The following is a 264,964-nucleotide window of genomic DNA, read 5'->3' as shown; positions in this document are numbered from 1 at the left end:
GCTGATATTTGAAATACTGGTGGCATAGCTTTCAGCATCATAGAAACTCACAAGCCACCACAGTATGACAAAGTGGCAGATGGGTGGTAGATAAGCCCTCCCTAGGAGCTGCTCTTTCATCACAGTCACCACAGGCTGAAAGTTTTGGCCACATGCCACAGGTCACCTTGTACGAAGAATGACTGGTGGCCCTGGAGAAGGAATTCCCTCAGGCCTGCGTTACAGGTTGAACAAGGCCGGACTTCTCCAAGACATGACCATGCACCCTGCAAACCTGAAGGAGAAGACTCCCTGCCCCTTCACCCAAAGGTCTCGCCTGTGGGTGTTTAGTTAGGTCATGTCTGCAAAGCCCTGAGTGTCACCAAGGAAAAAACATTTCTTCCCTTCAGAGACAGGGCTTTCTCTTATTAAGAGCCTGAAATGAATTTCAGAGCAGTCTTGCATCCCGCCCACAGAGAAACCAAACTTCAAAGAATAGAGCTCTGTTGATGAAGTAAGAGGTGAGCAAACATAGCTTCAGGCCCCTAAGGTGGCCTGAGGCACTGGTCAATGTCCCGGTTAGATGGAATCTCCAAGACACACAAAATGAGCTTTGACAGAAGCCTGGTCGTAGGTGGAACATCCAAGTCAAGGAGGCAGCCTCCCTCCCCAGGACCGTCCCCAGGTGCCTTAGGAAGATGTGGAAAAGGGGGACAAAAATCACACTATCAACACTTCACACTGGATGTGCCAGCTATTCTTTGATTGCCCCTGACCCAGGTACATTTTCTGAACTGCTTTGTGTCCAGAGCTGTCTCTGTGGACTGCATCACCTGAACTCCTGGGCCTCTGGCTTCCACGCATGTTCAGTGAGAGGCAGGCATTAGCAGGAGGTTGGAAGGGCCACCATCCCGGGCAGTGATGGATTACCCAATAAGCAAGGTACTCGTGGGCTTATTTATGCTTACTTGATAATCTGTAGTGCACAATTTCACCTGTTTTTCACCCATGTGAAATTGTGCAGTACAGATTATTAGTAAATAAATATAATTAAGTCCCTGCGTACCTTGTTTACTATTTAACCCACCCCTGCTCCCAGAAGTGGAGCCCTGCTGGCAAAGTGGTTAAGAGCTCAGCTGTTAACCAAAAGGTTGGCAGTTCAAATCCACCAGCCACTCCTTGGAAACCCTATAGGACAGTTCTACTCTGTCCTATAAGGTCACTCTGAGTCGGAATTGATGGGTTTGGTTTTGGGTTTTGGCTCCCAGAAGTGGCCACTCACTGTAGTGTCCTCTACAGTCAGGACTCCTGGTGGATTGATTTGTTTGTTTGTTTGTTTATGCCACTGCTCCAGCTTTCACTGAACTTGGGTGATCAGTTTCTTCTGTGCCCCTTCAGACCCTGATTATCAGGGGCACTGTGGTGTACCTCCCAAATTCCCTCTTCAGGACAGGAGGATGTATTCCTCCAACTGCTGGGAAGGTTGTTTTCCCCCCACACTCACGTGTTAGCCCTTTCTGGGAGTCACCTCCACCCCAAGAGGGGCACCTCACGCATGGCCACGTCCCCTATAGGGGACAGCTTACATCCAGTGACCGGTCAGCACAGTGTGTAAAGGCCGGAACCCAAACTCAAAATGCCTCCACAGTACCTTCTCAGCTACTGAGTGCCCTGTGGGGTCTGTTGAGGCTGTTGTGACTGCAGCTCAGCTTCTTCCTCTGTTCTCTGCCACTCTCGTTGCATGAACCCCTCCACATGAAGGGCCTTCATGTTGTCCCTGCAGTCCCGAGGTCACATTGCTATCACCTCTATCTTTAAAATAAACAAATGGAGGCTCAGGGAGGCAAGATGGAGTCATGCCATCGGTGACTGATGGAGCCAGGTTTGGATTCCCATCTGCTGATCCCAAAAGTCATGTTGCCATGGGGTTTATTTGATTGAAAGGAAAATGTGCTCCTATTAACCTGTCAACTGGGAACAGAGTGGTAAATATTTGAGGTAAAGTTCGTTTCTAAAAGTACAGTTATAGAAAAATAGCTTTCCAATCTTCCTTTCAATGTATTAGAAATACACATCTTCTCTCCCCCGAGTGAAGGAAACAGAAGGAAATAAAAAGTGAACAGAGGTCTACACGGATGCTGGGGAGACTGAGTTAAGGGGAAGTGCAGGAAAGGGGAACTAAAAACCCCTGGGGAAATTCTCCATTGTCCAGCTCACCATTTATGCCTCCCAGGTAGGGATTTCCCCCAATATCAAAGCCCCAGCCTCTGCCCTTGGAAATGTAAGCTTGAGCCTTGCTTTCAAATTAAATTAGCCCTCCAGGAAATAGGGCAGTTTACAAAGCCTTCTTCTCCCAAACCTACCACACAAACTTCCACAAAAAAGCAACAGCAGAAAAGTAAAAGACCAACCAGACTCAAGCTAAGAACAGGGATCAACCTCACACTGTAAGTTTAGAGACAGCTGTCCAGAAGATTCCAGGGGTCAGCACACAGAAACTCCACCCACTGCACACACCCTCACTCCGACTCCTTTCAGAGCTCTGCAGTGAGGAGAATGGAGGTGGACATTTCTGACTTCCAGGAACAGGAAGACTGCCTTAGGGAAGAGACTGAGACCACAGTTAGGGGAGCAGCCCTCTCTCACAAGGGCAGACGGGCCTGCAGGATGCACCATTTGATTTTCATTGGTGGGGAAGATGGCTGGAAGATGACCACCAGAGTTCATTATGTCCAGCTATAGCAGGGATGGAAACCCTGGTGGCGTAGTGGTTAAGTGCTACAGCTGCTAACCAGAGAGTCGGCAGTTTGAATCCATCAGGCGCTCCTTGGAAACTCTATGGGGCAGTTCTACTCTGTCCTATAGGGTCCCTATGAGTTGGAATCGACTCGACGGCACTGGGTTTGGTTTTTTTTTTTTTTGGTTTATAGCAGGGATTTGCCAGAGGAAAAGAAAACACCAGCATCCCTGGATGGCCCAGGAGTAATGATGAACTAAACATTATGTTTTAAAGGATGCTGCTATCACAGATGGTAGATGATTGATAGATAGATGATAGATAGGTAGGTAGGTAGGTAGGCAGGCAGGCAGGTAGATAAGTAGATAGATAGCTGCCACTGAGTCGACTCCACCTCAAGGTGGCCTTACATACAAAACGAAACGTTGCCCAATCTAGCGTCATATTCATGATTGCCAGAATGTTTGAGTCTACCGTGGCAGCTATTGTGCCAACCCATCTCACCAAGGGTCTCCCTCACCCTTGCTGGCCCTCTATTTCACCAAACATGATGTCTTCCTTTAGTGATTGATCCTTTCTGATGATGTGTACAAAGCAAGCAAGTGGGACAATATTCTGTTGTAATCCATAAGGTTTTCACTGGCTGATTTTCAGAAGTAAATCACCACGTCTTTCTTCCTAGTCTTTTGAAATGTAAACATTGCCCATTCGGCCCTGAGAAGGAGTGAGTTAGGGCCCGGGAATTCACTGGGTGAATTCCCTGGAGGCAATAAAGATAGCAAGTTTATTTACATAAGTTAAAACTCCGAATCTCTGCACACTTTGTGTTGTAGATCGTCAAGATGTTTACAGTTGTGATCTGCTTCATCATTTCAACAAACATAGTCTCTACCTGATTACTAATTTACAAAGAACTAGCAGAAATACAGTGGAAAAATCCCAATGCGTAAAAATTAATTTGGGAGTCAGGATGTGGAACTAAGGCTTTACATATACCTACCTTGGTAATGAAGTTACTTGTAGGTTCTAGCTTCATTTAACATTGGCAGCCCTATTCTTCAACCTCCTGTTGATCAAGGCATCTTAGCTGGGCCCAGCTGAATAATCATTCTTAGCAGACACCGGGCAAATCTTCTTCTAGGTTAGAAGTTCTGGCTCCTGCCTTCTCAGTTTTTCAAGCAGTAAAACTTTGACAAAAGGCTGAACGGTTTCTGTAAAAGAGTAGAAATGAAAATCTTAGTGTAATTCAGAACACGGTTTTTAATTTAAGTCTGAAGTCACCTAATTCAGGTATTCCAGCACATCGGATTCTACAAGTCACTTACACAGAAGAAACACAGCCAGAATGCTCCTGAGAAGCAAGTATGGTGAGACTAACTCACCTACTTTAGACATGTCATCAGGTAATACCAATCTCCAGAAAAGGGCATCATGTTTGGTAAAATGGAGGGTCAGCAAAAACATTGGAAATCCTCAATGAGATGGATTAACACAGTAGCCACAACAATGAACTCATATACACCCAGGACCATGAAGATGGAGCAGGACCAGGCAACGTTTTGTTCTGTTATGCCGACTCCAATGGCAACTAACAACAACAGCAATGTCCTTTTTGTTCCTCTTGTAAATTTCATTTCCTTTAAGGACTTGTCTATAGCATCCTTTTAAATCATTCTGAAACATTTTTAAAACCTTTGGTTCTTTGATGTGCGTTTGGCCTGAAGAAAGGGCTGTAAGAATTACCAGGCTGGGTGATAAATACACCCTGAAGCTCATGGCTGTCTTCCATAGTGCCATCCACTAAAAGCTGGGAGTGTAGAGAGCACACCTTAGTTTCCCTGGGATCCTGGAGCCTCTTTGTTGGAACTATCTAGTGATACCCACCTTCCAAAAAGACTGTGTGAGCATAGGTATGGAGTTGAGGGACAGGCATGCAGGTTTCAATGCCAGCTCATCTCTTGGGAAAAGTCCTTCTAGTGGTGAACACGTGCTTCCCAATGGCAACTTTTACAAACAGGCTAAATTTACTTCATCTGCTAACATGGGACTTTCATGAGATGGCTAGGCAGTTCTCCATGTGATTGAGAATATCAGGAGTCTCCAACACTTTCCATCTGGGCTGACAGTCACCTGGGTAGACTCTGCTGTGGGGTTCATGTGCGTTCACCTCTGCCTTGAGCCCTCTTTGATGGCTTGCAAGAGGGTAGGGGCAGTCCTCCTGATGATGACAGGTTCAGGCTCAGGCTGGCTCTCCTGAGGTCCTCCCAGCCCCTCAGCTTTTCTACTGTCTTCCTTTCTGTCCTCAGATATGTCACGACCTCAAACCGGGAGAAATCACGCTTCTCCTCTGTACATTGTGTGTGTGTGTGTGCACATGTGTGTGTATGTACGTGGGTCTTGGTGGAGGAGGAGGGAGCTGGTAGCTGCTTTCCATTATTCTGAGAAAACATGGGAGGGTTAAAATACAGTGAAAGCTGATGAAGAAAGTTTCTAAGCAGCAGAATCCCAAATCCTATTGATAAGGGACTATATGAATTTCCTAGGGCTGCCATCACAAAGTGAGTGGCTTAAAAGGACAGAAATTTTTTATTTCACAATCCTGGAAGGTAGAAGTTATAATTCAGGAATCAGCAGATCCATGCTGTCTCCAAAGTCTCTAGGGAAAGATCCTTTCTTGTCTCCTTCAGCTTTTGGTAGCCCGAGGTGTTTCTTGGCTTGCATCTGATACAATCTCTGTCTCCTCAGTCACATCGTCACCTTTCCCCGGTGTGTATCTGGCTCTGTGTCTCTTCTCCTCTTTTTTAAGGACACCAGTCATATAGGATTAGGACCCACCCTCCTTCTGTAGGACTTCCTGCTAACTGATAACATCTTCAAAGTTCACATTCACAGGAACTAAGGGTTAGGACTTCAATATCTCCATCTGGAAGACACTATTCAATTCATAACAGGGACCTCCTTTTTGTGGTAAATATGTCTTAAATATGTTTTTAAGACATATTTACTCCCCAAAAAGGAGGTCCCTGTTAGGGACTGAAACCTAAAGGCCGAAGACCAGACGAGTTGTGGAATGACATCAAGAACATCATACTGAAGAAAGCAATGGGACATTAAAAAGACAGGAAAGAAAGAAAAGACCAAAATGGATGTCAGAAGAGACTCTGAAACTTGTTCTTAAATGTCGAGTAGCTAAAGCAAAAGGAATAAATGATGAAATAAAATAGCTGAGCAGAAGACTTCAAAGGGTGGCTCAAGAAAACAAGTATTGTAATAAAATGTGCAAAGACCTGGAGTTAGAAAATCAAAAGGCAAGAACATGCTCAGCATTTCTCAAGCTAAAAGAACTGAAGAAAAGAATTCAAGCCTCAAGTTGCAATATTGAAGAATTCTATGGGCGAAATATTAAATGATGCAGGAAACATCAAAAGAAGATGGAAGGAAAACACAGAGTCACTGTACCAAAAAGAATTGATCAATGTTCAGCCATTTCAGGAGGTAGCATATGATCAAGAACTGATGGTATTGAAGGAAGAAATCCAAGCTGCAAGAGGTCAAAAAAACAAGGTTCCAGGAATTGATGGAATACAAATTGAGATGTCTCAACAAACTGATGCAGCACTGCAGGTGCTCACTCACCTATGCCAAGAAATTTGGAAGACAGCCACCTGGCCAACATACTGGAAGAGATCCATTTTCGTGCAATTTCAAAAAAAGATACAATAAAAAAAAAAAAAAGTTTTTTTTTTTTTATAGCATGCCAAAATTATTGAACAATATCATTATATCACACACAAGTAAAATTTTGCTGAAGATCATTCAAAAACAGTTGCAGGAGTACATCGACAGGGAACTGCCAGAAATTCCAGCTACATTCAAAAAAGGACGTGGAATGAGGGATATTAAGCTGATGTCAGATGGATCTTGGCTGAAAGCAAAGAACACCAGGAAGATGTTTATCTGTGTTCTATTGACTATCCAAAGGCATTCAACTGTGTGGGTCAGAACAAATTATGGATAACATTGTGAAGAATGGGAATTTCAGAACATTGAATTGTGCTCATGCAGAATCTGTACATAGAGCAAGAGGCAGTCCTTTTAAGGTGTGTGTCAGGATTGTATCCTTCTGTTACCGGAGAATGACCTCGGTTCTTGTCTTTGGTGTAAGAAAGAATTCAAACACTAAGACAAATAATGCCAAGCTAGCAGGGGTTTATTAGTAAGCAGAGGGTTAGTAGTAAAAGTACACTTGACTAGGAAGCGTCAAGAGGGCTACTCAGGTAAAAAAGAGAATCTGAGGACCCCATAGTCATTTTCTTAGGGTTTTGTCTCTTTATCTGTCTTTATTGACATTTAAAAGCTGGGAGAAGACCCCCCTATGAAGACTATTTCCTTGTCTTAAGGTTTAATTACCAAGTTAGAGATCTTATCAAGTTAGGGACTTTATCAGGTTAAGGACTTTATCGAATCAAAGACCCCTGTAAAGATCATTTCCTTGGCTTAAAGTTTAACTATGTAGGGACCATCTTACTGAGGAACGTCACCACCCCCAGTCTCTTCCCTTGTGGGGATTGTTTTATTGAGGAATGTCACCACCCCCTGCCTCTTCCTCTTCCTGGGTGCAAGCTCTCCCCCTCCCCCTTACACTTTCACCATACTTATTCAATCTGTTTGCTGAGCAAATAATCTGAGAAACCAGACTATATGAAGAAGAACGAGGCATCAGGATTGGAGAAAGACTCATTAACAACCTGCATTATGCAGATGACACCGCCTTGCTTGCTGAAAGTGAAAAGGACTTGAAGCACTTACTGATGAAGATCAAAGACCACAGCCTTCAGTATGGATTACACCTCAACATAAAGAAGACAAAAATCCTCACAACTGGACCAGTAAGCAACATCATGATAAATGGAGAAAATATTGAAGTTGTCAAGGATTCATTTTACTTGGAACCGCAATCAATACCCATGGAAGCAGCAGCCAAGAAATCAAAAGATGCATTGCATTGGGCAAATCTGCTGCAAAAGACTTCTTTAAAGTGTTAAAATGCAAAGATGTCACTTTGAGGACTAAGGTGTGTCTATCACAAGCCATTATTATTTTCAATTGCCTCATATGCATGCAAAAGCTGGACAGTGAATAAGGAAGACTGAAGAAGAATTGATGCCTTTGAATCATGGTGCTGGTGAAGAATATTGAGTATACCATGGACTGCCAGAAGAATAAACAAATCTGTCTTGGAAGACGTATAGCCAGAATGCTCCTTAGAAGTGAGAATTGCAAGACTTCGTCTCACATACTTCAGACACGTTATCAGGAGGGACCAGTCTGTGGAGGAGGACATCATGCTTGGTAGAGTAGAGGGTCAATGAAAAAGAGGAAGACACTCAATGAGATTGATTGACACAGTGGCTGCAACAGTGGGCTCAAACATAGCAACTATTGTGAGGATGGTGCTGGACTGGGCAGTGTTTTGTTCTGTTCTACATAGGGTCGCTGTGAGTCGGAGCCAACTCAGGTGGCACCTAACAACAACAACAGCATGTTTTAAAAAGCTCTCTGGATTTGGGGAGGGCATGCTTAAGTAAACCTAGGCAGTCAACTAAATTGCTTTGTAAGGAGGGTAGCTCTGCTGGACTTGGGTTTGCTGACTTTAGTGCCAATCAGTTCACTTTCTGCTCAGATTGGCCAGAGCCAGTTTGTCTTGCTTGAATGCAAAGAACCTTGAGGTGAACCAAGTAGAGCTCTTTGGATCAATGCAGCAGCCCCAGGCTGAGATTGGGCCAGAACCTTCTACTGGTTCCATGAGACCAAGTCTGGAACTACTGAGGACACAGGTCTCCATCCTGAGAGGCGCCATGTCCATCTTTATTCAGTTTCCCATAGTCAAATGAGTGCCTATTTGCCGTGAAACGATGACTGAATTCCCTTTCTGTTTTCTCTCTAGGTTTCATACCGCCCTGCTAGCATGTGGGTGTTTAGAAGGGCTCTTCTCTGTCATTCCTGTCAAATGTTGTTTCCTGCCATAAGGACTGCATCACACACCTTGTCACGTAGTAAAGGCAGGGCCAGCACTTCATGGGATTCCTCAAAACCCAGCACTCTTATCTATTCCTCCCAAAATCAACAGCTAGTGTTGGGGTTCATCTAAGGCTGCTTCTAGCCTGGTTGAGGTTTCCTAACAGAACCTCAAGGCCACACCTATCTCCAAGCCCAGTCTCCACAACAGGGAACAACTGCTTAGACATATCTCTCAATCCCTCCCTGCAAAAGGCCCCACCAGGGACCAGACCGACGAAGGCTGGCAGAGCCTGGTGTGCCTGATCCTACTGCCAGGTTGAACCCAGGGATACCAGTTCCCTCTCCATGCTCCAGGTCAAGTCTTCAAACCTGATTGCCAAGAGGGTAACCATTGCTCCTGGGCCTGAAGCAGTGAGTGGGCAGGTCTCAGCAATTTTAGAGTCTCTGGGACAACCGATGGTAATTGGTTGACACTTAAGCTTCGAGGGGACTCAATTACAGCCCTACTGAAAAAGCCTTCCCTAAAATAAGAAAGCTTACAGATTCCTCAACTCGCAGAAATTGCTGACAGCTTTGTTTTCAACCCAGCAGGAGTAAAAAGAAGTTGACAACTTATTTTTGCAGGTTATGTTCATCCAAGTCTATTTTTAGATTTTTTTTTTCTTAAATAAGTACACGAGAATAGCATTTTGTTTGAAAATAACCATCTGTTCTAGCAATGGACTCAGTCTCGTGGGGTTTGGGGTGGCTATACCAAGAGGATCATAAGGCAACATTCCCCACGAACAAGAACAAAAGGCATTTTTGTGTCTCCGTAAGCGGTGTTTATGAAATGCACTAAAACAATCCCAGGCCGCCGGCATTTCAAGGCCCATTAAACTACTATAAATATATTCTATTTATGTATGAAGAATCCCCGAAAATAATGTCCTTGGCAGTTGAAAAAGAAGTTTAAATAATCCCTTGTTTTTAAACAGGTTTCTTATTAAAAGGCAGCCCAACCTTATCTCGGTTCTTAAGGTAAAAATTAACCCGTGGAAAAAAAGAAAGCCAACTCAGAATGCTATAAAAAGGCCCCTTCTCCCACCTCTTTTTTCCGGTTTATGACAGACTCTCCCTCTATAGCAGTGTTCTTTCTCAAAGGCCCTAGAGGCCCCACGATGAGTGACTCATGCTTTTCTATGGAAATGCAGTTGGTACATGAAATACAACATGAAAATGGGAATGTGACATATGAGTAATCTCACTGACAAGCACATCTTAGAAATGGTATTCTCATATTGGTGAGAAACACAAACCATGCACTGTACCCTCTAGGTTTGCAGGGTGTTGGGGGGATGGGGAGGGGAGGGAAGGGGGAGGGGAGAGGAGGGAAGGGAGGTAGAAGAGAAGGCGGAAGGCAAGGAAAGGAGTAGGAGAGGAAAGAGGGAGGGGAGAGGGGAGGGAGGGGAGGGGAATGGGAGGGGAAAGGAAAGGGGGGGAAGGGGACAGCAGGGGAAGGGGAAGGGGAGGAGGGGGAGGGAGGGAGAGAGAGAGGGTGAGAGGGAGACGGAGAGGGAGGGAGACAGATGGAGAGGGAGAGGAAGAGAGAGGGAGGGAGGGAGACGGAGAGGGAAGGAGAGGGAGTAGGAGACAAGTAGGGAGGGAGGGAGGGAAAGAGAGAGGGAGGGAGAGAGAAGGAGCAAAAAGGAGAAAGGGAGTGAGAGACAGAGGGAGAGAGAGAGGGAGGGAGAGAGGGAGAGAGGGATGGAGAGGGAGGGAGTGAGAGGGAGAAAGGGAGGCAGAGGGAGAGAGGGAGAAGGAGGGAGGGAGAGAGAGAGGGAGGCAGAGAGGAAGGAAGAGTGGGAGGGAGAGGGAGAGAGAAGGAGGGAGATGGAGAGAGAGAGAGGGAGAGAGGGAGGGAGAGAAAGAGGGAGATGGAGGGTGAGAGGGAGAGAAGGAGAGACAGGGAGGGAGAGAAGGAGAGAGAGGGAGAGAAGGAGAGAGGGAGAGAAGTAGAGAGAGGGAGAGAGAGAGGGACAGGGAAGGGGAAAGGGGGGGAGGGAAGGAAAAGGGGAGGGTAGGGGAGTGGAAGGGGAGAGGTGAGGAGGAGGAGGGAAGGGGAGAGGGGAAGGAAGGGGGAAAGGAGAGGGGAAGGAAGGGGGAAAGGAGAGGGCAAGGAAGGGGAAAGGAGAGGGGAAGGAAGGGGGGTGGAGGGAAGGTGGTGAGAGGAGGAAGAGGCTGTCCACAGCACCCGCTGTGCTGATCCAGCCTGTCAGACAGCTCTGGCTATTTTTAGCCTCCACTAAACTTAGCTCACTCCACTGTCTTGAAAAACCTGGATTTAAATGCCATTTCTCTCCTACAAGTTAAAGATTTTTTGCAAGGATTGCTGTAGATGAAGTTGCTCCCTGACAGGCATTTAAAGTTTTACAACCAAGATAATAATTTTGGCGAGGGAAGAACCTGAGCCCCACTGGGTCTTTCACTGACCCTTCGGAAAATGTCCTAGCCATTGCCCTTTCTCAGCCCTGTGAGGCCCTGGGGGTGGTGCCAGCGTGGAGCCCTAGAGCCATCACTGCATCCCTTAGCAAAGGGGACATGCTGCACAGCGCCCCCGGAATTTCCAAAATAATTACCCAAAGGAAATCTCTCTCTCGCTCCCTCCCTCCCCTTCTCTCTCCCTCTGTCTCCCCCTCCCTCTCTCCCTCCCTCTCCCCCCTCACCCTCCCTCCCTTTCTCCCTCCCTCCCTCTTTCTCCCTCCCTCTCCCTTTCTCTCTCTCACACAAACACACACATAGACATACACAGGAGTCCCTCTTGGGGGAACTAGTACAAACAAAAAAAAAGAAAGAAAGGCAGGAAGTAACCCTAAGTGAAATTATGACTGGGTTCTGCAACCCGCAGTGGAGTTCTTCTGAAATTTGAGCACAACAAGCGGCTTCTTATCTGAGTCCTATTCCAGGAAGCACCTTCTGGCGTTTTGTCAGAGCCCTTTCAGAAAGAGTTGCCTGCCCTGCACGTAGGCTTTGCCTTTGCTGCTGCTGGATGGGTGGAGCTGGACTGTGGGACAAAGCATAGACGACTGTGGCCTGGCTCCACGATAAATGTTTTACTGCTCTGTTGGCTTGTAGGTTAGCCAGAATGTGAAAACGGAATAGGACAGGAGATCCCTTCTGACCCCATTCCCAAAAGACACTTACCCTTAACAACTAAGCTAAGACTAGAACAACTTAACAGCTCTCTGGATGAACCAAAAAGAAATTCCCAGCAGGATTAGGGCTGTGTCCTGAATTTCACACCACACCGAGACCAGTTCTCCATCCACAACTCCCCCTTGCAACTGCTGTCAACATGAAGCAATCAGAAATATCTAGAAAAGGATTTAAGGTGGATTCTTACAGCAAAAGAATTTGAATCAAGGGTTTTGGTAGAAAGTACATAGTAAAGAGGCATTGGGGTAAATGCTCGTTCCTCCCTTCCTCTTTTCCTTTATCATTTTTCTCACAGGAACATGCAGCAGCATTGCAGATTAACCACCCTTACCTAACGGCAAAATGTGTCATGGAACATATCAGCACAGTGTCGTGTAAATTGTCCAGAAGAAAGGAAAACAAGTGTTCTGTTCTTTAGACGTTTTATTTAGGAAAAAGTTTGCTTTATTTAGGAAAATTTCACTCATGTTGCCTGGCCATCTTGCAGCAGAAAATTGGGCAACTGTACTACTGCTACACATATAATATGAAAACAAAGTTTCCTGTCTTTCTGAGTGTGAAGAACCCTCTTAAACATCAAAATATTTTGAGGAGAATGGAGCCTGGTGGTGGCATAGTAGTTAAGAGCTGGCTGCCAACCTAAAGGTTGTTAGTTCAAATCCACCAGCCGCTCCTTAGAAACTCTGTGGGGCAGCTCTAGTCTGTCCTACGGGGTCACTATGAGTTGGAATCGACGGCAATGTTTTTTTTTTTCAATGTGAGAATAAGTGGACATTGGCCACCCTCTGAGAAACAAATGAATTCAGTTGTGATTTGAAGTGAAGCAGCACTAAGACTCTTAAAACATTTGGAGAATATTGGTATCTCTGTGCGAGGTAGATGGGAACATGGATTCGAAGAACTGAGTGGCTTCCTGGGTGTCTATGAGCCACATGTTGGGTGTCCTAATCATGCTGCAATTACGAAGATGAACAAAGAAATACATTAATAAGCTAGAAACATAGAAACATGGATGTGCCCAATAATTTCCATGTGGCCATCTATTGGAATTTAAAAAACCAAGTATAGCGATGTCTCTTGCTTTGTGTTTCTAAGCATGAAGTCTTGGTGAGGGCTGCTGATTACAGTGCCCCATTCTGGCCACAGGGACCACGGCCTTCTCCAAAACAGTTCCAGGCAGTAAAGAGGCAAGAACATCCCCTCCTCTCTTGTGGGGAGGCCAGGAAGAGGCAAGTCTGGGAGCCATCAAAGGGTATGTCAGGAGGCATGAGAGGGAGAGAGGGGAGAAGAAAGAGTCCTGGAAGCATCAGGACCACAGGTGACTCCCTTTTTGTCCAGTTTAGTTCAAGTTGGGTTTTTGTCACTTACCACCAAAAGAGCTCCGATATAGGTATTGGTGCCTCCCCAGTGCCCTTGTCCTGACCCCACCCCATCCCTTTGTTGGTCCACTTCCCTGACAGTGAACTGAGCTCCTTACCCAATCTGGCTAAATTACGTCCTTGTTGGTGGAGGCTACATTCTGGAGCAGGTTGGTAGCCCCTTCACTCTCTCCCAGAGTCCCCGGGTAAAGAGACTCAGTCTACTGTTAAGGAAGTGGGCTGGCAAATGAATGTCTGAGGGCTACTGGCCCTGTCACCTCCCTCCCTGTTTCATAGAATAGTAAACTGGAGACTTCAGGGTGCTTCTTCCCTATTGTCAACCGGAGCTTCTGAAGTGGTCATCCTGCCTTCCTCCCTGGCTGGATACCGACTGCACAGGTGGCTGAACAGCATTTAGGCCCCAACCCAACCAAACCAAACCCACAGCTGTTGAGTTGATTCTGACTCATAGTGACCCTACAGGACAGAGTAGAACTGCCCCATAGGGTTTCCAAGGCTGTAAGTCTTTACAGAAACAGGCTGCTGCATCTTTCTTCCCTGAAACAACTGGTGGGTTCGAACTGCTGACCTTTCAGTTAGCAGCCAAGCACTTAACCACTGCACTACCAAACAACAACAACAACAAAAAAAACCCAAACCCATTACCTTCGAGTCGATTCCGACTCTTAGCGACCCTATAGGATAGAGTAGAGCTGCCCCTTAGGATTTCCAAGGAGCAATTGCACCACCAGGGCTCCTTATTTAGACCCCAAGCCACATCTTTCTGAGGAGCCACACCTAACCTGGAGAGGAGTGTACACCACCTAGAGGTCTGGACTTGAAGCCAGGGACATTTGCTGGGTACATCTCTGGGCTGCCTCTTACTGAGGGGGCAAAGGGGCTGTCTGTGTTTGTGGATGTATGCAGAGGAAATGTTTTAAGCCCAATGGGGGATACCTTACCTTGGGGATCAAGGTTAGTCCTCAGTGGGCTGCTGTGATTTTGTCAGCCATAAACTGCAGCCCCTTCTCTTGGAGAGGTCCCCCTGTCCAACCATAGCATCTCAGCTCCCTGGCCAGAGGGAGGTCATGTGATTTCATTGTTGTTTTTAGGTGCTGTCGAGTCATTTCTGACTTGTAGAGACCCTATGGACAACAGAACAAAACACTGCCCGGTCCTGAGCCATCCTTACAATCGTTGTTATGCCTGAGATCATTGTTGCAGCCACTGTGTCAATCCACCTCGTTGAGGGTCTTCCTCTTTTCCGCTGACCCTGTACTCTGCCATGTATGATGTCCTTCTCCAGGGACTGATCCCTCCTGACAACATGTCCAAAGTATGTAAGACGCAGTCTCGCCATCCTTGCTTCTAAGGAGCATTCTGGTTGTACTTCCTCCAAGACAGATTTGTTTGTTCTTTTGGCAGTCCGTGGTATATTCAATACTCTTTGCTAACACCACAATTCAAAGGCATCAATTCTTCTTCGGTCTAAGCTAGACCAATCAGAGATCTCCCCTGAGACTTTTTGAATTGGAATTAAGCGAAGGGAGCTCCCCTTCCTTTCTGGTGGCAAGGCATGAGTCTGGGGGTTGCCACTGGGTGAAGCCAGTCCACAGACCCAGGACCAGAGGATGGATGAAGCTGTGCATGGAGAATATGTGACAAGAAATGGAGAGTGGCCCTGAGCACTGAGACTCCAGCTCCACTTGGTGCTGGGAGTCAGTGAAGTTTCCTTGGCTAATTTTTTTCAGTTTCTGCCACTCACAACCAAGAATCTTTACGTACCAAGCATCGAAGGTATAAAACACTTCAGGCTGCACTCAACTGACAATATTATAAAATCTTAAACATAATGCAGAGTTTTAGTTTACCTTTTAGTTATATGCAATCCATAAGAACCTCACTGTAACTTTTCCATCATATGTGGGAGTGTGAGTCCCTGGGTGGTGCATTAAGAGCTCAGCTGCTAACCAGAAAGTTGGCAGATCGAGTCCATTCAGAGGTGCTTTGGAACAAATGACCTGGCAATTTGCTTCCAAAACATCAGCCATTGAAAACCATATTACGGAGCACAGTTCTACTCTGACACACACGGGTTTGCTATGAGTTGGAATCAATCTCGTGGCAGCTGGTTTTTCTTTTTGGTGGGGGCGTTTGAGAACGTCCTATTTTTGTGGCCCAAAAATGGTAATTCAATATTTAGTTCACAAGATGGAGCATTATAAAATAGACCTGATGTATTTCACAGCAAATTGAAATATACAGGTGTGAAGGTAAAACTAAAATACAGGAGAAGAGAGTGTTAACACACAAACCAAACCAAACTCATGTGAAAATCCCACTTCTAAAGAAAAAGAAAAATTCCAAATGGGTTTCCCTGTCTCACTCAGTGGCTTTAAAACCGTTGTTAATCAGCAACACATCAAGAAGCCAGAACACACTTCGCTGTTTCTGAAGCGTATGATTTTGAACCTCTGTTTGAGTCTTCCGCATTTGTAAGATGAGAGTTATGTCACAAAGTTAATCATTCCCAGGATGCTTGCTTTCAGGGTAATGAGAAACTTCTTACGCCAGTGGCCATTAATCAGCCCGCGAGGCATTGCATAACGTGTCCTAAGCTTGTGCTGTGGGCTCAGGGCACAAGGCTGCAGCTGGAAGCCAGCGTATCTGCTGCATGCTGACCTTCCCGAAGCAGAACTGGAACCGTGTGATGCGGGCTGCTTGCCAGCACTCACTTATTGCCAATAATTAAGTTGGATGATATGGGGAAATAGAAATTTCACTTCCCTTGGAGTTCGAAAAAGAAGACACTTTGAAGCCCCTGGCCCCTGGCACAACGTTGTGGCTGGCTTGGATCTATTGCTCTTGACCATTGTACAAACTGTCCATTAAAACTGAAATCAAATTTTTTGCTCAAGTGGTTCCTGGCATTTGTGGTAGAAACAATAGACATGGCCCCTTAATAAGATGATTTTATACGTAAGAAAAGGCAAAGGTCAAAGACGCTAGGAGCCAAGGATGAACGCGTAATACATCAAATCTCAATTCATCATATTTGCTGTTCTTGAGCAATAACGTTAGCGAGAAGCCATAACTTAATCTTGCCAGTATTATTCAAAGAGAACACTTGCGAAATACTTAAGACAAATATGCTGTAATTATTACATGAATAAAAAGCTTGTGTAACAGAAAGTGTTTTTGTAACTCAATACAAACTCTAGTGGAGCCAACTGGTAATTAGCCACAGTAGCAACAATGGACACTGCGTTCGATATGCTCCTGTGCACAGCTCCTGGGCTACCAGTGCCGTGGGTGTGATGACCAACTGCCATCTTCTGACTCATGGGGGCCCCCTACCCCCAAAGTGGCCTTGCTGTGGAGGGGCTACTTTCAATGACTTTTCTTCAATCACACCTTATCCTGAAACTTCTTTCGTGTCTTAACCAAGGGCCAGTTACACATTCACATAATCAAATAGAAATGTATCGTATCTGGTTCCTGAACATATTTTGGAAATAACAAATCATCAATTTTTTAAAATAACTTATTTTGTTACTGTTGAGAATATATACCAATTGAACAATTTCTACATGTACAATTCAGTGACATTGATTACATTCCGTGGGTTGTGCAGCCATTCTCATCCTCCTTTTCCGAGTTGCACCTCTGCCATTGACATAAACTCACTGCCTCCTAAATTTCCTATGTAACCTTTTGAGTTGCTGCTGTTGTCAGTTTGATTCCATGTAGACAGACCTTAAAAGAGCACAACGCTCAAGGCCATTCTTTACTAGTTAAGCTAAACTTTTGTTTGCTTTTAAGATGATTTCAGGGGATGTTTTTGGTTTAAAGTTAAACATTATTTTAAGGCAATAGTATCAGGTGTTCATACAGCCCTCCATGGCTCCAAAAAGTCTAGATTCTGTGAGAATTTGAAATTCTGTTCCGCGTTCTATAGAAGATCAGGATTCTTCTATAGAATCTTTGCTCAAAAACAGTAATGGTAGCTGGGCACCATCCAGTTCTTCTGGTCTCATGGCAAAGGAAGCAATTAGCAACATGTTCCATTTCCTTCTCCTATTCTTGACTCTCCTTCTTCCTTTGCTGGTCCAGGCGAATAGAGACTAATTATTGTAACTTGGAAGGCTGCTTGCAAGCTTTCAGAACTCCAGCTACTATGCAATAAACTAGGAGGGAGAATAGAGCACTAAACATGTTATTAAGCCAATTAGCTGGAATATCCCATGAAACCATGACCCTACACCTCTAAACCACGAAACCAAATCATATGAGGTTTATAGTTGTACATAAGCAGCCCCAGCAGCTACTCTTTTTTTTTTTTTTTTTTGTCATTGTTGTAACTACACCCACTTCTCACTTATTCACATGATTAGGTTCCAAAGACAAGGTCATTATGTGAAAATTGGAATTATGCAAAAATGGGGGCCACCACATCGGATCACAAAATGGAGGATGACCACATCATTATATAATTGCCAAATTACATCATTACATAACTGCCTAACCACTGAGGATCATAGCCCAACCAAGTTGACACATAACCTTAACCATCCCAGCCAGTGTTACTCTCACCTCTCACCTTGGAGTTCATTACTGCCAGATGTAACGTTGTTAATGTGCAAAATAGATAGTATGTGTTTTACTATTGTTGTAAATGCGAAATGTTGGATAACGAGATAGTCAGTAAGTGAGGTAACTCGTTGCCGTCAAGTCAATTCTGACTCCCAGCGACCCTACAGAACAGAGTAGAACTGCCCCATAGGGCTTCCAAGGAGCAGCTAGTGGATCTGAACTGCCAACCTTTTGGTTAGTAGCCGAGCTCTTAACCACTGGGCCACCAGGGCTCCTGTTAAGTGAGGAGTAGGTGTATATCTATCACACAACTTTTGCCAATTCAACTTTTTTTTACAGGTGTACAATTTATTGACAATAATTACATTAATTTGCTGTGCAAACCTAAGTTTAATCAATTCACTTTTCCATCAATGCAAACTGAAACTCAGTGCTCCAGAAGTAATAATCCCTGTCTTAGGCTGGGTTCTCTAGAGAGGCAAAACCAGTAAAGTATATAAGTATATATAGAGACAGATTTATGTCAAGGAAATAGCTCACTTGGTTGTAGAGGGTGGAAAGTCCCAAGTCCCTGGATCAGGCTGAAGGCTTCTCCCCACTCACGTAGCTGCAGGGGCTAGTGAAGCCAAGATCAGCTGGTCACACAGCAGGGCTCTGGCTCACAGGCTGCCAGAGACCAACAAATCCCAAGATCAGCAGGCAAGACGGCAAGTAAGCTGCTAGCATGAGTCCCAAGAATGGGAGATCAGATGAACAAGAGCCAGCTGCAGGATCTAGAGCAAGAAAAGCTCATGAGCCTTGCCAGAAAGTCCACCTATATTGGATGTAGGCCACATTCCCAAGGAAACTCCCTTTCAACTGATTGGCTGCTCACAGCAGATCCCATCCTGGAGGTGATCACAATTATATCAGAACTCATCATGGAGGTGATTACATCATTATACAACTGGCAAACTACATCATAACTGTCAAACCACTGAGAATCATGGCCCAGCCAAGTTGACACACAACCTTAATGATCGCAACCCGCCACTTGTTTGCTCCTCCCTCCTGCCCCTGGTAATCAATTTCTAATTAACATTGGTCTCTATACATTTGCCTGTTCGTGTCTTTTTATATGACTGAAGTCATACAATATTTTTCCTTTTGTAAATGACTTATTTCACTCAGTATAATGTCTTCAATTTCATCTACATTGTAGCATGTATTAAGACTTAATTTCTCTTATTGGCTGAGTAGTATTACATTGTATGTATGTACTACATTTTGCTTATCCATTCATCTGTTGATGGACATTTAGGTTGTTTCCATCTTTTGGCTATTGTGAAGAGTACGGGCACACTATATTGAATAGTACTTTGGTATACACGTATCTGTTTGAGTCTGCTTTTAAGTCTTTTGGGTATACACCTAGGAGTGGAATTGCTGGGTCACATGGTAGTACTATTTTTAGTTTTCTGAGGAACGCCATGCTGTTTTCCACAAAAGCTATACATTTTTGCATTCCCATCAGCAATGGGTAAGAGTTCCAGTTTCCCTACATCTTCACCAACGTTTGTTATTTCCTGTTTTTATTTATCTTAACCATTCTAGTGGGAGTAAAATAGTATCTCATTGTGGTTTAGATTTGTATTTCTCTGATGGCTAATGACATTGAGTATCTTTTCATGTGTTTGGTGGTCATCTGAATGTCCTCTTCAGTGAAACGTCTATTCAAGTACTTTGCCCATTTTTTGACTGGGTTATTTGTCTTTTTATGTTAAGTTGTAGAAGTTTTATATACATATATATCCCCAAAAACCCATATATATATGTATGTATATGTTATTAGATTCTATCAGATATATGGTTTCCAAAGATATTCTCCCAGTCAGTAGGTTGTCTTTTCACTTTTTTTTGTAAAGTCTTTTGATGAACATAAGTTTTTAATTTTTATGAGGTCCCATTTATTTATTTTGTCTTTTGCCATTTGTGCTTTTGTTATTGTATTAGATAATCCATTGTTGAAAGCTTGGCCTGACAGTGTTGCCCTGCATTTTCTTCTGAGAATTTTAAGGTTTTAGTTTTCACATTTAGGCCTTTAATCCATTTTGAATTGGTTTTTGTGGATGGTGTGAGGCATGGATTCTGTTTCATTTTTCTGTATGTGAATATCCAATTTTCCCAACACCATTTATTGAAGAGACGCTGCTTTCCCCGTCGAAGAGACTTAGCACCCTTGAAAAAATCAGTTGACCATGGATGTGTGGGTTTATTTCTGGGCTGTCAATTCTATTCCATTTGTCTGTGTGTCCATTATTATACCAATACCAGGTTCTTTTGATTACTGTAGCTGTATAATATATTTTAAAAACAGGAAGTATGAATCCTACTTTGTTCTTCTCCTTCAAAATTTCTTTAGCTATTCAGGGCCACTTGTCATTTCATATAAAGTAGAGAATTGTTTTTTCTATCTTTGTAAAGAAACCTGTTGAATTTTTGATCAGGATTGCATTGAATCTAGGGTAGTGTTGACATCTTAACCATATTAAGTCTTCCAATTCATGAACACAGAACATCTTTCCATTTATTTAAGTCTTCTTTAATCTCTTTTAGCAGTGTTCCATAATTCTCATTGTATAAATCTTTCACATCTCATAAAATTTTTAAAAATCTTTAAGATTTATTCCTAGGTATTTTATTCTCTTAAATGCTACTGTAATTGAAATTGTTTATCTAATTTTTCTTTCAGATTTCTCGTTGCTGGTGTATAGAAAACCAACGGATTTTTCTTTGTTGACCTTGTACCTCACAGCTTTGCTAAATTTCTCTTACTCTAGAAGCTTTTTAGTGGATTTTCTTTTTCTACATATAGGATCAAGTCATCTGCAAATACAGATAATTTTGCTTCTTCTTTTCCCATCTGGATACCTTTTATTACTTTTTCTTTTCTTATTGCTCTGGCTAGGACTTCTAATACAATATTGAATATAAGTGGTGAGAGCTCACACTGTCATCTTGTTCCCAATATGAAGGTGAAAACTCTCAATCTTTTTCCATTAAGTATAATGTTGGCCATTGCTTTCTCATATATGCCCTAATCATGTTGAGAAACTTCTCTTTATCCCAATCTTGTTGAAGGTTTGCATCAAGAAAGGATGTGGATTCTATTAAATACTTTTCTGCATCCACACAAATGATCATGGGCTCTTTTCTTCTATTGATGTGATGTACTACGTTGACTGATTTTCTAATGTTGAACCATCCTTGTATTCCTGGAATAAATTCCACTTGGCCACGGTGTATGACTATTTTAATATGCTGTTGGATTCTGTTCACTAATATTTTGTTAGTGTTTTTGAATCTATATTCATAAGGGATATTGGCCTGTAGTTTTCTTTTCTTGTGGTGTCTTTGTCTTATTTTGATACCAGGGCTATGTTTGTTTCATGGAATGAATTAGGGAGTATTCCTTACTTCTCTATCTTTTGGAAAAGTTTAAGCAGGATTGCTGTCAATTTTTCTCTAAATATTTGGTAGAATTCCCCAGTGAAGCCATTTGGTCTAAGACTTTTTTTTTTTGGTTAGGAGGTTTTTGATCACTGATTCAATCTCTTCACTTGTTATGGGTCTGTTGAGATTTTCTATTTCCTCTTGAGTCAGTTTGGACAGGTTGTGTGATTCTAAGAATTTGACCATTTCATCTAGGCTTACCCAGTTTGTTGCTGTACAGTGGTTAATAATATTCTGTCATAATTCTATTTATTTCTGCCAGGCCAGTTGTAATGTCTTCTGTTTCATTTCTCATTTTGGTTATTTGTATCTTTTCTCTTTGTCAGTCTAGCTAAAGATTTGTCAAATTTGTTGTTCTTTTCAAAGAATCAGCTTCTGGTTTTGTTGATTCTATTGTTTTTCTTTTTTGCAAATCATAAATTTCCTACTGATTATTTTTATGTTGTTTTGATTGATTGATTGATATAGAGAAAGGACTTTTGGATTCCATCACTATTAAACTCCTACTGTACTTGATATCCTGCCCAAGGTCTGACAACTTCACATTGATAAACAGTTTTGTCATTATAGTCCAAGCGTCTAACAGTGGAAATGAATTAAACAGTGGAAGAAAAGTTCATACTTTTCCTGAAACATAAAAGACTTACAAATGCTAGCAGTTCAATAATTAATTCTTTATTTTTACTACTTGAGTGCTGTACTTACGGATTGATTTGCTTTGGTTTATAGCTATTAATTTAGCCTCTAAGGGTTTAAAGAGCACAGATCTGTCATAAATCAACCCAACCTCATGATGAGGCAGAGGAAGCCTCAGCTGTAGCAGCACATTTCTGCTTCCTGGGCCTGTCTTCATGGGTCCTTAGGTACTGTAAACAGTTGAGTGCTCAGCTACTGACCAAAAGGTTTGCAGTCTGACTCTACCCATAGCTGCCTCAGAAGGAAGCCTGGTGATCTACTTCCAAAAGGTCACAGCAATTGAAAACCCCAAGGACTGAAGTTCTACTCAGACACACGTGGGGTCACTATGAGTCACAATCGCCCGGTGACTACTGATTTGTTTTTGGTTGGGCCTATCCTCAGAGTGCAAATGCCAAAGACCACACAGCAGTAAACCCTGGTCTTCTTTGATTGCGGCTAACCTTGACATTGCTTCAAAAGACCTCCTTAAAGTGGTAAAAAGTGAAGATGTCACTTTCAGGACTAAAGTGTGCCTGCCCCAGGCCATGGTATTTTCAACTGCTTCGTGTGCATGTGAAAGTGGACAGTGAATAAGGAAGTCTGAAGAAGAATCGATGCCTTTGAATTATGGTGTTGGTGAAGAATATTGAATACACCATGGACTGCCAGAAGAGGGAACAAATCAGTTTTGGAGGAAGTACAGAGAGAATGGTCCTTAGAAGCAAGGATGGCGAGACTTGGTCTCATATACTTTGGACATGATATCAGGAGGGACCAGTCTGTGGAGAAGGACATCATACTTGGTAAAGCAGAGGGTCAGTGAAAAAGGAAGATCCTCAGCGAGATGGATTGACACAGTGGCTGCAACAATGGGCTCGAATGTAGCAAACATCGTGAGGATGGTGCAGGACTGGAGGAGGCCTGGTGGTACAGTGGTTAAGCACTTGGCTATTACTGAAAGATGAGTGGTTCGAACCCACCACCTGCTCCATGGGAGAAAGATGTGGCACCGTGGCATCACGAGGGCTGATGTCACCCAGTGCAGTAAGCCATGGTGTTATCCCCCGCATGGACCTCCTCCCGTACCAAACCATACAGAATCCTTAGTAATTTTTTTTTTTTACTAATGTCACTCATAACTAGTAATTTCTGTATGTTACTCCTTCTTTTCCTTTAATTATTACTTCCTTCTCAAAAAAAGTTATTGCTATAGGTTCACAAATACTAATTACCACAATATTGTAGCCAAAACACCAGAAAATTTGACAAAATCATTGACTATAAAAACACTGGCAACATGCTTTTAGTGCCTGCAGATGGAATCACGTGATTTGAAGCATCCTTGTATTTGGGTAAAATGATAGTTCTGGGAATGAGCCTAGATGTGCAATTGCTGGGTCATATGGTACATAAGGAAAACCTGGTGGCTAAGTGGTTAAGAGTTTGGCTACTAACCAAAAGGTTGGCAGTTTGAATCCACCAGGCGCTGTTTGGAAACCCTATGGGGCAGCTCTACTCTGTCCTACAGGGTCACTATGAGTCAGAATCGACTCAACAGCAATGGGTTTTGGCTTGGTTTATGGTGTAGCTACTTTGAAAACCAGTTTGGCAGTTCCTCAAGTTAAGCATTGAGTTACCACTACAAAAAAAAAAAAAATCCACTGCTGTCGAGTTGATTCTGACTCATAGCGACCCTATAGGACAGAGTAGAACTGCCCGATAGAGTTTCCAAGGAGCCCCTGGTGGATTCGAGCTGCTGACCTCTTGGTTAGGAGCTGTAGCACTTAACCGCTACGCCACCAGGGTTTCCTTGAGTTACCATATGTCCCAGCAATTCTACTTCTAGGTACATAGCCAGAACTAATAACATATGTCCACAAAGGAACTTGTAAATAGATATTCACGGAAGCACTATTTATAATAGGCAAAAAGTAGAAACCAACCAAAGTAAATTAGTTGTTGAGGTGGAGTGAGGAGCTGGGGTGGGCGGGGGGTGGGGGGGTGGGGGGGTGGAATGGGGGTGACTGCTAATGAGTATGGGTATTCTTTTTGGGGTGAATAAAATGTTCCTTAATTAGATAATGGCGATGGTTGTACAGCTTTGTGAACATGCTAAAAACCTAAACTCTACACTTCAAAAGTTTGAATTTTATGGTATGTGAATAATATCTCAAAAAATCACCTGAGTGGCTTTTTCCTCAATCCCTATTCCAGGGCTCCAAATCCAGAATCTTCCAGGGATCCAATTCCAGAATCTTCCTTTACGGGTACGGAATGGGATCCGAGAATTTTCCTGGGGCTACCTCTTCCAGGTGCCAGCATCCTTAGGCATCCCTGCTCTCGGGCTTGAGGAACAGACCAGATTAGGTCTCTTTATAGAGTCATCTTCCTTTTGCAGGTGCTCAAGGTCATAAAGTGAGAGAGGCAGGTCCAGGGCCAGGACTTGGCTCTTCTTCTGGTATACTTAACCACTGTGAAACTCCTCACATCTAATCTCCAAAGCTTGCTATCACTGGGGGAAACAGGATACAGTTAAAAATGTCAGGCCTGCCCAGGTTTTCAGGAAATTTAACATACATTTCCATATCTTCACATGCAAATGTTTTTAAACACACATGCAGAGTATGTGGGAGTAAGTCATGGTAACAAAAGAGCACACATTGCTTGGGGTTTTGAGGCGACCAGTTCATTCTAAGCATGGACGAACAGACGCAGCCAGAAGCCACAGCGTCTAAACGAGCACAGGAGGCCAGGGCCACGGAGGGGCTGTTCAAACACCTGCTTTGCTAGTCTGCCTTTTTTAGAAGAGTGGTTTAGCAATCACAAGTCACATTATACATTGCCACAAATATCAGAGGAAAAGAAAGTAACTTTTCAGTTACATGCAGACCCATATTGGTGTTAAGCAAACATATAGCAGAACTATTGATAAGTATTGAGAATAAAAATACAAATCATACCTCTTCAGTAATTAGAATTTCTTTCCACCTAGTCAGATGTGGGCTGCTATCTCTCATAAAACCCCACTGCTGTTGAGTCGGCTTCAACTCATAGCAACCTATAGAACAGAGTAGAACTGCCCCATAGGGTTTCCAAGGAGCAGCGCTGGATCCAAACTGCCGACCTCTGGTTAGCAGCTGAAAGCTCAACCACTGCACAACCAGAGCTTCAATTTCTCATACCATCTATATATTTTTTGTATTTTTAAAGCATTCAAATTATGGCCATTATTAAGTATGTTTTAGGCTTCCAAAAACGTATATTTCAGAAAAGCTTTGCTAGACAACTCAAAGGAAATGTTACTCAATGCAGAAGAGGCTGTCAGGAATCTGAACTTCTCTCGCTTGCCAAACAGTTCTTCACTTTCTGTAAATTGCACAGTTCAGAGGCTGAAAGTGAAAGTGGTTCAATGCTATTTTTGAAAAGGCCAAGAGAGTACACTTGCCAGTTTTCAAATTCCTCTGAAACCTTTTCTTGTGAACATTACAACTAGAGGAGAATAATCCCCGAGCGGCAAGCTGATGACACGGTCATTTTAATACTTCTCTCCAAAGTGTTCAGTTACTTAATCTGTGAAATGGGTACATGAGAGAGGGTATTTACACAGCATTTTACAAATCAGTCTTTTAAAGGCATAAGGGGAATGAGCTATTTAAAGGAACCTTGGCAGCAAGATGTTGGTGATGAGCTGAAGTCTGGGCAGGAAGCCTGCCCTGTTCTTGGTGTGGCCATGGCTCGCCGTAGGAGGCCCAGATTCTGCCAGGGCTTCACTGACAAGGGAAGACATCTAGGTGTCACATGAAACCTAATAAGGTGATGAGAGAATGGTGTGCTTTTCTCAGGGCAGTTCCCCCAAACAGCCCCCAAACTTGGTACTATAAGCATGGCATTCAGGCATGATGAAGGTTTTTCCTAAAAGATGAGAAGAACTAAGATGGCTTAAGCTACGGCTTATCCAAAGGGCCAAGGGAGACAACCAGATAAATCTTTGGCAGGTACCTGTTCTCTTTGCCTCCTAAGACCAACTCAGCAGTGACCAGCATTTGTAATGAGACCCTATAGTTCATATTTAAGGGGGTGTGATTTGGTATCATGTCACAGACGAAGAACCTTCAGGTTAGAACAGCTGCACCCCCCACCCCCAAATTCCCAGCGTAACAGCCCAGCCCCAGGGTAGCCTGATTTGTCTCTAACACTTTGGCGGCAGGAAGCAGTTTCTGGAGCAGAAACACTCAAAACAGCTCCCACGCTACTGACTTCAGCACTTATCTCTTGTTTCTCTGGACTGAGCCCAGTCTTTCCCCGGAGACACCTCAACGTCCGAGTTCCTCAGGGAAGTGCAGTAGCAAGGAGGTTCAATGGGAGCTGCAGGCAGAGTGGCAGTGGGCCCTCATGGCTTCCTCAACCCACCTGGCGGCCTCTGTGGCACCTTTGAAGGTCCCAGTTCCAAAGACTAAACTGGGACAAAGACTGTACTGAAGACAGCTACCACGCTTCCTTAGACTTCTTGTTTTCAGGAGCTCAGCTCAGGCTCTTATGCAAGTCCCTGCTCTAGACATGGTGGCGAGACCTGCTTCCATGTCCCAGCTGGTCTCTGAATGTATGAAATAAATAAAACACTCCCTCACGTCTGTATTAGGTCTTGCAAGTTACAGAGAGAGATACATCACATCGAATCTGATTGAATCTTTGCAATGATTGTCAACAACTAGTAAATTCCTTCACAAATGAAGACAGGCTCCAAAGGATGAAGTGCTTTTCACAAGGCCTCACTGCATTTTGGAGGAGTTCAAACTTGACCAGAGAGCCCCCATGTGCTTTCCAGAAAACCACAGAGCGAGCCTATGACCACATAAAATTGTGACTTTGAGACCAAATACAAGAGTCTAGGTGAGATTGCTCATACAAAATGGAGCAAGACACTTGAATTTCCCCAGAAGTAGCCTGGGATCACAGTGTATTTCTGGAAGCTCCCTCATTCACTCACCTTCCGTGGAGTTTACACTTGTTTCTCTTTTTACAGGTCTTGCAATCAAAGCACAAGTCCTCATACTTAAACTTAGGAGCTGGCATTGGGGGAACTAAGACTAAAGGTCATACACTGATCACTGCGACCATCCTAACAGATTTGATGCGGCATTCACACTTGCCAGGGATATCTCTACATAAACTACTGGGTAGTCATTAAAAACGGGCCCTGAATGCAGGATAACCCATACCCAACTTCCATCAAGTAAATTCTGACTCATAGCAACCCTATAGGACAGAGTAGAGCTGCTCCTAGGGTTTCCAAGGAGTGGCTGGTGGATTTGAACCGCCAACCTTTTGGTTAGCAGCTGCTCTTAACTACTACGCCACCAGAGCTCCATGCCTGGCATAAATTTAGCTCTCTGCCTCAGTTCCTTAAACTATACTTCGATGGCCTCTTTTCTTCAGGTTTCTGTGAGTCTCAGATGTGAACACACATGTGCAGTGCCTTGTACAGAGGAGACCTCAGTGGGTGTTGGCTGTAACCATTACACTGCCCGGGGCTAGGTCATCAGATCCTTTGATAAGCATACTTTCAATATCTTTCCAAGTCACAAGAACATAGCTGAAGAAACCAGGGAAAAGGACATTAGTCCCTCTGGGTTGAGGACACACAAGTCGCTAACCTTTGGTTATGTTGTTCAGCCATTTTTAAGCTGAACAGCAATCAAAAGGTCATTAGGCCTGGGTTCAAATCCCAACTTCGCCACACATCTGCTATAGGGCTTTGGGCAAGTAATTAGTCCCTGCTCCAGTCTCTACCTCTGTAAAACGGGAATAATAATAGCACCTATCCTCCCAGGGATGTTGTGAAGATTAATAATGCATGGAAAGCCCCTAGGAGGTATTAAGGGCTTCATCTACATTAGTGTTATCATAATACCCAGTCCTTACTCCTTCATCTTATTCACAAGGGTATCTTCAGTGACCTTGTCAAAATGTTCCTTAAATCAAAACATACTACATGTCCTAGTTATCTAGTGCTGCTGTAACAGAAATTCAAGAAGGTGGCTTTAACAAATAGAAAAGTATTTTCTCACAGCTGAGGCCAGGAGTCTAGAATCCAGGGTGCTGGCTCTAGGGGAAGGCTTTCTCTCCCTGCAGCCTCTGGAGGAAGGTCCTTATCTCTCTTTTGAGCTTCTGCCTCCTCTGCAATCTTCATGTGGCTTGGTATCTAGCTTCCCCCTTCTCTGCTTGCTTAATCCTTGCTTAATCTGCCCATTTATATCTCAAGAGACTGATTTCAAACACACCCTACACTAATACTGCCTCATTAACATAATAAATAAAACCCATTTCCAAATGGGATTATATAGAGGTTAGGATTTACAACACATATTTTTGAGGGACACAATTCAATCCATAACACTGCATAATAATGTGTTTCTATATTGAAACAGGCTTGTTCCTGTGAACTCCCTTTGCTTCCACCCCAGGAACTGTCATTGCCTGAACCAGCATTACAAGGGCCAGTCCTGAAGAAGGGGTGTGGGTCTTGTTTGTCCTGGGCACCCAGTTCTCTCAGGCTGTCCTAAGACTTCTTCTGAAAAGCAAATACCGCACGCAATGTTGCTTGAGGGTTATGTACTCTCCCTCTAAAGGGCACCAGAATTTGTGGAGTTTCCCCCCAAAAAAGAACTACGAAAATACAAAGACAATGAAAGCAGTAGATCTTTAGATTTCAGACACACAGATATTTTAAGCAGAGGGTTTGATACTTTCTCCCAAAATACCCCAAATCACAATCTGTAATCTAATAAGTAATCTACACAGAAAAGTGGTCCTTACATTATTTCAACAAAATATTAACAACTGAGTAAGTAACTTTAAAAAGCTTAGGTATTTTTCTTTTGTGACACTATTATTCAAATTTACCCACCAATCACTAGGGCCAAAGATGAAGAAACTGAAGATTTTTACCAACTTCTGCAATCTGAAATTGAACAAACATGCAATCAAAATGCAATGATAATTACTAGCGATTAGAATGCAACAGTTGGAAACAAAGAAGGATTGGGTAGTTTAAAAATATGGCCTTGGTGATAGAAATGATGCTGGAGATCACATGATAGAATTTTGCCACACCAATGACTTAGTCATTTCAAATATCTTTTTTCAACAACATAAAAGGCAACTATTCATGTGGATCTTGCTGGATGGAATACATAGGAATCAAATTGGCTACATCTGTGTAGAGAGACAATGGAGAAGCTCAATATCATCAGTCAGAACAAGGCCAGGAGCCGACTGTGGAACAGACCATCAATTGCTCATATGCAAGTTCAAGTCGAAACTGAAGAATATTAGAACAAGTTCACAAGAGCCAAAGTAAGACACTGAGTATATGCCACCAGAATTTACAGACTGTCTCGAGAATAGATTTGATGCATTGAACATGAATGAATAAAGACAAGTTGTGGAATGACATCAAGGACATCATACATGAAGAAAGCAAGAGGTCATTAAAAAGAAAGAAAAGACCAAAATGGGTGTCAGAAGAAACTCTGAAACTTGCTCTTGAATGTAGAGTACCTAAAGCTAATAGAAGAAACGATGAAGTAAAAGAGCTGAACAGAAGATTTCAAAGTTCAGCTTGAGAAGACAAAGTAAAGTATTATAACGAAACGTGCAACGATCTGGAGTTAGAAATCCAAAAGGGAAGAACACACGTGGCATTTCTCAAGTTGAAAGAACTGAAGAAAAAATTCAAGCCTTGATTTGCACTACTGAAGGATTCTATGGGCAAAATATCGACTCATGAAGCATCAAAAGAAGATGGAAGGAATACCTAGAGTCATTGTACCAAAAAGAACTGGTCGATGTTCAAGCATTTCAGGAGGTGGCATATGATCAAGAATCGATGATACTGAAGGAAGAAGTCTAAGCTGCACTGAAGGCATTGGCGAAAAACAAGGCTCTAGGAATCGACAGAATACCAGTTGAGATGTTTCGACAAAGAGATACAGCGTTGGAAGCACTTGTTCATCTATGCCAATAAATTTGGAAGACAGCTACCTGGCCAACCTACTGGAAAAGATCCATATTTGTGCCCATTCCAACAGAATCTGGAAATTATTGAACAATATCATTAATATTACACACAAGTAATATTCTGCTGAAGATAATTAAAAAACACTTGCAGCAGTGCACGGACATGGCATTGCCTGAAATTCAGGCCAGGTTCTGAAGAAGATGTACGAAAGGATATCATTTCTGATGTTAGAAGGATCCTGGCTGAAAGCAGAGAGTACCAGAAGGATGTTTACCTGTGTTTTACTGACTAGGCAAAGGTGTTTGACTGTGTGGATCAAAACAAATTATGGATAACATTGTGAAGAATGGGAATTCCAGAACACTTAACTGTGCTCATGAGGAACTTGTACATAGAATAAGATGCAGTCGCTGGAACAGAACAAGGGGATACTGAGTGGTTTTAAATCAGAAAAGGTGTGCATCAAGGTTGTATCCTTTCACCGTACTTACTCAATTTGTATCTGAGCAAATAATCTGAGAAGCTGGACTATATGAAGAAAGGTCAGTGTAAAAGAGGAAAACCCTCAACGAGAAGGATTGACACCGTGGCTACAATGGGCTCAAACACAACAATTGTGAGGATGGCTCAGGACCACGCAGTGTTTCGTTCTCCTTTACATAAAGTCACCGCGAGTCAGAGCCGACATGAGGGCACTTGACAACAACAGTGTAGACTTAGTCTTTAAAATACTGTGGGAAAGAATTATCAGTGCTATTTTGATCCCAGTGCCGTTGAGTCCACACCGACTCACAGCGACCCTATAGGCCAGAGTAGAACTACCCCGTAGAGTTCCCAAAGAGCGCCTGGCAGATCTGAGCTGCCCATAAAGCCCAGTAAATACTGACATACATATTAGTTAGTATTTAACTAGGTTGGTACACAAACAATAATAGTTTGGTTAAATATTTTAAAAAGAAGTCTGCCTGCCGGGGTTTTTTTGACCCCAAAGAAGAGAATATGTAAGTCACTCACCAGAAGTGGGTGAAAAAGTCAGGTGAGGAAAAGGGTAAATGGCCGACCAGTTACAAACTCACAGGAAAAATATAGTTTTCTCTAAGTATCACATCCGTGAATTGACACTTCCCTACCTTGGTCCCATGTACAAAGCCTCTTCTAAGGGCTTTTAGAAAAATAACACTTGGTGCCAAGCGAATTTTGTGCTAGCTAGGAGAGAGCAAGAAGGGCTTGATTCTTGGGAAAACCAGGCCCATTTACCGTTGAAAACAAACTGTCACTGAACTATATCACAGAAAACCTAATTCTTATTCTGCCTGTTAGAACTTTTCTCCTCTCAGAACCTTAGTAACTCAGAAACCTCTCTCTTTCCAAGTTGTTGTTGTTGTTAGGTGTCGTTGAGTCAGTTCCAACTCATACCGACCCTACGGGACAGAGTAGAACTGCCCCATAGGGTTTCCAAGAGCCCCAGCTCTTAAGCACTGTGGCATCAGGGTTTCCTGAAATAATTTAGTGCTGGTTAATTTATAACTTCTCTACAAAAGAGAATCAGAGCCCTGGTGGTGCATCGCAACCGACTTGATGGGAACAGGTTTGGTCTTTTGGTTTCAATTATTTCAGGAGGAGCCCTGGTAGAACAATGGTTAAGGGCTTGGCTGCTAAGTGGAAGGTTGGGGGTTGGAACCCACCAAGCTGCGCCATGGGAGAAAGATGTAGCAGTCTGCGTTTGTAAAGATTATGGACTTGGAAACCCTATGTGCCAGAGGTGCTCTGTCCTATAGGGTTGCTATGAGTCGGAATTTGACTGACGGCAATGGGTTTGGGGTTGAAATTACTTCAAGACCAGTAGGTCTCATGCTCTGATAAAGCAAACTGTTTTTCTTCTTTATATTTAGCTTTCATCCTCTGAATTACATTCTGCTCAATTAGTTCTTCTCCCTGAGAGTTTTGTTTACTTTAATCTGGACAAGTGAGTCTGTCCACCACATCCTGGCTCGGCTGGCTTCTGACATGGTCTCAGCATAAGGATGCTGGAAAAGCTGCCCTGGCTGACGCACCCCAGGCAGGGGCAGAGCCACCTCCAAAGCCCCCAACTGCCAGCCTTGGGGAGAGAGTGTTAGGCCTATCCTGTATCAAAGGGCTGTCTGTGCTGAAAGAAGATCAGACATTTATACAGACAGTTGGGCAGACACTTTCCTTCTCGCTGTCTCTGAGGTCACTATAGGATGGTGTCTTAGCCTCCACGTGCTCCAGTGACTTAGTCAGAACTCATGGGGAAATTAAGTGGTGCTCAGTCAGCAACAGTGGACCAGAGGATGAACCCAAGTTAGGAGGGACGGACCATTCAGCTCACTCTTAGTATTTCCCCCCATGAACATAATTATTTCCCACTCGGTTAAAATGGAAATGGCATTTTAACATGTGGCAGACAAAATGGCCCTGAAATCCTTAAAAGACTATCAAAACAAGTGTCAGCATTTTATTTGCAAAATTATCATGCCTGAAATGAATAGCTCAGCGAGGTTATCAGCTAACAATTGTGGGTGCCACCAGACAGGATCACCAATGAGCCGAACGTAAATTTTAATAAGCCCCTTTGATAGTACGCTGACCAGCCGAGCAATTATCATCAATCTGCATAGCCTCAGCGGCTACGGGGAGAGAGCAAGCTGCACTCTCCATTGAGTGTGCTGTACACATGTATTAGGGAAGGCAACCGGGCCGCATCAGTTAGGGTAAGCTCATGTTTGTCACCTTGAGAGCTTAATTTCCCAAATTGAAAAAAGTTCCAGTGATTTTAAAAACTAAAAGTCCATACGCTTTCAAACAGCAATGAAATCACCATGAGTAGAAAACCACACAGTAAAACAGGCAGTCGCTCAGTGTTATGGATGGAATTGTGTCCTCCCCAAATGTGTGTCAACTTGGCTAGGCCATGATTCCCAGTACTGTGGGGCTGTCCTCCATTTTGTGATCTGATGTATTAACCCTACATGTTGTAAATCCTAACCTCTATGATGTTAACGGAAACCCTGGAGGTCAAGTGGTCAAGACCTAAGGCTGCTAACGGAAAGGCTGGCAGTTCTAATCCACCAGGCACTCCTTGGAAACCCTACGGGGCAGTTCTACTCTGTCCCATAGGGTCACCAGGAGTCGGAATCGACTCAACAGCAACTGATTTTTGTTTTACTGATGTTGATGAGGCAGGATTAGAGGCAGTAATGTTAATGAGGCAGGACACAAGCTATAGGATCAGGTTGTATCTTGAATCAATCCCTTTTGAGATATAAAAGAGAACTGAGCAGAAAGGAGAGGGACCTCGTACCACCAAGGAAGAGGTGCCAGCAGTACCTCCTTTGGACCCAGGGTCCCTGTGCTGAGAAGCTCCTAGACCAGAAGATTTATAACAAGGACCTTCCACCAGAGCTGACAGAGGAAGAAAGCCTTCGCCTGGAGCTGGGGCCCTCAATTCAGACTTCTAGCTTCCTAGACTGTGAGAGAATAAAGTTCTGTTCACCAAAACCATCCACTTGTGGTACTTCTGTTATAGCAGCACTAGATAACTAAGACATTCGGTATGCCAGCATCTGAGAGGAGAATAATTTATTAGTGTGTGTAGACATCACAGGGATGAAGCACGGCTGCAGTGTCCAGGCTGACCACGGGACACCAGGGACTAACACATGGGTGAAGTGCAGGTCTGCAGTGTCCAGGCTGACCACGGGACACCAGGGACTAACACATGGGTGAAGTGCAGGTCTGCAGTGTCCAGGCTGACCACGGGACACCAGGGACTAACACATGGGTGAAGTGCAGGTCTGCAGTGTCCAGGCTGACCACGGGACACCAGGGACTAACACATGGGTGAAGTGCAGGTCTGCAGTGTCCAGGCTGACCACGGGACACCAGGGACTAACACATGGGTGAAGTGCAGGTCTGCAGTGTCCAGGCTGACCACGGGACACCAGGGACTAACACATGGGTGAAGTGCAGGTCTGCAGTGAGCTGGGCTTCTCCAGGGCTGCCTGGCTCACATTTGGACATATGCCCCAGAAGATGGTCTGGTTTGAGAAGATGCACAGAAAACAAAGGTATCTAACATCATTCCAGGAAGCTGTAATACTCTCTTCCTTTTCACATTGAATTTACACTTCACCATCTCCCACACGCTTCAGAGCTGTTTTGCCTGGTCAGCGGCATTCTGTCAGAAGAGGAAGAAAGCATTCTAAGCTCCTCTCCTCTCACTGAAATCAGGTACAAACGGCTGGGGTAAGGAAGCAGAGAACTCTACTCTTATCCATGGTCCTAGGACAATTCTCAGGGTCCAACCTTGGCTGCAAGGAGCCCTGCTGGTGCAGTTTAAGCACCTGGCTGCTAACCAGAAGGTTGGTGGTTCGAGCCTACCAGCTGCTCCATGGGAGAAAGATGTGACAGTCTCCTTTTCTAAAGATTATAGACTGGGAACCCTATGGTTCCCTATGAGTCAGAATTGACTAGATGGCACCAGGGACCTTGGTTGTATCATTTTCTTCCTTCCTTTTTGAATCGATCTGGCTCTTGGTTAAGGAGCCCTGGTGGTGCAATGGTTAAGTGCTTGGGTGCAAACTGAAAGGTCGGTGGTTTGAACCCACCAGCCACTCCACGGGAGAGAGATGTGGCAGTTTGCTTCCATAAAGACTTACAGCCTTGGAAGCCCTATGGGGCAGCTCTACTCTGTCCTATAGGGTTGCTATGAGTCAGAATCGACTTGACAGCAATCGGGGGCAACGAGGCGTGGAGGGACCCTTGGTTGGAGTAGAATGCTAGGTAAGCCCAGGCCACTTCCTAGGAGGAAGTCTCAGAAGTACAACAGTTCTGGGCTTCACAAGCCTACTGGCACTAGTCTCTGACTGGTTTACATCCCCTCCTCGGCCATCCTGTATTCTAGCACTGACTATGTAAAGAAGTTACCTGACAGAGGACGGGCATGGAAAGGTTGTTTCTTCTAAAATCCAACATGCAACCATTCATTCAATTCAAAAAGGAGAAAAGAAAAAGTTTCAAGTTCGTTTTCTTTTCACTAATTTTATTTATATTTGGTAATTTGCACTCAGAATCAGGATGAGATGTATACATGTAAATGTCTGCATATGTGTGCGCATGTGTATGATCCTCTGGAAACTTTATTTGGTATAACTTCACATTTTTGGTATACAGAAATCATGTTTGTTTTCTTAATGCAGCACAGTAGACATATAATCAATATTATTTCCTAGGGTGTGCAATGTATAAATTATTCACATTAAAATATTAAAAGTGGAAAGCTTCATACGCAGGAAATTTTTAAAAACATACAGCGAAATCTGAACGTGTGATTTTGACAACATACACTACTAGCTTTATACAGCTGCAAGAACATGGCATGATATGCTTTTGGACAAAGTACACAACACAGGGGTCCATTCCAGAAGTTACCACACTGCGGGAATAATTCGCATTTCACTTTGGTTGGTGGAATTCCATGTGCTGAGGCATATAGGGCATCCGAAAGATACTTCCGCAAGTACACTTATTATGTTGGCATTTTAAAGATCTCCGTTTCTTCTATTCTCCTTTAAAACGAGGGGGTCTTTTCTCTTTAAAGGCAAGAAGACCTTCAAGTCTGTCTTTTGTTGGAATAGTCTAAGAAAAAGAAAACAGTACTTGTATCAAAAATTGAAAACACCTGTTAATAGTTTAACACGCTTTATTTGAGAAAATAAATTAGGAGCACATTCTAAAATTTTGAAATCTACTAAAGGTCAGTGGTTTGAACCCATCAGTGGCACCGAGAGAGAAAAATGTGGCAGCCTACTCCCGTAAAGATTTATAGCCTAGGGCACCCTATGGGGGCAGTTCTACTCTGTTGTTGGGATGGACTTGATGGCACACAACCACAACAACTAGTCATTTGAACAATCTTCCTCATTATGTTACCAGATTTATCATTCTAAGTCCAAATATCCTTCTCAAATTTCTCTTCGGACTCTGAGGCTGTCCATTTCTAAGACACTTGTAACGTACTTCATTCATGGCACGTCTGCACTAATGACAGGTGGCGATTTATCAGCACAGACTGGGCATGGAGTGGAAGTCTGGACGGTGCTCACGATTTAGGACTCCTCCATGCCTGAACAGGAACAGATGTAATTTCCAAGTCTTAGGGAAGGTAAAACAAAACTCTTTTGCTACTCTGGATGCCCTAAAGCAAAGTTACATCTTTCAGAAAAATAAATAAATGAAAGCATTGTGTTCCTCTACAGAAAGCCTTAATGCCTACAAAAACAAAGCTGTGTACTTTAATTGCTGAACTTCCAGGGGCAGGAGATGAGGCTCAGACCTCAGGAAGAGCCCACAAGCCTCACACATGGAAGCATGCACGAGGCAGCCACACTGTTCACGGCCTCCTCCCACCAACACTCTACCATGGAGTCAGGACTCAAGACTACACCACAAAATACAAGGGCTACAGCGAATGGCACTGAAGCAATTACTCTCCTAGTTCTCTCAATTATGTAGACAAGAGTCGCTGGTCTGCTCTGTGCAACAAATCTGTCATTAGCACTGTAGCTGTCAACAGCAGAAGCAACCATCTGCATGACTCTGGAATGGGCATGAGGGAAGTTTGCTCAGGCCACAGAATTCATCTGGATTACACAGAAGGTAAACATTATCCATTTCTAAGAGTGCATCCTCACTGAGTCTGTGATTATTTTACATACCTGAGTATAACAAGCTTCTTCTATGGCTAATCCTGTTACCAAATCAACCTGAGGATAAAAAAAAATTCATTTCAGCAGGAAGTACCTTTAAAAAGGTGGTATATACAATATGGAAACCCTGGTGGCATCGTGGTTAAGAGTTACGACTGCTAACCAAAAGGTCAGCAGTTCGAATCCACCAGGCACTCCTTGGAAGCTCTATGTCGCTGTTCTACTCTGACCTATAGGGTCACTATGAGTTGGAATTGACTCGATGGCAATAGGTTTTATACAGAATATGAATTCAAATTTAATAATCCTATTCCAAAAGAGTGGAAACCCTGGTGGCATAGTGGTTAAGTGCTACAGCTACTAACCAAAAGGTTAGCAGTTCAAATCCACCAGGCACTCCTTGCAAACTCCATGCGGCAGTTCTACTCTAACCTATTGGGTCACTATGAGTCAGAATTGACTTGAAGGCAATGGGTTTGGATTCCAAAAGAATGGACCCCTTTGATGTGGTGTGGCAGATCAGAATTATGACCAGTACCAGAGGCTCTGGAGCTAGGCTGCCTGGGTTCAAATCCTGACTCTATCACTTAGAAGCTGTGAAACTTTAGGTAAGTTATTTAGTCTCTCTGTGCCTCTCGGAATCGACTCAACAGCAGTGGGTTTTTTTTTTTTTTTTTTTTTGGTGCCTCAGAGAGGCATGTCTGAATATCTGGCTAATGGTAATACCTACCAAATAGGGGTGCTGTGAAGATTAAATGAGATAACGCAGGTACAGGCTTTGTAAAAACACTTAAGATATAAATACATACATATATATATATAAAATGGTAATTATCAAGAGCTATATAAAGTGTTATTTTAACTGTTACTATTATGTAAGCATTAAAACAAAATCAACTACTTTGTAAAGTTATAAAACTATATTTATTGCTAACAAATGAAACCTCTTTTTACTGCTACGGAGGCCGGAAAGATACAGTAGCTCTTAGATCTGAAAGAAACAGCTTTCTTCAAAATTCCCATAGCCCTGGTGGCGCAGTGGTTGAGAGTTGTAGCTGGTAACCAAAACGTCAGCAGCTTGAATCCACCAGCCGCTCCGTGGAAACCCTATGGGGCAGTTCTACTCTGTCCTATAGGGTTGCTGTGAGTTGGAACTGGCTCGTTGGCAACAGGCTTGGTGGTTTTAGTCAATGGGTGCCTGCGGTTCTCCCTTTCTGCGCCTGCCTCTGCCCTGGCCTGGGCTCCAAGCCTTTGGAGTCAACTCCCTGGGAACCTAGGATCCCTACAGATTTGCCTTGTCTATGTGGGTCTCCCTGCAGAAAGCACACTGAGATGTTAAAGGGGAGACAGCTAGAGTCGGCTCTGAGCGAGGACGTTTTCCTTGGTATGTTTTTAATACTATGATACCCGTGCTGAGAATACACAGAATGACTGCTGTTTTCTATGAACTACTAACTAATAAATCTATTAGCTCAATGGCAAAAATAACAAGCATGTTATAAACCACAGGGTACCTGTGAAATTACCGAACTCTGTAACTATGACACTGAATCAACAACACCATAAGCAGAATGAAATCAGCAATGTAGCTAAAAAGAACCTCAGTGGCTTTCAGTAATAGCAGCAAACAGCTATACCTTAAAACATTAAAAAAATATGTAGACACTTTAACAGGGTTCATTTAAATCACTCTCCATTCCAAAAATAAAAAACAAGTGATACGGTAACTTACCTCCATCCCTTGATTAATTGCTAACTTTGCCACTCTCATTGCAACTGGTCCCTAAAATTCAGATTACAGAAACACAGATTTTCATTACTACTTATGCAAATTATGTTGTATATGCCAGTATCATTCAGAAATTCCCACTGCCGGATCCACGGCACAGAACCAACAATGGTTGTGGGGCAGCAGGTGAAGAATTTCCACGAAGCGGCAATTGTGAAATGGTATTGCACAGCAAGTTATTTAGATTCCACAGGCATTCTGCTAGGCAGCGAGCTCTAGACTCTCCAAGGTCAGCAGGTAGTGCGTGTCCCCTAGAGGACTTACCATTCTCGAACGAACAATTCCCCCTAGAAGTTAGGAAGGGAAAAGAAAAGGGACAGAAGACTGTTTGATCAATACCACACTGCTGAGTGATTACGACAGAAGCTTCGGCTGGAGGCGAGGCTGATGCTGTTGACTGATATGAGGTTCAGAAATAACCTATTCCAACACTAGTTCTGTATCCTTCCTCCGTGAACATCAATGCTCAACTGAGATGATGGTGTATTGGTAAGGATGTGTTGTACAGGCAGTGCTCCACATTACAAAAAAGCCTAAGGTCTAAATAAGTTCTTTCAGGATGTATAAAATCGACAGAGGAAAGACCTAGGATAGCCTCTGCGAGAAGAAAAACATCACTCTGGTCTTGTGGAAGCTGAACTGTTACCAAACTATCCTACAGAAAACCACAACCTCCCAGATAGAATCAGCTATTTTGTAAGTACCTAAGAGTTGTTTATGGGTAGTAAACTTGAATTCAATGTCATATTTTAAATAGTCTTTTGAATTAAAATACAAAGTGGGCTTAAATAGCAGACCCAACAAAAGTCTCTAATGCCTGCTAGGTGAACAGATGAATTACTGAATACATGAAGCATGCCATGCTTTCTCATCTAGGGATTCCTATTCTCAAGTCTGACCTGTGTAAACGCTCCTCTTCAATCACATGCTTAAACATCCTTCCACAGGCCACAATTTTCCAAGGCTATGTTACTTTGACAAGAATCTCAGTCACGAGTCTTCTACATATGGTTGCGTTTTTTCAGGACCATCAATCCTTTTTAAACCATGTGCTCCTCTGCATGAGGACTCTTGTCCACTCGCCTATGATCCAAACAAAGAGCTCACCCACTCTCTCATGCACAGAATCCTGGAGCCCTCGTTGAAGTGCAGAGCCTGATTTAGGAGGTCTGGGGTAGGGCCTGGGACTCTGAGTTTCTATTAAGTTCCCAGGGGATGCCTGTGCTGCTGCTCCACTGTGGGTAGCAAGGTTTAGAAAACCTTGAAAAAACAGCAAAATGAATAACACTACAGTAGAGATAACACTCGATTTCACTAGCTTCCCTATTAAAACGTAAAACTAATGCCTCTTTTTCATGGCCCTTTCTTAAAATGTAGAAGTAATATAACACAGAAATCATCTAGGAATACTAATTTTATAAGAGCTTTTTTTTTTCTAGTTATTTGGAAAGATAATCTCTCAGTGACAAACTAATGATTATAAAAATAAAGACTATTCCATCTCAACTCTCATTTTGTAACTTTTACATATAGCTTCTCAGTTACACATTTTCTGAAGTCATTTAACATCTTATAAACCTGTTTGACCTGGAGAAAGCTGAATGTTAACAATTAGGAGTTCTCGGAGCAATATCCTTGAGATGAAAGATGATGAACACATGAACCAGGATGGATGTCAGCATGCGTTATCACATGGTGGAGGGTGGCTTGATGTCAGCTTACAAGTGGCAGAGGAGGAGGAAGGGAAGGAGATGCCACTGGTTCTCAGGCAGGGTGATGTTGTGGACACTGACGTCATTAACCACACTGAGGATCCTGGACAAAGAGCAAGTTCACAGAAATGAAGATAAATCTGAACTCCAGACGTGCTAGGGGGCTGGTGAGCTGTCTATGTGCAGCTCCAAATACGGGAGCTGAAAACTCAGGTAGGAAGATCAGGAGGGGCCATGAGTAATCAGAATTGGAATTATGCCACAACCTTTCTTAAACACACCCTTTTATTTCAATTGAGATATGTTTTGGTCATAAAGTTTTAAGGCAAGGGATGTCACTAAACCAATATTTAGTTAAATACTTAATTCTCCTGATTTAGTCTCTTTTTAGGTATACATTTTGCTAGTATTTTGAGGATAATACTAAAGCTACAGTGAATCTCTGTTTTTTTTTTTTTTTTCCTAACCAGTGAAAATCTTTATTTGCTCTCTCTACATTCATTCAACAAATCATTCCTGAACCCCTACTACTGAATGTAAGGCTCTGTCAGCTTATATAGGCAATAAATTATATAAGCTTCCTGCCCTAAAAAGCTTACAGCTTGTAAGTTAATTAAGAAGGACCAAAGTAGGGGCAATACCAGGAGATGTGGTTTTAGAAAACAAACTCAACAGTGAGCTCCCAGTCTGAGAATTATCAGGGACTGGCTGGATCATGGAAGAACTCGGTCTTGTCTGATTCCAAAAGGTGGCAGTGGGTATGGGAGGCAAGTATCAAGCCAGTGGTCATCACAAGGTAAGCCAAAGTCAGGAAGCCATTGACAGTTCAGCTGGCTGAAGTACAGACTTTCCAACTACGGTCTACGAAGCGCTACCTACCATCCCAGGAGATTTGAAAATGCTTGTTAGGAACTTAACTCTTCATAAGCTAACATAAAACGACCCAAAACACTTCTGCTACATGGAAGTACAATGGTATTCGAGAGCATCACTGAGCAGGTAGGCACCCATAATGTACTAAGTCAGGTTACCTGACTGACAGGCTTTAGGATAAATGGCATAAATTCAGGCTTAAATATTAACAAAGCAGCTTTATCTGTTGGGGCTCCACATACAGTATCATCAGTAAAAAGGGAAGACTCTTTAGTTACTATTGGTTTAATGGTATACAAGGCACTTTTGATGCCTCTGGACCTCGTAGGTAGTAAATAAGTCTGGTTTCACCGCATTTAGCGCCAAGGTGGGTCCCTTTTGAAATGTGTGTAGCTCAGCAGATCAGAGTTAGAGCCTCACTGTTGTGTAGGTTGAGCGTTCTATTAGGTGATGCTTCCTGGATGTGTTAGTTTTGTAAACTTTATTTCTGTAAGATAAGGCTTGCAAGCATAATTACGGCTTTCCTGTGTAATAGTTAGGGTGCCACGATGGGTTTGTTTTGGCTTTTGTGTCATACTTGGAAAACCAGAGGTTCCCCACATAACCTAATGGAAAGGTGCCCACAATAAATTCTCTATGTAGTTCTTAGTGGTATATTGTCATAGCACAGATCAATGGCACCAGAGTGCCACTTGTCTTATTGGTGGCTTGTATTCCCAGATTATACTTCTTGAAATTTCTATTACCAACTACGATAGTTAAGGCTGTATGTCAACCTCGCTGGGCCATGATTCTCAGTGGTTTGGCAGCTGTGTAATGATGTCATTTGGCAGTTATGTAATGTTATAATCAACTCCATGATGAGATCTGCTATGAGCAGCCCATCAGTTAGAAGGGAGCTTCCTTAGGGGTGTGGACTGCCTCTAGTATGTAAATGGATGTTCCTGCAAGGCTCTCGTTCTGGATCCTACATCCAGCTTGTCATCATCTGACCTCCAGTTCCTGGGGCTTCGGCCAGCAGTTTACCTGCCAATCTTGGGATTCAACAGCCTCTGCAGCCTGTGTGCCAGTGGTCTGCCATATGACATGCTGGTCTTGTGTTTCTCATCCCCTGCAGCTGCGTGAACCTGGAGAAGCCTCCAGCCTGACAGCTGACCCACAGATATGGGACTTGCCAGCCTCTACAACCACGTGAGCCATTTCCTTGAAATAAATATCTCTCTCTGTATATACACACATACACTTCACTGGTTTTGATTCTGTAGAGAGCCCAGCCTGACATTTGGTACTGAAAGTAGTTCTAGAGAAAGAAAATTCTAAGGATGAGTTTTCTAAATTGGTTCTCAAGTCTTGTTAGTTTTAAAAGTGTTGATGGCTCTGCTTCCAATAGATCAAGTATTGGTGAGAGACAAGGCTCTGGGTGATTGTATGTTTGAAACTTTCCTACAATTTTGTTGGAATGAGAAGTATAAGGAAGCAGGTCGATTGGCCCCACTTTTGCTAGACAAAGTGGTGAAAGAAAGAGATGCGCTCAGGGCTTCAGAGTCCCAGCTCAAGCACTACATAAACAACTTCATACTTGCCACTTGTGGCCTGAAAGAAAGCTTTATTTCTTGTAGTAGCAGAGCTGATACTGCTGAAAGTCAAACCCAGACTCTTACTGTAAGAGTGGCTGAATTACAGCACCAATTGAATTCCCAACCTCAAGTGGCATCTGAAGTCAAAGTGAGAGCATTTATTAGGAAGAAATGGGATCCTGAAGCTTGGGATGGAGATATATAAGCAGATAATCAGGAAGTTGGAGACACTGAGTCGCTAAACTCCATTGAATGACCCCTGCCAACAGAACCAGGCCTCTCACTCCCATCTGAAGAGATTACTCCATCTTTGTCTACTAAGCCACCCTTCCCAGTAAAACCATTAGTCTCCCCACCCCCAAGTGATATTAACCCAGCTGTGTCTGAAGAGCCTTTGTGTGAATCATCCCCTGTGCAGGCTTCCGAGTCATAGCCTGCACCATCGCCTGAGGCAAAAGTCTTACAAGACATTAATGCATGTTCTCAGAACACATTCCCACCACTGATTTTATCTTCTAAACCTACAACTGGACCTAAGTCCCAGCGAGCCCCAAAACGTGAAGTACAAAGCATGGCCAGCAGGAGGTACACTACATTCTGAAAGAACTGCTTGACTTTTCTAATATGTACGAAGAGAAGCCTGGGAATATGTATGGGAATGGCTATTAAAGTAAGATAATGGTGCAAGGAACATAAAGTTGGATCAGTCTGAGTTTACTGATATGGGCCTACTAAGCACATATCCTTCACTTGATGTTACAACTTAAAAGGTTAGAAAAGGACCTAACAGTTTATTTGGTTGGGCTGCTGAAGCATGGATTAAGTGGTAGCCTACACTAAATAAAGTTGAAATGCCAGACCTGCCTTGCTGTACTGTAGAAAAAGGTATCCAAAGGCTTAGGGAAACTGGCATGCTAGAGTGGATTTATCAGGTTAGACCCACAGACCCACACAGAGAGTACCCAGAGGACACATCTTTTATCACAAAAGCAAGGTACAAGCTTGTGAAGGGACCCTCAGCACCCTTGAAGTCTGTGATGATTGCTATTTTATGTAATTCAGATATGACAGTGGGAACTTCCTCAACTGGATTAAGACACCTAACTACAATGGGGCCGACTGTGGTAGGGGACAAGTGGGAGCACTCAATCGACAAAGACAAGGTGGGCATGGTTACCATAATGGACAGTGGAGTCAAAGCAGTAATCAAAACAGGCTGACTCATACGGACTTAGGGTGTTGGCTACTTAGTCACAGTGTCCCTAGGGGTTAAAGAGATGGGAAATCTACTAAACACTTATTTGATCTGTACAAGCAGATGAATTCTAGGTCAAGTAAATGGCACTGTAACTTCAACAGCCAGAATAGACAGTCATGGCCCCTCAATCAATTCCCAGACTTGAGCCAGTTTACAGACCACAACCCCTTGGATGAAGGGCCCCATTGCACTGCCAAAATTTTATACTGTCTCCCAATCTTCCCCAAAGGGATCTACAGTCTTTTATGAGTGCAGTTCATCAGGGAAAATGAAATTAGACTCTCTTGGGATTACTGGACATTGGCTGTCTTAGTTACCTAGCACTGCTCTAACAGAAATACTACAAGTGGATGGCTTTAACAAAGAGAATTTTTCTTCTCTCAGAGTCGAGTAGGGTAGAAATCTGAATTCAGGGTGCCAGCTCCAGGGGAAGGCTTTCTCTCTCTGTCAGCTCTGGAGGAAGGTCCTTGTCATCAATCTTCCCCTGGTCAAGGAGCTTCTCTGTGCAGGAACCATGGGTCCAAAGGATGTGCTCTGCTCCCAGCACTGCTTTCTTGGTGGTATGAGGTTCCCATGTCTCTCTGCTTGCTTTTCTCTTTTATATCTCAAAAGAGATTGGCTCAAGGTACAATCCAATCTTGTAGACTGAGTCCTGCCTCATTAACATAACTGCTGCTAATCCCATCTCATCAACATCATAGAGATAGGATTTACAATACATATGAAAATCACATCAGATGGCAAAATGGTGGACAATCACACAATACTGGGAATCATGGCCTAGCCAAATTAATACATGTATTTTTGGAGGACACAATTCAATCTATAACACTGGCTCTGAACTTACACTATCCCAGGAGACCCAAAGAGTCAGTGTGGCCCACCAGTCGGAGGGGGGGAAGGATAGAAATCAGGTTATTAATGGAATCTTAGCTCATATCCATATCACAGTGGGTCCGGTGGGTCCCTGAACTCATCCTGTAGATTTATTTCCCCAGCTGCAGAATGCACAATTGGAATAGCTATACTCAGCAACTGGCAGACACCCCACACTGGACCTCTGACATGTGGATAAGGGCTATTATGGTAGGAAAGGCTAAGAGGAAGCCATTAGAACTGCCCCTACCTAGGAAAATAGTAAACCAAAAGCAATACTGGTTTACTGGAGGAACTGCAGAAATTACTGCCACCATCAAGGACTTGAGGGATACAGGGGTGGTAATTCCTACCACATCCCCTGTGCAAAAGACAGATGGATCTCGGAGAATTACAGTAGATTATGGAAAACTTAACCAGGTGGTGACTCCAACTGCAGTTGATGTTCCAGATGTGGTTTCACTGCTTGAGCAAACTAATACATCTCCTGGTACCTGGTGTGCAGCTGTTGATCTGGCTAATGCCTTTTTCTCCAGGCCTGTTTCAAAGGAGCATTGGAAGCAGTTTGCCTTCAGATGGTAAGGCCAGCAATACACCTTCACTGTCCTACCTCAAAGCTATGTCAACTCTCCAGCACTGTGTCATAATTTAGCCTGCAGAGACCTTGATGGCCTTGTCTATCCACAAGACGTCACACTGATGATATTATGCTGACTGGACTTATTAGGGAAGAAGTACCAATGACTCTAGACTTAATGGTGAGACATTTGTGTGCTAGAGGGTGGGAAATTAAACAAGAAAAATTCAGGTGCCTTCCACCTCAGTGAAATTTCTAAGGGTCCACTGGTGTGGGGCATGTTGAGATAGTCCTTCTAAAGTGAAGGACAAGTTGTTGCATCTGGCCCCTCCTACAACTAAAAACAGGGCACAATTCTTGGTGCCCCCTTTGGATTTTGGAAGCAGCATATCCCTCATCTGGGTGGGCTACTCTGGCCTATTTATCAACTGACTTGAAAAGCTGCTAGTTTTGAGTGGGGCCCAGAACAAGAGAAGGCTCTGCAACAGGTTCAGGCTGCCAAGCAAGCCACTCTGCCACTTGTGTGATATGATCCAGCTGATCCAATTGTGCTTGAAGTGTCCAAGGCAGACAGATGTTGTTTGGAATCTTTGGCACACCCCTAGTGGTTAATCATAGTGCAGACCCTCAGGGTTTTGGAGCAAAATCCTGCCATCCTCTGTAGATAATTACTGTCCTTTTGAGAAACAGCTTTTGGCTTGTTACTGGGCTTTTGTGGAGAGTGAACACTTACCCATGGGCCATCAAGTCACCATGAGGCCTGAGCTGCCCATCACGAACTGGGTGTTGTCTGACCCACAGAGCCATAATGCTGGATGCGCACAGCAGCACTCCATCATTAAATGGAAGTGGTGTATACGAGATTGGGCCCCAGCAGGGCCTGAACGCACAAGTAAGTTGCATAAGGAAGTGGCCCAAATGCCCATGGCCTCCACTCCTATCACATTACCTTCCATTTCCCAGTCTGCACCTATGGCCTCATGGGGAGTTCTTTATAAGTTTGAGTGAAGGAGAGAAAATTAATGCCTGGTTTACAAATGGTTCTGTGTGACATGCAGGCACCACTCAAATGTGGACAACGGCAGCACTACAGCCTATTTCTGGGACCTCCCTTGCAGTGTGATCGGTTACTTTTGTGTGGCCTTTCTCACCATGGGCTTGTAACACCCACCCAAGTGACTGGGTGGGACTTTGTTAATAAGGCAAGTGTGGCCCACCAAACGGGCTGGTCAGTTGTGCCATTCTGCTCGGCTTGAAATGAGCCATCCCAGAGGTGTGAGGAGAGGATCTCGCCACCACCAAGGAAGAAGAGCCAAGAGTGGAGCATGTCCTTTGGACTTGGGATCCCAACGCTGAGAAGCTCCTGGAACCAGGAGGCCCAGAGAGAGAGAGAGAGAGAAAGAGAGCTGTAAAACCGAAGATGGTGAGAAGCAGTGGAAGAGAAACAGTGGCAGGAGAGACCAGCAGGAGATAGCGTAATGGGCTTCTGGGCCCATGGAGTGAGAAAGATGAGTGCCTTCGGGCAGGAGGCATGCTGGTGGAGTAGGGCACCTCCAGACACTGGGTAGAGCTGGGTTTGCTGACCTGTGGAGCTAGCGCAGAGCACCTTCGGGTTGAGGCTCACTGGCAGAGTGGAGTGCCTCAGGGCACTTAAGGGCAGAACTAAAAGAGCTTTGTAACACTTACCCAAGCAGGGCAGAGGGCTGAGGGCCAGAGAGGCAAGCCTGGAAGCATAATTGAGAAGAAGCTATCTCAATGGAAGAACTGTATCCCAGGACATCCTGAATCTGAATTGTAACCAGTTACTTCTCTAATAAACCCCATAACTGTGAGTACAGTCTGTGAGTTCTGTGGCCATTGTAATGAATTACCAAACTCAGCACAGAAGTAGAGTGCTGTGGGAGGGACGGTCGGTGTCAGAACTGGTAAAAAAAAATGCAGAAAGGAGGCATGTCTGACTTCTGCCTCATAGGAATCAGCCTTGGGCTGTTATCTTGATTCTCCTTCTCCCTTGTGAAGAGAGAGGCGGTCAGAAACCGCCTCCATGCCATTTTTACATCCCTGAAAGACAATGGTGAAGGGAAATCCTCCCAATGGGCAGAACTTCAAGCAGTGCACCTGGCTGTTCACTTTGTTTGGAAGGAGAAATGGCCAGATATGTGACTGTATACTGATTCATGGGCTGTGGCCAAGGTCTCACTGGATGGTCAGGGACCTGGAAGGAACGTAATTGGTAAGTTGGAGACAAGTGTTTATGGGGAAGAGGTATGTGGTTACAACTCTATGAATGCACCAAAGAGGTGAAGATATTTGTGTCTCGTGTGAATGCTCACCACAACTTGACCTCGGCAGAAGAGGATTTTAGCAATCAAGTGGATAGGACGACAAGTTCTGTGGAAACCAGTCATCCTCTTTCCTTAGCCACCCCTGTCACTGCTCAATGGGCTCATGAACAAAGTGGTCATGGTGGCACAAATGGAGGTTATGCCTGGGCTCAGCAACATGGACTTCCACTCACCAAGGCTGACTTGGCTACAGCCACTGCTGAGTGCCCAATCAGTCAGCAGCAGAGGCCAACACTGAGTCTCTGATAAGGCATCATTCCTTGAGGCTATCAGACAGCAAGCTGGTGGCAGGTTGATTACATTAGACTGCTTCCATCAAGGAAAGGGCAGTGTTTTGTCCTTACTGAAATAGACACTTACTCTGGATATGGATTTGCCTTCCCTGAATGCAATGCTTTTGGCAAAACTACCATCCATGGACTTACAGAATGCCTTATCCACCATCATGTTATCCCACACAGCATCGCCTAGGATCAAGAGACTCTCTTCACAGCTAATGAAGTGCAGCAATGGGCCCATGCTCATGGAATTCACTGGTCTTACCATGTTCCCCAACATTCTGAAGCAACTGGCTTGATAGAATGATGGAATGGCCTCCTAAACTCACAATTACAGTGACAGCTAGGTGGTAATACCTTGCAGGGTTAGTGCAGTGTTTTCCAGGAGGCTGTATATGCTCTAAATCAGTATCCAATATATTGTGCTGTTTCTCCCTTAGCCAGGATTCATGGGTCCAGGAACCAACGGGTGGAAATGGGGGTGGCACCACTCATTATTACCCTACTGATCCACTCGCAAAATATTTCCTTCCTGTTCCCACGACCCTATGCTCTATGGGTCTAGAGGTCTTAGTTCCAAAGGAAGAAGTGCTTTTAGAGACACATCACTAATTCTGATGAACTGGAAGTTAAGACTGTCCTCATATCTCTGGGTCAAGAGGCAAAGAAGAGAGCTACCATTCTGGCTGGTGTGACCGATACTGATTACCAAGAGGAAATTAGATTGATACTACATAATGGTGGTAAAAAGAGTATGTCTGAATACAGGTGATTCCTTAGGACATCTCTTAGTACTGCCATGCCCTGTGATTAAGGTCAATGGAAAACTACAACCCAATTCAGACAGAACTACTAATGGCCCAGACCCTTTAGAAATGAAGGTTTGGGTCACCTCACCAAGCAGCGAACCACAACCAGCTGAGGTGCTTCCTGAGGGTAAAGGCAATATAGAATGTGTGGTGGACGAAGGTAGTTCTAAATATCAGCTACTACCATGTGACCAGTTGCAGATATGAGGACTGTGTTATAAAGTATTTCTTCCTTGTATCACCAACCAAACTCGTTGCCATCGAGTCGATTACGACTCATAGTGACCCTATAGGACAGAGTAGAACTGCCCCAAAGAGTTTTCAAGGAGTGCCTGGTGGATTCGAACTGACAACCTTTTGGTTAGCAGCCGTAGCACTTAACCACTAGGCCACCAGGTCCTTGTTTGTATGCATCAAATATTTTTGTTTTCTTTACTTATAAAATATAAGATGTAAATGGGGCTAGTGTGCTTTCAATTGTATGCATGTTAGCTGTATTATGTTATGCACAGTTTTAACTTTATAACTATATTTACAGATTATGTATGGTTTAAAAGGAGATATGTACAGGTGCCAAGTTGACAAGGGGTGGAGAGTGATGGTAAAGGTTGTGTGTCAACTTGGCTGCATCAACATGATTCTCAGTGGTTTGGCAATTACGATGTAGTTTGGCAATTATATAGCGATGTAATTTGGCAGTTATGTAATGTTATAATCAACTCCACGATGAGATCTTATATGAGCAGTCAATCAGTTGAAAGGGAGTTTCCTTGGGGGTATGGCTGCCTCCAGTACGTAAACGGATGTTCCAGCCAGGTTCTTGCTCTGGATCTTGCATTTGGCTCATCATCTTTGACCTCCAGTCCTTGGGACTTGAGCTAGCAGTTTACCTGCCAATCTTGGGTTCATCAGCCCCTGTATCTGTGTGAGTCAGGAGAAACCTCCAGCCTGACACACCTGACCCACAGACTTGGGATTGCCGGCTTCAACAATTGGGTGAGCCATGAGCCATTTCCTCAGGATAAATCTCTCTCTCTCTGTTGCTGTGTGCTGTCGAGTCAATTCTGACTCATAGCGACCCTACAGGACAGAGCAGAACTGCCCCATCGGGTTTCCAAGAAGCGGCTGGTGGATTCGAACTGCCTACCTTTTGGTTAGCAGCCTGAGCTCTCAACTACTTTGCCACCAGGGCTCCCTTCCTCTCTCTCTCTATGCTTTTTTGGTTTTGTTTCTCTACAGAACCCTGCCAAAGACACCAACCCAAAATTTAAACACACTTAAATAGTAAGTATACATTCTACACTGAAAACACATGCCATGAAAAAAGTAATAAAAATTTGGTAACTAGAGGGTTAAAAGAACTGAAACTCTAGGGCGGAGTCCGTCCAGGCTGTGGAACAGCCTGGGACAGAGCTATGTGGGGGCTGAGGTGAGACTGCAGGACCCGTTGAAGGCCAGGTCAGACCCCAACACTGAACTCGCTATCAGTGAGAAATGAGCACGGATTTTTTAAATTGAAATTTAACTGCACAATTTGATGAGTTCTGACAGATGTATATACTGCATAGCCATCTCCTCAATCAAACATTTCTATCACTCCAGTATGTTCCCTTATGCCTCTTTCCAACAAATCCTCCCCCGCCCCTGTAAGTAACCACTGACCGAGCTTCCATTGCCATCGACAATGTGGGCTTATCACGGGTTTTGGAGAATGGAAGTGGTATACTTTGCAGCAGTCTTGCAAAAAGAGTAATGTGACAGGAATGTACAGGAAAGACTTGCGGCAGAGAGAGCAGAGGTAAGTTGGGAGGCAGCCGGCACAATCAGGCAGGCAGCATTCCTCCACAATGGAAGGCATGTTGTGGTCAACTAGAAGAAAGTGCTGCCACTGTAGGATACAGAAGATGGCAAGGGCTTCCTGGCACCCCTGTTTTTGGAGCCTGATCTCTGTCTAATGATGTAGTTGTGCCACTGCACAAAGATACCAGGGATGGTTTGGCAGTTTTGTGTGCACTCAAGCATGTGAGATCAATAAACTCAAAGGGCAGGTGTGTGGGATGTCACCAGCCCCAGAGCCCTGGTCTGCACCATGCCCCTTTCTGAGCACCTCTCGATGCATGCCAAGGTTCTCACGCTGAGGTGCAAGAGAATCTTCTGAAAATGGAGCAACACTTTGAACAAATGGGTGACTATATCAGTTTTTCAGGGGAGACATTTCATTAGATTCTCAAAGGGATCCATGGCTTAAAAATCAAGATTACGAATCCTGTTTGAGTAAGTGACCCTCAGTAAGAAAGGAAGTTATTCTGAGTCCAGAAATGGGTGAGAAGTTTATAAAACTTCAAACCCCATGAGGGGTGAAGAGAAAGCACTAATTTCATAGCAAAAGGCTCCTCCTCCTCTCAAGTTAAAATCCTTTAATCCATGATTTCAGACCAAAGGAGTATCTGAAAATACACCTGAAAGCATGACAGAACAAGGGAATCCTTAAAAAAGGACCACCAAGGCGCTGTGACTAACATCAATCATTGGCGTAGTCACGCTTGAGTCAATGGGGAGCGAGGTCTGGATTTTCATGGTGTGAATGTGATAAATATGCACAGAGGAGCTGACAATACCGATATCACCATAAAAACACACAAAGTAAAACAAGCAACTCCTGCTTTTCAAGCAGATTATCTCAAATTAAGCCACTGTAATGAAAGGCCACTTCGCCGTAACAGATTGGGGCCTCCTTACTATTAGAAAACAGTGTATTCTCAATGTGTTTCAACTTGGGGATGGTCCAGCACAAGGGCCCACCCACCAGTCTCTCTCCATGTGCACGACTCAAGTTGGAGGTTTCAGCTGATGAACCATTTAAAATAATTTTCTAGGAAGTTTTGCCATGTGTGACAAATGCTGTTCACATGATGTATTGTCAAAGCACGGCTACAGGAGCCCTCAGGTCATCTTCAAATCTTAACTTTAATCCTGCAACATCTTAATGTTAATCTAATATGATGTGTCTAAAGTCTTAGAGCTACCATATATTCCTTTACCTGTAACAAGCCAAGGAGTTCTCAGATATGTGGGATGATTTTTTTTTTTTTCGGTCAATTTGTTATTGACAAAAGGAAAAGAGGGATAAAAGGAAATATGATTATAAATACCTGAGGTAAAAATTCTCTTGCTAGGTCCAAGGCCTTCTTGTAGGCAGCATCCCCCTCTTTGTTCTGTTCTAGAACGTGGCTAATCAAGCCTATTGCTTTGGCTTCCTGGCCATCTAGCACACGTGCAGAAAAGATGAGCTCCTTTGCCAGCGACATTCCAACAGTGCGTGGCAATCTCTGTGTCCCCCCTGCAGGGTGGAGAAAACAGAAAATGCATGCAATGATTTCATACCTGACTAGCTTTAACACTTCAGTGTGTCATTTTTTTATTTACAAAAATATAACAGGGCCAAAAGTTTACATGTCAAAATCAGTAACTGGAAAACTACTTTGAAATAGATCTAACTTTGTAATTAAAGTTGACAAAATTAGTAACACCAAAAAAGCACTTGAGAATCCGACATCATCACTAAGCGATTCCGACACTGAATGTTCCCTGCAACAGCACTGGTATATTCCCGAATTCAGTCCTCAATCGTTACCATGTCGGTGACCACAAGATGAACAGAGCAGAGAAGCAACGCTGGCCATTAAGACCACTTATCATAGAGAAGCAGAGTTCTCTCCAACTTGCATTTGTCTTTTCAGTTTACATAAAACTTAGCATGTCTGAGAAATTTAACTTAAGTACTTTTAAAGAATAGTTTATGGTGAATGGATTTTAATAAAAACAAAAGCAGATAATGAAAACAGCATGAAGATAGACTTTGTCCAGGTAGTATTTATTTTCTGGAGATGCTCTCTCATACAGAGACATACTTTCCTTCCAGTCACAGGGGAAAATCCACTGCTTGAGGAATCGGAAGCCAGGAATTTGGCTTTGACGTTTTCACTTACATTTTTGGACTCTGAGAATTGGTTAACTCTTAAATATCAGTACTCAGATTTGTTGGACAGGGGCAATAATTACTTTTAAAGAGAAGTAGTAAGAATCAATGAAACCCTGGTGGCATGGTGGTTAAGAGTTATGGCTGCTAACCAAAAGGCTGGCAGTTCAAATCCACCAAGCACTCCTTGGAAACTCTATGGGGCAGTTCTACTCTGTCCTATAAGGTTGCTATGAGTTGGAATTGACTCGACGACAATGGGTTCGGTTTGTTTTTTATTTTTTTTAGTAAGGATCAAATGAGGATATGCATGTACATTTGGAAGGTACTACATAAATACGTGAAAGGCTATAACCGGTACAAGCACAACCACTCTCAGATGCCCAGATCTACTCTGCTGATGATGGGCCTGAGTTCTTCCATGTATGCCTAAAGCCACAAGGGAATACAGTGGTATATTAGCATGGTTTAGGGTAAAGCTAGGTCAGCACAGTTCTACAGCAAAACATATCCGTTCTGTTGAAGGCTGCCTGATCAATTAGGTCCACCTATCTATGTCTGGAAACCCTGGTGGCATAGTGGTTAAGTGCTACGGCTGCTAACCAAAGTGTCGGCAGTTTGAATTCACCAGGCGCTCCTTGGAAACTCTATGGGGCAGTTCTACTCTGTCCTATAGGGTTGCTATGAGTCGGAATCGACTCGACGGCAATGGGTTTGGTTTGGTTTGGTATCTATGTCTATGTATGCACTGCAGTTCCTGGGTGGAGTAAATGGTTAATAGGCTCAGCTGCTAACTGCAAGGTTGGCAGCTTGAGCCAATCAGAGGTGCCTCGGAAGAAAACGCCTGGTCGCAAAACTTCTACTTGCAAAAAAATCAGCCGTTGAAAACCCTACAGACCACAGCTCTACTCTGATATGGGGTCACCGTAAGTCAGAATCAACTCAAAGGCAACTGTTTTTTTTTTTTTTTTTTTTTTTTTTTAATTTATTCACTATAATTTCTCCTAGTGACAAAGCCAGGATCTCATTAAACAGAAAGTGGGACAGAAACAGGTGATACAGGTATAGTCTCAACGTCTACCAGTAAGAATGTAAAAACAGCACAGGATCTGGGTTAGTCTCAATGTTGCCCTTAACATGGCTGCTGAGCTGCCTGGGGCACTTGGTGGGCAGGGGGCAGAAGACCGGTCAACTGTCAAGCTTCAGAAAAGAAAAAGCAAACTGGTGGCCCATGGTTCACACAGCCCACTGCAATTCATTTGGCTCACAAAGTCTAAACTGTTTTTTGTTTGTTTTTTTTTCTGTATGAGTTGCCAACATTTAAAAACTGGGTGATTTCATGTAAAAACCAATTTCTGCCTGGGAGTCAGCTGTAGCTGTGCCTCTTAAATGCAGTGTTCTCTATCCAGATGGCCCCAGTCTTCACCACTCTCATTCCCAACACCATTGACTGAGCAGGTTTGCTTTCCTTGAAGCATACTTTAGAGGAAAGTGAAATTTTTTTTATTCACATCTCTATCAAAAGTGGGAAAGTGAAAAAGGAAGAGAAGTTTCAAGAAAGCATGTCTCTTCGGTAGTGATGCACATTCCTACGTTTAACAAACCAAATGTTCCTGCATTAGGAACACAGCTTAAGATGCTGCTATTAAACCAGCCACATTAATAACCATGACCGATATTTAGAAAACATGGATTAAAAAAAGATACACAAAAAATGAAGCCTCAGTGAATTAGAAAAGGACTGACATTTTAAATGGAGAGTGTTTTCAAACAAATAAAATGAGGGTTTCCATGAAATGCAGTTATTATTAAGTGTTTAAACTGCCCACGCAGTTAGAGATGGTGAGTTTATAAGGATGTTTACTAAGTATGGCAGAAAAAAAAAGTGTCTACAAAGGAAGGAGCATTGAAAAATTTAAATCGAATCGTAAACACTGATTTTGCTCAGGGCAGTAAAGGTGTGTCTGAGACCTTAGGCAAGCTGCATGAAAAAGATAAGTTATTTATGATGTTTCCAGTGGCAGCTGATGAGAACGCAGGTATAAATAATACAACCCAGGCAGCTATATTTATTCAGAGTTGAGCATTTTGATGGGATTGAAAAACTTATGGATATAGTATTAATAAGCACAGTATTAGGAAATGATTCCTATCTTGTGTACTGTGAAAAGTTTAATGGGAAAAGTAGGCTGGGCAAAACCAGTAAGTATGAACTTCAATGGTTACACTTAATGTCATACTTGTCATTCAATTAAAACGCAATGTTCCACAACTCCATGAGGCTGAGGCCCATTCATCCTATCGTTCAGTTTATACTATCATTCTCCAGGAATGAGGATTTTGCAAAAAGATAACAAAGGAACAGATCATGTAGATGGCAATTAACACCAGGAAACAGATCCACTCCCTTGAGCTGAATGGCACTGCAATAATTAACGTTATGTGTCAGCCTGGCTAGGCCATGATTCTCCATAACAGGTAATTATCCTCCATTTTGTGATCTGGTGTAATTATCTTCCACCTTGTGATGTAATGTAATCACCTCCACGATGTGATCTGATGTGATCAGCTGATCACTCTTAAGGGGATTTCCCCCAGGGGTGTGGCCTGCACCCAGTGTATATGGATGTTCTGGGACAGCTTGCTTGATTGTGCTCCGGATCCTATTTCCACCTCCTCATCATCTGACCCCCAATTCTTGGGACTTGAGCCAGCAGCTTATTGTCTGAGCTGCTGACTTTGGGGTGCACCAGCTCTGCAGCCCTGTGACACAGCAGCCTGTCATTTGATCTGCCAACTTTGGGACTCAGCAGTTTCTGCAGCCCCGTGAGCTGGCAGCCTGCCGTCTGACTTGCAGATCCTGGGCTTGTCAGTCCCTGAAACCTATGAGTCAGGCGAAGCCTCCAGCCAGTACCTGAGCCACAGACTTTGGAACCTGCCAGTCTCCATAACCTCTCTCTCTATGTGTATATATCCATACACTGCACTAGTTTTGCTTGTCTAGACAACCCAGCCTAAGACAAGCACACAGTTCAACACTGCCAGATGAACTGGATACACACCACGATAATCGAGTCGGCCAGGCGGCACGTGGGGGAGGTCAGGGCTGTGGTGCTTGGCGAGCTTTCTCACCTAAGAACTGAGGAAAAGTCCTCAACCTCGCTCACCAGCTCACCCTGGATGACATCCTAAGTCATCTTATCATTCTGAACATCGCTCTGCAAGGGCATTCCTAAACAGTTAGACAAATACATGATCTGATTCATTCATTTCTCCTGCAATCATATATTCAGGGAACCTGTTTGGTAAGAAATTATCTGGCCCACTTTCCTACGTGCAAATCAGTACACAGAAATCAAAGATTGATGACCTGAATGATTACTTCTACATTTGTGGAATTGAAGGTAACTGTCCCCTCCTACCTCTAGACACATAAAACTTGTGATCTCAAACTTTATAAAAAGGATATGTTTAGTTTGCTTTTCTCAATTAATACTGACAGTGTAAGCAAAGAGCTCCAGTTCAGTAACTGAGCTGCAGTGCAACATGACAGCACACGGCTCGTGATTCACGGGGCATCCCAGAATTCTACCAATATCTCAGCAATGGTCATCCTAAACTAAAAAATTTATTATGTCAACATTCTACTCAGTTTGGAAGTACTTATGCTTGTGAACAGCTATTTTCTATTATGAAATTAAAATATTACTGCCTGTTAAAGGGCATCAAGGTTCAATTCAGCCTTGCATCCTACAACCTGAAATCCAAGATGTGACACTGAAATCTTGGTGTAAAAGAAAAAAACATCAGCTTTTAAATTTCAAATGAAAGGAGAAGTAGTATAGAAAATTTATTTCAATTGGTGTTTTATTAATTCTGAATATTTAAATTAAACTGTAATATTAAAGTTAGGTACAAAATGAAGACAATACACCGTATTTCTGCCAGTGGATGTTCTTATACCAAGCTTTCTTTACTAGTTCACATTGTCTGCCTTGTTCCCTTAGGCATTTGAGTTTGGGATCCCTAAAGTGTCATCTCTAGACACAGTCCTGGAGATTGATAAAAATAACGCTGTCCATGTGACAGCAGCCCTCATTCAGGACGATGGAGCTCAACACTATTCAAATAGTCACACTATTATCTATCCCAACAGCTTCCAACACTGAGCCCTAGTGCTTGGCTGGTGCTGTTCTGTGAAATTTACATTCCTGCCATGGGAAGGTGCAGAACCCCATTTTACAGATAAGAAAACTGAGGCACAGAGTTTTAACAATGTGCCCAAAGCAACATTGTTAGGGTGCAGAAATCTAACTCAAACGCATCTTATTTACTATGTGGTAAGAAAATAAAAAGAGCAACTTACAAAATGAATGCATGGCTTGAGCCTATTTTGTTTTAAAAAAAAAAAAAAAGGTATATGTGTGGTGTATGTAAGTAGGTACAAACATATGCCAAATGTATTCAGAAAGTTAATGCTCACTACTTTTTTTTGACTTTGCAGTATTTCTAAAACTTTCTGCAATGTATAGATAATATCCCATTGTACCAAGAATGAACGTGTGTTAATTCATTCATCCTACTGAGCACTAAAGCACACGTTTTTGTTGTTAGCTGCTGTTGAGTCCATTACGACTCATGGCAACCCCATGTGCGCACAGTAGAACTGCTCCACAGGGTTTTCAAAGCTGTGACCTTTTGGAAGCTGATCACCAGGCCTGTCTTTCAAGGCACTTCTGGGTGGGTCTGAACTACCAACCTTTCAGCTAGTAGTCTAGCACTTAACCATTTGTACCACCCAGGGACTCCTTAAAGTGTTAAAAAGCAAAGATGTCACTTTGATGACTAAGGTGCACCTGACCCAAGCCATGGTCTTTTCAATCATCTCATATGCATGCAAAAGCTGGAAAATGAGAAAGGAAGACTGAGTAAGGATTGACACATTTGAATTGCGGTGTTGATGAAGAATACTGAATATACCATGGACTGTCAGAAGAATGAACAAACCTGTCTTGGAGGAAGTACAACTAGAATGCTCCTTAGAAGCAAGGATGGGAGACTTTGTCTCACTTACTTTGGATATGTCCATCAGGAAGGATCAACTGCTAGGGAAAGACATGACATTACGCGTGGTAAAGAAGAGGGTCAGCGAAAAGGAGGGAGACCCTCAATGAGACGGACTGACATAACAGCTGCAACAATGGGCTCCAATCTAGCGATGGTTTTGAGGATGGTGCAGGACTGGGCGACATTCTGTTTGTTACACATAAGGTTGTTGAGTTGGAGCTGACTCAGTGGCACCTAACAACAACAACAAGAATAAAAGTACTAACACATTTGGAGACCACATGACAGACAGTCAAAGAGCCAAGACACCAAGGTGAAAGCATTCCAGATAAGCTCCTGTCCCTGTTTCCAGAAAGCTTTCTAAGTTTTGGAAGTCTTCACTTTCCTGGACTGTAGTAGTCTTACTCAGTGATCATGACACCAGCAAGTAATACATTCAGTGAGCACTCCAGCAGGGACTCCATCAAACAAAAAAAAAACCAAACCCACTGACAGTGAGTTAATTCCGACTCATAGCTACCCTATAGGACAGGGTAGAACTGACCCAGAGTTCCCAAGGAGCGCCTGGTGGATTCGAACCGCTGACTTTTTGGTTAGCATATTTCTTAACCACTGTGCCACCAGGGTTTCCATAGTGCTAGTGAATAACAAGAGGAATATGCATGTGAGACCAGGATTCCAGGGTTTGATAATCACCAAACTCACAGCCTTCTGCTAAAAAATAAGTACCTCAAACTTTCCTGGTATCAGTGAATTTATAGCACGCTTTTCTTCCACAAAAAGCAACTATTTCTGAGTCACTTCATCACCTAGCAGAAAGTGGCATCCTGTGTGTTCTAAGACTCTGCAACAGGGCACACCTGAGCAACGAGCATAAATGAAGGTCCAAAGCCATATTCCTATACCATGAAGAGAACGAAGCATCACAGCCACTGACCCTTTATAATGTGGGAATGCGCACAGAATGCCAGACTACCTCCCAGGCCTTGCTGTATTTCTCTCTCTTTCTTGCTCAGTTAACAAGCAGATTCTGAATGAACTGATCTGAGCTGGGATCTAAGTTCTGCATTTCTGGCAGGCTCCAACACTCAGCTGAAGAGGCAGTGAGACCAGCTGACCTGCTGCTGTAAAACATGAGGTGGGAGATGATTCTTTTTAAAATAAATCAACGGAATTTACAGAACAAAATGAGTATTAGTCACACAGAATAGTCACGTCAAAACTGTGTCCCTGGTATTCACGGCCATTTTGGAATTCTTCTTTTAGAACTAATTTCAAAGACTACAGCACATCTGTTCGCTCATTTAACAAGTATTTATTGAAAACCCACCATGGAGGGGCCATGTTTTTGGTATGCAGATACAGCTAAGAAACAAATAAAGCCCCTGCCTTCCTGGGGCCTACATTCTTGTGGGGAAGCCAAACAATGAGCAAGCAAATAACCACTGTCAGACAGTATGAGACAGCAGAGTGACTGGAGGTGGGGCTGGAAGGTCAGAGTTTAGATAGGATGGCCAGAGAGGGGCTCTCGGGCCAAGGTCAGGATGGAGGGAGGGAGGGAGTCACACACAGGGGTTTCCAGGAGGCGTGCACACAGGGCACAGGTTTTGTGGGGGACATGTCTCACTCACTTGAGGACCCAGGAGGCCAGTAAGGCTGGAAAGCACGGAGCAGGAAGGTGAGAGCAGCAGGAAGTGTGGTCCCAGGGAACAAGGTCAGATCCTGTGGGTGCTAGAAGCCAGGAAGAAGCTGGTCTTACTCTGAGGGTAGCAGGGAGACACTGAGCACCCGAGAGCATCTCCTACACAGCACTGGGATGGAGAACTGTTGTTCTTTAGTAGTAGATTTGGATTTGAGGAAGAGTCACAGCCATTATGAGTCCAGAAGATGAAGGTAGTTGGGAGATGTTCATGTGGTTTTTGGGAGGCCTCCAACTGGCTCAGAGAGAAATTTCAAAACAAGTTCCCCAAATGTTTTTAATTTCTGTCATATGTGGCTGCCCAAGACACCCTGCCCCCGTTAAAATCATGGTTTTACTTCTGGAGAACGCACTACGGTATGCAGCCTTGGACAGTCGAGGATACTTCTAACTGAAGAGGCCAAGGGGGCAGATCCTCCTTTTCTCTGCCCTGGCACAGCTGGGCAGGCATCTAGGTCAACCGGTCAATTGGATGTTATTTCCCAGAACTGTTTTTTTAAGTCCTGAATGTTCTTGTACCGGGACTGCTGCCACAGTGTGTACTGTCTGGCTTCCAGGGGTCCTGGGTTCCAAGTTGTACTCTAAACCTAGGTCTCTAGCCATCTATTAATTCTGGGACCCTCTCAGTACACTTTTCATTTAGGGTTGTTGTTAGCTGTTGCAGTCAGCCCCTCACTCATAGTGAGGATCAGACTGTTGTGATCCATACGGTTTTCGTTAGCTGATTTTTTAAGAAGATTGCCAGGCCTTTCTTCCTAGTCCATCTTAGTCTGGACCTGTTCAACATCACAGCAACAACATGCAAACCTCCACTGACAGATGGGTGATGGCTGCTCCTCAGGGGCACTGGCTGGGAACCTAACCCCTGGAAGGCAAGAATTCCCTCACTGAACCACCACGTTTAGGGTAGCCAGGGTCAATTTCTATTGTTTGCTTTTCAAAATCATGAGTGATACAGTAACATAACTAGCAGTTGTATTGTCTCTCTCTCTCTCTATATACAATAGTTACATGAAGTCAATTGGGAGTTTTTTTTTCCAAATAAGATTCATTTGTCTAATCAGTAATTGTTGGTTGAATGACCTAACATACACCGAGCACTGTCCTAGGTGCTGAACATACCGTGGTGAACAAGACAGGCCACCCCTGAGATATGACCATCTTAGAGGTAGAGAAGGGAGAAAAAAGGCAATAAACAAGCCAATGGACAAGAGAGAAAAGAGAGAGTAACAAGTGTTATGGAGAGAAGTAAGGCAGAAAAGGTTCTGAGACAGTAAACTAGATGGCTAATTTAGACTGCGGGTAGGGGAAGGCCTCTTGGATAAAGGTAAGGCCAATGTCTGAACGATAACAAACCAGCCATCTGACCATCAAGAATATGCCCAGTGATAAAATCAGGGGCTGTAGAGCCATAAGGGCAACCTGAGCTTGCCATGTTCAAGGAAGAAAAAGAAGGTCACTGTGCCTAAAGGGAAAAGGGTGTGAGTGGAACGGTAGCAAAGGAGGGTGAACAGAAAGGCAGGTTCAGAACCCAAAGATGCAGGTAAGAGTTCACGTCTGACTCTACGTGTGATGCCTAGGCACTGGAGGCTCTGCGGTGGTAAATGTGTATTTCAGAAAGATCCTCTGAAGCTTGGTGGAGAACAGATCATAGGAGCAAGATCGAAGCAGGGTGCTCAGCAGCAGCTACAGCTATCGTCTCAGTGAAATATGATGATGGCCTGGGACAAGCAAGGCGCAATGTAGGCAGGGAGAAGTGGGGGGATTTTGGGTAAGTGTTGTCCAAAACTGCTGATGAAATGGGTGGGGGGAGAAAAGAAAATCAAAAGAATGCCTAGACCTCGGGTATGAGAGAGTAAGTAAAAGGTCAGTGCTGTTCACTGACACTGGAAAAACTGGAGGAGAAACACGTGTGTTTTGGTCATGCTGGGCTTGGGGTGTCTTTTACGTATATCTGTGGAGCTACCAAGCATGTACTTGGATACACAGCCTAAGGTTTATTAATGATATCATACAGATGGCAATCACAGCCAGTGTTCCAGATACGATCACCTAGGGGTCTCATCCTCTTGGACAGAAAGTGGCCCAGGTTGGAGTTCTAAGGCTTTAAAAAAAATTAGAGGCTGCAGAGGGGGAGTCAGCAAGACCCTGAGACATGCCCACTGAGGTAGGAGAAACGGAGGAAGAAGGTGATGCTCAGAGGTTACAGCCAACCACTTCTGCACACCTACTCAACCAACATCCACCCCATTTTCCCTTAAATGAAGTCTGCAGGGGTCTCCTATGAAAGACCTTCTTCACCAAAACAGAGAAACCCAGGAATAAACAGGTCTTCTTCCCCATGTTGTCATGTCTGCATGTGACACCTGGAGCTATGGCAGCCATCATGTCACCCTGATGGAAGCCAGCAAGGGGAAAGTCTTCATACTGAAGATGGCACAGCAGAAAGATGCCACTAGCTGTTGACTTTACCAATCCTGAAGCTGCCCTACTTCGCGACTTCTAGTGACATAATATTTTCATATTGTTTAAGCCAGTGGAAATAGTTTATTTGCAGCCAAAAACATCTGCAAGTGTAGATGGATTCAGGAAACAGATCTGAAAGACACATTTTGGAGACAGGAAAAGCAAAAACACTCCAGAGGCATAGTAGTATGCTGGGCCAAACTGATTACACACTTGAGATGTGTGGTCATGAGATGAGTTAGCATAGTTACATGTTTTTTCCAGCAATGTCTAACCATTTGGGGCAGGAAGAATAGGCAGATAAGCCAGGTTTAACCAAAATAGGACTCTGCTGGACAAGCACAAGGAGAGAGGGGATTCTAACTAATAGAAACAGTTGACATTTCTTAAGCAGATATGACATAACAAACTATCCTAAGCATTTTAAATGTGTTAACTCATTTAAGCCTTACAATTTCCCTACGCAGTTGGGGCAGAGGTAGTTGAGGTCTTTTGTAAAGAAGTGATTATCACAAATGACCATGAAGTCAAAGCTGGGTGAGGATGGAGAAGAAGTGAGGAGAGAGATGACTGAGAGTGAAAGTGTCCATGGACTTGAGGTCTAAGGAGAACTAGAACGTTAGGATACTGCAGAGTGAGACACAGGAAGCCTACGTTCAGGGTGAGGCAAGTATTAATGACATAGAAGTCTAGGGTACAACCGTGGTGGGTGGGGGGGGGGGGGTGCTGGACTAAAATGGGAAGGAGAAAAAGACCCCTGGAGGTACAATCCCAGAGAGGTGCAATTCAGTTCGGTGGATGGTGTGAAATAATGTACATAAAGTACATATCACAATTCCTGGCATAGATTTTCTGTGTTCTAATACTTATTAAATAGTAAATACTTGGAGAGTGGGAACTTATCATTCTAATGGGAAAAATAATAATGCACTTAGCTCATCTAAAAGCTCCAATTTTCCCAAATATTAGTAAGTTATGAAAAACACTCTAAAACTATTATATAATACTTACAATTTTTATGTAATATCTAGAATTTTTAATACTAACTACTTAATATTTAACACTTAATGTGAATAAGCAATAAAATATGCTAAGGTAACAACAAATGCCCATAATGCTTAGCAAAACAAACAGATCTAAAACTGTTTACGTATCAAATGGGAGGCTGAGTGGTGAGAGGAGGGAGGTAAAGGCTGAAGTCCTGTTGTTGCTGGATGATGGACTGAGGGTGAGCCAGAGTGTGCTGGTGCACGGTGAGTGAAACTATAACGATCCATCCTGCACTCATATCCAAATCTAATTCTCTTTTTGGCACTCCAGATTCTTGAACTTAATGGTTTTGAGCTAGTATCTGAAGCCACAGACCAAATAACAAGATTAAACACACACACAAGATGGATGTCTTTGTTCCTCTTGCTTGTGATCATATTAAAGAAAAAAAAGCAAAAACAAAAGCCACTACTGTCGATTCCTACTCATAGCAAGCTAATAAAAACCCAGTGCCATCGAGTCGATTCCAACTCATAGCAACCCAATAGGACAGAGTAGAACTGCCCCGTAGAGTTTCCAAGGAGCGTCTGCTATTCATAATATAAAAATGAACTTAGAGATGTTAACATATTTGATGCTGGCAGTGGGAACTTACTCAGATTGGCTCTAGAGTCCTTCTGACAACGACCCTTAGAGTCTGACAGCTTCGTTGGTAACCGGTATGACACAGATTGGCTCTAGGGTCCTTCTGACAATGGCCCTTAGAGTCTGACAGCTTCGTTGGTAACCGGTATGACATAGATTGGCTCTAGAGTCCTTCTGACAACGACCCTTAGAGTCTGACAGCTTCGTTGGTAACCGGTATGACACAGATTGGCTCTAGAGTCCTTCTGACAACGGCCCTTAGAATCTCTGACAGCTTCGTTGGTAACCGGTATGACACAGATTGGCTCTAGAGTCCTTCTGACAACGACCCTTAGAGTCTGACAGCTTCGTTGGTAACCAGTATGACACAGATTGGCTCTAGAGTCCTTCTGACAACGGCCCTTAGAATCTCTGACAGCTTCGTTGGTAACCGGTATGACACAGATTGGCTCTAGAGTCCTTCTGACAACGACCCTTAGAGTCTGACAGCTTCGTTGGTAACCTGTATGACACAGATTGGCTCTAGAGTCCTTCTGACAACGGCCCTTAGAATCTCTGACAGCTTCGTTGGTAACCGGTATGACATAGATTGGCTCTAGAGTCCTTCTGACAACGGCCCTTAGAATCTCTGACAGCTTTGTTGGTAACCTGTATGACACAGATTGGCTCTAGAGTCCTTCTGACAACGGCCCTTAGAGTCTCTGACAGCTTTGTGGGTAACTGGTATGACACAGATTGGCTCTAGAGTCCTTCTGACAACGACCCTTAGAGTCTCTGACAGCTTTGCTGGTAACCGGTATGACACAGATTGGCTCTAGAGTCCTTCTGACAACGGCCCTTAGAGTCTCTGACAGCTTTGTTGGTAACCGGTATGACACAGATTGGCTCTAGAGTCCTTCTGACAACGACCCTTCGAGTCTCTGACAGCTTCGTTGGTAATCGGTACAACACAGATTGGCTCTAGAGTCCTTCTGACAACGACCCTTAGAGTCTCTGACAGCTTCGTTGGTAATCGGTACGACAAAACGTTCCAGGCTCATCCTGCACACTTCCTCCTCCTCCGACACGGAATCAGCCATTTCCCAAAGTCTCGGTGCCTTTCGGTGGAGCTGCACTTTTTGTGGAACACTTCTGCTCACATCATGACCTGTTTACATATAACACCCATGGTTTCATATGCAGACCCTAAATATCCCTTTAAAAGACTTGGATTCAGTTTCATGGCTCCTCCTCTCTCAATGAATGATAAGCATCAAGAAGTAAACTCCTTGGTAGTCAGGACTTCACTAGGTGATATTACCAGATCTTTTTAACGGTTACTGTCACTAAATCCAGTCTCTTTAACAAGACCTACAATTTTATTGCTTTGATTTAATCACTTCGTCGAATTCTTGGAAGTGAACAACAACATTTTGGGACCAGTGTTCTCAAGGCTGCATGACTCAGAGATCACAAGTGAGCTGTAATGGGTGCTCTATGAAGTTAGAACCCAGGTTCCTTCCATCTTTCTCCTTTGCTGTCCTCAGCCTGCATCTTCTATCCCCCAGGTTATTTCATGGCCCCAAAAGGCTGCTCAAGTCTTGGCCATCCTGTCTGCAAACTAGGGAGCAGGGAAGAAGAAAAGGGGGCAGGCGAGAGGGTGCTCTGTTTCTGGATCCACAGATTAATAAGTCCTAGCCCACAGCTTCTGCTTTCATCTCACTGTAGAATGCAGCTACGTGCAGTTGCAGGGAGGCTGGGAAATGTAGTCTTTGTGCGCAGTGTTTTACCACGGCATAAAGAACACAATGGAGACTTACTATTGCCAAGGGAAAATGAAAACGGATGGGCAATGGGCAATTGGCAGTCACTACTACATTTTTACTACAGGTGGCAAAACTTTTCTAGCCGTGGAACAAAAATGCTTTCACATTTATGTATTATTTGGATAGAAAGAAAAATACACTTGAAATGTCATATTCCTGTTCATACTTTTCCCATCATTCAATTTAATACTGTGAAATGGTATCAAGAAAATTATTTCCCTAGATAACAGTCTTCTGAGATTATAATTAAAACAAATTACTCTGAAGTACCACTTTTTATATCAGCAGAGGCTTAAACATAGTAAGCTTGTTTTTCTCAGAGAAGGCAAGAAATGACATTTTTAAAACCATCTGGTGACCTTCTTCTAGAAGGGGTGGACCTAGATGACACTGCCCCCCAGACTAACCTCCCACCCCTTGGCATTCCCTGCTGCCTCTGGGGCACCCAGACCTTCGCTGCCAACTACCACTGGCCCTTCTCCCAGACCAAAATCCTAAAGTGTGACGCACCCCAAATACAGGCGCCTCTTTCCTTTTTTTACACTTATACATATTAAATCAGTGTAAAGCAAGCTTTGACACTTCACAATCAATTATAATGTAATACTTAAATATCTGGACATAAATTATGATCTTGGATTATAATTTATGCCAAGCTGTTTTTTTTTTTTTTTAGCCTGTTTTTTCCCTTCTCTTATGACTTCACGAAGAAAGAAGCCTACTAACAGTGGAGTCATAGCAAATTCTCTAAGCTTAAATTCACACAGACACTGGCTCAAGGGCATTTAAATGATGTGATCAGGAGTGACCTCTGGCTTCTAGAATACCATTTTTTAATTACTTAGAAATAGAAAGCTCACAAAAGGTTATTTTTTCCTTGAACTGTGGAGGAAACATTCAAGTAGAAATGTTAGTTCTGGATTATAACGTCCTTTGCAACTGATTACTGTGGCACTCTGTCAGAGGCTGCAGGCAAGGGCTCTCTTGATAGCTCAGGGCTGGACGCTTAGAAAGCTGACTTCCTCGCACTTCTACAACAAAAGCATTAGGGGCGCTGAGGAGGTTAACTAGGAGACAAACATGGCATGTTTACGGGCCTCCTAACAGGCTGTGTCACAACCACAGAAAAGCCATAAAAGTATTTATCCTTAAATATGCGGCCAATGTTTAAAGTGCTACAATACCTTCTATTCCCTGAGGCTTTTCACATGTTTGAAAGCACTAAAAGTATGTACACACACACATACACACATGCACAGAAAATGAAGGAAACAAGATAGGTGAGTATGTGCGGACAAAACCTAACAGGCCAAACCCTAAGAGAACCTGCCTGAAATGTCAATTTGAGTTCTACATGGTATATGGTAAAGGGGTATTTGGCAACAACTTAAAAATTTGTAATAGAGAACTGGGGTGGAGGAAGAAGGTTTGGACATCAAATTTTTCCCCCTAGAGCAAAATAAACTGACTATAACTAATTAAAGCCTCTGTGATACAGTTTTCATTAACATTATAGAAAGCCTTCTCAACTATCATTGAATTCACTGTTAGAGCAACAGATATGCCAACATTACATTCATTATAAACAAAATTATATACACTTAAAAAATGTTTATATTCACTTTTTACACCAAATATTTGCTGAAGCATTATAGTTTTTAACTTCTGAAAAATAAACTAACTTACGTATACCAAAAAACAAAACATGCCTGTTGCCGTTGAGTCGATTCTGACTCATAGCGACCCTACAGGACAGAGCAGAACTGTCCCATAGGGTTTCCAAGGAGCGGCTGGTGGATTTGAACTGCTGACCTTTGGTTAGCAGTCAAGCTCTTAACCACTGCACCACCAGGTCTCCATATTGTTATATCCTGGATGAAAGACAAAATCTTACTTTTTAAACTATTCTAAAGGCTGTTGTGGTATGCGTCTGTTCATTCTGGGTCACCCAGCGTCTCCCAACAGCACAGCACTCCCCTCTGGTGTGAGCCCAGGTGCTTGCCTTTCCACTGGCTGGGTCCAAGGGGTTGCTGAAGACTTGTCCTGTTCCACACCCCCATACAGCCAAGGGATGGGTAAATGATGTAAGCCAGACCCAGCAAACACTTTTCTTGCAACTTGGATCTTGAATGAAGTGATGTAAGAATAACAGAAATGACTGGAGTTCATAAATTCATGCAAAGGCTTTCAGGCAAGACTGTCTAGAGTGATGCTGACAAATGGACCTCTCTGTGAAGACTGAAGCACACCGTATCTGCGCTGTTCAGTCCACTGCTCACTAGTCACATGGGGCTGCTGAGCACTTGAAATGTGACCAGTGTGCCAAAGGAACTCAAGTTTCCATTTTTTTAGTTTTAATTAATTAAATATAAATTTAAAAAGTTCCCCGTGATTGGTGGCTATGGCACAAGATGGCCCAGGTCTAGAGTTTCCTGCCACAGAGAGCCTCTGGAGTGGCCTCTTCAGTTTCCCATCAGCTCCCCCTTTTGGTTGCAACATTTGTTTCATTGTAAAAAAAAGCCAGAGAAACTTTGATACCATCTACAGTTGATTTCAACATTTAAAGTGTCTTAGTCAGTGCTGTGGAGTCCCTGGTGGCACAAATGGTTACATTAGTGCTTGGCTACTATCCAAAAGGTTGGTGGGTCAAATCCACCTAGAGGCACTTCGAATGAAAGGACTCGTGATCAACTTCCAAAAAATCACAGCCACTGAAAACCCTATGGAGCGCAGTTTTACTCTGACATGGGTCATCGTGAGTGGGAACTGACTCAACGACAACTGATTTGTTTTTTCGGTTTAGTAAATGATGTAGCCAGCGTGAAGAGGACTGCATGACCCTTCCCACCCCCAGTTCACCTGTCTCAGTAGGTGCTTGCTGCTTGGCACAAAAAGGGGACAGAGAAGAAAGAGTCAGCAGACATCCAGTGATAAGAGCTGTGTTCTACAGTCTACGTAACCTCTGTCAGGCCAAAACCAACTGGGGAGAAGGGAGACGTTCCTACGCCAAATGGCTGATCTGGTCTCACAACACTGCTGCCCCTACACGCAGAATGAGAGCTTTCTAGCAGCCTTCAATGTAAACCTACACCAAGTTTGCCTGAAGTCAAATATGGCCACTGCCCAAAGAAAATAAAACTAATAAAAATAAATGATCTAACAGACTCTTCTATATTTCAATTTCGACCTAGTGGCATACGTGTATCAGAAATACTACTGCTGCATTAACGGAAATTTCCTACATATACTAAACATTTTGTAAAAGCCACAATATGCTTTTACAACTGTGTCTGTTTTATATATGCTGTATTGTTTCCCTTTTAATCTCTAGCTATTTATATCTAAATCTTACATGTATTATATATACATATGGGATTTAAAGTCATATTAGTATCTGTAAGTATATCCCAGGATTAAGCCTAGGTAGATTATTTCCTTACTTTTGAGATTTGTCTTTTGGTACAAATATACGTATGTATTTGTGGTGTGATACATGTATATATATGATAGTCTTAAAAGAAAATCTTGATTAATTTATTTTACTACAGTTATATTTACTAAAAATACAACGTTACATGTTTGCCTCGCTGAATAAATCATATAATTACTAAAGCAAGCTGACAAAACTTAACAGCTTCATATCTGTAGGCATCAATAGTCTACCCCTTCATGAACTGTTTACTGTTTTATACTTTTCTAAAACATTTTCTGATAATTTCTTTACTGTCAATTTATCTTCACTATCCTTTGCAAAGGGGCAATGGGATCCTTTGCAATGGTATCATTATGAAGAAATGTTGAAAGCAAACCAATCATGCAGTGATTATTTCCCAGCCCAAATGGATGTTTATGTACATAAACCATACAGCCCGTGCTTTGGGAATAAACAGTCTGATCACCTCTAATGATCAAACACTAAGGTCCGTATTAGTTATCCATTTATTGTATGTTACAAATTACCTCAAAACTTAGTGGCTTCGAACAACAAACATTTATTATCTCCCAGTTTCTAAGGGTCAGGAACGCAAGAGAGCTTGGCTGGGTCTCTGGGCTAGAGGTCTCTCGGGAGGCTGCAGTCCAGCTGTGGGTTGGGAGTGCCCTGCCATGCCGGCCCACCTCCACCTTCACCTGGGAGAGTAGGCCCAGTACTGCAGGAAAAGCCAGAGACATGCAAGGTGTGGAACTGAACACGAGTGCACAAACCCTGCCAGGAGGGTGCCTGAGCCAATCTGGTGATGTTCCTATCCTGGCACTTTTGGGGTGTCTCCCAAAGAAGATAGGCCCTGTGGCATACAGCCCACTTTTTTTTTTTTTTTATCTTTTTAAGACTTTAAACAGAAACCAAAAAACAAAGTAAGCAAAAATAAAACACGCATGGTATTTCACTGTGAGTGAAACCATAAAGATGAATGTATCTCCTTATTGGGAGAACTATCAAACATTTTGTGAAATGACAGTGTAAAAGGATTTTGTTATTTAGGGAGCCAGTAAACAACTGTTGCATATTAAGAGCCATTCTTCAGAGCATATCCAAGTGAGATTAAGCAACTCTAATTTACTGGAAACAAGTTAGTCTCGTTAAATATGTCCAACATCCAGTTAGTTTTTCAAAACTCTAAGCCATGTCGCAATAAAAACAGAAAACCTGTCAAATAGAAATAATCGCCTGTATACTCAAAACAAATAATAAACACATCCATAAAACAACTAAAACCCCTACCTAAACCAGCATATTATGACAACATGAATATATTCACACTTATTGCTTTTTTCATGTTCAGTTGGCTCATTTTATAAAAAGCACCTCATGTGTACTATTCAAATGTACGCTGTATAGTATGTTAATACAATAAAGCAACATTGGCCAAAATTATAATAAAATGTTGGGAAAAAAAAACCCACAACACTGGCCACATGCAGACTTCCCAGTTACTCCAGTTTGCTCATAAATGAATAGAAACTGAAGCTGCAGATTTAACACACATATTTTGTATATTTTTAGAGTTTAGTACTTCAAACTACTTAAAAGGCATGGCAGGAAGTAAAATATATTTAAAATTATTTCGTCTGAATTATTGATGTTCTTTTTTCTTTCTCAGCAGTGTATCATAACTAACTACCTGTTGAGTGTTTGGGCAAATATGTGAGGTTACCTACTTCCTCCTTCATCCCTTTTACCAGTGTCCTGATGGTTACAGAGGATGTATCCAGGAGAATATCTTAAGGGAACTTTTGGACATGACAGGTATTAAAGGTCTACAGGTATTACTTTAGCAAGAACAACAGAAGTTCTGTCCCCATCACTATACAAAATACAGCTTACGTCAACAATGGATCTATAAAGGTGTCCCTCTGAAAAATTAAGTTTGAGATATTAAAACCAAGCCATTTTTTAAAAATTAAGCTATAGTGGGTGTATTTTAAATGGAAAACTCTAAACACCGAAAACATAATATGCATTCATTGTGAATTTAAAATGTACATTCAGATTTTTCTGGGGTAGGTATTTAGCTTTTTTTTTTTTTTTGGTATTTAGCTAGTTCACAGTCAATTCCTAGATTCAGCCTTTAAACCCAATAAAATTAATAAAAATTATTCAAAAAATCAATAGGGGGGTGGGAAGGGGGAAAGGAAGGAGCAGCAAGCAGAGGAAGTGGCACAAGTTAGCTTGTGACATAATCACAGGGGCACAGCACAGTGTCAGTCTGAACCTATCCCGCCCCCAGGAGTCTTCCTGGGCACAGGGAGTGCACACAGCAGGGGCCAGGTGTGGGCACAGCATGGTGTCAGTCCTCCTGGGCAAAATCCGTAAGTATCACCACTACCACAACTCCCTTTCCCAGTGAGGAGAAAGGTGTGCGAAGACAGTCCAATGAAAAACAACAAAACACTTTTTGAGAGACAAAGCCCCTTCTCTCATCAGACTGTTTCACAAAATGGGGAGACAGCCATTTCCACTTCTGTTTTTATTTGGTAAGAGGAAAGTCAAAGAAAGAAGGCAGAAAATATCATAATCATCTAACTACTTATCACTCCTAACAATTAACAAGGATTTAGTAAAAAGGATGGCAGATTAGGACAACAGGGTAGAAAAAGCACAGGAGTGAGTGATGTATGAAACATTAATGCCTGGAGCCAACATCTCCTGAGAGCAGCAAAGTCAGGGATCCTGTGATTTACAGGTTTATCTTATTTAATAACCACCTTAGGACTGTAGGAACTATCATTTTTCCACACAGATATGGAAACTGAGGTCCAAAGAGGCCCAAAGTCAGGGCTAGTAAGACATAAAGCCAGGACTGTGACCTAGTAAGGCTGGCTCCAGAGTCTGCTCTCTTACTCTGCGTGACAGTGCAACCTTAATCCCCAGTCCCTTCCCAAACATACATGCTGGCACACACATGCACACATGTGGCTTTCACCCACCCTTTCTATCCAAAGCTGGAGGCGAGTATAAACAGCTGCCAGAGGAGGCAGAAGGGACTAGAACAATCTGTTCTCTGAACATTCCATTCCATGAGCTAGGGAACCCTGTGAAGCAAAGGTACTTATCATGGAAATGGATAGGACCCTACCTAGGTGGAGGGAGCCTGGAACAGGGCTTTTACAAAAGTGCCTAATGGGCTGCATCCAGCTCCCCAAGTGATTCCTGCCTCTCCACCACCAATTATCTCAGGCTGAAAAAAAAAAAAAAAAAAAGGAATCCCTAGCCCTCAAACAGAACCTCACTCATTGTGCAATGGAAGAAACAGAACGTCCTGATAGAAGCTCATGTTAAAAAACACGTGGGAGATAAAAAGCCATGGTAGAGTAACTCTACAAAATTATGACAACTTCTTCACTCCTGCAGCCAAACACACCGCCCACTTCACAAAGTAAAGGAACATATCTTGTGAAAGATACAGCCCGTTATTTAAGGAAGCATAATGCAATAACTAAAGACAAGTTCCCATAGTGCTTTTACTATAAAATAATTTAGAGACTACAAGAAATCAAAGAGTCAATGACAAATCAAGAGACTGAAAAGAGACTGCAGAGCTTAGAAAAACACTGAGGACCAAAACATCATAACAGAACCAATAAATGATTTAGAAACAGCATCCTAAAACATGTGAGGCTGAAGACAGAAACCTTGCTATAGGCAAAATACTTACAAAAAACGTAGCATATGCACCGAAGATAGAAGTAAATAAACCTAAGGGAACAGATATGGAGGAGAAACAACTATTCTGCCAAGAAAATTGATGTTTCTAAAGTAGAAAATCCAACAAATTGTAGGAACATCAGGCAACAAGTCTAAGGGTGAAGATGACAAACAGAAGGCTGGAAAGAGTTCAGGCACTTCAATGTCACCCCTTAGCAGCTGAATCAAGGCCAGCAACTGCTTCCCCCAAATTTCTTCTCTTGTGAAAAGCTAGCCCCTTGTTTAAGCCATAGTTAGTGGACTTTTCAGTTACCTGCAGCCTACTCTGCCTCTCCCCCCACAATCCTTCACCAGATCATCCTTCTACTCCCCTTTCTGTTCACCCTGTATATCCACTGCTGCAACACTTTCACCATTGTCTTGCCAAAACCAAACCAAACCCATTGCTGTCAAGTTGATTCCCACTCACAGCGACCCTATAGGACAGAGTAGAACTGCCCCATAGGGTTTCCAAGGAGTGGCTGGTGGATTCGAACTGCCGACCTTTCGGTTAGCCGCCTCGGCTCTTAACCACTGCACCACCAGGGCTTCATTTTCTTGCCAATACCCGTAAAATCTCATTTCCTTAATCTTTGTTGCACCCAACTGGCAAACTCTTCACTTTGCACTTAATGGCTGGTTCGCTTTCTCTGATCCTTCATCTGGACAGGACAACACTGCTGCAGGAAATCACAGAATCTTATCCAGCGGCACCACCCTGAATTCAGTCTCCAGCACCAGAGAAGCTCTGGTGGGCAGCTCACTCTCTCCACCCTAAGGTTGTTCTACATCGTAGCACTTTCCTCATGCCCAAGACCAGCAGCGCGGGTTCCCATTGCTGTCTCCGCCCCAGCCCCCAGCCCCCTTGCTCTCACACATGTACCATCTCAACTCCCAGCTTCTCCATAACCACAGCTCCCATCTGCTCCTGTCCCTTTCCTACCTCCCCACACCCCTGGGCTCAGGGGGAGAAGTGTCCCTTCTCCAAAAACAAATTCCCACCATTTCCTCCAGGACCAGAGACCTGGGTTCACCACATTCTCATCTTTTCTACTGTATACAGACCCCTCCTGCTCACTGGCTCTTTCTTCTCTGTCTGTAAGCATGCGCCTCTCATTTCCACAGTTAATGATTCACTAGAACACTCTTCTTCCACGACAGGAAACAAAATGTAACTGTGCAAACTGGCAATTATTTCCAGAATGATTTTGGGTTGTCTAGCTGCAGCAATATGACACATCCCCGTTTACGTGAGCTGAACTCATGAAAACTAAATTTATACTTTTATTGTTTTGAATTTAGTTAATGATTTGTCATGATAACAAGATGTATGAAATACTTTAGGTTGAAAATGACTATTTTGGGAGGAAAGAAAATATTGGGCGGGAAATAGTTTTCTCCAGATACATTCTGCAAGTTAATTCTGAAAAGGTTTCCCATAAAACAAAAAAATATAAAATAGCCAGTTCTGGACTAAAATCAAGAATGGTATAACAAAGGGATTTTTGGGAAAGGTGTGTCTAAGTAAAACAGAGATTAAGGCTGACCACCTGGCTGTCCAGAGAGCCCAGCGTCAGTGAGCCTTGCTGCTAGTCCACCATCAGGGCTCCTACAGCCATCACAAAGCTGCCAGGGGTGGGGGCGGGGGGGGGTCCCTAGACAGCTACATTGTTTTAGTCAAGACACATAATTTCAACAAATGGGTGCTCAACTTTGAGCTATTCTTGAAGAGGGGTCAGACATATGAGTCCCTTACTATTTTCTTCTTTCTGAGTTCAGGAATAGATACAAACTGTACTTTTAGAAATACCTGACTGCATCACAGCCCCACATCTTCCTCCTGGGTCCCAGAGTGGACCTGACAATGTCACAGCCCACGTCTTCCTCCTGTGACCCAGAGTGGACCTTGCTGCATCACAGCCCCACGTCTTCCTCCCTGTGTCCCGGAGTGGACCTGACTGCACCACAGCCCCATGTCTTCTTCCTGTGACCCAGAGTGGATCTGACTACATCACAGCCCCACATCTTCCGCCTGTATCCCAGAGTGGACCTCACTGCACCACAGCCCCACGTCTTCCTACCTGTGTCCCAGAGTGGACCTCACTGCACCACAGCCCCAAGTCTTCCTCCCTGTGTCCCAGAGCAGATCTGACTGCACCACAGCGCATCTTCCTCCCTGGGTCTCAGAGTGGACCTCACTGCATCACAGCCCCACGTCTTCCTCCCTGGGTCCCTTATTGTTGTAAGCCACTGAGTTTTAAGAGTGGTTTTATTACACAGAATAACTCAAATACACATAAAATAAAATTTAGGGGGAAAAATCACTAGAGATGAAGAGAGCACTGATGTGTTTTATTTTTCTTAAAACATGTGAACCTGTCAACAAATCCTGAAAAAATAAAGAGCAAAACCTGACCGGCTTACAAATAGAAACAGACAAATCCACACTAAGGGAAGTTTTACTACACTTTTATCAGAAATTATTAGATGAAGCAGACAAAAAATTGTTACAGATATAGACCAGAAGTTGGCAAAATGGGGCTTGTAGATCAAATCTCGCTTGCCACCTGTTTTTGCAAACAGAGTTTTGAGACGTGGTCACACCCCTCACTTGTGTACTGTTTAGGGCTGCTTTCACACTAGAGGGACAGGTAGTTGCAACAGAGCCATGTGGCTTGTGAAACTTAACATATTTATCATCTGGCCTTTTAGAGAAAAAGAGTGCCCACCCCTGACATAGGCTATTAGAAGCATACGAATGACAAGCTTGATCTAAAGAACCCCATACCTCATCTACTACTGTTGTTAGGTGCTGTCAAGTTGATTTCAACTCATAGCCACCCCATGTGACAGAGGGGAACTGCCCCACAAGGTTTTCTAGGCTGTAATCTTTACAGGAGCAGATTGCCAGGTCTTTCTCCCCAGGAGCTGCTGTGTGGGTTCAAATCTCCAACCTTTCGGTTAGCAGATGAGTGCTTAACCATTGTGCCACCAGGGCTCCTAACCTCATCTATTACTTCTAAGTATACACAGTGAACTCGATGGACTGCCTTGTGGACTGCCTTGTTTTTCTGGGTCTCGCAAGTTTTCTGCCTTTGACAGGATGCATTCTTTCCACTTTATCACTCTCTAAAAAAAAAAAAACTTTTAGTTTTTTTTTATTAGTGGGAAATATTTGACTTTCCCTTCTTTGACAGGTTTCTACCGTAAACAGGTTCCAGCTTTTGCAGGTTTCACTGCACATGCAACATATACGAAAACTAACTATATGCTAAGTCTCAGAGGACATCTTGACAAATACAAAATAGCTTGTCTACATACAAATAAATAAAAACCAGATACAAAACAAAATATCTCCAAAGCCATCTGTTTCAAAATTAAAAACATTTCTAAACAACTGACTTATGAGAAAGTAATAAACATGGTAAATATCTCAGTTCTTCTAAATTTATCTATAAATTTAATAAAAAACAAATAAGTCTAATAGGTTGGCTGTAGTTCAGAGACAGGAAACCCTGGTGGCGTAGTGGTTAAGAGCTGCATCTGCTAACCAAAAGGTGGGCAGTTTGAATCCACCAGGCGCTCCTTGGAGACTCTATGGGGCAGTTCTACTCTGTTCCATAGGCTCACTATGAGTCAGAATTGACTCGACATCAACGGGTTTGATTTTATAGTCTAGGGGCTAGGTTATTTGGATCAGACAATTCTTCCACTGGAAACAATAAAAAATGTTGGATTTAAGGATTCGAAAAGAAGTGGACACGTTAAAAAGTGCTGGGGATTCAAAAGGACAGTAAGAAACTCCCACGTCATTTTAGGGATGGAATCCAGTACTCACAGCTATAGGGTTGCTATGAGTTGGAATCGACTCAACGGCAACAGGTTTGATATTTGGTATAGTTGTTTATATCCTGAAACAATTTATGAATACTACACATTGGGCTCTCATCCTGAGATTCCAAGGTCACAGGGACAGAGAAGAACAGAAGTCAAGGCACAGAGCCTAATCAAGGCGAGGTTACAGGACACCCACTCACTATTAAGTTGAGACTTCAAAGGGCTATATATTCTAAGGAAAAGGGTAAATCAGATCTCTAGCCTCATAACCTGAAAGGGGTACAGAAAAGTCTGCCTTGGTACTGAACCGTGCAAGAGGGAGGGGAAAAAAAGAATGAGAAAAACTCCCTGAGAAGTTGTGGCCACAGAACTGCCATGTGTAGTTTTGCATAACAGTTTTGCATAGCCTGGGTACTCCAGAGACCCTCAAGAACTGAACTTGATCTGATGGCTTCAAACTAGTACTGCTTGCAGGCAAATGGCACAAATGCAAAAGCTCTCTGGCAGAGGGTGCATTCATCCTAGATCAGGGAACCCCCATGAATAGTTTCCCAAGGGTAATGACTAGCAAGCAGTCAAAGATACTCAGACACAAAAAGAAAAAGATAACATGAACAGGAACCAGTAGAAACAACAAACAGAGTAAAAAGGTCCAGGCAGACTTCAGAAACTGAATGATCAAGGAAAAATTTTAAAGCAACTATGTTTACCGCATTTAAATAAATGACAAACTTGAAGATATCTGCAGGGAACAGAAAACTAGAAAAAGTGATGGCAGATTTTAAAGTGAACCAAATAGAATCTCTAGAAAGGAAAAACAGAATAACTAAAATAAAAACTTGACAAATATATTTGACAGCAAACTGAACACAACAAAATAAGGCGTAAATTGGGAGATAGAGCTGAAGAATTATCCAAAATACAGCATACAGAGAAAAGATAGGTAAAATAAAAGAGAGGTTAAGAGACATCGATAGAGTGACAAGGTCTAACATACATTTGATCAGAGACTAAGAAGAAATAAAAGAAGGAAAAGGCTAAGGTATTATTTTCAAGATAATGGCTGGATATTTCCAAAACACTGAAGGACTCCAATTCACATATTAAGAGTGCCAATGAATTAGAAGGTAAGTAAAATGAAATCTACATCTTACTAAGCTATAATGGAACTTCAGGAAGCCTAGGACAACAACAAAAAAAGACATATTACCTTCAAAGGAACAAGAGTTACACTAAAGCTGACTTTTCTGTAGCAATACTGGAAGACAGAAGAGAGTGGAATATCTTCGTTGTGGTGAAAGAAAATAAATGCCAACCTAGGAGTACACAACCCAACAAAAATATCTTTCAAGAATGAAAGCAAAAACCATGAGAAGATAAAATAGTTAAATTCAAAATAGACTGAGATTTAAAATATAAAGATGAAGCTATACAAGTATTAAAAAAAATGGGATGAATTTTTAATAACCTGGGTTTATGTCTCAAAATCTAGAGGTAATAAAAAAGATCAATACATTTTTATGTATTAAAAAACTTACGAAGTAAAACAGAGAGGAAGGAGAGACAGCAAACAAAAATAACAGTAAAAAAAATTTGAAAAAAAGAATCACAGATAAAGAATTAATTCATAACATATAAAGGACTAATAAAAATTGAGAGGAATAACCCATGAAAAAAGGAAACAGGGCAAAATATATGAACAATTAAAAATGCTCTTAAACATGAAAATTATCAACTTTGCTCATAGAGAAATGCAAGCTGTATAACCCCCAAGATAGCCCTTCTCATCTGTCAGACTGGCAGATAAAAAATATCTCACAGTTAAACAACGGGTCTGTTAGTGTGGCTATGGAGAAGTACGTACTCTTATACACTGCTATTGGGAATGCAAACTATTACTACCACTGTGAAGCAAAGTTTGGCAATACTTCAGAAAATTTACACTTTGGCCCAGAAATCTCACTTCTGGGAATCTAATAAAAGATGTTATTTTGTTGTGGTTAGGTAGTCTTGAGTCAACTCCAACTCATAACGACCCTATCTATGCATAACAGAACAAAACAACGCCCGGCCCTGTCCCAGCCTCACAATGATTGTTGCTTTTGAGCCCACTGTTGCAGCCACTGTGTTAATCCATCTTACTGAGGATCTTCCTCTTTTTTTGCCACCGCTCTACTTTACCAAGCATGATGTCCTTTTCTAGGAACTGGTCCCTCCTGATAACCTGTCCAAAGTACAGAAGACGAAGTCTCACCATCCTCGCTTCTAAGAAGCACTCTGGCTGCTAATTCTTCCAGGCTAAAAGCGTTCGTTCTCCTGGCAGGCAGTCCATGGTACATTCGATGTTCTTCGCCAACACCGTAATTCAAAGGCATCATTTTTCTTTAGTCTTCTTTATTCACTGTCCAGCTTTCGCATGCATATGAGGTGACTGAAAATATCATGACTTGGGTCAGGTGCAGCTTAGTTTTCAGCGTGAAATCTTTTTTTTTTTTTTTTAACACTTTAAAGAGATAGATTGGTAAAGATGTGAAATAACACATGCACAAGGTTTTCACCGTGACGTTATTTGTAATAACAAAAGAATGAAAACAAGCCAAATATCTATCAATAGAGTATAAGTTGAACAGAGAAAAAAGAAACGAGGAAGATACTTACGCAGTTGTAAAAATAAATAGATATATATAAATCGCTACTGCGTTTTCCTACATGCTTACTGTATGGGTCACATGGTAGGTGTATATTTAACTTTTTAGAAAACCGTTTGGTTGTACCATTTTACATTCCTACCAGCTGCATATGAGAGTTCCAGGGGCTCCACATGCTAGTCAACACTTGGAAGAGTCAGTCTTCTTAATTTTAGTTATTCCAATGGGTGTTATAAGTTCCTGGGCGGTGCAAGCGGTTAGGTGCTCAGCTGCCAACCCAAAGGCTGGCGGTTCAACTCTACTCAGAGGCACCTCAGAAGAAAGACTTGGTGATTTACTTCTGAAAAATCAGCCTCTGAAAACCATATGAAGCACAGTTCCACCCTGACACACGTGTGGCTGTCAAGGGTTGAAATCAACCCAGCAGCAATTAGTTTGGTTTTCTGGTTTACTAAGTGTTTAGTGTTATCTCACTGTAGCTTTAATTTGCATTTCCCTAAATGATAAATGTTACTGGACACCTTTTCATGTGCTGACTTGCCATCAGTGTGTCTTCTTTAAGGGGACCTGGTGGCACAGAGGTTAAGCACTGAAGGATTAGAGGTTTGAACCTGCCAGTTGCTCTGCAGGAGCAAGACGCGGCTGTCTGCTTCCATAAAGATCACAGCCTCGGAAGCCCCGCGGGACAGTTCCCCTCCGTCCTGTAGGGTCTGCCTCGGAAGCCCCGCGGGACAGTTCCCCTCCGTCCTGTAGGGTCGCTACGAGTCAGAATTGACTTGATGGCAATGGGTCTTGGCATCTTCTTTGGTAAAATGTCTGCTCAACTGTTTTGCCCATTTTTTAAGTTGGACTGCTTGTTTTCTTACTACTGAGTTTTGAGAGTTCTTTATACATTCTGGATACAAGTCCTTTGCCAAATATTTGATTTACAAATATTTTCTCCCAGCCCATGGCTTGTCTTTCAATTCTCTTAACAGTGCCTTTTGAAGACCTGTTGTTGCCACTTGCCATCGAGCCAGCTCTGACTCATGACAACTTTGTGTAACAGGTTGAAACGATGCCCAGTCCTGTGCCATCTTCACGATCGCTGTTATGCTCGAGTCCATCGCTGTTGCTCTTTTGAAGAGCGGATATGCTTAATTTTAGTGAGGTCCAATAATTCACTTTTTTTCTTGTATGGGTTGTACTTTTGGTATCTTATCTAAAGAAATCTTCGCCTAACCTAAGACCACAAAGATTTTTTCCCCTAGGGTTTGTTGTAGAAATTTTATATTTTTAGGTTTTATATTTAGGCTGATGATCTGTTTTGGGTTAATTTTTACATGTGGTGTGAGATATGAATCGAAGTTCCTTTTTTTTGCACATGGATGACCAACAGTTGAAAAGACTATTCTTTCTTTAATGAACTGCCTTGGCACCAGTCTTTATGTTAAAATGCTTAAATTTGTTATTATTTGTTATTGTTGTCTTTAAGGGGCCTACTAAGAATCTGCCTCAAAATAAAGAGCATATATGTCTTCTTCCTGAAAAAAATGCCTAAAATTATTAGGAGAAAAAAAAAAAGGGAGAGAGAGAAAGAGGACAAATTTTTAATGATGGTGGATTTTCTGACAAAGGAATCTATAGCCTAAAAGGTACCACGCGAGAATGCCTGCGGAGGGCAGCAGCAGCTATATATAGAAGCCTTGGATAAATGGCCCAGGGGATTGTCAGGGCTATGGCTGAGAAACAGGAATTTACACAGCTGTCAGGTAAGCCTTATACTTTGACTGCCTCGCGTTTATATAATACTAGTTTTTACCCTCATTGATTCACATTAAAAAATAGTAACATACACACATCTGTTACAATTAGCAGGCGATTACAATGGTGTTTTTTGTTCCTGGTCAAGAGTTTAACAAAGCCTTCATGTTTGCAGTGACAGCACCATGTAAATAATGAAAGAGAGAACACTAGAAACAGCAGAAGAGTACAACATTTCTAAACACTGACCTTGAGTTCAGTAATAGCTGGCTTTGGGAATACTAGAGCCACAGTGTTTCTGTGACACAACTAAGGAAACAATATTTCATAAATCATCTTGTCAGGCTCCTTTTTACTGTAAACTTACCCCTGCAGCTGTTCTTTCAGCTGATTATACAAAAGTTGTTTGTTCAATAGACCTTTTCTCTAGCAGTGACATAAGGTCAGTGTACTTAATGCTAATATATCCTTTATATCTTTGTTCGTGATTATTAATGTGACAGACAAAAGTTTACTTAAAGGTGGCGTTCAAAACATGTTTATAAACTAAACTTTTTTTTTTTAATTTAAACAAAAAAGACTATTTACATAAAAAAAAATCCGTTTTCTCTGAAAGCTGTAGTCTCCACTAACCTCTTCTTTTAGAAAGAAGAAAAAAACTAGAGAAATTTAAAAACAAAAACAACCTGAGTCAGTAGAGATGGAGACCCTGGAGCTCCAAGGTGCACACACTCCCCCCACTTCACTGGACCCAGGGCATCCTGGAAATCCATCCTCCCCACTCGGTTCTGCCACCCCTCGGCTCTGCACCCTGGGGACTCTACCAAGCCCAGCTCGTCACACACATCACTGGAGGGTTTTATATTTAAGGTGTGTATGCTGTTCTCACTCCTCTGAACAATGCTTTTAGTATCACGACCTTATCAAACCATTCTGGAAAGGGCCACAAAGAACACTGTATCTCTCAGCAAACATTTATCACGTCTTTAAAGCTCCTCTTCTGTGCCAGGGCCTGTCCCAGGGTCAGGAACAGCAGGAGAATGTTCCCTTCACAGTTTCCACACGTGAGTACAGTGGGATCTCCTGTATTCCAAGGAGCTGCAGGGTACCTGACTCACTGTTTTAAATGGCATGTTTCACTAGTTTTTGATTCTAGACCACTATAGAATATTTTTGTCACTGCTACATATTTGTAGCTATCTAATCATTCTTCTTATTCTACTGCCAAAGAAAACTAGTTAAAAACCTAACAAAAGAAAAAGTTTAAAAAATGCTGGACACATACATTATGTTTTCTTCTTTTTGGAAAACAGCACCTACAATTTTAAAATCATTAAATATGAGAAAATTTCCAGTTTCCAAAATATTTTTAATCACTGATCTTTGCTCCATGCTTTGACAGTAGATGGAGCCATCCCAAGACAAACATTTTATCATAAGGTGGATGGCTGAGATGTGTTGATCCACGATCCAAAGGCTCTTTGTTTCCTTCAGCTCAGAAGGGGACAGAGATTTGTGTTCTAGAAGATCCCTAATATTATTTCATCAACATACCCTCTGGGTGTTTGAAGGCAAGTAAGTGCCGGATAAAGAGAAATCAGCCACAAACAGATCAGTGGCTTCCCTCAGCATACAGATCAGCTGTCTGCACGTCAACACGTCTGGTGTGGCAAAACAGGAAGTGGACTGTCCCAGGAGTCAGAAGGCGTGGGTTTGAGACTCGGCCCTGCCACTTCAGTTGCTGTGCTACCGTAGGGATGACATTTCACCACATGTGTCATAGTTTCTCACCTATCATGTGAGGAAGATGGAATGAGCTTCCAGTTGCAAATATTCTGTGAGGGCAACACTGTCCACTTCTTACAGTATCCTCTTATGTGGCAGCAACAGTGCCCTGAGGCCCCCCAAAACGGTGAGACTAATGGGTCTTTCAATCTTTGGGATGCACTGACATCAGTTTAAGTCCAGGGTTCTCAAGCAAAAAACATAAAAATGAGTTCTCATCTTCTAATTTTAAATCAATTCATCTCCAGTAAAGAAGTTTCTCTTCCTCTCATAGGTCCTTCTACAATGTAGAGGTTGCCAGGGTGGTATTTATGCCTATGTTATGTGTTATTGGGGTGTAACTACTCATATAAGATTTTACTCATGTTGTCTTTACTACTTACAAAGTAGCTGGATTTCTGAGAGGAGTCACTGGAGAATGGTAAATATAAGTCAATCAGTGGTTGATCATGTATTCATTATAAAAGCCAGAAGCTGTGGTTTCCACTGACATAAGCTCCCAATGAGCCTGTAAAAGAAAAAGGAAAAGGGGGCCAAATGTCGACTGCATGTCGGGATAGAGTAAAATTTCCATTTACTCCTGCTCTCCTGAACATTCTATTTCATTCTCTGTATATTCCATTCAGCAACTTCCAATAAACTCCTACAACTGGTCAAGCAAAGAAAAATTCACTTTGCCCCTCTAAGTACTGTGATTATGTAATGTGGTATGGGATTATGTAAATATTTTCTCTACTCCAGTTCCTTCAATGTCCTCTCTACCCTTAAATGGCTCTTTATGTGTACCTGAGCCAGAAGAGCTGTTGATCTGGCTGTCTACCAACCAATCTTCCTTCCTTCCTTTCTTTCAGAACAAGTAGAAATCATTTTAAAACACTTTTACATGCAATCAAAGAAAAGCTACAGGACAATAATGATGCCTGGGGCGGGGGGCAGGGACATGAAGCAGCAAGTAGGGGACACTTCTCTGGTGTTTTTTATGTGCCAGGCCCTGGTTTAAGTATTTTATAAACTCATTTAATTCTTACAACTCTTTGAGGTGGGTCCCACAATCCCCACTTTACAGATGGGGAAACCAAGGCACAGAGAAGTTAAAGTGGCTTCCCCAGGCCCCAACGGCCCTTTCCAGAGCTAGGTATTCATACACAGGCAGTCTGACTCTGACGTCTGTACTTGTCACCATGACGCTGCTCTACTGTCTCTTATGACAGCAAAGATTATGTGTGGTGGTAACACTGCTGAATCCCAGCTCCATCAGGCTGGGGAGTACCAAGGGCAGAGGGTACTTGGATTATGAAGGAAGTAATATATGCCAAACAAAACGCAGGGGATCTCAAAAGAAAGGATATTTGAAGTATAACACTATGAAGATTAAGATATCATTGGCTGTGGCTATAATACAAGTTTTGACTAAACTGAAACAAAGGTATCATGACATAGCAAAGAAACGAAGTCATTAAAATTGATCTTTTAATATAAAAACATCAAAATGATCTTTTTTACTTTTATTTTTCAACAATAAATTAATCGCATTTGGTAGAGTTGTATAACTAAAATAGGCAAATTTTTGCTTCTATGCCAGTTATTATTAGTGTGTGTGTGTGTGTTTAATTGGGGTAAGTATATACAGAACAAACCATTTTTTACGTGTATGATTCAGTGACATTAATTACGTTCATCACGTTCTGCAGCCAATACCACTATCTGTTATTACACTAGTGTTTTTTATTTTTTTACTTTAAATCCAAAGTATGATTTACAATTTTAAAGGTAAGCTACAGTCCATTACTCCTTAGGAAATAAAGTCATCATGCAGTTCCTTAAAAAAGGTCCTTTCATTATTTGAAATGATTCAAGTTTACAAACATACGATAACAACTACTCAGAAATACAGAATGAAAAGTAAGCTAGTACTTAATAAATATTTCAATCTCAGACTATATAAGCGAATTCTGTCACTTAAGGAAAAGTTGGGAAATTAATTTGGCAGTTATCATTCTCATGTTTCATAGAGGATGCAAACATTAGGGCTTCCACAGGGTATAATGTGAAATCAGTAAATGACTAGATCTCTCAGAATTTCAGAGCAAAGGAGAATGAAGAAAACCAAGGACACAAGGAAAATATTAGCCCAAAGGGCTAAAGGACCACATGAAACACAGCCTCCACCAGTCTGAGGACAGAACTAAATGGTGCCCAGCTACCACCACTGACCGCTCTGACAGAGATCATAACAGAGTGTCCCAGACAGAATGGGAGGAAAATGTGGAAGAGAACTCAAATTCAGGAAGAAAGACAAGACTTACTGGTCTGACAGGGATCAGAAGAACCCCCAAGACTACACTTCCCGGACGCTCTGCTAACTCAGAATTGAAACCACTCCCAACGAAGATTAGACAGGCCTATAAAACAAATAACACATGCAAGAAACACACTTTCTAGTTCAATAAAGACCAAATGGGCAACTCCTGCCCAAAAGCAAGATGACAAGGCAGGAAGGAACAGGAACTGGAAGAATGGACAGAAGGAACCCAAGGTGGAAAGGGGGACTATGCTGTCACATTGTGGGGACTTCAACCAATGCCAAGAAACAATATGCATATACTTTTTAATGAAATATTAACTTGAGGTGGCCAGGATGGCGGAGCAGTCAAACACTTCCTGTGGTCCCTCTTACGACAAAGACTTGAGAAAACAAGTGAATCAAATATATATGACGAGCTACAAACCCTGAACATCAAAGGCAAAGTTGAGGAATCGAACTGAGCAGCAGGGGGAGGGAGAAATGGTTCAGAAGCAGTGAGGAATTGCCAGACCTGACCTCGCGGGAATCAGCTCCCCGCGGGCCAATTCTGACACTGCCACAAGCACAGTGAGCCAAGCACAGGCATTCAGGACACGTTCTCCACATTGGCAGAGGCTGAACAGTGGAGAGCCTGCTCAACCCTCCAGAACAAGTGAGAAGAAGCCCACAATCGGCAAACGATAAGTACCTGTGTTTAACCTACCGCAACCCAAAAATACCCCTTCGGGAAAAACCTCTCACCCACTTACCTGCTCCCTTCCCACTCTGCACTGGGCCCCAGCTGGCGGCATCCCCTGGGCTAGTAGAAGGATCCTGCACTCGCCCTGAGCCATTCTCCCAGCCTTGAAGAGGGAATAAATTAACAAACAGGGAAAAAATAATCTGTCGGCTCCCCTAAACGGGGAAGTCAGAGCAGAAACAGCTCCTTTGCCTAGGCACAGGCATAAGGGGTCCACGAACTCCAAATGCCATCCATCCCTGCACAGACCTGTGTGGGCCCATTTCAACAGCGTAGGCCCTAATTAATTAGCACAGTACCACAGGGTATATACCTAAAGTCTAAATTCAACTGTTACAGGTACATGGTGGAGAGGCAACTTTGTGTCATTTGACAGCACTCTGCCTAGTAAGCAAGGTCCTCACTTACCCACATCAGGGGCCTGAGGGCTAGTGGCTCTATCAACAACACCTAGCCACTTGTAACAGGGGTCCAAGGATAAGTGTTGCTTCAAAGTCCTTTAAAGCCAACAGCATTTGGTGCTCATGGTCTGGCTGTAAAACCCACTAGGGAACAGGGACATGCTTTCCTCACACACTTTCAGGGGCTCCTGCCAGCCTCCTGGCTGGCTCAGGGTATGACCCCCTACTGTAGCCAGATACCTGAGCCTATACCAATCACCCCTGCTCGTCTAAGACTGCAAGTGAGATACTGCATCACACACTTGATGACCGACTACCTGGACACCTGAGCTGAATCCACACAAGAAAAGTAAATGGGCTCTTGGGCTTACATACCTAGTAACAGCTCTAACCATCTGGTGACAGGATGTTAGCGCTTCAAAGGCACCAATAATCAAACTAGCTCACTCGGGCAACCTATTTGGGCATATCAAAACAAGATGCTAAGACACAGTAAGCAAATATAAAATAAACAAATACAATAACTTATTGATGGCTGAGAGCCAAGAGTCATTATCGAATCACATAAAGAGACATGCCATGATGGCTTTAGCAAGCCCCCAAAACAAAGAATCAAGAAACCTTCCAGATGAAGACACCTTCCTAGAATTACCAGAGGTAGAATTCAAAAGATTAATACACAGAACTGTTCAACAGATCAGGTAAAATGTAGAATAAGACAAGGAGCAGGCAGACAAAGCAAAGGAGGAGCTTAAGATTAGACAAGGGCATAATGACAAATTTAACAGGCTGCAAGAATCCACAGAGAGAAAGCAAACAAATTCAGAAGATTAACAATAAAATTCTAGAATTAGACAATTCAATAACAAGTCATACGAGCAGAACTGAGGCAATGGACATGAAAATTAGTGAGATTTAAGATAAAACACTCGGCACCAACATATTAGGGGAAAAACCAGATAAAAGAATTTAAAACAATGAAGAGGCCCTAAGAATTATGTGGGACTTTATCAAGAGGAATAACCTAAGAGTGATTGGAGTACCAGAACAGGAGAGAATAACACATAACACAGAGAGAACTGTTGAAGATTTCTTGGCAGAAAACTTCCCTGATATTGTGAAACATGAGAGATATCTATCCAAGATGCTCATCAAATCCCAAACAAGGTAGACCCCAAAAGAAAGTCAACAAGACATATTATAATCACACCTGTCAAAACCAAAGATAAAGAGAGAATTTTAAGAGCGGATAGGGATAAACGAAAAGTCATCTACAAAGGAGGCTCAGTAAGACTAAGCTTGGACTACTCAGCAGAAACCATGCATTCAAAAAGGCAATTGGATGACATATGTGAAGACTTGAAGGAAAAAAAATGACAGCCAAGAATTATATATGCAGAAAAACTGTCTCTCAAATAAGATGGCAGAATTAGGACATTTCCAGATAAAGAGAAGTTTAGGGAATGTGCAAAAACCAAGCCAAAACTACAAGAAATACTAAATGGAGTTCTCTGGTTAGAAAATCAAAACCATCAGATAACAACCTAAGACTAGAACACATGACAGAGCAACAAGATATCAACCCAGATAGGGAAGTTGCCAAAATAAATCAAGGGTGGGGAGGGGGGGAACCATAAAAACAGGGAAACAGCTACGTCATTATGTACAAGATGAAAACATTCAATCAATAAAGAGGGATTAAAAAATGTAGTCATAGAATTTTCATATGGAGAGAAAGTCAACGAGACATAAATGTTTAGTTTAAATTTGGAAAATTAAGAGTAAATATTAAGGTAACCACAAAGGAAACTAACAATTCTACACAACAAAATAAAAAACAAGAAAAACATAAAGACTCAGCAAATACAAAATGAACAAGGAATAAGAGGAAAAAATATATATAAAGAAAAATGACTCTACACAGAAAATTAAGTGGAACAAAGAAACTGTCAACAACACACACAAAAAAAGGCATCAAAATGGCAGCATTAAACTCATACCTAACTATAATTATGCTGAATGTAAATGTACTAAATACACCAATAAAGAGACAGAGAGTGGCAGAATGGATTAAAAAACACGATCCATCTGTATGCTGCCTACAAGGGACACACCTTAGACTTGGAGACACAAACAAACTAAAACTCAAATGATGGAAAAAAATACAGCAAGCAAACAATAATCAAAAAAGAGCTGGAGTGCCATATTAATTTCTGACAAAACAGACTTTAAAGTTAAATCCGCCACAAAGGATAAAGAAAGACACTATATAATGATTAAAGGGTCAATACATCAGGAGGACATAACCATAATAAATATTTACACACTCAATGACAGGGCTCCAAAACATATAAAACAAACTCTAACAGCATTGAAAAGAAAGATAGTAGGAGATCTGAACACGTCACGTTCGATGAAGGACAAAACATCCAGAAAGAACCTCAAGAAAGACATGGAAGATCTAACTTCCACAATCAAACAACTTGACCTCATAGACATATACAGAACACTCCACCCAACAGCAACCAAGTATACGTTCTTTTCCAACGCACGTGGAACATTTTCCAGAATAGACCACATATTAGGCCATAAAGGAAGCCTTAACAGAACCCAAAACATCAAAATATTACAAAGCATCATCTCTGACCATAAAGCCATAAAAGTAGAAATCAATAACATAAAAAGAAAGGAAAAAAAAATCAAACACATGAAAACTGAACAACACCTTGCTCAAAAACTATGCGTTATAGAAGAAATTAAGGACGGAATTAAGAAATTCATAGAATCAAATAAGAATGTGAACACATCCTACCAGAATCTTTGAGACACAGTGAAAGCAGGGCTCAGAGGTCAATTTATAGCAATAAATGCACACATCCAAAAAGAAGAAAGGGCCAAAAATCAAAGAATTAACCCAAGAACTCGAACAAATAGAAAGAAAACAACAACAGAAACCCTTGGGCACCAGAAGAAAGCAGACAGTCAAAATGAGAGCAGAATTAAAGGAAAAATAGAATAGAAAAACAACGGAGTTAACAAAAGCTGGTTCTTTGCAAAGATCAATAAAATCGATAAACCACTGACCAAACTGACAAAAGAACAACAGGAGAGGAAGGAAATAACCTAAGTGAGAAATGAGATGAACAATAGTACAGCAGACCCAACTGAAACTAAAGAATCATAACAGAATACTATGAAAAACTGTACTGTAATGAATTTGAAAACCTAGACGAAACAGACTTCTAGAAACACACTACCTACCTAACACAGAGGTTAAAAAAAAAAAAAGACGTAGAACAACTAAATAAACCTATGACAAAAGAAGAGATTGAAAAGGTAATTTAAAAACTTCTAACAAAAATAAAAAAGCCCTAGCCCTGATGGTTTCACTGGAGAATTCTACCAAGCTTTCAGAGAAGAGTTAACAACGCTACTACTAAAGGTATTTCAGAGCAAAGCAAACGATGGAATACTCCCAAACTCATTCTATGATGCCAGCATAACCCTAATACCAAAACCAGGTAAAGACACCACACAGAAAAAGTTACAGACCAATATCCCTCATGAACATAGATGCAAAAATCCTCAACAAAATTCTAGCCAAGAGAATTCAACGAGGTATCAAAAAAAGAAAAAAAAAATTCACCATGAACAAGTGGAATTCATACCAGGTATGCAGAAAAAAAAAAATTTTTTTTTTTTATGCAGGGATGGTTCAACAATAGAAAAACAATCAATGTAATCCACCACATAATTAAAACAAAAGAACCACATGATCCTATCAATTGATACAGAAAAGGCATCTCACAAAGTCCAACACCCATTCATGATAAAAACTCTCAGCAAAACAGGAACAGAACGGAAATTTCTCAACATAGTAAAGGGCATTTATACAAAGCCAATAGCCAACATCATCCTAAATGTAGAATCTGAAAGCATTCCCCTTGAGAAAAGGAACTAGACAAGGATGCCCCTTATCACAACTCTTATTCAACATCATGCTGGAGGTCCTAGCCAGAGCACGTAGGCTAGAAAAAGAAATAACGGATATCCAAATTGGTAAGGAAGAATTAAAAGTATCTCTATTTGCAGATGATACAATCTTATAGACAGAAAACCCTAAATCCACAAGAAAACTACTAGAAGAGTTCAGCAACGTATCAGGATACAAGATAAACGTACAAAAATAAGTTGGATTCAGCTACACCAAGAGGAAGTCAAAGAAGAACTTACCAAATCAATACCACTTAGAATAGCCCCCAAGAAGGTAAAATACTTAAAAATAAATCTAACCAGAGACGTAAAAGACCTGTACAAAGAAAACTACAAGACACTATTGCAAGAAACCAAGAGAGACTGACATAAGTGGAAAAACATACCTTGCTCAAGGATAGGAAGACTCGACAATGGAAAATATCTATTCTACCCAAAGTGATCTACAGATACAATGCAATCTTGATCCGAATTTCAATGGCAGTTTTTAATGAGATGGAGAAACAAATCACCAAATTCATATGGAAGGGAAAGAAAGAGGCCTCGGATAAGTAAAAAAAAACTGAAAAGGAAGAAAAAAGTGGGAAGCCTCATACTACCTTATTTTAGAATATATTATACCATCACGGTAGTCAAAAGAGCCTGGTACTGGTACAAAAACAGATATACATAGACCAATGGAATAGAATTGAGAATCCAGACATAAATTCATCCACCTATGAGCACCTGATATTTGACTAAGGCCCAAAGTCCATTAAAGGGGGAAAAGTCAGTCTCTTTAACAAATGGTACTGGCATAAATGGATATCCATCTGCAAAAAAAATGACACAAGACCCCTGCCTCACACCATGCACAAAAACTAACTCAAAATTGGTCAAAGACCTAAATATAAAATAAAAAATTACAAAGATCATGGGTGAAAAAATAGGGACAAAGCTAGGAGCCCTAATACATGGCATAAACAGTATACAAAATACTACTAACAATGCACAGACTCCAGAAAAGAAACTAGATAACTGAGAGCTCCTAAAAAATCAAACACTTACGCTCATCCAAAGACTTCACCAAAAGAGTAAAAAGACAATTGACAGACTGGGAAAAAAATTTTGGCTGTGACAAATAAGTGTCTAATCTCTGAAATCTACAAGATACTGCAAAACCTCAACAACAAAAAGATAAATAACCCAATTAAAAAATGGGCAAAGGGATATGAACAGGCACTTCACCAAAGAAGACATTCACATTCAGGTAGCTAACACATACATAAGGAAATGCTCACGATCATTAGCCATTAGAGAAATGCAAGTCAAAACTACAATGAGATACCATCTCACCCCAATAAAAAAAAAATAGGCTGGCATTAATCCAAAAAACACAGAAGAATAAATGTTGGAAAGGTTGTGCACATACTGGAACACTTATACAACGCTGGTGGAAATGTAAAACAGTTCAATCGCTTTGGAAATCCATTTGGCGCTTCCTTAGAAAGCTAGAAATAGAACTACCATATGATCCAGCAATCCCACTCCTTGGAATATATCCTAGAGAAATAAGAGCCTTCACGATATATGCACACCTGTGTTCACTGCAGCACTGTTTATAATAGCAAAACGATGGAAACAACCAAGGTGTCCACCAACAGATGAATGGATAAACAAATTATGGTATATTCACACAATGGAATACTAGGCAACGATAAGGAACAATGATGAATCTGTGAAACATTTCATAACATGGAGGAATATGAAAGGCATTACGCTGATTGAAATTGGTCAGTCACAAAAGGACAAATATTGTATGAGACCACTATTATAAGAAATCAAGAAAAGGTTTAAACACAGAAGAAAACATTCTTTGATGACTACGAGGGTGGGCAGGGAGGGAGGGAAAGGTGTATTCACTAATTAGATAGTAGACAAGAATTATTTTAGGTTACAGGAAGGACAACACACAAAACAGGGGATGTCAGCACAACTGGACTAATTCAAAAGCTAGTAAGTTTCCTCAATACAACCAAACACTTCAAGGGACAGAGTAGCAGAGGCGGGGGTCTGGGGATCATGGTTTCAGGGGAAATCTAGGTCAACTGGCATAACAAAGTGTATTAACATTCTAAAGCCCGCTTTGGTGAGTGGTGTCTGGGGTCTTAATAGCTAGGAAGCAGCCATCTAAGATGCATCAATTGGTCTCAACCCACCTGGAGCAAAGGAAAATGAAGAACACCAAAGACACAAGGAAAATATGAGCCCAGAAGGATGAAAGGGCCACATAAACCAGACACTCCATCAGTCCGAGTCCAGAAGAACTAGATGGTGCCCTGTTACCACCAATGATTGCCCTGACAGGGAACATAACAGAGAATCCCTGACAGAGCAGGAGAAAAGTGGGATGCAGACCTCAAATTCTAATAAAAAGACCAGACTTTACGGTCTGTCTGAGACTGGAGGGATCCCAGACATCACATGGCTCCTGGACTCTCTGTTAGCCCAAAACTAAAACCTTTCACAAAGCCAACTCTTTAAAGATTAGACTGGACTATAAGACATAAAACAATACTGGTGAGGAGTATGCTTTTTAGCTCAAGTAGACACATGAGAATAATTATGTGGGCAGCTCCTCTCTGGAGGCGAGATGAGAAGGCAGAGGGGGAGAGGAGCTGGTTGCATGGACACGGGAAATACAGCATAGAGAGGAGTGCGCTGTTTGTTACATTGTAGGGAGAGCAACTAGGGTCACATATTAATGCGTATAAGTTTTTGTATGAGAAACTGACTTGAATTGTAAACTTTCATTTAGAGCACAATTAAAAAAAAATTAACTTGAGCTGTAAACTTTCACCTAAAGCACAATAAAATTAAATATATATAAATCAATATAAAAAAAGAACTCTCAGAATTTACCAGATATTCATATTCAAAGTAAATCATGTCATACCCTAAATGCTAATTTTGTAAATAATATCTTCCTTTGTATTATGTGGAGCCCTGGTGGTGAAGTGATTATGAACTCAGCTGCTAACCAAGATTGGCAGTTCGAATCCACCAGGTGCTCCCTGGAAACCCCATGGGGCAGTTCTACTCTGTCCTATAGGGTTGCTAGGGGTTGGAACTGACATGATGGCAACAGGTTTGGTATTTTGGTTTGTATTACGTAAGTTTACAAACATACTCCACAGAACTTTTGTGCAAACGGAGAACAAATTACTGGATACAATCAAAAACTCAAGATAAATCTGCAATACTATTTAACCAACTGAGGCCAAACTGAATGGCTCATCACAGTAGGTAGGCCTCTCTGCCCAGAAGAAGCATCTCCCTATCTAAAATGAACCAAATCCTTATCAAGTTTTAGTGAAGAGTTAGCTTCCATGGATTTGTGGCTCTTCTGAGGTCCCAAACCTTGTTATTTGGACAGCTAAAGAGGAATGAAGACAGCAATAGCTCTGTGAGCTGCTCTCATTGGACAGTTTCCTTGTGCCCACACGTGGATCCATGCAACCACAGCATGCTTTCTGAGCTCCTAGAACCTCTTTTCAGATTACACAGTCCATCAAGGTTATCTAAATATATCACTATGTAGTGGATAAGCTTTATAAGCCTTATAATAAAATGTTAAGACAAGTAATTCTGCATATAAACCATATTTTAATAGTATTAAATATAGCATGATTCAAAGAGACAAAATTATAAATATGTAAGAAGAAATTAACATAAGAAACTTAAGTAAATAAGGTAAGTGAAAATGAACTGCATTCCTACCTAATTAAAATGTAATTAAAACTAAAGTCACTTTTGGCATACTTAAAGATCCAAATATAAACATATTTTTAGCATTAAGAGGAAATAATGTAACAAAGTAAATTTGAATTAAGTCTTGAGCCCACAGGCTTATATCAGAAATCAGACGTGAGAAAGACTGCAAAAATTTGAACAGAGTAACCTTTGGGTAGTGTGCACATAACTTACTCTGTCATCTTACCTTCCTAGATTTTGTGATTTGGGACTAAAATTAGGTGCTGGAAGAGAGGTCTAAGTATAAACAAAGTGCTACAGGAGTGAGTTTGGGGGAATCTTCACGGAGGAGGAAGCATTCAAGGTGGGATTCGACTGCCGTGCAGAGGTCTGGGAGCAAAGTAAGAGGCCCTGCGCACAGACTTCAGATCAAGGGCATGGAGGCAGGATTTAGGCCCTTCCAACAAGGAAACTCTGAGGGCCTAGTGGTTAAGAGCTATGGCTGCTAACCAAAAGGTCAGCAGTTCAAATCTACCAGGCACTCCTTGGAAAATCTACAGGGCAGTTCTACTCTGTCCTATAGGGTCACTATGAGTCGGAATCGACTCGATGGCAACGGGTAAAACAAGAGCAAGGGGCCTTGCATAGCTGAGATAGGACATGGATATGGGGTGGGAAGGACAAGACTGGGAAGCAAAATTAATGAAAGCCTGCAATGCCAAGGATTACTTTATGCTTTTTTGATTAGCAATGTGAGTCACTGAAGGCTCTGGAGTAAAGTTGATCTGGCAATCATATGGACATGAACATTCTGTAGAGAGGGTAGAATCCTGGAGACTAACTAAAAGGAGATAGCTTAGTTCAGGTGGCAGGTAATGGAAGTCTGAATTAACAGAGCGGCATTAGAAAGAAAAATGAATTCTAAACATGAGAGACGGCTGATCTAAACTAGCAAATTTCCCAAGAACATAGCTGTCTCTTCACTTAACACAAAACATCGAAAGCCACCTTATTTTGGCAACCATTTATTTATGTGTCATCAACACAGTACGTTTACATGGTGAAGATTATTTTCCCAAAACCAGAGCATTTCTCTTAACTAGCAACAGTTCTGAATGATAAAGTAGAGCCATCGACAACCCTAGACTCAAATATAATTAGCTATGAGCCTTGGAAAAGGTTCTAAGACTCTTAGGCTTGATGGCAAAATAAGAGACGACAGAACAACTCCTATCCCAGGACCTGGCATACAGCACAGATTTAAAGGTTACTTGAATTTGATGTTTCAACGTGTCACACAAAATTTCAAGTTTGAGAGGCGGAGCCAAGATGGCGGAATGGACAGCCGTTTCTTTCGGTCCAGCCTTCTTTACAACAAAGACCCAGAAAAACAAATGAAAAGAGTATATTTGTGACCAGCTGGGAGGCCTTAGCTTCAAAGGCAAGCTTAGAAAACGAACTGAACGGCAGGGGGAGGAAGAGACCGTTCAGAAGCAAAAAGGAGTTACTGGACCTGAATCGCTGGTAGCCCTCAGGCACCATTCCCAGAGCGGTGGTGGCGCCGGGCTGGTGCTAGCGTTCGGCTGCAGTTTTCCCATGGAGAAGCAGCCAGCCACACAGCCTACTCACACCTTTGGAACCTGAGAAGAAGAGCACCCTCCACAAAAGCTAAGTACTTGTGCATATCTTAACGCCCTCCCCACACCCAAGCCGGCTTCAGCGACTGAATCCCTGGTCCTGAGATAGGCACTGTTGAGCACCTGGAGTCATCCTCCTGGCCTTGGGGAAGGAAAAAATTTGCAATTGGGGGAAAAGATAATTCGCTAGCTCCGCTAACCAGGGGAGCTCAGGACAGAAGTGACTCCTGTCCAGGCATAAACCGTCTGTGGACTCTGAGCACCTTTTCCTTCTGCATGGACCTGTGTGGGCCTATTTCAGGAGAAAAGGCCCCTCTTGGCAGACTCCAACTGTTTCAACTGTGTGGTGGAGAGGTGGGTGTTTGATGTTTGACATTGCTTTGCCTATTAAACAAGATCCTCACCTACCCACATCAGCGATCTAAGTACTGGTAGCTCCACTCAGGTCACCCAGCCACCCACGACAGGGGTCCAGAGATAACTGGTACCTCTCAGTCCTTACAACCAAAAACTTTGCGTGTCCGTGGTCTGTCTACAAAACCCACCCACCTGCATGCTCTAGAGAACACAAATGCGCTTTCCTCAGAGACACTCGGGGGTCAGTTCTCAGCCCCATGCAATGTTCAGAGCATGACCCCCTGCTGCAATGAGATACCGGTATATACGCCAATCACCCCCACCACTCTAAAACTGTAGGACAGAGCCTATACCACACACTTGATGATCAGCTACCTGGAAACGTGAGCTGAATTCATACAAGAAAACTGAATGGACTCCTAGCCATCTGGTGACAGGACGTCAGAGCTCCAAAGGTGAAAATAATCAAGCTAGCTCACTCAAGCAATCCATAGGGGTATACGAAAACAAAACAAAGCAAGAAGCTACAACACAGTAAGCAAGCATAAACTAATACAATAACTTATAAATGCCTCAGGGACAAGAGTCAATATCAAGTCACATAAACAAACAGACCATGATCACCTCAATAGGCTCTCAGAACAAAGAATCCAGGGATCTTCCAGATGAAAGTGAATTCCTAGAATTACCGATGCAGAATACAAAAGTTTAATGTACAGAACCCTTCAAGACATCAGGAACGAAACGAAGCAATACACAGAACAAGCCAACAAACACACAGATAAAGCAATTGAAGATGCTAGAAAGATTATTCAGGAACATAATGAAAAGTTTAATATGCTAGAAAAATGCATAAACAGACAGCACTCAGAAATTCAGAAGACTAACAAAAATATTAAAGAAGTAGACAACTCAATAGAAAGTCAGAGGAGGAGAACTGAGCAAGTAGAAGCCAGAATTTCTGAACTCGAAGATAAATCACTTGGCACTAGTATATTTGAAGAAATATCAGATAAAAGAATTAAAAATCATGAAGAAAGCTTAAGAATCAAGTGTGACTCTATCGAGAGAAATAACTTATGAGTGATTGGAGTACCAGAACAGGGAGTGATAACAGAAAATACAGAGAGAACTGCTCAAAATTTGTTGGCAGAAAACTTCCCTAATATTGTGAAAGATGAGAAGATATCTATCCAAGATTCTCATCAAACTCCACATAAGGTAGATGTTAAAAGAAAGTCACCAAGAAATATAATCAAACTTGCCAAACCCAAAGGGAAAGAGAGAATTATAAGAGCAGTGAGGGATAAAATGAAAGGTCACCTACAAAGGAGAGCCAATAAGAATAAGCTTGGACTACTCGACAGAAACCATGCAAGCAAAAAGGCAATGGGATGACATATTTTAAAAATTGAAGGAAAAAAACTGACTGCCAAGAATCACATATGCCGCAAAACTGTCTCTTAAATATGAAGGTGAAGTTAAGACATTCCCAGATAAACACAAGTTTAGGGAATTCGTAAAAATCAAACCAAAACTACACAAAATGCTAAAGGGAGTTCTTTCGTTACGAAATCAATAATATCAGATATCAATCCAAGGCTAGAACACTGGGCAGAGCAACCAGAAGTCAACCCAGACAGGGAAATCCAAAAAAAAAAAAAAAACAGAGCAAGATGATTAAAAAAAAACCTCAAAACAGGGTAACAGCGATGTTATTTTATAAGAGGACAACATTAAAATAATAAAGAGGGACTAAGAAATGTAATCATATACCTTCCACATGGAGAGGAAGATATGCCAATACAAAGCAATAAAAGTTACATTTAAATTTATAAAAATATGAGTAAATACTAAGGTAGCCACAAATGAGATAAACTATCCTAGTCATCGAAATGAAATAGAAGAAAAAAATAAAGACTCAGCAGAAACAAAATCAACAACAATATGAAGAAAGGACAATGCATAAAGATAATCTATTCAGCACATAAAGTTAAATGGGAAAAAGAAACTCTCAACAACACACACAAAAAGACATCAAAATGAAAGCACTAAATTCATACCTATCCATAATTACCCTAAATGTAAACAGACTAAATGCACCAATAAAGAGACAGAGAGTGGCAGAATGGATTAAAAAGCAAGATACGCCTATATGCTGCCTACAAGAGACACACCTTAGACCTAGAGACACAAACAAACTAAAACTCAAAGGATGGAAAAAAATGTATCAAGCAAACAACAATCAAAAAAGACTAGAAGTGACAATATTAACTTCTGACAAAATAGACATTAAAGTGAAATCCATCAGAAAGGATAAAAAAGGACACTATATAATGATTAAAGGGATAAAAACACCAAGAAGATATATCCATATTAAATATTTATGCACTCAATGACAGGGCTGCAAGATACATAAAACAAACTCTACCAGCATTGAAAAGTGAGACAGACAGCTCCACAATAATAGTACGAGCCTTCAACACACACTTTTGGTGAAGGACGGGACATCCAGAAAGCTCAATAAAGACACGAAGGATCTAAATGCCACAGTCAACCAACTTGACCTCACAGACATATACAGAGCACTCCACCCAACAGCAACCAAGTATACCTTCTTTTCTAGTGCACATGGAACATTCTCTAGAATAGACCACATATTAGGTCATAAAGCAAACCTTAGCAAAATCCAAAACATTGAAATATTACAAAGTATCTTCTCTGACCATAAGGCCATAAACGTAGAAATCAATAACAGGAAAAGAAATCAAATGCTTGGAAACTGAACGATACCCTGCTCAAAAAAGACTGGATTAGAGAAGACAGTAAGGATGGAATAAAGAAATTCAGAGAATCCAGTGAGAATGAAAACACTTCCTATCAGAACCTTTGGGACACAGCAAAAGCGGTGCTCAGAGGCCAATTTATATCAATAAGTGCACACATACAAAAAGAAGAAAGGGCCCAAATCAAGGAATTATCCCTACAACTTGAACAAATAGAAAGAGAGCAACAAAAGAAACCCGCAGGCACCAGAAGAAAACAAATAATAAAAATCAGAGCTGAACTAAATGAAATAGAACACAGAAAAACAACTGAAAGAATTAACAAGACCAAAAGCTGGTTTTTTGAAAAAAAAAAAATCAACAAAATTGATAAACCACCGGCCAAACTGACAAAAGAAAAACAGGAGAGGAAGCAAATAACCTGAATAAGAAATGAGATGGGGGATATTAAAACAGATCCAACTGAAATTAAAAGAATCATATCAGATTACTATGAAAAATTGTACTTTTAACAAATTTGAAACCTAGAAGAAATGGATGAATTCCTAGAAACACACTACCTACCTAAACTAACACAGAGGTAGAACAACTAAACAGACCCATAACAAAAGAAGAGATTGAAAAGGTAATCAAAAAACTCCCAACAAAAAAAAAGCCCTGGTCCGGACGGCTTCACTGCAGAGTTCTACCAAACTTTCAGAGAAGAGTTAACACCACTACTACTAAAGGTATTTCAGAGCATAGGAACGGAGGGAATACTACCAAACTCATTCTATGAAGCCACCATACCGGATACCAAAACCAGGTAAAGACACCACAAGAAAAGAAAATTACATATACCTCATGAACGTAGATGCAAAAATCCTCAACAAAATTCTAGCCAATAGAATTGAACAATATATCAAAAAAAATTATTCACCATGACCAAGAGGGATTCATACCAGGTATGCAAGGATGGTTCAGCATTAGAAAAACAATTAATGTAATCCACCACATAAATAAAACAAAAGACAAGAATCACACGATTTTATCAATTGATGCAGAAAATGCATTTGACAAAGTTCAACACTCATTCGGGATAAAAACTCTCAGCAAAATAGGAATAGAAAGGAAATTCCTCAACATAATAAAGGGCATTTATACAAAGCCAACAGCCAAGATCCCCGCAAATGGAGAGAGTCTGAAAGCATTCCCACTGAGATCAGGTAGCAGACAAGGATGCACTTTATCACCACTCTTATTCAACGCTGTGTTGGAAGTCCTAGCCAGAGCAATTAGGCTAGATAAAGAAATAAAGGGCACCCAGATTGGCAAGGAAGAAGTAAAAGTATCTCTATTTGTAGATGACATGATCTTATACACAGAAAACCCTAAGGAATCCTCAGGAAAACTACTGAAACTAATAGTTCAGCAGAGTATCAGGATACAAGATAAACATACAAAAATCAGTTGGATTCCCCTATATCAACAAAAAGAACATTGAAGACGAAATCACCAAATCAATGCCATTTACAGTAGCCCCCAAGAAAATAAAATACTTAGGAATAAATCTCACCAGAGACGTAAAAGACTTATACAAAGAAAACTACAGTACGCTTCTGCAAGAAACCAAGAGACTTACTTATATAAGTGGAAAAACATTCCTTGCATGTGGATAGGAATACTTAATATTATAAAAATGTCTATTCTACCAAAAACGATCTATACATTTAATGCAATTCCGATCCAAATCCCAACAACATTCTTTAATGAGATGGAGAAACAAATCTCCAACTTCATATGGAAGGGAAAGAGGCCCCAGATAAATAAGGCATTACTGAAAAAGAGGAACGAAGTGGGAGGCCTTACTTTACCTGATTTTAGAACCCTGTTATACCGCCACAGTAGTCGAAACAGCCTGGTACTGGTGCACCAACACATACATAGACCAATGGAACAGAATTGAGAATCCAGACATAAACCCATCCACATATGAGCAGCTGATATTTGACAAAGGCCCCAAAACAGTTAAATGGGGAAAAGACAGTCTTTTTAACAAATTGTGCTACCATAACTGGATATCCATCTGCAAAAAAATGAAACAAGACCCATACCTCACTCCATGCAGAAAAATGAGCTCAAAATGGATCAAAGACCTAAATATAAAATCTAAAACGGTAAAGGTCATGGAAGAAAAAATAGGGACAACGTTAGGAGCCCTAATGCATGGCATAAACAGTACACAAAATATTATTAAGAATGCAGAAAAAAAACTAGGTACCTCGGAGTACCTAAAAATCAAACACCTATGCTCATCCAAAGACTTCACCAAAAGAGTAAAAAGAGTACCTACAGACTGGGAAAAAGTTTTTATGTATGACATTTCTGATCAGTGCCTGATCTCTAAAATCTACATGATACTGCAAAAACTCAACTACAAAAAAACAAAATAATAAATGTTGGAAAGTTTGCGGAGATACTGGAACACTCATACACTGCTGGTGCAAATGTAAAATAGTTCAATCACTTGGATATCCATTTAGCCCTTCCTTAAAAAGCTAGAAATAGAACTACCATATGATCCAGCAATCCCACTCCTTGGAATATATCCTAGAGAAATAAGAGCCTCCACAATATATGCACACCTGTGTTCACTGCAGCACTGTTTACAATAGCAGAACGATGGAAACAACCAAGGTGTCCATCAACGGATGAATGGATAAATAAATTATGGTATATTCACACAACGGAATACTACGCATCGATATAGAACAGTGAGGAACCTGTGAAACATTTCATAACATGGAGGAACCTGGAAGGCATAATGCTGAGTGAAATTAATTAGTTGCAAAAGGACAAATATTGTATAAGACTACTATTATAAGAACTTAAGAAATAGTTTAAACTGAGAAGAAACATTCTTTTGTGGTTATGAAAGGGGGGAGGGAGGTAGTATGGGAGAGGGGTATTCACTAATTAGATAGTAGATAAGAACTACTTTAGGTGAAGGGAAAGACAGCACACAATACAGGGGAGGTCAGCACAACTGGACTAAACCAAAAGCAAAGAAGTTTCCTGAATAAACTGAATGCTTCAAAGGTCAGTGTAGCAGGGGCAGGGATTTGGGGACCATGGTTTCAGGGGACATCTAAATCAACAGGCATAATAAAATCTACTAAGAAAACATTCTGCATCCCACTTTGGAGAGTGGCGTCTGGGGTCTTAAACGCTAGCAAGTAGCCATCTAAGATGCATCAATTGGTCTCAACCCATCTGGATCAAAGGAGAATGAAGAACGCCAAGGACATAAGGTAATTACCAGCCCAAGAAACAGAAAGGGCCACATGAACCAGCGACTACATCATCCTGAAACCAGAAGAACTAGATGGTGTCCGGCTATAACCGATGACTGCCCTGACAGGGAACACAACAGAGAACCCCTGAGGGAGCAGGAGAGCAGCGGGATGCAGGCCCCAAATTCTCATAAAAAGACCAGACTTAATGGTCTGACTGAGACTAGAAGGACCCTGGTGGTCATGGCCCCCAGACCTTCTGTTGCCCCAGGACAGGACCATTCCGGAAGCCAACTCTTTAGACATGGATTGGACCGGACAGTGGGTTGGAGAGGGATGCTGGTGAGGGGTGAGCTTCTTGGATCAGGTGGACACTTGAGACTATGTTGGCATCTCCTGCCTGGAGGGGAGATGAGAGGGTAGAGGGGTTTAGAAGCTGGCAAAATGGACACGAGAAGAGAGAGTGGAGGGAGACAGTGGTCTGTTTCATTAGGGGGAGAGTGATTGGAAGTGTGTAGCAAGGTGTATATGGGTTTTTGTGTGAGAGACTGACCTGATTTGTAAACTTTTGTTTAAAGCACAATAAAAATTATATTAAAAAAAAAAAGGTCAGGTTTATAAAAGAGCTTATATATTCCAAAAGTTCCCACTTGGGGGTTTAGAATTAGTGTTCTGATAGTCTTAGAAGTTGAGAAAGTGACTAAATTGTATATATTTCTAAGCATCTGAGCAAACTAATTAAATATCGGCATGTTAACCCTCAGAATAGTAACTATATAGTTAAACCCAGCATAATAAGTTTCGCATACTTTAAAAACAAACAAAAACCCACTATTGTTGAGTTGATTCCTACTCAGGGCACCATGAATACAAAATAACACAAGAGTGATCATCTACAGTACCGACTTTAACTTTTGTTATGATTGAAAAAGTTTTATTACCTTTATTTTAAATTGTTTCAAAGAGTTTTCCTGCTAAGGTATCATGAAACAGTGATGTCATATTCGTTTAGTTCTATAGTTTACCTGCTTTTAATTTCCCGCTGAAACATACAGTATGTGAGAGATGGTAGTACTACAAAGAATGTAGTTTTTAAAGGAAAGAGCTTTGTGCAGCTGCTTGTAATAAAATGACCAAACCTTGCAGCAAGGGCTGATTAAGATAAAAATAGTAACAGATACGTAAGTCTGAAATAAACCAAAAAAAAAAAAAAACTCATCAAGTCGATTCCAACTCGTAGGGACCCTATAGCACAGAGTAGAACTGCCCCATAGAGCTTCTAAGGGGCACCTGGTAGATTCAAACTGCTGACCTTTTGCTTAGCAGCTGTAGTACTTAACCATTGAGCCGCCAGGGTTTCTGAAAAAGGTTTGAGAAAAAACGTAGACAACGTTTCTCGTAGAGAACATTTCTACAAGCTGCTGAGGAAACTGACACGCGATTTCTAATGGTTAAAGGTGCCTATGCATGCATGTGTAACTTTTTTTTTTTAATGAAAGCTATTTACAATGTCATCTTACAAATACAGTCATAAAATTGAATTTTTACTTTATACTTCCAAATCCAAGTTGGAACACAGTAAAGTTATCATTTAGAAATGATCTTTACTATTTTAAAACCAAAAGTAAAATGTGAATTAACCTGGAAACGCTTTTTGTTTAATTTAAAAAAATAAGCTAACTGCTTACGAACCGGGGCAGTGTAGGATACGCAGCTCTATTTTAAAAATAAGTAAAGGATAAATTTTAAGTTCTGTCATTTTATCTTCTGCTTTACAGAAATTAAGTATGATTAAATTGAAACAATGTCATATACACATTTTATTTTAGCTTTACTTTATCTTAGAAACAACAAAGAATGCTCATTTGTAACATATGGAAGTATCTGAAATTGCTCTTGGCTAGTCTATTAAATCAGTTAGTGAAGCTTAAACTGGAAAACAAATACACATCTACCAGACTGCAGTAATTACGCTTATGGTTTATTTGGTGGCATAAAATAACACTTAATGAATGTGGTCCTAAAATAGCATTTTGTAATAAAAATATGACAAAGATTATTCTGAAATTCTGATATTTCTCCTCGTGGAAAGATGACAAGTGGGATTTTCATTACTGCCCTCAATCTGGAGACTGGACTCAGCTGAGTGTGCAAAAAATGTTGGATACCCCAGATTCCAAAGAACCTGCAAAGACCTGAAGCCTGACCTTCCTGTAGGTCTTATGAAGAGATGGCCCCACTACCACCCTGGGGAGAGAAGACGGAGGAGTGAAATCACTGTGGTCTCCATAAGGGCGCTCTTGACTTTCGTTGTCCTCTCCATGCTCCTTCCTCACTCTAATGTGAGGTGGGGAGGGCTCCAGGAAGTCTCCCAAAACAAGCTGCTGAGGAGACTGGGGTGCCTGCAAGACTGGCAAACTGACACCCCTGTCACCCATGGTACACGTTTGGGTAGTGCACTTACTGAGTGACCCCTCCATCTACCCAAGCATGGGAAAAGGGAAGTGGGGGTCAGGAGGGAGAGAGATGGTGGGAGGTGTACACTGGTCGGGCAACCTATACTCCCACTATCAGGGGTTGTTAGGATACAAGAGTCTCCTGGAAGAGTTACAGGCCATCTTGCTGGTATCCTTAAGCAAAGACATCTGGTTTATATTTCTTCAGCTGATGAAAAGGATATTGGCTTAAAGAAGACTGAAGTTGATTTCATCTTTTAAAAAGTCCAAACTGCATCCCAGTTAATGGCCTAATACCATGTTTGGTGAGTTTGTTCTACTTAGAATGTTGTGTGGTGCCTGGGGTCTTAAAAGCTTGCAAGTGGCCATCCAAGGTATGACAATTGGTCTCTATTTGCCTTGAGCAACAAAGAGGAAGTAGAGTCATGAACAGGAGGGGGAAATGGAAAGTGTGGCTCATTGTCTCCATAAGCCATCTTCTTTGCCATGAGACCAGAAGAACTGGATGGTGTCCTGCTACCACCAGTGAATATTTTGATCAAAGATTCTACAGAAGAACCATGAACAAATGAGGGAAAAATGCAGAAGAGAATTTCAGATTCTCATGGACTTCAGACTTTCTGCAGCCATGGAGGCGGGATGAACCCCCGAAATGATTGCCCTGAGATAATCTTTAAACCTTAAGCCACAAATATCCCCTGAAGTCTTCTTAAAATCCAACAATAGTTTAACTTAACTAGTGAAGAATATTGCCTTGAGCATTGTGCTCTTTTAAGATGTCTCTATATGGGACCAGGAAACGCTGGTGGCATAGTGGTTAAGTTCTATGGCTGCTAACCTAAAGGTCAGCAGTTCAAATCCACCAGACGGTCCTTGGAAACTCTATGGAGCAGTTCTACTCTGTCCTATAGGGTCACCATGAGTCGGAATTGACTTGACGGCAACGGGTTTGGTTTTGGTTTTTTTATATGTGATCAAACTGACAAAAGAAACTCGAAATCCTAGATAGCAAAGTTATAAGGAAACGAGTTTATGTTAATGGAGGAGGAACAACTTGGAAAAAGGAGGGTGAGAAAGGCCGCACAACTCAAAGAATGTTATCAGTGTCACTGAATGTACATGTAAAGATTGCTGAACTGGTGTATGTACTGCTGTGTATGTTCTCAACAAAAAATATATATATGAAGAAGAATGCGGTATCAAGACTGGAGGAAGACTCATTAACAACCTGTTCTATGCAGATGACACAACCTTGCTTGCTGCAAGTAAAGGGAACTTGAAGCACTTACTGATGAAGATCAAAGACCACAGCTTTCTGGATAGATTACACCTCAACATAAAGAAAACAAAAATCCTCACAACTGGACCAGTAAGGAACATTATGATAAATGGAGAAAAGACTGACGTTGTCGAAGATTTCATTTTACTTGCAACAACAATCAATGCCCATGGAAATAGCAGTCAAGAAATCAAACCGTATTGCATCGAGCAAATTTGCTGCAAAAGACCTCTTTAAAGTGTTAAGAAGCAAAGATGTCACTTTGAGGACTAAGGTGATACCTGACCCAAGCCATGGTATTTTCAATCACCTCATATGCATGTGAAAGCTGGAAAAGGAATACGGAAGATGGAAAAATTGACACCTCTGAATTGTGTGTTGGCAAAGAATACTGACTGCCAGAAGAACAAACATACCCGTCTTGGAAGAAGTACAGACAGAATGCTCCTGAGAAGCAAGAATGGTGAGACTTCATCTTAAGTACTCTGGACATGTTATCAGGTGGGACCAATCCCTGGGGAAGGACATCATGCTTGGTAGAGGGTCAGCAAAGAAGAGGAAGATCCTCAACGAGATGGACTGACACGGTGGCTGCAACAATGGGCTCAAACATAACAACTGTGAGGGTGGCACAGGACTGGGCAGTGTTTCGTTCTGTTGCACGGGGGGTTGCTATGCACCAGAACCGTCTCAATGGCACCTAACAACAACACACACACACATATATATAAAACAAAATCTTTTCATGTACTCCCAAAAAATTAAAAGGCAAAAAATAAAAAGAATGAATAAAATGTGTTAATTTTTTTCCTTTGGGGGAAAATATTAGATATAATCATTATTATTGTTGTTATTAATGGATTCATGGCAAAACAATAACTACAAAGACAGAGTAACAATAAAAATAAAGACCAAAAGAAAAAAAAATCCCAACTGGTAGGTATTCCTGGCTTGTCCAGGGACCCAGAATTCTTCTTTTGTGTTTTGCTACCCACCCCCACACTACCTCCCTTATCAGTGTGGTTGACAATAATGTTCATCGCCAAGTCCACATTGCAGCCAGTCATGTGGGCTTGCCCCAGAAACTGCACACATAACTTCTGCATAGATCCTGTTGCCAAGAACTTTGTTCCAGGACCGTACCTATGCTGCGAATAAGGTAGTCTTCAGCTAGTTGGATATGGGCCTAGGAAATATTGCTAAAACGAAGAAGGGAAGAATGGTTATTTGGGGATGGCTAGCCATCTCTACCACAGAGATTCAAAGCTGAGTGGCTGTCTCTACCACAGAGATTCAAAGCTGAGTGGGAGTGTAAGAGAAGGGGTTCCAGACAGATCTCCCATCTCAGGGAGGTATACCCACTGGAAGAAGCCACAGGAGAGCCAGCACTGGACAATTGCCACCAGGAGAACATCAGTAAGAGGTATGCCCTCAATTCTGCCTACTCCCTGCCCTGACGTGGAGAAGTTAGGATCCAGAAAGGAGGGAGTTGGGTTACAGAGGAAAATTACCACCCTCTCAAAGATGAAGGAGTGGGCTAATAAAAACAGAGACCACAGCCCCTTCCCTATTTCTGTTCCCTAACCATATATATGTGTGGGTCCATTTCTATAACCTCTATTCTGTTCTGCTGCTCTGAATGTCTGTTCCTATACCAATAGCACACTGTCTTGACTTACAGTAAGCCCTGAATTCAGCCAACTTTGTTTTCTTTTTGCATTTCCATAGAAATTTTAAAATCACCTTGCCATTTGACACACACAAAAAAGCCAGTAGCATTTTAATTGAGGTTGCATTGAATCTACACATCAATTCAGGCAGAAACTGACATCTAAACAACACTGTCTTCTGATCCATGAACACGTTATGTCTCTCCATTTAAGCCTTCTTTACTTTGTCTCAGCAACATTTCATAGTTCTCAGTGTACAGATAAACCAAAAGAAAAAACACATTGCCGACGAGTCGATTCTGACTCATAGCGACCCTAAGGACAGAGTAGAACTGCCCCATAGGGATTCCAAGGAGCAGCTGGTGGATTCGAACCGCCAACTTTTAACTACTGTACCGCGAGACCTCCAGTGTACAGATAATGTCCATATTCTGTTAAATTTAGTCATAAATATTTTGTTTTTTGATGGTATTGTAAATGGCTGTGATTTTTTTTTTTTATTTCAATTTGCAGTTTTCATTGCTAGTACAGTGAAACCTATGAAAGCCAGAACTCGATAGGACCACCTTGCTTTTCTGTGTCTTTTGAGTTTTCCACCTTTACAGGGTGCAGTTTTATACTTTTTTTTATCGCTCTCTATTAGTGGAAAATATTTGAGTTTTCCTTCTCTGGCAGGTTTCTGCCTTACACAGGTTCTGGCTTTCACAGGTTTTACTGTATATAGAAAAAAAATTTATTTTTAAATAGTGACCTTGTATCCAGAGACCCTGCTCAATTATGCAGTTCAAATGGCATTTTTGGTAAATTCCTTAAAGTTTTCAGTGGGCACGATCACGGCATCTGTAAATAAAGACTTTAGTTCTTCCTTTCCAACCTGAAAGTCTTTTATTTCTCTTTCCTGCTACACTGCACTGCCTAGACCCTCCAGTACAATTTGAATAAAAGTGATGAGAGTGGACTTCTTGCCATTTTACCATTAAATATTTTTTAAAAATTAGCTGTAGGTATTTTATAAGGGTTCTTTATCAGGCTGAGGAGGTATCATTCTGATCAGAATTACTGAGAGTTTTTTTTTTTTTTTAAATCATGAGTGGGTACCGGCTTCTGTCAAAAGTTTTTCTGCAAGTATCGAGATGATCACACAATTTTTCTTCTTTTATTTTGTTCAGATGGTGAACTATAGTGATTAATATATAAATAAAATAAATCCCACTTAGTCATGATATCTTATCATTTATATGAATATTTTATTATTGAATTTTATTTGCTAAAATTTTAAGATTTTTTAGTCTATTTTCATGAGGAATACTGGTCTGTAGAATTCTTGTAATACCTTTGTTTGGTTTTGGTAGAAAGGTAATGCTGGACTCATAAAATGACTTGGGAACAGTTCTCTCCTACTCTTATTTTCTGAAAGTGCTTAGGTGTGACTGGTAATATTTTTCTCAAATGGTTGACAGAACTCACCAGTAAAATCATCTGGGCCTAGACTTTTCTTTATGGGAAAAACTGTAATTATAAATTTGATTTCTTAAACATGCATAGATGTATTCCAATTTCCTATTTCTTCACATGTCAGTTTTGGTAATTTTCTGTCTTTCAAGGAATTTGCCCATTTTAACTAAGTCGGTGAACACGCTAGCATAAAGTTGCTCATAATAGTTTATTATCCTTTACATGCGTGTAGGATTTGTAGTGATATTCCATCCTTCCATTCTAATATCAATCCCCCACCCCCTCTTGCCTTGATCAGGCTAACTAGCTAGAAGTTTTACACATTTGAGGAGAGGAGATTTTCAGAGAATCAGCTTTTGGCTTTACTGATTTTTCATATTATTTGTGCACAGACTACTTCACTCATTTCTGCTCTTCTTTTAAGATGAAAATTTAGATAATTGATTCTAGACCTTACTTCTTTTCTAATATAAGCTTTTAAAGCTATAGTTTCCCTCTAAGCTTTGCTTCAGCTGCATTCTGTAAATTTAAATATGTTGTGTTTTCCTTTTCATAAGTTCAAAATATTTTCTAATTTCTCCTTTGACCAATGGGTTATTTAGAAGTGTATTGTTTTAATTTCCAAGTATCTGAGACTTTCCACATATTTATATTATTTATTTCCAACTTAATCATGGTGGGGTCAGAGAATATATTCTGTATAATTTCAATCTTTTAAAACGTATTGAGATTTATTTTATGGCCTGTTATTCTGTCTATTTTGATGAACGTTCCATGTGTACTTGAAAAGAATGTAAATTCTGCTGTTGTTGGGCGGAGTGCTCTGAAAATGACAACTAAGTCAAATTAAGAACTGTTAGGTATTCTTGGTGAATTTACCCTCCTGCCATTATGAAATGCGCATCTTTTCCCTAGTGATATTCAGTGTCCTGAAACCTAGTTTGTCTGGTATTAATACAGCTACTCCAGCTTTCTTATATATTGTTAACAAGGCTTATCTTCTGCCTTTTGATCTATCTGTGTCTTCATATTTAAAGTATGTCTCTTATAAAAAAAAAAAAAAACAAGGCTTATCTTCTGCCTTTTTATCTATCTGTGTCTTCATATTTAAAGTATGTCTCTTATAAAAAAAAATGTCTCTTATAGGCAGCATATATTTGAGTCTTTTTTAATCACTCTAACAATCTCTGCCATTTAATATAATGATCAATATGATTGGGTTTAAATTTACCATCTTGCTATTTGTTGCTCATTTTCTTATCTTTCCTTTTCTTCTTTTCCTGTCTTCTTTGGAACTGAGTATTTTATAATATTCCATTCTATCTTCATTACTGGGTTATTACCTATATTTCTTTAATTTTTTAGTGGCTGATCTAGAGTAATCTTTCTCAATTGGGGTTGTGTGAGAAAATAAACCCTATAGGAAATGATGTGAATGAGTATTTTAAAATCTCCCAGTGATAATACACAACTTTTAGATGCACGGGACAGAAGTTCATTCACTGTGTACAAAGGATGTTTTAAGGTATCAGGCCTTAATCTAGTTCTTGTTAAATCTGGAAGAATTTCAGCCATTATTTTTTCAAAACTCTCTTTCTTTCCCCGCATCTATGGCTGACACTGGGGCTCTAATTTTACAAACACGTTAGGCCATTTCATGCTGCTCCACAGCTGGCTGAGGCCCCACTTACATATTTATCTTGGTCTTTTTTCTTTCTGTGCTTTCATTTTGATAGTTTCTTTTTGCCTTCAAATTCACCAGTCTTCTCTTCTGAAGTATCTATTATTTGCTGTTAACCCCACCCAGTAAATTTTTCATTTCAGTGACTGTAATTTTTAGCCCTAGAAGTTCCACGTGGTTTTGTTTTATATTTTCCATTTCTCATTAGGTTCTTTTTTTTTTTTTTTTTTTTAATCCCTGAAGTCCTTTTTTCCTAATTCCATTACCTCTGTTTCTTTTAACTGTTTTTTCTCCTGGTCAAGGAACAAATTTTTCAGCTTCATCTTATGTCTGTATACTAATTTCTGACTGGTTGTCAGATGTTTTGGGATTTGGTTGCATGAAGGGATTCTGTAATATTGCTTTAAAGAGTATTAGGCTTTGTACTGGGGGATAGTTAGCTTATTTTCAGAGCAGGTGTATCTTTCTGAGGCTTGTTTCTAAAACTCTTTAAGGCTAGTTTGGCCCTACTACTTAAGTGTAATCCTTCTGGGGTTTCTACTGAATTCACATCGTATCCTACGAAGTCTCTCTACTCAGAACTTGAAACCTTCCAGTCAGTTCTATGTAATTCTGGGGCTTATTCTGCTCACAGTTCTCTGGTCCTTCTTTGCCTGGTCTTGTGGGAGTTTTACTATGTAAGCACATCTCAGTATTCAGCAACAGATTCACGGTCAGCCCCGTGCAAATTTCTGCAACTGTCCCTCCATGTAGCTACTTCCTCTCCTGTGCTGTATCCCACACATTGAAGCCATTTCACCCTCCCTAGAGAGACCACGACGAACTGCTTGAGTTCTTCTTTCTTAAACGATGGCCTGGAAAATGCCTCCAGGTAGAAACGTGCAGTGATTTTTGGACTTTCATGTTCAATTATTTTCTCTCAGGAGTACAACCCCCTTATTACCTGTAATCCTATGTCTACAAATAGTTATTTCATATATTTGTCCAACTTTCTAGTTATTTGCAGCAGGATAGCAAGTCTGGTCTCTCTTATTCCAATATGGCTGGAAATAGAACAAGGGTACACTTTTGAATTGGACATGAGATTGAAATTTTAACTGGGCTAAACTGAGTTTTTGTTTGTTTATTCATTTCTGCCTCTTCTCTTAAAAAACCAAAAGAAACTAGGAAGTTATTGGATCAGTCAAGAACTCATTCATGGATGGAAAAAAGAGATTTTAAAAACCTCACTTAAAGGCAGTCCTGGAGAAAAATAAAATCATTTCATGTTTATGCTTCATTAAGTTCAAACTGTTCAACAAACTACCTGTATTCTCTAAATATATTTTTGCAAAATGTCACCAAAATACGTTAGTGATATGAAACATCATTACTTGCCAACCTTAAATTTACATTAGTTATGTTCCCGTAAAATCCAGGGTAACTGGAGAAAATGTGATTTGACTGTATTCTCTCACAGAAGCATTTTAATGTAGTGTTCTACTCCTAATCATGAAGAAGTTACCTCAGGATGGCAAGATCATTTGTAAGAAGTAGCAAGGACATACCTCCTTTCGCCCTCAAACAGGTTAATTAGAGGCACTGTTTCCACCGAACGTGCACATAGCCCCCGACACTCTCACAGGCTGAGTGAGCACAGGAGGGCAAACCTAGCAACTACTTGCGCCCTATTTCAGTAACAAGTAAAACGTAAAGAGCGGTTGCTATGAACCAGGCAGTCTCCTTGAGCATTTTACATATTTTACCTCATTCAACCTTCACCAAACTCTACTGGTAGGCATTTCCATTATCTTCATATTAAAGATAAGAAAACTGAGCCCCACAATTAGTGGGAGACCGAGATTCAAAGCTAGGAGGTCTAAATCCAGAGCCCCCATGTCAGGGGTCGGCACATTATGGTCTGTGGGCCATCTGATTCTGTAAATAAAATTTTACTTGAAAGTAGTCATGCTCATACATTTATGTCTACAGCTGCTTTTGAATCCTATTTATCCCTCCCCAAGCATATTACTGGGGCAACTGCAGCAGAGTAGGTGCCACACAGACTACATGGCCCAAAAATCTAAAATATTTGCTATCTGGACCTTAAAGAAAAAGTTTATCAACCCCTGTACTATATAATGCTAGTTGGATTCAAATGACCAAGCATGGTCAAATGACCACAAGATTCCATTCAAGTAACCATGTAATTTTTTATTAGAGATGGGAGGTATAATGCTTATCAAACTGGAAAGAACTTCTGAGTAAGACAGATCCATCTTCAAAATGTTTTTATGGAATGGTTTATTTGCTGCTGTTGTTAGCTGCCGTCAACTTGGCCCGACTCATGGTGACCCTATGCATGACACAAGGACATGCTACCTGGTTCTGTGCCATCCTCATGATGGGTTATAGATCAGACCGTTGTCATCACGGAGTTGTCGTTGGTTGATTTTCAGAAGTAGATCGCCAGGTCTTTTTCTAGTCCTACTCTTAGTCTAGCAGGTCCACTGAGATCTGTTGGGCATCAAAGCAAGCCTGCACTGAGGGAAGGGCTGTGGCTGGGCAGGAGGTGCTTTGGCCAGGAATCAAACCCAGGTTTCCTGTAGGGAAGGCGAGGTTTCTACCACTGAGCCACCAACGCCAATAGTTTATTTAGATTATTTAAAAACAAAACAGATACATTCTATTTCTAATCTAAATGGTAAAAAAAAAAAGAAAAAAAAAGAAAAAAGCTCTTGACAAGCGTAAAAGGTCCAACCAAACCCAAAACCCACGGCCGTCGAGTCGATTCTGGCTCATAGCAACCCTATAGGACACAGGAGAACTGCCCCCATAGAGTTTCCAAGGAGCACCTGGCAGATACGAACTGCCGAAATCTTGGTTAGCAGCCGTGGCACTTAACCACTACGCCACCAGGGTTTCCAAGGTCCAACAGTGACCTTGATAACAGCTGTATCAGAGACCTGTAAAACAGGAATCAGCAAACTATAGCCCTTGCAAATAAAGTTTTACTGGAACGCATACCCATTCATTTATATATCACCTATGGCTGTTTTTGAGCAAAGGCAAAGTTTGTTAGTTGCAAAAGAGAAAGCATGGTCCACAAGCCTAAAAGTCTAACCAGCCCTTTAAGAAAAAGTCTGCCAATCCCTGATGTAAAAACAAGGCCAAGGGAACATACATAATACACACAAATGGGCCTTGAAAGCTAATGTAGGGTAGATATATTTGTATTTAATATAAGAAAAAGATATGCTAAACATATTTAGACTTAGAGGTGTTGGTCAAAAGATAACTGCCTAAAGCTGAAAGAAGCTGTCTCAGCTATGTTAAGGGAAAACGGAACTTCTGGAAACCGTCACAAAGAAAAACCCATTGCCACTGAGTTGATTCTGACTCACAGCAACCCTAAAGGACAGAGGAGAACGTCCCATAAGGTTTCCAGGGCTGTAAATCTTTACGGAAACAGACTGTCACATTTTTCTCCCATGGAGCTACTGGTGGGTTTGAACTGCTGAGCTTTCGCTTAGAAGCCAAGTGCTTCAACCACTGCATTGCCAGGGCTCATCATATAGTAGAATCCCCCTCCCCCCAAAAAGCAAATCTGTTGCTGTTGAGTCTATTCCAACTCATAGCGACCGTATAAGACAGAAGCAGAATTGTCCCACAGAGTTTCCAAGGAGTAGCTGGTGGGTTTGAACTACCAGCCTTTTGGTTAGCAGCCGAGTTCTTAACCACTGTGCCAATATGCTTGGGGAGGGATAAATAGGAATCATCAACCCTACTTGTTGTTGTTAGGTGCTGTCGAGTTGGTTCCGACTCACAGTGACCCTACAGGACAGAGTAGAACTGCCCCAAAGAGTTTCGAAGGAGCAGCTGGTAGATTTGAACTGCTGACCTTTTCATTAGCAACCACGCTCTTAACCACTTAGCCTCCAGGGCCTCAAAGAGTTGAGTGGCCATGGCTACAGGTATCTTGGATATAAGGGGCCCTTTGGTTTTGCTGAAGTTACTTCACCAGTGTTTTTGTTCTGAGGTACTCTACATGTGATATAGGTGCTGTTCTTCTGGCTCATTCTACCAGGGTTTATCTTCAAAATGGAGAAAGAACAGTATCAAAATTGAAAATAGATTTTCACTCTTGAGTTAACTCCAAATGACTGTTTAATGCCTATTAAATGCCTGGAATACTACATTGGAAAGGATTCTGAAGACCCATCCACACTTCAATACCATGGTTTATTGTGTCATCAATGTACTTAGTTTACCAAATACAAGGCTGAATTTCAAATCTATGAAAATAAAAGTGAACTGGATTCACTTATATTCTATATACACAACTGATGATATAGAAGCACAAATGTTTTGAGAAAAAAAATGTTAGGTGTAATGATGGAAAAAAAAAAGAACAGCTCATTTCACCTTTTTTGCTGTTTTTGTTCAAAACAATGGCTCATTTTAAAAAGCTAAGAACAGAGGAGACGTTTACACAATTAGACAACTGCTTAAGTTGTTACGTCACTTTAGTAAAACCTCATTATATCGAAGTAATAGGTTTGGATTAAAGAAACACTAAATTAGAAATACTTTTAAATCTTCTGTTTTCTCAAAATACGTGCACGCAGAACAAATCTAATCACACAAAAGAACTTATGTTTCTACCCTCCCTCCTTACTCATTCTCAAGAATACAATTTTTTGACTATCCTTGTTTTTTGTCCTGCTGGTTGTTACCTCTATTCCCCTAAAATAACAAACTTATATTTAGGTTTCTGGATTTAATAACTTTATATAATGTCTACTGTCTCTTATTTAAAAAATAATAATTTGGCTCACCTACAGCACCAAGACACCACAACTGAAGGAGGACTCTGACAACCTACAATACACAGATGACACAACCTTGCTTGACGAAAGTGAATAAGACTTGAAGTACTTACTGATAAAGATCAAAGGCTACAGCCTTTAATATGGATTACATCTTAACGAAAAGGGAAAAAAAAAAAATCACAACTGGGCCAACAGGCAGTATCATGATAAATGGAAAAAAATACTGACGTTGCCTGGAGCTCTAAGTAGGCATTGGGATTAACTGCAAACAGGCCTGAGGGAATATTCTGGGGGTGATGGAAGTGTTCTAAAATTGGATTGTGGCAATAGTTGTACAACTCTGTAAATGTATCAAACTCATTAAACTGTACAATTAAAATGGGTGAATTTTGGGAGAAAAATGTGGAACAGATTCTCAAATTCCTCAAAACAAAACAACTTGGTCTACTGGACTGGTTGAGGCTGGAGGACTCCCTGAGACTCTTGCTCTGAGATACTCTTCAAACTCTGAACCAGATTAACCTCTGAGATCGCCTTGTGGCTAAGTAACAGATTGGCTCACAAAATAATGAATAGCACCTGTAAGTACTGTGGTCCTTTAAAAAAATCACCTATATGAGACCAAGTGGTCAATGATTTAAAACAAAGATGAGAATGTAAGGGGGCAGGGCAACAAAATTAATGGAAACAGAACAACCAGAATGGAAACGGTGAGAATGTTCACACATTATTAAGACTGTAAGCAATGTCACTGAATACTCTGTGTAGATATTGTTGAATGGGAACCTGAACTGCTGTGTAAACCTTCACTGAAAATAGGATAAAATATTATCTGAAAAATATATATATACTGAAGTTGTCAAGGATTTCATTTTACTTGGATCAATAATCAATGCCCACAGAAGGAGCAGTCAAGAAATCAAATGACATATTGCATTAGGCAAATCTGCTGCAAAAAACCTCTTTAAAATCTTAAAAAGCAAAAATGTCACTTTGATGACTAAGGTGCACCTGACCTAAGCCGTGGTATTTCCAATCACCTGATATGCATGTGAAAGCTGGACAATGACAATGGAAGACTGAAGAAGAATTGATGCATTAGAATTATGGTGCTGATGCCGAATACTGAATATACCAGGGACTGCCAGAACATACAAATCTGTCTTGGAAGAAGTACAGCCAGAATGCTCTTTAGTAGTGAGGATGGTGAGACTTCGTCTCATGTACTTTGGGCACGTTATCAGGGAGAACCAGTCCCTGGAGAAAAACGTCATGCTTGGTAAAGTAGAGGCTCAGTGAAAAAGAGGAAGATCCTTAACGAGAAGGACTGACACAGTGGCTCCAACAAGGCTCAAACACACCTACAACTGTGAAGATGACACACAACCAAGCCACGTTTCGTTCTGTATACATAGGGTCACTATGAGTCAGAACTGACTTGACGGCACCTAACAACACAACCACACTGATCTTCAACTGCCCCTCCTAATTATAGTCCTTCTACTAGCTATGATTGTAAATACATATAATAAAATTAAATTCCCTGTTCTACCAAGTTGACACTGTATCTCAATTCTCATATATTGGAAACATAACACACTTTTCCCCTGCCCTTTCACAAGGTGCCTTTCGTAAGCTATACTTTAACATCATCAAGACTATAATAGCAACCAAAATGTTTACATCACAGACTGGTTTTGAGTACGGAACGTCACCAACCAGCTTCTATTATGATCCCCAGTACCGTCAAGTCGATTATGATAGATATTATTTAATGCGGGGCCCAGAGGTGTGCTAAAACTACATTTCATTCCTTGCAAACTCAGTATCATCATCTCTTGACCACTCCAAGAAAAAAAAAAATTCTAGGTTTAACATTAAATGGATCTACTTTCCTACTGTTTGCAAGCAAGCCTTTTACTTCAGTGGCCTTTTCTCCCAAATTTAGGTCACAACTGGAGTTTTCCCTGGGGTTTCTAATTGCTTTCTTCTTGGGAGTAGTGGTGGGAAGAGCCAAAAAAACACCAAACCCATTGCCGCTGAGTCACTTCTGACTCATAGCAACCCTACAGGACAGACTATAACTGTCCCATGCGGTTTCTAAGGAGCACCTGCTGGTTTCGAACTCCCGACCTCTTGGTTAGCAGCCATAGCTCTTAACCACTAAACAACCAGGGTTTCCAGTGGTGGAACAGATAGAGGTTACTTCCAAGCTGTCAATCCTTGCTTTCCTTCAGGAGTCTTGCACTCTTGCTCCAATTTTGAATGGCTGTTATCTGAATCTATTCTACAGCCATTATTCCTGGATTAGAGTTCAGGTGGTGTATTGAGCTTGGCTGCTAAACAAAAGGTCAGCAGTCTGAATTTACCAGGTGCTCCTTGGAAACCCTATGGCGCAGTTCTACTCTGTCCTATAGGGTTGGTATGAGTCAGGATCCACTTGACAGCAATGGGTTGTTGTTTGTTGTTGTTGTATTCCTGGGTTTGCTTTGGTTGCCCAGTTAGGTTGGTCTCTCTATTTCCTGAAGGCCAAAACTCTCTTTCCTGGTTAGTCCCTCGTTTTGCTAGAGTACATGCTCAACTACCTTACTAATAAGGACCCTTGGGAGGCTAACTTTTCTAGTCCTTGCACATCTGAAAATGTCTTACTCTTCTCTTACGATTGAACTGTAGCTTGTCAGGTACAGAATTATAGGCTTAAAAATGTATTTATCTCTGAGTTTTGTAAGCAATACTTATAGCATCCATTGTTGCTGATAAGACCATCAATGTCAGTTTGATATTTCTTCACCTAGAGACCAGTTGTTTTTCTTCCTCTCTGGAAACTTTTACAATCTCCTGGCTGGTGCAACATGCTCAGCTGCTGCACCTCAGAAAAAGGACAGGGTGATCTACGTCCAAAAAAAGTCAGCCACTGAAAACCCTATGGAGCACAGTTCCACTCTGACACACAAGGTCACATTGAGTCGGAGTCAACTCGACTGCAATTGGTCTGGTCACAAATATATGCCCACAAGTGACTCTCTGTCATTAAGAGTGCTGGCTCTCAGTGGGACCATTTCATTTAATATAAAGACTTGTGTCTTTTCCATCACTGGGAAATTATCTTCTCTTACTTTTTTTGATCATTTCCTCCCTTCCGTTCCTTTTACTCTAACTTCCGTATGTTGAATGTTGAAGTGGGTGGATTAATTTCCCAGGTATCTTTTCTTGGACTTTTTTTGTCTTTGTTCTACATTTTGGAAGATTTCTTCACCTTTATTTTCTAGTATTTCTAATTTCAGCAATCATTTTTTTAAAACAAAAAAAAGAACCAACCGCTAACAGTCCTTCCTCGTAATATTGTTTCTGCATTAGCTGTTTCCTCAGGCTGGGTTTTTTCTTTCATGTTGCTCATAACCAGTGGCCCGTTAGTTGTCTGTTCACTGTCTCCTGGAAATTAGAGAGAGTGGGAACTGCTCTCCACTGCTCTGTGTCAGCTGGTCTATTTCCTGGGAAGGCCTATTCCCTGAGAAGGAATTCTGACGTCCACATCTGACCTTACCTGATATGAACAGAAAAGAACCAGACTATTGAGCAGTGGACCCTAGAGAATGAGGAGGGCTTTATTCTGTGGTACCACATTCCACATAAGAAGCCTCAGTTTTCTGGATTTAGTTTCATTTCTAGAGAAAAGTCAGAATTTGACTGTTTAGCCTGACAATGAATGCTAGCTGTCCATGCTTTATGTGCATGTGTGCAGACGGTGGGGGTTTAATTTGTACTACAATTTTATAAACAGCTCTTTAGTTATACCCTTTTTTTAAAACCTTGTTTGTAAGTTGCACCCCATAAAATACCAGCTGCCTCTGAGCCCAGAGCTCCTCCAAGGTTCTGGAAAGACTGACTCCTACTCCACTGGAGGATGCCTTGCAATACATCTAGGCTACAGCTTTTTAATCTTTATCTGTCAAATTAATCCTACATTCCAAAAAAGAGCTGCTGATATGTCTTGTGTGTTGAGTTCTTCTCTCCCCTTCTTTGCTATTTACTGGTCTATGATTACACCTTTTTGGCCTGCTGCATCTATCAAATAAATCCTACATTCCAAAAAAAGAGTTACTGATATCTCTAGTTTGTTGAGGTCTTCTCTCCCCTTCTTTGCTATTTATTGGTTTATGATTACACCTTTTTTCCCGCTTACAGTTCATGCTTTTATTTTAGTGAGGCCTTTTTTTTTTTTTTTTAAACGGATAGGAGGCAAGCAACAGAGCTCAGTGCTTAGTCCGCTTTCCTGATCCAGGGCCTTAACGATTTTTAAGCTTATAATGGAAAGTTACAATCACACATAAAAATAAAGAGAACAGTCTAAATAACCAATGTTCAAGGAAATTTTAAAGAAATAAAATTTGATAATTGGAGGCCTCTATAATAATAAACTGTGTTGAGCAAATCCCTCTGTTCTTTGCTTATATGTGTAAGAGTTACTCAATTCTAGAAACCGTATTATAAAATGAGTGCAACATAACTTGATTTTGTAACCAGGTCAAGAGTTCCTTGCAATATCTGTTACATAGCATTTCACAGAATAATTGCCCAGAGGGGGACAGCAGCCATGACAGAGTTCAATCCTCCTCTTTAACAGGTAAGAAGAGTCAAAGAATTGGGTGTACGTATCCTTAGCACATGTGTGATCCTTAGCACATGTGGTGGGGAATGCTAGGGGCACGTGAAGCCACACGCTCAAAGCAATCATATCTTATCAAGCAATTTACATAACACAGGCCCTCCCTCCTACCTTTTACTATCCTAATCATAGTCCTAGGCAAGTTTATCATAAGGTACAAATAGCTGTAAATCAAGGGTCAAAAAATATGTAATGGCTTTATAGAACCTTGGCCAAGTGGTGGCCTGTGCAGTAAAGAATTTGGCCTTGCCCAAAGAGAAGGCTTGGCCTTTGCCCTCCCTCAACTTCTGGGAGGTAATCTGTGTCATAACTGCTAGGAATAATTTTTGTTTAGGGCGGGGGCTGGCCACCCCAGATATTAGGGTGGGTCCAGCCACACTTGGTAGTCTTAGGTGGGGTCTGGCCATGCCAGGAAAAACAACCACTTAATTTAGGGTGGAGCCTTTGGATCACACAGTATCAGTCAGCCTGGAGATTGAGATCAACCATGTGGCCAATCAATCTGTCAATCATGCCTAAATAATGTAGCCTCAATAAAAACCCTGGACACCAAAGGCTGGGTGGGCTTCCCTGTCTGGGAATCTACTCTGACAATATACTCTGTGCACACACTGCCACAAACAGGTAACAAGAGGATAACGTGCCCTGACTCCAGGGGGAGGACAAAAGACGCTCTGCATCTGAACTCACCCAGACTCTGCCCTAAGTGCCTCTTCCGATGGCTGATTTTAATCTGTATCCTTTCCCTATAATAAACAGTAACCGTGAGTATAATAGCTTTCAGTGAGTTCTGAGTCCTTCTAGAAAATTACTGACCCTGAGGGTAGTTTTGGGAAGCTGCTAAATTTTTAATTGGTACCAGAAGTGGGGGCGGCCTTGTGGAGGACTGCGTACCCTCTAAACTTGATAGCTGGCTCTAGACTTTGTGGTATGGCTAGCTCCAGGTAGCACGCCTTTCACCCTTGGTAGTGACTGCAACTGTAGAGATAAGAGCATTCAATTGAGATGCCCCATCCTTGCTTTTAGTGACTCAAGGGTCCTAGGTCATCTTGAGGATGAGCTGCTTCTTGTCTGGAACCCTGGATGCCCCAGGTAGGCACAGCAGAGAGGTGGCAGAATGAGTTCATCTCTCCCTTCCTATTCTCTTTTCCCCTACTCTGTGAATACTTTCCTTCCCCTAAGGCTACTACCACCTTTTCCATACCAGTTCTTGGAAGAAAGATAAACAGTATGGATTAGCTGGCTCCATTCCCTTCATCCACAGGTATCTCCCACTCAGAACACCTGTTCCTGGACTCACAGATATTCCCCATTAACTGGCTTCATCTACACTCTGCTCTGGTCTTCAAACACTGTGAGGATGCTCTCCATTAAGGTAAAATGAATAATCTGCCTAAAATCCATGGAGCCAACTTCCTTTCTCAAGGACCGAGATCATAACAAATCACGTTCCAAATACAATTTACTGTTTCACCATTAAATTTTTATTCACAGAGAAAGTTTCATTTCCCTTTTTAATTGAAAGCAAAGCATTTCATCTACATTTTGTGTTAAATTAGGCTTTAGCACTATCCCATGGGCCTCCTCATCCCACTTAACAGTTTCTATGATGAAAACACACTCTGGGGTAGAGTAAACTCACTCCAACATAACTCATTCCTATGTCGGGAAGGGCATAAAATTTACAGTATTTGCAAACCCAGTGAATGTGAAAAGAATATAACCACATGTGTATACACTGGGAAAAACATGACTCTCTATGTATACGTGCATATACGTACATACATACGTGCACACACACACAAGTCCCCCAACATCCAACTTTTCAAGTTCTGATGAACCACATTCAGAACCATGAGTTTTTTGTTGTTGCTACTGTACATCTTATCATTAGTAATGTGTACCACATACATCGCTGCAGTATGTAATCTGCTGATGTTATCGTTCTCAGGCGTTCACGTACAGATGTTCAGTTTATGACTTACTGTTCAAAACACTGCTGTATTGATTTAGTTCTCGAAACTAAATCAGGGGCTTCAGTTGCTTGAAAACATGGACCCAAACGCTGATTGCCTTGCTAAGGATGAGAGGCAGACTCGAAAAGCAGTGAGATGTTACCACGAAATATATGAAGAAAAAAAAAAAAGGATCATACAGACAACCGTCACTGATTTCTGACTAGAAACACCATCACCATTCAACAGGGTAATCCAGACGACGCAGAACCTTTCACAAGTGGAGTTATTACTACAACTGACAAAACGCCAACGTTGTCCAACTCTTCTTCGTCATCTAACTTTTTACGATTTGTGTATTTTTCATGTATGCATGTTATGTACTAAGATATATCTGTAAGTTCATACGTAATGGTTCCAATCCCTGAAGACAAACATACATATATTTTTCAAGTATGTATACACACATATATATGACATCTATATATCTCTGAAACTCATATTTTTATGTTAATATACCAGTTGCAACTATTTCACTGTCTTTTTTTGAGATAAATACATATATATTCAATTGTACTAAGTCTAAATATGCTGCCCAGACATTATGCCTAATACAATATCTAAGCGTAGATTTAACAGACAAGAATGCAAAACAAGATCCTAGTGTGATTACTCTTCTACCAAGGTTTACCCTATCAAAGCCGTATGATTCAGATGATTAACATTTTTGAAATGTCTGAGAAACTATTCTGCATGAACTCCCTTGTAAAAGATTAGCTTACAGAAATACCTAACTGGCTAGAAGGCCTAATGTGAAAAGATGTGAGAGAGTCAGGCAAACAGTGATCTAATACAAAAACTATGTAGCAACAGATCTAAAAATAAACTCTCACATCTTCCATTTCATTAGCTTATAATCAGACTGAACGAAAAAACTTCTTAATTTCTTTTCAATGAATAATTCTTCCAGAATATTTTAATTTCAATAGGAAACAAGTGCTTTCAATGGTACAAGTATATTTTATTCTGTCTGAGGGAATTTTAAAGGATAATGCTTCAAGTTCAGTCACCTTTTACTTCTAGCCCTAAAACTGTCACTTTAAAATTACAAAAAGGAAAACCAAACCAGCTGTTGTGGAGTCGATTCTGACTCATGGAAACCCCGCGTGTGTCAGAACAGAACTGTGCTTCACAGGGTTTTCGATGGATGATTTTTTGGAAGTAGACTGCCATGCCTTTCTTTCAAGGTACCTCTCTCTGGGGGCACTCAAATCACCAACCTTTCATTTAGCAGCTGAGCACATAAACTGTTTGTACCACCCAGTGACTCCTATTTTAATGAAACTGTATTACATACACCTCCAGTTGAAGGAATGTTTTATTTCCGCTACCCCTTTCTACCCCTCTGTGACACACAGCATCCAGTGAGAAACCATGTGCTTTAACCGCTGGGTTAGCGTGACGCATCTCCAAAAATGTCACATACGACTCAGCAAAACAGAAAAACACTGCCAAATCCCTTTATGAAAAGCTATCCAGAGCTGTTCAAACCGTATCTATAAAACCAAACTACAAAGAGAAACACCAAAATAACTACCCTGGGTCTACAGGGTGACTGTGAGAACTGTCTGCCTCCCAGCAATGGAGTTTACAGCTGGCAATACGAGCCAGCAGGACACTTTTATTAAAATTAAAATTTCACTTTAGATTTAAAAAGGATACGCTTCGTTAGCCAATTAAGTTCTTGTGAAGGCTGTAAGCAACTAAACTTGACTCTGGTTAGCATAAAGAAAAAGGGGATTTTTGGAAGGCTCTCAGAGAGAATCAAGGGGAGGCTCTGAAAGATGACGGCAGCAACCTGGAAAGACCAACTGGCAACGTCCACAGAAAAGGTTAGGCTGTAAGATCTTCAGAGAGATAAGACCTGGGCAGCCGTTGCCCCCGCTGTTGAGCTCTAACTTCCCCTGGCAAGTCCTACAGAAGAGCCTCTGAGGGGAGGTCAAAGTTCCAAAGGAGGAAAAGGATCTAGCTGCACAGACCCAGAGCTGTGGCCCCAGCAATGTGCCCTCTGGTCAAGACCATGCACCCAATGGTAGAGGAGTGTTCTCTTCATACAAACTGGGGTGCTTCCAGGAAACTGGGTGGATGCTGGGCAGCTAAAAAGCAACGAATGTCTCCCGCAGATCCTCAACATTCTGTTGTTGTTGAGATTAACTGTCCTCAAACTGACCCAACTCATCGTGACCCCATGTGTGCAGGGCAGGACTGCTCCATAGGGTTTTCAAGGCTGTGACCTTTTGGAAGCAGGAGCCAGGCCTGTCTTCAGAGACACCTCTGGGTGGGCTCAATCTTTCAACTAGTAGTCGGGCGCTTAACCGCTTGTGCCACCCAAGGACCCTTCCTCAACAATCTAGCGATACTGAAATATTCCTCAGTATGAACAGATGAATTTAAGCCATATTCACACTATTGTGGACTACTGTAGGACTCAAAACATACACTGCTCATAGGGCAATAAAGGAATAAACACCTTCTGCTGAGGGTCTACTTAGAATCCTTGTTCAATTTTAGGCTGTGATCAGTATGAATACAGAACCAATATTTAACCAACTCTGGTCCAGCCTGTCCAGTGACAAATATGACACTGGTCAAATTTCTGCAGGTATTCACCCAGGAAAATGTAGCTGTACACAATCTAAATAAATTCACAAACTGGTATTCACTACTTTGATAAAGAAAATAATAAGTTTGTGTCAATGCTTTTTAAAAGACCTAAATTTTATGAAGATTAAATAGGATTTATAGAAAATACAATTGGAGGTGCCTACCTCAATTAAAAGGGATGAGCAAAAAGCAAAAGTAAAGTTCTAATATGAGCAAATTACATTATTAAAAAAGACTACTGTATAAACTGAAATTCATATATCCAGAAACTGTTCAATATTAACAGTTCAAAAAAAGTAGATACATAAACCATCAGAAACATGTTTCAAAACACTTATTTAACATAATAGCTTATAAGCTCTCCTTTTCCAAAAAAATTGAAAATATCACTTACACAGAGGTACTTAGGATTTAGGAAAAAGGATTTTTTGTTTGCTGAAAATGAGACACAAAATAATTCCGAACTTACAGCAGTATTCGCACAAATGCAATCATAAAACATATCACAAAAAATGAAATACAAAAGAGCAGCTTCCATGTGGTGGCTGCAGTGTGTGCACTCGCTTGCCAAGGAGACAATTAATGCACGCAGCTGGTGTCAACCTTCAGTAAGTTTCAATCAAAGCTTGACAGCTACCAGCTATATTTCACACACGGTAATTATAGCAAACGGCATTTAGGCTTAATGTTCTGCCTTTTTTTTCCCCCCCTCCTTTCTGGAATGTAATCAACAAGATATTAAGATTGCTTTGGCGTGGATTTTTTAAATCTTCACACTGACAAAAATAAATATCCAGTCATACAGCATTTAGTGAAAACTACAGTTGAGGAAAGACGACTCAGGGTTCGGTAGGATTTTTCCTGTGACAATTACTTCAACAAATGATGCAGTTTTTGTACATAATAAAATGTTTTATTAGTCCTTTCATAATGAAATCCTAAGTCTTCAATACACTTCTAACTGTGTATAACTCTTAGACTTTTCATCTTTTATTAGCTTACGAGTATCAGGTATCAAGTGCTTCTGTATGTTAAATAAGGAAACACAACCCCAGCTCCCCTGGAGACTATGTTATTCTAAAACCTTGCACTCCTACACATTCTTTTGTGTGTGGTATGACAGCTAAAACAGACATTAGGATAGCAAGCATATGGACCAGATTTAATTGGCCATGTGCTTAAAATTTTAGAGTATTTAAAATGTTAATTCTCGTATTTTTAATGTACTTTTTAAATCACATTCTACAACAACTGCATACTTAATAACATTTCACCTATACTTGGTGAAGTAAATTCAGGCTGCACTTCTGCTGATTTCTGCTTGCTGCTTTTTAAACCGCTGCTTCTACATGTCCTTTGTAACTGCACTGGGCCGAACAGCACATCTCAGGAGTCAGAGGGGGTCCAGAAGCTCTGAAGACTTACCTTGGGATCTTCCCGGGCCTCCCAATCACCCCAGCAGAACTCCCCCATCTCTGTCATGAGAGAATCAGACTTCACTTCATTACACTCAACCAGACCACCCTTCACCCTAGGTCTAACGCGCTTTAGCTTCAGTACTCCTTCTCCCCTTCCTTGCTTAACATTTTTCATCAGCACTTTTACCACCATCCAACATACAACACCCACCACCTGTCGGTCAGCCTGTCTTACCGGGGTGGCGTGCGTATCGCTGTAATGCCGGAAGCTATGCCACCAGTATTTCAAATACCAGCAGGGTCATCCACTGTGGACAGGTTTTAACGGAGCCTCCAGACTAAGATTAGGAAGATTTGGTGACCTAATTCTGAAAACCAGTCAATGAAAACCAATGGATCACAGAATACTGTCTGAAACTTCTACCCCCTTACTTTGAATGCACCATGCAGGACATTACGTTTGGCAGAGTGGACGGCCAGCAAAGGCGAGAGAAGCCCCTGAGATGAACCGACACCACAGCGGCAACAATGGACTCCAATACACCAACAATTATGAAGACTGTGTAGGATTACGCAATGCTTCATTTTGTCCTAGTTGAAGCCAACTTAAGAGCAACTAACAGCAACAACGTACTACATATTTTATATATTTTTATGTATCGGTTCCCTAGAATGTAAGCTCCACGAGGGCAGCAATTTCCATGTATTTCATTTACTACTGTAGTCCCAGCTGCTACAACAGTGTCTGGTGCATAAAAGGTACTCAATAAAATACTTGATGAAAAGTTAAATAAATCTCAAAGATCTCTATATGTACTTTACCAGAAAATTAAAGAATACTAGAAAATCAGGTAAGAACTATCTAATATAATCTAAAGAAAATGAAGAGCAAAACTTGTGAGCACGGAACACTCGTACTTCTAACATCAAGTACTACACTTCATTATTTTGGATTTAGGAGGGTAGAATACTGGTTAGCTGTATCAGTCAGGCTTCTTAGCAAAAACCAACTTTGGCTGATTTACTCAGAAAACGAATTTACCTCAAGGTTTTTGGGTGACTCCAAGAATCACTAGGCATGTGTCATAAATTGAATTGTGTCCCCCAAAAATATATGTATCAATTTGGCTAAGCCATGATTCCCAGCGTTGTGGTCATCATTCTATCATCTGATGTGATTTTTCTATGTGTTGTAAATCCTATCACTATGATGTTAATAAGATGGGATTAGTGGCAGTTATGCTGATGAGATCTACAAGACTAGAAATGTCTTAAGCCAATCTCTTTTGGGATATAAAAGAGAGGATCAAGCAGAGAGACATAGGGGACCTCAAACTACCAAGAAAGCAGCACCGGGAACAGAGCGTGTCCTTTGGACCCAGGGTCCCTGTGCCTGAGAAGCTCCTGGACCAGGGGACTATTGATGACAAGGACCTTCCTCCAGAGGCAACAGAGAGAGAAAGCCTTCCCCTGGAGCTGGCACCCTAAATTTGGACTTGTAGTCTACTAGACTGAAAGAGAATAAATTTCTCTTTGTTAAAGCCATACATTTGTGGTATTTGTTATATCAGCACTAGACAACTAAGACAGAATTCTGAAGAATTATGTTTGGAAAAAAAGGCAAGAACCAAGAGACACCATGACCTGGGATCCCAGCCCAAACCACACGAGAGAGGTGTGGGCTCTACTATGGACCCTGCTGCCGACAGACAGGGATGTTGACCCTGGACAGGGACATGCTGGCCACTGCTCACACCCCACTGTAAGAAGGAAACCTCGGCCTTCCCAATCTCTCTGTGCCATGTGCTTCACACTCAAAATCTTGGGCACATGCCTGAGCTAGCTGCCACCCACCCAAAGCAATACAACAGGAGACCCAGTACAGCAGGGGACTTGGAAAGAAGGGTTCAGATGCCCCCAAAGTCAAAAAAAAAACAACAAAAAAAGTTCAGCATGGTAGTACTATACATACCAAAGAGAAAGTTCTTCCCTGAATACTATCCTTTCCTCCTAATATGTGCATTAGAAAAGGATTCGACTATAACTAACAATAGAAAAGTGTTGGTTACCTGGCTCTTAATCAGCATTTGTATGTGAGAATAACTGAAAAATTATTTCTAAATTTCACAACTGAACAGCAATTTTGATTTCTGGAATATCAACTGGCTTTAGAAATGTTATATACTTATTTAGTTTACACAAACTAAAGCTACCAAACTGAAGTATTTACCTCTAAATCTCTGTAACTCTACTGAAATGTGTTTTTTGAAGGTGTCAAAAATAATGTGCATGAGTGCACATTCAGGAGAAAAATAAGCAAAAAATAAAAATTACAAAACCAAAAAACAAACCAAACCCACTGCCATCAAGTCAATTCCGACTCATAGCGACCCCATAGGACAGAGTAGAACTGCCCCGTAGAGTTTCCAAGGAGCGCCTGGTGGATTCAACCTGCCGACCTTTTGGTTAGCAGCCGAAGCATTTAACCACTACGCCACCAGGGTTTCCAAAATATTACAAAGTGACCCAAATAACAAGAATTAGAAGGAGGCATCTGTTCTAGTTACAGAGCAATCCTGGATTCATGAAAATTCATTTGTTTGCATTTAAAAAGGGCCTGAGCTCTTTTACTAACAGTCTGGTTCTTTTCATAGCTTTACTTCTGTTCAGTCACAAAACAAAAATAGCTCCTAAATCTTAACCTATTTTCTTTTCCCTTTTCTCAGGTGTGAAAGGGCCGGCCAGGTATACTTGAATTAGGGAAAGAAAAGTCTGTTTCTCTCTTATATAGTCTAAGGAACAAACAGTGGGCACATGAAGTTCTCTGAAGGTCTGCTTTACTCAGAGCAGGGAAGCAGTTGGACATGTCCCCAGAATCTGAATAATTCATTTCAAAACACATTCAAACCATGCGTATTTACAAACAACAACAACAGAAATACAAATGGGTTAAGCACATATTGTCCAGCAGAATATAGTGCAAAGATGTAAACATAATCCTAGAAAACACAAAACTTGGAGAAAATCACTTGATTTCATTTAACAAACATTTACAAAGCACCTATCATCTAACAAACACTAGGCAAGATGCTGATAATACAGGAATCAACAAAACGGTCTTGTTTTTTTCTCTCATAGCACCTAGAAGCTATACCAAGAACAAAACCAAACCCAGGGTGGTCGAGTCAATTCCGACTCATAGCGACCCTATACAACAGAGTAGAACTGCCCCTTAGAGTCTCCAAGAAGCACCTGGCGGATTCAAACTGCCGACCCTTTGGTTAACAGCCGTAGCACTTAACCACTATGCCACCAGGGTTTCCTCCTAGAAACAACCCATTGTGGGACGTAAAAAAATAAAAAGAACCAGATGTCATCAAGTCCATTCCAACTCACTGCAACCCTATGGGACAGAGTAGAAACGCCCCATAGATTTCGACAGACTGCCTGGTGGATTCAAACTGCCAGCTTCTTGGTTAGCAGCTGTAACTCTTAACCACTATGCCACCAGGGTTCCACACCAACAAACAGAGGTACTTGCAACCTGAAAGGACACAGGATGCCAGGAGGAACGATTATTCAAATGAGTTTTTTCTCTTATTTCAATACCTAATGAAGGTGTTACACTAGGTTGTTTTTTTTTTTTTTAATTTTTATTCTGCTTTAATGGAAAGTTGACAAATCAAGTCAGTCTCTTACACAAAAACTTACATACACCTTGCTATATACTCCTAGTTCCTCATTTCCTAATGAGACAGCACACTCCTTCTCTCCACCCTGTAGTTCCTTGTCCATTTGGCCAGCTTCTATTCCCCTGTGCCTTCTCATCTCCCCACCCCCCACGTAAGAGCCATACACATAGTCTCATGTGTCTACTTGACCCAAGAAGTTCACTCCTCACCAGTATCACTTTCTATCTTATACTCCAGTCCAATCCCTGTATGAAGAGGTGGCTTTGGGAATGGTTCCTGTCTTGGGCTAACAGAAGGTCTGGGAACATGGCCTCTGGGGTCCTTCTAGTCTCAGTCAGACCATTAAGTCTGGTCTTTTTAGGAGAATTTGGGTTCTGCATCCCACTACTCTCCTGCTCCCTTAGGGGTTCTCTGTTGTGTTCCCTGTCAGGGCAGTCATCAATTATAGCTGGGCAGCATCTAGTTGTTCTGGTCTCAGACTGATGTAGTCTGATTTCTGTGGCCCTTACTGTCAAGTAGGCTCATAATTGGTTTATGTCTTTGGTGTTCTTCATTCTCCTTTGATCCAGGTGGGTTGAGACCAATTGATGAATCATTTTAGATGGATGCTTGCTAGTGTTTAAGACCCCAGATGCCACTCTCTAAAGTGGGATGCAGAATGTTTTCTTAATAAATTTTCCTATGCCAATTGACCTAGATATCCCCTGAAACCGTGGTCCCGAAACCCCCACCCCTCTACACTGGTGATCAAAATGTTCGGTTTATTCAGGGAGCTTCTTTCCTTTTGGTTTGGTACAGCTGGGCTGACCTATCCTGTATTGTGAGTTGTCCTTCCCTTCACCTAAAATAGATCTTGTCTACCATCTAACTAGTGAGTACCCCCTCCCTGCCTCCCTCCCCACTCTCGTAACCAGCAAAGAATATTTTCTTCTGTTTAAACTTTTTTTAATTTTTATTGTGCTGTAAGTGAAAGTTTATAAATCAAGTTGAACTCTCATATAAATATGTATAAACACCTTGCTATACTACTCCTAATTGCTCTCCCCCTAATGAGATAGCACACTCCTTCCCTCCATTCTTTCTTTTTGCGTATATTCGGCCAGCTTCTGAACCCCTCTACCCTCTCATCTCCTTACAGACAGGAGATACGAATGCAGTCTCACGTATCTACTTGACGAAAGATGCTTATTCTTCACCAGTATCACTGTCTATCCCATAATCCAGTCCGATCCTTGACTGAAGGCTTGGCTTTGGCAATGGTTCCTGTCTTGGGCTGACAGATTCTGGGGACCATGACCCCCAGGGTCATTCTAGTCTCAGTCAGACCATTAAGTCTGGTCTTTTTATGAGAATTGCGGTTCTGCTTCCTACTGCTCACCTGCTCCCTCAGGGGTTCTTTGTTGTGTTCCCTGTAAGGGCAGTCATCGGTTATAGCTGGAAACCACCTAGGTCTTCTGCTCCTAGGCTAATGTAGTCTCTGATTTATGTAGCCCTTTCTTCCCCCACATGTCTGTCAGTTTGTCATACTGTGGGGGCTTGCATGTTGCCGTGATGTTGGAAGCTATGCCGCCGGTTTTCAGATACCAGGAGGGTCACCCACAGAGGACAGGTTTCAGCTGAGATTCCAGACTAACACAAACTAGGAAGAAGGACCCGGCAGTCTACTTCTGAAAAGCATTAGCCAGTGAAAACCTTATGAATAGCAGTGGAACACTGTCTGATATAGTACTGGAAGATGAGCCCCCCCCCCCTGGATGGAAGGCACTCAAAAGATGACTGGGGAAGAGCTGCCTCCTCAAAGTAGCATTGACCTTAATGACGTGGACAGAGTAAAGATTTCCGAACCTTCGTTGGCTGATGTGGCATGACTCAAAATGAGAATAAACAGCTGCAAACATCCATTAATGATCGGAGCCTGGAATGTATGAAGTACGAATCTAGGAAAGTTGGAAATCTTCAAAAATGAAATGGAACGCATAAACACCAATATCCTAGGCACTAGTGAGCTGAAATGGACTGGTATTGGCCATTTTGCATCAGACAATCATATACTGTACTATGCTGGGAATGGAAACTTGAAGAGGAATGGTGTTGCATTCATCGTCAAGAGGAACTTTTCAAGATCTATCCTGAAGTACAATGCTGTCACTGATAGGATAATATCCATATGCCTACAAGGAAGACCAGTTAATACGACTATTATTCAAATTTACGCACCAACCACTAGGGCCAAAGATGAAGAAACAGAAGATTTTTATCAGCTGCTGCAGTCTGAAATTGATCGAAGATGCAATCAAGATGCATTGATAATTACTGCCCATTGGAATGCGAAAGCTGGAAAGAAAGAAGAAGGATCAGTAATTGGAAAATATGGCCTTGATGACAGAAACAATGCCAGAGGTCGAATGACAGAATTTTCCAAGACCAACGACTTCTTCATTGCAAATACCTTCTTTCACCAACATAAACAGTGACTATACACATGGACCTAGCCAGATGGAACACACAGAAATCCAACTGACTACATCTGTGGAAAGAGACAATGGAAAAGCTCAGTATCATCAGTCAGGACAAGGCCAGAGGCCGACAGGGGAAAAGACCATCAACTGCTCCCATGCAAGTTCCAGCTGGAACTGAAAAAAATCAGAGCCAAAATATGACCTTGAGTATAACCCACCTGAATTTAGAGACCACGTGAAGAATAGATTTGACCCATTAAACACTAGTGACCGAAGATCACTTGAGTTGTGGAATGACATCAAGGACATCATCCATGAAGAAAGCAAGAGGTCACTGAAAAGATAGGAAAGAAAGAAAAGACCAAGATGGAAGTCAGAGGAGACTCTGGAACTTGATCTCCAACGTTGCGCAGCTAAAGCAAAATGAAGAATTGATGAAATAGAAGAGCTGAGCAGATTTCAAAGGGCGCCTCAAGAAAACAAAGTAAAGCATTATAATGACATGTGCAAAGACTTGCAGAGGGAAAACCAAAAGGGAAGAACACGCTCAGCATTTCTCAAGCTGAAAGAACTGAAGAAAAATTCAAGGCTCGAGTTACAATAGTGAAGGATTCTATGGGGAAAATATTAAACGACTCAGAAAGCATCAAAAGAAGATGGAAGGAATACACAGAGTCATTATACCAAAAAGAAATAGCCGATGTTCAACCATTTTAAGAGGTGACATATGATCAGGAACTGTAGTACTGAAGGAAGAAGTCCAAGATGCTCTGAAGGCACTGGGGAAAAACAACCCACCACTTGACAGAATATCAATTGAGATATTTCAACAAACAGATGCAGCACTGTAGGTGCTCACTCGTCTATACCAAGAAATATGGAAGACAACTTCCTGGCCAACTGACTGGAAGAGATCCATATTTATGTCTATTCCCAAGAAAGGTGATCCAACCGAATGTAGAAATTACAGAACAATATCATTAATGTCAAATTGCAAGCAAAATTTTGCTGAAGATCATTCAAAAACGACTGCAGCAGTACATTGACAGGGAACTGCCAGAAATTCAGGCCGGTTTCAGAAGAGGACGTGGAACCAGGGATATCATTGTTGATGTCAGATGCATCCTGGCTGAAAGCAGGGAATACCAGAAGGATGTTTACCTGCGTTTTATTGACTATGCAAAGGCATTCGACTGAGTGGATCATAACAAATTATGGATAATGTTACAAAGAATGGGAATTCCAAAACACTTAATTCTGCAAATGAGCAATGTTTACATACATCAAGATGCAATTGTTCGGACAGAACAAGAGGATACTGAATGGTTTAAAGTCAGGAAAGGTGTGCATCAGGGTTGTATTCTTTCACCATACCTATTCAATCTGTATGCTGAGTAAATAATCTGAGAAGCTGGACCATATGAAGAAGAACGGGGCATCAGGATTGGAGGAAGACTCATTAACAACCTGCGTTATGCAGATGACACAACCTTGCTTGCTGGAAGTGAAGAGGACTTGAAGCACTTACTAATGAAGATCAAAAACCACAGCCTTCAGTATGGATTGCACCTCAACATAAAGAAAACAAAAACCCTCACAACTGGACCAATGAGCAACATCATGATAAATGGAGAAAAGATTGAAGTTGTCAAGGATTTCATTTTACTTGGATCCACAATCAACAGCCATGAAAGCACCAGTCAAGAAATCAAAAGAGCCATTGCATTGGGTAAATCTGCTGCAAAGGACCTCTCTAAAGTTTTGAAAAGCAAAGATGTCACCTTGAAGACTAGGGTGTGCCTGACCCAAGCCAAGGTATTTTTAATCGCATTGTAACCACGTGAAAGCTGGACAATGAATAAGGAAGACTGAAGAATTGATGCCTTTGAATTGTGGTGCTGGTGAAGAACATTGAATATACTGTGGACTGCCGCAAGAATGAACAAATCTGTCTTAGAAGTACAGCCAGAATGCTCCATTGAGGCAAGGATGGCAAGACTGCGTCTTACACACTTTGGACATGTTGTCAGGAGGGATCAGTCCCTGGAGAAGGACATCATGCTTGGCAGAGTACAGGGTCAGCAGAAAAGAGGAAGACCCTCAACGAAGTGGACTGACACAATGGCTGCAACAATTAGCTCAAGCATAACAACTGTAAGGATTGCTCAGGACCGGGCAGTGTTCCGTTCTGTTGCGCATAGGATCGCTATGAGTCGGAACGGGCACCTAACAACAACAATTCTGCCTCCTGGGCTCATAATTACCTTCTGTCTTTGCGGTTCTTCATTATCCTTTGATCCAGTCGGGTTGAGACCAACCGATGCATCTTAGATGGGCGCTTGCTAGTGTTTAAGACCCTAGACGCCACTCTCCAAAGTGGGGTACAGAAAGTTTTAATAGGTTTTCTTATGCCAGTTGACTTAGGTGTCCCCAGAAACCACGATCCCCAAACCCCCGCCCCTGCTACGCCAGCCTTCAAAGCATTCACTTTATTCAAGAGACTTCTTTGCTTTTCATTTAATCCAGTTGTGCTAACCTCTCCTGCATTCTGTGCTGTCTTTTCCTTCACCTAAGATAGTTCTTATCTACTATCTAATTAGGGAAAACCCTTTCCCTCCCTCCCTCTCTCCCCCATCTTGTAACTATAAAAGGATATTTTCTCTGTTTAAACTATTTCTCCAGTTATTATAATAGTGGTCTTATACAATATTTCTCATTTGAACTTGACTAATTTCACTCAGCATAATTCCTTCCAGATTCCTCCATGTGATGAAATATTTCACAGATTCATCATTGTGCTTTATCAAGGCGAATCATTCCATTGTGTGAATATACCATTATTTATTTATCCAGTCATGCACTGATGGGCACCTTGGTTGCGTCCATGTTTTTGCTACTGTAAACAGTGCTGCAGTGAACATGGATGTGTATAAATCTATTCATCTAAAGGCTCTTATTTCTCCAGGATGTAGTCCAAGGAGTGAGACTGCTGGATGGTATGGTACTTCTATTTCTAGCCTTTCCAGGAAGCACCAAATCGACTTCCAAAGTGGTTGTACCACTTTACTTTCCCACCAGCAGTGTGTAAATGCTTCAGTCTCTCGAGAACCACTCCAACATTTATTATTTTGTTTTTTGGATTAATGCCAGCCTTGTTGGAGTGAGACGAAATCTCATTGTAGTTTTGATTCGCATTTTCTAATGGCTAATGATCATGAGCTTTTCCTCATGTATCAGTTAGCTATCTGAATGTCTTCTTTAGTGAAGTGTCTGTTCATATCCTTTGCCCATTTTTTAACTGGGTTTTTTGTCTTTTTGTAATTGAGTTTCTGCAATATCATGTAGATTTTAGAGATCAGACGCTGATCGGAAATGTCATACCTAAGAACTTTTACCCAGTCTGTAGGTAATCTTTTTATTCTTTTGGTGAACTCTTTGGATGAGCATAGATGTTTTATTTTTCAGAGCTCCCAGTTATCTAGTTCCTCTTCTGGGGTTTGTGCATTGATAGTAATGGTTTGTATACTGTTCTAGTGTTGTCTCTATTTTTTCTTCCGTAATCTTTATCGTTTTAGAATATATATTTAGGTCTTTGATCCATTTTGAGTTAGTTTTTGTGCATGGTGTGAGGTATGGGTCTTGTTTCATTTTTTTGCAGATGGATATCAAGTTATGCCAGCAACATTTGTTAAAGAGACGGTCTTTTTCCCATTTAACTGATTTTGGGCCTTTGTCAAATATCAGCTACTCATATGTGGATGGATTTATGTCTGGATTCTCAATTCTGTTCCACTGGTCTACGTATCTGTTGTTGTACCAGTACCAGGCTCTTTTGCTTACCATGGCAGTTCATAGGTTCTAAAATGAGGTAGTATAAGGCCTCCCACATTGTTTTTTTTTTTTAGTAATGATTTACTTAACTGGGGCCTCTTTCCCTTCCATATGAAGCTGGTGAATTGTTTCTCCATCTCATAAAAAAATGCCATTGGAATTTGGATCATAATTGGATTGGCTCTATAGATCGCTTTTGGTAGAATACACATTTTTATCATGTTTAGTCTTCCTACCCATGAGCCAGGTATGTTTTTCTACTTATGTATCTTTTGGTTTCTTGCAGTAGTGTCGCGTAGTATTCTTTGTATAGGTCTTTTCTGTCTCTGGTAAGATTATTCCTAAGTATTTTCTCTCCTTGGGAGCTACTGTAAATGGTATTGATTTGGTGACTTCTTCTTCGATGTTCTTTTTGTCAGTGTAGACGAATCAAACTGATTTTTGTATGTTTATCTTCTATCCTGATACTCTGCTGAACTCTTCTATTAGTTTCAGTACTTTTCTTGAGGATTCATTAGGATTTTGTGTGCATAAGATCGTGTCAACTGCAAATAGAGATGTTTTTACTTCTTCCTTACCAATCTGAACAACCTTTATTTCCTTATCTAGCCTAATTGCTCTGGCTAGGACCTCCAGCACAATGCTGAATATGAGTGGTGGTAAAGAGAATCCTTGTCTGGTTCCCGTTCTCAAGGGGAATGATTTCAGACTCTCTTCATTTAGGATAATGTTGGCTGTTGACTATATGTAAATGCCGATTATTATGTTGAGAAATTTCCCTTCTATTCCTATTTTGCTGAGAGTTTTCATCATGAATGCGTGTTGGACTTCGTCAATTCCCTTTTCTGTATCAATTGATAGGATCATGTGGTTCTTATATTTTGTTGCATTTACATGATGGATTACATTAATTGTTTTTCTAATGTTGAACCATCCCTGCATACCTGGTATTAATCAGGGTGAAAAAATTTTTTTTTGATATGTTGTTGAATTCTATTAGCTACAATTTTGTTGAGGATTTTTGCATCTAAGTTCATGAGGGATACAGGTCTGTAATTTTCTTTTTTTGTGATGTGCTTACCTCATTTTGGTATCAGGGATATGCTGGCTTCATAGAATGGGTTTGGGAGTATTCCATCCTTCTCTATGCTCTGAAATACCGTTAGTAGTAGTAAACTCTTCTTTGAAAGTTTGGTAGAACTCTCCACTGATGCCTTCTTGACCAGGGCTTTTTTTGCGGGGTGGGTGGATGCGGGGGACTTTTAAATTACTTTTTCAATCTCTTCTTTCGTTATGGGTTTATTTAGCTGTTCTACCTCAGTTCGTGTTAGTTCAGGTAGGTAGTATGTTTCTGGAAATTCATCCATTTATTCTACAATCTCAAAATTGTTAGAAAACAATTTTTCACAGTAATCCGATATGATTTTTTTAATTTCAGTTGGGTCTTTTGTGATATTGTCCTTCTCATTTCTTATTTGGGTTACTTGCTTCCTCTCCTCTTTTTCTTTTGTTAGTTTGGTCCATGGTTTATCAATTGTTGTTAATTTTTTTCAAAGACGCAGCTTTTTGACGTGTCAATGCTTTCAGTTGTTTTTCTGTTTTCTATTTCATTTAATTCTGCTCTAATTTTGATTATATGCTTTCTTCTGCTGCCTGAGGGTTTCTTCTGTTGCTCTCTGTTCACATTGTATGGATAATTCTTTGATTTGGGCCCTTTTTTCTTTTTTCTATGTGTATTTATTAATATAAATTGACCTCTGAGCACTGCTTTAGCTGTGTCCCAATGGTTCTAATAGGAAGTGTTTTCATTTTCCTTAGATTCTATGGATTTTTTTACTCCATCCTTAATGGAGTAAAAATGCTTTTAATGTCTTCTATAACTCAGTGGTTTTTGAGCAGAGTACTGTTCAGTTTCCAAGTGTGTGATTTTTTTCCATGCTTTTTCTATTATTGATTTCTACTTTTCTGGCCTTATGGTCACAGAAGATGCTTTGTAATATTTCAATGTTTTGGATTCTGTTATGCCTACGTTTGGTGGCACAGTGGTTAAGTGGTATGGCTGCTAACCAAAAGGTCAGCTAGTTTAAATTCACCAGGCACTCCTTGGAAACTGTGGGGCAGTTCTACTCTGTCCTACAAGGTCGCTATGAGTCGGAATCGACTGGATGGCAACAGGTTTGGTATCGTTTTTGGTTTTATGGCTTCCTTTATGACCTAGTATGTGCTCTATTCTAAAGAATGTTCTATGTGTGCTGGAAAAGAAAAGTATACTTGGCTGCTGTTAGATAGAGTGTTCTGTATATGTGTATAAGGTCAAGTTGGTTGATGGTGGCTTTTAGATCTTCCGTGTCTTTACTGAGCTTCTTTCTGGATGTCCTGTCCTTCACGAAAGTGGTGTGTTGAAGTCTCCTATTATTATTATGGAGCTGTCTATCTCACTTTTCAAAGCTGGTAGAGTTTCTTTTATGTATCTTACAGCCCTGTCTTTGGGTGTGTAAATATTTAATATGGTTACATCTTCCTGGTATATTGTCATGTTAATCAATATATAGTGCCCCTCCTTATACTTTCTGGTAGATTTAAAGTCTATTGTGTCGGAATTTAATATTGCCATGCCTGCACTTTTTTCATTGCTGTTTCTGTGATATATTTTTTTCCATCCTTTGAATTTTAGTTTTGTGTCATTAAGTCTAAGGTGTGTCTCTCACAGGCAGCATAGAGACGGAGAGTGTTTCTCCAACCCACTCTGCCACTCTCTGTGTCTTTAGTACTGCATTTAGTGCATTTATATTCAGCGTCATTATGGAGAGGAATGAGCTCAGTGCTGTCATTTTGATGGCTTTTTTTGTGTGTTGTTGACAATTTTTTTTTCCCACTTACTTTTTTTGTCTTGGATAGTTTATCTTTATACATTGTCTTTTCCTCTTATTCATTGTTGTTGATTTTGTTTTTGATGAGTATTTTTTCTTGTATTTTATTTTAATCAGTAGGATTTTTACTCTCCTTTACAGTTACCTTAATATTCATCCCTATTTTTCTAAGTTGAAACCTCTTTTATTTCTTTATATTGCTTTCTCTTCCTCTCCATATGAAAGATCTATAACTACATTTCTCTGTCCCTCTTTATTGTTTAATGTTCTCTTTTTTTAAAATAATGACATCTCTGTTTTCCTGTTTTGAGCACTTTTTTATCTGGATTTATTATTATTGTTGTGATTTCCCTATCTGGGTTGACTTCTGGTTGCTCTGTCCTGTGTTCTAGTCTTGGGTTGATATCTGATATTATTGACTTTCTAATCAGAGAGTTCCCATTAGTATTTCTTGCAGGTTTGTTTTGGCTTTTACAAATTCCCTAAACTTCTGTTTCTCTGGAAATGTCCTAATTTCACCTTCATATCTGAGAGACAGTTTTGCTGGCTATATACTTTTTTTTTTTATTGTGCTTTAAGTTTACAAATAAAGTCAGTCTCTCACACAAAAACTTACAGACACTTTGATACAGACTCCCAATTGCTCTCTGCCTAATGAGACACCCCGCTCCCTCACTCCACTCTCTCCTTTCCTGTCCATTTCGCAGCTTCTAACCCCCTCTACTCTCTCATCTCCCCTCCAGGCAGGAGATGTCAACAGAGTCTCAAGTGTGTACCTGATCCAAGAAGCTCACTCCTCACCAGCATCCCTCTCCAACCCACTGTCCAGTCCAATCCCTGTCTGAAGAGTTAGCTTTGGGAATGGTTCCTGTCCTGGGCCAGCAGAAGGTCTGGGGGACAGTGCCACCGGGGTCTACTCTCAGTCAGACAATTATGTCTGGTCTTTTCATGAGAATTTGGGGTCTGCATCCAACGGTTCTCCTGCTCCCTCAGGGGTTTTCTGTTGTGTTCCCTGTCAGGGCAGTCATCGGTTGTAGCTGGGCACCATCTAGGTCTTCTGGTCTCAGGCTGATGCAGTCTCTGGTTTATGTGGACCTTTCTGTCTCTTGGGCTCACAATTACCTTGTGTCTTTGGTGATCTTCACTCTCCTTTACTCCAGGTGGGTTGAGACCAATTGATGCATCTCAGATGGCTGCTGGCTAGCATTTAAGACCCCAGAAGCCACTCTTCAAAGTAGGATGCAGAATGTTTTCTTAATAGATTTTATTATGTCAGTTGACTTAGATGTTCCCCTGAAACCATGGTCCCCAAACCCCTGCCCCTGCTAAGCTGACCTTCGAACCATTCAATTTATTCAAGAGACTTCTTTGCTTTTGGTTTAGTCCAGTTGCGCTAACCTCTCCTGTACTGTGTATTGTCTTTCCCGTCACCTAAAGTAATTCTTATTTACTATCTAATTAGTCAATACCCCTCCTTCCACCCTCACTCCCTCCCCCTTCTCGTAAGCATCAAAGAATATTTTCTTCTCTGTTTTAACTATTTCTCGAGTTCTTATACTAGTAGTCTTATACAATATTTGCTCTTTTGCAACTGACTAATTTCACATAGCATAATGCCTTCCAGATTCCGCCATGTTATGAAATGATTCACACATTCATCATTCTTCTTCATTTATGTATACTATTCCATTGTGTGAATGTACCATAATTTCTTTATCCATTCATCTACTGATGGACACCTTGGTTCCTTCCATCATTTTGATACTATAAAACGCGCTGCAATGAACATGGGTGTGCATATATCTGCTTGTGTAAAGGCTCTTATTTCTCTAGGATATATTCCCAGGAGTGGGATGGCTGCATCATATGGTAGTTCTATTTTTAACTTTTTCAGGAAGGGTCAAATCAATTTCCAAACTGTGCCATTTTACTTTCCCACCAGCAGTGTATCAGTGTTCCAATTTCTCCACAGCCTCTCCAAGATTTATTATTTTGTATTTTTTTTGATTAATGCCAGCCTTGTTAGAGTGAGATGAAATCTCATTGTAGTTTTGATCTGCATTTCTCTAATGGCTAATGATCATGAACATTTCCTCATTTATCTGTTAGCTACCTGAATGTCTTCTTTAGGGAAGTGTCTGTTCATGTCTTTACCCCATTTTTTAATTGGGTTATTTGTCTTTCTGTAGTGCAGTATCATGTAGATTTTAGAGATCAGGCACTGATCGGAAATGTCATAGCTAAAAACTTTTTCCCAGTCTGTAGGTAATCTTTTTATTCTTTTGGTGAAGTCTTTGGATGAGTATAGGTACTTGATTTTTAGGAGCTCCCAGTCATCTAGGTTTTCTTCTGTATTGGTAGTAATGTTTTATATACTGTTTATGCCATGTATTAGGGCTCCTAACGTTGTCCCTATTTTTTTCTCCATGATCTTTTTCATTTTCAGTTTTATATTTAGGTTTTTGATCCATTTTGAGCTCGTTTTTGTGCATGGAGTGAGGTATGGGTCTTCTTTCATATTTTCGCAGATGGATATCCAGTTATGCCAGCACCGTTTGTTAAAGAGACTGTCTTTGCCCCATTTAACTGTTTTGGGGCCTTTCTTCAAGTATCAGCTGTTCATATGTGGATGGATTTATGTCTGGTTTCTCAATTCTGTTGCAATGGTCTACGTATCTGTTTTACCAGTACCAAGCTGTTTTGACTACTGTGGCAGTATAATATGTCCTAAAATCAGGTAGAGTGATGCCGCCCACCTTGTTCTTCTTTTTCAGTAATGCTTTACTTATCCGGCGCCTCTTTCTCTCCATATGAAGTTGGTGATTTGTTTCTCCATCTCATTAAAAAATGTCATTGGAACCTGGATCAGAATTTCATTATATCTATACATTGCTTTTGGTAGAATAAACATTTTTATAATCTTACATCTTCCTATCCATGAACAAGGTATGTTTTTGCACTTATGTGGGTTTCTTTTGGTTTCTTGCAGAAGTGTTCTGTAGTTTTCTTTGTATAAGCCTTTTATATCACTGATAAGATTTATTCTTAATTATTTTATCTTCTTGGTGCTACTGTAAATGGTATTGATTTGGTGATTTCCTCTTTGATGTTCTTTTTGTTGGTGTAGAGGAATCCAACTGAGTTTTGTATGTTTATCTTGTATCCCGATACTTTGCTGAACTCTTCTATTAGTTTCAGTAGTTTTCCTGAGGATTCCTTAGGGTTTTCTGTGTATAAGATCATTTCATCTGCAAATGGAGATACTTTTACTTCTTCCTCGCCAATCTGGATGCCCTTTATTTGTTTACCTAGCCTAACTGCTCTGGAAGGTCCTCCAGCACAATGTTGAATAAGCGTGGTGATAAAGCCAATACTCGTCTGGTTCCCAATCTCATCGGGAATGCCTTCAGGCCCTCTCCATTTAGGATGATGTTTGCTGTTTGCTTTGTATAAACGCCCTTTATTATGTTGAGGAATTTTCCTTCTATTCCTATTTTGCTGAGAGTTTTTATCATGAATGGGTGTTGAACTTTGTCAAATGCTGTTTTCTGCATCAATTGATAAAATCATGTGATTCTTGTCTTTTGTTTTATTTGCATGATGGATTACATCAATTGTTTTTCTAATGTTGAACCATCTCTGCATACCTGCTGTGAATTCCATTTGGTTATGGTGAATTTTTTTTTGATATGTTGTTGAATTCCACTGACTAGAATTTTGTTGAGAATTTTTTCACCTAAGTTCATGAGGGATATAGGTCTGTAATTTTCTTTTTTTTTTCTGTGGCGTCCTTCCCTGGTTTTGGTATCAGGGGTATGGTGGCTTCTTAGAATGAGTTTGGGAGTATTCTATCCTTTTCTATGCTCTGAAATATCTTTAGTAATAGTGGTGTTAACTCTTCTCTGGAAGTTTGGTAGAATTTTCCACTGATGCCATGTAGGCCGGGGCTTTTTTTTTTGGGGGGGGGGGGCAGTTTTTTGATTACCTTTTCAATCTCTTCTTTGTTATGGGTCTTTAGCTGTTCTACCTCTGTTTGTGTTAGTTTAGGTGGGTAGTGCGTTCCTACGAATTCATCCATTTCTTCTAGGTTTTCAGATTTCTCAGACTACAATTTTTCATAGTAATCTGATATGATTCTTTTAATTTCATTTGGGTCTGTTGTAATATCGCCCACCTTATTTCTTATTCGGGTTATCTCCTTCCTCTCCTGTCTTTTTTTTTGTTAGTTTGGCCAATGGTTTATCCATTTTTGTTGATTTTTTTTTTCAAAAAATCAGCTTTTGGTCTTGTTAATTCTTTCAATTGTTTTTCTGTTTTCTATTTCATTCAGTTCTGCTCTAATTTTTATTATTTCCTTTCTTCTGGTGCCTACGGGTTTCTTTTGTTGCTCTCTATTTGTTCAAGTTGTAGGGATAATTCTTTGATTTTGGCCTTTTCTTCTTTCTGCATGTGTGCATTTATTGATATAAACTGGCCTCTCAGCGCTGCTTTCACTGTGTCCCAAATGTTCTGATAGGAAGTATTTTCATTGTCATTGGAGTCTATGAATTTCTTTATTCCATCCTTAATGTCTTCTATAATCCAGTCGTTTTTAAGCAGGGTATTGTTCAGTTTCCAAGTGTTTGATTTCTTTTCCCTGCTTTTCCTGTTATTGATTTCCACCTTTATGGCCTTATGGTCAGAGAAGATGCTTTGTAATATTTCAATGTTTTGGATTCTGCTAAGGCTTGCTTTATGACCTAATATGTGGTCTATTCTAGAGAATGTTCCATGCGCACTAGAAAAGAAAGTATACTTGGTTGCTCTTGGGTGGAGTGTTCTGTATATGTCTATGAGGTTAAGTTGGTTGATTGTGGCATTTACATCTTCCGTGTCTTTATTGAGCTTCTTTCTGGATGTCCCATCCTTTACTGAAAGTGGTGTGTTGAAGTCTCGTACTATTATTGTGGAACTGTCTATCTCACTTTTCAGTGCTGACAGAGTTTGTTTTATCTATGTTGTGGCCCTGTCATTGGGTGCATAAATATTTAAAATGGTTATATCTTCTTGGTGTATTGCCCCTTTAATCATTATATAGTGTCCTTCCTTACCCTTTCTGATGGATTTAACGTTAAAGTCTATCTTGTCAGAAATTAATTATTGCCACTCCTGCTCTTTTTTGATTGTTGTTTGCTTGATATATTTTTTTCCATCCTTTGAGTTTTAGTTTGTTTGTGTCTGTACGTCTAAGGTGTGTCTCTTGTAGGCAGCATATAGATGGATCATGTTTTTTTAATCCATTCTGCCACTGTCTATTTATTGGTGCATTTAGTCAATTTACATTCAGCACAATTATGAATAAGTACGAATTTAGTGCTATCATTTTAATGTCTTTTTTTGTGTGTTGTTGACAGTTTCTTTTTCCCACTTAATTTTTTGTGCTGAGTAGATTATCTTTATATGTTGTCCATTCCTCATATTTGTTCTTGTTAATTTTGTTTCTGCTGAGTCTCTATTTTTCTCTTGTATTTTATTTTCATGTGTACGATAGTTTGTCTCCTTTGTGGTTACCTTATTATTTACCCGTTTTTCAAAATTTAAACCTAGCTTTTATTTCTTCGTATCGCCTTCTTTTCCTCTCCATATGGAAGATCTGTGACTACATTTCTTAGTTCCTCTTCATTGTTTTAATGTTGTCTTCTTTTCATAATAACATCACTATTATACTGTTTTGAGTGTTTTTTTATTTTGATTTATTTTTTTGATTTTTCTGTCTGTCTGGGTTGACTTCTGGTTGCTCTGCCCAGTGTTCTAGTCTTGGGTTGATACCTGATATTATTCATTTTCTAACCAAAGAATTCCCTTTATTATTTCTTAGAGTTTTTTTGTTTTTATGAATTCCCTAAACTCATGTTTATCTGTAAATGTTCTAATTTCACCTTTATATTTGACAGTTTCACTGGATATATGATTCTTGGCTGGCGATTTTTTTCCTTCAGTTTTTTATATAAGTCATCCCATTGCCTTCTTGCCTGCATGGTTTCTGCCAAGTAGTCTGAGCTTATTCTTACTGGCCCTCCTTTGTAGGTGACTTTTCGTTCATCCCTAGCTGCTCTTAAAATTCTTTATCTTTGGTTTTCGCAAGTTTGACTATGTCTTGGTGACTTTCTTTTAAGATCTACCTTATGTGTAGTTCAATGAACATCTTGGGTAGTTATCTTCTCATCTTCTATGATGTCAGGAAGTTTTCTGCCAAGAAATATTCAGCAATTTTCTCTGTATTATCTGTTATCCTTCCCTGTTCTGGTATTCCAATCACTTGTAGGTTATTTCCCTTGATAGAGTCCCTCAAGATTCTTAGGGTTCCTTCACTTTTTTAAAATTCTTTTATGTGATTTTTCTTTGACTATATCGGTACCAAGTATTTTATCTTCATTCTCCCTAATTCTGCCTTCCACTTCCTCAATTCTCCTCCTCTGACTTTCTATTGTTTAATTGCATAATTTTATTTTTAATCTCCTGTATTTCTGATTGCTGTCTCTCTATGCATTCTTGCAGCTTATTAAACTTTTCAGTATGTCCTTGAATAACCTTTTTAATTTCTTCAACTGCTTTATCTGTGTTTTCCTTGGCTTGTTCTGCATTTTGCCTAATCTCACTCTTGATGTCTTGAAGAGTTCTGTATATTAATCATTTGTGTTCTGCATGTGGTAATTCAAGGAAGATACCTTCATCTGGAAGAGTCCTTCATTCTTTGCTTTGACAGCTTGCTGAAGCGATCTTGGTCTGCTTCTTTATGTGATTTGATATTGACTGCTGTCCGTGAGCCATCTATAATTTATTATATTAGTTTATTTTATGTTTGCTTACTGAATTGTAGCTTCTTGCTTCATTTTGTTTTGATGTACCCAAGTAGACTGCTTGAGTGAGTTAGCTTAATTATTTTTTCCTCTGACGTTCTAATGTCCTGTCACCAGATGGCTAGAGCTCTTACTAGGTATATGAGCCTAGGAGTCCATTCACTTTTCTTGGATGGATTCAGCTCAGGTGTCCAGTAGCTGGTCATCAAGTGTGTGGTACAGGCTCTGTCCTACGGTCTCAGACAGGCAGGTGTGACTGGCGTATGTACAGGTATCTGGTTGCAGCAGGAAGTTATACTCTGAACGCAGGGGGTTGAAAACCATCCCCCGAGTATCTGTGAGGAAAGCGTGTCCCCGTTCTCTGGAGTGCACAGGTGGGCGTGTTCTGCAGCCAGATTATGGGCCCATAATGTTTTTGGTTGTTAGGACTGGGAGGTACCACTTATCCTCAGAACCCTATAGCAGGTGGCTAGGTGACGTGGGTGGAGGCATCAGTTCTTAGACCCCTGATGTAGGTAGGTGCGGACCCCACTTAATAGGCAAAGTGGAGTCAAACATCAAACACCAATCTCTCCACCGCACAGCTCAAACAGCTGCAATCTGCCAACAAGGGCCTAGAATCCAGAAATGGGCCTACACAGGTTCACGCAAGGGTGAAAGGTATTCAATGTCTGCGGACCATTTGTGCCTGGACAGGAGCCACTTCTGTCCTGAGTTTCCCAGCTTAGTGGAGCTGGTGGATTATCTTTTCCCCCAATTGTGAATTCATTCCTTCTCCAAGGCCGGGAGAATGGTCAGGATGGTTACCAGGGCCTATCTCAGGCCCAGGGAAATCTACAGCCACTGAAGCCATTCTGGGGGCTGAGTGCATAGTAAAATAAATGCAAGTACTTAGCTTTTGCCAAGAGTGTCATTCTTCTCTGGTTCTGGAAGTGCTGAGTAGGCTGTGTGGCTGACTGTCTCTCCCTGAGGAAACTGCATCCAGAACGCCACCGCCAGCCCCGCCGCGGTCACTCTAGGGAATGAATGGTGCCTGAGGGTTCCCAGAGACTTAGGTCTGGCAAATCCTTGCCGCTTCTGAACAGTCTCTCCCTCCCCCGGCCCTCGGTCCCCTAACTCTGACTTTGATGTTCAGGGCTCCTGCCCTATCATATGTATAACCATTTCACTTGTTTTTTCGGATCTTTATTGTAAGGGGGATCACCAGAAGAGTCTGACTACTCTGTTATCTTGGCTCCGCCTCCATTAGGTATTATCTTAATACACTTGGATAAAAAAACCCAAAATGTTTCTGATTTTCTAACACTTATTTTTTATGTAATTTCGAATAGTTTTGTGACATTTACTAAGATGGGCAAAAATTTTATAACTGCAAAGTGCATGAAAATGAAAAATGATATAAATATTAAATTGGGAATTCAATATAATTTATCTTACTGAAAAACAGTATGACTTAATTCATACTTAAACAACTCCATGTAAGTAAATAAAAATAAGATGAAAGTGAATTTTAGATTAGAATTTTAGAAAAGCATCTAGTAAATATACAAATACATGAAACTGAAGCAGAGAAAGGGCCCCAAATCCATACAACTTCCCCAACAAACATTACCCCTTAATTCTACAATGTAGAAAAGTTCTTGCTCATTCCTACTATATGCACTATTGGCTATAGGCCAATCCTACCTGAACTGCACTTACTCAGCAGGCCAAAGTGACAGTGTTCAAAACTATGACTTCTTGGGGTCATTAAATGGAAGTAGTTACCCTTGATCACACAGGTTACAATTAACTAGGCAAGGAAGGGCAGGAAGGGATAGTAATAGAAAAAAGGGAAATTTATGAAACACTGAAGTACATTAAAGCAACAGAAACAGGGACAGCAACCACTACCACATACATGGACACCTACTATGCACGAGAACCTGCGGTAACTGCTGTGCATGCATTAATTCCTTTAATCCTTGCAATCCAATCAAGAAATAGGAATGATTATTATCCCATGTTACGAAATATCGCACTTCATCAAAGAACAGAGAATCAAGTCACTTTCCCAAGATCACAGAGCTCGTAAGGTGCAGAGCTAGGATTAAAACCCAAGTACCCCAGCTCTAAGGAACCCTGGTGGCATGGTTAAGTGCTCAGCTGCTAACTGAAAGGTTAGCGGTTCAAACCCACCAGCCGCTCTGCAGTAAAAAGATGTGGCAGTCTGCTTCTGTAAAGATTACAGCCTTAGAAAGCCCACGGTGCAGTTCTCTTCTGTCCTATAGGTCGCTATGAGTTGGAATCAACAGCAGTGGATTTGGTTTTAAGGTTAGCCCCAGGGACTGGACTTTATTCAAATAGCCACAGAGAGGCACGAGAGTTCTGTGGTTTTAAAATAGTTCTTTTTTTTCCTCCAATATTCAGTGTTTTTAAAACAATGAACTTATACACGACTGATTTCGAAGTGGAAACCCTGGTGGCATAGTGGTTAAGTGCTATGGCTGCTAACCAAAGGGTCAGCAGTTCAAATCCACCAGGTGCTCCTTGGAAACTCTATGGGGCAGTTCTACTCTGTCCTATGGGGTCACTATGAGTCGGAATCAACTTGCTGGCACTGGGTTTGGTGGTTTTGGATCTCAAAGTAGCTCATTTTAAACATCTGTTATTATAGGACCTATAAATAATCTTACAGAAGCCTTATGATTTTTCCCTACTTTTTAAGTGCTTATTTCTAGATTGTGAAAGGAACAGAGAACTCCCCTAAACGTTTTAAATTGGCCACATCCACTGTCACTGCGTTGATTCCTAATGATAATGACCCTATAAAGACAGAGTAGCACTGTCTCATAGGGTTTCCAAGGAAATAATCCTAGAAGCTGGGCAATATGAAGTAGAATGCAGCATCAGGATTGGTGGAACTCATTAACAACCTGCAATATGCAAATGACACAACCTAGCTTGTGGAAAAGAAAGAGGACTTGAAGTACTTACTGATAGAGATCAAAGACTACAGCCTTCGGTATGGATTACACCTCAACATAATGAAAACAAAAATCCTCACAACTGAACCAATATGCAATATCATGATAAACAGAGAAAATACTGAAGTTGTCAAAGATTTCATTTTACTTGGACCCATAATCAATCCCCATGGAAGCAGCAGTCAAGAAATAAACAATGTACTGCATTTGGGCAAATGTGCTGCAAAAGACCTCTTTAAAGTGTGGAATAACAAAGTCATCACTTTCAGGACTAAGGTGTGCCTGACCCAAACCATGATATTTTCAATCACCTCATAGGCATGCAAAAGCTGGACTATGAAAGAGGAAAATTGAAGAATTGATGCCTTTGATTTATGGTGTTGGTGAAGAATATTGAATATACCATGGACTGCCGGAAAAACAAATAAGTCTGTCTTGGAAGAAGTACAGCCAGAGTGTTCCTTGGAAGCGAAGATGACAGGACTTCATCTCAAGTATTTTGGACGTGTTATCTGGAGGGACCAGTCCCTGGAATGGGACATTATGCTTTGAGAGGTAGAGGGGACAGCAAAAAAGAGGAAGACCCCCAACAAGATGGACTGACTCAGTGGCTGCAACAATGAACTCAAACTTAGCAACAACAGTAGTGAAGATGACACAGGACCAAGCAGCGTTTTGTTCTATTATACGTGGTGTTCCTATGAGTCTGAACCAACTCGACAGCACCTAACAACATAACAACAGCAACAGCAACACACTGACCAGAATAAACCTTTAAAAATCTAAGATCATATCATTCCTCTGCTGATAATACTGTTTTGAGTCCCCTTTTCACTTAGGGTAAAAACTGAAGTCCTCACAATGGCTACTGTATGGCCATGATCTGAGGACTCTATTCTTTCTCTGGCTTTATGTCCTACCACTCTGCTCCTCCTTCTCTCTGCTCCAGTTCCAGTGTTACCACTGAATGCTCCAAGCATGCTCCCAACTAAGGTCTTTTTACTGGGTATTCCCTTTGTCTAACACAAAATTTATTATTTACTATGTTTATATTTCCTTGAGCTAGAATGTAAATTGCATGAGGGCAGTGATCTTGTTTTGTTCACTGGTATGTCCCCATTGCTTAGATCAGTATTAAAAAAAAAAAACCAAACCCAGTGCCGTCGAGTCAATTCTGACTCATAGCAACCCTACAGGACAGAGTAGAGCTGCCCCATAAAGTTTCCAAGGAGTGCCTGGCAGATTCGAACTGCTGACCCTTTGGTTAGCAGCTGTAGCACTTAACCACCATGCCACCAGGTATACAGCTCAAAAAATAATGCTGAATTAAGTGAATAAGTGATGGATCTGGGACACAGTACATGAGCAAGGGAAGCAGCGGCAGGAGATGAGTTTGGTGAAGTAGCCAGGGACCCATCTTGCATGCCTTGTGAACTAAGATTTGTTGATTTCTCCTTCATGGTAGTTGACAGAATCCAAACTGTTCTCTCTAAACAGTAATTCCTGCTCTTAAACTGTCTTCTTACTGTTCTATTTCAATAACTTTATAATAATAAGGCAGTTGTGATACTTGTACTGATGATGTTTAATCTTTCTTACTAGATTTAAGGTGGTCAATTCCTAGGAAGCATCACTGAGTCCTACATACATTGTTTCTTCCACAGCAACAAACAAAATGGCCTGCACACAGTGGGCAGCACATAATCAAAACACATTCCCAGAATGAATGCTAACTCCCAATCACCATGATCACATGTAAAGAAATGGTCACTGAATTACATATTAGTGAGTAAAGAAATGAGACTTTGCAGCACGTGCGTGCGTGTGTGAGTGTATATTAATAAATACATTAAACTTCAGAGAACTGAATGAGTATTAGCCTTGGAGGAAGTCACATTAGGGAGCACTATAGTCACGTTAGGGGACACTATACTAAATCCAACAACGCTGCCCAACGTTCACAACATTTGTAAAACGTTTTATATAAGCCTCTAAGAAAATTAATCTTGTTTTTGTTGTCAAACTTTTCTTTTTCCTGAAATAGTATGACTTTATTAACCAGATTTGGCACAGAAAGATCTTTTGCTATTTATGAAAATCAAATTCAACCTCATGGGACAAAGATGAGTCATGGCAGAGGATATTGAAAAGAACAAGCTCAGATTCTGATGTAAATTCTAACAGGATTTCAAAAAAGGTTATGAGCAAAGCTTTCCAAAATGACTACTGTGTTCAGGACAACACCCACTCACAGGGCTTAAAGAGCAGTTATTACTTCATAGACACAGCTTGAAATACAATTCCTGAAGAACATGCCAACAGTCTGTCTTACTGCTAAACATGACCTACAATGTTCAGTGATGCCCCAAACTTCTCACCCTGGTGAGAAGAAAAGAGAAATCTGGGAACTTTTGTTCTGGTTCCATGAAGCCAGGGAATGGTCAAAGACAGTAAAGTAATGACTAAAGATTCTTTTCTTGAAAACTTTCTAACAAGAGAATGCTAAAAGTGTATCCACCTTAACCAAGTGATCAAAGTTATCATTGTCAAAGGCTGCAATTTTTACAGAAGTAGGCTGCTACATCTTTCTCCCACAGAACTGCTGATAGGTTCACACCTCTGATTGTCCAGTTAGCAGCTGAGTGCTTAACTACTGCACCAACAGGGCTCCTTATAAAACACATTAGATACATAAAAGGGAATATACAGCATCACTCTGTTAGTGTTCTTGGCAAAATTTTTTTTTAACCTAAACCCAAACATGAGGAAATCTTAAGTCAAATCTAGGATGTATAAACCTCAGGAAGGTAATTTGTAAAAACTCCTCAAAAATAATGTTACAGAAACCAAGAGATGGAGGACTTGCCTAGATTACAAAAAAAAAAAAAAAAACCCAGACATAACTAAACGTAATATCACATTTAACTGGATTGGAAAAGAAAACAACAAAGAAAAACAAGTACCGACATTTTGAAACAATTGAGGAAATCTGAATATGGATGTATATTAGATGATATGACTAAATAAATGTTAATATTCTTGGATGTGATAAGAGCGTCATGGTTACTTTGGTGAGTGGTGTCTGGGGTCTTAAATGCTAATGAGCAGCTGCCTAAGATGCATCAATTGCTCTCAACCCACCTGGAGCAAAGGAGAATGAAGAACACCGAAGACACAAGGTAAATATGAGCCCAAAAGACAGAACAGGCCACATAAACCAGAGACTACATTAGCCTGAGACCAGAAGAACTAGATGGTGCCTGGCTACCACCGATGACTGCCCTGACAGGGAACACAACACAGAACCCCTGAAGGAGCAGGAGAACAGTGGGATACAGACCTCAAATTCTCCTAGAAAGACCAGACTTAATGGTCTGACTGAGACTAGAAGGACTCCGGTGGTCATGGCCTCCAGACCTTCTGTTAGCCCAGGACTGGAACCATTCCCAAAGCCAACTCTTCAGACAGGGATTGGACTGCACTATAAGACAGAAAATGACACTTGTGAGGAATGAGCTTCTTGGCTCAAGTAGACACATGAGACTATGTGAGCAGCTCCTGTCTGGAGGCAAGATGAGAAGGCAGAGGGGGACAGAATCTGGTTGAATGGACACGAAAATACAGGGTGGAGAGGAGGAGTGTGCTGTCTCATTAGGGAGAGAGCAGCTAAGAGTACATAGCAAAGTGTGTATAAATTTTTGTATGAGAGACTGACTTGATTTGTAAACTTTCACTTAAAGCACAATAGATAAAATAAAAAACTACTTTCAGTATCAAAAAAAAGTCATGATTATATTACAGAATATCCTTATGATTAGGAAATATATGCTGAAATGTTTAAAAGTGAAGTGTTATGGCAATGTAACTTATTTTGAAATAATCCAGCAAAAAAAAAAAAGGTGCGTGTCCATAAGAGGGAGTTAGGGGAGTGGAATGAGGGAGGGAGAGGTCTTGGTAAAGGTATAAAAGCATTCATTTTACTGTCTAGCAACTTTCTTAACTTTGGTATTTCCAAAACAGAGAGCTGGAGAGAATTAAAAGAGAATTCACAGAGCAGTAGAAATAGTAGACATTTTGAGCATGGTGGTGCATAACCAAGCAAGAAGCCTAACAGTTATCTCAGCTATAATGAGGTTCCTTGACACAAACCCCAAATCCTCCAGTGAAGGAGAGAAAAACAAAGGCCAAGACTGAAAAATCTGCCATTATTTTCAGTATAAATTTAAAGAAATTTTCTAAACTGTCAAATACAAAGATCCTATTCCTTTTAACTTGTTTTATTTAATTCTTATAAATGTCAATTTGTCAGATTTATAACACATATACTTTGTAGACTGGAACATTCTATCTTAAATACTTCATAATATTAAAAAGAAAAAAAAAGAGAGAGAGAAAGCGTTTATTTTTTTCCACAATACTCTCCCCATATTTGGATTTTCCCCCAAACATTTTCTATCCAGCTTTTGGCTGTCCACAGCAGCTCTTGGTTAAAACAGATGAAAAGCTAAGGCTGCTGACAGTAAGGAGCCCTGGTGGTGCAGTGGTTAAGAGCTGGACATCCACTTGTACAAAACTGAAACAGGACCCATACCTCACATCACACACAAGAACTAACTCAAAATGGATCAAAGACCTAAATATAGAACCTAAAACTATAAAGATCATAGAAGAAAAAAATAGGGACAATGCTAGGGGCCCTACTATAAGGCATAAATAGAATGCCAAAGTAACTAAAAATGCACAAATACAAGATGAATTAGATAAAATGGGGCCTCCAAAAAATTAAACACTCACGCTTATCAAAAGACTTCTCCAAAAGAGTAAAAAGAGAACCTACAAACTAGGAAAAAAATTTGGCGACAACACATCCAACAAAGGGTCTCATCTCAAAGATTTATAGAAAACTTTAACACCTCAATAACAAAAAGACAAACAATCCAATTAAAAAATGGACAAAGGATATGAACAGACATTTCACCAAAGAAGGCATTCATACGGCTAACAAAAATATGAAGAAATGCTCACAATCACAAGCCACTGAACTCGAAAAATTTGTTGCCATTGAGTCAATTCCCACTCATAGTGACCCTATAGGATAGTGGAGAACTGTCCCATAGGGTTTCCAAGGAGTAGATGTTGGATTCGAACTGTCAACCTTTCAGTTACCAGCTGAGTTCTTAATCACTGAGCCACTAGGGCTCCCATTAGCCATTAAAAAAAAAAAAAAATTTTTTTTTTTTTTTTAAAATGCTATTAGAGGGATGCAAATCAAAACTACAATGAGATACCATCTCACCCTGCCATTACTGGCACTAATTAAAAACTAAAAGAAAATAACAAATGTTGGAGAGTTAGTGGGGGAAACTGGAACTTATACACTGCTGGAAGGAATGCAAAACGGCACCATCACTGTGGAAAACAGTATGGTGCTTCCTCAAAAAGCTAGAAACAAAATACCATATGGTCCAGCAATCCCACTCCTAGGTACATGCCCTAAAGAAATAAGAGCCGCGACACAAACATAGGCACACCCATGTTCACTGAAGCATTAACCAGAACAGCACAAAGATGGAAACAACCTAAGTGCTCGCCAATGGGTGAATGGATAAACAAACTGTCGTATATACACACAACGGAATACTACACAACAATAAAAAATAATGACAAATCTTCAAGACATCTTACAACAGGGATGAATTTGGAGGACAGTATGCTGAGTGAAAAAAGTCAATCACAAAAGGACTGATATTATGAGACCACTACTATAAAAAAACAAGAAACAATTTACACACAGAAAAACAAAATTCTTTGATGGCTATCAGGGACAGGAGGGAAAATTACCAAATAGATAGAAGATGTGGTAATACTGATAAAGGGAAAAGCAATACACAATACAGGAGAAGTCAGCAAAACATGACCAAGGCATGGGAGGACACTGAGAGGAATGCCAAGAACAAAGGGAAACAATGGTAATAACTATATCATAGACAATCCTGCAACAATAGTATTAACAAACACTAATTTACATATGGAAACACAGGTAGGCAGATATTCCAAGAGGTATGGGAGGGTATAACGGAACACACCCGCCTGTAGATACAGGTTTGGTGGTAGATATTTCTACATAGATAACCATATGTGCTGCTTAATATTAACACAGACAATAAAGCACACGAGGGCCATAGTCAGGGTAACTTCTTAGACATAACCAAACACTTCATGAGACTAAGTTCCTAGACTCAAAGGTGAAGGATCTCAGACTCAGGGGACATCCATGTCAACTGGCACAACATAATTCAAAAAGACAAGATTCTGCACCCTACTTTGGCAAGTAGCGTCTGGGGTCTTAAAATCTTGTGAGGGACCATGAGAAGATACAACTATTGGCCTCTTACTGTGTGGAGCAAAGGAGAGTGAAAAAAACCAAAGACTCAAGGCAGCAGTTAGTCCAAAGGACTAATAATGGACTACATGAATCACAGCCTACACGACTCTGATACCAGAAGAACTACATGGTGCCTGACTACCACTACCAACTGCTCTGACTAGGATGACAACAGAGGATCCCGGAAAGAGCAGGAGAAAAATTATAGAACAAAATACCAAATTCACAAAAAAGACCAGACTTAACTGTCTCACAGAGACTGGAGGAACCCACAAGACTATGGACACAAGACATCCTTCTGAATTGGAACTGAAGTCATGGCTGAAGACCACCTTTCAGCTAAACCACAGATCGGGTCATAAAAAAACAGTAAAACCTGAGAGGAGCGTCCTCCTTAGAACAATCAATTATAAGATGTCAAAAGGGCAACATTTGCCCAAAAGCAAAGATGAGAAGGCAGGAAGTGGTGGAAAACCAAGGTAAAGGAAATGGGGAACCTAAGACGGAAAATGGGAGAGTGCTGACACACCGTGGGGAATAAAACCAATGTCGTGGAACACTTTATGTATAAACTATCAAATTGGAAACTAATTTGCTCTGTAAACTTTCACCTGATGCACAATAAAAAAAATTTTAAAAACCTTATTTACAACAAACTGATGTTTAAAAAATCAGGCTTTACCTAGAATACTTTAATAACCATAATACTAATATAGAAGTGAAAAATTCTGTGTACATCTCTTTTAATCTAAATGTGAATACGTGGCCTCCTATGGAATCAAATTCATTTTTAATTAAAAAGTCCATATGCCATATAGATACATAAGCTATGAGCTATGACCCTGAAAGCTTCATGATATTAAAGGAGCGACTAAAATATATTTCTTTGGGCTCATTTGAAAATAAAATAAAAAGGCAGAAAATCATTCTTTACAAGTAGATAACATATTAAAGCATTCAGACGTTTATGACAGAGAAATTTAGTTAAAAAATTAGAAAAACAACTGCATTTGTGAGAATACAAGGTCAAAATTCAATCAAATTAAAAAAAAATGGATCTAATTAATGGGTCTACTATTGTGAACCATAAAGAAATTTAAACATATTTGGAAGAAAATTGTAATTTCTAGACATCATATAGCAAATAAGAAAAGTTGGAAGGAGCCAAAGCTATCACTCTCATTTCTACATTAAAGCCATCTGATCGAACCAAACAGTACTCTCATACAACTGTTCTACCTTCCAGTGGTTTTAATACTTAAAACATTTCATATTCAAGACATGCCAAATATCCAAATTAGCAAGTTCATCTTCCGCCCACCCCCGACCTCTGCCACCTACTAATCCCTTGTTCAGAAATTACTTAAACATCATCAAAGTCCATTCTTTCTTTAGGACTAGTTTATTCCAGCTATATAAAAGTTAATCTTAAGTACCAATGATTGCTTACTTCTTACAAGAATCTCAGAAACGTGTCATGTTATCCTTTGCCTAAATTTTGTTTTGTTTCACATATTCATTATCTCACAATTCTTTTCAATCAGATCCATTTTCTTTCAAATGCTTCAAATTAGTCAATGAAAAAGATAGTTATTAAATGCTTTTAGCCCACAAAATTAGCATTTTCACAGATTACTGAAACAGAAAATGTATTGAGTCCTACGCACTATTAGGGTAGTCTTCAATTTCACCATAACTTATATTTTAATTTCCACCTATATACCCTAATAAGGAGACACCAGGCAGTCCACACCCACCCAGTGGCTCTGAGAGAAGACCTGACGGATCTACTTCTGTAAAGATTACAGGCAAGAAAACCTTATGGGGCAGTTCTGCTCTGTCACATGGGGTCACTATGAGTCAGAATCAACTTGACAGCACCTAACAAATATCCTAATGAGGATAAATACCCTATATAATGATAAACTTAACCACACATTTTTATCCTATTCATATACAAGCACCTCCGGAATGTTCTACAATGTCTTTAATTACACACATTCTTAAACGAAGCCTACTTTTTAAAAGAATGACTTCAGAAAAGAATATCTCCAAATTGTCTGAATCAGACAAAATTATAAAAGATTTAGATTTACTGGGTGAGAAAAATTTTGTTATAAATGATGAAAAAAGTGCTTTTTTAAAAGATTCTTCCAACAGAAGCAGCTCACGTATCTTTTCTGTAGTAACCTCTTCAACTCCAAATTCAGGCTACTCCCTACCATGCATGACCTTTGTCCTGCCTCAGAGAAAAACAAAAGGTGGCATCAGGCATCACGCTCCTTTCTGATTGTGTGCACAAAGGACTCTGCAGGGCAAACGTATTTACATACACACATACAATTATCAAAATATCTATGAGATTCTTTAAGAAAACAGATCCAGCGATAAAAACGTCATTTGTACAATAATTACAAAATTAAGAATACAGAAAAGCACAGGGAGAGAGCAGGAAAGAGAGCAGCAACCAGAGTACCTGTCATCTATACCACCCTCCTGATCTAAAAAGGCACATATCTGAATAAGGACTCCGCTAGGGCACAAACAATATAGCATTAGTCTCTTCATCCAAAATGTTGTAAGTTTCGGAAATAGCCGTTTCAATGAACACCCTTTTGGCCTATACCCTGCTTTTGAGAACGAATTGAGAGATGCTGTTGTTGTTGTTAGGTGCCATCGAGTCGATTTCAACTCATAACAACCCCATGTGACGGAGTAGAACTGCCTCATGGGGTTTTCTAGGCTGTAACCTTTATGGGAGCAGATTGCCAGGTCTTTCTCCCACAGAGCCTCTGGGTGGGTTTGAACTGCCAAACTTCTGATTGGCAGCCAAGTGCTTAACAGATGTGCCACCAGGGCTCTTTCTAATTGAGAGACAGGTGTAAACAATTCATACCTGCACCAGGAATAATTGCCAGCTTTGTTTCCACCAGGCCCATTTTTGCAGAGGAGGCTAAAAAGAAAGAAAATTAATGAGCATCCATATCATCAAAATAAAATACAGTGACTTGGAAGAAGTTAATAAAATAAAATGTATTTGAAATACCACCTACTGATTGAACTTGTGTCACGATTTTCTTTTTTTCTTTAATCACTTCAGAAGGCATTTAGTGACGGAAATGCGTAAACATTCTAAATAACACTAAGAGCATCACACAATGTTTTCTGTTAAAAATGGCTTGGCAGTAAATGAGTTTTTCGGACAGCAAGGCTGTAACTATATTACTACTACTCATAACAACCCTGCTATCACCAAGCCGCGTTTGAGGGCTCAGACCCCATTCATTACTCAGGGTCAGAAGGCTCAGAGGCTGTTTCTGAGAAGCATGAATTCTTCAACTGCCTGAACAGCCCCCTAGATCAAACAGCTTCATCTATCCCATCACATACGGCAACTTTTCAAGACCAGAGCTCTAGTTACTTTCTGACAAATGGTTTCACTGTTCTGACAGCTGGACAGAGTTCCTCTCTCCATGTTTGTTTTTCTTAAAACATCATAATTGCTTCTTTATTTGCATATCCAAATACATTTGAACTACTTCCTATAGCTTAAAGCCTAGAATCTGCATTCTTTCAGAAATGGATACATATACTTTACATGTTCAATTTAAAACCTACTGATTTCAGAGAAGAAAATAGGAACCTAAAATAAAGGAGAAAAGGGTAAAAGCATATACATGGATTACAACTACAAATCTCAGGAAAGTCACCACAAAATTATTTTAAAAAATGTAATTATGCTGACTCGGCTTTCAAGAGGCAGCTACATCAGAAGAGATAGTGAGAACTGGGGAAAGAATAGTGACAAATATTTTCTGCCTGCTTCACCTAGTACTCGACCCCAGAGCCTGTCTTAGGTCCCACCTGATGAGAAAGCGAGGACGCGGACCAGAGTTGAGACTACAGAGAACAGTGAGGACAATCAGAACAGCAGCTCTGTCAACAGCACTCTGGCAAGGAGCAAGAGTAGGGGCTGGGAAGCCAGAATGCCTGGGTTAAAGCCCGGCCTCGGCCACTTACCTTGGGCATGCTACTTAATCCCTCTGCCCCAGTTTCCTCGTGTACAACCAAGTTCCTACCTCACAGGCTGTTAGGGAGACTAAGGGAGTTAACGCCCGTCAGGTGCTTAGAACAGCGCTGGGCATCTGGTCAACACACTTGGGTAGCACTAATTGTTTTCATTATTATTTTCATAATCACCTTTTATACAAGCCTCAAAGAACCATGCAAGAAAAAGTGAACCTCAAAAACACTGATTTATTATTACCGTAAAAAAAAAAAAAAAAAGTAGCTAACAGTAATTAAATGCTTGTGCTAGGCACATGCCAAAGGTTAATTCATGTACCGTTCACAGCAGCAACTGTCATTTTCCCCATTCAGAGAGGAGGAAGCTAACCTGAAAAGGCCAGGGCCTAAGATCGAAACAGTTCTCTCTCGCCCAAATCTTCCTCTTTTCCTACTGCTAGGATTGCGCAAAAGACTGCAACGACTGCTTTTACTGGGAATTTTAAATACACCACATTAAGCCCAAAAGGTGATTTTTTTCTAAGTGTTCTACTCAACAAAAGGAAACAGAATAAAATATTTGGAATTATATGAAGAGTCAACACAAACCTTATCTTTTTAACAATTATGTTTTTTATAGGATTAATTCTCACCTGCCACTCGTATATCACATGCTAAAGCCAGTTCGAGACCACCGCCTAATGCCAGTCCGTCTATGGCTGCAATAGTTGGCACTGGGAGGTTAGCTGAAACAGAAGGAAGAATTCTGTGCTTCTTACTATGCATTTCCTTTCAGTTTTTCTTGGTAAATATATGTTTAAATGGAACATATATCCCAAGATAGAGTTTTAACATAAGCATTTCCTCCATCATTATTTCTCTAAAGCATTATTTAATGATTGTACAGCATTCCCTCAACGAGTGTACAATATCTCTAAACCCTCCCTCACTGAATTATTTTGATAATTATTTCATAAATATTTTTTGTTTAATTAACAGAATCACAGTTCCTATGACTCCTTAGAGTCTGAAGTCTTTTATGGCATGTTTGGTTTACGTAAATTTCAAGTTGAAAAAGAATGAGTAGGTATAATTGCAAAACTGATGATCCTTTATGGGCTTTGAATGACAGAGAAGTGACATCAACTCAAATGAAAAAGAAGCAGTCCAGGTGGTCACTGAACCAAAAAAAAAAAACTAACCCACTACCGTGGAGTTGATTTCTACTCATAACAACCCTCTAGGACAGAGCAGAACCACCCCCATACAGTTTCCAAACAGCACCTGACCTTTTGGTTAGCAGCTGAGCTCTTAACCCTATGTCACCTTTAGCGAAGTCTACTATAAAAAAGTAGGGTAAATTTGTTCTGTTGTACATGGGGTCACTATGAGTCGGAACCAACTCGATGGCACCTAACGACACATAACAACAACAACTATAAAAGGGACCTAGAAAATGATCATGCTCTACAAAATACCACAAGTCAGTAAAGAGTTTCTAGACGGAAGAGGCTCTGAGCAAGAACAGAAAAACATGACTGGGAAGGAAAGGTTAGCTAATCACAGAGCTGAAAACTAGTCTGCTTTGAGTACAGAAACAAAATGTTATTTTAACGAGAATTTTGTGAATTATACACATTTTATCTATATAACTGGTTCAAGAAGTGACTGTTATTATTAATTTTATTAATTTTATTTTTAACTATAGGAATGTAAAACTAGGCTGGTCATATTTAATACATAAATTGTTGTTGTTAGGTGCCATCGCGTTGGTTCTGACTCATAGCGACCCTGTGCACAACAGAACAAAACACTGCCTGGTCCTGTGCCACCCTTACAATCGTTGTTATGCTTGAGCTCATTGTTTCAGCCACTGTGTCAATCCACCTGGTTGAGGGTCTTCCTCTTTTCTGCTGACCCTGTACTCTGCCAAGCATGATGTCCTTCTCCAGGGACTGATCCCTCCTGACAACATGTCCACAGTATGTAAGACACAGCCTCGAACGTGGATATTAGGCAGGTATCATACTCCAAAACCTCTCTCTCCACAAGCATTTTGACTTGTCAAATTCCTCAGTCAGAGGTCCATTCCTTGATCCCTTTTAAAATACATACATTTGCGGAACTACACTGAGTCTTACTCATTCAGACATAAATGAATTTTGTCAGATTTATCTATTCTGAGATGAAAGAGCCCTGATGCTGCAGTAGCTAAGAGCTTGGCTGCTAACCCAAGGTCAGTGGTTCAAACCCAGCAGTTACTCTGATGGGGCAGTTCTATTCTGTACCACAGAGTCACCATGAGTTGGAATCCACTTACTGGTAATGGGTTTGGGTTTGGGTTACTCTGAGATGGAAGTCTGAAGAAATTGGGTGGAGCACGTGTAAGAAGCTAACCACCTGAGGCAGAAGCAGCACCAAAGGAGGAGAGGTGAAACGGCAGAGATGGATGGTGCTTTCGCATGGTACGTATTTCACTGCCTGTGCCTGTCTGAACATTTGGGGAGAAGTGGGTGCAAAGAGAAGGGTAAATTCAATGTGCTTCACAAAATGTACTTTACAGTATGCTTGGTGAAAAAAAATTAACAGTTATGTCAGAGCTCGTAAACCAGGAAATTAATGTACACATAATGTCTACTTAAAAAATCAAATAAGTCATACAATGGCAAATTAATCTGCATGGTTCCCAAGGTCATCTCAAGCTACTGCAAGTGAAATGGGACAGTTCTGTTACTAGCTCTTAACTCTTCTTCCTTCTCAAGGCCCTTGATTTATAGATTGTATTTCTAGACCCCATCTACTACCTCCCCAATCTCACATCTCTCCCATCAAAAACCTTCCCTCTAGCTAGTCTCCCTGTACAGACAAGCTTCTAGGGGGAGCAGAGTGAATGCACAGCCACCCATACCCACTCACCTCCAACTTCCGGCAACATGAACCTGATCCCCTCCAACTCACTAAGACTTCTCTTGTTCAGGCTACCATCAACATTATAATGGGCAATATTCAGTTCCAATTAAACTTGTTTTGAACCAGAATGCTCCCCAGGAGCAAGGGTGGCGAGACTACGCCTCACATACTTTGGACATGTTGTCAGGAGGGATCAGTCCCTGGAGAAGGACTCTGTGCTCCGGTAAAGAGGAGGGGTCAGCAGAAAAGAGGAAGGTGCTCAAGGAGATGGACTGACACAGTGTTTGCAACAATGGGCTCAAGTGTGACAATGACTGTGAGGATAGCACAGGACCGGGCAGTATTTCATCCTGTTATACACAGGGTTGCTTGCTTTGAGATTCAACAGCACCTAACAACAACAACATTAAGCTTGTTGCCTCTGACAACCAGAGACATTATTCCTGGACAGCCTCATCCCTCTAGAACTTGTCTCTTCATTTGCCTGCTGGGTCCTCGTCTTTCCTGCCTTACCTTCTACCTCTGGTTCTTTCTCAGCCTTGTCTCCCTCCGAATCTAAGATCTGCCCAGGAGGTCTCATTCGTATCCATAACTTTACCACTGAAAATACCAATGGTTTTCAAATCTTTACCTCAAATCAAAACTTCTCTCTAAACTTTATAGCCACCTGCCTGTTGGACATCTCCACTTAAATGCTTTATCATGTTCAAACAACTGCCTCTCAATCCTTCTTCTAGATTCTATCTCACAGTTAGTAGCACCTCCATTCACCAAGTCATCCAAGTCAGAAACCTAGAAGTCACCCCAGATGCCCTCTTTTCCAATTCCCTCACATCCCACTGTTTTCTAAGTCCTGTCTAAAGTTCACAAATCTGTGAGCTCCCCCACCATTCTACTGCCAGAGCTCTGGGTCCCATCATTTCTCACCAGCAGACGTCCCAAACTGATCTACTTCACCTGCAGTTCACCTCCCTCCAATCCATCTTCCACATTCCTGCAGGATAATCTTTCTCAGATGCAAACCTAGTCATGTTATCCCCCTAATTAAAATTGCCCAATGATTTATACCAACTTTAAGATAAAAATGGAGTTTTAGCATGGCACGTAAGGCACCTGATGAACTAAGTTCTGCCTACCCACCCAATCTCTTCTCCAACCTCAGACACATACCCTATGTTCCACTCCCAAACCACTTAAAGCACCTCTAGAAGGGATTCCCACTCAAGCCCTCCACACCTGGGCAAAGGCTCTTCTCTCTGCCTAGAATGCCTAGTTAGCCCCTACTTCTCTTTCAAGGCGCTGCTCCAGTGTCCCTTCCTCTATGCTTCTGTGACACTCTGTAGGCACTCTCTGATTAGAGCATTCACTACAGTATTGCTCATTCTGAAACAAAGATTAATGTCAGTCACATCGCTGCTGGTTAATAACATCCTTCTTATCACTCTGGGACAAACCACAAGAAACCACAAGGTTTTTTACTTCCTTGTCCGTCTTTATTACCTTTAACCAGTTATCTTACCTACTTTTCTTTAAAATATCTTTCTGTTTATATGCAGTCCTACAAAGTTATAAGGAAAAAAATAAAGACTGGAAAGAGCTCCTAAGGCTGGAGAGAGCAACAAAGAAGAGAGCGTCAATTCTCTCTCTCTCTGTTGTGTGAAAATGCTGGTCGTGTGAATACCAAAGGCACTCATTAAATACTTGCTGGAAGCTGGCTATTCAAGAACAACAAATAGAAAACAGAGTTAAAAGGGCCTCCAAAATCAAAACCAGGCCTGAAATATCTGTATTACTGAAGCTAAAAGCGAGTTTCAGCTTCTGCAAACTCCCAAGAAATGCCTAATAAACAGGGTTATTTCATATGTCTTAGATTTTTCCCTAAACATGGAAACAAACTGATGCAATTTATACAGAAAGAGGCATTTTTGGCAATACCAAATTGTGCACTGAAAATATACACTAGAGGAAGGGTTGAAGGAATAAGCTGACTAAAAATTACAGTAATAATATTCCATGGCTTCATAAGCCCTGAAGCACAACAAACAGAAACAAATAGGAGGATTTTGCTTAGAATTTCTGGTAACCTACAATTTTCTTAATATAGTAACACAAAGGAAACCACTGCCTTAAAAAACACTTGACAGGTTTTGCTCTACATTTTTATTAGTTAATATTCTCAAATTTTATACTTAAATATGACAATGAATAGAAACTTAAAAAACCATTATATCTTTAGAAGTATAAAATTTTACTGAAATAAATGAACATGCCCCCTCTCATTGTCAGAGGTAGTATAAAAAAGAAATGTATTACATTGACAAAATAATATGATGGGGGACGCATTCAGTAGACAGGCCTCAGGTACACAGGGCTTTGAGTGTGGGATTACATGGTGGAGTAGGAGATGAGGAAACACACGCCAAGTGTAAGGGGGCTGACCTGGGAGTTGGGGGGCTAAGTCACCGCAGCAGGACCTCCTGGCGCTGCTCACTCTGCCCTGAGTCAGCTCGTGCTCAGGCTCTCTTAATTCCAAGCTGGAGAATTAACAATTTTCCCTTATATGTTTCTACTTCTTCGAATTAATGAATTTTTTGAAATTTGATAGTTAAGAACTAGGAGTCCCGGTGGTGCGGTCACCAGCCACTCCGTGGGAGAAAGCTGGGGCAGTCCGCTCCCATAAAGACTTACAGCCTTGGAAACCCTGCGGGGCAGTTCTACTCTGTCTGTATAGTTGCTGTGAATTGGAATAGACTCGAAGGCAATTTTTTTTTATAGCCAAGAACTGAGATTTTACGTTTCTAAAGGGGAAAAAAATTTGTTATTACAACATATATTTCATATAACATGAAATAAAGAAATCTGGGGTCTTCATATAAAAAGAACGAAGAATATAAGATACTAACATTCTCAAATTATTAAATAGGTTAACAACACTTCCAAATATTAATGCAAATTACCATTCTAGAAAGCAGTCTGCAATTTTTTTTTTTTTTTTTTACTAAAAAAATTTTTAGGACCTAAATGTGAAAAGTAAAACCATAAAATTCTTAAAACAAAATGTACGGGTGAAGTTGTGGGACCTAATGTTCAATGACAGATATGACAACAAAAGCTCAAGCTGCAAAAGAAAAAACAGATCACCAGGACCTCATAAACATTAAATACTCTTGTACATCCAAGGACTTCATCAAAAAAGTGAGAAGACGACCTAAGTTGGGGAGAAAATTTTCAGAAACCATATATAAGGACCTAATATCCAAAATACATATAAAACATCTACAACTTATCAACAAAAAGACAAAAAAAATTTTTTAAACGGGCAGAAAACTTGAAAGGACAGTTTACCAGAAAGGATATTCAAATGGCCAACGTGCACATGAAAAGATGCTCAACATCACTAGCCAGTGGGGAGATCTAAATCAAAACCACAGTGAGATATATCACCTCACCCCCATTAGAACTGCAATGATCTAAAAACTGAAAAACTATAGGTGCTGGCAAGATCGTAAAGAAACTGGAACCATCATCCATTGTTGGTGGGAAAGAAGAGCCACCGTGGAGAAGAGTGTGGCAGTCCCCCAACATGTCCAACACAGCACTACCATATGACCTGTCGATCCCAATCCAAGGTATATACCCACAAGAAGTCAAGGTGGGAGTACAAACAGAAACCTGTACACCAATGTTTACTGCAGTACTTTTCACAATAGCCAAAAGGTGGAAACAGTGGAAATGTCCATCAACAAATGAATGGATAAACAAACTGTGGTATATACATATAATGGAATACTACTCAGCCATAAAGAGAAACAAAGTCCTGCCACAACATAGACGAACCTTGAAAACATTATGCTGAGTAAAATAAGTCAGTTGCAAAAGGACAAATACTGTATGATCTCACTTATATGAAATAAGTAACTATATAGAAACCAAAGATTATGAATGTTTACCAGTGCTAAGAGTGAGGCAGAAAACGGACGTTTTTGGTTGTGAGGCACTGAGTTTATATCACAATGGTGAAATACTTTGGAAAAGGACAGCGATAATGGTTGTATAACATAAAAAATGTTAGCCAACAGTATTGAATTATAAAGGTGGAAGTTGCTGTCTTGGCAAAATGTTTTAGTGTGTACATTTTCACCACAATAAAAAGAACTGTTTAAGTAGAATAGCTTTATTATTATCCAATGAGTAATTAAATATTAACTGTTTTACAATGTTATAAATCCTAAAGCTACATTTTACCTTTTCAAATAATACTAATTTTTCCCTAAGATTTTTTTTTTGGGGGGAAATCTTTTTCAGGAAAATATATATATAATCTCAAAACATATGCCAGCTTCACAGTTACCTCATATGCTTGTTTTTACATGAAATGTTTCTTTTTCTTGGTGATACTGAATAATCTTTAAAAAATTCAAAAAACACCGTTATAATGGTAGATTACCAATTTAAAAGAGCTGAAGAAACAGCAAAATGGCAGCTGTAGAGTGCAACTTCATAAAATAATAACTGCAAATCCAATGAGCAATGTGCATTCCCAACAGCAATACAAAGAAATGATGACTCAAGCTGTTATGCAAGCCACAGCAGGATTAGATGCTATTTAGAGTATAGTACCAGGAAATGAGCCAGGTATGACAAATAAAATAATAATCCTTTGAAAAGCTCCTGAAAATATAATTACAGCAAACAGTTTTGCTATTTTAAGAAGAAGAAGAAGAAAAAAAAAAGAAACCTCTGGTATACTTCGAGTAGTCTGTAAGAGAACATCACCCTGCCTAAGACAACTGGAGTCCGAGGGGAAAAATCAAAATACCTACTTTCACTTCTCAGATACGACACATAATGTAGGTAAATTAATTTGTATGCTTCTAGAAAAATATAAACCGTTCAATTATTAAGAGAAAAATACTAGTGTCAGTCACATGATTTTTAAATTTGGTTTTATTTGAAGACTAATGTCCTTAGGCAAAACAGAAAGATCAACTATTTCAACAGACTGGATCACCGCCAGGACCGAGGAGAACGACACGCATTCACAGTGGTGTGGTCTACAGCCATCTTTAAGCACCTGTTTCTGCCCTGGGCAAAATTTGATGGGCAAGAGATTTGGTTGCCATGCAAGGTGTATGCTGCCTTTGTTTTCTAAGAAAGTGGTTAAGTTACCAGCGGGGCTTCAACCCATAATTTTTCCCGATCTGGTCTATTTTGGTGTTGCTTCCTCAGCCACGACTGAACCTGGAAGAATTGGTTTGAAGCCCTGCATAAAATAAGCAATGAAGAGGGGGAAAAGAAGTTTCTGCTCTTAGAAACGCAGTTCTCACCCTTGAGTATACAATGGAATTACCTGGGAGCTCAGACTTTTAAAAATACTCATGCCCATCCCTGAGATTCTGATTTAACTGGTCTAGGCTGCAGTGTGCAGCCTAAGTGCTGGGGTTTTTAAAAGCTTCATGGTCACATTAACTCTCAAGCTCCATAACCTTGCTATTCAAAGTGCGATCGGTGGGGCAGCAGCATTATCACCTGGGAGCTTGATGGGTAAGTAGAATTCCAAGCCCCTCTACCAGACCTGATGAACCAGAATCTGCATTTTATAAGATTCCCAGATGATTTATATGCACAGTAAAGTTTGAGAAGTACTAGATGTCAAAAAAAACTGATACTTTCACCATTCCGTAGGATAACATCCTAATCCACTACATTGACTATGATGCTGATAGGAGGAAGCAAAGAACCTTAATGCTTCGGTTAAGACCCATACATATTGGCAAAGACTTGCACACAAATGTTTGTAGCAGCTTTATTCATAATAGTAAAAAACTAGAAACAATTCAAACATCCATCAACAGGTGAATGGACAGTCACATTGTGGCATATCCATACAGTGAAAAAATACTCAGAAATAAAAAGTAATTAATTACTGATTATATTCAATTTATATAAAAGTCTGAAAATTGGAAATTAATCCTAAGTGATAGAAGGCTGTTCAGCAGTTGCCTGGGGACAGGTGGGGGAATAAGGGTGGGTTGGAGAGGTATTACCAAAGAACACGTGAAAGCTTCTGGGGGTAATGGATATGTTCACTATATTAATCGTGGTGACGGTTTCACAGGCCGAAAGTTATTAAATTGTACACTTTAATATGTACAATTTATTATATGTCAATTATACCTCAATAAAGTTTTAAAAAATCATATAATCTTATTAATATGAAAATGATAAAATCAACAAAAGAGTATACTAATTTCCCCACCTTTTATAAACAGGAGTTAAATCAAGAGATATAATTTAAAACTGCTAAATCAAGTAATAGATGCATAAATTTAACTCTTTGGTGACCCAATTATTTTCTGCTTTGAATTTTTTTTGTTTGATACCATGTGTTCTCATTAATGGAAGCATGCTGAATCACTGAGTGTGTCTGAATTTTTGGTTGGTAGCATGGATTTTTTTTCTTGCCCTCTCCCACAAGCTTACCCTTACTATCCCAAGGTACGTATGTTATACCACTAACTCTACGCTAGAGTCTCCACACGATCCACTGGTACATATGTGTGCCACATAAAATTTTTCTTATTTTCTATTTTTCTACGCACCAAATAACACAGCAGCAGCATCGATAAAGCAAAAGCATGATAAACGATAAATTCAAAACAATACCAATGTCACAGCCCTTCTCTGACCATTATGCAACAGTCATGAAAAGTACAACAAATAACATAGCCAACTGAGAAAAGACTAATGTGGATGGCCTGGAGGTACATTTCTTCCCCCTTTTGGTAGCTTAGCAGAGACAGCTGGCTCAAGAGGTGAGGATAAGCTCAGTAGTGGTACAGGCTAATGCCACCAGCCTCTTTCTAGCACGGCCACTTTCCCAATCAGAAAGTGTCTAGTGTACATAGCTGTAGAGACGCTCTCTTCGGGCCCCTCTCTCCTGAAACTTTGGGCCTCAAAATTTTTTCTACCCTATTGGATTCCATATTTGTCTGACTGGCAAATTTAAAAACAAATGTTTTCCTCCTTCCCTGCCCTTTCCAGTGCCTATGTAAATGGCATGCTGTGAGTTATATCAAGGGTCAGCCAGCCTCAGCGGAGTCCAGTGCTGCTCAGACTGGGTAAATTGGCCTAACCCTGGAGATCTGTGTGAGCAAATCCACTAAGTCAACAGATTCGAAGCCACATCTTCAGCATAGTTATTATTTGTAATAAAGAAAATATTTTGCCTTTTTTTTTTTCCTGCTTTACTCTCTATTTTGTTTTTTAATTTATTTAGAACCTGAGAGGGAAGGAGGATTTCTATTTATTAGGATACTCTCAAAATCCCAGTAATAAAAAATTATTTCCAGTAATATATACAATAATATTTTGTGTATCATTGTTTATAACAGCAAAAAACCTAAAAATTACCTAACTGCCCATCAATACATGGACAGTTAAATACATTATGGTATGTCCATAGCAAAGAATACTATGAAATCATTGAAAAGAATGTGGTGGTAAAAATCCACGCTAAAGAAAACAAGACCTCAAGTTACTCCCAGAAATAAAATTTCATATGCAATGTCCATCACAATCACACAGTAAAAGACAACCAGATGTACAAGGAAATAAGTACAGTACGAGTCAGCAGAAAGAACAATAGGAAGATTCACATAAAATTAAAATCTATAATCATCACTGACTCTGCAATAAAGAAATGAAGCTAAACAGGAAACTATAAATAATAAAAAGTGGCAAAACCGATTCTAAAAAAGAACCAGAAAGAACTGAAAAAAAAATTTTTAATGCAATTACAAAAGTGATGTTTGCAATTAACAATAAACGAGATACGGCTTATGAGAAAATAAGTCAGCTGGAAGGCAAGTGAGAAGAAGCTATTCAGAGAGAGATAAGGAGACACAAACTGCTGGAAAAAAACAGAAAAGCGGTAGAGACATAAAGGATATAGTAAGAAGAAAGGATGATGTAAGTTTAATTGGCAGAAGATAAATGATACAGGCATCATCTTAATGAGTTTAAAATAAAACAGCAAATTACACCCGAAGAAAGGAATTAATAAAAATTAGAATAAGAATTAATAAACGTTATCAAGGATCATCAAAGATCCAAATTAATTTTTCAAAATGTCTAATAAAATTGATAAGCCGCTGATGAGGAAAGAAAAAAAAAAGACATAAACAACTAACATCAGAAATGAAAAGGGGGCATCACTGTTGACCCCATAGGCATTAAACAGGTAAGAGAACATTTTTAATTACTTTATACCAATACTTTTGAAAATGTAGATAAAATGGACAAATTACTACAAAATTATAAATTTCTAAAAATAAAACAAAATCTAGAAAATCTGTTTATGTTGTTATTTTCATATATATATTTGCACCTAAGCTATATACCAATGTGTGTAGAACACATAAGGGGCCCTAGCAGCACAATGTTTAAGCCGGCAATCTGAACCCACCTGGGGGCACTGCGGTAGAAAGACCTGACTATCTGCTTCCACAAAGATCACAGCCTGAAACTCTATACGGCAGTTCCACTCTGTCACATGGGATCACTGTGAGGTGAAAATCAATTCAACGGCACATAGCAACATAGAATATATATTCAAGTAAAAGCTGAAGAAAATCTGAAAATATACACGTTAAATTAGCAAACTGCCTACTCATATGGAAGAGAAACGGATGGGGAAAAGTCGCTGAAAAGAATTTTAGATTTTTACTGTACAGACACACGTACAGACAGTCTCCAGGCTACGGACAAGATCCGCTCCTAAGTGTGTCTTTAAGTCGAATTTGCGAATTTGTAGGTACATCGGGACAGGTGCACATAGCTCTCGTTTAGCCTCCTGTAAGTGCAAGGACAGGCTGAAACCTTTTCCAGGATTCAAAAGCTGTATGTGCAGCAGGTGAAGGTGACTGTGGCCGAGATTTGCTGGGAGTAGGGGCTGGCTGGCTCACTCGTCTCAAAGTGAGGGCAAATTCACGTAACATTAAAAGGCAAGCATGACTCGTCCCTGATTCGGACGTTCATAACCCAGAGACTACCAGGTAGTCCTTGTGGAATTAAAAACAAGCACAGAAAAGCTAAGAATTATTCAGGTGAGTTCCGATTTTGGTCTTTTCAAATTCTAGCATATCCTAGGGTAATATTTTGGAGTGAGTGACAGAGCTTGGTTGACAAACCCATTACTGCTGTTATATTTAGCACAAAACAGTACATAGTACAGTTTTCATAAAAGTTGGCAAAAGTCATAATGTGATTAACATCCAATGAAAGTCAGCAGAGAGCGATGTTAGCAACACATAAGGGAAAACAACTGACTCTTAGATACTTGTTTTCATTTTTCATCATTCTTGGCAAGAGGATAAAGAAAAATAAAATTAAGGTCTGCAAGCCAGTACTCGGAAAACTAATTAAGATGGTTAATTAGAGTGTTTCATCAACCAGTCTTTCACGTACCATAATTCAACACTGCTAATTTCTAGTTACGGTACCAAATTAGAAAAATAAAAAAGTAACGTACATGCTGAATTGTATCCAATTTAGCAACATTACTTATTTAAAAAGTGGACAGTGAGCATAAACAAACATTTCACATCAGCTTGGCAGACTGACAAACAGTTCTGCAAACCTTAAAAATGTTCTTGATTAAGCAATTCTCAACATCTAAAATAAAAGCCAAATAATTATTTAGGCAATACCAAACAAAATATGACAGGTGCATATAAAAAAAAAAAAATTTTTTTTTTATATTCTCTGAAGTTACATTACAATAACAAATACTGTGGAACCAATTAAATATTATTAGAATAAGCTATGCTTTATTTCAGATAAACAAGAATGAAACACCTGAAAAAGCTCTAAGGCTTGTATAAAGTGGTGGTAAACCATTAAAATCTTAAAAAAAAAAAAAACCTCTGGCTTTTTGTGAAAAAGTATCATATACCTTTAAAATCAAACAGAAAGCTTAAAAGGGATATACCTTGAATTTATGCACATTTTTTTTGCATTCATTACTCCAGACTGCTCATTTCTAATTTGAGGTGGTAGAAAGAATTTTAAATGCATTCATACTTTATAAGCACATTTCTTTAACATTTTATGTAATTAAAAAGAATATAATTGACTAAATGTGTTAAGTGACAAATACAACACTTAAAACTTTGATAAAAAATTCATGCCTTATGCATATTCAAAGATACTCAATCTTACATCAGAGACTATTACAAAACCATGATAAAGCAAATGTTATGCTTCATAGAACCGTATGTACATATTTTTGAAAAAAAGACATTTAAATACTATCTTACATAGCATCTACATTTTGATGACTCCCAAATTTACATCTCACGCCTGGATTACTGGCCTAACTCCCAACTCATACCTAGTTATCATCTACCTGACATCCCCACTTGGATGTCTACTAGGCATAGTTACCTTCACATATCAAAACTGAACTCCTGGTCTACACCTCCCACTCTATCTAGCAATGGGATGGCTATCACAATTTACTATCACAATCAACAATCAAACAACTCTATCCTCGGTTATATCCTACGGATAACTTGGGCAGCAAGTACAGGCAGGCAGAAAGGAGTTCCAGGAGAGGGTCCAACCTGAGGATGAGAGGAAAACACTCGACAGAATGTGGCTTCCAGTCAATTCCTCTTTCAGCCGGATACCTGCCATGTGGCAGTTACTACACTGAAAAAAAAAAAACTAGATACTGGATATAATCAAATCTTTAACGGTTTCCCTCGAGTCAATCCCGACTCATGGTGAATCCACGTGCGTCAGAGCACAACTGTGCTCCAGAGGGTTTTCAATGACTGATTTTTCAGAAGTAAAGAGCCAAGCCTTTCTTCCAAGATACTAGAAATAGACGGAGAAACAAACAAAAAGAACTCCTGTGGTTCTTACAACAGGGAGTAGAGAATAAAAAGTAGTGTGTAGATCAAGAGCAAGAAGACTGGTGTGAAACTGACAGGATGTCAGAACAATCACCAGGAGTCCCAACTAGATTCCTACCCTGGAAGGGATCAGAATACTAGAGGGAAGCAGAGCACAAATGGAATGGAAATACTCAAGGCAGAGGCCTAATTCAAGTAGTCGAGTGGGAACAGGCAAATGAAAACGAGGCAAAGGCAGCGACAGGAAGCAAAACTATAAGCAGAGTGCTCTGTATTTGAATCTGATACATGAGATGACTGGTTAGCTGGCAGCAAGAAGGCAGAGGACCTGAAAGCCCAGCAGAAATGACGGTACCACGAGTCTCAGATACGGTGAACATGCAATTCTAAGACCCAGTGGATGGTGGAGTCAGAGTCGTTTTCTTCCTGAATCATCTAGGATAGAATTGTTTTTTCACTCAGGAAATCATCGAGTACGTTCTACACACAGTGTCTTGGAACAGAGCAGTAAACAAGACATAGAAATCCCACGCTTGTAGAGTTTACAATATTGTAAATTAAAGACTCCAAGAAGGATCATTGCTGAACTGATTGTGAACAATGGAAACAAAGTACAGGCTCACCCAGGAATTTGCTCATGGTGAAACACCTACCAGATGGCAGAGCAAGGACTAGAACTCACCCTTTCTCACTCCGCATCAAGTGATTTTCAACTGGTGTGCCTAAACAATTCATAGAAGCTCACTACATTTTGATAATGAATAAAATGTAACTTTTCTACAACCAAATAGATATCATTTAATGGCAATAACTTTGAGAAAGAATGTTAAGCTGAGCATATACCATGACATCCTAAGAGCGACCTTACATTATAAGATACACAACTAAAATATTTAAGATAAAAATGACAGAAAGATCATGCAGTAACCAAAACATTAAAGAATACTGTTGCACAAAGACAGCTAGGCTGGAATCGTTAAGAGACCGATTCTAACAACAAAACTGGAGAAGGGCACTCAAGAAAACAGTTCAAATCCAACAGCGGCTCCTTGGAAACTCTATGGGGCAGTTCTGTTCTGAGCTATAGGGTCGCTATGAGTCAGAATTGGTTTGGTTTTTATATTAACGACTTATGTTGTGTTGCTTTCAGCCTTTAATCACTTCAAGTGTGTCCCAATTCTAATATTCAACAGCATACTAACAAATGTAAAATGAGAACCACTGTTTGATAGGAGGTTTACTCTTTACATTTCACGTAAGACTTTTTTTATACAGTATTTTTTCATTCCCTGGTAGAAAAATATTTTCTATGTATTTGACCAGGAGAAACAGCTTTCTGTGACAGAAAAATGCATATAAACACAGGTTTTCAATCACATGAATAAAAGCTAATTAGAACATTTGAGAATTTTCAAAACTCAATTATTTTATAAAATTCTATAGAATAACAAAATCCTAAGGAAAAAAAAAGACATTAAATGGATAAAAATTTTGTAATCCAGTTATTCCAACATAATTACCTTGTATTTCAATACGAACTCTGCTTTGCATTTAAAGGGCTAAATTAAAGCTTCTGCAATTGTATTTTATCAGAGAAAGGAAAAGGAACCTGGAAATTCCTGGCATTTTAAAGGATTCCTGTGAAAGTCCATTTACAAAAACATCATCCATGTTACACTGGATTCTGCAAACTAAAATTCTGGTGACTCCCTATTTTAAATATTTCCTATCATTACGTACTAATTCTTTCTTTGATGCCTTAACTTGAGAGAACTGAGTTTGCTCCCTCAGAGTTTCTAATTAGGACAGAATTCCAAAAAAAATGTTTGCTAGTTCTTCATGAAATAATGCCTAATTTAAGTCTGTGTAAAGACAAGACTAGCCATCAGTGAGGTAATTAACATCTCTGTATGAGCCGGAATAGACTCAAGGGCAAGAGATTTTGTTTGTTTGTTATCCTCACATACTACCACTCCTCTATCAGTCTATCATACTGTGGTGGCTTGCATGTTGTTCTGATCCGGGAAGTCATGCCACCAGTATTTCAAACACCAGCAGGGTCACCCATGGTGTACAGGTTGCAGCAGAGCTTCCGGACCAGGACAGACTAGAAAGAAGGATCCGGCGGTCTACTTCCAAAAAGACTGGTCACTGACCACCTGAAGAACAGCAGCGGAACTCTGTCTGATATGGTTTCTGGAGATAAGCCCCTCAGGATGGAAGGCACTCCAACTGTGACTGGGGAAGAGCTGCCTCTTCAAAGCAGAGTCAAATTTAATGACATGAATGGAGTAAAGCTTTCCAGACCTTTCACTGCTGATGTGGCATGACAAAAGGAAAATAAACAGCTGCAAACATCCACTTATCATCAGATGTTTGCAGTTGTTCCTTCTCATTTTGAGTACAAAGCAGTGTACGAAGTATGAATCTAGAAAAATTCGAAGTCATCAAAAATGAAAAGGAATGCATAAAGATCAATACCCCAGGTATCAGTGAGCTGAAATGGACTGGTACTGGCCATTTTGAGTCAGACAATAATATGGTCTACTATGCCAGGAATGATCAGTTGAAGAGAAATGGCGTCGCTTTCCTCATCACAAAGGGCAATTCATGATTTATGCTGAAGTATTAATGCTGTCAGTGGTAGGACAGTATCCATACGCCTACAAGGAAGAGCAGTTAATGTTATTCAAATTAATTATTCAAATTAGTGCACCAACCACTGAGGTCAAAGATGAAGAAATTGAAGATTTTTACCAACTTCTGTAGTCCGAAATAGATCAAACATGCAATTGAGATGCACTGATAATTATTGGTAATTGGAATAAGAAAGTTGGAAACAAGGATTGGTAGTTGGAAAACACGGCCTTGGTGACAGAAACTACAATGGAGATCTCATATTGGAATTCTGCAAGGCCAACGGCTTAGTCATCGCAAATACCTTTTTCCAACAATAAGCGGGGACTATACACGTGGATCTCGCCAGATGGAATACACAGGAATCAAATCAACAACATCTGTGAAACAAGGCCAAGCTCTGACTGCAGAACAGACCATGAATCGCTCATATGCAAGTTCAAGCTGAAGCTGAAAAAAAATTAAAACAAGTTCACGAGAGCCAAAGTATAACCTTGAGCATACTTCACCTGAATTCAGAGACCATCTCAAGAAAAGATTTGACGCACTGAACACTAATTATTGAAGGCCAGAGGAGTTGTGGGATGACAACAAGGACATCATACACGAAGAAAGCAAAAGGCCACTAAAGGCAGAAAAGAAGAAAGGTCTGGCTGTTGTTGTCAGGTGCAACTGTTCCGACTCATAGCAACCCTATGAGTAACAGAACGGAATAATGTCCAGTCCTTCACCATCCACTCAATCACTGTTACACTTGAGCCCACTGCTGCAGCCACTGTGTCAATCCATCTCATTAAGGGTCTTCCTCTCTTCCTTTACCAAGCATGATGTCCTTCCCCAGGGACTGGTCGTTCCTGGTAACACTTCCAAATTACATGAGATGAAGTCTCCCCATCCTTGCTTCTAATACGCATTCTGTTCCTGGTAACACTTCCAAATTACATGAGATGAAGTCTCCCCATCCTTGCTTCTAATACGCATTCTGGCTGTACTTCTTCCAAGATAAATTTATTCCTTCTTCTAGCAGTCCATGGAATACTCAATATTTTTCACTAATACCATAATTCAAAGGAATCAATTCTTCTTCTGTCTTCCTTATTCATTTATCCAGCTTTCACACGCATAAGAGGCAACTAAAACAGCAGGGCTTGGGTCAGACACACCTTAGTCCTCAAAGTAACATCTTTGCTTTTTAACACTTTAAAAAGATATCTGTTGCAGCAGATTTACCCAATGCAACGCATCGCATGATTTCCTTTTTTTTTTTTTTTTAGCTCTTTTCTTTTACTGTACTTTAGATGAAGGCTCACAGAGCAAATAAGTTTCTCATTAAAAAATTAACACACATGTTTTGTGACATCGGTTGTCAACCCCATGACGTGTGAACACTCTTTCCTTCTCAACATTGGGTTTCCCGTTACCAACTTTCCTGCCCTCTCCTGCCTTCTCGTCCTTGCCCCTTCGCTGGTGTGCTCACTTACTCTCGTTTATTTTATGGGCCTGTATAATCTTTGGCTAAAGGGTGGAACTCAAGAGTGACTTCAGTGAGTTAAAAGGCACTGATTCCATAATTTAAAGGCGTCAATTCTTCTTCAGTCTTCCTTATTCATTGTCCAGCTTTCACAGGCATGCGAGGCAACTGAAAACATCATGGCTTGGGTCAGGCACAACTTAACCCTTAAAGTGATAGCTTTGCTTCTGAACACTTTAAAGAGGTCTTCTGCAGCAGATTCGCCCAATGCAATGTGTCCTTTGATTTCCTGATGGCTGTTTCCATGAGGGATGACTGTGGATCCAAGTAAAATGAAATCCTTGACAACTTCAATCTTTTCTCCATTTATCATGATGTTGCTAACTGGTCCAGTTGTAAGAACTTTTGTTTTCTTTATGTTGAGGTATAATCCATACTGAAGGCTATGGTCTTTGATCTTCATCAATAAGTGCTTCAAGTCCTCTTCATTTTCAACACGCAAGATTGTGTTATATGTATAATGCAGGTTGTCAATGAGTCTGCCTCCAATCCTGATGCCCCATTCTTCTTCATATAGTCCAGTTTCTAAGGTTATTTGCTCAGCATGCAGACTGAATAAGTACGGTGAAAAGACACAACCCTGACGCACACCTTTCTTGACTTTAAACCACACAGTATCCCCTTGTTCTCTTGAACCACTGCCTCTTGATCTACACACAGGCTCCTCAAGAGCACAATTAAGTGTTCCAGAATATCCAGTCTAGAACATTTTTGTTCCCTTTTCAATGTACTGCTGCAACTGCTTTTGAGTGATCTTCAGGAAAACTTTATTTATATGTAATATTAATGATATTGTTCAATAGTTTCCACATTCTGTTAGATCCCCTTTCTTTGGAATGGGTACAAATAGGAATCTCTTCCAGTAGGTTGGCCGGGTAGCTGTCTACAAAATTTTTTGACACAGTGCTACATTCGAAAACATCTCAATTGGTATTCCTGAAGCCTTGTTTTTCCCCAGTGCCTTCAATGCAGCTTGGACCTCTTCCGTCAGTACCAGTGGTTCTTGATCATATGCTACTTCCTGAAATGGCCGAACATCGACCAATACTTTCTGGTACAGTTACTCTGTGTATTCCTTCCATCTTCTTTTGACGCCTCCTGTGCAGAATCCTTCAATATTGCAACTCAAGCTTTGAATTTTTTCTTCATCTCTTTCACCTTGAGAAATACCAAATGTAGTCTTCCCTTTTGGGAAGACCAACTCTTCTGGTCTTTGGTCATTAATGTTCAATGAGTCAAAATCTATTCTTGAGATGTTCTCTAAATTCAGGTGACATATACTCACGGTCATATGTTGGCTCTCATGAACTTTTGTCTTCAACGTGACCTTGCATATGAGCAACTGATGGTCTGTCTCACAGTTGGCCCCTGGCCTCATTCTAACTGATGACATTGAGCTTTTCTATTATCTTGTTCCACAGATGTAGTTGATTTGATTCCTGTATATTCCACCTGCTGAGATTCACATGTATACTCGCCATTTATGTTGTTGAAAAAAGGTTTTTGTAATGAAGAAGTTGTTGCTTTTGAAAAATTCTATCATGCAATCATGGCTTCGTTTCTATCACCGAGGCCATGTTTTCTAGCTACCAATCCTTCTTCATTGTTTTCAACTTCCAAATTCCAATCACCATTAATTATCAATACATCTTGATTGCACGTTTGATCAATTTCAAACTGCAGAAGTTGGTTAAAATCTTCAACTTCTTCACCTGTGGTATTAATGGTTGGTATGTAAATATGAGAAATAGTCATATTAATTGGTCTTCCTTGTAGGTGTATGGATAACATCCTATCACTGACAGCGTCGTACCTCAGGGTAAATCTTGAAATGTTCTTTTTGACGATGAACGCGATCCCTTTCCTCCTCAAATTGTTATTCCTGGCATAGCAGACTGTGCAGTTGATTCAAAATGACCAATACCAGTTCATTTCAGCTCACTAATACCTAGGATATTGATCTTTATGCATTCCATTTCATTTCTGACGACTTCCAATTTTCCTAGACTCATACTTCGTACATTCCACGTTCCGATTATTAATGGACATTTGTAGCTGTTTCAGAAACCCTGGTGGCACAGTGGTTAAGTACTACGGCTGCTAACCAAGAGGTCAGCAGTTCAAATCCGCCAGGTGCTCCTTGGAAACTCTATGGGGCAGTTCTACTCTGTTCTGTAGGGTCACTATGAGTCGGAATCAACTTGATGGCAGTCGGTTTTTTGGATTTGTAGCTGTTTCTTCTCAGTTTAAGTCCTGCCACATCAGCAAATGAAGGTCCCGAAAGCTTTACTCTCTCTACGTCATTAAGGTCGACTCTACTTTGAGGAGGCAGATCTTCCCCAGTCATATTTTGAGTGCCTTCCAGCCTGAGGGGCTCATCTCCCAACACTTTATCAGACAATGTTCTGCTATTCATAAGGTTTTCACAGTCCACTTTTTTCAGAAGTATATTGCCAGGTCCTTCTTCCCAGTATGTCTTAGTCTGGAAGCTCTACTGAAACCTGTCCACCAAGGGTGACCCTGCTGGTATTTGAAATACCAGTGGCAAGGCTTCCAGCATCACAGCAACATGCAAGCCACCTCAGTACGACAAACTGACAGACATATGGTAGAAGGCCTGCCTATCTACTTCCGAAAAAACAGCCACTGAAAGCCCTATGGAGCAGTTCCACTATGACACACATAAGCTCAGCTATCATCAGTTAGAGATGACTCAACGGCAACTTTTTTTCTTCTTTTATTCCAAAATCAATAATTGCTGTGCTTTCATAATTATGCACAGACTTGCATAGAGTGGCAAAAAATTGGAACCGCCTAACATGCTCATTCTCAGCTGAGGGCTCTGTGTTCTTTTTCAAGTTCTCACACAACAAATATCTTTTTCAGGTGTGTACATTTTTGTCATATTTTCTTATATTTTCGTGTTTTTTTCTTGATGATTTTGGTGTTTAAAATGACCCCTAAGCACAGTGCTGAAGTGCTATCTAGTATTTCTAAGCTGAAGGAGGTAGTGATGTACCTTAAGGACAAAATACATATGTTAGATAAGCTTTGTTCAGGTATGAGTTATAGTGCCATTGGCCATGAGTTTAATGTTAATGAATCAACAGTAAATATTAAAGGGCCTGTAGGCAGAAGTACACATAAAACAAGATTATATACTGATAAGTTGAGAAAATATCGTGACCAGAGGTTTGCAGGAAACTAATCCTATATTCCCCTAGAAGTGATGACTCAGTATTTGCTAATTCACTGTTTGCGGTGACTTTACAGAACATAACTGTTGTAAATAATGACAATTGATTGCATTTCTATTTGAAAAATCTCCCGATTTCAGAACCCAACATATTTCAACAACAACAAAAAAAAAATCAGTATTTGTGTTTTACTCAGTTTACACTTGTGTTTGCCTAATCAGCATTTTAAATGCTGTGAATTTCTACTTTTCCTAGAGGGCAGGAAAAAAAAACTAAGGTAATTTAATCATAAGCATTCTTGTAAGAACAAGGCCAGAGGCCAACTATAGAACAGACCATCAACTGTTCATATGCAAGTTCAAGTTCAAGCGGAAGAAAATTAGAACAAGTACATGAGAGCCAAAGTATGGCCTTGAGTATGTCCCACCTGAATTTAAAGACCATCTCGAGGAAAGATTTGAGGTGATGAACACTAATGATCAAAGACCAGACGAGTTGTGGAATGACCGCAAGGACATCATACATGAAGAAAGCAAGAGGTCATTAAAAAGACAGGAAAGAAAGAAAAGAGAAAGACGGATGACAGAAGAGACTCTAAAAGTTGCTCTTGAAGGTTGAGCAGCTAAAACAAGCGATGAAGTAAAAGAGCTGAACAGAAGATTTCAAAGGGTGGATCAATTAGACGAATAAAATATTATAATGACATGTGCAAAGACCTGGAGTTAGAAAACCAAAAGGGGAGAACAGGCTTGGCCTTTCTCAAGCTGAAAGAACTGAAGAGAAATTTCAAGCCTTGAGTTGCAATACTGAAGGATTCTATGGGAAAAGTATTCAACGATGCAGGAAATATCAAAAGAAGATGAACGGAATGCACAGGCACTATACCAAAAAGAACTGGTCAACATGCAACCATTTCAGGAAGGAGCATATGATCAGGAACCGATGGTACTGAAGGAAGAGGTTGAAGCTATACTGAAGGCATCGGTGAAAAACACGGCTCCAGGGATTGACGAAATACCAATTGAGATGTTTCAATAAACAAATGCAGCACTGGAAGTGTTCACTTGTCTATGCCGAGGAACCTGGAAGACAGCTACTCGGCCAACCAACTGGGAGAGATCCTTATTTGTACCCGTTCCAAAGAAAGGTGATCCAGCCAAATGTGGAAATTATCAAACAATATCATTAGTATCAAACACATGCAAAAGTTTGCTGAAGATCATTCAAAAGCAGCTGCACCAGTACACGGACAGGGAACCGCCAGAAATTCAAGGTGGATTCAGAAGAGGAAGCGGACAAGGGATATCACTGCTGATGTCAGATGGATCCTGGCTGAAAGCAGAGAATACCAGAAAGATGTTTACCTGTGTCTTATTGACCATGCAAAGGCATTCTACTGTGTGGATCATAACAAATTATGGATAACACTGTGAAGGATGGAAATTCCAGAATACTTCATTATGCTCACGTGGAACCTGAATATAGATCAAGAGGCAGTCATTCAAACAGAAAAAGGTGATACACTGCATGGTTTAAAGTCAGGAAAAGTATGCACCAGGGTTGTATCCTTTCACCATACATACTCGATCTGTATGCTGAGTAAACAATTGGTCCAAGACACTGGACTATATGAAGAAGAATAGGGCATCAGGATTGGAGGTAGACTCATTAACAACCTGCGTTATGCAGATGACACAACCTTGCTTGCTGAAAGTGAACAGGACTTGAAGCACTTACTAATGAAGATCAAAGACCATAGCCTTCAGTAAGAATTACACCTCAACATAAAGAAAACAAAAATCCTCGCAACTGGACTGATGAGCAACAACTTAAATGAGCAACATCATGATAAATGGAGAAAAGACTGAAGTTGTCAAGGATCTCATTTCACTTGGATCCACAATCAACACCCATGAAACAGCAGTCAAGGAATCAAACAACCCATTGCATTGGGCAAATCTGCTGCAAAAGACCTCTTTAAAGTGTTAAAAAGCAAAGATGCCACCTTGAAGACTAACGTGCCTCTGACCCAAACCATGGTGTTTTCAATTGCCTCGTATACATACAAAAGCTAGACAATAAATAAGGGAGACGGAAGAAGAATTGACGCCTCTGAATCGTGGTGTTGGCAAAGAGTACCGAATATACCATGGACTGCCAAATGAACAAACAAATCTGTCTTGGAAGAAGTACAACCAAAATGTTCCTTAGAAGCAAGGATGGCGAGACCACGTCTCATATACTTCAGACACTTTATCAGGAGGGATCGGTCCCTGGAGAAGGACATCACGCTTGGTAAAGTAGAGGGTCAGCGATGATGAGATGGATCGACAAAGTAACTGCAACAATGGGCTCAAACACAACAATGACTGTGAGGATGGTGCAGGACCAGGAAGTGTTCTGTTGTGTAGTACAGAGGGTCACGATGAGTCGGAACTGACTTGATGGCACCTAACAACATTCTGATTATCAGTATTTTTGTCCGCTTATGTGAATATAAGGCCTGTGACTCTTTTTTGCTTTGTTGTGTTTTTGGTTTTGTTTGTGTGCATGGGTGTATATGTATGTGTATTTGATTTTGCTTTGGTTCTTGCAATCCAAATATACAGTCATACATTTAGCTATTATTGTCTTTATTTTTCGAGTACTTGACTTTAGTAATTGTTCTTACCTAAGAAAAAAAAAGAATTAATTCAACAGTGGTGAATACCTGAACTTAAAGGAAACCAAATCAAATGATCTAATCCATTCAGTTCCTCAATTTGAAAGGAAATGTTTAACTCACTTTCATTGTTCGTGTTATGTTGGGGAAGCCCGACTGGTTGAAAAAAATCAAGACTTTTGACTTGATTTGATTTTCCAACGCAGACAGAACTTAGACAGTTTTAGAACATTTCAAGAATTAAATCTCAGCCAATAAAGGAAAGATTTTACTGACTGGCTTATACAGGTACAATTCTTTTTGAAAGGCTTAAAATAATGTGAAATATAGTCATTTGTCTTTAAGCTACTAATATTACATCAATAACTTGTTACAAAATTTAGTGCCTTCCACTTCATACACATTTAAATATGTACTGGTTGGTTAGCAGGGGTGCGAAAGCAAGTGATTTTATCTTGTTCTTGTTCTTTTGCAAGAATAATGGTTTTTAAAAGGAAACCATTTATATTATTTAACTATTTTGGAAATTCATTACTTTAGAAAGAAACCTTCCTTGAAATTAAAAATAAAGAGAGAGACGAGAGAAAGAAAAGACCAAAATGGATGTCAGAAGAGACTCTGAAACTTGCTCTTGAATGTAGAGTAGCTAAAGCAAATGGAAGAAATCACGAAGTAAAAGAGCTAAACAGAAGATTTCAAAGGGTGGCTTGAGAAGACAAAGTGTTATAAGGCAATGTATAAAGACCTGGAGTTAGAAAACCAAATGGGAAGAACACATTCAGCATTTCTCAAGCTTAAAGAACTCAAGAGAAAAATTCAAGCCTGAAGTTGCAATATTTAAGGATTCTATTAGCAAAATATTGAATGAGGCAGGGAGCATCAAAGATAAAAAGAATACACATAGTACCGAAAAGTTGATCGGCATTCAAATATTTCAGAAGGTAGCATATGATTAAGATCGAACTGTACTGAAGGATGAAGTCCAAGCTAAACTGAAGGCACTGGGGAAAAACAAATCTACAGGAACTAATGGAATACCAAGTTAGATGGCTCCACAAATGGATGCAACGCTGGAAGCACTCACCCGTCTATGCCAAGACATTTGGAATACATGTACCTGGCCAACCCACTCAAAGAGATCCCTATTTGTGTCCATTTCAAAGAAAGGTGACTCAAGAGAATGTGGAAACTATTGAACAATATCATTAATATCACGAAAGAAAAAAAAAAAAAAAAGACCAAACCTATTGCCATCAAGTTGATTCCAACTCATAGCAACCCTGTATGACAAAGCAAAGCTTCCCCCATAGGGTTTCCAAGGAGCAGCTGGTGGATTAAACTTCTGACATTTTGGTTAGCAGCCAAGTTCTTAACCACTGTGCTACTAGGACCCCACGTTAATATCACATGCAAGTAAAATGTTGCTAAAGATAATTCAAAAACATTTGCAGCAATCTATCAACAGGAAACTGCCAGAAATGCAAGCTAGATTCAGAAGGAGGCGTGGAATAGAGAGATATCATTGCCGATGTCTGGTGGACCTTGGTTGAAAGCAGAGAATACCAGAAAGATGTTTACATGTGTTTTATTCACTACACAAAGCCACTCGACTGTGTGGCTCATAACAAATTATGGATAACGTTACAAAGAATGGGAATTCCAAAACACTTAATTGTGCTCATCAGACCTGCACACAGACTAAGAGGCAGTTGCTCAAACAGAACAAGGGAATACTGCGTGGTTTAAAATCAGGAAGGGTGTGCGTCAGGGTTGTACCCTTTCACCATATTTATTCAATCTGTATGTTGAGCAAATAATCCGAGAATCCATACTATATGAAGAAGTACGCAGCAACAGGATTGGAGAAGACTCATTAACAACCCACAATAGGCAGATGACACGACCTTGTTTGCTGAATGTAAAGAGGGCTTGAAGTACTTACTGATGAAGATGAAAGACGCCAGTCTTTAGAATGAATTACACCTGAACATAAGGAAAACTCGCCAGCCATTCCACAGGAGAAAAGCCCTGGAGATCTGCTCCTGAAAAGATGACAGCCTAGGAAACCCTATGAGGCAGTTCTCTCTGTCCTACAGGACTGCTATGAGTCAGAATCAACTCCACAGCACGCAGCAACATTCATTCATATTTTACACTGCTGATCTGCACACTGTAGGCCCCAATGAGGGATATACACACTGCTACAACTAGAAAAGGAGAGTAAGGTAGATGATGTAACTCTATGAGGGCTGCTAAAAGTAAGGAACAACAGCTGTTACCAGGTCCTAATAATTTCATGTCAGGGCTTGTGGACTTACTGTTGCCTGATATTTCCAAATATCTAGTTTACTGCTTTCAACCTAGACATCCCACGCTTCACGGGGGGACAGGAGTTGTTCACAACGATCAACATTTTCGAAATCTACGAATTTACTATTCTGTCAGAATGGAACATTTCAAAAAGGGCCATATGACTTTTCTCTTTCTAAAAAAGAGCAGAGGAACTAATTTTGTTCTAGGATTTTGAAATAACTTTTCAAGAAGAGAATTTCTAAGAAACTAGGAACACTAAAGTAAGGAATTCAGCAACTCTGAATGTAATATAGTACTCCTTTAAAAGCCCTGGTGGCGCAGTGGTTAAGTGATATGGCTGCTAACCAAAAGGTCGGCAGTTCAAATTTACCAATCGTTCCTTGGAAACCCTATGGGGCAGTTCTATTCTGTCCTATAGGGTCGCTATGGGTCAGAATCAACTCAAAGGCATTTTTCTTTTCCTGATAACTATTTTAATAAAATAGAATAGCTTTCAAATAAGTTTAGTACCTTTAAGGTCCTTACAAACTCTTTCATTAAAGACAGAGACAGCATAGGAAGTCACTATGGTCAAATAGCCCATTTGCCCTTCAACACCCAGGAGAGAAATCCTCTAGCTATGGAGGATGCAAATGTAACAGGGCAGGAGGAGAAGTGGGAGCAAACAGGCGATGTGCCCTGCTCTGTACTATCACTGACACTCCTATACTGGCCAATTTCAAATGGCCAACAGACACACAAATTCCCTGACAATTTAACAATCATCTTGACTCAGTATGAAACAGTCCTTTAAGTACAGTGTAGGGTCCCCCTCTACCAGCATCCATTAACATTCATCAGCTAAGCCATTTCCTAACAGGAAAAAAATAAACCTAGGAACCTCTTCTCTATAGATAATTGACGAAACTTTGTGAGAACTAGTGGTATAAAGGCCAAAAAGAAAGTTAGAGGCCTATGAAAAACATTTGGTCCATAACCCATTTTTTTTGATATGCTGAGGTTCCACCCTCCTTGAAAAACCTTAAGACTGAGAGATACTGTCTAAATATCTAAAATTCTGCCTTCTCCAGAAAATAAGAATATAAACAAAAAATAAATAATTTGAGAAATAATGTAATAATGTTTGCAGAACTCAACATACATGAATTTTAAAAACTTTTTGATCTAATTTGGTACATGTAAAGAATATAAGTAGCATATACATGTAGTGAGGAAGAAAAGCCTGGTGATTTTATTCCAAAACTCAACGAATGAAAACCCTAGGGATTACAATGAATCCAATCCACAACCGATCGTGAGGATGGTACAGGAGCAGGCACCATTTCATTCCATAAAACCATCACTCAAAGGAAGAACTAGGTGAAAACTAACGCAGGATCTACCAACGTGTTCACGTATTGTCCCACCTGCCTTCTGGAACTCAAAGTAATCACCACCATGAATTCTGTGTTTTATCATCACCATACTTCTTCTGTGTGAACGCATGTGAGTCACTACACGCATATGCATCCCTACACTATAAGCTGCTTAATTTTCCAAGCTTTTAGTTTTATAAAAATGGTATTGCTTTTAATTTGAAATTATATTTCAGTGTTTTATCCATGTTATTACATGTGTATGTTATTCATTTATTTGCCATGCTGCCTACTATCCCACTGTACAAATACATCAAAACATAAATTTGGTTGTTTTCAACTTTTTGCCATTAACGATATTGCTATTAAAAAGTTTTTTTCTTGTTTCCCAGTATGTTCCTCTAGGACACACGTGCAAAATTTTCTACAGAATACTGTATTTTCAAACTCCAAGTAGCAACCCATTCATTAGTAGGCCAAAATCAGGAATTTTTTTTAAAATTGTAATAAAACAGAAAATATCAAAATGCAATGCCAAAGAAAAAGGGTGTTACATTATAAACAGTTGACACTCAGCCATCCTACATGTTTACTGAGCAAAACTGTAAAAACAGGCATAAAGTTACCCCCCTAGGTATTTAAAATCAATAAATAACTAAAAATTGATGTTAATTCTGACTCATGGCGACTCCAGGTATGTCAGAGTAGAACTGTGCTAAACAGGGATTTCAATGGCTGAATTTTTTAGAAGTAGATTCACCAGGCCTTTCTGCAGACCTCTAAATACATCCCCTCTAAAAAGACAGCAGAAACCCTGGTGGCACAGTGGTTAAATGCTATGGCTGCTAACCAAAAGGTCAGCAGTTCGAATCCACCAGGCGCTCCTTTGAAACTCTATGGTACAGTTCTACTCTGTCTATAGGGTTGCTGTGAGTTGGAATGGACTCAATGGCAACAGGTTTGATTTTTTTTTTTTTGGGTAAAAAGAGAAATACTGAGTCTTATGGGATGTGGATGTTGAACCTTGTAAGACAATGCCAAATTGCTTCCCTACAGGGCTATATCAATTTATATTCCCATTCTTGTTGTTAGTCCACTCACACTCCCGTTAGAAGTGTAGAAAGCTCCCATGCTGAAAAAACAAGACTAAAGGGGCTCACCATCCTGGGACAGGGACTGGAAGGCAGGGGGGATCAGGAAAGATGGTAGTAGGGAACCCAGAGTTGAAAAGGGAGAGTGTTGACAAGTCATGGGGTTGTTAACCAATGTCATAGGACAATGTGTGTACTAACTGTTGGATGAGAAACTAGTTTGTTTTGTAAACCTCAAACAACATTGCATTGGGCAAAAAAAAAAAGAAAAGTGTATAAAGCTTCCTAGTGATTCCCTTTCTCACTAATCCTTGGTATTATCAGATTTAAGGATTTTTCGTTAACCTGGTGAATGTAACACAGTGCTCAGTATGGTCTTAAGAGGCATTTCTGTGATGACTCATGTGGTTGATCATCTCTTCTTGAGTTTACTACCCATTCCTCTTTCCCCTCGTCTGAAATACTTATTTTCCACTTGTGTTCTTTTCCGACTGAAAAGACGTATGTATGCTTGTATGTATTCATGTATGCGTGTATATATACAGCAATCTTTTATCAGCTATGTGTCTCAAGTATTTTCTATCAGTTTGTGGGTTTGTTGTTTTCCTACTTTCTTAAGTGTCTTAATGAACAAGTTTTTCTAATTTTAATTTGGTAGAATTTATCAATCTTTCCTTTTGTGTATTATATTTTGTGTTTTGATTAAGAAAATCTTCACTCCCTTAAGATCACGGAAGTTTTGGTTTCACTGTTGGCAACATCAACAAGCTCAGTGACCAACTTCTAAAGAAAGTTCCCACTCTGCCCTGAAAGTCAACTGAACATGAAGCTGAAGCTGAACACAGAAACAGGGAAGGGCCTTAGACAACACCCACACAGAATAAAAAGCAGCAGACAGGTGACTAATTCAATAGCCATCCAAGAAATCAAAAATATTTTTTAAAATCTAGTCCTGAAATAATCATAACAAATCTATATACAATCTCAAAAAGGTTTAAATGGTTAAATTCTTCTAATCTTTCAAATAAATTATTTTTCAGTGTTTAACCTATTCCATAGCACAAAACCCAGTACCGCCGAGTCGGTTCCGACTCTGGGTTTATAGCACAAAAAATACTCTTCATCTCATTCTCTGAAGGTAATATAACCCTGATAGCAAACCAGAAAATGACGGCACAAAAAAGAAAATTAGAAAATGAATCTCATGTATAATAAAAACAAAATATTTTTTTAAAAAGAATCCAGCAGTGTATATTAGAAACAACTACCACCACTACCTACCACAATGAGCAAGTCAGGGCTCATTCTAGTGATACAGAGCCAGTTCAACATTAGCTGCTGCTGCTGTTAGGTGCCACAGAGTCGGGCCTAATTCATAGCAATCCTACGTACAACAAAATGAAACACTGCCCAGTCCCGCACCATCCTCACAACCATTGCTATGTTTGCACCCATTGTTGCAGCTGTCAGTCCGTCTTCTTCAGGGTGTCCCTCTTTTTTGCTGACCCTCTACTTTACGAAGCATGATGTTCTTCTCCAGGGACTGGTCCCTCCTGATAACATGTCCAAAGTACGTGAGACAAAGTCTCACCATCCTCACTACGAAGAAGCGTTTTGGTTGTACTTCTTCCGAGACAGATTTGTTTGTTCATTTGGCAGTTCATGGTATATTCAATATCCTTCACCAACACCATAATTCAAAGGGATCAATTCTTCTTCAGTGTTCCTTATTCATTGTCCAGCTTTCCCATGCACACTAAGTAATTAAAATACCATGGCTTGGGTGAGGCACATCCTTAGTCCTCAATGTGACATCTTTGCTTTTAAACACTTTAAAGAGGTCTTTAGCAGCAGATTTGCCCGATGTGACACGTCATTCAATTTTCTGACTACTGCTTCCATGGGCACTGATTGTGGATCCAAGTAAAATGAAATCCTTGACAACTTCAATCTTTTCTCTGTTTATCATGGTGTTGTCGATTGGTCCAGTTGTGAGGATTTTTGTTTTCTTTATGTTGTGGAGTAATCCAAAATGAAGGCTGTGGTCTTTGACCTTCAAAGTAAGTGCTTCAAGTCCACTTCACTTTCAGCAAGCAAGGTTGTGTCATCTGCATAACAGAGGTTGCTAATGAGTATTCCATCAATCCTGATGCTACGTTCTTCTTCATATAGTCCAGCTTCTTGGATTATTTATTCAGCATATGGACTGAATAAGTATGGTGAAAGGATACAGCCTTGCCACACAACTTTTTTGATTTTAAACCATATAACATCCCCTCGTTCTGATCGAATGGCTGCCTCTTCACCTATGTTCAGGTTCTGCATGAGCACAATTAAGTGTTTTGCAATTCCCATTCTTCGTGATGTTATCCATAATTTGTTATGATCCACACAGTAGAATGCTTTTGCATAGTCAATAAAACCCAGGTAAACACCTTTCTGGTATTCTCTGCTTTCAGCCAAGATCCACCTGACATCAGCAATGCTTTCCTCATTCCACGTCTTCTTCTGAATTCGATTTAAATTTCTGGTATTTCTCTGTTAAGGTATGGTTGCCACCATTTTTTAATCACCTTTAACAAAATTTTGCTCTCATATGATATTAACGTTATCATATCCAAGCCAAATTTTGCTAAAGATCATATGTTGTTCGACAATTTCCACATTCTGTTGAATCACCTTTCCTTGGAAGGGGCACGAATAAGGATCTCTCCCAGTCACCTCGCTAGGCAGCTGTCTTCCAAATTTCTTAACATAGATAAGTGAGCACTCCCAGCGCTGCATTCATTTGTGGAAGCAGCTCAACTGGTATTCAGTCAATTCCTGGAGACTTGTTATTCACCAATACCTTCAGTGAAGCTTGGACTTCTTCCTGCAGTACCATTGATTCTTGATCATATGGATGAACGTTGATTGATTCTTTTTGGTACAATGACTCTGTTTATTCCTTCAATCTTCTTTTGAGGCTTCCTGCTCATTCAAATTTTTGTCCAAAATAAAAAAAAATTTTTTTTTTTTGTCCATAGGTCCTCTGATATTACAACTTGAGGCTTGAATTTTTTTCTTGAGTTTTTTCATCTTGAGAAATGGCAAGTATGTTCTCCCCTTTCAGTTTTCTAACTCCAAGGCTTTGCACATGGCATTATAATACTTTATTTTGTCTTGCTGAGCCACGTTTTGAAATCTTCTGTTTACCTCTTTTCTTCCATTTGTTTTAGCTATACTAGTTCAAGAGCAAGTTTCAGAGACTCTTCTGACATCCATTTTGGTCTTTTCTTTCTTTTCTGCCTTTTTAATGACCTTTTCCTTCCTTCACATATGATGTCATCCCACAACTCTTACGCCCTTTGACCATTAGTGTTCAATGCATGAAATCTATTCTTGAAATGGGGTCTAAATTCAGGTGGGATAGACTCACCACAGTACTTTGGCCCTCATGGACTTGGTTTAATTAGTAAACTTGTTTTTGTTAGTAATTCTATTAATACAATTTAATTTACAAAGGCTAAACAAGACAAATTATAAGATCCTCTTGACATATTAAAGGAAAAAAAAGCATTTGATAAACTTCAACACTTATTCCTAATTAAAAATAATAGCAAACTCCTAGCAAGTTGACATAGAAAACTCTCCTAAACTTGATAACTGGCAAAAAATTACAGCCATTCATCAAAGTCAAAAGAAAGATAAGGATGAACACTCCCATCTCAACAAATTAATTTTGCACTGAGGGCCTTAGTTAGTCAATGTGAAAAAATATGAAAAATATTAAGATTAAAATGTTGGGAAAAGAAAACATAAACACTTCAATATAATGAACTTTTCATATGGAAAGCAAAAGAAAATTGAGAAAGAAAAATAACACAAGTAACTAGTAAGCTGGCTTGACGCAAAATAAGCACATCAAATTTAGTAACTTTCCTACAGACCTACAATAATCAGGCTGAAACAGAAATGGGAAAAAAAGACTCCATTCAAGGGACCAAACACTACAAAATAGCTAAGAATAAATTTGAAGGAAAAGAAAATACAAGATGAAGACCAGTGTGAAGAAAACTATAAAGCTTTCTTGAAGGACATTAAAAAAATGAATGACGACGCTCACCCACAAAATGAAAACCATGCACACCATAGATAAAAAGATATAATAAGTATGTCACTCCAATCAGAGTTCTAAAAGAGTACTTTTTTCCCCTTTGTTTAAAAAAACAAATTTTAAATTCATTTGGAAGAATTGATACATGAGAATTGCCAAAAAAATTGTTCAAGGAAAAAACAGAAAAGAATAATGAACAATACCTAGTACCCTCTAGATACCAAATTTTTTTAATTTACTCTAAAGCTGCAGAAATTCAATTAGGGTGGTGCATTAAGAGACAATATCTGCAACATATTTAACAAGCATAGATTTAATTTAAAAAAAATGCCTCTTAAGTAAATAAAAAAAACCTAAACCCACTGCTATTGAGTCAAATCTGACTCATAGTGACCCTATGTGCCTTTTAAATAAGTAGTTATTAGATAATTCTATAGAAAGGAGGAGAGAAGATATGAAAAGACCATTTACGGAAGTAAAAGGCAAGTCTAATTTGCAAAGATAAAATATCTTCCAAGCATTTGGGGAAATGCAAATTAAAATGCTGACAAACATACTTTTTACCCTGGCAAAACTTAAAAACTAACAACATTAAATGCTGGGAGGAGTATGAGAAAACAGAGGCTCTTATATAGTTGATGGGAATATAAAATACCACAATCCTTTTGAAATACAATCTTACAGGAGTTATTAAAATGTGAATCTTAAAACTGTAACTCCATGTTTAAGAACTTATCCTATAAACACACATGCTTAGATAGGAGCATAAACCAAAACCAAACCCATTGCCATCAAGTCGATTCCAATTCATAGCAACTCTATACGACAGGGTAGAACTGCCCCCTTGGGTTTCCAAGGAGTACCTGATGGATATACGACAGGGTAGAACTGCCCCATTGGGTTTCCAAGGAGTGCCTGATGGATTTGAACTGTCAACCCTTTGGTTACCAGCTATAGCACTGAACCACTATGCCAGAGCATAGTCACTGCTTAATTATAAATAGAAACAAGAGCAGGAAAAAAAAAAAAAAAAAAACACAAAAACTAAACCAACGAAACCCAAAACCTAAATGCCCACCAATAAAAAAATAAATTTAAAAATTTGGATAAGACTATGTTATAGATCACTGTGTAACAGTAAACTGATATCTCTTGACATGTCAAAATTCCCACAATTTAATTCTAAGTATATAGTATGATCCTATTTATATAGAAGAAAATTCAAATCTGTAAATACATGTTTGTGTGTACAGTTATTCAAGTATTTTAAGTAAATACTTATGCCAATTATATCCTATTTTCTAATAAAAATCTCCATATGCCATGTTACCATACATAGGAGGCATACACCTAAATATACTCTGTTTTAAAACAACCAGCTATATGGCATGACTGTCTCATTACATAAATATTTTGGTCAAAGTTTACATATCAAGATGGTGTACAGCTTTTTAAAAGTGACATTTAAGGTCCTCTTCAGCATGGTGAAATAAGAATTTAAACTGTGCTCACCTATTTCATTAACCACGGCTCTTACTTTGGAGACAAAAGGACCAACTTCACTGGAATGCATTTTGACTCTTTCCTTAAGGTCAGCACCTGCAAAGTATTTTACATATAAATATAATCTAGTCACAAACAACATTCTAAGTCAGAAAATGGAAAACTTACTTGTGAAAGATTCATATATAACTTAAAGATCAACTGAATTCACCTGTTAAAGGAATTATATTACCTAAGTTTTCCTTTTCTCTGAACTATCAACACGAAATATCTGTTCATAAATTAAACATACTCTTAAAACAGCAGTTCTCAAACTTTTTGGCCTCCCTTTACACTCTTGAGCAAGAGGTTTAGTTTGTGTGGATTATGTCTAACGATGGTTTCTGTATTAGAAGCCGAAACTACTTGTCTATTCTGCCCCAAGCAATCTACAGACAGAACGCAATCCCGAGGGAAACAAATCACCGACTTCCTACGGAAGGGCAAGAGGCCTCAGGTAAGTAAGGCATTACTGAAAAAGAAGGACAAAGTGGGAGGCCTCACACTACCTGATTTTAGAACATGTTATACTGCCACAGTAGGCAAAACAGCCTGGTACTGGTACAACAACAGATACATGGACCAATGGAACAGAACTGAGAATCCAGACATAAATCCATCCACATTTGAACAGTTAATATTTGACAAAGTCCCCAAAACAGTTAAATGGGGAAAAGAAAATCTTTTCAACAAATGGTGCCGGCATAACTGGATATCCATCTGCAAAAAAGTGAAACAAGATCCATACCTCACTCCATGCACAAAAACTAACTCAAAATGGATCAAAGACCTAAATATAAAATCTAAAACAATAAAGATCATGGAAGAAAAAATAGGAACAACGCTAGGGGCCCTAATACACGCCATGAACAGTATACAAAACATTACTAGAACTGCACAATCAGCAAAAGAGAAATTAGATAATGGGGAGCTCCTAAAAGTCAAACACCTATGCTCATCCAAAGACTTCACCAAAAGAGTAAAAAGATTACCTACAGAGACTGGGAAAAAGTTTTCAGCTATGACATTTCTGATCAGCAGCTGATCTCTAAAATCTACATGTTACTGCAAAAACCCAACAACAAAAAGACAAATAACCCAATTAAAAAATGGGCAAAGGATATGAACATGCACATCACTAAAGAACACATTCAGGCAGCTAACAGATACATGAGGAAATGCTCACAATCATTAGCCATTAGAGAAATACAAATCAAAACTACAATGAGATTCCATGTCACTCCAACAAGGCTGGCATTAATCCAAAAAACATAAAATAATAAATGTTGCAGAGGTTGTCAAGAGACTGGAACACTTATACACCGCTGGTGGGAATGTAAAATGGTACAACCACTTTGGAAATCGCTTTGGCGCTTCCTTAAAAAGCTGGAAATAGAACTACCATACGATCCAGCAATCCCACTCCTTGGAATGTATCCTACAGAAGTAAGACCTGACACACAAACAGATAGATCCACACCCATGTTCACTGTAGCACTATTTACAATACCAAAAAGATGGAAGCAACCAAGGTGCCCATCAACGGATGAATGGGTAAATAAATTGTGGTATATTCACACAATGGGATACTATGCATCAGTAAAGAACAATGATGAATCTGTGAAACATTTCATAACATGGAGGAACCGGCATGGCATTATGCTGAGCGAAATTAGTTGCAAAAGGACAAATATTGTATGAGACCACTATTATAAGACATCGAGAAATAGTTTAAACAGAGAAGAAAATATTCTTTGATGGTTAGGAGATGGGTGGAGGAAGGAAGGGGGTATTCACTAATTAGATAGTAGACAAAAACTAATTTAGGTGAAGGGAAGGACAACACGCAATACAGGAGAGGTCAGCACAACTGGACTAAACTAAAAGCAAAGAAGTTTCCTGAATAAACCAAACACTTCAAAGGCCAGCATAGCAGGGATGGGGTTTTGGGGACCATGGTTTCAGGGGACATCTAGGTCAACAGGCATAATAAAAACTATTAAGAAACATTCTGCATCCCATTTTGGAGAGTGGCATCTAGGGTCTTAAATGCTAGCAAGTGGCCGTCTAAGATGCAACAATTGGTCTCAACCCACATGGAGCAAAGGAGAATGAAGAATACCAAAGACACAAGGTAAGTATGAGCCCAAGAGTCAGAACGGGCCACAAAAATCAGAGATTACATCAGTCTGAGACCAGAAGAACTAGATGGTGCCCAGCTACAACCAATGACTGCCATGACAGGGAGCACAAAAGACAAGCCCCGAAGGAGCACGAGAGCAGTGGGATGAAGACCTCCAATTCTTATAAAAAGACCAGACTTAATGGTCTGACTGAAGACTAGAGGGACCCTGGAGGTCATGGTCCCCAGACCTTCTTTTAGCCCAAGACAGGAACCATTCCCAAAGCCAACTCTTCAGACAGGGATTGGACTGGACTATAAGACAGAAAATGATACTGGCGAGGAGTGGGCTTCTTGGATCAAGTAGACACATGAGACTATGTGTGCAGCGCCTGTCTGTAGGGGGGATGTGAAGGCTGAGGGGGACAAAAGCTGGCTGAGTGGACACGGAAACACAGGGTGGAGAGAAGGAATGTGCTGTCTCATTAGGGGGAGAGCAACTAGGAGTATATAGCAAGGTGTATGTAAGGCTTTGTAAGAGAGACTGACTTGATTTGTAAACTTTCACTTAAAGCACAATAAAAATATAAAAAGAAAAAAGATACACACTTTGAGATTCACTATATGAATCTTGTAAAAGCAACTGTCTTTCATTTTAAAAAATAAGTGTTCAAGGGTTAAAAAAAAAAGAAAAAACAAACTGAAACTAAGAAATTCTTAAAATATTTATTCACTCAAAAAATAACAAACCCATTAATGTTAAGAGAAACCACTACAGACTGGTGCCACTATCTGCAAAGGCTTTTATCCCACACTGCTTTTGCCAACAGTGCAAACGTCAACACAGTGAAAAGGGCAATGTCTTAGTGTTACGAAAATCATTTTTTTACTTCAGGGATGCCTGCCTTCAAGACTGCAGACCATATATGAGATTCACTGGCTTTAACGCATATACAAAATGGCAATTTCATAATTACGACTTCATCACAGCATCACAACTTCTGAACAGAGAAAAAAAAAATTTAACATATGAATTCCCTAAGGGATCATTTGCTTTTATGACTCAACAAAGACATTTGTTTTGATAAAAATTAAACCTATCTGAAAAAAAGGAGATCCTTTTTTTAAATTAAATACAGCAAAATAAAACTATGGTATAGTAATATATATATTATATACAAAAAACTTATGGTACATATATAGAAGCTTTACAGATGTGGAAATCCTATGGGTCACTTTTTTCTACTCTGTCCTGTAGGGTCACTATGAGTCGGAATCGACTCAAAGGCAACGGGTTTGTTTTTTTCGGTTTTTGGTTTTTGGTTTTGTTTTGCTTTAAGCTTATACTCAGCTATTTAATCTCTAATTTAGCCTATAATAAATTATTTTATATATATATATATATTTGCTACACAAGTACTTGCTAGGACTGGAGCATCAACAATTTCACACAATTCTAGTAGGAGTAAAAACTGAAGTTGAAAAAGCACATATTCTGTAATTCATGAATAGTTCAGTACATGTACTCTAGAAAATCTCTGAAACAAGGCAATACGTACAATACCATTCACTGCAGCATTTATAAAAGAGCAAAAAATTAGGAGTAACCTAAATATCCAAAACAGAGAATGGATAAACCTGGGGTATATGTATACAACAGATACATAAAAAAAATACATACGTACACATGTAGCATGAAAATAAATGAATTCAGAGTATAAACATAGATAAATTTCACAAACAATGCTGAAGGAAAAATGTAACCGCAGAAAGACATACAGGCTAACAACACTTATATATATCTGCCAAAATAAGAACGCTGTTCAGGGGTATAAAACATGCTCTGAAATGATACACACCCAATCCAAGTTGGCTATCTCTGGGGAAAGGGAAAAAGACGTGTGATTGGCAATAGGTACAAGAGGACTTCAATTTTATTTATAATATTTTAATTGCTTAAGTTGTGTGGGTACTATTGCAATAGTCTTTCAAGTTTTTATATGTCTGATACATGTCTTCATGGTTAATTTTTTTTTTCCATGAAGAATTCAAATTTGGCAAGAGAGTCAGTAAGGCCCCCAAATTTTAAAATAGTAGGGTGCATTTAAGAGCTGTAAAAAAAGGACTCAAATCACTTCCGTTTAGAAGTGAGAGTATAATTTTAAATTGAGAATGCAAGATTTTACCTAGCAAATGTTGATTATTACATGTTGATTACTAAAAGTAGCTACATGTAGTGAAATATGGGGGAAGAAAAGTGATGAAGAAAGGAATGAAGAGGAACCCAAGCAATGAAGGGAAGCAGGCCTGAAGGACAAGGACGGGGAGAGGGGCTCTGGACCAGGTCCTGAAGTAGCCCGCCCCTTTAGCTGTAGCCTGATTTCCAAGAACTCCTGCAGCCTCAGGGTGGGGGACACCCATCACCCTGCCCTGACTCTACATCTAGTGCTTCAGTGCAGCACTTCCAAACGTTTTTTTTTTTTTAACTTCACAGCATACTTTGAAAATTTGTAATATCCTTTTTTTTTTTTTTAACTTTGGAAAAATATGCTGATATATCAAACATTCTGAACCTAAAAATACCATTTCACTTCCATTCTTTCTGAGGCTGCAATTTTTTTATTTGATAGTATCCAAAGGTTTCTTTGAGGCCTAGTATTTCTCTGTTCTATTACTTTTTTAAATTGAATCCTTTAATTCCATGACCACTAACCTCAAGTGAGCCCTTATGCTGCCTGGAAGCCTACTGTATTTCCCTAGTCAAATCATTCTTCCCTCTCCCCTCAAATCCCTAAGCTTTCTACCCAATACTTGATACTAACTTACTAACAAACAGAAATGTTCAGAGAAGAAATGCCACCAATAAAAAAAAATACTCATGATCAAATCCATATACTCCACCCTCCCTCTGTTACTGTGGCCCAACTGATTCATGACCAGACACAGCATCACTGTAGTGTATTTCCCTTCTCTGTAGCATGCATTGGCATGCTACAACTTTAGTTGGTCTCCATTGTCCTCAGCCAGCTATCTTATGTATTTCACCCAGTATTTGGTGGACTAACTGGTCTGATACAAGCTATTCCATCATAGTTGGCCATGACAGTCCAATCAAGCTTTTTAAAGATGGATAGTATTACAACATCCTTGTATGCTGATGGCAATGGTTCTGTAAAGAGGGATAGTAGTGATAATACCAGCCAGAGAAGGGATAACTGCTGAAAAGATGTCCTTGAATAGACAAGAAGGGATTAATTCTCGTGCACAGTGAACGGGCTGGAAACAGGCCGAATGCCACCACTTTTCCCCCCACAAAGCATGTGATGAGGCGCACACTGTGGAGGCTAAAAAGCCTAGAAGAAGGCGGCAGCTCAGAACTCTCAGCAGTCTCATGGAGCTAAGGAGATAAATACTGGAGTTGAGGGCTACTGAGTCAGCCAACCAAACCCACTACCGTCGAGTTGGTTTCGACCCATAGCGACCCTATAGGACAGAGTAGAACTGCCCCATAGGGTTTCCAAGAGGCAGCTCGTGGATTTGAACTGCCAATCTTTTGGTTAGCACCCAAGCTCTTAACCACTGTACCACTAGGGCTCCCACATACCCAAGAGAAATGCATAACATGTACTCCAAAAAACATGAAGATACTCACAGGCGTGTTATTCCTAATATCCAGAAACTACGACACCGCAAACACCCACCAACAATGGAATGGACAGACCGTAAGGCATTCCTACAATAAAAATGACTGTAGTTCTCCTACAAGCAGCCATTAAGAACTGAATCTCACAAATATTCTGAGTAGAAGATGCCAAACTTAAAAGAGTATATGCTACATAAAGTTGGAAAAGAAGCGAAATTAGTGTTTGATGACAGAAGTCAGATTATTCCCCATATCTTTAGGAGAGGTTGTTAATGACTGGGAGGGAGGGGTGACTGGCATACTGAGTAATGTTCTGTTTATTAATGTGGGTAAAGGCAACACAGGTGGGTTAACTTTGTAGAAATTTACTGAATTACACACTTGTGTGCAATTTTCTTTCTGTAAGTACATTATTTCAACGAAAATTTTCCATTAAAAAAAAAATCCCTGCCTCCATGTCCCCTACCCACTCAAACTTCAACAAATTTTTCTCCTCCTTTTCAAAGCCAAAATGCCTTAAAAGGGATGGCCTTTCCATCTCCCACCGTGTCATCTTACACTCTGCCACTAGGCAAGAGGGACCAAAAGACAGACAATGAAAAATAAACATAATAAATACCTTACATACAAGATGGTGTCATGGATTGGACTGTGTCCTCCAAGAATACGTTTACCAACTAGGCTAGGCCATGATTCCCAGTATTGTGTGACTGTCCACCATTTTGTCATCCGATGTGTTGTAAATCCTATCTCTATGATGTTGATGAGGTGGGATTAGTGGCACTCATGTTAATGAGGCAGGACTCAATCTACACGACTGGATTGTGTCTTTTCAGATATAAAAGAGAAAAGTGAGCAGAGACACAAGGACCTCATACCACCAAAAAAGCAGCACTGGGAGCAGAGCATGCCATCTGGACCCAGTTCCTGCATGGAGATGCTCCTAGTCCAGGGGAACATTGATGACAAGGACTTTCCTACAGAGCCAACAGAAACAGAAAGCCTTCCCCCCGGAGCTGGCGCCCTGAATTTGGACTTCTAGCATCCTAGACTGTGGCAGAATAAACTTCTGTTTGATAAGGCCATCCACTTGTAGTATTTCCGTTACAGCAGCACTAGATGACTCAGACAGACGGTAATCTTTTTTTGGGGAAAAAGAGAACACAAAGGGTGTATCTAGAGTGCAAGGGGGCTGAAGGGTATGGACCATGTTACACGTAAATATTAAAATACAGTATTAAACAACATTAAATGGGATCACAAAGGTCTCAGTCAGAACTTACAATAAAATTGAATAAAAGCCCTGTATTTTGTATGTTTCAACTAACATATTTGTCTCTAAGTCATTCTAAATGAACTTCAAATCTCCTGTTACATATTTGTAATTACATGTATTGTTTTGTCAGTAGCTAACACAGAATTTCATCCTAAGTACATGAAGTTAATATAGTCACAATTTTAAGAAACTATTACCCTCTATAATGGCCCTGCTAAAATTTCTGGGCTTACTATTATTTAACATAAATTCCTTCTTTTAAATGTGTTTTAGAATTATTAATTAAATTTCTACTTATTTATATTTGTATTGGGCTAGTCCAGTGCGACTTTAGAAAAGTTATGGGAAACAATGGGACTATCCTTTGTTGTAAAATCCAGGATGTCTAGCATCTGTTGCCCCTCCTAACAAAATGTCAGTAAAGCCCCCCAAACATTGTGACAACCAAAACTGTCCCCCAAAATTCTATCTGTTCCCAGTGAGTTTTACCATTTCCCTTGAGACCTAATGCCTTAAGCCAATGGTCTTCAACTATTTTTGTCCCTATTACTGCTAAAAAAACAAAAACCAAACCTGTTGCCATGGAGTCGATGCCAATGCATAATGACCTACAGGACAGAGCAGAACTGCCCCATAGGGTTTCTAAGGAGAGGCTGGTGGATTCGAACTGCCAACGTTCTGGTTGACAGCCACAGCACTTAACCACTGCCCCATTACTGCTAAAAGAATTTTTAAAAACAATGTGCTCCCTGAATACATGATGTTTTTAATGCTAACATCTAACTATTTTTATCATACATTTAAATGGTTGCAAGGATATAATTTCTGGTGCACTGTTAACACTGATGTTTTAAAATAAAACTCGCGTATCATTGTCAATGTATCCAGTGGAATCTGCACACCAGTGATTTTTCAAAATCATCCATTCAAAAACGTAGAAACTCTTCCCTAAAAATAAGAAATCTCTCATCTCATTTTGTATTTCCATTTCACTTTCACATGATTTTTCCTGAGATAACAGGTGTTTATGCTTGAAAAGTTTTACTGATCACCCTGTCATTATTTCTTTGTGATAAAATATGTATATAAATAATCTTAATTTTTACTAAATTCCCTGTAACTATCCAATACAGCGAAACCTGTGAGAGCCAGAACTCGACAGGACTGCCTTGGTTTTCCGGGTCTCACAAGTTTTCCACCTTTGATAGGGTGCAATCTCACCACTTTTCTATCACTCTCTACTGGTGCAAAATAATGGAATTTTCCTTCTCTGACAGGTTTCTGTCTTACACAGGTTCTGAATCTCACAGGTTTTACTGTACTAAATTTAAGGTTTTTCTTCTGGATTGAATTTTTATTACAAGTATTATTAGCACAGAGCCGATCAAAGCATAAATAATTACAAATCTGATTAACTACTAAATATTAAAAGTAAACGTTCATTAGAAATTTGTCTTGAGACAGATGGGACTTCCTCGTTATTTCCTATACCCATGCATGAAAATCTTTTATTGCTAAAATGAAGCAGAGTTCATCGTCAATTTTACTTATGCTGAGACAACTTTTCACATGAACAAGAAGTATTATGGCAATGTCGCTCAATTCTTTCAACCTCTTCAAAGCTGTAACTGTTGAAAATCATATAATAATCAAGAAATATTTAATAACTCCCTGACAACTCTTTTAAGTTGCCTTTAAATTATGTTACAGCAAAAAACTGAAAACTGCCAGAATAAGAAAAGAATCCCAGTTTTCAACATTAATATTTTAAAATGTCCCTGTTTCGGCAATTCAGAGTTTTTTCCCCTCCCTGGAACAATGAAGCAGAGTAAGATCAAGGACGACTTTCTGTTGCAAAAGGCAGGAAGAGAACTATAAAAGGGAAGGTAGAAAAGAACAATCGTAACCTGCAGATCAGCCTGAACGGATTCACTGAAGCTGCGGATCAGGTACTGATTCCTTTCTGACCAGAGCGTACCTCCTAAACCCGTAACCACCCATTGCCGTAGAGCCGATTCGGACTCAGAGCGGCCCTATATACTCCCAGACACCCAGAAATATCCCTGCACCAGTCTGTGGGCCAGCATTCTTGGTAATTTCCTTTGGAGTTTAATTCCTGGGACATATGGAATGTCAATGATGACCTTTAAAAGCTAATACCACATTATTTTCCAAAGTGGTTCCACTTAAATAACCCCCAGCAGCGCCTGAGTGCACGGCCCCACATCACCACCAGCACATTCCACTGCACACTGACTAAACAGGTCAATCTAGTAGCTGTGAAACGGAGTTTTAAGTTACATTTCCCTCTGCAGTAAAAAGATGAAATGCTTCACAAATTCGTAAGGTGTTACTGTGCAGTGATCAAACCCATCTTTTCAGTATTGCTACAGTTTTTGTTTATGTGCCAATTCACGCACCCATGCTTTCTTGCTCTCACTCCAATCAGGCTTTTATTCCCTTCATTCGACCCAAACATCATGTCAAGATACCCAATGATTTCCGTGCTGCTAAATCTGCATCTTAACCTGCAAGCAGCGATGGTTGGAGCTGATTCTCCCTGTGCTCCTGAGACATTTCCACCTGTGATCAGGAGACGAGTCTGTTTTCCTTTTCTGTACGGCTCTTCTATGGTTATATCAAGGTTTCCCTAGTCATAAAAGGAGCTGGGACAGGGTCTCCCCTTTTCTAGTTTCTGGAAGAATTTACGTAAAAGTGGATTTGTTCCATAAACAGATGGGTAGAGCGTTCCTCTAAAGTCATGGTAGCCAGGTGCTTTCTGTGTGGGAAGGTTTTTAACTATTGATTCATTCTCTATAAACCAAAAAACCAAACCCACCGCTGCCGAGTCGACAGAGTACAACTGCCCCATAGAGTTTCCAAGGAGTGGTTGGTGAATTCAAACTGCTGACCTTTTTTGGTTAGCAGCTGTAGCACTTAACCACTATGCCACCAGGGTTTCCTCATTCTCCATAGTGTTCTCAAATTACTCAAGTTTTCTATTTAAGACGGTTTTGATTAAATTATATTTTCTACTAATTTATTCATTCCATCTAAAATTTCAAATTCATTGGCATAAAGTTGTTCTTAATATTATCGTACCAGCTTAGTCTCTGGAATTTATAGACACAGACTCCTTTAATATTGTGTATTTGCTCCCCCATCCTTGACTGATGATGCCAGAAGAATGATTATTAGACTTTTTCAAGGAAGCAACTTTGGGCTTCATTACCCTTACTATTGTAACTGCGTTTTTTAAGTCATTAGTTTATGCTCATCTTCATTTCCTTCCATTTGTCTATTCTGTAGTTATTTTTGTAACTTCTTAAGTTGAATGCTTAGTTTATTAATTTTGAGCCTTTCTTTGTTAAAGTACCACTTTAGCTATATCACACAACTTTTAAAGTATTTCTGTTAACATTTAGTTCTGAGTATTTTCTACTTACTATTAAGAGTCCTTTGTTAGCTGCAAGTTATTTAGAAGTGATTTTGAATTTCCAAATGTAGGGGATATTTCGTAGTTACCTTTTTGTAAATGACCCCTAACTTAACTGCCTGTGGTAAGAGAATGTGCTCTAATGACCGCAGTCCTCTGAAATCTGTGCAGGTTTTATGTCCTAACAGATGGCCAATTTTCATAAATACTCCACGTGTGCTTGAAACACAACATAGTCACCAACCACTGAGGGCAATGTTCCATTTAAGTACATTACATTAACCCTCAGTACACAGGAAAAACAGTCAAAATCATTCATCATCTGGATCCAGTGGACCCTTTTTATATTTAGAGATCACTTTACAAATAATTTGTATAGAAAAAATAAAAGGATAATTTTTAAAAGCTTTATTAGAAATTTTTATAAAAATTTAAACAAAGCAAATTCATATTTTTATATTTTTCTGGTATGTGCATTTATGTTTATATAATCACCTCTACACACACACACACACACACACACACACACCTGAAATGGAGTATATCTTTTGAATGAAACTGTTCATCAACTGGCATGCACCAACCTGGAACATATAGTCTTACAAATATCAATTTTAGATTTCATATACATCTCTAACTAATTCTAGCTTATCATGACTTCTAGTTCTTCTTCACACATGCACTGTGGAAAAGCAAAGCTTTTAAACACCCTGATGGCTCATAATTTGAGAAGACAGCCATATTCTTCGCTCCGTAACTGCAAAATGCTTTCTATTTTTAGATTTAAGTCAGTCAGAATAATCAAGTCAATAATTTGTTACTTGTCATCTATCTCCTTCCTAGCACTTTTGTATACACACCTGCCTTCAATGTTTTCCACTTACAAGTTATAATCAAGTAAATGTTTATGAATAAATACTACATGAAAAGCAAAAATACTGTCACACATCCTTGAAGCAAAATGGGATGGTCCAGGTTCTTGTCACAAAATACTGCATTGCAAAATTCTTCCTGATGAATGACAGGATGTGAATTCCATTCCTCCTTTTTGTAAACCACAGAAATATGTTGTTCACTCATCGATTCCTGAGTTTGAGAAAATTCACACAGGATACTGTCAGCACTGATTAATTTCACCACCATCATTAGGGCCTAGAGTACTTGCTGTCTCTTTGCATTCATTGTATTATCTATCTAATAACCATAAAACGTCTCCCTCTACCACTCTTCTTGTCTTTGCCATTATAAGTTGAAAATGAAATATTCTGAATTCTCAACTGTGTTCAAAGAAAGCTAAAAGAAAGACCACAAATATAATATTGCCAGACTTCTTTTATATCTTCTTAAAAGAAGACACAAGTCTTTGGACAATATAGTAAGAAAACTGAAAGGTGACATACTAGTAATGATTTGACTACTGTATCATCGTTATAGGCGATTCTATCATTCTTCCATTTTCTTATTTTAGCTCTTTTTTAACATAGTTGGGAATAATTGAGGAATAATGATAAAATCACTCATTGGATGAGGAAATTACCAGAATGTTTTAAGACAGGGATATATGCAATAAGATCCCATAATTTATCTTAGATTCATAAAAGAATCCAATGGATCCATATGGCCATCAGAGAAATGCAAATCGAAACCACAGTGAGGTACCATTTAACTCTCACTACTGGTGGCACAGTGGTTAAGAGTTCAGCGGCTCCTTACCAAAAGTTCTGGCAATTGCAAGGGAGAACAAATTTTTTTCTATTTTTTTTTAAATACTGTATTTTCTGTTCTTCAGACCTCTAAAAAAAATCAAAAGTCATGAAATATCAATCTATACAAGAGAACTGTTCAAAAAAGAACTACAGAAACTAAAAATGGGTCCAGTGGGCTCTGATGGTATAAAGGTTAAGCTTGTTAACTGGCTTATTCAAAATCTTCCACAGCAACGACTTTTTCCTGTTTAATCTATTAATTACTGAGAAAGGTGTGATAAAAACTACCGTTATGATGGTGGATCTGTAGGCTTTTTCTTATAGTGTTATATTTTTGCACTATGTATTCTGAATCTGTTTCTAATGGCATAAAAGTTTGAGAATTAATATACCAATCTGGGAAACTGAATTCTTTATGATTATGTAGTAACCCTCTTTTATCTCTAATAATTACTATATCTAATTAAAATTTTTACTTTAATGTCTATTTTACTAATATCTCTTAGTTATATTTACTAAATCTATTTTATTAATATTGCTATTAACACTAATATCAATATAACTACCTTTCCTTTAGTTAGTATTAAACTACTACCTTTTCTACCCTTCAACTTTCAACCTATGTCCTTACATTATAGGTGTTTTTTATAAGCAACACAGTGATGATTTTTTTTTAACATAGCTGTTACTTCATTTAAATTATATTAACTGTGAATTTGAATTTATTCTACCATTTTATGTTGGTATATTTATCCTGTTGGTTCATTTTCTTCTCTCCCTCATATTGCCTTTTTTTTTTTAAACCATTTCCTGGATGAACTCTTTTTCTTATTCATTTGGAAGTTATTTGCTCTTTGTCAATTATTTTAATAATAGTAATATTCTCACTATTTTAACATGTGTACTTAACAAAGTATCAAGTCAATCAATATTTTTATTCTTCTCTTAACTAATACAAGATTCCCAGAACGCTTTCGTTTTGGTCCTCTCCCACCCAGGAACACGCTCAGGTCACGCAGCGCTTTGGTTTCACGCCTTTTCACCCCTAACAAATCCGCAGCCGGCACTATAACCACTGCACCGCCGGGGCTCACTGCCCAACAAATTAGTATTATTTGCTTACTGAATTCTGATGAGGATTCATTTTCTTTCTGCTTTTATTTTCTAGAACTTTCTTTACTGAGGTCTACTGAAGGTGAACTTTTCTGTCTGACAACATTCTCATCTTGCGGTCTTTGCTGAGAGGCAGTGTATCTGAGGACAGAATTCCGGGCCGAGAGTTACGTTCTTGCGTTACTTTTGAGGATCTATTTTCACAACCTTCAGAACCGTACTGTTGCTTCCGACAAGTCGGCTGTTGGACTTACCATTATTCCTTTATAGACCTACTTTTTGTTTTTGTTTTCATTGGGGGCAGCGCTCCCTGTTCCAAGTGCTTTTCTTCTTGTGCTGTTAGTTGCTGTGCAGTTTCACTACCACGTTTCTACACGAGGTTTCCTTTTATTTATTATACGTATAAATTGTGGGGGCATCCTCTCTCTGTGATTTTGTACCTCAACAATTCTGAAAAATTCTCAGCCATAATCTCATTCTCCCTTTCATCTCCTCCCAGAGCTACGATTAAATGTCAGTAAGTCCTTCTCAGGGATACTGGCGGCCCAGGGGCAGAGTTCTCACCTTCCGTACGGGAGAGCCAGGTTCGATTCCTGACCCAATCACCCCGTGAGCAGCCACCACCCATCTGTCAGTGGTAGTTTGTATGCTGCTATTACGCTGAACAGGTTTCAGCCGAGCTTTCACACCAGAACTAGGAAAAAAGCCTGGTGATCTACTTCTGAAAATCAGCCTATAAAAACCCTATGGACCTCATAAAAGTTAATACTTATGTTCATCAAAAGACTTTATCAAAAGAATAAAGAAACAACCTACAGTCTGTGAAAAAAAAAAAAAATCTTTGGGAACAATATAACCAGTAAGGGTCTAATATCTAAAATACGTAGAAAACTTCTACAGCTTAACAATAAAAAGACAAATAAGCCAATCAGCAACTGGGTAAAGGACATAAACAGACGCTTCATCAAAAAGATATTCAAATAGACAACAGACACATGAAAAGAAGCTCAACATCATTAGCCATCAGAGAAATGCAAATCAAAACCACAATGAGGTACCATTTAACTCTCACTACTGGTAGTGTAGTGGTTAAGAGTTCAGCAGCTCCTTACCAAAAGGTCTGCAATTCAAATCCGCCAACCACTCCTTGGAAACCCTATGGGGCAATTCTGCTCTGTCCAATAGGGTCGCAATGAGTTGGAACCAACTCAATGCCAGTGGGTTTGACTTTTGGGGGGGTTTAGGAAAACCAAACCAAACCAAACCAAACCCAGTGCCGCTGAGTCAATTCCGACTCACAGCAACCCTATAGGACAGTGTAGAGCTGCCCCATAGAGTTTCCAAGGAGCACCTGGTGGATTCGAACTGCTGACCCTTTAGTTAGCAGCCAGTAGCACTTAACCACTACACCACCAGGGTTTGGTTCAGGATAGACAGAATTAAAAAATAATAACAATAACACGTGTTGGAGGGAATGTGGAGAAATTGGAACCCTCATCCTTTGCTGGTGAGAATGCAAAATGGTACAGTCGTTGTGGAAAACAGTCTGGCAGTTCCTCAAAAAACTAGGGGTAGAGCTGCCATATGACCCAGCAATCCCACTCCTAGATATATACCAAAGGTTAGTCTAACAGAAGTGATACAAAGACACATATGCACACCTAGGTTCATCGCAGCACTATTCACAACAGCAAAACAATGGAAACAATCTAAGTGTCCATCAAGTAAAACCTGGTACATGGATACAATGGAATACTGCTCAGTGATAAAGAAAAACGAGTTCCTAAACATCTTGGAACGTGGATAAACCTGAAGAACACTATGAGGTGCGAAATAAGTCAACCAGAAAAACCAAATATCGTTATGTTCTCACTTTTATGGAATGACACTAATAGGTAAACTATACAGAAAATACTGTTCATCAGTGGTTACCAGGGGGATTTGCTATCTGGGTAGTAGACACTTACTATTTTTGGTGCTGGGAAAGGTGACGTTAAGTGTACACAACCTGACAAAGAAAAATGATGTCACTAAAAATACACAGGAAAAAAGGACTTGGTAATTTCTATTGCATATATAATTTTTAAACAATGGCAAAAACAATTAAAAAATATATGTGTGGGTATATACGTAAGCATATTATGTGTATAGGCATGTATACGTGTGTGCAGACATAGGTGTATACATATGTATATGCACCTATGTGACTGTATGCACACATATTCACATACACGATAAAGCACATGGGGGCACAACTTTGAAAACTTCTTAGACATAACCAAATAACCTCACGGGATTGATTTTCTGGGTTTAAAGCTTTTGAACCATAGTCTCATGGGACATCTCAGTCAACTGGTATAAATACAGTTCATAAAGTTATGTTCTACATCCTAGTTTGGTGAGTAGTGCCTGGGGTCTTAAAAGCCTGTCAGCAACCATCTATGATACAACTATTGGTCTCTACTCCTCTGGAGCAAAAGTGTAAGAAGAAAACCAAAGACTCAAAAAGAAACCAGTCTACAGGTCAAATAGTCCACACAAACTATGGCCTCATTTACCCTGAGACCTGAAGAACTAGATGGTGCCTGGCTACCACTACTGACCCATTCTAATCAGGACCACAATAAATGGATCCTGATAAAATCAGAGAAAATGTGGAACAGAACCTCAAAATACTAAAAAAAGAAAATACAAAACCAAACCTCCTAACTGGTTGAGACTGGAGGACTCCAGGAGACTACTGCCCTGAGATTCTCTTCAAATCTTAAACCAAAACTAATCCCTGAGGTTGCCTTGTAGGTAAATAACAAACGGGCTCCAAAAAATAATGAGTACCACCCATGACTACTGCATTCCTTTAAAAAAGTCACCTATATGAGTCCAAATGGTCAACAATTAGTTTAGAACAAAGATGAGAATATATGGGGGCAGGGAAGAAACTGGGTTATTTGAAACAGAACAGTCAGAATGGAAATAAACAGAATGTTCCCACAACGTGAAGACTGCAACCAATCTCACTGAACAATCTGTGTAGAAATTGTTGAATGGAAACCTAAACTGCTGTGTAAAGCTTCACCAAAAACAGAACAAAATATTATTGAAAAAAAAAAACCCTATAGATCTCAATAATCTAACAGGCAACCAGTTATGGGGATGCTGTAGGACCGGGCAGCACTTCATTCCACTACGTGTGGGGTTGCCATGAGTTGAGGGCAAACTAGACACCACCTAACAACAACGAAGACTTTCTCTCTTTACTCTCATTGCCTCTTAAATTCTTCTTCAAACGTCCCATCACTCTGGGCAACATCTTCGGTAATTTATTTGCAATTCTCTTCTAATCTATTAATTTTTTTATGCATAACATACTTTCATCATTAGTCTACATTTGGCCCACTTTTATTTAATAAGTCATTTTGTTACTTTTAATGATATAATAAGCACTCATGAACTCACAAACAGATGCTAGGAGTTTGGCAATAGCCATCTAACTTCTTGTATGCCCTTACTTTTCCCCACAAAGGTAACTATCTTCCTGAATTCTATGTTCAAGACCAATTTCTTTTACACTTTGTTTAACTGTAAACATGATCACGTTCCTTTTCATAGGTTTTTCAATTAAATTTTTAATTTCCAGAGGTTTTTTTTTTTCAGGCTTGTCTTATTGTTTGTTCTTTGTTCATATTTCCAAGCTTTTATTTCTTTAAACACATTAGTTTGTTGTTTTTTTTTTTTTTAAATATTCTCTTTGTAAAATTCACTATCTGTAATCATTTCATTTCTCATTGTGTTCTCTATTACCTCTGCTGCTTCTCACTTGTGGTACTTGGCTTTTGTTTTGTTTGTTATTTTTTTAGAAATGGCTGCTCATTTTCTTTTGAACTTTATCTTTGGCAAGTTCTGTGAGGCCCATGTTCAAGTTGCATTACTCCAGAAATCTGTGTTTACTTTTCCCAATAATCTGAGACCACTAATAACCCTGGACCACTTTAGATAAAATTCTTTGCTTGTGTTTTTTCTAGACCACACAGATTATAAGAATTTCCACTAAAAGCATGTTTAAGGACTAGCTTGAGATCATTAATTCTCAGAGGAAATTGTTCTCCTTTCCTGCCATGCATGCTAAAGTGGAGACAGAAAAATTCATTTCTTGTCCCCTCTAACTAAATTGTTTATTATTCATTTACTCTTACATTAAGGTTGTAGCCCCCTGGTGTCCAGCTTTATGAAGGGATCTCACGTTAGACAAACTTCCTTGGACAGACCATAGGTTTTATATCCTATCCTTTGTGCTCCATATAACCTTCCAGACAGAAGATCAGAGCCACTGAGTTCAGCAAAAATGCAGACAGAAAGCTGGCCTTAGTGCTAGTTTTTCCCAAGTTTCTTATCTGATATCGTTTTGGTCACTATGAATCCCATCCTTCCTTCCCAGCTCAGGAACACATTGTCAGGCTTCAAAATATTTGTTCTGCTCTTTTAGTAGTTTCAATCAGGAAAAGTTGATCTGTGTAACAAATTACAGCAGCAGAAACTAAAGACCACTCCCTCGTTCCAGAAACATTTTCTTCGCTTGGCCTCCAATGAACTATTGCTTACTCTCCTGCCTTAACAAGCTCTTCTTCTCAATTTCCTTTGCTGTTCCTTTTCATCTCCCTGCTCACTAAACGATGGATCACCCCAGTGCTTAGTCTTCAGATGTCTTCTCTAACTTCACTCATTTCCTGGGTGATCTCATCTAGCCTCCACTTTACTACCTGTACACCAATTATACCCAAATTTTTACCTCAACCCCAGACCTTTACCCTGAACTACAAACCCCTAAATCCAACCACCTGTAAGACATAATGAACTAGATAAATAATAGGGATCTCAAACTCAAAACCCTACCCCCGCCCCCAACAATTAATGATATTCCTCCTCCAAAACATGTTTCTTCTATAGTCTTCCATGCCTCAGTTAATGGTAAAACTCAATACTGAGGTTAAAGTAGTCCTCCTTGATTCTTCCCTCTCATGCACTCTTTTCAATAAATTCTATTGTCTCTACCTCCAAAATATATGTAGAATCCAACAATCTTTTTCCACCACCTCCACTACTACCACACTGGTCCAAGTACTATCTTCACCAAGTGGACAGTAGTATGGAGAGTAGTTTGTTCTTCACACACAGCCAGAAAAAGCCTTTTAAAACAGGTAATCTCGGATCACTCCTTTGCTTGAAATATCCCCAACAGACTCTCATCTCACTCAGTGTAGAGGCTAAAATCCTATATGACTTGGACTACCATTACTTTTGTGATGTCACTTCCTAGCACTCTTCCTTTTGCCTAGTCCTGCGCCATCCTCATAATCCTTGCTATATCTGAGCCCATTGTTGCAGTCACTGGATCAATCCACCTGATTGAGTGTCTTCTTTTTCGCTGATCCTCTACCAAACATGATACCCTTTCCCAGAGACTGGTCCTGTCTTAAAACACGTCCAAAGTATATGAGATGAAGTCTCATCATCCTCACTGCTAAGGAGCATTCCAGCTGTACTTCTTCCAAGACAGATTTGTTCATTCTTCTGGCAGTCCATGGTATATTCAATATTCTTCACCAACATCATAATTCAAATGCATTAATTCTTCTTGAGTTTTCTTTTTCACTGTCCAGCTTTCACATGCATGTGAGGTGGCTGAAAATACCATGGCTTGAGTCAGGCGTACCTTAGTCCTCAAAGCAGTATCTTTGCTTTTGAACACTTGAAAGAGGTCCTTTGCAGCATATTTTCCCAATCCAATACCTCACTTGATCTCCTGACTACTGCTTCCATGAGTGTTGACTGTAGATCCAAGTACAATGAAATCCCTGACAACTTCAATCTTTTCTCCATTTGTCATGATGTTGCTTATTGGTCCAGTTGTGAGGATGTTTGTTTTCCTTATGTTAAGGTGTAATACATACTGAAGGCTGTATAGTCTTTGATCATCATCAATAAGTGCTTCAAGTCCTCTTCACTTGCACCATCTCATATCACAGGTTGTTAATGCATCTTCATCCAAACCTAATGCCCAATCTTCTTCATATAGTCCAGCTTCTCAGATTATTTGCTCAGCACACTAACTGAATAAATACGGTGAAATAATACAACCTTGATGCATACCTTTTCTGATTTTAAACCACTCAGTATCCCATTGTTCTGTTCGAATGATTGTCTCTTGGTCTACATACAAGTTTCACATGAGCACAATTAAGTGTTCTGGAATTCCTGTTTTCCGAAACATTATCCATAATTTGTTATGATCCACACAGTTGAATGCCTTTGCATAATCAACAGAACACAGATAGACATCTTTCCGGTATTCTCTGCTTTCAGCCAAGATCCATCTGACATCAGCAATGATATCCCTTGTTCAACCCCCTCTTCTGAATCTATCTTGAATTTCTGGCAGTTTCCTGTTGATGTACTGCTGCAACCATTTAATTACCTTCAGCAAAATTTTACGTGTGTGATATTAATGATATTGCTCAATAATTTCTGCATTCTATTGGATCATCTTTCTTTGAATTGGGCACAAATATGGATCTCTCCCAGTAGTTAGGTAACCATCTTCCAAAAATCTTGGCATAAATGAATGAGCACTTCCGGCATTGCATCTATTGGCTGAAACATCTCAATTGGTATCCTGTCACTTTCTGGAGTCTTGTTTTTTGACAAATGCCTTCAGTGCAGCTTGGACTTCCTCCTTCAATACCATCAGTTCCTGATCATATGCGACCTCCTGAAACGGCTGAACATCAACCAATTCTTTTTGATACAGTGTCTTTGTACATTCTTTCCATCTCCTTTTGATGCTTCCTGCATCGTTCAATATTTTGCCCACAGAATCCTTCAATACTGCAACACAGTCTTAAATTTTTTCTTCAGTTCTTTCAGCTTGAGAAATGCCGAATGTTCTGCCTTTTCTGTTTTCTAACTCCAAGTCTTTGCATATTTCATTATAATACTTTGTCTTCTCCAACCGCCCTTTGAAATCTTTTATTCAACTCTTTTATTTCATCAATCCTTCTGTACAATTTACCTACTCGATGTTTAAAGCAAGTTTCAGAGTCTCTTCTGACATTTATTTTGGTCTTTTCTTTCTTTCCTATCTTTTTAATGGCCTCTTGCATTCTTCATGTATGATGTCCTCGATGTCATCCTACAACTCGTCTGGTGTCTGGTCATTAGTGTCCAATGCATCAAATCTATTCTTGAGATGGTCTCTAAATACAGATGGGATATACTCAAGGTCGTACTATGGCTCGTGTGAACTTGTTTTAATTTTCTTCAGTTTCAACGTGAACTTACATATGAGCAATTGATGGTCTGATCTTCAGTCTGCCCCTGGCCTTGTTCTGACTGATGATATTGAGCTTCTCCATTGTCTCTTTCCACAGATGTAGTCAGTTTGATTCCTGTGTTTTCCATCTGGTGAAGGCCACTTGTATGGCTGCCATTTATGTTGTTGTAAAAACTTATGTGCTATGAGTAAGTCACTGGTTTTGCAAATTTCTACTACATGATCTCTGGCATTGTTTCTCTCATTGAGGTCATATTTTCCAACTACCAGTTCTTCATCTTTGTTTCCAACTTTCATATTCCTTATCACCAGTAATTATCACTGCAACCTGAATGCATGTTTGATCAATTTCAGACTGCAGAAGCTGGTAAAAATCTTCAATTTCTTCATCTCTGGCATTTGTTGGTGTGTAAATTTGAATAACAGTCACATTAACTGGTCTTCCTTGTAGGTGTATGGGTATTATCCTATCACTGACAGCACTGGACTTCAGAGTAGATTTTGAATATGATGCCATTCCTCTTCAATTTGTCATTTCCAGCACAGTAGACCATGTTATAAGTCTTTCATATCTCTGGTTAAATTTATTCTTAGGTACTTTATTCTCTTAGATGCTACTGTAAATGCAATCATTTCCATAATTTCCCCTTTTGATTTTTTCACTGCTGGTGTACATAAACCCAACCGATTTTTGTTTATTTACCTTATATGCTGAAATTTCGCTACAAAGACTTTTCATGGATTCTTTGGAGTTTTCTATATATACGATCAAGTCATCTGTGAATAGAACTACAACACTAGAACTACCATACAATCCAGCAATCCCACTCCTTGGAATATATCCTAGAGTAATAAGACCCTTTATATAAACAGGTATATGCACACCCATGGAAGCAGCCAAGGTGGCCATCAATGGATGAATGGGTAAATAAATTGTGGTATATTCACACAATGGAATACTACGCATCGATAAAGAACAGTGACGAATCTCTGAAACATTTCATAACGTGGAGGAACCTGGAAGGCATTATGCTGAGTGAAATTAGTCAGATGCAAAAGGACAAATATTGTATAAGACCACTATTATAAGATCTTGAGAAACAATATAAACTGAGAAGAACATATACTTTTGTGGTTACGAGGGGGGGAGGGAGGGAGGGTGGGAGAGGGTTATTTACTGATTAGTTAGTAGATAAGAACTACTTTAGGTGAAGGGAAGGACAATACTCAATACACGGAAGGTCAGCTCAACTGGACTGGGCCAAAAGCAAAGAAGTTTCCGGGATAAACTGAATGCTTCAAAGGTCAGCGGAGCAAGGGCGGGGGTTTGGGGACTATGGCTTAAGGGGACTTCTAAGTCAATTGGCAACATAATACTATTATGAAAACATTCTGCATCCCACTTTGAAAAGTGGCGTCTGGGGTCTTAAATGCTAACGAGTGGCCATCTAAGATGCATCAATTGGTCTCAACCCACCTGGAGCAAAGGAGAATGAAGAACACCAAGGTCACACAATAACTATGAGCCCAAGAGACAGAAAGGGCCACATGAACCAGACACTTACATCATCCTGAGACCAGAAGAACTAGATGGTGCCTGGCCACAACCGATGACTGCCCTGACAGGGAGCACAACAGAGAACCCCTGAGGGAGCAGGAGATCAGTGGGATGCAGACCCCAAATTCTCATAAAAAGACCAGACTTAATGGTCTGTCTGAGACTAAGGGAATCCCGGCAGTCATAGTCCCCAAACCTTCTGTTAGCCCAGGACAGGAACCATTCCCGAGGACAACTCATCAGACATGGAAGGGACTGGATGATGGGTTGGAGAGAGATGCTGATGAAGAGTGAGCTACTTGTATCAGGTGGACACTTGAGACTGTTGGCATCTCCTGTCTGGAGGGGAGATAGGAGGGTAGAAAGGGTTAGAGGCTGGCAAAATTGTCACGAAAGGAGAGACTGGAAGGGCTGACTCATTAGGGGGAAAGTAAGTGGGAGTATGAAGTAAGGTGTATATAGGCTTATATGTGACAGACTGACTTGATTTGTAAACGTTCACTTAAAGCTCAATAAAAATTATTAAAAAAAAAAGAAAGAAATGCCATTTACTGTAGCTTCAAAATATCTAAAATATTTAGGAATAAATTTAACCAAGTATGTCCAAGACCTGTACACGGTAATCAAGACAGTACGTTCTTGGTGTAAATAAAGATATACAGATTAATGGAACAGCATAGGAAGCCCATAAAATCAACTTTGACTCATGGCAACCCCATGTGTGCAGAGCAGAACTGCTCCATTCGGTTCTCAAGGCAGTGTCTTCCGCGGTGTATCTTGGTGAGTTGGAACCACCAACCTTTCAGCTAGTAGTACAGCACCTGTTTGTGCCACTCAGCCACCTGAGGTTTTGGTTTTTAAAGACCTCTTACTAAAAGTGCCAACATGCTGTGCTGAATAACATGAAATGATCATTACGAGGATAGATATGTGAGAGCCTCTGACTAATGAAGTTATCTGGCAAACAGATAAACAGACTGTGGTATATCCATATGATGGACTACGATTCAGCAGTAAAATGAAATTACTAAAACAGGGAAAACATGGGTGAACCTCAAACCATTATGTTGAAGTGAAAGAACAGACACAAAAGGCCATATACGATAAGCCTAACTCCTTGCCATCAAATCCATTTGGACTCATAGTGACTATATAGGACAGAGCAGAGCTGCCCCATAGTTTTCAAGGAGCGCCTGGTGGATTCGAACTCCCAACCTTTTGGTTAGCAGCCACAGCACTTAACCACTATGCCACCAGGGTATGACTCCATTTATATGAAATTCTAGAAAAGACAAAACTATAATAACAGCAAGGAGATCAGTGTTATAAGGGGCCAGGGTAAGGGAAGAAGATTGACTACAAATGGACACAAGGGAATTCTTAAGTAATGGAAACGTTCTATATCATTACTGTGATTGTGGTCTGTACAGCTGTCAAAACTCATCAATTATACACTTAAGATTGGTAAATTTTAGTATAAGTAATTCTACCTCAGTAAAAACAAATTTCCTTTTTAAAATTTCAGAAAAGGAAACAATCGAAGAACATGACAATGCCATGCTCAACTAATATTAATTCATGGGTTGCCAGTACTTCACTTTATTTACCAAAACTCTGTAAGGGACTAATATTCAAATACACAAATATAATCTCAGATTCCAAAACAATTATGAGTAGATAATTCATTAGTCAGAGGCTCCCACATACCTACTCATATAATGACCACTACATGCATGACCTTCTATATTCATTGGAACAACACACACCATGTTCAACAAGCATGCTGGCAATTTGAGTGAGAGGTCTTTAGTCATAAGACGATTTACTAGAATTCAAAAGCAGAAGCAAAACCACCTTCACTTCAAAAAAAAAAGAAACACCCACACTAGTGTAATTCAATTTACAATTATATATACAGAAATCAACTACTAAGAATTGTTTATATCTTTGGAATTTCAAAGGAAAACATTCTCAGTCTCAGTAATTTCTCATTAATTTTCATATCAAAAAATTTATAGTAACAACAGTATGTATATACTTCAATAAAGGCAATATATTAAAATTTTACTACCTAAACATTTTGAAATAGAGTTATTTCAGTTTCCCCCTCCTTTTTTTAGAGAAAGAGACAAGACAAAATATAAAAAGTAATTTCTAGAATATGCTAGGAGAAGCAGAATATATTCAGGCCAATCTCTTATATAATCTATACAGTCAATGTCTCACAATGAGCTTTGACAATCACAATTATATTTCTTACAGGCAAGCCATGAACCCAGAACCTTTGTTCTAAACTACAGGAAACAGTACACAACAGTGATTCCTAACCTAAAGCCTAAGGTTATGGCATGTTTCTGAAAACACACATTGCAATGGATTGAATTGTGTCCCCCAAAAATATGTGTTGTAAATCCTAACCTCTATGGCTGTTGTTGCCTCATTTGAGAAGGAGTTGTCTCTGTTATGTTCGTGAGACAGGATTAGCGTAGGGTGTGTCTTGAGTTAATCTCTTTGGAGATATAAAAGAGATTAAAAGGCAAGCAAGAGGAGCAGAGATGGGGAAGTGAGATGCCAAACAACATGAAGATCCTTCAAGAGCAGAAGCTTGAAGAGACATGGATCTTCCTCCAGAGCCAAGACAGAAAGAAAGCCTTCCCCTAGAGCTGACACCCTAAATTCGGACTTCTGGCCTCCTAAACTGTGAGAAAATAAATTTGTTAAAGCCATGTACTTGCAGTATTTCTCTTATAGCAGCACTAGATAACTAAGACAGAATTTGGTGCTGGAAGAGTGGAGTGCTGCTCTAACAGATACCTAAAATGGAGAAGAGGCTTTGGAATTAGATAATGGGTACAGGCTGGAAGAATTTTAAGGTGCCTAATTTTGTTGTTGTTGTTTTTGTTGTTTTAATAACAGGGTCGCTATGAGTCGGAATCAACTTGACAGCAGTGGGTTTGGTTTTTGGAATGGGTAAAAGCCTAGATTGCCTTGAAGAGACTGTTGGCAGAATTATGGATATCAAAGGCAATTCTGGCGAGGGCTCAGAAGGAAGTGAGGAGAGCTACAGAGAAAGTCTCTATCGTCTTAGAGAATACATATGGTGCCAGCAACAGAATGTTGCTAGAAATGTGGATGTTAAATGTGCTTCTCATGAAGCTTAAAAAAAAAATGATAAACATGTGATTTTGAAAGTGGAGGAAGCATGATGCTTTTTATACAGTGGCAAAGAGCTTGTCTGAATTCAGAAGTTTGGTGGAAGGGAAAACTTGTGAAGGGATTAGCTTGGATATCTGGTTGATGAGATTTCTAAGCAAGATCTTGAAGGGCCCGCCTGGTTTCTCCTTGCCCTTTAGAGTAAAATGGGAAAGGGAAGAGATAGATTTAAAAATGAACTGAGCGAAATGAAAACAGAACTTAAAGATTTGGAAATTCTGTTGCACATACTAAGGACATGTGCCTTAGAATGTTCACCAAAGACGTGGTAATACAATCTTTTGATAAAGCGATTAAGCCTATGACTGATGGATCTAACTAACTACCACAGAAAACCCATCAGCTTAGATGGAAGAGGACAGAGAAAAGAAGGAATGCTGTCTGCCTCTTGGAATTCTACAGGCAAGAAACAGGTCAAAGGAGCTACATCTGTTGTCCTCCAAGAAAAGAAAACGACCATCCCTGGAGCAGCTCAGAGATGAGCAGAACTATTGGAAGGAACATGGGAAGCCAGGCCTTTGTGGTTTCAAATGGATGTCTCCTGGATCTCAAACAGTGGGGCTGCAGCCTCCTAGGTTTCAAAGAGGCAGGTCTTCACCAACTTGGTTCCAGAGTGTGGAGCTGCCATTAAGATGTGCCAGGGGAATTGGGCCGCCACCCAAAACTGAGGTGGCGGGGCTGCCATGCCCAAGGGGCAGAAGAACAGAGCCTCCAGGACTGAGAGGATGCAGTCGCCATTCAGAAGGACTAGGAGAATGGGCTGCCCAAAGTGGAGGAAACAGAGCTGCTGTTCTAGTGGGCCTGGAAGGCAGAGCTAAAGCCCAAGGCCAAGGAACCTCCACTAAGAATCCAGACAGCATGGCCAATACCCAGAGTCTGGAGGGCAGGGCCATTACCTAGATGGTCTCAGAGAACAGAGGATTATTTTCAAACCTTGAGAATTAATGTAATTTGTTCTGCTGAGTTTGGAACTTGCTTGGTACATGCTTCCCCTTCTTTTCCTCCAAGTTCTTCCATTTGTAATGGAAATGTCTACCTTGTGCCTGTTCCACCAATGTACTTTGGAAGCAGGTAACTTGTACACTAAGAGCCCTGGAGGTGCAGTGGTTAATAGATTGGCTGCTAACGAAAAGCTTGGCATTTCAAATCTACCAGCCACTCCTTGGAAATCCTACGGAGCAGTTCTACTCTATCCTATAGAGTCGCTATGAGTTGGAATTGACTCGACAGCAATAGGTTTTTTAGGTTTAGCTTTCACAGGTTCACAGATAAAAGAAGAATTCTGCCCCAGGATGGGATCTGGACTTGGACTTGATTTAAGACTTTCAGAATGATGTTATGGGGTGAATGTGTTTTGCATGTGGTAGGTACGTGAATTATGAGTGGCCAAGGCATGGAATGTTAAGGATTGAGCTGTGTCCACCAAAAATATGTGTTGTAAATCCTAACCTCTATGCCTGCGCATATAATCCAATTTGGGAATGCGTTGTCTATTATGTTAATGAGACAGGATTAGTATAGGGCGTGTCTTCAGTCAATCTCTTTGGATATAAAAAAAAGATTAAACAAGCAAGCCAGAAAAGCAGAGATGTGGCAAGAGAGATGCCAAGTCACATGAAGATCACCCAGGAGCAGAAGCTCAAAGAGACTAGGATCTTCCTCCAGAGACATCAGAGAGAAAGCCTTTCCCTACAGCTGGCACCCTGAGTTTGGTCTTCTAACCTCCTAAACTGTAAGAAAATAAATTTCTGTTTCTTAAAGTTTTCTGTTGTAGCAGCACTAGGTAACTAAGACATATATGTATAGGAAACACTGTCTACAGCCTTGATAACTATGACATATATTTTTATTTGTATCTAGATATCGCTGTGAATGGTAACAGAAAAATTCATTCAAATACATTACTATAAACACAGCGGCATTCTGACTTTACACATCTTCTTAATCAACACAGGGCTGCTAAGATGTGTGAAGTGTGTAAACTTTTCAGACCTTAAAAAAGGAAACCTCAGAGCGCAGCAAGATGGCAGAATGGACGCTCCCACCTATTCCCCCAGCAACTTAACACACAGAACAAGGAAAAAAAAATAAGCATAGCCTGAGATCTCAGAACTCCAGACAGCAGCTGAGGAACTGGAGAGCCAGGGTGAGTCCAGAAGCAGGGGAGAAGAGGAACAGGGACAGTACAGAAGCTGAGGGATCCTACCTGCTACCGTCAGGAGCGTGAACTCATCACAGCCATTTTGGGACAGGACTACGTAACACCCTAGGCAGGGAACTGCCTGAGGAAGCTTTAGGTGGATTTTTTTTAAGGTGTCGCAAATTGGCCGGGAATTCACAAGCTGCACAAATGGGAGGGGGCAAAGGAAGACCTTAACACTGAGTGGGAGTACTGATGAACCTCACTGAGGCCTGAAACTAACTGGCACTAAAACAGGGAAGAGCTGCAAAGGCAACAGGGTGAGGGGAATGGTCCAGGCTGACAGGCAGGCAGGAGGTGGCCCCCAACGAGACACCGTGGGTAGTGGGAATGCCTGTCCTGGGGTGCTGGTAAGCGGGACTAAAAAAAAAAACCTCACAGTCCCCACAGCAAAGTTGTGATCAGCCTTTCTGTCAACACCGTGCATACAGTAGAGGCATCCAGAGAAACCCCTCTCCCGTGCAATCATATTGAATCCCAGAGACCAAGTATACAGATCTCTTGAATTTTCCCACAATAAACAGAATAAAAAAATCAAAGATAACAAAATGGCTCAAGTTCAACAAAAACTACTAAAAAACACAAAAGCGCAGGAGAGGAAGGAACACTCTAAAGCAAAACATGAAGAAGAGGAAATCTCTCCTATGGAGGACAAAATAACACAAAGAATTGATAACTGATAATGTCTGAAGAAAGCAAAAAACACACAGAAAACAAACTAGCAGAGATCAGGATGCCAACAGAGGAACAAAATGAGAGATTCAACAAGGAATCTGAAAACATAAAAAACAAAAAGAACTACTAGAACTGAAGAATAAAACATCTGAATTAGAAAAAGCAAGAGAACAGAATAAGAGAAAAGAACACAGAAATGTGAACAAACCCAAAAAGAAATGTGGGATTCAATTAAGAAATCTAACATTAGAATTACTGGAATCCCAGAGCACTACAACAACAATAGAGGCATAGAAACAATTTTCCAAGAGATAGCAAGAAAGGATTCCTAGACCTGAGCAGAGAACCAAGCCTGCAAACACAGGAAGCTACATAAACGCTAATCAAAAGAGACATAGAAAGATAACTCCATTAACATATCCTAATAAAATTTTTGAACACCAAAGACAAGAAAAGAATTTTGAAAGCAGCAGGAGAAAAATGCAATTTAACATACCAAGGGTCTTTCATAAGAATCAATGCGGATTTCTCCCCAGAAACTCTAGAAGTCAGAAGACAATGGAGTAATGTATATAAAATACTTAACCAAAACAACTGCCTACCAAGAATACTTTACCCAGCAAAGCTGTCATTCAAAAATGAGGAGAGCAATCAAGGCGTTCCCAAACAAACAGAAGTTCTGGGAATTTGCCACTACCAGACCAGCTTTGCAAGTATTACTCAAGGGAATACTCCAAATAGAAAGGCAAGAACATTAATAAATAAGCACAAAATAAATTTAGCAAATATAGGTTGTACATTGATGTTAATGGAGACACACCAACAGAAATGGGAGAGGGAAGAGCTTCTCGGGAAGAGATTTATTATGTTAAGGTTATATGTTAACTGTTACTCATATGCTAGATGCTGTAGTTATTTTAAGTCATGTAACGTATGTGGTAGTCACTAAGAAATCACTAAGAAACACCCAGGAGAAAAAAAGGAAGTTGACAAAAAGACTGATCACAAGAAAGTATCCAAATACAAACAAAAACAGAAAAATCAGTATAATAAACAAGATACCAAACATTCAAAAAACAAGTAACAAAAAGAGCAATTCATTTTCAGTAATAACCTTAAATGTAAATGGTCTAAACATCCCATGCAAAAGGCAGACAGTGGTAGAATGGATAGAAAATCATGTGATCCATCCTTTAGCTCTCTATAAGAAACCTACCTTAGACACAAGGACACGAACTGAGTGAAAATAAAAGGTTAGAGAGAAAAATATTCCACGCAACCAGTGAACAAAAAGAGCAGGAGTGGCCACACCGGTATCAGATAAAATAGACTTTAAATAAAAATTTGTTACAAGAGATAAAGAAGGACATTACATAATAACAAAAGATCAATTTAACAAAAAGACACAATCATAAATATATACGCACCTAATAGAAATGCACCAAAACACATGAAACAAATTCTGACTAATATGAAAGATGAAATATACAACTCCACCATAATAGTAGGGAGCTCCGACACACCATTTTCAATTATAAACAGAACATTTAAAAAGAAAGTAACTAAAAACATTGAGGATTTAAATAAGATCATAAGTAAAATGGACCTAACGGACATATATAGAACACTCCATTCAACATCAGAACAATATTTATCTCCAGTGCCCATGGGTCGTTTTCCAGAACAGACCATATGCTGGGATAGAAAACAAGTTGCAGCAAATTTAAGAAGCCTGAAATCATACAAAGCATCTTCTCGCAAATAGAAAAGGAAGAGCAAAAGAAGTCAAAAACAACCAGAGAAAAAAAGAAATAATAAAAAAATCAGGGCAGAAATAAATGAATTAGAAAACAGAAAAACAACTGAAAGATTTAACAAACCAGAAAGGATCAACAAAATAGACAAACCACTAGCTACAATGACAAAAGAAAAAAATCCAGAAGAGGCAGATAACCAAATTATGAAATTGTTGACATTACAACAATTCTTCAGAGATAAAGAAGATCATAACCGATTACTATGAAAAATTACACCGCAATGAATTTGAAAACCTGGAGGAAATGGTCAAATTCCTAGAAACACACTACCTACCCAAATTATCAAAAATAGAAGTAGAAAATTTAAACAGACCCATCACGAAAGAGGCAACCCTGGTGGCATAGTAGTTAAGACCTACGTCTGTTAAGCAAAAAGTCAGCAGTTCGAATCCACCAGGCGCTCCTTGGAAACTCTATGGGACAGTTCTACTCTGTCCTATAGGGTTACTATGAGTTGGAATCAACTCCATGGTGACGGATTTCATTTGGTTTTGGTGGACATACATGTATACACACATTTATGTATGCTGCATACATTTTCAAGTATAAAAGAAAGCATAAAGGGAGCATAGTCATGGATATGCCCTACAGAAAACCAAAAACACCTCATGAGATTGGTCTACTGGGTTTGAGGGCTCAGAACCACAGTCTTGTGGGGCAACTCAGTCAACTGGCATAATACAGTTCATAAAGACAATGTTCTACCATCCTAGTTTGGCGAGAGCATCTTGGGTCTTAAAACTTTAGAAGCGGCCATCTAAGATAGAACTATTGGTCTCTACTCATCAGGAGCTAACCGGAAAGAAGAAAACCAAAGGCTCAAATAAGAAATTAGTCTACAGAACCAAGAGTCTACACAAACAATGGCATCACCTACCGTGAGATCAGAAGAACCAGATGGTGCCGGCTATCACTACCAACCATTCCAACCAGGGACTCAATAGATGGTCCCAGAGAGGACAGGAGAAAAATGGAGAACAAAACTCAAATTCCTTAAAAAAAAGGCAACACTTACTGGACCGGTAGAGACTAGATGAACCCCTGAGACTACTGCCCTGAGATACTCTTTAAACTTGGAACTCAAACCATTCCCAGAGGTCACCCTTCAGCCAAATGACAGATTAGCCCATAAAATAAATAATATCACCCATGAGTACCATGTTCCTCAAAATAATCGTCTAGATGAAACCAAATGGTTAACATTTATCCTAAAGATGAGAAGGCTGGGGTGACAGGGAAGCTAGATTAATGGAATGAGAACAACCAAAATGGAAATGATGAGAATGCTGATATATTGTGAATATAACCAATGTCACTGAACAATATGTATAGAAATTGTTAAATGAAAATCTAATTTCCTGTGTAAACTTTCACCAAAAACACAATACTAAAAAAAAGGGGGGGAGGGGCTCATACTCCAAGAAAGTAGAAACAACTGGTACAGTAAAGAAAAACTCTGCCCTAGGAGTCAAAATAAGTAGTTCCAGCTAAGTCGCCACCTTTGACTAGGCTGTTAACCGCAAAGGGATTTCATAAAATCAAAGGATCTGACTTCTTCTATAGGCTTTTTTTACTCTAAAAATTTTCCTCTCAAATGTTGCAACGATACTTGAAAAACTCAGTTAATGCCCACAATTTTAGTTACCAAAGGAGAAAAATATACTAATATACTTAGCAATTTTTAAAAATTAACTTTCTTTCTATATATTTATACAATTTATTATTAATATAATTACAGAATGTTTCAAGACAGAGGAACAAAAATATCACCCATAATCCATGGTCTTGTTTGTAGAACTAGTTTACTTAACTATTGTCTTAATGGGCGTAACATTTTGTATACTGTTCTCTCTGCTCTCATGTGTTTTCCACACAGTAATACTGCCTTTTCAGTTATCACTTTAAATAGTTGCTTTTAGCAAGCTAATAAGCATTAAATTTACTGAATCACTCCCTTGCAACAAGGCTGCTAGAATAATCTAACAAACATTTTCATGCTGATAATTATTTCCATAATTTACATTATTTCCTTAAGACAAATTTCCAGAAGCAAGATCACTGAATAAACGGGTAAAAACATTTTTTTTTATAATTTTTATTGTGGTTCAAGTGAAAGTTTACAAATCAAGTCAGTCTCTCACACAAAAACCCATATACACCTTGCTACACGCTCCCAATTGGTAAAAACATTTTTATAGCTGGTTTTTTAAAAGAGCACATGACCATGGTATGACCAGTCTCTCTCCAATTTCATAACCGCAAACCTCCAGTGGGCATCTATCAGTACTCGGCTTCACCAGTCATCGACCTCCTTCAACCTCCCACTTCACACCTTACTCTCTCCCCTCAAGCCTCTATCATTGCCTCTCCAATTCTCAAATCTCAATCTTAACTGAGTCCTTGCTTCTCATTTTACTGAAGAACAAAAAAGAAGTAATTGGATGTGCACTCCCACCAGCTGTCAATTATCTTCTGACTTACCCACGTCTACTTGTTACAATGAGTGAACCAACTGCACATGCTCCTAGCTAAAGCCAAGCCTCACACTCTTGCACTGGATTCCATCTCTTTGCACCTAAACAAGGGTGCTGCTCTCACCATGACTTCCTAATTCTCTGCTGGTTCATTCCCATCCACATCAACACATGCTGCTACTTCCCACATCTTTAAAAAACAAAAATAAAAAAAAACTGTTAACTTTACTGCTCCCTCTCCCCAGTACCACCCATTTCTCTGTCTTCCTTTGCCACCAAACTCTAAAAATTGTTTATATATTCCCTGTCTCCAATTCTTCCCATTTTCATCATTGCCTCTATCACTCCAATTAACTGCAAACACTCTTAGCAAGGTCACCAGTGACCCCCGCCCCCCCATTCCTCATTCCAATGATAAATTCACAAGCCATTTTACTTGATCCACTGGGAATCTGATAGCACTGATTACGCCTTCCTCATTGAAATATCTCCCCCTCTGGCCTCCAAGACTCTAAACTCTAACGGTTTCCATCCTCCCTGGTCCCACAACTCCTCTTTGGGCCTTTCCTGCTGTAGTGCACAGAGCTCAGACCAGCGCATCACCTCTCTGCCTGCACTCACAACTTGGCTGGTCACCTTCGGTTTTATGGTTTTAAGTATTAATTATACAATGATCATTCCCAAATGTTTATCACTAAATCAGGCCTCTCCTCTGAACTACTAACCCTAAATACCTACTTGGATGTCTGTCAGACATCTCAAACTTTCTATGTCCAAAACCCAACAGTTTCCACAGCTACCAATCTTGTCTAGGCCACCAGCATATCTCACCTGGATTACTGTCATGGATCTCTACTCTTCTCCCTGCTGGTACCGTTGCTCTCCTACAGTTATTTTTAATGCAACAGTCAGAGTGATGCCTTCACAACCTAAGTCGTACCAAGTCAAATCTCTGCTCAAAATCCTTCCATGGCTTCTCATCCCTTCAATGACCTATGATCTGACCCCTTCATTCGTTCTCTGCCCTCATCTACCATTAGTCTGCCATGAGTTCATTCCACTAGCTTCACTAGTACCTGCTGTTCTCCCTACAACTCCAACTGTCTGCACAGCGAGCTCTCCCAAGTCTTTGCCCATATGTCATCTTTTCAGTGAAGCCCTGAGTTCAAACCTCCCTTCCCCTTTGTAAGAGGGTAGCTACTGCTAATCAGTTCAAGTATTTTTTGATCAACTGATAAATACAGAGCATAGTGCTATGGGTAGGAGACCCAATTTTTCATTTCCAGCTGATGTTCCATAAATGTTATACATGTACCACAAATAAATATTTTAATGGCTCAAAGTATTTTTTCAGCTTTCTCAATAATCCACATGTTGCAAAAGTTCTTTATAATGCTAACAGACAAAGCATACTTTTTCCTGAAAAACAATAATAAATGAAGAGGAATTGTTTGTAATACAGTACAAACCACAGGCTAATGGAAAATAGGTTATTACTGAAGAAAAACTAGAATGCAGTTTAATTTCATAATAAAATTTATTTACATACCAGCACAGAATATTCCTGGGACTTCGCTCCTGACTATTATGGTCCGTACTTTCTTATCAGATTTTAAAGCATCCACAGCTTTTGAAAGCTAAACAGAAACGGGGGGTAAAGAGGAAAAAAGGGGGAGATCATTTTCAGATTTATGTCAACATTTTACCTTAAAATTAGAAGCAAATTTTTTATTCTTACACTCACCATTTTTATGAGATTTTTACTGATTGCATTTTTGGCATATGCTCTGTTTATTCCAAGCACCACAATTCCTAGTTAAGGGGAGAAAGAAGAAAAAAAACGAGCACAAGCACTTGAGTTAGTGAGGTATTCAGGGTACACAGACTCCCAAAACACGCATCTCATTAATTCGGGCCCAGGACTTAATAAACCCGCCACCTCACTGAAGTTCATCGTGAGAGCTATCATTACTTTGTACATTTAACTTCCCTTTCAAAATAAGCATATTTTTAAATAATGTGGTATTTATAACATACTTATAAAATCAAACTAAAATGCTTAATATTCACCCCTTTCTTTGGTATTTTGAGGAGAAAACTTTGTAATATCATATTCCCTTCGTCTCTTTTTAACCACCACCAAGGTGATCTGTTATATTTTACTAAATTGAAAGCCAACATGCACTGTGACAGCACTGAATCAGACTGGGGGAATGCCATGCTCAAATACAGCAATGTTCAAAACACGGCTTCGTCGTCTTCAATTACACACAGAAATAATGGCTAACGAAACCTTGTCACAAGCAAGTACTGCAGGATCAGCCTTTAGCTACAGTATCTACGGCTACTATCTCCTTTACTCTTTTTATCACACTACATAGTTTTCAGTATTTCCAGCCCAGCTTTCTCTCCTGGCCTCTGTTCCACTCGGTTAACAACCTGAGAGTACATCCATTTAGACGTCCAGCAAGCAATCCATACAATCATCTATACATGGTCTCCCCGACGAAGCCCAGCTCTCCCTCCAGCTTCCCTCAATTCATCCGAGACCATCTAAACCGAGCCTCTCATCCCAACTGTTGCAATCAGATCAACTTTTCAATAATAAAATCTACGTATAGTCTACTCCCTGCTTAAAATCTTTTAATTTTTTCCAAAAGATTCAAGCTGGAAGACCTTAATGTGATGTTCAAAGTCTTACACAGCTGGTACTCAACCTTCTTATCCCAAGAAAGCACAAATTTTTACTGTGTATCAGAAATGCTACTAAGTGGCAGTCTGATCCCACACTTCAAAGACTATGCTACACTGTTCAAGTTTCAGTTTCCTCAGGAAGAAAATTAAGTAGCTAAGATCTGATCCCATCATTCATTCAAATTTACTGAGTATGTATTATAGTGCTCAGCCCTAAAGGAACTAGAATCTTGGCGAGAAAGACAAACATTAATAAAATAATCATAAAAATATACAATTTAAAATGCTTTATGAGGTATAAATGGTGGTAAAATAACTTGCAACCAGATTTCATACGGTCTGGAACAAGGAGGGGGAGCCCTGGCGGTGCAGTGGTTAAGAGCTCAGCTGCTAACCAAAAGGTTGACAGTTCGAATACGCCAGCTGCTCCTCGGAAACCCTACAGGGCAGTTCTACTTTGCCCTAAAGGGTCATTATCAGTTGCAATCAGGTTTGGTTTTTTTAGTTGGGACGAAGAGGGGGGTCAGGGAAAGATTATCCAAGACTGTGCTATTTGACTTGAAATTAGAAGGACGTTGTCATGGTATGCAATCACGTCAATTCCAACTCATAGTGGACCTATAGGACAGAGCTGAACTGTCCCACAGGGTTTCCCAGACTATAATCTTTATGGGAGCAGAACAAAAGGTCTTTTCTCACACTGAGCAGTTAGCGGGTTCAAACCACCAACCTTCTGGTTAACAGCCAAGGGGTCCTTTTAGGAGGCTGAGTAGGACTCAATTAGTCGGGGTAGGGGCTGGATTCCAGACAGAGAGGTATAGGAGAAAGCTTAAAATAGTCAAGGCTCCATTAAAGGACATGTGAGGAGGACCTGCGACTAGAACACAGAGAAGGAGGGAAGGAGTGGCCAAAATGAAAATAGAGAGGTCAGCAAGGCCCAGATAAGCCCTTACAGGTCCTGCTATAATACTGGTCTTTATCCTAAGCATAAGGAGTAACCATTGAGGTAAAATTTACATTAAGGAGATAACATTCCAGGAGACAGAGAACAACAAAAGAAAACCAAATAGAGGGTGGAGAAAGTAAAGTTCATGAGTTAGGTTTTAGATTAAAAGGAACCCGATGTGCCTTTGAGATATCCAAGGTGATAAGATGATAGAGGGTAGATGATAAGAAGGCAGGCTCTGCGATCTGAGTGCTGGAGTTAAAACCTCAGTCTGCAGCCTAGCTACGTGACTTTGGGCAAGTAACTCAACCCCTCTGACCCCAGTTTCTTACTCTGTTAAGTGAAGGTGTTTTTGTTAGGTACTGTTGTTAGGTGTTGATTTTTGACTCACAGGGACCTCGTGTGATAGAGCAGAACTGCCCCATGGGGTTTCCTATGCTGTCATCTTTACAGGAACAGATCACCAGCTCTACCAGGTCATTCTCCCAGAGCCACCCGTTGGGATAGAGCCATCAACCTTTGGTTAGCAGCCAAGCGCTTAACTACTGTGCCACCAGGGCTCCTTTAAGTGAAACTAAGTTCCAAACCATGGGACTGCTGTGAGGATTAAATGATGCGGTATTCGCAAAGCTTACATCAGCACTCTATTGGTATTGTCCCTGCTAACACGAACACTTTCGATGCAATAAGTACCAACATTTTATCATAATACACGCTAGATGAGATATTAATAGGATTACTACTCAAGTGTAAAGTGCCATCAAAATTCTTCTACCATAGTTACTATCAGTCAGTATTTTAGAGCTAGTTCAGAGGTTCTCATCCCCTTTTTGAGGCCTGATGTTCTAGGCATTTTCATCTCAAAGAGCTGAAGATTACCTCTGTAATTGAAAATGAATCTTCCAGTGCTTAACAACTGCGCCATCGAACACATCAGTCAGCTATTGCTACCCCATGGTAGAACAAAACCTTAATTTTATTCAGCACAGCCTGTTATTTTTTGTTTTGTAATTTTCCTATTGTATTTCACAATTCAATAGCTTCTCAAGAAATCAATTATCACACACCCTCCTCACATAACCTGGCGGAGACAGGCTTATTCAGGAAAGCCTAAATAGTGATGTGCTAACCTTAAAGACCTGTTTCAGACTTTCTCTGCCTTTTGATAAAACATATCATAAAAACCTTTGGAGAATCTGTAACAAGTTCACATTACAGCATTAAACCTGCTCTACAAGGTTCCCACAACTGAAAGATAAGCATAGTTGGTTTTCCTGGGATTTTACAAAAAATACACAATTACCTTTTGCTTGTAAAAAATTGCAATAATATACCCAAAGTGAAAGTCCTCCTCTTCTAGACCCATGCCAGTCACTCCCCAGAGGTAGCCTCAGCTATCTGTTGATATGCAGACTTTCAGAAAATGTTCAATAGATCTGTGTATAGAAACACATGCAGCCCCCAACTTATGCTGTGGGTTCCATTCTGACAACTCTACTGCCTTCTTTTTTTTTTTTTTCAGTTTCATTATTATTTCCTTTTATTTTCAGTATCTTTATAAATTCGATCTTTATTTGGCTTTGGAGGTTGGAAACATTACATATAAACTTACAGGTATACTTAATTGTATGTAGCACATATTACTAATAATAAGATGTATCAAAAAAAAAAAAAAGCCAGTCTTAAGCGTGGTTTGTCATAGCTCAAATATGTTGTAGGTCGGGGACTTCCTGGAAAGAGTTTTGTACCATAGTTTTGGTAGTTGTTGTAATTTTACAAAAATGGGATCATACAGCATTTTCTGTTGTTGCTCTTCTACGTAACATGATCATACATATTTGTCTTTTTTACTTAATTTTGTCTCCAAGGATGTTCTATACCAAGTCATTCCTTTTAATCACTCCATAATACTCTATGAAGTGGATTAGTGGATTTCCATTATTTAACCAGTTTCCTTTTGATGGGTATTTAGACTGTTTCTAAATTTTCCTAAATAGGCAATTCTGTGTGGCACTTTGTCTGGAACTAACAGATTTTGTTAGGACAACATGCATGATGTCTTAGTTATCTAGTGCTTCTATAACAGAAATACTACCCGTGGATGGCTCTGACAAAAAGAAATTTATTTTCTCAGTTTTTTAGTAGGCTAGAAGTCCAAATTCAGGGTGTCAGCTCCAGGGGAAGGCTTTCTCTCTCTGTCAGCTCTGAAGGAAGGTCCTTGTCATCAATCCTCCCCTGGACTAGGAGCTTCTTCATGCAGGAACCCTGGGTCCAAAGGATGTGCTCTGCTCCCTGCACTGCCTTCTCGGTAGTATAAGGTCCCCCTGTCTCTCTGCTTGCTTCTCTCTTTTATATCTCAAAAGAGATTGGCTCAAGACACAATCCAACCTTGTAGATTGAGTCCTGCCTCATTAACATAACGTGCCACGTATCCGCCTCATTAACATCATGGAGGTGGGATTTATAACACACAGGAAAATCAAATCAGAAGACAAAATGGTGGACAATCACGCCATACTGGGAATCATGGCCTAGCCAAATTGATACACATATTTTTGGGAGACAATTCAATCCATGACACATGAATATGCTAACACAGGCTCCAATACGTCAGGACACCTAAAACTTGAAACTCTGCACACAGACACACTTGCTCTCTAAATTGTGATAAATTCTATTTCACATGCTACTGCTCAAAAATGCAAATGAAAACAGGTACGGTAAGTCTGTAATTATATACCCCACATTTTCAAGTATATTCCTCATAGGAGGGAACTTCACTTTGACTTGGCATCAATTAGAACTGAATCTTACAATGTACTCTGCCATCACCGTTTCTCATTTCATAACAGAGAATTATTTTGACCCAAAGTTTATAAGGCAGAGTTCATGTGTGAGAATATCATTTTTGCTCAGTGGTAGTCTATGGTTTAGATTATATTCTTGTTCACTTATATACAAATAGGTTTGGTCTGCTACTACTAACCCAATACTAGTTTGTACTTCTTACACAGAATACCTTCTGGTCTTTTGACTTCTCTTAAATTCAAAATTATTTATCTTTAAATAATCACAGCTGAGAATTTACATACTGAAACAGATTATTTTACTATAATTTACTTTCCTTTTATTTCTAATTACAATTTTTTTTTAATGATGCATGTGAGCAGCTTATGTTAGCATCTCACTTCCGGATAGTAAAAACGGGGTATCCTCATCAAACATGTTACTAGAAAACAGCAAAGGCTCCAGCTCACTCATCAACAATGAATACTGTAAACTTCTGACAATGCATGGGGGCGCTGTCATTTTAAATAAGGTTTCTCCCATTTTCTGAAGATGAGTTACCTACATTTTATACTCATTTGTTATTCAGGAATGGTGAATGTAATCAACGTCCCTAGATTTTACACATAAAAATGAAGTGAAATGAAAGAGAGAAAAAGAGAGAGTAAAGAGGTGAACATTCTCTAAGGAGGCACATGAAAATAGCAGAACTGACAATCTGACAATGAGGAAATGAAAGACAACTCTAAAAAGCAGGGAGAAGAATTTTTTAAACTCCAGAGTCCAAGTCAGTCTGGGCAGGAGTAAAATGGTTTTGCAGGTCTCAGTAGATGTCAATATTATACTAGTAAAGTAACTAATATTCACAATGATGATTTTAAGTCATCAAGATAATACAGGACATTCATAATAGCAGATGAAATTACAAAAGGAAAAAAAAAAGCTTCTCCTATCATCTCAGGGTATAGATGTCTTTCTATAAAGACAATCTGGCAAGCACTAAAAAACCCCCATACTTCACTTTATATATCCAAGGTTAGCTTTAAAAATAGGGTTTTTTAGTGCTTGCCAGATTGTCTTTATAGAAAGACATTTACACAGGGTCGATATGAGTCAGAATCGACTCAACGGCACTGAGTTTGGTTTTTGGTTTTCTGGGGGGTAAAGGTGGGAGAGAGAGTGACTTGCTGTGCATAAAAAAAGTAAAGGGAAGAGGTGACAGAGAAAAGAAGGGCCAACAAAAGAAGGGCCAACATGGGAAGAGACTAAAGCCCGACCTGTGGAAACAGATGAGGGACTAAGAATAGTGATGACCAAGACTCAATTTTTTTTAACTTTTTTATACTTTTCAACAGCTTTATTAAGGTATAATTGACAAACAATATAACCTACAATTTCATAAGTTTTTACAAGTTATTAAATTACAGGTAGCCCCGACTTACAAGGTTCCATTCTGATGACTCCATTGTAAACTGGTTCCGATGTAATACCTTTTTTTTTTTTTACGTTTTCATTATTATTGCCTTTAGTTATTAGTATCTTTATAAATCCAATCTTCAGTTGTTTTTAGGGGTTGGAAACATCACATATAAACATCTGTGAGTGAACACCTGAGAGTGAGAACATCAGCAAATTATGTTCTATAATACTGTATGTGGTACATGTGACTAAGACGGACAAAAAAGCCCCCAACACCCTTTTGGCTCTGTAATGAGGTTACTCCTGAGGTTCACCCTTCAGCCAAAGATCAGACAGGCCCATAAAACAAAAAAAGACTAAATGAGCACACCAGGCCAGGGGCAAGGAGAAGAAAGCAGGAGGGGACAGGAAAGCTGGAAATGGGGAACCCAAGGTTGAGAAGAAGGGGAGAGAGTTACATGTTGTGGGGTTGGCAACCAATATCACAAAACAATATGTGTATTAACTGTTTAAGGAGAAACTAGTTTGCTCTCTAAACCTTCATCTAAAGTACAATTTAAAAAAAAATGTCCGTAGTGCTGTTCGTGCTAACCTGAATACATCCTAAATCAGGGACTACCTGTATTTCCTAAAAAAAAAGCTATGCTGAAGTCCTAACCCCTGTTCCATGAATGTACCTATCTGAGAAGAGCTATTCCTGTTATGTTAATGGAGTCATATGGGAGTAGGGAGGATCCTAAGCCTAATGCCTCCTGAGTGGTGTTTTAGAAAAAGGGAAAACAGAGCAAGAAGGGACACAAACAGAATTCAAGTGAGGTCCAGCCTACAAACCAAGGAATGCCCAAGGCTACAGAAGTTGAATGAGACAGGAACTCCCTTTGACTAGAGCACAGCCCTACTCCCTACTGCGGACCTGAACTTGGACTTCTAACCTCCAAAGCTGTGAGGGGGGATGAGCAAAGGAGTTGAACAGACATTTCTCAAAGAAGATCTACAAATGGCTAACAAGCACATGCGCCTTTAGGGAGATGCAAATCAAACCCACAAGGTGATACCACTTCACTGGCCCTAGTTATTATCAGAAAAAGGGAACACAAGTGTTGGTTAGGATAAGGAGAAACAGACCCTCCTTCACTGCTGGTGGGAATATAAAAGGGTACAGCCAGGGGTGGTAACGCAAAATTACCATATGACTCAGCAATTCCACTCCTAGAATATACCCAAAAGACTTGAAAGTAGGGACTCACACTTGTGAAACCCACATGCCCATCAATAGACAAATGGATATATACAATATGGTATACATGTAGAGAATGGAGTATTACTGAGCCATAAAGAGAAATGAAGTTCTGATACATGCTACCACATGAATAAACCTTGAAAACATTATGCTGAGTGAAGTAAGTCACACATAAAAACTATCATATGATCCCAATTATATGAAATATCTAGACTAGGTAAATGCATAAAGACATTTCAAGTCAGTGGGATAACTGCATAAATGGATCATTATAAAGGATCTACACCTCATACTACCAATTCCTTGATCCTTATAGTGATGGTTCCAAAATGGTGATTTTTATACCATTATTCCCATTCCTCCTTAAAAACAAGTTTTCCCCCATCACTTTTTTGAGTATCAGTATGGCTTCAAGAGTCTTTATTCAGTGTGTTACAACCCATTGCCGTCAATGATCTTTTTAATGCTCAGTTACCTGATATTTGGCCAGGAGGAGCCCTTCTAAGCCTGTATTCTATGTCCTTTCAGTATGTTCCCTTTAGTATTTGAGCACTTCCTTGCCTTCTGATCCAAAGAGATACTCCAGGTTCACCTTATACTTTTCCTGGTCCAGATCTGCAATCAGCCATTTCTCTGAAGAGGTCTAGTTTCTTTTTGTGGGTGAATGGTATTTAGAAACCAAGATCTGGGCAGGTGCAAGACCAGGCGACGTTCAGTTGTGATATACGCGGAGCTGCTACGGGTCGAAGCCAACTCAATGGCACCTAACAACAGCAATCTGGGCACTGGTTGTACTCACTTCTACTGTGCTGTCCCATGGACGACCTAGGGATGTGTATTATATATGACAAAACGCTTCAGGTTTTTAGATTTACTAAAAACCATCCTAAGTTCATCCTGATGACTCCAACTCATACAACACAAGAGGATTCCTCCTCACCTTCCTCCATTCCACATTTGCACTTCCCCCCTTCCACCAACGCCTGGTTCCCAAGAACATCAACACATTTTCTCATGTGCTTTATCCTACAATAAAAACAAAAAATATTCAGAATTACTGCATCCACACCACTGTTAACAAACCTACTAAATAAATTTCAATATTCTTTTTGACTTAGTAATTTATGAAGGTATGTGGTCAGGCTACAAAACCTACCCAAATTAGTTCTTTTTTTCTGCGTGGTTAGGAATCTGACATCCAATTCGAATCACTTGTTTCTGTGTATTTGTCATAAGCCACTGTTTCATTTTCCTGTCTCCTTAAAGAATGTAAGCTTTATGAGAGCAGGGACTCTGCTTACTTTTGTATCCCAATGCCAGAAACAGTGATGGCCCACAGTAAATGCCCAACTGTTTTGCTGAATAAATGAAAGAATGAAGAAGGTTATCTCTAATCTACAAACTTGAAATAATCTCTAAGGTTGCCATACGACAAATGCTAACTCAGAAGGAAGCGAAGTCCTTCCTACCTGCTAATGAAAGGCTCATTTCCACAACCAAAGTTTTAGGAAGTATACCCCAATCTTTGCCAAACTTCTTCTCCTGATTAATCCTCTTGTAAGATTCCTTCAAAAAGGACAAAAAACACTGACTACTAAATGTTAAAGATGAAAAATTAATCTCCTCAAAATTGCAGGACATCGCACTTTTCTTAGAATTTGACGATTCTGTTTTTAATACTTTGTAATAAAATGGTTTCTTAAATCAACAGGAAAAAGGGTTTTAAGCACAGCTGTCCCGTCATGCCTACCCTTGCCTGAGACTTTCAGTCATTCACTAATCTCTGATCCATACTTGCCTGCACAGAGAAAAGCTGTTTACAACCACACTGCTCCCATCAGTGTGCAGGAGTGGTTTTACACGCATTAAATTAGGAGAGCACAAATGCCTCCTACCTGCAGCCAACAAGCATCTCCTTCCTGCTGACATAATTTTATTATCTCAAACTGAGACCACGCATAGGCAGTTTAACTCTTAAGCTAATTACTGTGTGAGAGTAGTCTGTAGTAAACCGTGTTCTAAAGCAAAATTCTGGTTTTTGATAAAGACTGTCCAGCATATACACAAACAATAGCACACTATCCCATAAACAGATCAAATTCACCTAGCTAACTCAGGATGCACCCTATCGCTCCTCTCCCCTAAAACCCATTCCCCCTCATATTCGGACATTCTACAGGCCACTGTTAAGGCTCTTTTACTTGTGAACCCACCAACTGGTAGTAATTGTATTTACTTTCTTATGTTAGGACTGCTTCCTCCAAGGCACATGGCAGAGATTTTGCAGGTCTCAGTAAGCGTTTTGACAGCACTAAACTAAAGCACTATTTTGATTAGCCCACTGCTTCTGAAACTTTACTGTGCATGTATGTGAGTCACCTAGGGGTCCAGTTAAAATGCAGACCTGAACTGCAAGAGGTACAGGATACAGCCTGGAATTGCACATGTCTGACAAGCTCCCAGGTGATGCCTACGCTGCTGGTCAGCTGGGGACTCACACGGGTAACAAGGCCTCAGAGCTCCCCTCCACGAAAAATTTGGCTGTGGGACCCTTTACCTGGATAAGAACATAAATTTCACTCTAATGTTTTTTACAACAGTCATCATCTCTCCCTTCTAAGAGGTTATATGTATAGAGGCCTAGAGCTCAAGAGAGAAGACAGGTCTACAAAAGTAGAGATCTGGGAACCATCTGTACAGAGGGAATAATTGAAGCCACAGAAACAGATGGTATCCACAGGACAAGGTGTGGTAGAAGAAATAGACTAAATAAAAATCTTAAAGGTCCCCATTTATCTGACAGAGACTAAAGGAAGCCCCCAGGCTATAACCCCCCCCAGCACCCTGCTAATTCAGAACTGAAGCCACTCCCAAAGTCTACCTTTTAGCCATAGACAGGCCTATAAAACAAACAACACACATGAGGAAAGTGCATCTTGGTTCAATCACGTATATGAGACCAAATGGACACCTGCCCAAAACCAAAGACAGGAAGGGACAGGAAAACTGAAGGAATGGACAGGGGGACCCCGGGTGGAAAGGGAAGGTGCTGACATATTGCAGGAATTGCAACCAATGTAACAAAGCAATCTGTGCATAATTTTTGAATGAGAAACTAATTTGCACTGTAAACTTTGATCTTAAAGCACAGTAAAATTCTTCCAAAAGTTCACATTTAGAGGGTAAAAAGTAAGCCAAAGAAAATAAAGAGTAATATGTTAACAACTCACATTTCACAATTAAAAAAAAAAATTAGAGATAACAGTAGTAATAATAATAGGAATAAAACTGATGGCAATAATTGATTCTCAAAGTAATATAGAACCAATTCAGATTAGCTTAATCTTCCACCCCGCCCACACTCAGGATGTGGTAACACGTTTATAATCTCAAAACTAAGATCCTTGGGGCAGGAATCATCGCTTGCTCACCTCTATATGCCCAGCCCTACACACTATGCTTGATCTAAAAAACACACTTCATGTTTGCTGAATGAATGAGGTGCCTTTTGAATCATGTGAAAGTATAAGGTTATAAATACTACTCTTAAATGTCTAGTATCCACTACAAAAAGTGGAATGATGTGTGACCCCAATATTCCCCAGCATGTTTTTTCCTTTTTCAAAACAGACAACTGGGATCTTGATATAACTAATGCCACGATGAACCTATAAGTTCTTCTCTTTGCTCTGCCTGCCTCCGCCTTCACATACCTCTGTTAATGACTTTGTTTTGACCAAATGTTAATGACTTTGTTCTCTGGTTTAAACTGATGCAAATAACCTTTTGTTATATCCAACCACCTGTGGCCTACAACCCCCACAGGAAAATCAGAGCCCAGTTATCCTGGCTGCTAACCATAAGGGCCGGCAGTTCAAATCCAATCCGCCTGGCGCTCCTTGGAAACTCTATGGGGCAGTTCTACTCTGTCCTATAGGGTCGCTATGAGGCGGAATCGACTCGACGGCATTGGGTTTGGGTTTTGTTATCCTGATATGAATATCTTTAGCCTAATAAAGCAATGTCTGGCAGGGGACTACAAAGACACTTGTAACCCTTGTAAGATTCTATATAAGCTGTAATGTAAAACTGCTCTTTGGGACTCCATAGAGACAGCCTGTGTTGCTGCCTGGTCCCTGGTGATGTATATATCTCCTTAATAAACTTTCTCACTCTTTCTGACTTGGAGTATGTTTCATTGGCTCAGCTGCTCCAGGGCACGGGCCCTAATCAGGTAACAGATGAATTAGTAAAACTTTAGTTTTTGGTCTCCCTACGAGTAACAAAGTCTTCTTCCAATCATACACCAAAAAAAAAAAGATATAACTCTCCATTAATTACAAAATTCAACACCCCGACACCTCAAACCACATCAAACTCCAACTATTATATATTTCAGCTGCTTTCTGTCAGTTTTTTTTATGCTTGGAAAATAAAGTATACTACAAACACTGAAAAAAGGAAACATAAAGGTCTTTTCTAAACCAGGGCAACCAAAAATACTTTTGTAAGAGGTAGATCATTTTAGCTCCCTCCCTCAATATCAGCCTAGGAAATATCTTTCAAATAAGCACTTACTAGAATAATTTACTAAGAAAATAATCTAAAGGACCGCTATAGAGGTGCTAACTAAACTATGAAATGCCTGAAGCTTGCATGAGAACTCTAAAGCACTCCATAAGGTAAACTCTGTAACACAATGAGGACTTTTCAAAGTACAAACCACAGAAGCAATAATACAAATTACTAAAACTCCCTATGTTTAACATTTGCAGCATCTGGAAAAAAAGGAAAAGAAAAATTATAGAAAAATGATACATCAATGTAATTGTAAAGTAAATAAACACATAAAACAATGAACAGATTTAAAAGGGATCACTTATTCATCTTTAGACTGTCTAAAAACTCAAGAGTTCCTATTCAGGTGTGATCATTTTAATGATTTCAAGATAAGAAGGTCTGAAGGAACTGAACTCCACCTAAAAAAGCAAAGATGTCTGTCGCTTTGAGGACTAAGGTGCGCCATGGTATTTTCAACCACCTCACGTGCATGCAAAAGCTAGGCAACGAGCAAGGAAGACCTAAGAAGAATTGAAGCCTTTGAATTATGGTGTTGGCAAAGGATACTGAAAATACTACGGACTGCCAGAAGAATGACTAAATCTGCCTTGGAAGAAGTACAGCCAGAGTGCTCCTGAGAAGCAAGGATGACAAGACTTTGTCTCACATACTTTAAACATGTTATCAAGAGGGAGCAGTCCCTGAGCAGGATATCACGCTTGGGAACGTAGAGAGTCAGCCAAAAAGAGGAAGACCCTCAACAAGACAGACTGACACAGGGGCTGCAACAATGGGCTCCAACAGAGAAACAATCATGAGGATGGCACAGGACCAGGCAGTGTTTCCTCCTGCTGTACATAAGTTTGCTATGAGTCGGAACGGATTCCAAGGCGCCTGACAACAACAACATCTCTGGTGAAATGAGGTGTCCACTGCCGAAAAGCCCACTGCCATCAAGTCAATTCTAACTCACAGCAGCCCTACTGGACATGGCAGAACTGCCTCCCAGGGTTTCCAAGGCTATACATCTTTCTGGAAGCAGGCTGCTACATCTTTCTCCCGTGAAATAAGGTAGATGGGGTGTAAATAATCTTAAAATGTTAACTGGAATCTCAAAACATCTAGATTTCCTCACTTAAAAAAGAAAAAAGAATTCATTCCCAGGAAATGGAAAAGCAATACAAAAATCTTTACAGAAAACAATAACATTATTTAAATAAATGGTCACTCATAATTTTCTTCTGCAATTCACACCATAATAATGAACAAGTTTCATTTAAAGCACCGATACAATTTCTTAGGAAATTGAAAAGCAAAAGAAGTGATGACAATTTCAGATATAAAAAAGGAATAAAAAGCATTATTATCTAAAGCTGATTTTGGCCAATTTTTCCATCAGTTCTAAAATGCTTAAGTATATTTCCCTATATCTGCAATCTTGAAGCTTTTCTTCAATATATTTTGGCTATAAATAGTCTTCTCACCCAAGTCAATGTCCCCTAAATGAAATAAGCAAATTGGTGCCTTGAGTATTTTATTCCCAAGGATCTGACAATGTGTGAATAAGGGAAACCATAGTTGATTTCTACTAATTCTTTTTTGGTTGCTAGCGATTTCAATTTTTAATCCATGACTCTATTCTCTTATGCTATACTGAGAATATTAGTACTTTTATGAAAAAGATGCTCAACGCTGCTCATTAAAAAATGCAAATTAAATTCACAGCAAAACACCACGTCTCAACTATCAGTTTGGCAAAAACCCAAAAGTTCAAGGACATATTCTGAGGCTGGTATGGGAAGGGGGAAAGAAGCTCTGTCATACACTGCTACTGGAGAGCAGAATGGTAAAAACCTGATGTAGGGAAATTTGGCAATTTCTAGCAAAAGTGCATATGCATTTTTCTTTGGACCTTGCTTTCCATTTCTAGGAATCTCTTCTACATGAAATACATGCACAGGGTATGTAGTGCCATCTAAAAGGTCACAGACTCCATAATGGGACCACATAGAGGAGTGTCACACAGCTATCAAAGGGAGGGACCACCCATCGATGGATGAAATGGATAAACAAAACATGGTACATACATACAAAAGACTACTACTCAACCAGTAAGAGAAATAAAGTCTCGATACATGCTACCATGTGGACACAGCTTGAAGACATTAAGCTGAGTAAAATAAGTCAATCACAAAAGGACAAATATTGTATGATCACAATTATAGAAAAACACATACGCACTTGCTGGAAATTGCCAAATGTATAGAGATCAAGGAAACCCTGAGTGGTTAATTGCTACGGCTGCTAACCAAAAGGTCGGCAGTTCAAGTCTACCAGGCGCTCCTTGGAAACTCTATGGGGCAGTTCTACTCTGTCCTATAGGGTCGCTATGAGTCGGAATCGACTCGACGGCAGTGGGTTTGGTGTTTTTTTTTTTTTTGGTTATAGAGATCAAAGTTTATTATCGGTTACCAGGGGCAGAAGCGAGGTGGAAAGGGGGGTTAATGTTTACGGCATATAGTTTCAGTTTACAGTGATGGAAAAATAGCACTGATTAAAGGTAGGGCTGCATGTCCAATCAATGCAATTGCTCTCAATAAGTTGTGTGCATTCGCAAAAGCTGTGTGATAGATGAGCCTCTGATCGAGACTACTGCCCTGAGATCATCTTCAAACCTCAAACCAAAAACATCCCCTGCCATCTTCTTAAAACCAAACGATAAAAAAAAAAAAAAGATAGCTTAGCTTAACTAGTGCCTTAATAAGGAATCAAACTGACAACAGCAACTTGAAAGATTAGACAGGACACACAGGGGGCAGTGAGTTTATGTCAATGAGGCAGAACGACTCAAAAGGAGGGCGATAATGGTTGTACAACTCGAAGAATGTAATCAATTAATTGAATTGTACATGTAGAAATTGCTGAATTGGTGTATGTTTTCAACAACAAAAGGAAAGATATTTTTTTAAAAAAGGAGAAGGACTAAGAGCCCTACACACTGCCCTAGAGGGATGGCCAGGATAGTTTGTGAAGTGGAGAAAGCTGGGCACAGAACAATGTTTACAGAATGTTCCGTTTTATCTAAGAAAGGGGGGTAATATGAAAATACACACACAAGTTTTATTTTGTAAAGCAACAACCGAAAACCCACCACTGTCGAGTTGATTCTGACTCATAGCTACCCTACCTATGCTACAAACAGGACGAATTCAGTCCATGCGTTCTATTTGTCCTGCAGTGTTTTGTTTTTGTTTTTAAAGCAATGTTGAAAGCAAAGAACAAAGTAGGAGGACTCACGCTTGCCGATTTTAAAACATTACATAGCTAGAGTAATCTGGTACTGGTATAACAATAGACACACAGACCAAAGGAATAAAATTGAGAGTCCAGAAATAAATCCATTTACTATACATTCACTATAGATGGTGCCCCAGTGGTTAAAGAGCTATGGCTTCTAACCAGAAGTTCAGCAGTTCGAATCCCCCAGCTGCTCCTTGGAAACCCTACGGGGCAGTTCTACTGTGCCCTGTAGGGTCACTACAAGTCGGATTTGACTCAAAGGCAAGGGATTTGGTTTTTCTGTTGGTTTCTCTATAGTGAACTGATTTTTTACAAATGTTCTAAGTCCAATCGATGGGGAAAGAAGTGTCTCTTCAGTAAATGGCTTTAGGAAAACTGGATTTCCGCATGCAGAAAAATGAAACAGGATCTATGCTTCACACCATACACACACAAAAAAATTCAAAACGGATTACGGCCTTAAATGCGCAATCTGAGACCATAAAATCCTTAGAGAATGCAGAGGCCGTGCTGCCTGGCCTGGCTTCTAACAATGGATTATCTAACACACAGGAGTCCCCAGCTTCCAAATGCGATCCCTTCCTAAGCGTGTCTTTAAGCCAAATATGTAGGTAAGTCGGAACAGGTACACATGGTTCTTATTTAACCTTACTTTAGTGTAAGAAAAGGCTCGAAGCCTTTTCAATGATTTAAAAGCTGCACATGCAGCAAGTGAAGATGACTGTGATGAAGAATGTGTCCTTAGTAGGGGTTGGTTCAACCATTTCAAAGCGAGGGCAAATTTACGTAACATTAAAGGGCAAGTATGAGCTGTCTGTAAGTCCAATGTTCCTAACCTGAAGACTTACTGTAATAACAAAAGCACAAACAGCAAAACACAAAATTTAAAAAATGGGACCTCATTAAAACTTTCTTCATCAAAAGACTTCACAAGAAAGTGAAAAGACAAGCTACAGACTGGGAGTATATCTTTGGAAACTATGTATCCAATAAGAATCTAGTAACCAAAATATATGTAAAACTTCCACAACTTAACATTAGGCTAAGTGAAAGAAGCCATTTACAAAAGACCACAAATTATATGATTCGTTTATAGAAAATGTCCAGAGTCCACAAATCTACTGAGATAGAAAATAGATACTTTCTTAGGGCTAAGGGTGGGTTGGGGAAGAGGTGAGAATGAACCACTAATGAATATGGGATTTCTTTTTGCATTGATAAAAATGTTCTAAAATTGCATTATGGTGATGGCTGCACAACTTTATGAATGTACTACAAACAATTCTATACTCTGAATTTTATGGTACATGAAGTATGCCTCAATGAAGCTGTTAAAAAATATGTACATATATGTGTTTCCAAGGAGCGGCTGGTGGATTCGAACTGCCGGCCCTTTGGTTAGCACCCAAGCTCTTTAACCACTGCGCTATCAGGGCTCCATGTATATTTGTGTATATGTACATACACACACACATACATATATAAAGCAATCAACTTGTTAAAAAGGGAAATCAAGTAGATGCAGGGAGACCAGTTACCGACTACTGGTGAGTAGCCCACTTGACAAATGATCCTGGTTTGAACTATGGTGTTAATAGAGAACAGTGGAGAGATTTCAAAGACACTGAACAAAACTTGATGATAAACTAGAGGTGAAAGATGAGGAAGGAGCTCATATCAAAGATGGCTTGCATTCTAAGGCATGGCTTACAAAGATAATTTTTGAGATGGGTCACAATTATAAGTAGAAGCTTGTCAGACGGGGGTAGTGGGGAGAGTAAGTCCATGAAGTGAGTACAATAGCACAGAAATATAAAAGAACAGGAAAGGGCAGAAGCTCAGATACAGCTGAAGGGAAATGGGGTGAACTGGGAAGGCCTGACAGCTGTGAAGGCCTACTGGCAACTGGGAGCCTTAGAAGACTTTTAACTGAGCACAGAAGTGACTCTTTCGCTTTTAAAAAAGGCAACCCCAGCACCAAAACCAAACCTGTCGCCATCGACTCAATTCCAACTCACAGTGACCCCGTAGGACAGAGCAGAACTGCCCCACAGGGTTTCCAAAGAGCTGGCAACCTTTTGGTTAGCAGCCGAACAATTGCCCACTGCACCACCAGGGCCCAGCACAAGTGTGAAAAACAGACTGGTAAGGGGAATAACTGGAGGCCAGGAGACCTACAAAGGAAGCTACTGCAGTAGACCAGGAAAGATCTTTGTAAACCAACACCAGGACTGCTGCTTTAAAACTGAGTAGGTTGGATGACAGTGTGAGAAATCACATACTAAAATAATTATGTAACTGTGTTTCAGCAACAAATTACAAATACGGAACTCAGACAACGGATGAAGGCTGATATATTCCTACTCACCTGCCCATCCCACCAACCTAAAGAGGGCCTAAAGGGCTGTGAGTGCAGTTAGAGGTTCCTCTAACCCAGAAGAGTTTTCATATTCCTTGAAGGCTACTGAGACCACCAAATTTTGGGCTCACCTTTATGAGAAACAAAAAAGGCACCTGGGAGATTCCTTCACCTGTAATATCTTCACCTCATGTTTTTCTTTGTACCGATTATTGCTAGTTCCGCTGCAAAGGAAAGGTAACGTTAACTTCAGTCATCGTTCTTGTCAATCCTCAAAGGTGGCTCAGTCAACTTTTTTAAGAAGCCATGGTGCCTCAATAGCTGATTTTTACACTTCAGATATCTGAAAATGCCTGAGTTTATTAAATGTTCTTCTATGCACCAATTTCTTCTCTTTTGATCCATTAGGGTACTAAACTTAGGGACTTCCCAGGCATTTTTGCAAATTTACCTTCAGCTTGTATTTAGATCATAAAACCAAATACATATATATATATTCAGAATATGGTGCATATTACTATCTGTAGTTGCAATCCCTTTGCATCTAGTGTGCTGTTGGGGCACCTAACTGAAATTCCAGTGCCATTTACTCCACTGCCAACCTACCCTGCCAGCTGCATTTCTCAGGATTCTGCCTCTCTCTCACTCAGCACTACACCCACACCTGCCTTACGCTGGTTCCCAAATACAACACACATGTTCCTATCTCCATGCCTTTGACCACCCTACTGTCTATTGTCACTCTCTGGAATAATAAACAAACAAGGAATGAAATAACCTCATACTCCCAAGCGCCCACTATGAGCTAGGTACTTAGTAGGCAATTTACAACAATCTCACCTAGCCTTCACAGCAACCCTATAAAGTAGGTATTATTTTTCCTATTTTACCATGAGAATGTTGGGGCACAAAGGTTTCCCCAAAAACCCTCCCTAATGTCAAATTCCACTGCATATTAAGGAATGCCTCCAATAACTTAAATCTCAAACTCTCCTCTCAGGTCTTCCAACCTCCCTAAATGTAACCTACCATATGCTCCTGGAGGGAGGGAAGGAATCACAGCCCTCTGCTCTCACCAAGCTTTCAAGTTAACATAGCCTATTAATCACTGTATCTTCTTCCTCACTACACTAAGAGCTCCCTGAGGATAGGAATCATGACATGCTCGTTTTTCCCTTCTGCTTAACGGATTATAGGTGTTCAATAAACGCTTGTCCAAATCAAATGGCCCTCCCGCTTCATGCCCTGGTAAACTGCTATTTCAGCCTTCACCACCCCTTTAGCGCTCCTCACTGCAACTGGAAGGAACTGACGCTTCATCAGCATTCCCTCCAAATCCTATCCTTTCACAACCCCTCCTCCCAATGTAAAGTATCGCTAATGCATCTGTCTCCTCCCACTGGAGGTAGCTCAAGGGCAAGATCAATATCATTCAGATTTGTGTCCCCAGAGCGAGTATCGCCACTGGAAGACAAAAAAAAGGGCTCAAAAATATGTAACTGAAGTGGAATATTCCCCCAAATCTAACTTTCTAGGATAAAATGGTCAAAAAAAGTGTTACAGATGAACAAGCTTCAAATGTCTCTGAAGTTCCTCAGAAAAGAAAACTGCATTCATAATACAGCTTTCTGAAATGCCACCACTGATAATCTAAGATGACAGAAGGCAATTACAGATGAGAACAAAGCCTGGCAGCAAAAATAAAACACACATACAGTTTATTGACCTTGGCTCGTCTGGAGAGCGCAGTTATTTCTTCGGCGCCGTGTCTATTTTATACAGAAGCAACTCCCGATAGACATTTAAATATTAAAAGGGCTAAGTCAGGCGCGTAAGGAACAGTCAATGACGGGGGCCGAGGAGGGACCGGGCTCGCAGACCCGGACGTAAGCCCAGACGCCAGGCAGCCTCCCACCACTCCGCCAGGACGGCACCCGCCGCCCGTTCTTACGACTAGAAGCCGCCCGGGTGCCGTCCACCCCGGCGTCCCGACGGGCCGCCCCCTGCGCGCCCCGGCCCGGCGCCTCACCTCTATCTTCCTCCTGCAGGTACCGCACCCGCAGCTCGTCCTGCTCATTCACCTCAGAGCTGTAGCCCCTCCTCGGGACAGCCCCCCGGGCCGCGGGTGCCCACGCCGGTGCGGCGCGCGGGCTTGTCGCCGAACTGGGCAGCCCCAGCCCCAGGCCGAGGCGCGCACACCAAGGGGCGACCAAGCGCGCACGACTGGCCTGCAAGGCCCCCAATGCCCCAGACGCCGTCGCCGCGGCAGCCGCCATGTTGTCTGTTTACGGCGTGGGCCTGAGGCTGCGGCTCCGCCCCTGCCTGGGCGGCCGTCCCTGCCGCGCGCACGCCGCCTGAGCCGGGGTCGCGGGCACGCGCACGACGCTCCACGCCCGGAAGTGGCGCCCGGCCCCGCCCCCGCCACGCCTTCTTTCTCGCAGCTGCTCGGACCTGGCGGCTCAGCCCAGCCCTCTCGGGCCGCTAGCGGAGGGCGCGGGCCTCCTTCGTTCCGCCTCCCGCGCTTCGCGCTGCATTGCCCGGGTGTGCCGAGGCCCCGGCAGATTGCAAACGGAATGCTGCTGGTAAACGTAGAAGGGGTTGATGGCTCGGCGTCTAACGTCCCAGAGGCGCGAGCGCGTCGAGGCGCGAGGGCGGTGCCTTGGAGTGCCCGGCGTCCCGCGGACGGAGCGCGGAGGTCCAGACCTTGCAGGTACATGGCCCCCGGAGCTGCTGCAAGGCTGTCCGACCCAAACGCTGCAGCCCGAGGGGCCTGGAGACAGGTGTGCCGACGACGGCTCTACAGGCCGGCCCCCGCCTCCTGCCCAGGGTTTGACGGAGTCGGAGAAACTACCTGGCGGCAGCCCCTCGCGGCCGCGTACGCAGCGTTCGCTGTCTCTGCTTCTCCCTGGGCTGTTCCCTTGAGTCCCTGTGTTAACCTGCAAAAAAAAAAAAAAACTGAAATGCTTTTGTTTCCTTAGGTGTGGCCGAAAGTGGCAGACTGGCTTATTCGGCGGCCCGGAGCCATTGGTTGTCAGTTAACCCTACTTGATAAAATGGAGTTAAGTTTACTATATGGAGTTTATGGAGCGGCGGCGAACAGCATCCTCCAGCCTAGCAACGCGCGTACATGGCCTGGCCCCTCCTGGAGGCGACAGTCCTAGCTAGGCGCCATCATTTTAACAAAAGTTGTTCAGCCCAAACATGCGCTTGGGTGGAATTTAGAGCTTATGGCTCCACCCTAAACCAGAAACTCTGAATATCAGTTTAGGTATTTGGGAGGCCTGGTGGCGCAGTTGTCACGCGCTGGCGACTAACCGAAGGGTCGGCAATGGGAACCCACCAGGTGCCAGAGGAGAAAGATGTGGCAGCCTGCTTGCAAAGATATAGGGCTTTAGAAACCCTCCGGGACGGTACTGTTCTGTCCTTTAGAGCTGCTGTGAGCTGTAATCAGTCCTGTGGCAATGGGTTGGTTTGGTAGGGTTTGAGGTGCTCATGAAAACAGGGTTGTTTAGGATTTTCTGCTACCTAGCTTTTATCAGTAAGTTCCTGGGTTAACTTGACTACTAGCCAAAAGTTTGGTGGTTCAAACCCAACCAGAGGAACCGGGGAAGAAAGGCCCGACAACTTGCTTCTGAAATGTCAGACTTGAAAACCCTGCGGAGCAGTTCTGCTCTGTACACATGTGGTCATTATGAGTCAGAATCGACTTGATAGCAACTAATGATAGCTCTTATCACATCTCAACTAAGATATATTTGGAATACTTGAAAAACCTGTTGCTCCTATATTCTATATTCTTTTGTGCATCAATTTCTGTTATACATTGACTGTATTGTAGAGTCCTAAGCACAACTTCTTTCAATACTTTGTTACACTCTCAATTTTTAGCCATAGTGGGGTGGGGGTGGGGGGAATGGAACCTGAAAGGTGAGGGCACCTTTTGTTGTATCCTTTGCAAAATGCCATGGGTGAAATTTCTCGTGGAGTGTACTATGAGGAAAAACTTTGCTTCCTTTTTTTTTTTTTTATTTCTGAGAATATGTTCAATTTGATGCTAGGAAACTCAGAATTATATTTACAGCTCCACTCTTAACAATTTTGTGGAAACTTAGACTGCTTTATTTATGTTTCTGTTTTTCCAATTTTTTTCTGTTATTTGTATTTTTCTGGTTTTTATTTCTGTTTTATAATTACATTTTCGTATTTTAAGTTGCCACAAAACTTTTTGAAAATGTAGCCAAGCATCTAGCACAGCTCTGGTACACAGAAGGCACTCAATAAATATTAGTTGCATTCACTCAAGTGAGTCGAAAAGTGATATATTAATACAAAGGGGTATTTATTTGATAATGAAAGAATTAGAAAACACTTTCCTGGAATCTTTATAGCCTTAAAACCTAATTTATCACTTCTGTAATTGCTCTTCACTTTGTATTGGTCTCTGTTTGTTTTTCAGTACCTTTACATTGCCTTTTCAATAGATTGTAAATTCAGAGGAAAGAGCTATAGAACACCTGATAGTGCCATTTAAAGTAACATAACCTCAGAAAATACTTACGATTGATTAGGACAACTGTAAACCAAAAAAAAAAAAACCATTGCCCTCAAGTGGATTCCCACTGATAGCAACTCTATAGGACAGAATAGAACTGCCCCGTAGGATTTCCAGGGCTGTAATCTTTATGGGAGCAGACTGCCACATCTTTCTCCCAAGGAACTGCTGGTGGGTTCCAACCGCTGACCTTTCAGTTAGCAGCCAAGCATTTAAACCACTGAGCCACCAGGGCTCAGAACAACTGCAGAGACTCATAAATTGCTTCAGTAACATAAGAAAACAAATTAAGAAAGACTGCCTGTGGTTTTGACGGGAAAACGCAACACGGAGGCAATGTCCTCTTCCCTAACCGTGACTTATTTAGATCAGTCGTGCAGATATCCCAGACCTGTCAAGAAAGTTGATTCTTAAAAGTGAATGTAAATAACAAGCATCACCATTACAACATGTCAGGAAGGAGAACTAATAGAGAATTGCCAGATATCAGGAATTTAGCAGAAATTCCAGGTCATAGAGACATGGCTTTGGATCCTTGCTTCACTTTGAGACATCAGTGAGGTATTTAAGTACTGTGTGCTTCCACATCTTCACCTACATACTATAATACCTATTTTACCTCAAAAATCCTTAAACTTCAATTTTTTCATCTATAACGTGTGGGTAATTATGCCCATTTCGTAGGATTGATGATATAAGTATACAAAGCACTTGGCTCCAGGAAATGGGAACAGAATAGATAATATTAACTCCCATTGATCAACTTCCTTCTTAGTATATCCCAGGCATTTAGATACGCTATCTTACTTAATTTTCAAAACATGTTGAAGTTGGTATTATTATCCCCATTTTACACATGAGACAGGTTAAGTTACTTACCTGCACTTGCACGTAGTAACTCCTAGAGCTAGAATTTGAATCCTGACCCCAAAGCTCGTGTTTTTAGTGTTCTGCACAGCACCTCAATAAATGTTACGGTGTTCAGTAAACTTTAGTCTTTTTCAGTTCCATTCTGCATTTCAGGAAAAGACCATTGAGTGTGAGATAGGAGTCAAATTTCTTTTATCCTCTCTGGTTTGGAAACTTTAGTCTCTACACTGACTCCTGTGAGGTCATGATTACCCAGACACTACCTCTTACCCCAGCCAACACCGTAGTTGCCAGTTGCATATAGGAACATACAGCAGGCCCGTAAGATACATGCCATCTTTGTCAAGGGCTGGGAGGGATGGAGGTTTGTGGGATGATACCTAAAGGGTATTGGGTTTCTTTTTGTGATGATTAAAATGTTCTAAAGTTGATGTGGTAATGGTTGCACAACTGTGAACATACCAAAAACGATTGCATTGTACACTTTAAATGGGTGAATTATATAGTATATCCTTGGAAATACGGCTAATTCTGTGTCTGAGAGAAAAATACAAGGTAAATCCAGATGACATTCTTGTGCCACAAAACAATGAGGTGCTCGAACACTGATGGAGATGTGTGAAAGACGGAGCTTGAAATGGAGCCCACTGGCCAAATTGGAACAATTAAAAAAACCAAACCCTTTACCATCGAGTCAGTCGTGACTTGTGGTCACCCTGTAGGACAGAGTAGAACTGCCACATAGGGTTTCCAAGGAGCCGCTGTTGGATTCGAACGGCTGACTTTTTGGTTAGCAACTGAGCTCTTAACCACTGTGCCACTAGGGCTCCTTGGGACAGAAAGAGCATCAAAAAATAATGGCAGTAATACATGCTACCATTTAGAATTATTTTTTAAAAAATCAATCATCAATTAAAATAATTTTTTTTTAATTACGTAAATAGCATATGGTGTGAGCCAAGTTTCTTCCTGTTGTCTTGGGAGATTACAGACAAGCAAGAGGAGGAGGCAAGAATGACCCACATGGGAAAGGATTAGCATTGGAGATATTAGTATGAACTCATGTTTAGCTTCACATAAAAAAAAGTTTTTTTTTTTTATAGATACAGATAATTTCATTTAGAAATATTTAAAGATAGATGTGGTTATGAATTAAATTGTGCCCCCCAGAAAGATGTGTTGACATCCTGACCCCTATCCCTGGCAATGTGAGCTTGTTTGAAAATGGGTTGGGTTCTCTTGTTATCGGTTGAATTGAAGGCGATCATACTGTAGTAGCATGCGTCCTAATCCTAATCCCTTCTGAGTGGTGTTTTATAAAAGGGGAGAATGCACACAGAGTCACACACAAAGGAAAGAGACACCATGTGACAACCAAGGTAGACGCATCCACAAACAGCAAAGGAATGCCAAGAATTGCTGGCAGCCACCAGGAACTAGAACAGAGGCAGGAAACAGTTCCTCTTTCAAAGCCCCCAGAAGGAATCGACATGACCAATATGTTTACTGGGACTTCTAGCCTCCAGAACTGTGAGAAAATAAATTACTGTTTTTTGAAATCACCCACTTTGTGGTATTTTGTTATGGCAACCCTAGACAACTAAGGTGTATATACACAGGTTAGGGTACACGTATATATTCCCTTACTCTGTCAGCTGAATTAACCAAGGAGTAACAACACCCCAATAGCAACAAGCACACCTATTGCCCAGATGTTGGTTTCTAATACCATTCCCCAATAAAAAGGCTCTTGGAGAAATGACTGATTCTAGTACCAGGACAGGGCAAGAAATATGCAAGAAGAGCCTGGAGCATCTTGTAGTGCCAGAAAGTAAGGAAATGCTAAAACAGACATATTTTGGGGGCTATGTCAAAGAAATGGGAGCCAACTAAAAGAGCTGACAATGGCTAAAGCTGGAACAAATTGAACAACAAAGTAGTGTTGGATTATAACCCAAAGTATAAAGTATCTGCTTACACTGACATAAATAAATGATTGAATAAATACGTGAGGGAAAACAGACCTATCTCCCAAGCAGAATTCCAAATAACTTATGTACATACTGTGCCCAGAGATGGGGGAGCATAATTCCCAACTCTAAGCGTGAGCTACACGTGGTGGCTTCCTTCCCAGGAGTGCGGTATGCAAAGGGTAGGGGGTTGGGGGGTGGAAGAATAACTAGAACCCTGAGAAGTATCTCAACCACGGTAAGCATGAAAGGTGATAAGTTACATTGATGGAATGCTCCCTTGATGTGATGGGATGAAAGTGGTATTTCACCTATGTGGCTTCCTCCCAAAAATCCATAACCTCAGTCTAATCATGACAAAAATATCAGACAAATCCCGGTTGAGGCACATTCTACAAAATATCTGACTGGTACTCAAAACTGCCAACGGCATCAAAAACAAAGACTGAGAAACTGTCACAGCCAAGAAGAGCCAAAGGAGACTTGAATAATGAATATTATGTGGTATTCTGATTGGAATTCTGGAACAGAAAAAGGGCATCAGGTAAAAAGGAAACCTGAATGAAGTATGGACCTCAGTTAACAATGTATCAATACACATTTCTTAATTATCCACAGCAATGTAAGATGCTAATAATAGGGGAAACTATAGTATATGGGAACTCTGTACGGTCTTTGCAATTTTTCTGTAAAGGTATTTTTAATAAACTTTTAAAACCCTTGTTTTAAAAAAGTTACATGCCACCAAAAACCTGGTATCTAAGTCCAAGCTGGTGGTTCTTTGCTGCGTTGAAAGCAGCGCCACTGCCCTGTCCTGCAGCTCTGAGCTGCCTGGTATACTTTTGTCATTCAAGCTTATGGAAGACATAAATGTGTATCATTAAGTCTCCTACGGGTCACCAGTTTACCCTCCTTTCCACCCCAAGATTCTCTGAAGTTCTCTTCCTGCACCAAGTACTGCCAGATAGACCCAGATAGAGGCGTAACAGTACCTTCACCACTAGGCCCTGTGTTTTCTCTGCTTTGAGTAGATATAGGATGGGAATTGACCATAAAATTCTAAGATTAAGAAGCCAACCGTATTGCTTGTTACCCCTTTTAGCTCTCAAAACCTGGGTAGCTCTCAAAACCTGGGGTCATGGGGCCTTCAGAGTTCCAGTATCTCCCTCCTACCCATTCAGGCATGTAAAGAGCATCTGCTCTGTCAAGTATAATATTTTTAAAAAAGCCATTGAATTGATCCCAACATGGTGACCCTGTTTGTATCAGAGTAGAACGTGCTCCGTAGGGCTTTCCACGGCTGATTCTTCAGAAGTAGATCGTCAGTGCTTTCTTCCAGGGTGTATCTGGGTGGACTCGAACCCGCCAGTCTTTGAGTTAGCAGTGAGCAGCATTAACCATTTGCATCACCCAGGGCTGCCTCCTCTTTACCGCCTGAGGGTTTATTTTGTCGTGTCCTTAATGCACTTTTCTGCTATTGTGTGCCATCAGGTCTATTCCGACTCAGCAATCCTATAGGACAGAGAACTGCCTCATAGCGTTTCCTAGGCTGAAATCTTCATGGGAGCAGATCACCAGGTCTTTTCTCCCTTGGAACAGCTGGTGGGTTTGAACAACTGACCTTTTGGTTAGCAGCTGAGAGCTTAACCATTGCACCACTAGGGCTCCTTTGTACTTTTCTAGTGGGTGACAATTCTCTTCTGCCCTCTAAATCAGCCATCCTCTGGAATAAAGAAAATTAAAGGATTCTTCTTCTGCAGTGTCCTTTAACCAGCTCTGCTGACCTACAGGCCGCCACCGCCTTTAACTGTACCATCCTCTCAGTGTAATCATAGTACTAGCAGCCCAACCAAAAAAAACCCAGGCGTCCCCTAGTGCTCACAAGCATCCTCTGAGGAAGCTTCTTTTATCAGCCTCGTATTGCAGTTGAGGACAACTGGTTCAGGAACGTTATTTCCCAAAGGTCACGTAACCAGTAAGCAGCAGAACCCCGTGCAAATTCCCTCTGGGTATTATGTCATAATCTTCTACCTCTCTGTCCATGTTCTGTTTCTCCTGGAGCATGTAGTTATTCTCATGGAAGTCTTCGTCACGGTTATGCATTGGGCACTGAACAGTGGGATGCTTTTGCCGGAAGAGCAGGCATTGACTAATCCACTGATGATTAGTGTCTTCAGCAGCTTCAGACCAAAAAAAAACAACAGATGACAGTGCAGTTTTTCTCTCTGATTAGTGACTACCCAGAAACCAAATTAAAAAAAAAAAAAAACAGAATAGTCTCTCCTCAAGACTACAGTCCTGTTCTTTCTGTACTGTTACATCAGAATCACAATTGTTTCTTTGAGTAAGGTAGTTTTCCACTTGTATCACGGAGAGAAAAATCACTTGAGCGTCAAAGGGAGCTACAGCCTTGCTGACTGGATCTAGGAAGCAAGATTCAGAACAGTTGATAACGCCTTTAGCGTCATCCGAACATTTGTGAGACAAGCCATAAGCTTTTCAAGAGCTGAGTATCCAGTATGTTAGACATTGATTTTCTATCAGAAAATATTCTTGAATCATATTTGTTCTAGTAATACCTGGATATAAGCTCATTATAAAAAGTAAACCAAAGAGAGATCTGTAGTGGCAAATTCATACCTTATGTTTTTTTTCTACCTGCTGCTCTCATGAGATTAAGCTTTTTGAAAGAAAACATTTTCTTATTTTATTCTTACAAATATATGTAATATGTATTAATAGAAAAGTGTATATAAATATATTTTAATATATAAATAAAATGAAATTTTATATTTTTAGAATATATTTTAAATAATACAATAATGGAGTGATGTATATATTTTTAAATATATTTTAATATTTTTATAAATACTTTATTTTATAACTCTTAAAACACCTTTCTCATCTACAATATGGGAATAAAAACAGCTCACCTTTAATCTGCAGGGCTGTGAAGATTAGATAACATACATAAAGGACCTAAGTCACAGGCATTCAAAAAAGTTAGTTTCCTTTTACTTCTCCTACAGAGGTACTCTTATCATACAAGGTCCGTATACATGACCTCAGATTATAACTTAAACCGAAATATTGCAACAGATTGAATGCAGAAGCAGATATGAAAATCTTGGTGTTCTGTTAAGCCAAGCATTAAAGAGACTTGAAAATATGTAAACAACGCTACTCCTCTCATTAATTTTTTTTGTTCTGTAAAATACTAATTTCTTCATTAAACATTATTTTTATTAACACATATTGGGTTTATTATAAAAAAAAAAATTTTTAATAAATATTTCAAAATTTTGTTTTATTTTCTTATAAGGTAGATATTATTTTTTTTTTTTTTAGATATCAATAGATAAAATAAAAAAGTAACAAAAGCCTTTTGGGGTCTTCAATAATTCTTAAGATTGTAAAAGCGTCCTCAGACCAAAAAAGTTTGAGAACCAGTGTTTTACTCTGGATATCATTTTTCTCTGTTCATATGTTTCATGATTTTGGACATTGTGTATGTATGGTAGGGTACAAAAACTCTGAATTCTCTATCTTATGTTATCCTTGAGAGCACTGATTATTGTTTTTAGCAAGCAGTTGAGCTTATCTGAACACAAACTCAGCCTCTCTTGCAGTGAACAGCAGTTGAAATTTCTGGTTGGTTCTTTCAGCCTTAGCTCTGTTTCTTGGAAGGAGCACTAGGGGCACAATGGTTAAAGCACCTGGCTGTTAACTGAAAGGTGGGCTCGTTCACACCCACCAGGCTTTCACTGTGGGAGAAAGATGTGGCGGTCTGCTTCCGTAAAGATTGCAGCCTTGGAAACTCTACGGGGCAGCTCTACTCTGTTCTACAGAGTCGCTGAGTCAAAATCAACGCACCAGCAATAGTTTTTGTTTTTTGGTGTTTCTTGGAGTCTGCCACATATATGCATAATTCAGGGGTCAGCCAAAGACTTGGACAGAGTTTATACAGAACTTGGGCACCTGCCCTGTAGCTCTCCTCTTTCTGAGATTTCCAGTTATTGTGGCCGCCCTGAAATTTGTCCTCTGATTCCTCAACCAGTACATCTGCTGTTTTCTCTCTGAGTTTTAGCCACCACATAAACACAAACTGAGGCCTGCTGTCTAGCAAAAAGTTGTAAAAGCAAGAGACTTACCTAGAGTGCCATACCCTTCTGCCAAATGTCAACTCCCCTCTCTTTCTGCTTTTCATCACTCGTCAATGCCTTCAGATAGTTGCTTTTTTTTATGTTTCATCCAGAGGTTACAATTTCATCTGTAGGAGGTTTGGTCCAGTATGAGCTATTCTGCTGTTACCAGAAGCAGAGCTCTGTGCAAGAGGCAAATATCACTCAGTTGTACTTCTGAGAAAAAACATTTCCTGTGGCCCAGTGGTTAAGAGCTTGCCACCAGCCACTCCCTGGAAACCTATGGGGCAGTTCACTATGAGTCGGAGTCAACTCCGCAACAACGGGTTTGGGTTTGGGTGTTTTGGTATGTTTGCTGTCAAAACACTTAGGATCTTTTGATAAGTCACTTAGAAAGTAGAGTTAGGAAAGAATGGAGACTTTTCCCTTTTATGCAATTTCATCTGGATTTTTAAATTTATATATAATTTGGTACTCTTAAAACCATAAAAGAAGTAAATATATCAACAATATATTGCAGAATATAAGATCACTTTTGCATTTAACCAAGTAGTAATTAAGAGCATGACCTCTGGATCCAAACCACATAAATGTCAGCCTCAACTATACCACTTACTAGCAGTGTGTGCTTGAACAGTTCACTAAAGCTTTCATTTATAAAATGAGGAAAATATTACTTGCTTTCTACAGTTTGAGGATTAAATGATATACATAAGTTACCTAGTACAGTATCTAGTATATTATAAACAGTCAATAAAAGCTCTTATTATTATCACTTTTGAGGTACAACTTTAGCATAGAGCAGTGATCTCCAAGACAGTCTACACTGCAGTAGGGAGAAAACTATTAGGACTTCTGTTTATATTTTTACCTTTAACTTTGTATTTGTGTGTTTATATACATATATATACACATACATATATATTTGGAATTTCATGTTTTAAAATTTTTTACTGATAGAATGTATGATTTAAAATAATTGGAGCCCATTGGCTCAGAGATTTAATCAGAAACCAGAGATATATTTTCATAGCATTTTCATTCCTAAAGTGAAGTTTCTTTCATGCAGACCACAAAACATTTTCAAATCATAAATTATTTAAAGTCAACCAACCTGTAGTGAGGCATTTGAATATTCCCGTTTTAGACTAAGACCAAGAAGTCCTGTGTGTACATTTTTCCTCAAGACAAGCACTTAGTGAAAGTTCCTTTGTCAAATCACCAGATCAAGAGCGGTATATTGTCTAGGATGTTTGGTTTATATTAAGCAATCATATTTATAAATAATTCAGGAAACGAGTCAGACCTTATTTTAACGAGCAGCTTTACTGTAGATGTGTCCAGTAGAAAAGCTCTATATATGTTATCTTATGTCCCTTGATAATTATGTATCTTCAAATTAGAAAACGTGGTTAAATTAAATTGGAAGATGTAGAAGGAAGAACTCTTTGATTTTAAGTTCTTCTTAATAAGCAGCAGTGTAGGGCCCCTCTGTACTTACCTATCCATCTTCCGTGTGTTAAATTTTTGGGTGGCTACTATTCAAGAGGCTAGTATAGAGAATCCACCATGTTGGATCCTCTGAGTTTCTCTCTTAAAAAAAGGCAATACACAGTTTCACTTCAGGAGAAAATGGAGGCGATTTCAAAAATTTGCTTGAAATAGTAAATTAATCACTTTGAAGGAGTAGAAGGAGAAAAGAGAAGAAGAAAACCCCAGGATGATTCAATGTCAAATTATTTTTTAAGCAATAGAGACATCCCCTTCAAGTATTAGGGGTTTTGGAGTATGGAGCCTTTCTTATAGTCATCTAGTGCTGCTGTAACAGAAATACCACAAGTGGATGGCTTCTCAAAGAGAAATTCATTCCCCCATGGTATAGTAGGCTAAAAGACCAAATTCAGGGTGCCAGCTCCAGGGGAAGGCTTTCTCTTTCTGTCAGTCCTGGAGAAAGGCCCTTGTCATCAACCTTCCAGCACAGAAACCTCATGTCCAAAGGATGAGCTATTCTCCTGGCTCTTGTTTCTTGGTGGTATGAGGTCCCCATGTCTCTCTGCTCAATTCTCTCTTTTATATCTCAAAAGAGATTGGCTCAAGACACAATCCAATCTTTTAGATTGAGTCCTGCCTCATTAACGTAGCTGTCGCTAATCCCACCTCATCAACATTGTCATGGATTGAATTGTGTCTGCCAAAAATATGTGTATCAATTTGGCTAGGCCATGATTCCCAGTATTGTGTGATTGTTCACCATCTTGTCATCTGATGTGATTGTCCTATACGTGGTAAATTGTACCCCTAAACACTCCAGATTCTAGGTATTGGCCACATTCTCTGGGTTCTGAGTGGAAGCCCCTTGGCCCTGGGCTTCAGACCCTCCTTCCAGGCCCACTGGAAGGGCAACTGCTCCCTCACACTTGGCAGCCCCATTCTCCTAGTCCATGTAAGTGGTAACTCTGCCTTTTCACACTCCAGAAGTCATGGCCATAGCCTTTTGACACCGAGGCAGCTCTGATTCCTGTATTCCTTGTCTCTTCAGCTTCTGCTTCCTGGCTCCTTGGCCTCTCAGCCCCTCAAGAGTACAGCCCCTGGACACCCTTTTAACTCAGTACTGAAGTCATTCCTGAGGTTCACCCTTCAGCCAAAGATTAGACAGGCCCATAAAACAAAATGAGAACTAAATGGGCACACCAGCCCAGGGGAAAGGACAAGAAGGCAGGAGGGGACAAGAAAGCTGGTAACGGGGAACCGAAGGTCAAGAAGAAGGGGAGAGCATTGACGTGTCGTGGGGTTGGCAACCAATGTCACAAAACAATACGTGTGTTGTTTAATGAGAAACTAATTTGCTCTGTAAACCTTTATCTAAAGTACAATTTTATATATATATATATGGAAACCCTGGTGGCATAGTGGTTAAGTGCTACAGCTGCTAACCAAAGGGTTGGCAGTTCGAATCCACCAGCTGCCCCTTGGAAACTCTATGGGACAGTTCTACTCTGTTCTAGAGGGTTGCTGTGAGTTGGAATCGACTCAACGGCACTGGGTTTGGTTTTTTTGGTGTGTGTATATATATATATATATATATATGTATCCCAAACCAAACCCACTGAGTCGATTCTAACTCATAGTGACTATTTTAAGATATGATATATATACCTTAAAAAAAGTGAGAGTACAAGTATGCATTTTTGACGAGCACTTCTTAGAAGTGTCTAAGTGGGGCATTTGGTGTAGTTTAAAAATGGCTGTTGGTTTTTGTAATTATTCATCAATATTTATAATTATCAATAATTTTTAGGAAATATATGGAATTTACTCTAATTTTACTCTAAGTTTAATTAAGGAAAATGTAATCTAGAGCCACATTTCAAATGTTTATATTTGGGGCAGAGCACTCTTATTATTAAGTTTGTAGCCCAAGACTGATTTCTAAATTATGTTAAAGAATTCCAGTGTCTCCTATGTATGTTCTCAGGATTAATGTAACTATTGCTAAATTGTAAAGGTCCATGAGAACAGTAGCCCTGTACATATTATTTGCTATTGTATCCCCAGGGTCCAGCGCAACATGTAACACAAATTAGATGCTCAATAATATTTGTTCATCTGGTTGAACAAATAAAAATAAGGTTTTTTTGTAGGTCTTTGGCTTTCCATGAAGTCAGTATTACAACAAAACCCCTCAGAATTACTACTTAATTTAGAAGTATGTCAAGTTCAGCATTTGGCTTTTCAATTAGAATTGCAGAGAAGGTGGTATTTAATCTGTTACTGTTGTGCCAATTCTCATTAAATAATTAAATCATAATGTCTTCGTTTTTTAAACACATCATTCTTCAATGAAATCCATTAATTAAGCTTCCATATAATGACAATATTTAAACTTAAAAGACTCCTCCAAGTCTCATTTAAGTAAACAGAAAACCACCATTGCAAGCAAGGAAGTGTGGATAAACTTCCTATTTTAAGATATTTCTCAACGAAAAGTTTATTTGAAATTAAATGTTTTAGTTTTAATATCAGAGTTTTACATGAAAAAGTGTGTCTAACAAAAACTTTTTAAGGGACTATTATAAATGTATTGTTTTCCTGATTTCCTTTTCATTGTTCTCTTTATTGGTGTATAGGACTCCAACTGATTTTCATATCTTGATCTTGTACCCTGCTACTCTGCTGAATCTTTCTATTTGTTCCAGTAGTTTTCTCGTGGAGTCTTTTCGGTATTCTGTGTATAGTATCATATCATCTGCAAATAAGGACAATTTGGATGCCCTTTATTTCTTTTTCTTGCCTTATTCCTCTAGCTGGAACTTCCAGCCCAATGTTAAGTAGGAGTGGTGATAGAGGGCACCCTCGTCTCGTTCCTGTTCTCAAGGAGAATGTTTTCAGCCTCTCTTCATTACGATGGCCGTTGGTTTGGTATAAAGCCAGTGCCGTCGAGTCAATTCCGACGCATAGCGACGCTATAGGACAGAGTAGAACTGCTCCAAAGAGTTTTCAAGGAGCACCTGGTAGATTTGAACTGCTGACCCTTTGGTTAGCAGCCGTAATGCCCTTTATTACGTTGAGAAATTTCCCTTCTATGTCGATTTTTTTAGGAGTTTTTATCAGGAATGGGTGTTGGACTTTATTGAATGACTTTTCTGTGTCAATTGAGATGATCATGTGATTCTCGTTTCATTTTATTTATGTGGTGGATTACATTGATTGATTTCCTATTGTTGAACCATCCTTGCATGCCTGGTATGAATCCTACTTGGCCCTGGTGTATTATATTTTTGATATGATGCTGAATTCTATTGGCTAGAATTTTGTTGAGAATTTTTGCATCTATATTCATGAGAGATAAAAACCCAGAAACCCAGTGCCGTCGAGTTGATTCCGACTCATAGCGATATCATGAGAGATATTGGTCTGTAATTTTCTTTTTTTTGTGGTGTCTTTGCCTTGTTTGGGTATCAGGGTTATGCTGGCTTCATAGAATGAATTCAGCAGCATTGCTTCCTTTTCTGTATTCTGAAATAGTTTGAGTAGTACTGGCATAATCTCTTCTCTGAATGTTCGGTAGAATTCTCCAGTGAAGGTTTCTGAGCCAGGGCATTTTTTTTGTTGGGAGTTTTTTGTTTTTGTTTTTGTTTTTTTAATTACCTTTTCAATCTCTTCTCTTGTTATGGGTCTGTTCAGATTTTCAACATCCAACATCATTTTGTGTTAGTTTGGGTACATACTGTGTTTCTAGAAATTTGTCCATTTCCTCTAGGTTTTCAAATTTATTGGAGTACAGTTTTTTGTAATACTCCGTTATGATCCTTTTTATTTCAGTTGGGTCTGTTGAAATGTCCCCCATTTCATTTCTTATTTGGGTTATTTGCATTCTCTCGTGTTTTTCTTTTTTCAGTTCGGCCAGTGGTTTGTCAATTTTGTTGATCCTTTCAAAGAACCAACTTTTGGTTTTGTTGATTCTTTCTATTGTTTTTCTATTCTCTATTTCATTTATTTCTGCACTGATCTTTATTATTTCTTTTCTTCTGGTGGCTGAAAGATTCTTTTGCTTTTCTCTTTCTATTTGTTCAAGTTGTGTAGCTAATGTTTTGATTTTTGTCCCTTTCTTCTTTTTTGATGTGTGCATCTATTGCTATAAATTAACCTCTGAGAACTGCCTTTGCTGTGTCCCAAAGGTTTTGGTATCATGTGTTTTCATTCTCGTTTGATTCTAGGAAATTTTTTATTCCATCTCTGATTTCTTCTATTACCCAGTGGTTTTTAAGCAGGGTATTATTCAATTTCCATGTAATTGATTTTTTCTGCTTGCTCTTTCTGTTGTTAATTTCTACTTTGATGGCATTTTGGTCAGAGAAAATACTCTTTATTATCTCAATATTTTGTATTTTGTTGAGGGTTGCTCTGTGGCCTAAGATGTGGTCTATTCTGGGGAACATTCCATGTGCATTGGAAAAGAATGTGTACTTTGCAGCTGTTGGGTGGAGTGTTCTATATATGTCTATGAGGTCAATTTGGCTGATTGTGCCCTTTAGCTCTTCTGTATCTTTGTTGAGTTTCTTTCTAGATGTTCTGTCCTTTACCAAGAATAGTGTGTCTCCTACTGTTTTTGTGGAATTGTCAATTTCTCTTTTCAGTGCTGTTAGCATTTGTTTTATGTATTTTGGAGCCTTGTGATTGGGTGCATAGATGTTTATTATGGTTAAGCCTTCATGATGGATCATCCCTTTAATCATTACATAGTGCCATCTTTATCTTTTATGGTGGATTTTGTTTTAAAGTCTATTATACCTGATATTAGTATTGCCACTCCTGCTCTTTTTTGGTAGTTATTTGCTTGATATATTTTTTTCCATCATTTGATTTTTAATAAATTTACGTTTTTGTTTCTAAGGTGTGTCTCTTGTAGATAGCATATTGATGGATCCTGTTTTTTAATCCATTCTTTCACTCTCTGTCTCTTTATAGGTGCATTTAGGCTATTTACATTCAGTGTAACTATTGATAGGTGTGAGTTTATTACTGTCATTTTGTAGTTCTTTTTTTTGTGACGCCGACATTATCTTTGTTCCTCTTACTCTCCTGTGCTGAATTCCTTTTGTTTCTGGATTTCTTTTTCATTTATTTTGTTTTAGTAGATTTCGTTTTTACTGACTTTATGCTTTTCTTCATCATTTTGATGAGTAGGTTTGTTAACTTTCTTGGTGGTTACCTTGAAATTTACCCTTATCTTCCTAGGTGTGAACCAGTCTATTATTACTTGGTAGTGCCTTGCCTTCCTCTCCATTAGAAAGTTCTATGCCCACACCATTTATTCCCTTTTTTATTGTTCTGACATTGTTGTCATTTGGATTTAACCTCTCTGGTTCCCTGTTGTAATTCTTTTTGTTTGGGATGGTCCTTGAGAGTTCATTTCCTAGGGGGTATCTGGCTGGTACAATTTTGCATCCTAGAGTCAGGCTGTGGTCTGATGTTGTTTATTCTCAGACCGAAGTTCTCCCTTTAATAATTATTGAAAGTTTGGTTTGGTGTTTATATATTCCTTTACTTTCTGTTTATCTGGAAATGCCCTAATTTCACCATCGTATTTGAACAAGGGAAACCCTGGTGGCGTAGTGATTAAGTGCTTTTGGTTGGCAGTTTGAATCCGCCAGGTGCTTCTTGGAAACTCTGTGGGGCAGTTCTACTCCATCCTATAGGGTCGCTATGAATCGGAATCAACTCGACAGCAGTGGGTTTGGTTTTTGGTTTGGTTATTTGAACTAGAGTTTTGCAGGATGTATTACTCTTGGTTGGCAACTTTTTTCTTTCAGGGTTTTATATATGTCATCCCATTGCCTTCTTGCCTGAGTGGTTTCTGCCGAATAATCAGAGGTTAATCTTATTATGCGACTTTTTGTTTTTCTCGAGCTGCTCTCAGGATTTTTTTCTTTGTCTTCAGTTTTAGTGAGTGTGATTATGATATGCCCTGGTGATTTTCTTTTGGAATCTATCTTATATGGGGTTTGTTGACCTTCTTGGATAGTCAGCTTTTCATCTTTCAAGGTATTAGTGAAGTTCTCTGTCAGCAATTCTTCAACAATCTCTCTGTTTTCCATTTTCTCCCTCTGTTCTGGAACTCTGAGCACTCGCAAATTTCAGCTTTTGATTGTACCCCACATAATTCTCAGTGTTTCTTCATTTTTCTTCGTTCTTTTTTCTGATTTTTCCTCAAACAAGGTTGTATCCAAGTATTTGCCTTCAACTTCGCTGATCCTGTATTGCATCATTTCAAACCTGCTCCTCAGTGTTTCCATGACACTGTCCATTTCTGAAATCTTGTTGTTTACCTTTTGGATTTCTAATTGTTGTTTTTGTTGATTTCTAGTTGTGAGTTTATTTAGGCATTTTGTTCCTGTTTTACTTTCCTGAATTCCTCCATTTTTTTTTGTATGTATTTTCCATGAATTTGTCTGCCTTTTCCATAAATTTGTATATTTTTTCCTCATTTTTGTGTGCTTTTTGCTTCAACTCCTGGATAGCTCTGCATATTAGAGATCTGAATTCCCTGTCAGGTACTTCTAGTGCTTTTTCGTCTTCTGCAAAGTCATCTGGTGTTTTATTTTGGATGCCTGCTGGAACCATCCTGTCCTGGTTTTTTTAAATATGTTTTGATATTGCCTGCTGTCTTCAGGACATTCAGTAGTTATTTTCTTTGTTCATTGATTGTAGGTCTATTTCTTTTGTCCTGCTTTTTTTGTTTTATT

General features: G+C 40.2%; 1 protein-coding gene across 15 annotated transcripts; it reads right to left on the bottom strand.

Moving 5' to 3' along the window:
- Nucleotides 1-35,114: 35,114 nt before the first annotated feature.
- AUH (AU RNA binding methylglutaconyl-CoA hydratase) lies at nt 35,115-247,541 on the bottom strand. Of its 15 annotated transcripts, none has more exons than XM_049896587.1 (13): nt 247,214-247,304; nt 245,316-245,408; nt 235,906-235,991; nt 233,749-233,916; nt 227,624-227,691; nt 227,429-227,516; nt 193,290-193,376; nt 159,720-159,812; nt 157,958-158,014; nt 52,048-52,235; nt 38,534-38,584; nt 36,811-36,858; nt 35,115-35,731 (listed from the first exon to the last, which is right to left on the bottom strand). In XM_049896587.1, the coding sequence occupies exons 5-13, from the start codon at nt 227,624-227,626 to the stop codon at nt 35,654-35,656; spliced, it is 693 nt and encodes a 230-aa protein (XP_049752544.1). In that variant the 5' UTR covers nt 227,627-227,691; nt 233,749-233,916; nt 235,906-235,991; nt 245,316-245,408; nt 247,214-247,304; the 3' UTR covers nt 35,115-35,653. The 15 variants fall into 15 exon arrangements, 14 of the variants coding, with proteins under 14 accessions (XP_049752544.1, XP_049752549.1, XP_049752546.1 ...); XM_049896592.1 differs by lacking the exons at nt 245,316-245,408; nt 247,214-247,304 and adding exons at nt 230,823-230,955; nt 236,122-237,763; XM_049896589.1 differs by lacking the exons at nt 245,316-245,408; nt 247,214-247,304 and adding exons at nt 236,122-236,323; nt 236,435-237,763.
- Nucleotides 247,542-264,964: the final 17,423 nt, after the last annotated feature.

This window comes from Elephas maximus, chromosome 9 (assembly GCF_024166365.1).
Source record: "Elephas maximus indicus isolate mEleMax1 chromosome 9, mEleMax1 primary haplotype, whole genome shotgun sequence".
Taxonomy (NCBI): Eukaryota; Metazoa; Chordata; class Mammalia; order Proboscidea; family Elephantidae; genus Elephas; species Elephas maximus.
This window is presented reverse-complemented; position numbering and strand designations above follow the sequence as displayed.

Bases quoted from the DNA above. Each gene is read 5' to 3' on its own strand.
- AUH (XM_049896582.1), bottom strand. From the start codon at position 247,460: ATGGCGGCTGCCGCGGCGACGGCGTCTGGGGCATTGGGGGCCTTGCAG. The intron at 159,813-193,289 runs GTGAGCACAGTT...CTTCTGTTTCAG, and splicing joins AGCCGTGGTTAATGAAATAG to CTAACCTCCCAGTGCCAACT. The intron at 36,859-38,533 runs GTAAGTTACCGT...TTTTATCCTCAG, and splicing joins CAATTAATCAAGGGATGGAG to GTTGATTTGGTAACAGGATT.